Genomic DNA, 279,616 nt, shown 5'->3' with positions numbered 1-279,616 from the left:
GTCAATAATGTCATCCACATCCATTGTTTGCACAGAGCTCACCTAATACCTTAGATCTCACACCCCGGTCAAAACTGTAAATTCTAGTATTAATATCGCGTGCAAAATCATGCAATGTGTACCAAATACTGACATGTCAATCCGGACGGTAATATAATTATCAGAGGACCTCAGGGTTTGCTGAAAAACAGTAGGTAATTCCAGCCGGAATAATTACTGGGGTCCCCGGAGTAAATCACTGACATGGTCGGTCCGGACGGGATAAAAATTACCGAATTACCCCAGGTAAAACATATATTACCGAGGTCCTCAGTGTGATGTCCGGACTGGACTTGTAAGTAATAATAAGTAGATAGAGAACGTGGTCCATCAAACGCAGGTTTATTCTTTACAGCATGAGTATAGCAGCAAACTACCCAGCATAACTTCTCAGCATCACTTCAACTTCCTAGTTAGTCTAACACGTGATTCAGTCTTAAAGGGACAGGACACAACATTTCCCCCTTTCTGGAAAATAGTTACTTGTACTAACAACAAGGCAAGCAAAAATGAAATTGTAGATTCAGCATGTATAAACAAAACAATATCACATTACCCAATCAATATCACATAAGGAAACTTAAATATTATTAATCTAGGTAATGACAGTCTAATACAATAACAATAGACCAAAGTAGTGCAAACAGTATAAGTGCAACAATCCCCATACAACAGGAATACAATTCAACAACTGTCAGTGACCCATTATTAGGCTATTCAAGAGACATAGTCCTTTAGCCATCCAGACCTCTGGATATTACGTCTAGGCCTGGGTGAATGATCAACCACAGGCTCTACAGTGTCTCTGTCTGTGGTTGCGGCAGTGTCTGGGAAAGCAGTGAGATGAGAGGCATTCCAAGTCTTTCCATCACTCAGAATGTATGTGCTGTCCCCCACCTTCTTGCTTATGGTGAGAGGATCACTGTACCTTCTGTGACCTTTCATCACATGCAGAGGATTCTTAACCCGCACTTTGTCCCCTTTTTGAAAAGCAGGAGGACGTGCACCACGTTTGGCATCAGTGTAGGCCTTCATCTTGCCCTGTCGTTCACTGACTCTGTGGCGAATGTTCATCGTCGCCGGAGTACACTCAGGAGCAGGAGGTAACAGAGTCAGCTTGGTTCGTATGGGCCGACCGTGGAGCAGTTAAAAAGGAGATGAACCAGTAGTGGCATGAGGAGTGGCACGGTAGACCTGGAGAAAGTCTACCACAGCTGGTTTCCAAGGCTGATGTTGCTGAATGGCCAGCTGGATGGTTTGTTTCAGCACCTGATTGAACCTTTCTATGGCCCCATTAGCAGCAGGGTAGTAGAGAGAAGATCGGCTGTGTGAGATTTGTCTGTCTTTCAGGAAGGATGTGAATGATGCAGACGTAAACTGCACACCGTTGTCAGTGACAATGCTCAGCGGGTTCCCATGCCGGCTGAACACAGATGACATAAAGGCAAGCACAGTGTTAGTAGTGATGTCTCGGGTGAAGGCTACCTCAGGCCATTTACTAAAGTAGTCAGTCATTGTAACAGCGTATCTGCAGTCTGGAGCAGCTGTTTCGAATGGGCCGACTATATCCATGGCAACCTTTTGCCATGGCCCATCAGGAAGTGGTACAGGTTGCAGTGGACCTGGACGTGGCTTTGCTGTCTTGTCATTTGACTGGCACAAGTGGCAGGCACGGATAGCACTGAGCACCTGATCATCCATTTTAGGCCACCAGTACAGTTCACGAAGTCTCTGTTTGGTCCGCACCACTCCTTGGTGGGACTCGTGAGCAATGGAGATCAGTGCAGGGCGGAGAGCGTCAGGGACAAGCACTCTGGAGCCTCGAAATATGAAGCTGTCCTTCACAGACAGTTCATGGCGGAGTGGGTAGTATGGTAGCAAGACAGGGTCGAGACCTTTAGAGGAAGGAGGCCAACCACTTGAGATGATGACGCGGAGCATTGTGAGCTCGGGACATGAGGCACAGGCAGAGTCCAGGTCAGCAGCAGAGAGAGACTCACTAGTAGAGGTGAGAAGAGCAACGTACTCCGTGTCGTCGTCAGCCGGAGCAGATGCAGCAGGCAGAGGTAAGCGAGACATGCAGTCGGCAGGTGCGTTGTCAGAGCCTGGACGGTAGGTGACATCGTAGTTGTAGGACATGAGACGGGCAGACCATCTTGCAACACGTAGACCAGCGCGACCGACACCCTTTGTAGTCATCAGTGTCGTGAGCGCTTGGTGGTCCGTCTTCAGAGTGAAACGGCGTCCCCACAAGTAAGTGCGCCACCGCTCCACAGCCCAGACGCAGGCCAGGGCTTCCTTTTCCACAACAGCATATTTGCGCTCAGCAGCAGAGAGAGTTCGAGATGCAAACGCAACAGTTCTCTCAACGTTGTCAGGGCCCACTTGTGACATCACAGCACCCAACCCGTAGTCAGATGCAGATCTGTAGATATGATAGTGTGCAGTGCAGGATCAAACAATGCTAGGGCTTGGCTCTTTACCAGCAGTTGCTTGACCCTTTCATAACTGGCTCCACTGAAATGCACTGTCCGTCTGTCTCAGGCATGCTCGCATAGGTGCCACCACAGTGACATGGTTGGGCAGGAACTTAGAGTACCAGGAGAGCAAGCCGAGGAAGGAACGCAGTGTAGTAGCGTCAGTGGGTGCGATGGCCTGTATGCGTACAGTGTCTGGAAGCAGACCATCAGCAGAGACAGTGTGACCCAGGAATGGTAGACTGGGCTCACGGAAACGGCATTTGTCGTTATTAAGCTGCAAGCCAGCAGATTTCAGACGTTGCAGGGTAACTTTAAGAGCCTCGTCATGTGTGTGCCTGTCACTGCCATGTATGATGACATCATCAATGTAGTACTCCACACTCGGCAGGTCAGCGAGAATGATGCTCATCATCTTCTGAAAGGCAGCTGGCGCTGATGCCAGTCCATATGGCACACGGCAGAACCGATACAGTCCATCATGGGTGATGAATGCCGTTAGGTCGCGTGACTCCTCAGCAAGAGGCACCTGGTAGTAGGCGTTAGCCAGGTCGATGGATGAGAAGATGGTGGAGCCTTTCAGGCTGGAAAGGAGCTCATCCATATGAGGCAGTGGAAAGGCGTCAATAATGACCGCCTTATTGGGCTCACGCAGGTCGACACACATCCTTATTTTTCCAGTCTTCTTTTGTATGACGACAATGGGGGACACCCAAGCAGAGGCGTCGACAGGTTCGATCACTCCAGCAGCGAGTAAGCGCTTCAGTTCATCAGAAACTGCGTCTCTGACAGACAGCGGTAGCCGGCGCAGCTTTTGGCGTACCGGTGTGACAGAGGAATCGACCTTCACGCGGTGCACAAAGTTTTCTGCACACCCTACAGCAGCGGGAGCAGATGCAGTAGTGCACTGGAGCACAGGAGTAGGCAGAGATGCAGAGTCATTAGGAGGCACCACTTTGTTGTTTGCAATATGCACACTTAACACAGTCATTAGGTCCCTCCCCATCAGTGAGGTCCCCCTCTCCACAATGAAGAAGGTACCTGGAGCAGTGCGGCCATGGAGAGAAACATCAGCAGACATGCACCCCAGCACTGGAATGCTGGTTTTAGAGTAAGACACCAGCCTGGCAGTCGGTTCAGTAAGTGGAATGTTTTTAAAGTACTGTGCGTAGATGCTCTGTGGCAGTATAGAGACAGATGAACCAGTGTCAACCAGCAATTCCACTTTACTGGACTGTGAGTGTTCTGAAATAATCTCCACAGTGCATGTGATCTTATCACTATTACGTGCAGAATGTTCAGTATATAACACTGTAAATTCAGGGAGATCAACCTCACGTACCTCCTTGGTGTGTGTCTGTGTACTGCGACACACCTTGGCAAAGTGACCCACTCTGTTGCATTGTCTGCATGTAACTGATGCAGCTGGGCAGTTAGTTGCATTAGCTAAATGTCCATCTGATCCACAGCGGTAACATGTTTTCCGCTGTGAAGCCTCCCTAGGCTTTGTACGCTTACCCCACTGTCCCCCTTTTCGTTGTGGAGTGTGCTGCACCGCCTGCACAGATGCAGCCCGCGGCTCACAGAAGGCCTTAGCTTGCTCTGTAGCAGCCTCAATCTGTGTAGCAGTTGTCATGGCCCTTTCCAGTGTAAGTGTATTGTCCATCAAAAGTCTTTCAAGGATCCGCGGGTTGTGTAGATGTTCAACTAGCTGATCACGGATCGCCTCACCCGCACGATCGCCATAGTCGCACGTAGCTGCAAGTTCACGTAGTGCAATCACATACTGAAGGACCGTTTCATTCTGCATCTGTACTCTCTTACGGAAAGCATGGCGTTCAGCAACAGTGTTTGTCTTGGGCACAAAGTACTCCTCCAACGCAGTCATTGCAGTATCGTAATCTGCACCTGTGTTCGGGAGCGAGTAGAAGAGACGCTGTCCCTCGGTGCCCAGGCAGTGTAGTAAGACGGCTCTACGCCGTGCAGCAGACCAAGCATTACTGCTAGCATTGATGACCAGCAAATAGTTCTCAAAAAGCAGGCAGGCAGGAAAAAACAGGGAAACGGCACGTTTACAGCCATTGTAAAAAACTAGTAAACTACGATTACTCGTCGCCAATTGTGATGTCCGGACTGGACTTGTAAGTAATAATAAGTAGATAGAGAACGTAGTCCATCAAACGCAGGTTTATTCTTTACAGCAGGGGTCGGCAATAGGCGGCCCGTGGGCCATTGCTGGCCCGTCACCAATAATATTTGGCCCAGCAGATTATTTTGAGAATCCACTTTTTTTTTTTTTTTTTTTTTTTACAATATCGGACCGACAGTCCAACACCGCGCCTATAATGTCCGAATAGAGAATCTACCTCCACCTGAATAATGCGTATTGTACTTGTATCCATGTTGAGAGTGAATGACACAGGGACAGACAATCAGGCAGCGGGGTGCACCGAAGCGCACTGACGCTGAACCCCTCATAGTGAATCATAAGTAGGTGGACAAGGCGTGGTGCTGAAATAGCCAACATGCGGTGTGTGGTTTGAAAAAAATAACATCAGCTCATTAAATCATTCAAACGTAATGTTTACGTATGTGACTGCAACACACATATGAACAGTAACAAAGCAAATTCTGTTTAATTTTCTGAAAAACATTGACAACAAAATCGGTGCAAAGTGGTGGTAGGCCTATGCTCCTGAAACGACAGAGCAAATGCGCTATTAGGGATAATAAGTACAATGAGCCATTCATTCAAAATATACAAAATACAATTAGGTTATTAAATACAATAACGACAGGCTTGGTACTCACTTAATGTGAAAAGTGGCATCTCCCATCGGTCACTATTTGCTTGATATCTGGTGATATTGACGTCACTTTAATCCGCAGGCAGTTTATTTTTATTTTTATGCATCAATCGATTCCTCTGTCTTTATGTCTTTATCTGTCTTATCTTATCTGTCTTTATCTGTCTTTATGTCTTTATCACATTCATTGACGAAAAGGACGACTTGTATAGAAAGGGAACATCGTGAGCACGGAAGATGTGAGTCTCACAACGGCTCTGCATTGATGAAACCAGGTAGGATGAACGTATAGTTCGCTGTCCATTCCTCTTTAAATGCCCTGTTTCCACCGTCAACTTTCCTCTTTAGACCTTTGGAGAGTGACATGATGTTTCTCTTGCTAGCAGGTTAACTGTTTAGCTAACTTCACCCGGCACGCAAACAACCAATCCAATAATAAATAATGTGACCTTGTCTGGGAGGAGGGGGGAATAATTCAGAATAAAACGATGTTAAATAATTATTAGAATAACTTAGGCTGCGATACATCGTCAGTCCACATATTTATTATTCAAAACTATGGAAAAGGGTGAAACTACGTTTCAACGTTGTTGAGAATCACAACACAAACTTGCTAGTCAAGCCTATACTGCAACGTAATGGATTGGACTGCTACCTAGTTAACTAGAACACTACTTTACATTGTTAGCAGGCTCACAAAACAAGCTGTGTTAGTTGACTAGCGATGTGTACATTTTTTGAAAGAAAAGTCAAAGCATTAGAACGTGTCACATTTTTAAACAATCAATTACTTAAATTAGCCTTTGATTATGTTCTGGCCCGCCATCTAGTGGCTCAAAAAAAAAATGGCCCGAGGCCAAACCTAATTGCCGACCCCTGCTTTACAGCATGAGTATAGCAGCAAACTACTCAGCATCACTTCAACTTCCTAGTTAGTCTAACACGTGATTCAGTCTTAAAGGGACAGGACACAACACTCAGGTAATTTATATGCCGTCCGGACAGGGCTTTACAGTGTACAGTTTACGTGATTTACAGTAAATGTGACCTAAGCACCAAATGGTAAATGGACTGCACTTATATAGCACCTTTATCCACCATTCACACACCAATGGCGGCAAGCTACCATGCAAGGCGCCGGCCCGCTCACTGGGAGCAATTTGGGGTTCAGAGTCTTGCCCATGGACACTGCGACATGTGGCCAGCCGGGGCTCGAACCTTGCGATCATTAGACGGCGGCTCTACCGCCTGCGCCACAGCAGCACCATACACATTACTGTAAGATGTAAGCAGATTGTTCATAATGTCAAAATGCAGCAGACTGCGGTGTCCATAGCAACACAGCGGGCGATGCGCACGTCATGCGGAAGTGGGCGTGGTTTCGTCTAAACTGTGTTGCGATTCGGGTAGTCGTGACCCGTTCGTAAATCAAAACGTTCTTCGGCACGACAAATCCGGTGAAACCGTCTCTGACACTGTTGTACTGCTGCCTCTGCGCGTTGTTCAAAGTGAGCCCACGTAGCACATCGTCTGCTTCATCCGCTTCAAATAAAAAAATGTATTTACGAACGGGTCACGACTACCCGAATCGCAACACAGTTTAGACGAAACCACGCCCACTTCCACATGACGTGCGCATCGCCCGCTGTGTTGCTATGGAAGAGATTTGGTGAGGCTGCATTCTCATTTTATGCACCCAAATTGTGGAATGCACTGCCAGTTTACATTAGGGATGCAACCTCAGCAAATATGTTGAAGTCAAGACTAAAAACCCATCTTTTTAATATTGCCTTTAAATGACTAAATAATTCAATTAAGATTATAAAAACCCATCCTTTTAATATTGCATTTAAGTTACAAAATAATTAAATTAAGATTATATAATGATTAAAGCACTTTGAGCTGCAACGTTTGCAGGAAAAGCGCTATACAAATAAAGTTATTATTATTATTATTATTATATTATCCCCCTTATCCCTGCGGTCTCGTGAAGTCGAAGGATTCCGGGGGATTTATCGAAAATGTGGCGGTAAGTGTCGCAGCATTGCCGGGCCGAGCCACTTGCCCTGGCCCCTGGTTAGCATCCACACTCATGTCGTCCCGCGTGTTGATACACTCACTCTTACTCGTAACTTTACTTCTTTGCTTCTCTAACCACGGCCCAGGGCTGGACTGGCCATCTGGCATACCTGGCATTTGCCCAGTGGGCCGCGGTAGTTTTGGGCCGAGCCGGCCGGCAAAATAAATTTGGGCCGAGCCGGCCCGGACGAAAGCTACCATCGAACGGCCCATAAATCGAAAGCTACCATCGAACGGCCCATAAATCGGGGATAGCGGCCCATTGGTACATTTTCTATACAGACACTGGGCTGGCCCTATCAACAGAGAGAGAGGGGGGGGGGGGCAGGGGTCACGCACGCACGCAGCACCAGACCTCCGTCTCAGTTTCGTGCTGCTCAGTTAGCCTGGATAGTGGATACTGAGAGATGGAGCGAAAAAGCACACAAAAACGGAAGGGAGGCTGGGAAAAACTTAGGGAGAAAAACAAAAAGAAACTCGAGGCAGATGCTGCCAAATGTGTAAACATTAGGAACATTATTTGCTGCAGGGGCTGCACCCTCAAGTTTACCACAGCAGCAACAGCAACAGGTTGAAGAGGAGGCTGGCAGGGAGGAGCAGGAGCAGGGTACAGATACAGAGGATAGAGAGGATACAGAACAAGCGGGGCCGAGTCAGCCTGTAACCGTTGACCCGGTAAGGAAAATATAGGTAGCTGTACAGCTGGGTTTCCGTTAACCGGTAGTTACCGGTCTTTGTCCGGTAAAATATGTCGGTAAAGTCTGACATATTTAAACCTCTTCGGTCATAATGTCCGGTGAAAATAATTCCCTCTAAGCACAATTTGAATACAATTTGCTAAAATTAAATTGTCACATATTCTGATTCCTTCTATATTAAAAAAAGACATATATAGGCTATATATTTTATTAATGTGTAGGCTAGCGCTAGCCTATGCGATGAAGAAACAGTGGTAATAGCCTGCCTAGCGGCAGGGTTGCCAGATGGGATTGACAATTTACAGTCTATAACCGCTAATCAATCATAATCTGTTGTCGCTTATTACTGTTAACTAATAAATAGTGCTGTAGAACTGTTGTATAATAGCATGTGAGATTTAAGCAATATCACAGGAGAGGGAGTGCTGGGGGAGTACTGGGGGAGTGCTAGAATGAATCACAGCCGTGCTGATATTCAGTATAACAGCACTCCCTCTCGTGTGATATTGCTTAAATTAACTAACTGTTGGACTTGGAGGCTAGCATTATCTCTCCTTGACTCCGTATGTCCAGGCAAGTCAAGCTGCAGTTGGAGTGGAGGCTATAGGCAGAGCAGTGGAGGATAAAAACAACGAGGAGGAACAGGGTGTAGATTACTTTGTGTATGGGTCATTTGGAAAGCCTCAAGACAGTCTGTATGTTGATGTTCTGTTCACCCTCACGTCCATACAGGAGCAGAAGACTGCGAAAAGCAATATACGCACCTGTAAAGGTCTCTAGGCACAGAGGGAGGTCGACACAGAGGAACGGTGTAATAAGCACGTATTTATTCAGTTGCACAGGCTAGGCAATGTCACAGGCGTGCTGGAGAGAGAGATGTTTCACAATAATAATAATAATGTCCGCTCGAACCCCGCTGGCGCGCGGCCGCTCCTGCGCGTCCCGCCCAGCTGTTCCCCTCCCGGGATAGTTCTCTGCGGTGTCTCCGCTACACACCCCCTTTCGGGATCTGCTGCTGCTGCTGCTGCTGCCGTGGCTCTCTCTCTCTCTTTCTCTCTCTCTCGCCCTCTGTGTCCCTGTGCGGCAGGTATTTCCTGCCTCCTCCTTTCTCTCGAGGGAACAAACACACACAGGTTAAATAGACCAGTGGGATAACGAGTCTGATCACTGACACCTGTCCGTAATCAGCTCATTATCCCCCTCCCAACGACAGTCTGGCTCCCTCTGCAGGCCAGAACCTGCCATGCTCCCCACAGCACCAAAGCCAGAGGGTACAAGGAGGGCCTACTCAGGTATGAGACCATCCTGGCGGCTCAAATATTCCTGAGGATATTTGAGCAGACATCTCCCCTGTCAAAGTACCTGCAGACGGAAGGGATGGACATCCTCTCTGCCCACAGAATGGTCATGTCCACACAAGAGGCCCTCAAAAAGATAGCGAGGGATTTCCACGCTGTAAAGGATGCTGCTGACAGCTTTGTGAAGTGGGCCACTGAAAAAATCGAGGAGCACGATGAGGAGACAGACCTGGAAGTGGAGGAAATGCCACAGAAAAGAATCAGGCAAAAAAAGCCATGCCAGGAGAAATGGCTCAGGATGAGCCAAGGGAGGATGCTGACAGAGTCTACGAGGTCACCGTCCACAACCAGATTGTTGACACAGCTATTGAGGCCATCTACAGAAGATTCCTGACCCAGTCCCCACCACTGAGGTGGATGATCACAACGCCACAAGCGACACTTCAGTCATATCTCCAATGATTCCTCAGGTCATGCCTATGATGGCCAGAACCAGATCAGGCAGAGAAGTCCTTAAACCACAGAGACTTGGGGCCTCATTTATAAAGCTTGCGTACGCCCAAAAAGGTGCGTTAGCAAATTTTCCCGCAATTTTGGGATTTATAAAAACTGTGCGCACCTCTAGGCTACGCACACTGTGATCCATGCGTACGCACAGAAACTGGAGAAATGTCAACTGCGACTCCGCTGGCAGAAGGATGAAACAGGAGAAACGCTTTGAAATTGATACAATTTCCACCAACATAAATCGAAATATTACCTCACATATTATGTGAGTGCACACAAAGAATATACGTGCACACATCTTATTCTCTCTTGTCCTGTACCCATGTAGCCTACATATATCTTTGTTCGTATCATATAGATATTCATGCAAATATATTAACTTTTTATATTCATATTCATTGCACATAGCGCGAGGCTGGACAAGTTGAGCACCGTTCCTGATTCACTGTTCCCGAGTGCTCAGTGGGTAACGTCCCGATAAGTCCAATGATCGCAATATCCATACATTGAAGAACATGAACAAGCCCACTGTAGACAATTGACTATCATCCCCAAGCACACCCCATGTATACGGACTACAAAAATGTTAAGCGCAAAGACACTTTATTACTGAACTATATCTATTATTACTAATTGTACCACCAGTGTATCTTGTCTTACTTGTCTTACTTAATCTGTAATAATTATTAAACAATACTTGGATGTTATGTATTATCATGAATAGTAAGGTGAACAGTAGTAGGACGAATCACGTTTAAACTGACTCCGTTGTTGAAGCAGTCTGGAACATAGATATTATATAGACGAGAGAAGAGAGTTTCGTCCTACGCAAAGCAAGAACATTTACGCACACCAAGCTTCTGATTTATAAAACACGCACCGCACGCGCACCGCACGCAAGTGGAATTTGCGGGCCACTCTTCCCACACCTGCTTCCCTTTATTCCAATCAACCCGCAAATTCCACTGGCGTGCGCATCGTTTTATAAATCCGAATGTTGGTGACGTAAATGTTCTTGCTTTGCAAAGGTGCGTAGGTACGCAAAGCGTAGGTATGCAAAGCTTTATAAATGAGGCCCTTGACCTGTGACAACATAAGAACAATGCTGAAAGGACATGGTTTGTAAAAAAAAAAAGGAAAAAGTAAGCAAGGTTATGTAACGGGTTAGTGTGATCAGTTTATGTGCAAGAGAAATGTTTGGGTTAAATGGCGGTAGATCATTCAGTGCTTCCCCGGCCCCCCTCGCCGATGCCTGTGGCCCCCTGGGTTCCAACCTCTCCACCTCAGTTAGAAACCTTGGAGTCATTTTTGACAGTGCTTTTAAATTTGAAAAGCAAGTCAGCTCTGTAGTAAAAAACTGTTTTATCACCATCGACTCCTGGCCAAGACAAAGGCCTACCTCTCCCAGAAGAACCTGGAACCTGGCCTTTGTCACCACTTGCCTCGATTATTGTAATGCACTTCACGCGGGGATTGACCAGTCCCTGCCCAGCCGCCTACAACTCGTCCAAAACGCGGCTGCGCGCCTCCTTACGAGGACTAAGAAGTACGAGCACATCAGCCCAGTTCTGTCCTCGCTCCACTGGCTGCCTGTGCGTTTCCGCATCGATTTTAAATTATCCTTGGCTGTTTTTAAAGCACTCAATGGAATGGCCCCTCTCTACCTCTCTGAGCTTCTGCACTGCCACACCCCCTCCAGATCCCTTAGATCAGCAGATCAGCTACTGCTGGTGGGGCCTAGAACCAGGCTTAAAACCAGGGAGACAGAGCTTTTGCGGCTGCTGCACCCAAGCTCTGGAACAGCCTCCCCCTCCACGTATGGCCGCTCAGACCCTGGAGGTTTTTAAATCCCTCCTAAAAACCCACCTGTTCTTCCTGGCCTTCCCCCCCACTTAGCCATCGTTAGGTCCCTGGCTTTTATTGTTTTTAGTCCTTGTTTTTATCTTCTCTCCTTTTAATTGTTATCATATCTTGTATTGTGTTGCATTTTATTTAGTATTCCTGCACTTAACCTGTTTTACATCTGTGCTCCTTATTTGCTCCCCGCCTGTGAAGCACTTTGGTTCAGCTGCTGCTGCATGTAAATGTGCTATATAAATAAAGTTGACTTGACTTGACTACATGACCCTCCAAATTTATTTTCAGATGCACACTCAAAACCGAGTGTTATGAGAAATCTCCCAGAATGCCTTGCGGATCATCAATGAGCAACAAAAGAAACCCACAAATGTAATTATTTTCTTTGTTATTAAAAACTTAGTTTAATGTCGTTTTAATGTATTCTAGACCTTTTCTTTATAACAAGCTTATGTCCCTAACAACAGTGCAGGAAACAGGAAAAATTGGATTGGGCCTAAGAGCTAAGGAAATGGGATTGGGCCTAAGAACTAAGGAAATGGGACTGGGCCTAAAAGCTAAGGAAATGGGATTGGGTCTAAGAGCTAAGGAAATGGGACTGGGCCTAAAAGCTCAGGATCAGACTGTGCATGGTTCTTTGTTGGCCGTCAGGTCGGTAGGCAGGAGGTTGGACAGCTGATGACTCATAGCGGTCTCCTCTTTGTTTCTGACACATGGGGAGACAAGACAAACACTATGAATCAATGTCCTGTATTATCAATATAATCATTATATATATATACAGTACCAGTCAAAAGTTTGGACACACTTCCCCATTCAATTGGTACTATTTATATATTTAACATTTTTTTACGATAATCTCCCTTGACCGTGTTGAGGAGTTGAGGAGATCTCACCTGTTTGGGAACTCAATGTCATCGATGGTCTCAGGGAGGGGCACGCCTTGGGTCTCAGGCAGCAGCAGGACCAAACCTCCGGCTAACATCGCAATGGCACCTGTGTGGCACAGCGCACAGTTAGCCGTGGAAATGACCTTGTGTTTATGTGTCAAACTGTAGGAAACCCCCCCCAAAAACCTTGAGTGACAGAAATCATGAAGACAGAAACAGCACACATTTTTTTGTCTACATAGGCATTAATCCAGCGATTATAAGAATGTTATTGCACTGTTATTACACGTTAATAATAACCCACCAAAGACGATGAGAGGCAGCTCCAGCCAAACGTCAGCCAGCCTGTAGAGCATAAACGGGGACACGATGCCTCCGATGTCACACAGACTTGAGCACACTGACACGCCCAGGTTCCTGCCAGAGAGAGAGAGAGAGAGGGAGGGGGGGGTCACCTGGCTGGCTGGTTCCTTCCAGAGAGAGAGAGAGGGGGGGGGGGGGTCAACTGCTTGGCTGGTTCCTGCCAGAGAGAGAGGGGAGAGGGTCAACTGGCTGGCTGGTTCCTTCCTTCTAGAGAGAGAGAGGGGGGGGGGGGGGGTCAACTGGTTCCTGGTGGGGTATAACTCTTACCTGAGGAAGGTGGGTATAATTCTTACCTGAGGAAGGTGGGTATAACTCTTACCTGAGGAAGGTGGGTATAACTCTTACCTGAGGAAGGTGGGGTATAACTCTTACCTGAGGAATGTGGGTGTCACGCCCTCTACCTCGAGGTAGCGGACAGTGCCTCTCTCTCTCTCTCTCTCTCTCTCTCTCTCTCTCTCTCTCTCTCTCTCTCTCTCTCTCTCTCTCTCTCTCTCTCTCTCTCCTCTCCCTCTTTCCCCCTAATCAGCAGGAGTGTTGTCAGGTCAGAGTCAGGCTCAGCTGCTCTACATCTCAACTCATTAGTCCTCCATAAAGACCCGGTCCAGCCTTCACTACTCTGCCAGATCGTAGCTTCTGCTTACCCATAAAGTCACGCTTCTAGCTCCCTTTCCTGTTTACTGTCCCGCCAGTACCTGCCTCCTACTTACCCTTGTTTGCCTTTGCCTCCAGAACCCCGACCTGACTCCTGCCCTCCTGCCCTGCCTGCCCTCCTCCTGCCCTACCAGTCCTCCTACCTGCCCTGCCTGCCTGCCCCCCTACCTGCCCTACCAGTCCTCCTACCTGCCCTCCTGCCTGCCCTGCCTACTTGCCCTCCTGCCCTACCAGTCCTCCTACCTGCCCTCCTGCCTGCCGACTACTCCTACTGCCTAACCCCTGCTTGCCGACTACACCCCCTGCCTAGACCCCTGCCTGCCTGCCGACTACTTCTCCTGCCTGACCCCCCCGCTTGCCTATCGACCATCCTCTGCTACTCCCTTAAATAAATACACCCCATTGGGCTTCTTGACTTTACAAATGTCTCTGTGTCTGCGCTTGGGTTCTCTGTCTGATCATAACAGTGGGGTATAACTCTTACCTGAGGAAGGTGGGGTATAACTCTTACCTGAGGTAGGTGGGGTATAACTCTTACCTGACAAAGGTGGGGTATAACTCTGTGTTGATGAAGATCACCATGATGAACGCCATGGTGATGCCCAGCCGGCCGATACAGGCCACCACCGTCTTGAACCAGAACATGCCTGAACACAACGCCACGAGAATTAAACATCTAAATGTTAAACATGTAAATGTTAAATATGTAAATGGTAAACATGTAAATGTTAAATAAGTAAATGGTAAACATGTAAATGTTAAATAAGTAAATGTTGATGTAAATGTTAAATATGTAAATGTTAAAGGCGTAAATGTTAAAGATTGTAAATGTTAAAGATTGTAAATGTTAAAGATGTAAATGTTTAACATGTAAATGTTAATTATGTAAATGGTAAGATATAAATGGTAAGATGTAAATGTTAATTATGTAAATGGTAAGATGTAAATGTTAAATATGTAAATGTTAAAGATGTAAATGTTAAATATGTAAGGGTAAATTGAGAGAAAGAGTCTCTTTGCTACAGTAAACTGCATGTTCAATAAGGCACATAAGTGCCATATCAACATCAGGAGAGGCGGGTGGAGGCAGGAATCAGAGGTCGGGTTCATCATAATGCAGGGAACGGAATAAGAAATGCTATCATAGTGTTGTCTTTGAGCCCGTCCTCTGATTTCTACCTCCGCCAGCCTCCCTGTGGACCCTTACGATCTGGGATGAAGGCCGTTATCACGCAGGCCACTCCAGCCACCATGTTGGACGTGGCGAAGGGCAGGCGGCGGCCGATGCGCTCGATGGTGAAGAGGACGAAGAAGACAGCAGGGAATTCCACCAGGCAGGAGATCATGAAGTCCACGTACACGTCTCCTCCTGCTATACCAACCCGCATGATCAGACCCTGGTAGACCACAGCACTGGTGAACCTGGAGGTGGTAACACACACACACACACACACACACACACACACACACACCACCGTGAGGAGGTGGTAAACAGAACACTGGTGAACAGCACAGGCGACTGGTTTCCAGCTTTGGTTGGACATTGAAGTTCTGTTCTGTTCTTCCGTCATCATAGAATGAATAAGGTACAGGTCCAGTATGTAGCATTCTAGCTTCCCGAAGGCCTCCTCTAATGGTTGTAATGACTATATTTAATCTGTAGTGATCAGGGAATGAGATCTCTTGAAATAAATATTTCATGTTGTTTTGTCCTACCCGACACTCGGTTTGTATACAAACATTATGTTACTTCCAGGGGTGTTCTAGGGGAGGGGCCAGAGGTGTTCTAAGGGAGGGGCCAGGGGTGTTCTAGGGGAGTGGACTCACAAATGTTCTCTTCGAATCATGCTTTCAAGCAGAAACACAACAGCTAACGTCCGACACTGCAAGTCCTTTTCGAGGGGGGAAGATTATATTATTTTGAGGATGTTGTTGTTTGGAAGCTTATCCTGCTTATCCTGCTCCTTAAAGGAAGTCAAGGTGGCCCTGTCATAAATATCAACCTGGTAATGAAAGGTCAGATCCTGAGTAGTAATTTAGCATGCTTTTTAGATGATGCTGTTGTGAAGGGCTCACCAGTTGAACATGAGGATGAAGGTGTGAAGGGCTCACCAGGTGAACATGAGGATGAAGGTGTGTTGTGAAGGGCTCACCAGTTGAACATGAGGATAAAGGTGTGTTTCCTCATCTTAGGAGTTCTGACCAGGTCCACGAATGACGCTGTCACTGTCTCAGTGTTGTCGTCACACAGAGTCTGCAAGATGCAATAAACATTAATTAATCATAAATAAGAATCAGAATCAGAAACAGAATAAATAATCAGAATCACTCAATAACTCAGTCAGTCAAATACAGTAGTCTGTGAACCTCACAACTTACCTCAATGTTCTTGGAGAGGGCTAGGGTCAGGGTTAGGGGTATCTCCTACCTCGATATTCTTGGAGAGGGTTCTCTTGTTCTCCTTAGCGATGGCCTCTGTGATCTTTACAGCTCTGCTGGCCTTGTTCTGCGAGAGCAGCCATCTTGGAGACTCTGGGATAAACCTGAAACAGACATTTGAGAATCAACCATTGGCGGTTCTACACTGGGGCACGGGGGGTAGCTGCCCCCCCCCCCCCCCACGAAAATGGCTTGCCCCCCCAGTTTCTTTTCTTTTCAAAAAACGTTGATGATATTTCTCAGATGGTTTCCCTAACCAAACAGTTAAAATAATTTGCACAGTCAAATGCACCCCCCTTAGTGAACGTTAAAGGGTACAACAGCTAATTTACGTATGTCAACCATGTCTCTATTCCATGGATCACCCACCAAAGCTTCCCATCCGGCCCATGGAATATTTATGTTTTTAAAATATTAATGAATTCAGAAAATATGAGGAGGGAAATACCGTTTAGAACATATGGGGTGCGTTTGTAAATTCGTCGGAGCGCACACTGGATTCAACGTCATCATGGAACCAAGTAATTTGATTGGACTAGACACATCGTCAAATTAGAACTGCAGGACAGTTGGATTAATGCTTACGGAAATGCATGTCTCAAGTAGCCTATTATCTCAGCGGTTAGTCGAGTGAAAGAAAAACAACATACAGATGATAATTCACACAATATAATACCACGAAAGCGTACGGCACGAAACAATAACATTCATTTGGGTAGCATCATACTCAGATTCAGGCAGAAGGGCAGGGTCCGGCCAGGGGCACACCTTGTCACAGACTGCCAATGCGTCATATGAACATAATTCAGCATGGTTATAGCTGTTTCTTTTTCTATTTTACTATTCTATTTTACTTCTGCTGTCTGCGTCTCCCTGGGTATTCCCTTACGCGTGAGGAAAACATGTCTGCTAAACGGGTCATTTTTTTTAATAGGGTGCCTTTTCCGTCCCCAGTACAAATCATGTTGTATTTTGTCTAAATTTGGACAAATACTAATTCCATTAGTTTGTTCATGTATAGTAAATTGTTGTTTATTATGAATACAATGATATGGGCTTCTAAGTTGATATGGGCCTCTCTAACCTCCAGGCTACCGCCACCCCTGTATGTGTACTGTATACTGTATATGACACGTTCTAAAGCTTTGGTCCTCATATTGACAACCAATCAAAATGACTTTTCTTTTGAAACACGGAACTATGTTTTCAACAACACAAACTCACTAGTCAAGCCAAAATACTGCAACACAATGGATTCGGTGAGTAACCCCCACTGCTACCTAGTTAAGTTGCTTGCAGTAGCAAGCAGCACTTATTACGTGTGCTTGCAGGATGCAAGGCACACTTAATGTTCTTGTACATACCGGTATATATTTATTTATTTATTTATTATTATAGCAAAATGTGCCCCGGCTTCTTGTCCCAGTTTTGGCACTAGGTAGAGCTGGAAGGTGTCAAAACGTGCGGCTCGTTCCAAATCGCATTGCTTGTACGGGAATTATACAGTTTACATACGGTTTACCCACAATGCCCCGTTTAGCGGACAAAAAATATATTAGACAATGAATGGGCCAATATTCAAAACGCCACAGCTCGGCCTCTGGGTGACATAAAGACACGCGGATTTCGTCGGGGGGGGCAGGGTGGTGACCCACATACACACACACATACACACACTCACACACACACACACACACACACACACACACACAGATACACACACACACACACACACACACACAGACACAGACTTTTTGTGAAGAAAAATCGCCATAAGAAATGAATGGCGGAACTTTGAGAATAGAGTGACAACAAAACGTTTTTGAACATTTTGTACACATTTTGCAAACTGCTCCCACGGCTACAATTGTATGTCTATATTCACAAAAAAAAAAATGTAAACGTAGAGCAACTCATGTGTCCCTCAGATCAAGAGCAACAGGAAGGGTAAGAAACAGGGAGACAGAGAGGGAGACACACACACACACACCAACCCCACAACTTCGCCTCTGGGGGAGCTAGAGGAACGCGGTCTTTGCCGGGGGATGCAGGGAAGTTAGCTAGCGCTAGTTAGCTAGTGCTAGTTAGCTCAGCCCCTGAGTGAGCTAGAGAAACGGCCCCTGGGTGAGCTAGAGAAACTGTGTTAGTTGACAAGCGATGTGTCATTGATTTTCAACAACACAGAAATATATTAACGTTTTTCGAAAGAAAAGTCTGATCATTACATCGGATCCCGATATGAGGACCAAAGCCTTAGAATGTGTCATGTATGTGTATCCATGCTGCAGTTCCTGTTCTCACCAGTAGTAGGCCAGGAAGAGGATGTAGGGGGCGGTGATGACAACCTGCAGCCAGCGCCAGTTGGTGATGTAGTAGGCGAGGGGAGTCAGGAAGAGGTAGCCCACGGTGAAGAACATCTGGTACAGGATCCCCACCGTCCGTCTGTACTCCATGCCTACTATCTCTGTCACTGAGGAGAGAGGAAGGGCGCAGGCTGTACAGGACTACACAGGAGAGGTCAGAGGAAGTGTGGTTCAAACAGGCAGACGTCACACACCATCGATACATGTGACACGGTCTGGTAAAAAGGGCAGCGTGTCGGCAATCATCAAGTCGCGCAAATGAGCATATTATGAAAGTTGAAGTATGAATAACAAACCTCAGTTTTAAATACTTATAATTTGTGAATTGGATTCACTGTCTTGTCTGTCATAGGCTACTGGTAGGTGATACATGGCTTGTAAAAGTCAAAGTCAATGTCAAATTTATTTATATAGCACATGTTCATATAAGCAAATGTACACAGTGCTTTACAGATGAAGGAAAGATAAATAAAAACATGATTCAGATAAATAAAAACATAGTTCAGATAAATAAAAACATGATTCAGATAAATAAAAACATGATACAGATAAATAAAAACATGATACAGATAAATAAAAACATGATACAGATAAATAAAAACATGATTCAGATAAATAAAAACATGCTTCAGATAAATAAAAACATGATTCAGATAAATAAAAACATGATTCAGATAAATAAAAACATAGTTCAGATAAATAAAAACATGATTCAGATAAATAAAAACATAGTTCAGATAAATAAAAACATAGTTCAGATAAATAAAAACATAGGTCAGATAAATAAAAACATAGTTCAGATAAATAAAAACATAGTTCAGATAAATAAAAACATGATACAGATAAATAAAAGCATGATACAGATAAATAAAAACATGATACAGATAAATAAAAGCATGATACAGATAAATAAAAACATGATACAGATAAATAAAAACATTACATTAAATTAAATGGTACATAAAACAAGAAGAACAAAGCAAGACAGATAATATATAAAAAGGAGAATTAAAAGTTTAAGAGAAAATAGTGAAAAGATTTAATTATGACACACAGCTGTATAAGTACAGCTAGACCTACATGATAAAAGTGTGATTAAATAGGTATGTCTTAAGATCTCACTTAAAGGTTCCCTTAGGCCATTCTTAGGCTCCAGAGGCTGGGGGGGGGGGGGGGCTACTGTACCATACCGTGTGAGCCCGGTTTGTTTTGCTTTCTCCACTGCCAACAACAGCCTTTATAGCACAAGTCATGCATTGAATGTACCCTCAAGTGCAGCTGAACAGTATTAATATATGTACCCGAAGTACCCGTACTGCTTTTAGCTACCCTTCCTGACTAGGAGCGAAAGGTACTATCCATGCAAGGCTGTGTGTGACGTGTGACACTGCAGACCGTTGATTGGTCAATGGAAATTGTCACAACATTGTCATCCCATGTTCATAGAGTTCACCGCTAACCGCCATTTTAAAATACCACAACAGATTTCGCTCTTGGAAAATGTAATTTACTTTTTCTGTAATTACTTGATTTGAAAAATTATGATAACCATCTTATTATCTTAGTTTAATGTAATTTCAATGCATCATAAAACTTTTATTTACAACAAGCATAACAAATAACATCATCCCCCTTCTAAAACTGCCATCCCCCCTTTCCATACCTTATGTCATTTTATCAATGAACGTGGTATTACTGCTATTTCAACTTGTTTTGCCGTATCGTTTTTGGAGTCATGTGGTCGGCGATTGGGTGCGTTTTTCGATAAAGATGACGCAGACACCCAGAGATGTATTGTAGTTTACTTAATACTGTTCAGCTGCACTTGAGGGTACATTCAATGCATGACTTGTGCTATAAAGGCTAAATACAATTATGAAAGCGGCAAATAACAGGCACGTAACATCCATTATGCTGTATAAATAAAGACTACCAGCAACACACCGGAGCACTCATATCTGCGCGTTTGTCACAGGGTGCCAGTCGGTTCAGTTGTTCCTCTGCAACAAACACAGAGATTGTATGAGCGCCCAGGCGTCAGTCCGATGGAAGCGTCAAGCACAGCCTTTCCGTAGAAATACATTGCTCCCTGTCTAACGTTATATACAGTATCTAACGTTACATGTTTTAAGGCTGATCTGTGCATGATAGTGCTGCATTTTGACATAATTCTGCTGGATAGCAGCACTTATTAAAGTGAAGTTCTCTTATGACACTTAACTCCTCCTACTGTCCCGGCTCGCTCCAGGTCTGTTGTGTATAATGGAGAAGCGTTTCTGAAAGTACGGTACGGGTAGGATACAAATGCGTGCTGTACCGTGCCATACCGGTCTGGTCAATGGAAAAGCTCCATTGGTCCTGGCTCTAGGGACCGTTAAAAGTTCAGTGCCAGAGGACCTCAGGGACCTACTTGGTAGCATGTACCTTACTAGCATGTCTGACATGTATTCAGGTGCGTGACTATGGAGTGATTAAAACTAATACAAATAATCTTAAAATCTATTCTAAAACTGACAGGTAGCCAGTGTAGTGATTTTAAAATTGGTGTGAAGTGTGCCCTCCTTCTGGTCTTAGTGAGGACTCGTGCTGCAGCACCTGGCATTTGGCGTTCAGTGTCAGTGTATTTAAGTGCCTAGATAGTCTCTCCCTTTCAGCTTTTTCACCAATGATCAACACATCAGTCCTTCTCCTGGTTTAACTGAAGGAAGTTCAGTGATGCATCCATGCATGAATACCAGCAATACATTCTACCAAGTGGTCAACTGAACTGTAGTCATCGGTTGCCACAGAAATATAGAGCTGGGTGTCATCTGTGTAGCTATGGTAGCTAATATTGTGCCTCCTAATGACATCACGTTCAAAAGCAAGGTGTGTGATCATCTAATTAGTGTGATCATCTAATTATGTGTAGTTATGTGTTTGTGACATGTTTATGTTCTATCAGTGTGTTGTGATGTGCTAAACATGCAGTTAGATGTTTGTAGGGAAGTTCCGTTTTAGCGTTAAGGCCAATGCACACGGCGTGCGATTTTGTCACACCGCCGAATTCGATTCCATTGTTTTGAATGAGACAATGCACACGGCGTGCGATGCGATATTGTCGCACGACAATATTCGATTCTCAATTCACATTCATTCATTCATTGGTGTGAATTGAGAATCGAATGTTGTCGTGCGACAAAATTGCACGCTGTGTGCATTGGCCTTTAGCCTACTAGCAGCTGTTTCGCAGCTGTGTTTTGATTCAAGCGCGTTTCTCCGCTAACTGGTTCGGGGTGGACCAACATTCAAATAAGCATCTCTTCTTCAGCTATTTTCAGATTTCAATGGATGACCAGCTTACAATTTGCTCTTTCATAATCTGGAGAAAACTCCTGACTTTTTAACCAGGCCCTGTCACATTATCAAGCACTGTACAGCGCTATACAATGTATATCACATTGTAGGTTAATATTCAACTTATGTGAAATGGGTGAAAAAGCAAAAAGTAGTTTTTCATACTCAGGACGTATCCAGTCATCCAGCCTGCTTTGACAGCAATGCCAAAGATGACTCTGAAGACAAGCATGGAGACATAGTCTGGAGACACTGCTACTAGTATCCCAGCTACAGCGTTCAACATGTTCGACAAGAAGAAACTCAGTCTTCGGCCAATCCTAAATAGAGAGAGAAAATAGTGTAAAATCAAAATACACATAACTCAAAAAATACACATACGTAACTGTCCTAGCCATCTGTTTATTTCATAGGTCATTTTGTGACAAACTACACAAATATGTCTACTTCCAGATATTACATGTGATCATCACTAAACATTATTTAGACTTTTCTCAATCAAAAACAACAGTTTCAACTGTTTCAACTGTTGTTACAGAAGGTGTTGCACAGTACGCCACTGCAGGCCTCTGGCCACTGGCCTGAACTAGATTACTTTTCCTGCTACGACTGGTGGATTGATGATTCACTTACTTAGTCAAATGTATTGATAGTCGCTTTGGAATAAGGCGTCTGCTAAATGCCCAAAATAAATAAAAAAAATATGTACAGTACGTGACCGAGTTGAGATGGTAAACTCACTCCTCAAGTTCAAATACCCCCCACCCTCCGGCCCCCGGCCCCGCCGCCCCTCTCCCACCACCCATGCCATCTAATTGCTAGCGTCTTGGTGGACCAGCTGGAATAACATCGAGAATTTAAAGAGACAACGGTCACTTGTGTTGACGATACGAGAGGTTGCAAGTTCGCGACTCAGACTGCGAGGACTGTTTAACAGCTGGACTGGGGTCTGTTGTTTGGTGCTGTGACCCGGGGGTGCACAGTTACGCTCAGCTCAACAGCTGGGCTTGCTGTGGTGTCATGAGCAAGAGGGGTGAGTGTGTAACGGAGTTGAGATGGTTCAAATACCCCCACCCAAGCCGTCGAATTGCTAGATTATCGGTGGCGCAGCTGGGATAATATTGCATATTTGTAGAGACGGTCACATATCGAGGTCGCGGGTTCGAGACTTGTGTGTAACAACTTGGAATGCAAAAACTGTTGACAACAACCTGATGTCTGTGTCACATCCTAACCTTACCTGTCAGCCAGGTAACCAATAGCGATGCTGCCAATCAGGAAACCCGCATTGAAAGACGCCTGGAACATTTCCACTACCCAAGCATTTCCACATACCAGGTCAAACTGAAACCAGCAATGACATCATCATTCACTGACATTCTGTATCTCTCCAAACACCAATGATAATAGGGAACCTAACTTTCCTCATTGCGAACAATAAAATATCTATCAATTTATGGCTATAAGAAGGTTTTCACTATTAGAAACCTCCCTCAAATACTGAATCCAATACAAAAAGCCTATTGATTATCTTTAGATCCAAAGCATTTTGTGATATAATTTGATAATTTGAATAAGCTTACGATTCATACATACAATCCTTCTGAGTTGTTCTGACATGATATACAGTATGTAGTTTATTATTATGTTACATTACTTATAGCTTTAAACACAAACACTGTTCTTTATTAAATTACGTATCACAACTCCAACCTAAGTGATGGGATGTTTCTCCTCACCTCCGTGACGAAGGACTGTCTGCCCTCGTAGTCGTACTCCCAGCCCTCCTTGCAGGCGGTCGTGGGAGTCCTGCCATCCGTGAAGGTGAAGTTCACCTGGCTGTTGTCACAGGTGAGGCCTGTGGCGTTCCAGTCCAGGTTGTAGCGCTTGCAGGTGCTGCGGACCATGCCTGTGGAGGTGTTGACCAGAGGGGCCGTCAGGCTGCGCGCGTCCAGCCTGCTCCAGCCGCAGACGTCCCTGGTCCGGCTGACCGCCGCATCGCGGCACCAGTGGTCCGGGGTGAAGCCCTGGAAGACGATGCCGGCGTAGGCGCCAGCGAAGGGCAACGACACGACGCACAACAGAGCAAAGATACGCTTCTGACACCGGCCGAACGTCCCAGCTTCCTCCAGGATGTCGTCGAAGGAGGTCATGGTTCTGGAGCCCGGTGTCTGAGGTACTGTTGCCTGCGTGGGGCAGCTGTGAGGTCCAGCTCAAAGGCTTCAACAGCACAGAACTGCAGGGGGGTCCCTCTCTCGAAGGCTTCAACAGCACAGAACTGCAGGGGGGTCCCTCTCTTGAAGGCTTCAACAGCACAGAACTGCAGCACGGTCCATCTAAAGGGCTTAAACAGAACAGAACTGCAGCAGGGTCCGTCTAAAGGGCTTAAAAATAATAGAACTGCAGGGGGAGTCCGTCTAAAGGCTGATCTAAAGTCCAGTAGAGTGTTTTCTACCTTTGTCCTGTCTGGGTAGGGACTGACTAACACATTGAGGCACCAAAGGAGCTGGCATGGGAGTTACTGTTTAATAGAGCTCTCTCTAACGGTCACCTCTCAGCCTGGATGAGAGCCAAAGCAAATAGCAAACTCTCTCTACAAGTGTTCCAGGAATTATTGACAACATCATGAATGCGGCATTTTGTATGGCGAGTCAATACTTTATCAAATGATTTACTTTCTTTGAAATCAAAAAAGATGATGGAAAGAGTCACACCCTGTTAATCTGTTGAGATAAAAGTGTTTAATATTTTCAGCAGCCTCACATTATGATACTGACATATACGACTACAGATTCAGTAGAAATGTCTTCTCTGTCTTTCTCCACTTTTCAGGGGATCATCCCCTTTAATCCTGTTGTGGAGTGAAACTGCATGAGCAGTTTAACATAAACAGATCATGATTAATCTAATTGAATTGTTCCCTAAAAGCCTGAATACATGTTACGTAAAAGACAAATAGAGGGGTACAAACTACAAGCCCTAAATAGCACCAGTTCTACTCACCTCAAATGTGAAATGTCGGGCAGATACTGAAGGAAACTCCTCACTTCACTCTCTTCACATGACCAGCCCTTCAGCTGTACTGGTTTCTTCTCTGGTTGGAGTTTCAGCACTTCTAACATGTGAGTACAGATCAAGCAGGAAATCATGTCTCTGATTGTGAAATGTATCAGACAGAGACAATACTTTCTCCACAGTTGTTTGCATGGCTAGAGAGATGCTTGCAGGCACAGATTCAGAAACAATGTCTTCTCTGTCTTTCTCCACTCTTCCGGAGGGCGTCCTCTCTGACCATGTGGTACATCTGCACAAATACTACATTTAATAGATGATGGTGTCTAAAAATTAATACTGATTTTAAAAGATATATACTGATAACAATCTCATTGTTAGAGGTTTCCATATAATGGATGCATCTCAATATTATACTACTTTAATCAGACCTTATAGGCAGTATAACAACTAGTCAAACATCCACTTTCCATACAGTAAAAACATATTTGACAAGAGTATAACTAAATATAACTGATATGAGTAATATAATATGTATAAACTGTATATACCTCTAAACTAAACTGTTGTTTACAATACTACCTCTGAACATACTGTATATTAATAATAATAATTCATTAAATTAAAGAAGCTGATATTGCATAGTTACCTATCACTACCATTCTTGTTCTATTTACATCAAGCCCTTATATCACTATTTGCACTTTTGGTTAGATGCTAAACTGCATTTCATTGTAAAGTACTTGTACTCTGCGATGACAATAAAGTTGAATTGAATCGAATCGAATCGAATCTAATCTAAAATACACATTTCTGAGAATGAGAAGGCTATTGCTCTGTCATTTACATTTTTGGCATTTAGTACAGGCATTTTGTGAGAAAAGAGGGGGAACCTCAGACAAATTGCAACAGAAAATCTTTCAACTGTTTATAGCTCATAAATGTCTCCTATATGACATATAAAAAGTCTTAAGAAATCCAAGTGGTGGAAAGTTTTTTTATTTTTTACATAACCTGGTAACATGTTTTTGCTTCCAAAAATGACATAATAAAGCTTTAAAATGTTGAAACTTTAATCGAATCACTAAATTAATATACCTTTATACAAGGCAACATAAATTGGCAGTAATCAACATTAATATGGCATTGATTAACAACAATTGAAAACAATATTATTAAAATATCACTTTTATGTTACTTTCAAAATATTTGTGACTAGTAGATTTGCACTAATCAACATGTTGGCACTATTGAACAAAAACGTAAACATGTTAACTTTTAAGAAAAACTTTATCAGTAGGTGTCTGGTTCATCTTCACCATCTTCCTCATCATCATCTTCATCACATGCAGCCTGAGATGAGTTTGCACACCCCAATCCTTTGCAGTTGCTACATGCAACAGAGCACTCAATGCCATGCTTTGCACCTCAGGCTGCTGCAGTCTGTCTTGCAGGTGCATCTGATGAACCGGAGGAGTTCCTTGGAGCTGGTGGTAAGTCAGTTTGGACAGGGACAATCATCACTCTCTTTCCATCCCCATTCTTGTGGCAGGAGTTCATTTGAGGTTCCCTTCCACTGCTGCACCTGGTAGGACACACGAAGACTGTGGTACTTCCCTGCTGCTGACATAGGTGGCAGACTCTGCGGCTGTACATGAGAAGTGCTAATAGCTACCTTCTCACAAAAGCGATAGTGTCGTAGAGAGTCGAGTTCCTCCCCAGGTTTCCCATTGTCCAGGCACAGCAAAGCATTCTCTCCTGCTGACACAACTGCTGTGGTAGCTGACTGTGTGTCAAACACTTTAGCTTGCTCACAGAAGTCATCACTGGTTGTGAATTTCTTGAGGGGAGCTCCTTTCCCAATGCCATAGATGCGGGAGGTAGTGTCACATCCAGCTATTGCATGGATGAAGAAGATGTGAGGGCAAACACTGGGACCCAGCTGCTGCTTGGCGGCCTTGATGTTCCAGACACGTGGCTTCTTCATGCTCTTCTTCGCCTCAGGTTTGAAGAAGAGGTCATGTGACTTGAGGTTGGTTTGGTATATGAGGAGGACGAGCAGATCTGTATCATCACCAATGAGCACAGTGTTTGTTACTGTGGCAGCCTGCACTGCTTTTTGCACAATGAGATCAGCATCACCTGGAGCATGGTACGTCTGACAGTTCTTCTGTAGGTGACCACTAAGCATGTTGATGAACTGCTGCTTGTTTGTGTTGTTTGAAAGGAACAGGTCTTTATTCATCGTAATAGGCATGTCTTCATCCATGGTTACGGCTGCTCCAGTCCTCCCACCTGCTCGCCTGCGGTGTGTCATGTCTTTTGTGGATGTGCCCTGATAACCGTCGAACACAACAACTGCCTCTCCATACTTCCATGTGACATACTCGCTGTACAGCTTGCAGATGACCTTGTATGTGGATCCACGTGTCCATGGGATACGCTGAACCAATACTCCACCATCTAGCACATACTGGACTTTTATTCTGAAATTAAAATGTTCTGACTTTAATTCTGAAATCTAATTTTTCTGTCTTTTATTCAGAATTTTTTTTTTTCAGACTTTTATTCAGAAAAATTTTTTTTCAGACTTTTATTCAGATTTTTTGTTTTTTTTACTTTTGTTCAGCAAATGTTTAGACCTTTATTCAGATTTTTTTTTTCTGAGTTTTATTCAGAATTTTTTTTTTCTGACTTTTATTCTGAAGCATGGTACGTCTGACAGTTCTTCTGTATGTGACCACTGAGCATGTTGATGAACTGCTGCTTGTTTGTGTTGTTTGAAAGGAACAGGTCTTATTCATCATAATAGGCATGTCTTCATCCATGGTTACGGCTGCTCCAGTCCTCCCACCTGCTCGCCTGCGGTGTGTCATGTCTTTTGTGGATGTGTCTGTGTTTCCCGGAAGGTCAGGTGTGAGGAGCTCCCAAATGGCATCTGCTAGCACTGGCTTCTGTGGCTGTCGAAGCAGCAGGGAGATGTCAAACAGCGCTGGAGGATAACTACACAGCTCATACCTGAACACTGGTGCCAGGTCTCATACCTGAACACTGGTGCCAGGTCTCATACCTGAACACTGATGCCAGGTCTTGTGAAGCTTTAGCAGCAATTATGAGTCGCTGGAAAAGTAGTTGAGGATCCACCTGCACTGCTTCACCATCAATCTTGACTGAGGACTTCATACTCATGGTGATTGCCTGCTCCTTCTTTTTGAATGTGTACTCAGCAGTAGTCTGTCTCCATGCTGGCCGAGATGGTGTTTCCGATGGTCTTTGCCTTTTCAACATTCACAGAAGGGTGCGCATGGACCCCAGTTGAGACACTGTGCAAGCTTGGATCGGAGCAGAAGGGGTTTCTCTCTTGGAGATAGTTCAGAACTGTCAGTGTATCCTTCATGTCACATGCTTGTCTTGCATCTGTCAGGTCCTTGTTCTGCTCCCCAGTGTTGTGGTTCACCCCTGTCAGCTCTTGCATGGCATTGTTGACTTCAGCACAAGCTGGCATGGAGAGCAGCCATGTCAAACGTTGCTGCTCTGTCATCCCTCGCCCTCTTGTGAGGCCACCACAGGTTTTCATACTTCTCATCAGATAATGAGATCTACAGACAGGCCAGCCCATAAGCAATCACTTCATCTGACCACATGGAATCCCTCTCCAAATCTCTGGTAGACATCTGGATGTTCCAACTGGACCCGCCTCCGCCATCAGACCTCTGCAGCTCATCCAGAACGCTGCTGCCCGGCTGGTGTTCAACCTCCCCAAATTCTCTCATGTCACCCCTCTCCTTCGCACCCTGCACTGGCTCCCGATAGCAGCTCACATCAGATTCAAGACCCTGGTGCTTGCATACCAGGCAGCTAAAGGGACAGCCCCTGCCTACCTGAAGGAAATGGTCACCCCCCAAACTCCAGCCCGTTCACTCCGCTCCTCCACCGACTGGCCACACCACCTCTACACCAACACGGCAGTCATGCTGCCCGATCACGTCTCTTCACAACACTGCCTCCCCGCTGGTGGAATGAGCTTCCCACGGCTGTCAGAACTGCAGAGTCACTACCCATCTTCCGTCGTAGACTGAAGACCCATCTCTTCAGGTTACACCTTAACTGCTCCTCCTGAGACATCTACTGCACCCCAGCACTGCGTCTCCTGAAGACACCCGCTTTTCCCCTCTACTGTGTCCCCTAAAAACTTCTATTGACCCCCTTGTACTGTTTCTCTGTTTCTCCAGTGTCTATATATATATATATATATATATATATATATATATTTATTTGTAACTAGGTTTAGAAGAACGTTTTTCCTTCTATCAATGGCCCGGGCCTGAGCTGGATTATTCTTCCTGCTACGACTGGTGGATTGATGATTCACTTGCTTAGTCAAATGTATTGATTGTAAGTCGCTTTGGAATAAGGTGTCTGCTAAATGCCAAAAAATGTAAAAAGAAAAAAAATAAGTAAAATGTAAATGGAGCTTGCACATCCGCTGCACATGGATCCGAGCCGATTTGGTGTAGAGATTGTGGCCAGATGCTGCCATGAAAGGAAGCATTTCTGATATTGCCTCAAGGTGCAGTGCCCAATTGCCAGTACGTTCAGCTCTCAGAAACTTGCAAAGTATGTCCACCATATCCATGTACTGCAACCAGAGGGCAGCTGTCCTGCTACAGGATTTTAAGTATTCACTTTTGTTTTTGAGTTGTTCCTTTATTCTGAGTATCACATCAGCATTGCAAGCCTTCTCTGCAGACACCGATCCCTCCATCAACTGTGTATAGAGGACAGAGAGGACAGCAACTTCATCCAGATCAGATGCATGCAGGTATCTTTGACCCTCTTATGGAAGCTTGGGCTAGTAATACAAAAAATACTTAAAAAGTGTAAAAGGTCAATCTTTTTTTTTAATGGGTTAGGTTTAGATGGTCTGATATATTTTTAGGAATACCTGGAATATGAAATGAAAAAAACCTTTCATTACAAATATATTGCAAGAAAACGAACCCACTGTTTCATCTTGACCCACTTACCTGTATGCATCTATGGGTTAAGAATGTCCTTACACACATATAGTACTGCATCCAACTCCATGTCTCATGTAAAACAGTTTCTGTGTGATTGTGGACAGTATTGAACACTTTGTGTGGACATCAGACAAGAAGACATGCATAAAAACATTATTTAACATGGGCGTCAATGGGAAATTGTGGCATCACCAGTTTCAGTATTTTTCAATACTTTCCACCACTTGGATTTCTTAAGACTTTTGATATGTTATGAAGGACATATCCATGAGACTAGGACAGTTGAAAGAGTTTCTGTTGCAATTTGTCTGAGGTCATATTGTATAATGCCTGTACTAATTTAGCAGACGCCTTATCCAATGTGACTTACAACAATTGTCAAAGTGAATCATCTATCCATACATGTTCAGCAACAAGGTTGAAAAAAGCCCAATTATGTATTGTCATTTGTCATATGACATTATACAAGTCTTTTTATAGAGAGTATATGTAACTGTTATATGTAAAATTGCATGCTCTCGAAAAATCCAAAGTAAAAAAAAATAAAAAGCCCAATTATGCAACACTCCACCATGGTTGGGTTAAATACAGCGTAACATCTCTGGCTATGAGAGGACCACTTGTTGGTTGTCCTAATCCCCGCCCCCGCCCCAGCCTCCACCCACCCCACCCCCCGCACTAGCCTCCACCCCACCCCCCGCCCCAGCCTCCACCCAACCCCCGCCCCAGCCTCCACCGACCGGCGAAACCTGGCCAATAGGGTTTTTTCATATTTATTTAAAAACCCTAGCTTGCTAGTACCACGAATGAGGTTCACCGAGCTAGACTCTCAAATGAAAAAAAAAGAGGCTAATTTATCATGATGTTTCTTTATGGGTAGTGTTGCTATTAATAACATATTGCTGATGAATGATTTGGCACGTTTCCTTCCATTAAGGGCTTCCTGCTTGACTGTACAGTGTACTGTACCGAAGGGAACAATACAAAGGAAAACACTGCAGGCTCGGTTGAATTTCAATTCAGAAATTCAGAAATTCCATTTCATTGTTTGCTAGCGGGGAATGTGTTTGCAAAGATTTCAATGATTTTCTGTCTTGTTTTTACATCAACAGTGTTTAATATTTTACCACTGCCTACGTCAGGTACTATCTGACCAATCAGCGTTCTCTCCATGAACAGGAAGTTGTATGCACAGCGTTGTTTTTCTCTGGAGAGCGTCGACTTATTTCTGTTTCACCAGAAGAGGAAACTATTGTGTGTTAGATTTAAGTTTTGCAAAATGAAACAGAATTCTAACGTTCCTGCCTTCCTAACGAAGCTGTGGACGCTAGTCGAGGATGCGGATACTAATGAATTTATCTGTTGGAGTCAGGTAAACTGTCCACGTTAGCGAGCTAGCACAGTATACCCTGCACCCCTCCCCCACCTTCTCCCAGGGTGGGAACAGAGTTAGCTGGCATGCTAAGCTGTTAGTTGGCTGTGGATGGTCCCCTCAGGCTGTCACCTGCGGCCCTCGGGGACAACTGGCCTAGAAAGCAGAGAGCATTGCATTGTTTGTTGCAACCATATTCCCTCAGCATCTCTCTGCATCAGTTTGTTTACAAATGACCAGGCCTGCTAATCCTTTACAATATCCCATATACAGGCAGCTTTATTGCTGTAACTTTTCAGTAAAGTAATCTTACGGGGAAGCGAAACTAAGGTCCCTGCGGAGAATCATTTCCGTCATTTTAATACGAGGAGGAATTACTTTTTCACAGCCGCTGTGACGCAACATACAGCCACGTTATATTTGTTTATAATGATGCTTGCCCCCCCACCCTATACACATACACACACCATGTCAAATCATTGGACAAGATGGGAACCATAAATGCTGCTTCTATGGATTCCAGTTGTAATCTCTCTTGTCTAACACTTTGCTTTCTAGGAAGGTGCCAGCTTCCTGGTCCTGGACGAGCAGCGGTTTGCCAAAGAGATCCTCCCCAAGTTCTTCAAGCACAACAACATGGCTAGCTTTGTGCGGCAGCTCAACATGTGTACGTAGCATAGTGGCTTCTCAGCTGCTCCCGTTGGAATGCTCCCTTGGTTCTATGGAATGCTCCCTTGGTTCTATGGAATACTCCCTTGGTTCTATTCAGCACTCAGCTTGTGGAGCGGAATGTTCCATTGGAATGTTCGGAATGTACCGGTTCTGTTATAAGCTGTCTGTTAAAACGGGATCTTTCCCCCTCTCTCTCTGTCTGTGTCTGCCCCCTCCACCTTTCTATGTCACTCTGACTTTCTGTCTGTCACTCTCTCCCTCCCCATCTCTCTCTCTCTCTCTCTCTCTCTCTCTCTCTCTCTCTCTCTCTTTGTCACTCTCCCTCTCCCTCCCTCCCTCGCTCTCTCTTTCTCTCTCTCTCTCTCCCTCGCTCTCTTTGTCTCTCTCTCTTCCTCCCTCCCTCCCACCTCTCTCTCTCTCTGACTCTCTCTCGCCCTTCCCCGCTCCCTCTCATCTCTCTCCCTCCCTTCCCATCTCTCTCTCTCTCTCTCCCTCTCCCCCCCTCCCTCCCATCTGTCTCTGTAGATGGCTTCCGTAAGGTGATGCACATGGACACGGGCATTGTGAAGCAGGAGAGAGACGGACCAGTGGAGTTCCAGCATCCGCACTTCAAACATGGCCAGGACGAGCTGCTGGAGAACATCAAGAGGAAGGTGAGCAGAACCACCCTGTAGTCTGAGTCTTCTGACCAGGCCCTGCAGACACACCTCACTCTCACACACAGTTCATTTTTCATCAGTGCCGTCAGTACTATGCTATTGTACCTGTTCTACTATTTTAGCTAGTTTTGGTGTTTATCTGGCCCAGTGAAATGCACTACTGATGCCGATTGGTTGATTGGTTGCCATGGCTTCCAGGTGTCCAATGCCAGACCAGAAGACAACAAGATCAGACCAGAGGACCTGACGAAGATCCTGGCCAGCGTCCAGAACGTCCAGGGCAAGCAGGAGAGCTTCGACTCCAGACTCGGCACGCTGAAGAGGTACCGACCACTACCACATTGATGGATGGATTGATTGATGCATAGCGATTGAATAGATGGATGGATGGATGGATGATGGTTATTGTCCCTCAATAGGAAAATGTTTCCACAGTTCACACTAGGGATGGACGGTTTCAAAATTTTTAAACCGAGAAATAACTAAATATAACTAATTTATTTTGGTTAACCGGGATTCAAAATGACATTGTTGAGCCGCCAATTTCAAATAATGGAGCCCTATACTATACTATACTACTACAATACTTTCATGTCGAAAACACCGGAAGCACAGTCGCACTCGCAACACAAATAGGCTATTTACTACTTGCATAGTTTCACAAATATAAGTGGTCGCTGCAATGCGATTTCTTTTCAATACATTATTTGTGCATTTAAAACACATCCATAGACCGAAAGGAAATTCAACCAGCAAACATCATATTCACATCAGCAGCGCAGCGGCAACTTCAAAGAGACGAAGCGGAGATTCCTTATTTCACAGCATCAAGAAAACGCAGCACCGAGAGTCTGCCCAACCAGGATAATGCCAGCACTCCAAAACCAACTCAATCGGTAATCAATCAGCCAAACAGCAGTGAATATGCAAGCTGTATACCATCCATTAATACACAGCTTAATGCGCACACACCGGTAACTAAGCCTACCTGGCTTCTGTGATTGGCTTAGGCTGCGGGTCCCGAAGTAGTAATAGTTGACAGGTTCCGTGTTTTATCTCCGATGGTCACTTAGTTCATCTCCTTCCATATGATCCTTCAGCTTTCGGTCTTTCATAGACCTTCTTCAGGCGCTACCAAAAACAATTCATATTGTATCCTACAGACCGTTGCGATCTGTAGTGGGTCTGCAATGTACCCCCTCACAGTGGGCCTGAAAGTTTCATCAAGACTAGTGTCTTTAGTTCGTAAGGCAATTCTAGTTTTTTTTGCCATAAAAAAACAAGCTCGTTCACCTTTTCAGTCTTCAGAAGGGCTTGTAACTTGTAACTTTGTATGCTGTGAGCATCTCGCTTCCCTGACAGTGTTGCCAGATGGGATATTTCCAGCCCAACCACAGTCTAAAAACCACCCAAGTAGCCCAATTGGGAGGGAATATATATGCCCAATCAGGCAACACTGTTCCCTAATTCTCCGTTCTGAGGAGAAGCTGTCACGTGACATGTCTTTTTGGACAGTTAATTTATTGACAAATTACATTGTTGACAAAAATCACTTTCATAACAATCTTCAACCACACATTCTTAAGGCGTTTATTATATGTAAGCAATTTACCATGAGAGGAAGGGGGCTGTGGAGACATTTACCACTGGTACAGGGTTGTGAGGAAAAACCCTGTACAGTGGTAAATGTCTCCACAACCCCCGCCCTCGAATGGTAAAACATTTTCTACAACAGCCACAACATAAACACTGGAAGTGACAGGTAGTGTCTCAGATGCAATAAATACACAGTTGTAACAATAAATTCATTTATTTACAATCAATAATCATTTCAGAATACATATATCCTTCCGCCACAGAATATAGTCCCATAAACAAGATCAACGATTGCATTGTAGGTCAGCACAGGTGTTCTTAATCAGATTGATTGGGAGGCACATTGATACTGGAAATGCGGTCTGAACTGAAGGTTGTTGGGGTATTTACCACTGTTGCTAGCCAATCAGATTCCAGTATCCAAACATGCTGTTGTAGAAATAGCAATTTATGACGTTGTGATTAAATGTTAAAAATGTACCGGTTTTATGACGGTTTTGGTAAAAACTAGGGATGCTCCGATCTGGATTTTTGGGGCCGATACCGATCACCGATTTTTTTCCTCAAGATCAACCGATACCGATACCGATTTTTTTTTTAATACATAACTGTAGGCCTACTGACTGGATAGCCTACATATTTTTTGCTTTTTAGACAAAAGTTTTGATCCATTAGGCACCAAGCAAACGCAGACCCATTTTTATGGCATAGTAAAGGTCTGGCCTATCACCCAGTTAGGGCCTGAAGCCCAAGTCAGTCGATATGGCTGTATAAAAGACATCATAAACGTGGCCTTCATGGTTTACATACTGTTACGTCCTCCTATGTTTTCTGTTCAGTTATCTGTCTTCCCCAGGAGAAAAAAAAAAAAAAGATCGGTTTTTGCGATCGGCCATTTTTGCCGATCACCGATCGAGTCATTTGGAGTGAAATCGGCCGATTTAAATCGGTGGCCGATAAATCGGAGCATCCCTAGTAAAAACCATTGCTATTTTTAGAAACCGCGGTTTTCGTTTGAAGCGTAAAACCGTCCAACCCTAGTGTACACACACACACACACACACACACACACACACACACACACCTAATGTCTGTTAATGTGTGTGTGTGTGTGTGTGTGTGTGTGTGTGTGTGTGTGTGTGTACAGGGAGAATGAAGCTCTCTGGAGGGAGATCGCTGATCTGAGACAGAAACACGCCCATCAGCAGCAGCTGATAAAGAAGGTACGGTGGAGCACCCAGCTCTGTGACCTCTCACACTATCTATAGATATACACCTGTCTATACACCTGTCTATAGATGTACAGCTGTCTATAGATGTACAGCTGTCTATACTACTATTGTAACAGTCTCCTTTCTGGTCTTCCGAAGAAAGCTATTGGCCAGCTGCAATTAGTCCAAAATGCAGCAGCGAGAGTTTTAACCAAAACAAGCAGAAAAGCTCATATAACTCCTATTTGAGAGACTCTACACTGGCTTCCTGTTAAGTTCAGAATAGATTTCAAGATCCTTCTGCTTGTTTATAAAGCTCTCACTGGCACAGCACCAGAATATCTGAAAGACCTTTTGCTAGGATATCAGCCCAATAGAGCACTCAGGTCTTCTGACGCTGGTTTTCTCTGTGTACCACATGTACACAAAAGAAGAGATTTGGTGAGGCTGCATTCTCATTTTATGTACCCAAATTGTGGAATGCACTGCCAGTTTACATTAGGGATGCAACCTCAGCAAATATGTTCAAGTCAAGACATATTGTCTTTAAATGACTAAATAATATAATTAAATAATAATAAAATTATGATTATATAATGATTGGAGCACTTTGAGCTGCAACGTTTGCAGGAAAAGCGCTATACAAATAAAAGTTATTATTATTATAGATATACACCTGTCTATAGATGTACAACTGTCTATAGATATACAACTGTCTATAGATATACAACTCTATAGATATACACCTGTCTATAGATGTACAACTGTCTATAGATATACAACTGTCTATAGATATACACCTGTCTATAGATGTACAACTGTCTATAGATGTACACCTGTCTATAGATATACACCTGTCTATAGATATACACCTGTCTATAGATGTACACCTGTCTATAGATGTACACCTGTCTATAGATATACACCTGTCTATAGATATACACCTGTCTATAGATGTACACCTGTCTATAGATATACACCTGTCTATAGATGTACACCTGTCTATAGATATACACCTGTCTATAGATATACACCTGTCTATAGATATACACCTGTAGATGTACAACTGTCTATAGATGTACAACTGTCTATAGATATACAACTGTCTATAGATATACAACTGTCTATAGATATACACCTGTCTATAGATGTACAACTGTCTATAGATGTACACCTGTCTATAGATATACACCTGTCTATAGATATACACCTGTCTATAGATGTACACCTGTCTATAGATATACACCTGTCTATAGATGTACACCTGTCTATAGATGTACACCTGTCTATAGATATACACCTGTCTATAGATGTACACCTGTCTATAGATATACACCTGTAGATGTACAACTGTCTATAGATATACACCTGCCTAAAGATATACTCTTGTTTATAGATATACACCTGTCTATGGATAAACAACTGTCTATAGATATACACCTGTCTAAAGATATACACCTGTAGATGTACAACTGTCTATAGATATACACCTGCCTAAAGATATACTCTTGTTTATAGATATACACCTGTCTATGGATAAACAACTGTCTATAGATATACACCTGTCTATAGATAAACAACTGTCTATAGATATACACCTGTCTATAGATATACACCTGTCTATAGATAAACAACTGTCTATAGATATACACCTGTCTATAGATGTACACCTGTCTATAGATATACACCTGTAGATGTACAACTGTCTATAGATATACACCTGCCTAAAGATATACACCTGTCTATAGATATACACCTGTCTAAAGATATACACCTGTCTATAGATAAACAACTGTCTATAGATATACACCTGTCTAAAGATATACACCTGTCTATGCAGCATTATGAACTCTCACATGAAGAACAGATTTAAAAGAGAATCCTGATCTTGCTAGCCTCATATCCTCAGACAGGTTGTTCCAGAGTCTAAGGGCTCTAATGGCAAAGACACGGTCACCATGACAGCATTATCAAACACACAGGACTAGGATTAATCAGATTAGTTGAGATTTTTAACCCTTTGATGCATCATTGGCCATATTAGCCAGCTAGCCCAAGATATCTCGCACCCCTCCCCCCATCCCCCACGGTGTGAAAAGAGTTAGGGTTAGGCATGCTAAGCTGTTAGTTATCTATTTATTGTCCCCTCAGGCTAACACCAGTATTAAGTTAGTCTGTTCTAACTTTGCTTTCATTGTCGTCGTCTGTTGCAGCTGATCCAGTTCATTGTGACGTTGGTGCAGAACAACCGTATTCTGAGTTTGAAACGCAAGAGGTACGCTTCTGATACTATAATACCTTACTATACCCATCTCTGGTGTCCTTTTAACATGTTTATGGCAATAATAGTGATGTGTATGTATTTTGATCACTATTATTTACATCAACATTTTAAAAGATAGATGGGTATGCTACAGTCCGGTAAAATGTAGATAGCATTAGTATTATATTTAGTATTATGTTTTTGTAATCAAGGCACCCTTGTAGAAGAGACATTGGTCTTAAAGGGATTCCCCTGAATAAATAACAGATAAATAAATATGTAGATGTATATCGTCTCCTCTCCTGCTCCAGGCCGTTACTGATGAACAATGGGAAGAAGTCCAAGTACATCCATCAGATATACGAAGAACCTCTAGAACACAACATGGTAGGTGGTGGTGGGGGTCTACCTGGAACACAACATGGTAGGTGGTGGGGGTCTAGTGGGTAATGAGTTGGACTGGTGATCGGAAGGTTGTGAGTTCAAATCCCACCTGGAACACCACCACTAGTGTGCCCTTGAGTAAGGCACTTAGCCCTCAGTTACCCAGGGGGAATGTCCCTGTAATTCGTAATTGTAAGTCACTTTGGATTAAAAGCGTCTGCTAAATGGCAAATTCTAAATTCTACCTGGAACACATTTTTTTAACACATCTACTTGGAACAAGCATTTGTCTGTTTTTTTCCCTCAATATCTGAGAGACATTTTCTTTCTACAAGCTTGTTCTAAGTGTCAATTTTCTTTTCTTTTTTTAACTGCTTCCTCCCCTCAGTCCTCTGTCAGTGGTCTTAGCGGGCTGAAGAGTTCGGATATGATGGATGACGTCATCATCTGTGATGTCACTGATGAGGACGGTGATGTCATCGAGGGACCCTCCAGACTAGACATACTGGATCAGGCGTAAGTGCAAACATACACTCACCCAGGGGAGGCTGGTGGATGTAGAAACCGGAGGATGGGCTCATTGTAATGCATGGATCGGAATACGGACTGGTATTGAAACACACGTATCAAACACACGTGTTTGACACCATTCTTCATTCCGTTCCAACAATGAGTCCGTCCTCCGCCAGCCTCTGCGTGCATGTCAGAACCCCTCAACACTCCCACAACATGGCAAAAATATCCACTCAAATGGTGAGCATGTGACCAAATGAAACCGGTCAGATCAACCCACCCTCTCTCCTCCCCCCCCCCCCCCAGAGATGTGGAGATCGTGGAGGTGGACTTTGACAGTGACGCCGTGACCCAGACAGAGACGGAACTCGCCGGTACCGACTTCACAGACTCGACACAACCGTTGGACCCAGAAGACCCAGACCCCCCCTACGACAGCCCCGCCCCCACCTCCTCCTCCAGACCCCCCGCCTGCGACAGCCCCGCCCCCACCAGCAGCGCCCTGCAGCTGAACAAGCCGTCTAGTCTGAGCCTGGAGGACCCGGTGAAGATGATGGACTCCATCCTCAACGAGGCCGGCGCCATCTCACAGAACATCAACCTGCTGGGCAAGTAGGTGGACAACAGAGAGAGAGAGAGAGAGAGAACAACCATGAGAGAGATTCCTGATGGAGTTATACAGTCTTATTGCGGCAGAAAAAGATCACCTATAGCGCTCCTTTGTGTTCTGTGTAAAGATTGTGATGTGAAGTTTTGTGTGTCACCAGGGTGGAGCTAATGGACTATCTAGACAGCATCGACTGCAGTCTGGAGGATTTCCAGGCCATGTTTTACGGAAAACACTTCAGCATTGATCCTGACCTCATAGAGGTATATTGTAGTCTTCATATTAGAATGTTACATTTGAACGGTCATTTACACAATATACAGGACACCATGTAATACAAACGCTTTAGGATAAGCAACTACTCAAGAATGCAATAATATCAATATCAATATAGTCCCACTATTTCTTGTATTTTATTGGACAGAGACATTAGAGAAAGACAGGAGGAGAGAGTATGTCAGCAAGGCATGGGCCGGATTCTAACCCGTGCCTGTGTGTGCACTGTATAGGCAGGCCGTGGTGCTAGACCACTGGGGTCCCCAACCTTTTTTGCACTGGGGACCGGTTTGACCTTGACATTATTTTCACACACCGGCAGACATTTTTTATTTTTAAAGTGACAAGAAGTTGAGTGAGTTAGAGCAGCCTGCACACATGAATACATGTTTTCCACATCAGTTGATTCATCGACCTGGAGAGCATACCATGGTCACACATTAACCCGCTCCAACAACTGCTTCCATGTCCTCCGCGATGTCATCAATTCTCCTTGACACTGTGGTGGCTGAGACAGGAACCTGTGCCATCTTTATAGCTGCAGCTTCACCCAACAGTTTCCTGCACATGTCCTTGGCCGCAGGCAGAATCAGTTCTTCACCGATAGTGAACGGCTTCTTAGACTTAGCGATGCGATTAGCAACTAAATATGATGCGGGCTACACAGTAATATTTGAAGTTGTGGTGGCTCTCACGCTTTTTCCGTTCAAAAAACTCAGCAGGCTTTTCTTTAAGCGCTGGGTGTTTTTGATGAAGGTGCCGCTTCATCAAAAACTTGTCTCCACATATAACACACAGTGGGCTTGGAGCATGTGTGTTACCACTCGCAATGAAGCCATATTCTATGTAAGCCTCGTCATATTTTCTGTTGAAAGAAGCTTTCTTCTTTTTGGCAATCTCGTCATCATTGTTAGGCCTTTTATCGCCTCTACCACCTACGAAGAAACTATGAAGAGACGTTTGTTTTTCACTCGTCTTTTTACTCACAATGTCGCTAATCACAGCTGCTAAATGCACCTGTTAGGTCAGCGACTCATGACCCCACGTGTGTGTTTGGGGGTGTGACAGGGGTGAGTAAAGGTGCATCACAGACATACTGTATATGTACAAGTTCAATGCAATTACCACACACATAATGCTATGTTTATAAAAAAAATAACGTGAATCATAACGCCTGCTCGTGGACCGGTGCCAGAACAAAACCGGTGCCAGACAATGTGCGCCCCCACCTAAGAAACCTGGGTGTTATTTTTGATCAGCCTATGCATTTGGACAAGCATGTGAAATCTCTGACCCTGTTTCTTTCACCTCAGAAATATTGCTAAGCTCCGGTCCATTGTATCCCACGCTGAATTAGAAATGTCTGTACATGCTTTTATCTCATCCAGACTCAACTACTGTAATTCACTATTTACCTGTCTCAACAAATCATCTGTGGCTCAACTTCAGCTGGTCCAGAATGCGGCTGCCAGGCTGCTCACCAGGTCTAAGAAATCATGCCACATTACCCCCATCCTAGCATCCCTGCACTGGCTCCCAGTGCAACAGAGTCCTCCATGGCAAGCCCCCGCCTACATCTCCGATCTCATCCACCCCATCTCATCCAGCCGGTCACTGAGGTCACCAGGAGCTCCTGGTCGTACCCAGGACTAGACTAAAAACTTAAGGGGACAGAGCGTTTGAGGTGATGGCCCCAAGACTCTGGAACGCCCTCCCCCCTGACCTGAGAGCCGCTCCCTCAGAACTCATTTTTAAACGGCAGTTAAAGACTCATCTGTTTAGGCAGGCCGGTAGTCACCTATAGCCATCTTATGTTCCTGTTTATGTTCTGTTTATGTTGTCCCTTGTGGGGTGTTCCTCCCTCTTTGTTTTTAATCCTTGATGTTTTGATTGCACTTTTCTTATTTTTGTAAAGCACCCTGTGCATTCGTGCTGTGAAGGGCACTATAGAAATAAAGTTTTACTTACTTACTTACTGGACCACCCCAGGCCATGGTGCTAGACCACTGGACAACGCCAGGCCGTGGTGCTAGACCACTGGACAACGCCAGGCCATGGTGCTAGACCACTGGACAACGCCAGGCCATGGTGCTAGACCACTGGACAACCCCAGGCCATGGTGCTAGACCACTGGACAACCCCAGGCCATGGTACTAGACCACTGGACAACCCCAGGCCATGGTGCTAGACCACTGGACAACCCCAGGCCATGGTGCTAGACCACTGGACCACCCCAGGCCGTGGTGCTAGACCACTGGACAACCCCAGGCCGTGGTGCTAGACCACTGGACAACCCCAGGCCATGGTGCTAGACCACTGGACAACGCCAGGCCATGGTGCAAGACCACTGGACAACGCCAGGCCATGGTGCTAGACCACTGGACCACCCCAGGCCGTGGTACTGGACCACACCAGGTCGTGTGTGTGTGTGTGTGTGTGTGTGTGTGTTTGTGTGTGTGTGAGAGAGAGAGTGAGTGAGAGTTGCAGAACAGTGATGTTCCGCTGGTAACATGCTGCTGTGTGTGTGAGAGAGAGAGAGAGAGAGAGAGAGAGAGAGAGAGAGTTGCAGAACAGTGATGTTCCCCTGGTAACATGCTGCTGTTTGTGTTCTCGACAGGCGACGAGAGACGAGTCCAAGGAGAACACGGAGCAGCCGGACCGCGGAGGTAGGAGGAGGGGGTAGGAGGGAGTTATGTAACGACCGGAGCTTCCTGGGTCATTTCTGAATTGCCTGTCGTCTCGCATACAATAAACTTCTCCTCCTTGTCCCTATCATCCTTTTTCCTCTTCTCCCTCCCCTCCCCTCTCTTCTCCTCTCCCCCCCTCCTCTCCTCTCCCCCCCTCCTCTCCTCTCTCCCCCCATCCTCTCCTCTCCCCTCATCCTCTCCCTCCTCTCCACTCCCTTATCTTCTCTCTCCCCCCATCCTCTCCTTCCTCCCCTCTCCTCTCCACTCCCCCCTCCCCTCTCCTCTCCCCTCTCTAGACAAACAGTTGATCCAGTACACCTCGTGTCCCCTGATGGCGTTCCTGGACGGCTCCGGCCCCCTGGTCCCCGAGTCCGACGGCGGCCTGGAGGGTTCCGGCCTGCTTCTCCAGGAGGCCCCGGAGGATCTGTTAGAGACCACCCTGGACTCGCCCGAGCCCCTCCTGCCCCGCAGCTCTCTGATTCGCCTGGAGCCTCTGACGGAGGCGGAGGCCAGCGAGGCCACGCTCTTCTACATGTGTGAACTCACCCCCCCGGTCGCCACGGAGACGGACCCCGTTCAGCTGGAGATGTAGGAGGGAGGGGCGGGGGAGGGGAAGGAAGGAGGGAGGGGGGCGAGAGAGAGAGGAGGGGAGGGAGGGAAGGGAGCGAGGGAAGGAAGGGAAGGGAGTGAGGGAGGGAGGTCCAAGGAGCAGACAAGGGCTGGAAAATTCCCTTCCCGACCCTGCTCTCATTTAGCCCCTTGGTCACTCCTCGTTGTGGACTAAGAAAGGAAGGAATGTAGTAGAGGCGTAAAGAAAGATGGTGGAAAATGAACTTCCTCTGGACTTTACCTACACCAGTCAAATGCTTTAAAAATATTGACCAGGGAAGAAGAAGAAGAGGAGGAGGAAGAAGAAGAAGAAGAAGAGGACAGTGGGACGTTGGACTCGGAGGCCAAAGACTGGACCTCTGTATATATTCGCATCAAGATCTATTTATTATTATTTACCCGCATTCTTTTGCCACGTTTCTGTTCACAGGTTACAGGAAGTACAACGTTCCATCCAATAGCAGTTGCTTCTTTGTTATTCCTCTCCACTGCTTCCACACACACACACCTGTGCTAGGTAGCTATGCTAACCCACCTCCTGGGTGCTAGGTACTCTAGCCCACCTAGGAAGGGTGAGATTGCCATGAATGATGTTATTATTTTATGTGACTGCAGGGGCCTCATTCATAACGGGTGCTTAGATCAAATGTTGATCTTACCCGTGTCGTACGTAGAAAACCACGTCAACGTAGTGATTTATACAATTTCAACGTGAGTCAATTTGATCGTGGAAACGATCGTAGCTCGACGTCGAGTATTCAACTTGCTTACGCACATTACCTACTGGTTATGCGGAGTTATTACAGGCATGTGAGCCGCACTGCCTAGTGTAATTCATGCAAGTGGCTCGTAATAAAATTAACGATGTTGTTATCAGCCGAGGAAATTAGTTTAATTCAAGATTTAAAAGGAACTGATGTTTCTGATTGTATTTCAGTCTTCCTTTATATCCCTCCGGAGCTGTCTATCTCCCCTTCAACATGCCTAGTGCGTTCCACAACGGACCTTGCCCGGCCAAGCTCTAAATTATACTGGATTTTCTCCGGTGTCAGGGAGTGAGCAGCCATATAAGAATAAGACCACCTGATAAGAATAAGACCATTATATTATTAAAGTATAAGCAGCACTCGAGTTGAGGGGGGATGGCATCCCCCCTGAAATAAAAACTGTCAAAATCGCCCCCCTCTTTCCATACTTAATGTCATTTTATCAATGAACGTGGTATTACTGCTATTTCAAGGTGCGAGGGGGCACGCACACATGCAATGACAGTTACTGACACTGAAGTCACTGGCGAGGGGATGCTAAAATTGTCCTCTTATGATAAAATCCACCACCTCCCCTGATTTTCTTTTACAACTTGAGTAGAGTATAAGCATGTGCCTGTGTGCCTGGTTAGTTGTCATGATCAAACGTTACAAATGCAACTTACCGAGAAGCCACCCTTCTCTGCCCTCTCCCACTTCCAGACGAACGCCTACCCTATATTATAGCACTTGTCTTAATTCAGCCGCTATAATTCAGCCTCTATCACAGGGCGTTAATACAAACCTCATTCACCTGCGTTCATTTTTACCTGCGTTGGTATTTATAGAAGCAAGCACGTACGCAACTTTAAACCATCTCAGCCCGTTTTATAAATAATGCTTACGTCCGTTTAGAAAACTGTGCTTACGTGAAAGTCAAAGATGACGTTCAAGTACTTCTTTATGAATGAGGCCCCAGATCTTGTAAAAAATGTAATCGTTTCACTGAGTATCGATTTTATGTATTAGAAGATCAAACGTCTCAAGGATTTCAGATCAGATGTCCTTAGACGTGTTGAAACATGAAAGTGCCTGCACCAAATCTCTCTATTAGGGTTGCCAACTCTCTCACTACCAAATATGGGACAAAAGATGGTGTGCCATTGCACAGAGTGTGGGAGGTTATAAGAATTGGCGCATTTATGCTATACATATGCATGACATGAGGGGGCCTGTGATTGGGTGAATATAGGGAGGGTCCTGTATATTCACCCAGCCCCAAAAATACGGGACAGTTGGCAACCCTCCTCTCTTATCTCTGTAGAGAAGCACTACTGTATGTTGAGGTAAAACCACTGTACTCTGGTGTGTCAAAAAGTTCCCTCATGTTGCAAGACTAGGATGTGATCTTTGCCTATCCTGTGAGCTTTCTGTCATTGTTACAAGCTTGGCAATAACATTAAAGTTGAGAGTTGCAAAGAAGTGTCTGTCTTCTGAGTCCGTCTTCATGTGCTAGTGCACATAAGCCTGGAATCAAACAGTAACAGATACTTTACTCAGTAAACTGACTGGATCAAAGACGAGTGGGAGTGAGTTTACTGAGTCAAGTATTTGTTACTGTTTGATTTCGTGGCTCCAAATCAGAAACATGTGGCGCGCAAGCACTGGACGGGAAGTGCTGTCAAATGGCTGTGCGCCGTCTGCTTACAGCACTCCATTGGTCACAATGAAGGCCAAGGTTGACATGTTGGTCCGCCAGACCTTTCTGTCTGGGGTGAAGAGTCTGGGAAGGAGACTGGAGGGAGGGTGGTGTCTGGGAAGGAGACTGGAGTGAGGGTGGTGTAGGATCTGAGTGACGAAGTGGAAGAAGAGTAACGGCTGCAATCTGGCCTCCCATCGCATGACATGCGTCTCGGCTGCAGCGCCGCATTGTGTTAGGTCAGGATATCGCCGTTGTAGCGCGACGCCGCTCGGCCTGGATGAAGTCATGCTGACTGTCGTAAGACAACAGGCGATACCCTTCTTTCCTCGCAAACGTTGGCCCTTTCTCAATTTGTTAGAAACTCGAATCCTTGCCTCCTTTCCGCCGTCCTCTCACTCGCTTCCTACAACAAAAAAAGCATTGGAGCATCTAGGTTCCTCCTCCTTAGATATTCTCCTCCAATGCTTCTGGAGAAACGAGTGAGTGGAGGGCAAAGAGGACGCAACAATTGTGAAAGGGGACCCTGTTATGTGATGCAGACTAATTATTACTATTGTTAAAGCCCTAGGGGGCAGCATTCACATTAACTCCCTAGGGGGCAGCATTTGCATTGTTAACTCCCTAGGGGGCAGCATTTGCATTGTTAAAGTCCTACCAGGCAGCATTTGCATTGTTAACTCCCTAGGGGGCAGCATTTGCATTGTTAAAGTCCTAGGGGGCAGCATTTGCATTGTTAGTCCTAGGGGGCAGCATTTGCATTGTTAACTCCCTAGGGGGCAGCATTTGCATTGTTAAAGTCCTAGGGGGCAGCATTTGCATTGTTAGTCCTAGGGGGCAGCATTTGCATTGTTAACTCCCTAGGGGGCAGCATTTACATTGTTATTTCCCTAGGGGGCAGCCTTTGCATTGTTTAACCTTTGTCTGACTACATTCCTCAGAGCAGCACCCGTGTTCAACACACATCACCATACGCCTTTACCTGGTAAGAGCAGAGCCACACACACACAAGAGAAACAGCACGTTATTGTCTTTAGTCACGTTTATTAAAGATGGGACACAATGCACTTACATGTCCAAAGGTGAAAGCAATCCCAGGGCGGTGGCAGGGCTCTGCCACCTCAATAGCTTAGTGGATGCATCGTCAGTTGTCTAGAAACACTGAATACACATTTCTAGTATGTTAGAGCATCTACAAAATAACTTAACCACTGTTTCCACGGTGCCAGTATTATATTTTCTTTTACATTAAACGAGATAAAAACTCCAGTGCAAAATTATAGTAACACAGTAACGTTAGCCTACACAAAACTGAGACTCAACTCTAGTAACACAAGATGTGCAAGTCGCAAAAAGGGAAAGAGAGCGTTGTCAGTTATACGGCAAATTGAGGAGAAGGTTGCGAAAATGGAAAAGCACAGCAAAGATAAGATACTCGATGGTACATATAATAATAATACCATTTAAATGCCACATTACATGTCACTCATGCTCACTGGTGGTCTTGGATGATAAAATGAACTTAGAACTATCTAAACTCGCAGCTACTTGTGCATAAAGAAGTGAATGCAAAGCTTATCATCTTAGGAGGAAAATCACAAATTACAGTTTGTTTTGTTTTGTTTAACACATTGATGGTTCTTCCTGTCAACTTTCACCAACACTAATGCTACTACTGTTATCATGTTACTCATCGGCTTGACAACGAGTCATAATAGTGGGTAAAGGTTCAAGCACAAAAAGGCCTGAGTCTCCCCCACTCCCCCCCCCACCCCTTCTCTGATCTAACATGTCCACAGCCCATAATACTCTTGAGGCCATAGCGGCCATAGCAACCCCCCTCACCTCCTTGCAACAGGGGGGTCAAACAGAGAACTTAACTACACCATGTACTCATCATACTCAACAGCATGCAGTTGTTAATAATAATAATAATAATAATACAAAATAAAAAAAATCTAATATGAAGAATCATCATCATCACCACCCACAGGGGTTGAGAATGCACATACACTATTTACAGAAGCAACAGACGCTTTGTTCAATCACCAAACGGAGGGGAGGGGGGGTGAGTATTCACAACGACCATGGTTCACAAGATGCGACTCCTGCTGTGCGTTGGGGGAAGGGAGGGAGGCCGTGCGTGGGTGGGGGGGAGGCCATACGTCTGGAGCTCAGTCGAAGTCCCGGTTGACGAGGACGAGCGGCGCTACCAGCGTCCACACGTAGAGGGCGACGCAGAGCCAGGAGGAGGACACCTTCACCCAGACGGCCGGCCACTTGCTGGTCATGGTCTCGTAGGAGGAGTCAGGGCTGCAGGGGGGACAAGCAGGGTAAGTAGATAAGATAAGGAAGGAAGGTAGGTAGATAAGTAGATAGATAGACAGATAGGTAGACAGACAGACAGACAAACAGCTAGATAAACAGATAGGTGGGTAGGTAGGTAGATAAACAGACAGACATACCAGTCAGATACCTGTACCAGTCAGACAGACAGACATACCAGTCAGATACCTGTACCAGTCAGACTCACCTGTACCAGTTGGTGAGGGTCATCATGATGTAGAGGGAGGCCAGGAACAACATGAAGTGGAAGAAGGAGTAGCTGTAGGTGACGCCGTCTCTCTCGTTGTCCAGGGCCCGGCGCTCCCCGTCTCCCCCCTCCTCCAGGCCCTCGGCATGGGGGCCGTCATCGATCAGCGCCGACTCGTCACTGGTCAGGGTCAGCTTGTTCACCTGGGTGGTGGAGGAGTTACGGATGCTGGGGGGGGAGGAGGGAGGAGAAGGGGAGACATAATGTCAGCTATTAGTCAGGCACCAACCACAAGGAAATGATTTGTTGAGCAGATGGCTGGTACACATAGAACAGGAGGACAATTGTGGACGGAGAGACAGGCAGAAATCTGAGGATCGTATCGCATCATTCCATTCCATGCATTACAATGAGCCCAACCTCCGATTTCTACCTCCACCAGCCTCGCACAGGGAATTAGCTTTGAGAAATTATTTAACATTGCGGGGAAAAAAAGTTATCAGTTTTTTGTTGTTTAAATATTTTGACAACTAGGTAAGTGAGTGCCTCTCATTTCTAGGCACACTGGTTCGTATCCAGGGGTATCCATGAAGAATGTCTGTTAAAATGTTATTTAGAAAAAATATTTTAATTCAGTTGAGTCTTCAACAATGCCCTGGTATAAGGCTGTGGCAATGGCGCCCTCCTGTGTTTACCAATTAGTATTGCATTGTATTTCAACTGATTATTGATGATGTTGATGGTTATTGATGATGATGATGATTATAGATGATGATGTTGTTGTTGATTATTGATGATGTTGTTGATTATTGATGTTGATGGTTATTGATGATGTTGATGGTTATTGATGTTGATGTGTGTTGATGGTTATTGATGATGTTGATGGTTATTGATGATGTTGATGATGATGTTGATGGTTATTGATGATGTTGATGGTTATTGATGATGTTGATGGTTATTGATGATGATGATGGTTATTGATGATGATGATGGTTATTGATGATGTTGATGGTTATTGATGATGTTGATGGTTATTGATGATGTTGATGGTTATTGATGATGTTGATGGTTATTGATGATGATGATGGTTATTGATGATGTTGATGGTTATTGATGATGTTGATGGTTATTGATGATGTTGATGGTTATTGATGATGTTGATGATGTTGATGGTTATTGATGATGTTGATGGTTATTGATGATGTTGATGGTTATTGATGATGTTGATGTGTGTGTGAGTGTCTCACCTGGAGTAGAGGACACACATGAGGAACAGAACCAGGCCCACGATGCCCTGGGCGTCCCACCACTGGACCGGGTGGTCCTGGCCTGCGGGCCCGGTGCTATTCACCCCGATGATACCCAGCAGGCTCGGGTTACACTTCCTGTCTGAGGGGGCAGGAAACAGAAAGTCACTCAATAACAGTACAGAAACTCACGTGTCGTTCATGTGTTATTATAAACATGTGTGTGTGTGTCGTTCATGTGTTATTATAAACATGTGTGTGTCGTTCATGTGTTATTATAAACATGGGTGTGTGTGTCGTTCATGTGTTATTAAACATGTGTGTGTGTGTGTCGTTCATGTGTTATTATAAACACATGTGTGTGTCTGTGTGTCGTTCATGTGTTATTATAAACATGTGTGTGTGCCGTTCATGTGTTATTATAAACATGACATGTGTGTGTCATTCATGTGTTACTATAAACGTGTGTGTGTGTCATTCATGTGTTATTATAAACGTGATGTGTGTATAGCCGCTTTTCCATTGACCGGCCCGGGTCGGGTCAGGTCGGGTCGGGTCGGGTCAGGTCGGGTCACTTTTGATCTGTTCTGTTTCCATTACACAAACCGAACCGGACTAGTAGGAGGAGTCGTCGATAGTAGGCGGAGTTACGCGTCACACGCAGCCTGGCAAAAAGCTTCCGGGTGTACACAGCAGTGATTTTTTGGGAGAGAAAGAGAAAGAGAGAGAGGAAGCTATGTACACATAATAAAGTCATGTTTTTTGAACCCTTAAAACCACTGCCTTCACTTGTCTGCTTTATGAACTGTAGTATCATCATCGGGAAACGCAGACAAGACGCGAATCTACCGGAATTTGACTCATGACACAGCCGGTGTTATTCACAGACAAACACGGTGCCGTTTGCGGGTTAATAACTTCGGTTTACCGGGGGTTAGGATAACAATTCAAACGTGTCCGGAAAGAGGAGAAGCCAGGGAATTCAAAAGTTTTTGAATGGAGTCGATCATCCACTCCTATCACCGTGGACACAGCGCGGAGCGAATTCCCTGTTAAAACCGGCATTTGACTCATGAGTGAATGGTGAAAATGGCTGGACGGCTGCTGGCGAACTCCCGGTTCATCGAGTTTACGGTTAAAAGCATAACTTCTCGGGGTGTCAGCGCGGTGGTTAAGGGCTCAAAATGACCGTAGACAGATGGTGAAGTTAGCAAAGGAGTATTGTGTTTTTTTACCACCTCCACAGCCGGTGTTATTCACGGACAAACACGGTGCCGTTTGCGGGTTAATAACTTCGGTTTACCGGGGGTTAGGATAACAATTCAAACGTGTCCGGAAAGAGGAGAAGCCAGGGAATTCAAAAGTTTTTGAATGGAGTCGATCATCCACTCCTATCACCGTGGACACAGCGCGGAGCGAATTCCCTGTTAAAACCGGCATTTGACTCATGAGTGAATGGTGAAAATGGCTGGACGGCTGCTGGCGAACTCCCGGTTCATCGAGTTTACGGTTAAAAGCATAACTTCTCGGGGTGTCAGCGCGGTGGTTAAGGGCTCAAAATGACCGTAGACAGATGGTGAAGTTAGCAAAGGAGTATTGTGTTTTTTTACCACCTCCACAGCCGGTGTTATTCACGGACAAACACGGTGCATAATAGCGATTTTTGTGTTGTGCTTGTTGTAAATAAAAGTTATATGATTCATTGAAATGACATTAAACTAAGATAATACGATGGTCAGCATAATTTTCCGAATCTTTATTAATAAGCTATTACAGAAAATGTAGTGACATTTTCCTAGTGAATGTGGTATTTTCAAGATGGCGGTTGTGAAGAAATAATATGGGATGGGACATGGGATGACGATTGTCCATTGACCAATCAACGGTGTGGGACCTGGGACCTGGGACCCTGGGACCCTGCTCGGATGTGGTACCTGGGACCTAGGACTGAAGCGACCCGGACCGACGAATGGAAAAGGGAACCGAAGCGGGCAGACCTAGGTCAGCACCAGGTCGGCACCAGGTCTGCATCGTAGTGGAAAAGCGCCATATGTGTCATTCATGTGTTATTCTAAATGTGATGTGTGTGTGTGTGTGTCATTCATGTGTTATTCTAAACGTGATGTGTGTGTGTCATTCATGTGTTATTATAAACGTGTGTGTGTCATTCATGTGTTATTATAAACGTGATGTGTGTGTGTGTGTCATTCATGTGTTATTCTAAACGTGATGTGTGTGTGTCATACATGAAAACTTACTGAAAAACAATACAATGGTAACGTGTGTTAATTCTGCAAGTGTTTGTTAACTGATAACAATGGTTGGACTGAAGCCCAGATGGGTGGAGGTGTGTGCAGGTGTGATGGAGGAGGTGTGCAGGTGTGTGGAGGAGGTGTATATGCAGGTGTGATGGAGGTGTGCAGGTGTGTGGAGGAGGTGTATATGCAGGTGTGTGGAGGAGGTGTATATGCAGGTGTGATGGAGGAGGTGTGCAGGTGTGATGGAGGAGGTGTGGAGGTGTGATGGAGGAGGTGTGTAGGTGTGTGGAGGAGGTGTGCAGGTGTGATGGAGGTGTGTAGGTGTGATGGAGGAGGTGTGCAGGTGTGATGGAGGAGGTGTGCAGGTGTATGGAGGAGGTGTGCAGGTGTGATGGAGGAGGTGTGCAGGTGTGTGGAGGAGGTGTGCAGGTGTGATGGAGGTGTGTAGGTGTGATGGAGGAGGTGTGCAGGTGTGTGGAGGAGGTGTGCAGGTGTGATGGAGGAGGTGTGCAGGTGTGTGGAGGAGGTGTGCAGGTGTGTGGAGGAGGTGTGCAGGTGTGATGGAGGTGTGTAGGTGTGATGGAGGAGGTGTGCAGGTGTGATGGAGGAGGTGTGCAGGTGTGATGGAGGAGGTGTGCAGGTGTGATGGAGGAGGTGTGCAGGTGTGATGGAGGAGGTGTGCAGGTGTGTGGAGGAGGTGTGCAGGTGTGTGGAGGAGGTGTGTGTAGGTGTGATGGAGGAGGTGTGTGCAGGTGTGTGGAGGAGGTGTGTGCAGGTGTGTGGAGGAGGTGTGCAGGTGTGATGGAGGAGGTGTGTGCAGGTGTGATGGAGGAGGTGTGCAGGTGTGATGGAGGAGGTGTGCAGGTGTGATGGAGGAGGTGTGCAGGTGTGATGGAGGAGGTGTGCAGGTGTGATGGAGGAGGTGTGCAGGTGTGTGGAGGAGGTGTGCAGGTGTGATGGAGGAGGTGTGCAGGTGTGATGGAGGAGGTGTGCAGGTGTGTGGAGGAGGTGTGCAGGTGTGTGGAGGAGGTGTGTGTAGGTGTGATGGAGGAGGTGTGTAGGTGTGATGGAGGAGGTGTGCAGGTGTGATGGAGGAGGTGTGCAGGTGTGTGGAGGAGGTGTGCAGGTGTGTGGAGGAGGTGTGTGCAGGTGTGATGGAGGAGGTGTGTGCAGGTGTGTGCAGGTGTGATGGAGGAGGTGTGCAGGTGTGATGGAGGAGGTGTGCAGGTGTGATGGAGGAGGTGTGCAGGTGTGATGGAGGAGGTGTGTAGGTGTGATGGAGGAGGTGTGCAGGTGTGTGGAGGAGATGTGCAGGTGTGTGGAGGAGGTGTGCAGGTGTATGGAGGAGGTGTGCAGGTGTATGGAGGAGGTGTGCAGGTGTATGGAGGAGGTGTGTGCAGGTGTGATGGAGGAGGTGTGCAGGTGTGATGGAGGAGGTGTGCAGGTGTGATGGAGGAGGTGTGCAGGTGTGATGGAGGAGGTGTGCAGGTGTGTGGAGGAGGTGTGCAGGTGTGATGGAGGAGGTGTGCAGGTGTGATGGAGGAGGTGTGCAGGTGTATGGAGGAGGTGTGCAGGTGTGATGGAGGAGGTGTGCAGGTGTGATGGAGGAGGTGTGCAGGTGTGTGGAGGAGGTGTGCAGGTGTGATGGAGGAGGTGTGCAGGTGTGAGGAGGAGGTGTATATGCAGGTGTGTGGAGGAGGTGTATATGCAGGTGTGTGGAGGAGGTGTATATGCAGGTGTGATGGAGGAGGTGTGCAGGTGTGATGGAGGAGGTGTGCAGGTGTGATGGAGGAGGTGTGCAGGTGTATGGAGGAGGTGTGTAGGTGTGATGGAGGAGGTGTGCAGGTGTGATGGAGGAGGTGTGCAGGTGTGTGGAGGAGGTGTGCAGGTGTGATGGAGGAGGTGTGCAGGTGTGATGGAGGAGGTGTGTAGGTGTGATGGAGGAGGTGTGCAGGTGTGATGGAGGAGGTGTGCAGGTGTGATGGAGGAGGTGTGTAGGTGTGATGGAGGAGGTGTGCAGGTGTGGTGGAGGAGGTGTGCAGGTGTGATGGAGGAGGTGTGCAGGTGTGTGGAGGAGGTGTGCAGGTGTGTGCAGGTGTGATGGAGGAGGTGTGATGGAGGAGGTGTGCAGGTGTGATGGAGGAGGTGTGTGCAGGTGTGATGGAGGAGGTGTGCAGGTGTGATGGAGGAGGTGTGTGCAGGTGTGATGGAGGAGGTGTGTGGAGGAGGTGTGTGCAGGTGTGTGCAGGTGTGTGGAGGAGGTGTGTGCAGGTGTGCAGGTGTGTACCTGGCTCATTGGTCATGGAGGACCAGGTGAGGTACATTGTGTACAGGGTCACGATGGACGACTGCAGGAGACCTGACCTGGGCTGGGACTCCTGGGGAGGGAGGAGGGGGGGGGGGTTAGGGTTTATAGAGCATGTAATAGAAATAGTGTGTGTGCCCTGTGTGTCTGTCTGTCTGTGTGTTGTGTGAGTGTATATGTGTGTGTGTGTATATATATATATCAGGGTTTCCGTTGGTGAAAATTGGTGTCGGTCAACGTATCCGGGAAGATTTCAATGTCCTGGACAAACGGGAGAAATTCCGGTCATCATATTAAAATATAATATAGGTGTTTGTCACGGTGATTAGCTGTTGTGTAGCCTATATATGCCATTTAATGTCTATTTCTCATCCGATACGATTAGATGCGAGCTATATAATAATATAGGCTTTCATGATTGGGAAGTGGTAAGTCGGAGGGCTAACTATGACTTAGTTTCTAGCAATTTCAGGACCAGACTAGCTTTGAAGCCGTACCCCTTGATTCCAGCATGCATTGCAAATCATCTACAGACATTTTATGTCGCTCTATTCAATGCGGAAATGTCATTACTTTCTCTGTAATTACTTATTAATAAAGATTTGAAAAATTATGATAACCATCTTATTATCTTAGTTTAATGTCATTTAAATGCATTATAGACCTTTTCTTTACAAACAAGCATAACCAAAAAATCGCTGTTATGCCGAGGTGCCGATGCGTGTGCCTATGCTTAACATAGAAAGCTCCACAGTCCAGCGCGCTCGGGTTTAGCAGTAGAGGACTGGTAGCCTACCTGATCACTTCCATTAGACTACCAAACCAGGACACCGGAGCACTCATATCTGCGCGTTTGTCACAGGGTGACGGTCACCCTGTTCCTCTGCCCCGGTGTCAGTCCAATGGAATAGTCAAGCACAGCCTTCCCCATAGAAATACATCGGTGCGCGATTAACATTTCAGAGATGTACAATCATGTTTATTTAGAAATAAATTGTGGTGTTTGACAGTGGATGATGGTAGACATATTTAATGTAAAGTTATCAATCTAAAGTTATCTATCCACAGGCTGATATGTGCATGATAGATGCGAATTCCCCCCCCCCCCCCCCTCCTTGGTGGTATATGACGTTATCTGTATTGCGGGACTTATTATACCAAAACAACTCGCAATCTAATCCGAGCAGTTGTTATTATGTAATATTATCGATGGATGTGCCATTTTTGATGGAGGGCAGTGAGCGGGAGACTCATCAAGGACACAGAGTTAATTAATGCAGTTGACAGCGGCTGTTTCTCCAGCGTTCCTGTCACTTCGGATTTCGGAACGTCATAAAATTAAATCTGTAAGTCATGCATTTTTCCATGTTTCCCATTGATGGTATATGACGCCGTAAATTTAACTTAAGTTCAGCCGCGAAGTTGTTGCACTGTTGTCCTAAATCAGTGCAGACTGGCAGGGTAGGAGCACAGGTTTCATACAGGTTAGAGCGCCGTTATTCTGTCATGGTCTGATAATGAAGCATTGTTCTTTTTTATTTGATGACTTGTTTGATCGATTGATAGCGTAAAAAAGTGTGAATGAGTTGTGAATGAGTCGCGAGCGTCAATGCTTTTCTACGATACTACTGATGACGTATCAGTCTTGAAGGGTTGTCCCATTTCATAGGGGTAGATTTCAACCCCGACAGCTTGTGGCTCTGTTCGAAGGCCTTGGCTCGAAATCGAGTCACACTCGAAAACGAGCCATAGGGGTAGAAAAGGGAATCGGGATTGGGCCTTTAATTCCAAGGACATTGAACGCTATATTGCAAAACTTGGTAGATTAAACATTACTGACACTTAAAATGCCCCCAGGGTGCTTTTTTGGAGAGTCTTTAAGCCCCTTTCACACATACAAGCCTTCCCAGTATAAGTAAACAGAAAATGTCCCGCAACATGTTAGTGAGCAACAGGCTTCTTTTAGCTTAGCCTTTGTTAGCCCTGCAAAATCCATGCCATAATGCACAGCTCAAACTTGCCTTTTAGTATAATAAAATGGTCAGAAACCGTAATAAAAGCCTGTTAAATAAAAAAGATATTAACGTTAGAAAGCGTTGTATTCTGTACCTCAACGTTACTCAAACTGTGGTACGCATACCACCGGTGGTACGCGGGCTCGTGCTTGGTGGTACGCGAGGAAAAAATATGCAGGCCTATATAATCAGTTTGAAACCACAGGCCTACTATCAATATACAACTAATGGTATTTAACATATGTTTTGCATTTCCTTTCATCTTTTTTTGTATAGAAGCAAAATAAAAGTTTGAATGTGCACCGCAGTAACTTTACTACCAGCGCTCATATACAGTGTGAGCATGAACGCCAGGGTTGCCAGATGGGGCGGGTTACCGCCGAACGGGCTACTTTTGATCACTGGGCTGGAAAAAAAGCATTTGGGTGGGTTGGGCTTGACAAATAGCATTTAGGCGGTATCAAAATGTCAGTGCCTGAAAGTTACAAAATGCGTGAAGTTAAAACACACAACCTAGTAGCTACATACAATGTGTAATAGTAATTAGCGGTTTTCTGACAATATAGGTTTTGGCCTGGTTTTGGGTGGATTTAGCGGTTTTTAGACTGTGTTTAGGCTGTCAATTGTCAATCCCATCTGGCAACCCTGATGAGCGCGAGCATATTATATTCAAGAGTGGATGGCAAGCTAGTCGGTGGTGGCCGCGGTAACTTTTGCAGATCAATATGAAAAGTTTAACACCTTACAATCCTGGCTCAAAACGGGATCCTTGAGGAGACCTGCTGATCATAATTCTAACTTGGGCAGTAGGCCTAATGTTAGAATCAGAGTAGCTGAAGAAGAAGACAGTGCTAATGTTAGTCTCACAAAGAAGACCACAATAGTTAGAAAATGTGCTGCCAGTTACATTAAACATGAATACCCTGCGCTGTTGGACAAAGCCGTGCTCTTCCTCCTTCCCTTTGCGACCACCTCCCTGTGTGTGATAAAAGCTTATTTTCTCTCGCTGCCATGAAGACAACATTTAGCTAGAAACAGAATGGCCGCTGAGCCAGACTAGAAACAGAATGGCCGCTGAGCCAGACTAGAAACAGAAGTCGACCATCCAGGTATCAAAGGACTGTGTGCAAAGAAACAAGCGCATCCTTCTCATTAGGTGAGTTGTCAATAGACAACTGTGTGTGTGTGTGTGTGTGTGTGTGTGTGTGTGTGAGAGAGAGAGGTGTATTTATGAAATACAGTTATTGAATTCTCATTTGCTGCTTGAAAATGAATTATTGTTGTGTGTAGTTGTTACTCTATTATTGTTCAGCACTTGCTATGTGAGACTGTGTGTGTGTGTGTGTGTGTGTGTAAGTTAATTACAGGTACTCTGTGACTTATTCTTAGCACTTGTGAGTATGTTGGAGGTGATGTTGGAGGTGCTGCCCCTTGCATGTTTGGCAGAGAGTTTGTCGAACAGTTTTAAAAGCCGATTGTACTCGATTGTACATGTTGCATTGGCTGTTGCTGATAAAAGTACAAAATACATATTACACAAAATACATATTATTCTTATTGGAAATAAATTTGCCTCCTGCGTGAACTGGCCTGCACTACGTTGTATTTTAACATCAGTCATACTGGTCGTACTTGGAGAGACACATATTTTCCGAGGTGGTACTTGGTGTGAAAAGTTTGAGAACCACTGCTGAGGCAGGACGGAGATGACGGAGGCTCCGACACACAGCATGTTGATGCTGATGAAGGCCTTGTTCTCAGTGTGTGTGTGTGTGTGTGTGTGTGTGTGGGACCTGTATCTGAGGCAGGATGGAGATGACGGAGGCTCCGACACACAGCAGCATGTTGACGCTGATGAAGGCCTTGTTCTCAGTGCAGCCGTCAGCCTGGGTGTAGTACACGTAGAACATCACCACGGCAACCAGGGACAGGATGTAGTTCACCGCGGTGGCAGAGAGCAGAGCTGCGTCAAAAAGAGAGAGAGAAGAGAACAGAAGAGAAGGGAAATGAAATGAGACGTCATTAGAAACTAATATAACTAAATAAAACCCACTCCAGTATGTCCAAAACTCCGCTGCCTCAATCATAAAAAGCCGTGGCAGCACATCACCCCCACCTCCATCCGGCTTCCGGTCAAGTGCCGCATCTCCTACAAAATCCTCCTTCTCACCGACAAGTCCCTTCATGCCCGCGCCCCCCAGTACTTATCCGACCTCCTCTGCCCACATGCCCCTCCCTGGAACCTGCGCTCTTCAGACTCTGGTCTGCTTGTTACCTCCTGCGAACCTTCTGGGACAGAGCTTTTAGGGCGTGTTCTCACTAGAACATTTGCTTCACTTGGAATCGGAGTTTAGGATCAAATTCGCTTTGCTCTGTGTCGTTTGGAGCGGTGAGAACGCGCATTCGAAGTCGCTCCCGGCGCAAACAGCCGACGGATGCTCCGCTTGAAAAGGGTGGTTTCGCTCCGGTTAGAAACGACGCATCGAGGCTGTCCATAGGAAAACAACAGCGCATACGTGTTGATCTGGATAAGAGCGGGACGAATGGGCAATTTTCTATTTTTCAGACCAATCAACTACCACGTCTGTTGCTTCGATTGCGTATGTTACTTCGTTTACATAAAGGGCTGTGAGAACGCAAATCAGTGAAATAAATTAACTCATCCACTTGCTCCGGGTCCTGATTCGGACTTTCATGTGAGAACATGACCTTAGTGTGGCAGCCCCCACCCTCTGGAACTCTCTCCCTGCGGTGATCTGCAACATCCCAACCCTGGACGCCTTTAAAACAGCCCTCAAATCCTACCTGTTTGCTAAGGCCTTCGGCCCCTAGTTCTGTTGTTGTTTTTGTTTGCCTGACTGTTTGTCTGATTGTCTGTTTCTCTGTAAAGCGGCCTTGGATCCCCTGAAAGGCGCTATATAAATGTAAGTTATTATTATTATAAATAATGTCATTCCGTACCTGCGTACCAGCAGCGAGAGTTGCCCTCCTCCATCTTCTCCACCCAGGACTCGTTCCAGGAGTGCGCAAAGTCGATCAGGAGCACCAGCTGGATCAGGATGAAGCAGAAGGCCCCGGCCATGCCCACATAGAACCACACTGGAGGGGGAGAGAGGAGGGAGGACAGGGGGGTTAGGCTGGAACCACACTGGAGGGGGAGGGAGGAGGGAGGACAGGGGGGTTAGGCTGGAGGGGGAGAGAGGAGGGAGGACAGGGGGGGTAGGCTGGAAGGGGAGAGAGGAGGGAGGACAGGGGGGGGTATGCTGGAGGGGGAGAGAGGAGGGAGGACAGGGGGGGGTATGCTGGAGGGGGAGAGAGGAGGGAGGACGGGGGGGTAGGCTGGAGGGGGAGAGAGGAGGGAGGACAGGGGGGGTAGGCTGGAGGGGGAGAGAGGACAGGGGGGTTAGGCTGGAGGGGGAGAAAGGAGGGAGGACGGGGGGGTAGACTGGAGGGGGAGAGAGGAGGGTGGACGGGTGGTTAGACTGGAGGGGGAGAGAGGACACTGGAGGGGGAGAGAGGAAGTGTGTGTATGTTGTTTTTGTATAAGTGCATATCCATGTGCATGTCCACATAGAGCCACACTGTCGATATGATCTGAGGGGTGTTACCTGTCGTGAAGGGACCCTCGGGGATGAAGAATGCTCCGACAGAGATGGCCGTCACTGCAGCGAACTTGAAGAACCAAAACCTGGAGGAACATTCCAGAATGTTAGGCCTAACTAACCTAGAGGAACATTGCAGAATGTTAGGCCTAACTACCTGATCCACTTCTGATCCATTATTTTGTGACATCCAGACTAGATTATTGTAATGTCCTTTTGTCGGGACTGCCAAAAAAGAGCTTCCATGGTATACAAATGGTCCAAAATGCTGCAGCTCGCATACGAAATACGACCATATCTCACCAGTACTGGCCTCCCTTCATTGGCTCCCTGTCCATGTTAGAGCGGACTTCAAGATGCTGCTACTAACATATAAAGCTATAAATGGCACTGCGCCTTCTTATTTAAAGGACCGTCTCGACCCATGTGCCCTCAAGGGCTCTGCGCTCACAAGGCTCTGCCCTGCTCATTATTCCTAGAGTCAGAAAAAAGACAATCGGTGAGCGTGCGTTTTCCTTCCGTGCACCAACTCTCTGGAACCGTCTTCCACTGGACATCAGACAGGCAGAATCAGTGAAAGTGTACAAAACTAAGTTAAAGACCCACCTGTTTTCTGTTGTCTACATGTCATAGGCTGCGTATTTGTGCTGTGTAATTATGTGTTTTTAAATAGTTTTAAACTGCTGCTTACTTATTGTAAAGCACTTTGATGTAAAGTGCTATACAAATAATGTTATTATTAACTAATCTAAAGGAACATTCCAGAATGTTAGGCCTGACTGACCTAGAGGAACATTGCAGAATGTTAGGCCTAACTAACCTAGAGGAACATTGCAGAATGTTAGGCCTAACTAACCTAGAGGAACATTCCAGAATGTTAGGCCTAACTAACCTAGAATAACATTGCAGAATGTTAGGCCTAATTAACCTAGAGGAACATTCCAGAATGTTAGGCCTAACTAACCTAGAATAACATTGCAGAATGTTAGGCCTAATTAACCTAGAGGAACATTCCAGAATGTTAGGACTAAAGGCCAATGCACACGGCCCCGATTTTGTCGCACCGCCGAATTCGATTCCATTGTTTTGACTGAGACAATGCACACGGCGTGCGATGCGATATTATCGCACGACAACATTCGATTCTCCATTCACACCAATTGAAATAATTCAAAGAATTGAGAATCGAATGTTGTCGTGCGACAAAATCGCACGCCGTGTGCATTGGACTTTAGTGACCTAGACGAACATTCTAGAATGTTAGGCCTAAGTGACCTAGAGGAACATTCCAGAATGCTAGGCCTAACTGACCTGGAGGAACATTCCAGAATGTTAGGCCTAAGCTATCTAGAGGAACATTCCACAATGTTAGGCCTAAGAGACCTAGAGGAACATTCCAGAATGTTAGGCCTAACTGACCTGGAGGACCATTCCAGAATGTTAGGCCTAAGTGATCTAGAGGAACATTCCAGAATGTTAGGCCTAACTATGTATAGTGTGACTGTTCATAGTGCTAAGAGGTCAGCAACAAGATGAGAAAGAGCTACAAATGATATACTGAAACAGTACACACTGTCTAGTGTGTAACAATACATGCCACGATAAGCTGGTTTCAAGCATTAAACAGAACTGCTAGGCTACTGTGAAAAATAAAACAAAATAAAAATATTGACTTTCCATGGCACTAATGATGATGTAAAGTTGATTGATTTACTTTAGACAAATGTACTTATTGTATGTCAATAAAAGCGTCTGCTAAATGACTAAAATGTAATGTGTGTTTGTTATAAAATGTAAATGTAAATGTAAATGTAGTGTAAGTGTGTGTGTGTGTGTGTGTGTGTGTGTGTGTGTGTGTACCCGTTGTGGACTGCGGCGCGCGGATCCTGGCTGCTCTTGACTTTGACCATGAGGAGGGAGAAGAGGAGGAAGAACATGGCCATGCCGAAGCAGACGCGGTACACCGCCTTGTAGCCCACCAGGACGTCACAGTTCACGTGACCTTCGACCCCCGGGATAGACGTCCCCATGCCGCCCTCACAGAACCCTGGGATCTGGGACGAGGAGGGGAGACACACATCTTCATTATGATACTGTATTAGTCGTTGTCATCCAGTATATCTCTGAAGGATTAATGCCGGGTGATTTGATGTCCAAAAATGTGATGAAAACAATGATGCCCAAGCACCAAAGTGGATTTCAGAAAAGAAAAGAAAAGAAAGAATTTCAGATTATTTTTTTTTTGAAACTACCTAAAATAGTGACCTTCTTTAGCAAGATAAACACCGCTGAGGAAAAGACGCGCTCCCGCCACCCATCCCTGAAGGTGAAAGTGAGAACCATACTCATACTTATTTTATATTATTTATTTGACTGTTGTCAATGTGCGGGTATGTGTTCATGATCTGTGTTAGTTTTCATGGTGCTCCGCTGTGCAGATTAATCAGTAGCCTACAGGGTTCAAGTTATGTGGGAGCCAATGGGAGCTGAGCTGTGTGTGAGTGTGGCTGCGGTGTGTGTGTGTGAAAGTGTTGTACCATGTAAAGCACACCCTTTACTATTTACTTTATTATTTATTTTGGCTAATGAACTTGTAAGCTAGGCATAAATTGCGCAAAAAGTCGCAGAAAAAAATGTGTGCTACCTAGGGTACCACTCTGGCCATCTTGCATTAGGGCCCAGTGGTAGACTCGTTACGCCACTGGAAAAGAGTGAGGGAGAGGGAGAGGGGAGAGGGAGAGAGAGAGAGAGAGAGAGAGAGAGAGAGAGAGAGAGAGAGAGAGAGAGAGAGAGAGAGAGAGAGAGAGAGAGAGAGAGAGAGAGAGAGAGAGAGAGAGAGAGAGAGAGAGAGAGAGAGAGAGAGAGAGAGAGAGAGAGAGAGAGAGAGAGAGAGAGAGAGAGAGAGAGAGAGAGAGAGAGAGAGAGAGAGAGAGAGAGAGAGAGAGAGAGAGAGAGAGAGAGAGAGAGAGAGAGAGAGAGAGAGACGTACCTTCTTGAGCTGGCCCTCCATGCCAGGCATGAGCATGATGCATGCTACGCCCACCCCCATCAGAAGGAAGAAGGCGTAGATGAGCCTGGAGACGGTGGAGTTGTTGCCACTGGGGCAACACCTGCACAGCAGACAGGGGGCGCTGCCACACAGGCAGGGGATCTGGACATGAGAGGAGAGAAGTTATTGACTCAAAACACAGAAAACCAGAACACAGAAATTGTCATGTCCTGATAAATGATCTGGCTACCACTGAATGGTGTGGCAGTATAGACAGGGGTGCAAACTGGCGATGGTCCAAAAAAGGTGACACTTTTTTTTTTGCCCGTAGATGGTTAGCTCTAGCATTAACAGTGGTCTAACAATGATGCATGTGTAAGTAGCGATGGCCCTGACCTTAACACCCTCATAATTAATGTAAGCAACCTGTTCTCAAAATAATTATGCGGGTTCCTGCAGGTTTCAACAAGTTACATTTAAGACCTTTATAAGACCACTTTTAATAGATTTTAAGACCTATTGAGCAAGTATTGGTATTAGACTCACATTGGTTGATTCTTTTCATTAGCAATGCTGGGTGATCTGTTCTGTTGCATGATAATATAAGTTAATAAGTTAATAATGTAAGTTAGCCTACTGTATCAATTTCTTGATTCATTTCCATTGCTTCTCAACACATTACTAGATATAATAGCATAAATAACAGAATAAACTCACACACTTACTTACACTCACTTACACTGCATAGCCTACATACTGAAATATGGCACACACACACCTCTCACAGGAGGGCCACACACACCTCTCACAGGAGGGCCACACACACACTTCTTATGTTTCTACTTCCATCTTAAGATCTTTTTATTTCAACTGCAGCAGAGTTTAGCAGACAGGAAGATGTTAGCTTGGGCATCATGTGACTTGGATGACCCCCCCCCAAATAGTTTTTTTTGCAGATCTACATGATTCGCGTAGGTCACATATTTTGAGGTAAAAACTGCGAATTTCGCCGAAAGGTGACAAGTTTGCACCACTGATAGAGCTGCTACAATTTGAATGGCTAGCTATAACGTTATCATAAGAAGCTACTCAGAGATTAGGAAGGATACATGATGGTTACCTCCTAGACACAGGAAACATCGTTATTGACGTACAGTAATAACCGGTAGTCCAGATTGGAAACCAAATCCCTGCTAAGATTAGGGCTGACTGTGCCTGTAGCATCTGTGCGGTACATAACATTGTCAGGTCATAACCAATGTTGTTGTACTTGTTGGGCCTGGTTTAGCTCAGCTTTCAAACTCTCAAAAATAGTAACGCTCAAAATAGGTGAAACGATGACAAGGAAACCATGCCAGAGCTGTAATATACGGTAGATGTGTTGTCGTCTCTGTCCGGGCGATGTTGTCTGTGTGTCCTGACCCACATGTCGCAATCCTGCGTCAGATGTTTGTGTCTTGACATCTGATTCTGTTTCGAAAGCGACAATGTTGCAATCACCTATCAGCTATCAATGGCAGAGCAATTCTCTAACTAAACAGCGAAATAATCAAGCGGAGTTGCTGTTATTTGCCTTCAATAGCTTCATGGTGACTAGTTATAGTTATAATAGTGTAGGTTGGCTTAGCTAGAGGAAACAAGGCAGGACTACATCGGCCTGTAGCGCTGTGCATCAACAAAAGACTCGCAAACGTTTAACCACTGAATGTCTGCCAGCTGACAACGTGAATTAGAGGGTGTACTCTCTTAATAGTTAGATAGTTAGTTAGCTAGTTATCTAACCAAAGTTAGGGTTACGGTTATGTTAGCAGTGCGCTAGGCCAGCTAGCTTAGCAGAAAGGAACCACCCTGCTTTGTTGCTGCGCACTGAGGCCGCAGTGCAGCTGGTCTCTGTTTAAAACGAGCTACTCTTCAATTATATTATTTATCCGATCTTCAATTATTCCAATAATACAACCTAGAGCTTACCCAACTTGCCATGGAACACAATCCGAGGACGGCCCCCATGTTACTTTACAAATAAAATACTGTTGTGATGGGAAAGATGGATGCTGCTCTGTCCCGGTCTGTTTACTGTCTGCTGCCCCAACTAGACACCTCCTCCACGTGACGCACTGGGGATGACGACGATAGGACTTTATATTATGATGATTATTTATTTAATTCAGTGACTTGGATGATTGATTGCTGAGTAATTCACTGTCTCCCATATGTCAAATATACCCAAAAAATATACCAAATAGCATCAGCGAGTTGTCATGAATGGATATACAATCGCTATTCTGTTTTCTGTACAGGGGGGTATTCCTTCAACGTCGCTAAAGGAAAATCCAAGCTTATTTGGATAAGTCTCCCTTATTTAATAGCACTAGACAGACTCTAGAGATCTGACCTTGTGAGGACAGAGAGGCTGGGCTGTTATCACTGTTCAGTAGCCCTGTCTGTCTGCTCAGTAGCCCTGTCTGTCTGCTGCCTGTCTCACTGCTCAGTTGCCCTGTCTGTCTGCTGCCTGTCTCACTGCTCAGTTGCCCTGTCTGTCTGCTGCCTGTCTCACTGTTCAGTACCCCTGTCTCAGCAGCCCTGTCTCACTGTTCAGTAGCCCTGTCTGTCTGCTGCCTGTCTCACTGCTCAGTAGCCCTGTCTCACTGCTCAATAGTCCTGTCTCACTGTTCAGTAGCCCTGTCTGTCTGCTCAGTAGCCCTGTCTGTCTGCTGCCTGTCTCACTGCTCAGTTGCCCTGTCTGTCTGCTGCCTGTCTCACTGCTCAGTTGCCCTGTCTGTCTGCTGCCTGTCTCACTGCTCAGTTGCCCTGTCTGTCTGCTGCCTGTCTCACTGTTCAGTACCCCTGTCTCAGCAGCCCTGTCTCACTGTTCAGTAGCCCTGTCTGTCTGCTGCCTGTCTCACTGCGCAGTAGCCCTGTCTCACTGCTCAATAGTCCTGTCTCACTGTTCAGTAGCCCTGTCTGTCTGCTGCCAGTCTCACTGTTCAGTCGTCCTGTCTATCGTGCTGCCTGTCTCACTGCTCAGTATTTAAGCCAGTTTGAGCGGGTGCCACACTGCTCACACCATAAAAAAACTCCAATAAATAACAGCAATAAATAAATGAATAACAATAAATAAATGAATAAAAAGTGTTATATGAATGGTGGAACCAATATATACACAAATACCATCTAAGAAAAATTTGAATCTGTACTTTAATCTCATAGTCATTGTTTGATTTCAAATCCAAACTTTTTGAACATGCTTTGTCATGGTTTCTTAGGTTTTCATTTTAGAGACATCTAGTGGACTTTTTATGACATTACATTTGTTACTGCCTTTATTCAGTTTCGGTTTTGATTAGTCACATGACGAACATTAGTCACATGACATGAGCACACTGTTCAGACGTGATAGCTCGTGCAACAGCTAGTTGAGAGAAAAAGCTCCGGAGAATCTCTTTGTTTACATTCTTGCCCTGGAAAAGGCTTTGCTTGTAAGTTGCCTTTTCTTTTCTTGTTTAACTACAATGTATAATGTGTATGTTTATAAATACATAGCTTATATTATTTAAGTATAACTATTTGTATTGCTATATTGATATTATATGTTGGCTACATACTGTTGATGTTGAAAGTGTAACAGTATAGTTTTGAGCATTACAGTAATTGTACTCTTATGTTTATTTACAGTTTTACAAAATAACCAAACGACCACTCATGTTTCTGAGGATTGAGTAAAGAACTCAACTTTACTCCAGCGTCTGAGGATTCATTTGTGTGTCAGTGTGTGTTCGCTATCTGTGGAAGTTGCGCCCTGGTTACGCGCAGTGGGAACAGAAGAGTAAAAAAGCATCCACTCAGCGGGCGGATCGACTCAAGGAGAGAGATCTTCAGCGCAAGCACTGCTCCCCATCATCCTTGCTCACGCCAAGCACACAGCAATATTCATGATGGAAGAGTTGAGCAATGCTGAGACAAGGTCAGTGGCCTCTAGCACATCTAGGTCTTTTAAATCAACAGCCAGTAGGGCAGCTGTCAATGCACGTGTCAAAGTGGAAGTAGCACGCACACGTGCTGGCTATGCAAAAATGGAATCAGAGATTATGATCGAAAAAGCCCAAATGGAAGCAAAATTAAAGAACTTGCTGCATGAGAAAGAAGTGGCAGAAGCCATCGCTGAAGCTAATGTTCTTGAAGCAGCAGCGGAGGAAGAAAACAACGGTATCGAAGCTGTCATTCATGCCACTGTTGACCGCACACGCCAGTACGTAGAACAACAGTCACAGCTACCACTATCTGCCGAAGATGTTAAGGACTCTATAGCCAATCTGGAACCGATAGTCCATAGGCTGAGATCCTCCTCACCACCCAGACAGCGTCTGACTGTTTCATACGAGAGACAGCCCTCCTCCACCGTGAAGCATGAGCACAGCTCTCCATCACTGCGACCTAGTAGGCCAAAGACATCAGAGCAGCTCACACCCAGCAGGCCCAAGGGTTCACCATACAAACCAACAGGAAGCGGTGACACAACCGACATCAGTGATGTGGCTCGGTACCTAGCACGCAGAGACCTCGTAACCTCCGGTCTCACCAAGTTCGATGATCACCCAGAAAATTACTGGGCATGGAAGTCGTCCTTCAAGAACGCCATTGACGGACTACTACTCAGTGCTAATGAAGAGATGGACCTCATGATTAAGTGGTTAGGGAGTGAATCTGCAAAGCACGTGAAACGAATAAGAGCAGTACATGTAAGTCATTCATCTCAAGGTCTATGCAAAGCTTGGGAACGCTTAGAAGAGTGCTTCGGGTCTCCAGAGGTAATTGAAAAGTCCCTCTTCGACAGGCTGGAGAACTTCCCAAAGATCAGCAATAAAGATCCTGTGAAGCTGAGAGAGCTAAGTGACCTTCTCCAAGAGTTGGAAGCAGCCATGTTCGAAGGTTACCTGCCCGGTTTGAGCTATCTGGACACTTCACGCGGCATTTTGCCCATCGTAGACAAGTTGCCCTACAACATCCAAGAGAAATGGATATCACAGGGTTCCAGATACAAAGCTGAGCGACAGGTAGTTTTTCCCCCATTCACATTCTTCTGCGAGTTCATCACCAAAGAGGCACGAGCTCGCAATGACCCAAGCTTCAGGCTATCGATGAGTAACACAGCCCAGATGAAGTCAGAGCAGCCATTCAAGAGACAAAGTAAGAGCATGGTCTCTGCACATAAGACAGATGTCTCTCACGAGAAAGACACACAAGACGGTTCAGGCCGAACAGCAGTGGACATAAAAAAACTATGCCCTCTCCATAAGAAGCCACACCCCCTAACACGCTGCAGAGGTTTCAGAAGCAAGCCCCTCGAGGAGCGCAAGGCCTTCCTCAAAGACAACGGTGTCTGCTTCAGATGTTGTTCCACAACTACTCATCTAGCCAAGAACTGCACCACAGCCATCAAGTGCATGGAATGTGAGAGTAACAGCCACACCACGGCTCTTCATCCAGGACCTCCGCCTTCAGCCCCATCTGAGGATGGCGGGGAGGGAGAAGGAGGATCAGACCAATCTGCAGTCACCTCAAATTGCACAGAAGTCTGTGGAGAGGGTCAAAGCGGCAGATCTTGCTCGAAGATTTGCCTGGTGAATATATTCCCAGAAGCACACCCAGAGAGAGCAACCAGAGCATACGTTGTGCTGGATGACCAAAGCAACAGGTCGCTTGCACGGTCTGAATTCTTTGATATGTTCCACATCAAGGGGTCAGATTCAGCATTCACACTTCGTACATGTGCAGGTACAACTCAGATGACAGGAAGGAGAGCCACAGGCTTTGTGGTGGAATCTGTGGATGGAGCTACAACAGTGACACTACCTACACTAATAGAGTGTAACAACATTCCCACCGAAAGAGCTGAGATACCTACGCCAGAAGCAGCGTTGCATCATTCCCACCTCAAGCCCATAGCATATGGTATACCACCTTTGGATTCTAAAGCACAGATCCTTCTCTTGCTAGGCCGAGACATCCTTAGAGTTCATAAAGTGCGGGAGCAACGGAACGGTCCACATGACGCCCCCTACGCACAACGACTCGACCTGGGATGGGTCATCATAGGAGAAGTCTGCCTAGAGGCAGCCCACAAGCCTTCAGACATCCAAAGCTACCGCACCAATGTGCTTGAGAACCAACGCCCTTCATTCTTCAGCCCATGTCCGAACAGGATCCAGGTGAAGGAGCAATATGTTCCGAAGCCAGCACATCAAATTGCCCCAGCGCAAGGCACCCACAGTATCCGGGAATGCAACTTAGGGAGCACCATCTTCAACACGTCCGGGGATGACAACAAGATTGGACTCTCTATTGAAGACAGACTGTTCTTAAAGGTCATGGACAAAGAAATGTATATGGATGACTGCAACAGCTGGGTGGCACCATTGCCATTCAGAACACCCCGTCAGCAACTCCCTCACAGCCGAGGCCAGGCCCTCACACGACTTACCTCTCTTCAAAACACACTGGAGAAAAGGCCCGAGATGAAGAGGCACTTCATCGCGTTCATGCAGAACATCTTCGACCGTGATCATGCTGAGCTGGCTCCTACATTGGAGAACGGACAAGAATGTTGGTACTTACCTATCTTCGGGGTTTATCACCCTCAGAAGCCAGGCCAGATTCGAGTCGTCTTCGATTCCAGTGCAAAATGGAAAGGTGTGTCACTGAACGATGTTCTCCTTTCTGGTCCGGACTTAAATAACAGCCTCTTAGGAGTACTGGTGCGATTCAGACGAGAACCGATCGCTGTCACTGTGGACATAGAACAAATGTTTCACAGCTTCCTTGTGAAAGAAGACCACAGGAACTTTCTCCGCTTTCTGTGGTACGAGGACAACGATCCTAGGAACGACATATGTGAGTACCGCATGAAGGTTCACGTATTCGGGAACAGTCCCTCTCCTGCGGTGGCAATCTATGGTCTCAGACGTGCTGCAGCTCATGGTGAAGAAGAATTTGGGTCTGACGCCAAACAGTTCATCGAAAGAGAGTTCTACGTTGACGACGGACTCCTGTTAAGGCCCACAGCACGTGAAGCCATCGACCTACTGAAGCGGACACAGGAGATGCTTGCTGTGTCGAACCTGCGACTTCACAAAGTTGCTTCCAACAGCCAGGAGGTTATGGAAGCATTCTCTGCTGAGGACCGAGCAAAGGGACTCAAAGACCTAAACTTGGATGTCGATCCCACTCCTATTCAACGGAGCCTTGGAGTGAGTTGGGATCTGAAGAAAGATGTCTTCACGTTTCAAGTAGCAGAATCCACAAAGCCTTTCACACGTAGGGGTGTTCTAGCTACTGTCAACGGCCTCTTCGATCCACTTGGATTCGTTGCACCAGTTACGATACAGGGAAAGATCCTGTTACGAGAGCTCACAAACGAAGCCTCCGACTGGGACTCTCCTCTTCCTCCAGAAAGGGAAGATGAGTGGAACGCTTGGAGAAGCTCTCTTCAAGACCTCAGGCAGTTGGAGATCCCAAGAACCTATTCTGCTTCTACAATCTCAACAGCCATAAGAAAGGAGCTACACGTGTTCTCAGACGCTTCAGTGAAGGCTATTGCAGCAGTCGCCTATCTCCAAGTAATTGATGTTGAGCAAAAATGTCAAGTAGGATTTGTCCTTGGAAAAGCTAAGTTAACTCCACAGTCGGCTCACACTATCCCAAGATTGGAGTTGGGAGCTGCCGTGTTGGGTGTGGAAGTCGCTGAGCTAGTCACAAGCGAGCTAGATATAGCTCTGGATGCTGTAAAGTTCTATACAGATAGCCGAGTTGTCCTAGGATACATCAGCAACCAGACAAGAAGGTTCTATGTATATGTGAGCAACAGAGTGCAGCGTATACGGCGGTCTTCTGAACCAACCCAGTGGCACTACATCTCCACAAGCCATAACCCAGCTGACCTTGGCACACGTTCTGTGCCTGCAGCTATGCTAGGTGAGACAACCTGGCTTAGAGGACCAACGTTTCTGCTACAAGTAGAGGAACCATCATCACCTGAAGTCTTTGACCTCATCAACCCGGACTCAGACATAGAGGTACGGGCACACATCACCAACCTGCCCAACGACAGAACACACCTTGGATCTCACAGATTCGAGCGTTTTTCCTCATGGAAGCGACTTGTGAGAGCAACAAGTTCACTCATCCACATCGTGGAATCCTGTAAGGCTACCAGCAAAGATCAGGATCAAACTTGCAGTTCATGGCATCACTGCAAGCAGCCTCGCACAGCTGAAGAACTGACAAAAGCTGAACTCATCATCATCAAATGCGTGCAAGGAGAGGCTTACAAGGACGAACTTGCGTGCATAGCAAGTGGAAAGGACATCTCAAGAAGTAGTCCTCTGAAGAAACTCAATCCCTATTGCGACGAAGAAGGCCTCCTGAGAATAGGGGGACGGCTCAGACATTCAGATCTCGCCTACAAGGAAAAACACCCTCTTGTTATTCCGGGAGGGAAACACATCGCAAAGCTACTTGTGGAACACCATCACCAAAGGGTGATGCACCAAGGCCGAGTCTTTACCGAAGGCGCTGTCCGCACTGCAGGGTACTGGATCATGGGAGCAAGACGACTGATCAAAGGCATCCTTCACGACTGTGTAACCTGCAAGAAGCTCAGAGGCAGAGTGACGGAACAGATGATGGCCGACCTACCTGTTGATCGCCTGAGTACTGAACCCCCATTCACCTACGTGGGACTGGACGTCTTCGGCCCCTGGCATGTAAGCACAAGACGCACAAGAGGAGGACAGGCAAACAGTAAAAGATGGGCTGTTCTTTTCACATGTCTAAGTACGCGCGCTGTCCACATCGAATTGATTGAGTCAATGGACACATCATGCTTTATCAATGCGCTACGCAGGTTCTTTAGTCTAAGAGGACCTGCCAAACAGATTAGATCAGATTGTGGAACAAATTTCACAGGCGCATGCCGAGAGCTGAACATTCTGCTGACCGACCCCAACATGCCTAGCATTCGAAAGTACCTGGGAGAAGAGGGCTGCTCATGGGTCTTCAACCCACCTCATTCATCCCACATGGGAGGCTCCTGGGAAAGGATGATAGGGATATCAAGGCGCATACTTGACTCCATGCTGCTCAAGGCTTGCCCTTCTCGCCTGACTCATGAAGTTCTCTCCACCCTGATGGCAGAGGTTACAGCCATAATCAACGCCAGACCTCTCACCCCCATCTCAATGGATCCAGACTCTCCTTTTCTTCTAACACCAGCTATGCTTCTTACGCAGAAGATGTGCACTCCACTTCCTCCTCCGGGAAATTTTAGTGATATGGACCTCCACAGACAGCAGTGGAAACAGGTTCAGCACCTTGCAAATACTTTCTGGAGCCGATGGAGACATGAATACCTCACGACACTACAGAGTCGCAGCAAGTGGCAAGAGGAACGTCCGAACCTTAAAGTAGGGGATTTGGTCCTTCTCAAAGATGCTCAAGCTAAGCGCAACGACTGGCCCTTAGGACTAGTCAGCCAGACATTCCCTGACAAGGACGGGAAGATCAGAAGAATCGAAGTGAAGATCACCAAACATGGGACGGCTAAAACGTTCTTGAGACCAATATCTGAGACAGTGCTTCTCATGTCGCCAAAGGACTGAGTATCCCTGAGTTAGTTCATAGTGGTATTTCCTCCATACCAGACGGGGAGTGTCATGGTTTCTTAGGTTTTCATTTTAGAGACATCTAGTGGACATTTTATGACATTACATTTGTTACTGCCTTTATTCAGTTTCGGTTTTGATTAGTCACATGACGAACATTAGTCACATGACATGAGCACACTGTTCAGACGTGATAGCTCGTGCAACAGCTAGTTGAGAGAAAAAGCTCTGGAGAATCTCTTTGTTTACATTCTTGCCCTGGAAAAGGCTTTGCTTGTAAGTTGCCTTTTCTTTTCTTGTTTAACTACAATGTATAATGTATATGTTTATAAATACATAGCTTATATTATTTAAGTATAACTATTTGTATTGCTATATTGATATTATATGTTGGCTACATACTGTTGATGTTGAAAGTGTAACAGTATAGTTTTGAGCATTACAGTAATTGTACTCTTATGTTTATTTACAGTTTTACAAAATAACCAAACGACCACTCATGTTTCTGAGGATTGAGTAAAGAACTAAACTTTACTCCAGCGTCTGAGGATTCATTTGTGTGTCAGTGTGTGTTCGCTATCTGTGGAAGTTGCGCCCTGGTTACGCGCAGTGGGAACAGAATATGCTTCACTTTCATATTACTGACGCAAGGCAGTGGCTGTCTCACCCTGTCCCTGCTGTCTCACCTGTGCACAGATATGGATGTGTACTGTATTGTAATGGCGCTTTTCCATTGACCAGACCGGTACGGCACGCATTTGTATCCTACCCGTACCGTACTTTCAGAAATGCTTCTCCATTATACTCAACAGACCTGGAGCGAGCTGGGACAGTAGGAGGAGTTAAATGTCATAAGAGCCCTTCACTTTAACTAGACTGTGGACAACTCCTGTGGAAATTGTGAAGTGTGCTTAATAAATAACAAATAACTAATATGTAGAGTACAGTCCTATCAATTGTTCGAAAAGGAGTAGGAAGAAGCCTGTCCTACCCCTGTTTATACTTAACAATTATGCTTACATTATATAATCCAATTAATTAATACATATATTTCAGTATCATCCGTTCTAATACTTTTTCATTCTTAATATTGACACAAAATAAATAAATAAACATAATTTTTCCATTCTTAATACTGAAACAACACAAAATAAATAAATAACAAACATCAGTATCCACAATGTAATACAGAAGAAAAAGACACAGAAAACCACACCTTAGTTTCCAGAAGATTAACAACCTTCCCTTTCCTCATTTTGGTATTTAACAAAAATAATTTCTTTAAACCTTTTTTTAAATAGAGCAATATTTCTGCTTTCCTTCATATTTTCCTCTAGCCCATTCCATATGGTAACTCCGTAGAATGATATGCACCTGCTCCTGAGATGGGTGCGAGCATAACCCTTGTTAAAGTTGTGGTTATAAATCATTTGTTAATGTTACCTGGGAGTTCTTGAGTCTTTGCTTTATACATTAACTGTGCCAATTTAAATTTGAATAAGTCCATGAGCTTTAAGGCATTTGACATTAGGAACAAGTTATTTGTGTGATCACGATATCCGACCTTATGTACAATCCTCATAGCTTTTTTCTGTAGTGTAATCAATGGGTTTAAAGTGCTTTTATACTGTATGCATTTCCCCATATCTCCACACAGTAACTCAAATATGGTAAGACAAGACAACAATATAGACTATACAACATCCTCTGTTCCAGAATATGTTTTGCCCTACACAATACTGCAATACTCCTTGATACTTTGGATCTAACGTACTGTATCTTATATGAGATTTCCAACAGAATTTACTGGGCTTAAAGTGCAGACTCTCAGCTTTAGGTTAAGGGTATTCACATCCAAATTGAAGGAAGGGTTTATGAATTATAGCTCTTTTATATATAATAACCAAAAGTAATTAGACAATTGACTCAAAAGCTGTTTCATGGGCCAGTGTGGGCTATTTATTCCTTCATTATTTCTTTATCAATTAAGCAGGTAAAAGGTCTGAGTTGATTCCAAGTGTGGCATTTGCATTTGGAAGCTGTTGCTGTATACACACAACATGCAGTCAACAGAGATCTCAATGCAAGTGAAACAGGCCATCCTTAGGCTGTAAAAACAAAACAAAAATCCATCAGAGAGATAGTGGGAACATTAATAGTGGCCAAATTAACTGTTTGGTACATTCTGAGAAAAAAAGAATGCACTAGTGAGCTCGGCACCACAAAAAGGTCTGGACGTCCATGGAAGACAAGAGTGGTGGATGATCACAGGATCCTTTACATGGTAAAGAAAAACCCCATCAAAACATCCAGCCAAGTGAAGAACAGTCTCCAGGAGGTAGGCATATCATTATACATGTGTACCATAAAAGAAAGACTTCACACAAGCAAATACAGAGGGTTCACCACAAGGTGCAAGCCATTCATAAGCCTCAAGAATAGAAAGGCCAGATTAGACTTCTAAAAAAGCCAGCCCTGTTCATGATCCGACGCATACCACATCATCTGTGAAAAAACGTGGAGGCAGTGTGATGACATGGACATGCATGGCTTCCAATGGCACTGGGTCACTAGTGTTTATTGATGATGTGAAGACAGAAGCAGACAGATGAATTCTGAAGTGTTTAGGGATATTCTGTCTGCTCAGATTCAGACAAATTCAGCAAAGTTGATTGGATGGTGCTTCACAATACAGATGGACAATGACCCAAAATATAGTGCGTAAGCAACCCAGGACTTTTTTAAGGCAAAGAAGTGGAATATTCTGCAATGGCCAGAGTCAATCACCTGATCTCAACCCAATCAAGCATCCATTTCACTTGCTGAAGACAAAACTAAAGGCAGAAAGACCCACGAACAAACAACAACTGAAGACTGCTGCAGTAAAGGCCTGACAAAGCATCACAAAGGAGGAAACCCAGCATTTGGTGATGTCCATGTGTTCCAGACTTCAGGCAGTCATTGCCTGCAAAGGATTCTCGACAAAGTATTAAAAATGAACATTTTACTTACAGTACAGGGCTACAGGCCAAACGTTTGGACACACCTTCTCATTCAATGTGTTTCCTTTATTTTCATGACTATTTACATTGTAGATTCTCACTGAAGGCATCAAAACTATGAATGAACACATGTGGAATGATGTACTTAACAAAAAAGTGTGAAATAACTCTAAATATGTCTTATATTTTAGATTCCTCAAAGTAGCCACCCTTTGCTTTTTTGTTGTTAATAAAATATATATTTTTTGTTGTTAATAAAATATATAATAATAATATTAAATATATATATATATATAATAACATATTATTATTAACACATATTATATTAAATATTATTATTATATATTTTATTAACAACAAAAAAGCAAAGGGTGGCTACTTTGAGGAATCTAAAATATAAGACATATTTTTCAGAGTTATTTCACACTTTATTGTTAAATACATAATTCCTATGTGTTCATTCATAGTTTTGATGCCTTCAGTGAGAATCTACAATGTACCAAATAGTCATGAAAATAAAGGAAACGCATTGAATGGAATGGAATGGAATGGACTTTATTTGTCATTGCTACAGTACAGGTACCAAACAACGAAATTTAGGAGGGGTGGCTCCCCTGGTGTTAGGAAAGGAAAAGAAAACACATTTTAGAAAAAGCATAGATGCATAAGATCACAAGAAGGTAAGGAGCTGGTTTACATCAATAAAGGCTATGTACACAATCCACTGTACTATACTGCACAGATAGTCAACTAGGGTTGTCATATTGCACAAAAAGTATTTTTTCACATTATTTTAAAGTGACACAGTTTGCAGGCTTGAAAATGTATATGTTTGTGCCTCAGCACTAGCTGCCATACAATCCGTCCGGACTGTCCTGGGCCCAGAACTTAGGCCTTTTCTGTGTTCAGGGCCTTGACGGCCCTGTGGTAGAAGCTGTTCTTCAGTCTGTTTGTCTTAGCGGCCGGGGTCCTGTACCTCCTGTTCGAGGGCAGCTTGACAAAGTGTTCGTGCCCAGGGTGGGTCGGGTCCTTGGAGATCTTGGAGGCCCTCCTGAGACAGCGTGTTTTGTACAGCTCCTCCAGAGAGGGGAGGGGGGCGCCGGTGATCTTCTGTGCTGTTCTCACGACTCTCTGTAGCTCGTTTCTCTCCGCTGTTGTGCAGCTGTGGAACCAGTTGGAGATGCCGAAGGTGAGGATGCTCTCCACTGCGCCGTGGTAGAAGGCCACCAGTATCTCCTGCTTGTTGTGTTGTTTCCTGAGGCATCTCAGGGTGTATAGCCGCTGTTGTGCCCTCTTGATGGTGCCTTTAGTGTTGTCCTTCCAGGCCAGGTCATCCCGCATGTTGTGTCCCAGGAATCGGAGGGTTGAGACTCTCTCCACGCTCTCTCCGTCGATGAGCAGGGGCTGGATCTCTGACTTTTTCCTCCTGAAGTCTACGATGAATTCCTGGGTCTTTGACTTGTTTAGCAGCAGGTTGTTAACCTTGCACAGCTTGCTCAGTTGCTCTACCTCATCCCTGTACGCCGCCTCGTCCCCCCCCGAGATACATCCCACCACGGTGGTGTCGTCTGCAAACTTTACGATGTAGTTGCTGGGGTGGACGGGGGTGAAGTCGTGGGTGTAGAGGTTGTAGAGGATGGGGCTTAGCACGCAGCCCTGGGGTGACCCAGTGCTGAGGCTGAGGGCTGTGGAGGTGTGGGGGCCCACCCGCACCCTCTGGGGGCGGTCGGTCAGGAAGTCCTTGATCCACGCACATATAGAGTGTGATAGACCCAGGTCTAGTAGTTTGGTCACTAGCCTGTCTGGAAGGATGGTGTTGAAGGCGGAGCTGAAGTCCACGAAGAGCAGTCTCGCGTAGCTGTTTCCCCTCTCCAGGTGGGATAGAGTGGCGTGGAGAGTCGTCGCTATGGCGTCCTCTGTGGACCTGTGGGCTCTGTAGGCGAACTGGTATGGATCCAGGTTGGGCGGGAGGCGTGTGAGTATGTGGGCCCGGACTAGTTTCTCGAAGCACTTCATGATGATTGGTGTGAGTGCCACCGGGCGGTAGTCGTTTAGGCAGCTCACCGTGCTTTTCTTCGGGACTGGGATTGATAGGATGCGTTTTACATTGTGCTTAGGTAAACTCTAAATACTCTATCATTAGGAATTATGTTGTACAAGGGGTAATATCTAAAGTGCTGACACAGGCTGCAAACTCCCTGTCTGTGAAATTGGACCTGGGCCAGATTTAGAGAGCACGGGTAGTAAGACCAGTATAGGTTACCAGTGGTCAGCAAGACAGAACAGCATGGACACAGGATGGAGACTTATTTGGGAACTGTTGTCAGTATATTTGGGAACGAACGGTCAGCTGACTGAGAGTCAGGTAACTGTTGACCGGAACGAACAAACCGTTATGGTATTGGAAAGAGGCGAAAGCCACATCTAACTTTAGTGGCAAGGTACAGCTGTTTCCGGTGTCAGCGGAAATCTAGGATATAAGCCCGCTGCAAAGTGTCATTCGGTGCGGGTCTCTCCTCCTTGCTTGCCGTGTGTTGAGAGGCTGCCCAGCGCTGTATGGAATAAACTTTATCTTAATTGTCTACTTGAGCAATCTATTAATTATTCACTTAACGGGGAAGGAACAAATCTAGGTCGCCGCCTATCATCTGAACATTCACCTACTATCAATTGGCGTCTACGAACAGGATCAGCTTCAAAAGGTAGGAAATATCTAAACATATTGACTGCCTTCCCAGCTGAACAAAAAACCTGTAATTTTTTTCCTTGAATGAAGGAAAGAGGGATGAATTTGATGATGGGGGGGCTAATGACTAAATTGGACTAAATATTAAAGTTTGAGTATTGCTGTGTACATGAAGGTCATTAATCCACATATAGGATAATACGGTATAAAAGGACAGAGCTGCTAGGTGTCACTCTGGAAGAGATATACTGATACTGGATATTGATTAATTCATAGAAGAATTGATTAAACGGAATTGGGCATTCCGTGGGTTTTTATTTATGTATATCTGTAAGGTACAGAAATAAAGTATTGTGGTTATCTGTATGGTACAGAAATAAGGTATTGTGTCATAGCACAGGATTTGAAATAGATGCAGAAGTAGAATGTTGATTAAGATGGTTAAATGAATAAGGTATTGACACGAAAGCGGTTATGGTATGTAATTTGAAGTATGATTTAAAGAAAGTGTTTATAAGTGGTCAAGTAATGTGGGTATATTCTGTAGAGAAACAGGATAATGAAAGATAAAGATCAGCGGTAAAAAAAACAGTTGTAGGACGATAAGAAGTTGAACGGATACGGCATTTGTGTTAATGTTAAAGCGCAACAGATTTGAGTGACAAGATTGACTTATTGAGACAGGAGAGAACAGATGAGACGTGGATTTAAATGACCTTGATGAAACGCAATACAACAGACTGAATTAAAGCATATAAGTAGTACTAAACACGAATTGGGTAACTATAACGCTCTAACGAGACAATTTAGATAAAAGAATTCCTTTTTACTAACATTGTGTGCAGTGTAATTAATCAAACATGGGTAATCAAACATCTAGGACGGCAAATTGTGAGAAACGGATTATTAAGTATAAGTCGGTTAGGGACCTGCCAAGAGGGGAAAGACAAGCCATTAAGAAACTATTGGAAAGTGATCCACACATAATTGATATTCCGATAAAATACACTGATACAGTGACACCAAAAGGATGGATTTTACTTAAATTAGGACCATTCTATGCAGAACCATTTCTAACAAAGATTGCGGAATGGAGTGACGATAATTTCCCAAGTATCGGGAGTTTTGAAAAGAATAAACTAAAGATTATTGACGAATATTTGATATCAAACAAAAGCATTTGCGACCCATTATGGGATATTGATTACATGAAAGAAGTCTATCAAGCATGGGTAATAATGTCTAAACAATGGCCTGGTAATATTGTCAGAAAGCAGGAACACAATAGGTCTAACCCTATACCCAAGATAAAGGAGGTACAGAGCGTGTCTCCTCCTGTACAGGCGGAACAGGCGGAGCAGGCTGTGACACGCAGCGTGATCCAGGTGCAAGCGCCACTGCTAACTATAGAGGAGAAAGTCCTGTATAAACCATTAACCATATCTGACGTATCTGCAATCATAGTCGACGCACCAAGACCCTTGATTAACCCAAAAGGATTCATAAATTGGTATAAAACAATGTTGCTACATGGTAATTTGAATGGCACGGATTTAAGATACATTCTGATCACGTTAATGCCAGATGTTGAAATTGATACTTTGATAAATGCTTGTGAAACTTTGAATGAAAATAATGATGGGCCATGTAGAGGAAAAACAATTAATGAACGATTCCCATGGTTTAAAAATGAACACAAGTTGACTCACATTGAACAATTAACCAAATTTCTAAACGAACATGCCAGCCAAAACCGTGATATCTCACAAATTCTGAACTGTAAACGTAAGCCTAATGAAACAATGTCTGACTTTGTAATCAAATTCCAAAATACCTGGAGAGAAAAGGCGAATTTGGAATTAGAGGACAAACCTAACGCATTCTTTACAAATATGATTCTAGATGGTATTGGAGACGATGCGAAAAACTTCAAATTATCAACACCAGACATTTTCTCAATGACACCAGCATTGATTGAAAAACGAATAAGGGAATTAGAAGCTTTGGGATTGTTTAATAAGCGACACCAACCACAAGTCTTGGAGCTTGCGCAATACACGGACCTAGAGGGATGGAATGAATACTAAGCATTATGGGTAATGAAGTCTTACGTGAAGCATGTCGAGTGATAGAGTTATAGAGAAATCATTGAGTTAAGTAATAAGAATCCTTGTATTGATTAACATATTGTAAACAAATGATAAAGAGTGAAATGAATAACTATTGTATTTTCAGGACAAGCTAAATAGCTTAGCACGAACAGCAAAAAGTGGTAAGAGACGCGAGTGGTAGACTGCACCGAGCTGCACCAGAGACGACACTCTGAACCTACACTATTAATAGAACTGCCCTTGTAACCAAGACGCAGCCTCTGTGAAACAGACACACAGACGCATTCTTGCAGATAATACATAGAAGTATTTCTCATATACTTGTAAATGTAGTTGTCTCTTATTGTAATTATCATACAATTCTGCATTGACTCAGTAAACGTAACATTTGAATTTACTTAGTAAACAGAGACATGCATTGATGACTGTTGATGTTCACACCAGCAAAGAGGAATATGTGACATTTTGATTGATGAATAATCCCGAACGGACAACACAACTCTTGCCAATTCTATCTCCTGACAGAACCAAGAAAATGCAGAGAAACTGAGCGACGGACTAAAAACGGGGGCGTTGCTGAGGGCCAATCTAACAGAAGTGGGGGCTGAAATGACAGTGAACGATTGAACCAGATGAGAGAAAGGGGAAACCACAAATGATAATTCTCTGTGTAACTGTAAATGAAAATGTTGTTTTTCTGTTTGGAAGCGGAAACATGATAATGACATGACAGACTACAGACTTTGATAAAGCAATTACACATACGAATATGACGGTACTTTACACAATCAACAGTGTTAATCGGCCAACAGCTGAATGCACGAGCATTACACATTGATGCAACATTTATGATAGAAAACCATTCACACTGACTCAAGAATGTCTCTGATAAATCTACTAAAACCAACGGGTGATTGACTGAGAAATATTTGATTATAAGAGAGGGATAGAACATTTAAATGTTCACAGCAAATTTAAACCTTAATGCAAAATAAGCTTATACTGTACATAGACCAACGGGGAAGTATTCAAGCCATCAGTTATGATTGTGATCAGAATTTTTTAACATACGAGTAGAATAGAACCTATCTACCTCATTAAAAGTATGCTTAGTGGAATTGACTCAGATTGCACATTGACAGTGAATAAACTAAGCATTGAAGACTGATTTGGATATTAAAGGGACGGTTCACGGTTTTTCACAACACACGTCCTAGTTTGATACCCATGGCATGAACCTCAAATGACATCCTTTTGTTTCCTCTAGGAGCATTGATGAAGGACGAGTTAACCATTTTGAGAGAAACTAAATGTCTGTCTACCTGTACTTAACGATTGTGCAATCCCTGTATCTAAAAATGTCTCAGCAGGCAAGTGCAGAACTCACTAGAGGGGGGGGACCACAGGGGGCCCAACCCACTCTCGACTCTGACGATGAGACCCAAGCAAAGGGGAAAACACGTATTATGACAAACGATTACTGATTCCAGTACCATAATGATGACTATCTCTGCTATTAACAATTATTCTTGATGTTGTTGTGAATTAAGATTGAAACTAGGACAAGAGATACCGGACAGACGATGCGTGCCGAGAGAAACCGGGTGATCCTGGCCTCGTTGTGCATAAGATGGATGGCCACAATTTTATCGGTTCTGTATACGCTCTGGGTGTTAACTAACGAAACAGACTTTACTTTAACTGAAGACTCTGACACTAATCTTGTTCGCATGCGTCGTGACATCCAGGGAGTTAAACCGAATAGCGCACTAGACTCAGTTGCAGGAGTTTGCCAGTTTGTTGACAATTGTTGTACGTATTCACCACAACAGGATTAAACCTTTAAGATCAGACAATGGGGACATAGAACAATAGGGGAGAGAAAAGTAGGGGGTAAGGATTTAGAGTTTCAATAACACTGTTAAAACATTTGAGAAAGCAGCATGATGGTGAATGAAATAATTTCTACTGTGAGTCTCTCAATAACACAGCAACAATACAAGAGGACGACAAGGCGAAAGACAACAATGTTCCACCAGCATCTCAGATAGTGCCTCATTGCGACCGGAAAAGCATGATGGTCCCTCTGTTGAAGATCGACCTAGGATATCGAAGAACCAAGACACCTAAAGAAACTGATTGACGATATCCCTATTTGTTAAAAATGTATAATTATGTAACAAACTATGGAAAAACATTTGATTTGAATTAATGATGGAAATGATACCTACTTCATTTGTAATGAGTAGTTAGACATAGTAATGAGAAACCTATTTGGATATTTTCTCCTTTAAACAACAAAAGGTTTTTATCCAAAGAAGGTGATTATTCATCAGAGTAGTTTTAACCACAAAGTGACCTTTTACTCATGCCAAGTCAATTGTGGAGTGAGATGTTTGTTCACTTTGTCAGGCCACATGACTGGGGACTTGCATTTGTCCATGGGAAAAGTCATTTAATGACGATTCCGGGGGGGGAATGCAGGATCTCAACCATGGGGAAAGAAAGAGAAATAATTAAAGTTACTGTCCATTAGAGGAGAAAAAAAAGAGTGGGCTGATAGGATGCGTTTTACATTGTGCTTAGGTAAACTCTAAATACTCTATCATTAGGAATTATGTTGTACAAGGGGTAATATCTAAAGTGCTGACACAGGCTGCAAACTCCCTGTCTGTGAAATTGGACCTGGGCCAGATTTAGAGAGCACGGGTAGTAAGACCAGTATAGGTTACCAGTGGTCAGCAAGACAGAACAGCATGGACACAGGATGGAGACTTATTTGGGAACTGTTGTCAGTATATTTGGGAACGAACGGTCAGCTGACTGAGAGTCAGGTAACTGTTGACCGGAACGAACAAACCGTTATGGTATTGGAAAGAGGCGAAAGCCACATCTAACTTTAGTGGCAAGGTACAGCTGTTTCCGGTGTCAGCGGAAATCTAGGATATAAGCCCGCTGCAAAGTGTCATTCGGTGCGGGTCTCTCCTCCTTGCTTGCCGTGTGTTGAGAGGCTGCCCAGCGCTGTATGGAATAAACTTTATCTTAATTGTCTACTTGAGCAATCTATTAATTATTCACTTAACGGGGAAGGAACAAATCTAGGTCGCCGCCTATCATCTGAACATTCACCTACTATCAGGGATGATAGTTGAGGTTTTCAGGCAGGGTGGGACGGTGGCCTGGGACAGGGACTGGTTAAAGATGTTGGTGAAAACCCCGGCCAGCTGGTCGGCGCAGTCTCTCAGCACCCGTCCCAGGACGCCATCCGGCCCCGAGGCTTTCCTGGGGTCCACCGCCTTCAGTACGCGTCTCACCTCGTGCTCTGTGAGGGTGAGGCTGCTGAGAGCTGGAGAGAGTGGTGTTTGTGTTGTGGTTACCTCCGTTCGCCCCTCGTCGAACCGGGCGTAGAAGGTGTTCAGCTTTCCCGCCAGCAGGGGGTCGTCCTCTGCGGCTGTGAGCCTGTTGGCTCTGAAGTTTGTCACCTGCTGAACCCCCTGCCACATCCGCCTGGAGTCGTTGCTCAGGAGGCATTCCTCAATCTTCTCTCTGTGCTCTGCCTTGGCCGCTTTGATGCCGCGCTTTAGGTGAGAAGGCTTTAGAATGAGAAGGTGTGTCCAAACTTTTGGCCTGTACTGTATGATTGTTAATTTGTCCAATTACTTTTGAGCTCCTGAAAATAGGGGACTGTGTATAAAAATGGTTGCAATTCCTAAATGTTTCATACAATATTTTTATTCAACCCCTTGAATTAAAGCTGAAAGTATGCACTTCAATTACATCTTGATTGTTTCATTTCAAATCCTTTGTGGTGGCATACAGAGCCCAAATTATGGAAATTGTGTCACTGTCCAAATACTCCCAGACCTAACTGTATATAAATAAAAGAATGTCAATGACCCCAGGTGTGGGACTTTATTAGGTCAAACAGGTTTGAGGGGTCAGGCAAAGGACTTGGTGGAGTCAGGCAAGGGTCAGGCGATCATCGTTCTAATCCATGGAGCAGGGCAGGAACCGTGGTGCAAGGTGCTGGGCTGGAGGTGTCCATGGTGCTGAGTGCCCACTGATGAGCTAAATAAAACATTCTATTTCTGATGAGTCAACAGCACTAGGGCTCCTTCACAAAACCCTTACTGGAATCTTCATACACTCTGTGAATTAGTCTTTACTTTCTGATGAGTCAACAGCACTACCCCCATCCAGTGCGACATGTAGATAGCATATATTTAGAATATGTAAAATGCAAACACCAGAAATGCAAGAAAGTTTGAGGTATACCAAATGGAATTAATAACAAGTGTTACGACCCTTCTGTCTAGAGTAAAATAAGGGCCTAGGGTAGAGTGCACAATGTACAGGTGTGTTGCAACACAAATGCCCAAAAAAGTGTACAAGGGATCAAATCAATTCAAGTTTTATTTGTATAGCGCATTTCTCACAAGATGCGACTCAATGCGCTTCACGTAATGACAGATGTACAGTGTCCAGTGTAGTGTAGTGTTCAGTGTTGTGTCCAGTGTCCAGGTTCCAGTGATAGCTTCGTCAAAAGGACGCAAGGGTAAAAAACCTGTGCACTGTGCATCAAGGAAAATTCCCCTGCAGCCCTCTAGTGGTAGAGCGACTACTTACCAGTTTGCCCACCAGTGCAAAGCCGCGGCCCCCCACAAGCCCCTCGGGGGGACCCCACACGCCCGACCCGCCCCACCACCGGCGCACCCGGCCCAGGCCACCAGGCTCAGACTATCATAGCCCTGCACGAGGCTAGCCGGGTCAGGTGCCCCAGCGGCAGAACAGACCAAGCACGCAGGCCGGCCGGGGGCCCCGAGGAGAGGCCCAAGGAGCCCGGCGCATGGCAGGCAAGCAGGGGCAAAAAACCTGTACACAGCGCCTCCAGGAAAAGTGCCACTAGACCGTAGGGGTCTAGCCGGTGTGTATTTTATAAGTGATGTCAGAGACCAGGAACAGTATAAAAGGCTCTTTAAAAACAGCAGGGTCCGATGGGATAGGATAGTACGATAAACTCTTGACCGGGGCTCCGCCCAGGGTTGACTCCAGACTGTACCCCGTCGCCTATGGGGAGGTCCGGCGCATCCTCACGACCCAGCGTGGCTCCAATCACTTAGCTGAGGACAGGAAAGAGTGACTCAGCAGGTTGCACGAGTGACAGGCAACCACACAGTCCACAGTCCTTCAACTGGCTCTCAGCTATGCTAGACAGTAGGGTTAGCCCTCAACCTCCAAAGTAAGCAAACAAAAAGTCACTTAACTTTGGGAAGGGCGCTGGCTGCACCCTCCCAAGTTTCCCAACAGGCCTCTGGAATCACAACCCCCAGTGGTCAGACACGGACAGGTCCGTTGGTGGCCAGTCGTCCCTCTGCTCGGGACCACAGCTCGGCGCCTGGCGTGTATCAGGTGTTCTCTCGTTCCAACGTCGCAGGTCCCTCTGGTACTCGGCAGGTTTTCGTCTGGTGGTCGTCTAGTTGTCGCTCTCTGTCTTGTTGTCGCTCTCTGTCTCGTTGTACTCCCTCGTCGTAACCCTCGTTCCCAAACCACTCTCCCCTCCTACTGTTTGCTGGTGCCTTAAATAGAGAGCAAAGGGGAACAGTGTCACTCCCAGTCCCCAATCTGTGACCTGGAAGAACAACACAGCAGCCACCATCAAGAAGGCACAACAGCGGCTCTACTTCCTGAGAATCCTCAGGAAGGAACACAACAAGCAGGAGATACTGGTGGCCTTCTACCGCTGCGCAGTGGAGAGCATCCTCACCTACTGCATCTGCGTGTGGTTCTCCAGCTGCACAGCCGCAGAGAGGAAGAGACCCATCCCACCCTGGGAACGAACACTTTGCTCGGCTGCCCTCGGACAGGCGGTTCAGGACCATGTTCGCAAGGACAAACAGACTGAAGCTCAGCTTCTACCCCAGGGCCATTCAGGCCCTGAACACAGCAAAGACCTAGGTTCTAGGCCCTGGACAATCTAGACAATTTGATGGCAGCTACTAGATTGAAATCAAGTGCAATACTGAAACACAACTGTGAACATTTCAAACCTGCAAACTGCGACACTTTAAATGAATGTGCAATAACACTATGTGCAATATGACAACCCTCGGGTACATAAGGTTCAGAGATAGGAAATGTTAGAATAGGTATAGCATAGCATAGAGTACAGCACAGTGTTTTATTTGTATAGTATAGTATAGTGGATAGTGTACATAGCCTTTATTTATGTAAACCAGCTCTTTTCCCTTCTTGTTTTTAGTTTTTTTCCTAGCACCAGGGGAGCCCCCCCTCCCAAATTTCGTTGTTTGGTACCTATACTATATCAATGACAATAAAGACCATTCATTCATTCATTCATTCATTCATTCATTCATATACTGTTAAGACCAGTATAGTATTGTATAGCACTGTGAAGACCAGTATAGTATTGTATAACACTGTTAAGACCAGTATAGTATTGTTTAGCACTGTGAAGACCAGTAGAGTAACACTGTCAAGACCAGGGGCTGGTTGCATAAACATAGATTAAGACTGGTCTAAGCCTTAGACTAGTCTTATATTCTCAGGTTAGACCAGTCTAATTAAGACGGCCTGTTGCATAACAAATAAGACTGACTCATTTTGAGGTTAGAAAGTTAGCCTACTTTTCGTCACATTATATTCCATAATAACTATACATAACCATACACTGCCCTGTACAACATAACAATAACATTGGATGAGTCGTCGTTGCACTCTTGGAGTAATGTTGGTAGGCCGGCCACTCCTGGGAAGGTTCACCACTGTTCCATATTTTCTCCATTTGTAGACAGACAGGTTCTATTTAAGTGATTTCTAGATTGAACAGGGGCCTCATTTATAGAAAGTACTTTGGATCGAATTTGATCTTACCCATGTCATACGTAGAAAACCACGTCAAAGTAGTGATTTATACAATTTCAACGTGAGTCGATTTGACCGTGGACACGATCGTAGCTCTACGTCAGGTATTGACTTAACGTACGCACATTACCTACTGGTTATGCTGAGTTATTACAGGCATGTGAGCCGCACTACTGTAATTCATGCAAAGTGAACGTGGCTCGTAATAAAATTAAGAGAAAATTAAGAGAAAATGAGTTTAATTCAAGATTTAAAGGGATGGGGGAAGATTTTTATGATTGTATTTCAGTCTTCCTTTAGGCTATATTCCTCCGGAGTTGTCAAGGCAACGCCATCTCCCCTTCAACATGCCTATAGTGCGCTCCACAACGGACCTTGCCCGGCCATGCGCTAAATTATACTGGATTTTCCTCCGGTGCCTGGGGGTTCGCAAAGGGAGTGAGCAGCCATGTTTTCAATGTCACCTGATAAGAATAAGACCACCGCTGGACTGGCCATACAATCTTTCTGCCCGCTGGCAGATGGGCCGCGCTAGTTTTGGGCCGGTCGGGCCGCCTTGGCCCCCCCCCCCCCCCAAAAAAAAAAAAAAAAAAAAAAAAAACTACCGCGGCCCAAAATAGCGCGGCATCAACTAGCGCTGAATCAAGCGGCGGCCCCCGTTTATACTAACACATGGGCTGGCCCAATCACACACCTGCTGTCCATCGGCCCCCTCCCCCACTCTTATCCCTCGGCCGACAACCCAAGTACAGTGTCATGTCCGTAGATAAGATAGTGAAAGGGGGTGCCCAGAAAATTAGGGAGCAAAAAAGTAAGAAGCTAGCAGAGGATGCCTCAAAATGTCAGAAACTAACAGATATGTTCTCTGCATCGACTGTGGGGGCTAGGCCTACTACAGCTGCGGCTGCCACAGCAAAATCTTTACCGCTAACTAACGTTAGCACTGATGTGCCGTTAGCAATTGAGGAGGAGACAGAGGACACAGCTAGAGAGGTAAGCAATGTTGTTACTTGGTTTTACAAAAGCAAAGTTATGTTAGTCGCTTGCATTGGCCAGATTAAGGGAGCAGCAGCAGAGAATGTCTTATGACTTATGCTAACCCGTACAGGCAGCATGATTGCATTGCGCTTCACCAGGACTTGGCTGGAATTCATGCACACACAGTGATCTCTCTCGTGGTGTAACGTTAGTGCTGCTTGGCTGTGGACTCTATAGCTAACGTTAGATGGGGGTGTTCTGCATTTTGTGACTTTCTATTTTGTTGCTAGCTAGCAAGTTGAGGTATCACTGTCACTGACAGAAATGCAATACCAACAATGGGTGTTAATAATACTTTTTATTTGAAAATCAAAATATTTTAAAAAAAATCTACACTAGCCTAGTTCAGAACTAATGAATGCTTTTTATTGCATGGAGAAATAAAACTCATGCAGTCTGCAACCCAATAATGTTGTCTTGCAACCTTCCATTTGAAATGACTGGGCTTCTGGTGTAACATAATGCAATCATGCAGCCTGTGTGTACATGTAAATGAGAACTTTGCTGATTTTGACAACCAGTTAGTTTACTTCTCTGTCCATGTCTTGTTGAACCAGGTTGAGCTGGAGAGAGAAAAAGATGAAACAGAGGAAACAGAGTGCCACGTTCAATTACTTTGCCTGTCCTGAGCCTTCCATGCTAGATCACTTTTTAGATTACCACCCTCAGCAGAGAACCAAAAATACAGCGGCACAAAAGTATTTCACATGTGCAGATGGCACCAGTAGGAAGTGGCTCACATATTGCGAAGAACAGCATACATTGTTTTGTTTTGTCTGTATGGCATTTGGCAATAGCACTGACCCCAGAAAATGTATTACTGGAATGACAGGATGGAGACGTGCGCAACATAATGTGGAGGAGCATGAAAAGAGTGCTACACACCGAAAGTGTGCTGAAGCCTATTTTCTAAGAAGTAGAAAAGGAGATATCCAGAGCAAGTTTGCTGGCAGTCAGATGTCTGCTCATAGGCAGCAAGTAAGAAAGAAACGCCAGGTTTTGGAGTGTGTTGTGGATGTGGTGAAGGTGATAGGCAAGAGGGGCTTGAGCTACATAGGGGTTTTTACAAATGGTATATTCAACAGACTGCCAGCATGTTGATCGGCGGTGTCGGACCGATTGTGTTGGGCCGGTCTGAGCCACATGGCAGGGCCTAATTTTTGTCCCAGTCCAGCCCTGAATAAGACCATTATATTATTACAGTATACGCATTTGCCTGGTTAGTTGTCATCAGCACTAAATCATCCCCCTTCTAAAACTTTCCATCCCTTATGTCATTTTATCAATGAACGTTGATGCCAATGCATTCCTGTGCTTGGAGGTCACGGAGGGGGCGGGTTACATTTACATTTTTGGCATTTAGCAGACACCTTATTTAATTCCAAAGCGACTTACAATCAATACATTTGAATACTAAGCAAGTGAATCATCAATCCACCAGTCGTAGCAGGAAGAGTAATCCAGCTCGGCCCGGGGCCATTGATAGAAGGAAAAACCTTCTCCTATCACCTTCTTCTAAACCTAGTTTTTAAAAATGTATTTTATTATTTTATTTTTTACACTGGAGAAACAGAGAAACAGTACAAGGCAATAGAAGTTTTTGGGGACTCAGTAGAGGGGAAAGCGGGTGTCTTTAGGAGACGCAGTGCTGAGGGGCAGAAGATGTCTCAGGAGGAGCAGTTAAGGTGTAACCTGAAGAGATGGGTCTTCAGTCTACGACGGAAGATGGGTAGTGAGTGACTCTGCAGTTCTGACAGCCGTGGGAAGCTCATTCCACCAGCGGGGAGCCAGTGTTGTGAAGAGACGTGATCGGGCAGCACGACTGCTGTGTAGAGGTGGTGGGGCCAGTCGGCCAGCCGAGGTGGAGGAGCGGAGTGAGCGGGCTGGAGTTTGGGGGTTTACCTTTTCCTTCAGGTAGGCAGGGGCTGTCCCTTTAGCTGCCTGGTATGCAAGCACCAGGGTCTTGAATCTGATGCGAGCTGCTATCGGGAGCCAGTGCAGGGTGCGAAGGAGAGGGGTGACATGGGAGTAGGCCTATTTGGGGAGGTTGAATACCAGCCAGGCAGCAGCATTCTGGATGAGCTGCAGAGGTCTGATGGCGGAGGCGGGGAGCCCAGCCAGAAGAACGTTGCCGTAATCCAGGCGGGAGATGACCAGTGCCTGGGTCAAGAGTTGGTTTGGGTTTTGTGTTGTTGTTGTTACTGTAGAGGAGAGGAGAGCTCCGGTGAACTGAGAGAGTTTTGTATGTGGAAGTTTGCAAATACGCACGGATTGTAAGGCAACCTATCTCTTATTATTTCACCACTGTCCAAGTCGGGACGTTACAACACCTTCACTGCGGAGTTCGACAGAAATATCGTAACATATTAGCTAAACAAGTTGTAAAATGATTTGGGGGGCCAATATCTTTAGCTAGATAAAGTAACTAGCTTACTATATTGTTGTCTTAGCAGTTGGTAAAAGAACAGGATTAAAATAAATATATATGAGCAATAACATATTGTGGGCTTGCTACAGCAAGCACAGTAACAACCAACTTGTTCTGTCAAGGTACAAGGACCATTCGTGACTGGGTTACAGGCAGTCAAATTCTAGGTGAACGTGTGTGTAAGACACAAATACATTTGGATTTCATGCATTTCAAGTGGCATCTTTGTAATCATGACGACATAGTCATGTCTAAGAATGCATTTCACCATGTAAATTCCCAATATAGTGAAAATACCTCTGCTCATCCGTGATCAGACTTAGCTGGGGTGCTGCAGCTGAAGAGTATCAAATAGAGTGCAAAAAAGCAGCATCTGCACACTCAAATCTGTGCAAAAAACTATGTTTATTGCAAGCTTTTGGTCTCCAGTCTCTCGGACCATTGTAAACAACAACTGTCTGACGAGTTTGTATAACGCAGTTTGACGAGACTGAAGAGATACGCAATGCATTTTGGGGATTTAGTACCCCAGTAGTGTCCAGTCATGGCATACTCAAATATTCAGCAAAATCTAGTATATATACTAGATTTCTCGCATACTCAAATTACACTTAATTACTGTACAGTGTGAATGCTCTCGCATACTCAAATCTACATCATATCTAGTATGAGTAGTATGCTAGTATGCCATTTCGAACACAGCCATTGTCCCTGGTGTTTGTCTCAGGGATGTGTCACTAACCCGGTTCAGAGGGAGTGACAAGAAGGGTAAAGAAAATAATGAATGTTTTATTATTTACTAAATACTAAAATAAGCAAAATAGTAATGGGATGTGATAGTCAGTATAATCAACGGTGTAGGTGAGTGTTCTGTATGTGGAATGCTGTAAGGTGTAAACATAGGAAAAAAGGATTGCCACTATCAAAAGTGTGCTCCTGTATGGAGAGAGAGAGACTGTGTTCGAAATGGCATACTACCATACTGCATACTAGCATAGTCAATGAGTATATAGCTTACTGCATACTAAATTCATAATAAGTATGCCAATACCAGCCAACTGTTTACACTGCAGTATGCATACTGCATCCCAGAATACATTTGTCACCGGCTGGTCCGGCAGCGGGGATTTTAAATCCTCCATTTTAAACCTCCATTGGCTCAAAGCTGTAATTTTGGCTCTACAAGTATTAACATGTAATTTTATGAAGTTTTAATATGTTTTCAGGCGAGAAAGTAACCATATACTGTATATTCCCAAAATGCGTCCAGTTTATTGAAATAATCCATTTATATATCTGATCTGACAGTTTTTTCCCCCACTTCTGTTCGCTAGCTACGTTACCTTAGTTACCCGTAGATACCTATAGGCGGTGGGCCGAAGCTGTCTATCTGCTTTCGTTTGTGAAATGATCGATCTACAACTACAGACTAGTTGATTTTTTCATATAAGCGAAATAGTTTTTTTTGGAACATGTTTCCGTCTGTTGGCAGCCGATTTTCGAACGACATTTTATGAAAAGTAAACTTACGATCCATAAGTTAATAAGGAGAATGATTGGGGCTACTATGCCGCTAACCAATCAAAACCCGTTAAAGCGTCACCAGACTTGACGTCTGCCAATGATATTCCTTCAAAATACGGAACTATGAAGTAAACAACGTATTATCTGGAAAGACGAGAAGACTGAGTTGTTTCGGATAACTTTACTGTCAAGTAATGTTTCAGGTAAGATTTGCATGTCATACTAATTCACATCACATATTAATGAACAAGTCCATGTCATGTTGTGTCAATACAAACATGTTCTAATATGCTAGTTTAGTGAAAAATCCGAACTAACGTCACCCGCGATTGTGAAGCTTATTAATTAACAAGCTAGTTATCTAACTTTAAAGGGTACAATAGCTAATTTACCTATGTCAACTATGTCTATTCTCAATAATTTCAGTAATAATTGTGCCAAATTGGGACCAGTAACATTAACTTGTGTGTGAGTATGTTATATGTGTGTGCAAGCATGTTTTTGATATTGTCAATCGTCTCACTTTTACGAGGTGAGCTGGTAAGACAAAACCCAAGACTAAGTCAGTGGAGGCTGGTGACTTCCAGAATTGAGGAGGCCAATCTTTTTTCCGCTTGCTCGCTTCACTCGCGATGGAATGTTCCCTGTTCTTCTTATCTGTCTTTGTTAAAAATTATTAATTTGTGTTTGGCGGTACTGAAGGGATTGGGACACTCTCGGGATGGTGGATGAAGCAGCTTTTATTGCCTGCACAATGGGTCATCAAATAAACAAAACAATTGGCATGAATCTCTGGTCAGCTATTGTCCCTTCTGCTCAGGCTCACAACATTCACCACAACATACTACATACAATCAATGACATGTCAAAAGCACTCAAACACTATGTCAATCAGACACACAACATACAATTCAGAACAATACTTCATCCATTTCTAATATTTATCCTGCAGAACAGCACTCATACACGCGTGTGGCGGAAAAAGGTACTACACGGAGGCCAGGCCTCCTGTGCCCACCCATTTTCAGTGATTTGGCCAATCACATATTGCCATGAAAAAAATTGCATTACATTGACTTCTATGAGAAACCACTTTCCGACAGGAGGCCTGGCCTCCGTGTAGTACCTTTTCCCGCCACACGCGTGTATGAGTAATAGAAACGGATAGGGATTCTGGCCTGTAGGTGCTTTACAATTGCAATATTGGGTTTTAGCCATGGAAAAGATTTATGAACAAAACGGAAATAATATTAATAAATAATATTAATATAAAATAAAAAAAATATGTTTTTTGTTAAATAAAAAAATAAAAAAATATATAATTATTGCTTTTTTAAATCTCTCTCTCTTCTCTCAAATTATTGGGGAGGCCAGGCCTCCTCCACCTCTATGGAGGAGCCTCCACTGGACTAAGTGTATCTTCACTTGCCTTGCCTATAATTGACGAGACTAGACAAAGATTCAAGTGTTAGAGAACATTTATAACACTAGTGTGTTTTCGCAGTGCAAACACAGACACATGTCTGTACATGGTAGGTTGTTAGATTTGCATGTGCATCTCCCTTTCACACATTTAGTTTTTTTGCAGGAGCAGTATACAAGCTCTAAAACTGCGACTGGGGCTGGGGGAAGTGACATCCAGTCAATCTCAAAGAAATCTCCCTCTATCTTCCAGCCATGGCTCATTGGCGGAGGGATGTCTGGCTGGCTCTCAAGGGACCTCCTGTATATGGCTGCCTGGTAGTTTGCCCGCTGAGTATGTTTGTGCAAGGCATCCTTATTTGGTGGTAGACTTCGGTCATTGCACTTCTCACTCTTAAACATTTGACACCTAGCTAAATGTACATCCCTACAGCCTTTGTGGTCGTAGAGGTCGCATGTAAATGCCCCAAGTTCCTCATAAAGCTCTGTTGGCAGTTGAAAAGCTGTTCCCAACTTTTGGAAAGTAGCACAATGCTCTTTGTTGGACAGGAGTGTTTTTACGGCCTTCACTTTTCCATTGCCGTGCAGTGCACTCACTGTATCACAGCCGGTGAAACAGTGAAATCCAATTAGCGCATCAGAGACTTCATCTCCAAGATGGCTGTGTATTTTCTGTACGTGTATGGTGCGTTTGTTTGTCCCTTTCCCTGTGTGGAAGTACAGGTTTGCTCCTATTTCCTTACAGAAAGCGATAGCCAGTACAAACACATCTGTGTCAGGACTGCTGATCACAACATGTGAGCTATACTGTGAGGCATGTGCACAGTGAAGCAACAGCCGGGTGTCTGCCTCCTCCTGTATTGAGAACTGTGTGAGCAGTGGTAAAACCTCAAGTTCTGTGCCACTGCTGTTGACTCTGATCACATGACACTCAGACCCATGTCCAACAATCAAAGTGATTAGTCAGGGGTGGATCAAGAGACCTCTTCCTTGTTTTAAGTAGATACTGATGATCAGGAGTAGGGGTAGGTGCAACACATGGAATCATTTTTTGAATAATTATGCCATTAGTGTTGTGTGTAGTCCCCTTGCCAGATAGTGTTTCCTCTCCAAAATCATTATTGTCCCAAACCAGAGTTGCTTGCAGCTTTACTTGGATGTTTTGGGGGATGTATGTGACACCTCTTTGTAACTGTGAATGAATGAATGAATGAATGAATGGTCTTTATTGTCATTGATATAGTACAGGTACCATACAACGAAATTTGGGAGGGGGGGGCTCCCCTGGTGCTAGGAAAAAAATACTAAAAACAAGAAGGGAAAAAGAGCAACACAAGAAAAGGAAAACACCCAACTGGCATTTGTGCCACTGTAATAACCAGGAATCTGCTCAGCATATGTTGCTGAAATGTGAGAAATATGAGCAACAGAGAAAGCTACTGAAATCAGCAATTCAGAAAGTTTTACAGTAGGGAGTTTACTTGGAAACACATTTAAATTATACAACCAGAGAATAAAGTATTTGAAAGAAACTGGATTAATAGATAAAATGTAACACCGCCCCTCCCCAATTTTGCTTATTATTTTCATTTTTATAATTCTTTCCCCTTAGTCCTTGGGCCAAACCCCCAAATTGAACATTTCACTACCAAATTCTGGGCAAATCCTAGATGTGATTTTCTTATTCCTATACATCCCTAGATTATGTTTTGATATGATAGACCTTTTGGATTGGCAGCTTATTAGTAGTTATCACCTCGTAAAGGTACGGAGTGCTTTTTTCAAAAACGGAGTTTTGCCTAGGAAAGTCCCCTGCCATATATTGCTCCCCTTCGTATGATTCGCGCCTAGCTGTGGTGTGGTTGTGATAGAGACATGAGCCTTTTCATGTTCTTTATGCGCCTGAGTCTCCTAAACACGTAGAGACCAACCCCGAGTCGATCAGAGATTCCTACGATGAGCTATGGTAACTTTACCGCACCTACCCCCTACCGATGAATGCCTAATTTTTGCGGTTTTCCGGAGGTATTGTGCGGTAGGTGCGGTAAAGTTACCATAGCTCAGCGTAGGAAGCTTTGATCGACTCGGGGTTGGTCTCTACGTGTTCAGGAGACCCAGGCGCATAAAGCTAACCTGGCTCATGTCTCTATCACAAGCACAGCCCGAGGTATGCGCGACTGACGTGAAGGGGAGCAAAATATGGCAGGGGACTTGTGGACCCGAATGCAGGACACTGAGGCGGAGTCAGATGAAAGGTCAAACCCATGGATGGGTACATTTATTGTTTTCTGAATTTGTATGTTTAAATATACAAATGATACATTATCTACTTAAAATATGCGTTAATTTACATAGTTTTCCAGAATAAAAATCTAAAACAAAGTGCTTAAAACAAATAAAGTGTGTGTTTACCTCCTCAAATAAATTAACTTAGCCCCAGCCAGATCCATATTTAGAGGTAAGTTAGCAAGCTAGTTTAGAGTTAGTGGTAATGTATAGCTGGTTACTGGTTAGATAACGAAGCGACCTTGGGTTCCCTGAAAGGTGCTATATAAATGCAAGTTATTATTATTATTATTATTATAACTAGCTAGCTAGTTTTTTCTACCATAAATCATCTCCTGAAGCCACAACCATCTCCCACTACTGAGGCTACAGAGCAGCGATGTAACAGCTTCATTGACTTTTTCAGATCCAAGGTCAACAACATTCGCTCTCTGATGCCCAGCTCTTCCTCTCTGTCTCCCTCTGCTACCAACCCCTCGCCTGGGAGTTTGCCATCTCTCCCATGTTTCACAGAGGTTCAACAGAGCCACATTATGGAAATCCTTAGAGGAATGAAATCATGCACTTGCGCCCTGGACCCCATTCCCACTGCTCTGCTCAAGTCATACACCAACCTTGCCTTCCTGTCCAAGGTGCTAGTGAAGGAAGTTGCTTCCCAACTCCAGGATCACCTCAAACACAACAACCTGTTTGAAAGATTTCAGTCAGGCTTTCGCTCAGCCCACAGTACAGAAACGGCTATGCTAAGGGTGACGAATGAACTGCTAATGACATCCTCCTGGACCTGACAGCAGCATTTGACATGGTGGATCACACTATCCTCCTAGAGCGCCTCCACACCACCATTGGACTCTCAGACTCTGCACTGAAGTGGTTTCAGTCCTATCTCTCTGGCAGGACTGAATACGTCTCACTGGGAGGATGCAAGTCCAGACTTCTCCCTGTTACCTGTGGTGTTCCACAGGGGTCGGTTCTCGGCCCCATCCTCTTCATCACCTACATGCTCCCCCTCGGTCGTGTCATCACCAGATATGGGATGTCTTTCCATTGTTATGCTGATGACACACAGCTCTACATTAAAACTACCCCAAGCCCCTCTGCAGCCATGTCATGTCTCACCACCTGTCTTGAGGAGATAAAGGCATGGATGAACAACAACTTCCTTCAGTTAAACAGTAACAAATCCGAAGCTCGTCTTGTTGGCACCCCACACCAGGTTCAGTCTTCGCCCATATCACAGCTCACCTTCGAGGGTCAAGTCATCCTCTTCTCCTCCTCAGTTTCAAATCTGGGGGTTAGGTTTGACCCTCACCTGACCTTCAGTGACCATATAAAACACCTGTGCAAAACCTCCTTCTATCATCTCAGAAATATTTCCAAACTCCGTCCCACTCTAACCCTGTCAGATGCAGAGAACTTGTCCATGCCTTTGACTACTGCAATCCGCTCTTCATCGGGATTCCTGGCAAAAGCATACAGAAGCTGCCATACATCCAGAACAGGGCTGCCAGGATCCTGATGAGAGTCCACAAATACAAGCACATAACCCCTGTTCTACACTCACTACACTGGCTCCCTGTCTCATTCAGGGTTGACTACAAAGTCCTTCTTCTCACCCACAAATGCATCAACGGACACGCACCTCCCTATCTACAAGAACTCATCACTCCACAAACCTCCACCCGCACCCTCAGGTCTTCAAACAGTTTGCTCCTCCAGGTCCCCAATACCAGGCTCCGCACCATGGGGGACCGAGCCTTCTGTTCGGCTCCGCCGTGCCTGTGGAACAGCCTTCCTATAGCCAGCTAAGGGCAGTACAGAGCCTGTGCAACAGCCTTCCTAGCCAGCTAAGGGCAGTACAGAGCCTGTGGAACAGCCTTCCTAGCCAGCTAAGGGCAGTACAGAGCCTGTGGAACAGCCTTCCTAGCCAGCTAAGGGCAGTACAGAGCCTGTGCAACAGCCTTCCTAGCCAGCTAAGGGCAGTACAGAGCCTGTGGAACAGCCTTCCTAGCCAGCTATGGGCAGTACAGAGCCTGGACTCTTTTAAGACAGGCCTTTGACTGTTGAACTGTGTTCATTTTTGTGATTTATTTTGAGTTGTTTTACTATGTTTTTAACTTATTATGTTTTAGTTTTTTTTACTCTGTAGCACTCTGAGATTCTTTTGAATGAAAAGTGCAATACAAATAAAATGCATTATTATTATTTATAGTTAATAACACTTTAGTTAGCTAGCTAAACTAGCAAAGTAGCCTGTTGTGTACCCAGGCTTGAGACAGGGTTTTATATTGTAGTAATATTAATGTAACTTAATTTACATTAAATTTACAGAAGATTCCTTGTTTGTAGCCCCTCTAAGTTGTAATGAGATCTGCCCCAATTACTGCACCCTGACAATATTTTAGTTTAGAATAAGGTTGGTAATTTAATGTCAAACTAGATGTATTCCTCTATTTCAGAGACCCACATCATCAGCAGTAAGTGTAAGTCTAATGATGGATCCAACTTCAGGTGAATGCAGCAGCAACCTGCCAAGAAAGCGGCATGGACAGCATCACCCACTGCTCTGATCATGGACAGCATCATCCACTGCTCTGATGATGGACAGCACCATCCACTGCTCTGATGATGACTCCAAGATATGCAAATTAACTCATATTTTAAGTAGATAATACATCATTTGCATATTTAAACAGAACATTTCTGAAAACTTGTAATACAAAAAATTATTGTCTCAATGTAAGTAATCAACTGGGGAAGTTTCATGGTGATATCTATTAGGTAAAATGTTTTACCCATCAAAAAGTCCCCGGCCATATTCTGCTCCCCTTCGCGTCAGTCGCGCATAGCTCGGGCTGTGCTTGTGATAGAGACATGAGCCAGGTTAGCTTTATGCGCCTGGGTCTCCTGAACAAGTAGAGACCAACCCCGAGTCGATCAGAGCTTCCTACGCTGAGCTATGGTAACTTTCCCGCACCTACCGCACAATACCTCCGGAAAACCGCAAAAATTAGGCATTCGTCGGTAGGGGGTAGGTGCGGTAAAGTTACCATAGCTCATCGTAGGAATCATTGATCGACTCGGGGTTGGTCTCTACGTGTTTAGGAGACTCAGGCGCATAAAGAACATGAAAGGGCTCATGTATCTATCACAATCACAGCACAGCTAGGCGCGAATCATGCGAAGGGGAGCAGGATATGGCAGGGGACTTTTCTAGGCAAAACTCCGGTTTTGAAAAAAGCACTCCGTACCTTTACGAGGTGATAACTACTAATAAGCTGCCAATCCAAAAGGTCTATCATATCAAAACATAATCTAGGGATGTATAGGAATAAGAAAATCACATCTAGGATTTGCCCAGAATTTGGTAGTGAAAAATGGTTTGGCCCAAGGACTACCTGTCAATCTGACGTTTCACATAGTCCGGTAGGTGGCGGTAATGCACCTTAAGTTAGTTGACAACCGCAAGTTTTTAAAAAAAAAACGAAGAAGAAGATGTAGACAGAGTAGACAGAGAGTAGACAGTGAGTAGACAGAGAGTAGACAGAGTAGACAGAGAGTAGACAGTGAGTAGACAGAGTAGACAGAGAGTAGACAGAGAGTAGACAGTGAGTAGACAGAGTAGACAGAGAGTAGACAGAGTAGACAGAGAGTAGACAGAGAGTAGACAGAGTAGACAGAGAGTAGACAAAGAGTAGTTGTCTTCATTTCCTATCTCTGAACCTTATGTACCCGAGGGTTGTCATATTGCACATAGTATTATTGCATTCATTTAAAGTGTCGCAGTTTGCAGGTTTGAAATGTTCACAGTTGTGTTTCAGTATTGCACTTGATTACAATCTAGTAGCTGCCATCAAATTGTCTAGATTGTCCAGGGCCTAGAACCTAGGTCTTTGCTGTGTTCAGGGCCTGAATGGCCCTAGGGTAGAAGCTGAGCTTCAGTCTATTTGTCCTTGCGGACATGGTCCTGAACCGCCTGCCCGAGGGCAGCCGAACAAAGTGTTCGTTCCCAGGGTGGGATGGGTCTCTGGAGATCTTGGAGGCCTTCCTGAGGCAGCGTGTGTTGTACAGCTCTTCCAGAGAGGGGAGGGGGGCGCCGATGATCTTCTGGGCCGATCTCACGACTCTCTGTAGCGTATAACCTAGTAGTAGACAGTTACATTCCAGATGTGGCAGCTAATATTGGCTACCATAGACAATGCTATATGCAGTATGCCAACATACGAAACATTGAAAGAGCCCACAAGAGAAGGGAAAAATCAGTACAGGAGGCTGCAGGTGTGTTTTTATAGCAATATAAGTTATTTATAAGAACAATATGATATAAACAAGCTAAGATTAATATGACATGATATGACATGAACATTATTAACAATATGATATAAACAAGCTAAGATATGACATGAACATTATTAACAATATGATATAAACAAGCTAAGATATGACATGAACAAGATATGAACAAGGCATCAATCAGGTCAGGTCCAGAAGATGTGCAGTGCAGTCCAGGGCTGAGCATCTGGGGTTACCTGGGGAAACAGATTAGGAGAATTGTAAATAAACTAGGCTATAACTTTGGAAGCATTACTATTACAATGCATAGAGTATCATATGTCTCTCTCTCTCTCTCCCCCCCCCCCCCTTACAATGTAGTAGAAGCAGAAGGTCAAACTGAAAATGATACACCACCAAAGCCTAGACTTCTCCGCTCAAAGACTACCACTACGTTCAGCCTAAATAAAAAACCACATCTTCTTCCCGCCCAGTGCATAATATGCAGACGGGACAAATATTTCACACTTCACCACAGCCGGAAGAGAGTCAAGGAGAATCTTCAACTGTGTGAAACACTGACAGCTGGTAAGCTGCTTGCTGCAGCAAAGGCACGTGAAGATGAAAATCTGCTCATCCAAATAGGCGGGATGGATCTTGTTGCCTCAGAGGCAATGTACCATTTCCGATGTTACCGCAACTACACACAATTTATGTACCTAAAGAAAGATGTGACACCACATGTAGTCCAAGATGAAGTTGCCACAGCTGGATCATCATCATCATCATCATCATCAAATGAAGACAACACAAACAACGACACAAAAACTGAAACAGATGACACAAATCAGACACGACTGTTGTTCGATGCAGCCATGACACTGAAAGATGTGATAGTGGATGCATGCAAAAGAAACCCCAAACTCACCTGGCCACCAACAGCACAACAACTGACTCTGTCAGCTGCCTCAAATCTAAGGTCTTCAATTTCATGGCCTGGACCACAGGCATGTCAACCGATCCCTCTACTGATGACAAAAGAGTGAATATAAGTGAAGAGGCGACTCAGAAGGTTATATCTACTTGCCAGGATGTCATGAACCTAACAATGAAAGGGAGATGGCTCATGCCCAAACATTGTTCGTTAGCCATGGCCGTTAGACACATGACAGGATCAGCTCAGCTGATCAGTGTATTGAATAGTCTTGGTCATTGTTCCTCAAATTCTCAGGTGTTAGAACACGACACAGCTTTAGCACAGCTACAGACAACCCTCGGGTACATAAGGTTCAGAGATAGGAAATGTTAGGATATTTATAGCATAGCATAGAGTACAGCACAGTGTTTTATTTGTATAGTATAGTATAGTGGATAGTGTATATAGCCTTTATTTATGTAAACCAGCTCTTTTTCCCTTCTTGTTTTTAGTATTTTTTTCCTAGCATCAGGGGAGCCCCCCCTCCCAAATTTCGTTGTATGGTACCTGTACTATATAATGACAATAAAGACCATTCATTCATTCATTCATTCATTCATTCATTCATTCATTCATTCATTCATTCATTCATTCATCTTTTTTTACAGCCCTTTCTGCAATTTGGCTTTCTGCAGTGTGAAGATTCACCCACTGTAGAGAACAATGTACAAATTTGGTCCAACTTGCATCTGAAAATGCTATAATATTGTCCGTTCGGTTTGTTAAATGCATACAACACTCCATAATTCATCACATCTCGTTATTTCCCCGCGGTTGCTAGGGTTAACATCCAGTCAGTTGCTAGGGTTAACAGCCAGTGTTTACATTTCGGGGTCCTAATGAAGCCGTACTCGAATTCTGATTGGTTTATCAACTAGAGCGACCAGCGATGTCCCTGAGCAGACAGACGATTAAAAAATAAGTTTGTGAAAATCTCCGACATAAATACAGCTGCCAACAAATTGTTATAGACTTAAGAGAATTACTTAATATAGTTTGTAAGAGATCGTTTACTCTGTAGATGGAAAAAGATAAACTTAGCGATAAACTCGTTCGGCCCACCACCTACTAGAACATGAGAATGGCTTGGAGAATTAGAATTGTGTCACCTACAAAGCAGGTGCGTTTCTTAGAACATGGAAATGCAAACGCTCATCACATTATAGCATTACAATTGCAGGCAAAAGTGGAAAATTGATATTGTGGGATTGCATAGTAATTTTCACATTAGAATGAACTTTTGAATTTTGACTGAATGAATGCATGCAAAAGTGGAACATGCAAATGCAATCTCAAATTGCATTAACATATGAATTATGCTTCCATACAGGGCCGCTTTAAGGGGGGGCTAGCTGGGCACAGGGCCTCGCGCTTTGGAGGGGTAAAAAATAGGGTAAAAAATAGGGTAAAAAATAAAAAAATAGTTTTTTTGTTTTGTTTTTGTTTTTTTGGTACCCTGGCTGGCGAGGCCCTCCAAAGCAAGGGCAAGGGACCATATTATTATTATTGCCTTTAATACATTTCTTAATGTTCACACATGTGATAATCATAGTCAATCATACATCTAAAATCTAGCATACCTGTAGGACAGGGAGATTCTTAGCAACAGAAAAAAGTAATTTCCCCCTATGACACCTTACGTGAAACGTGAAAAGAATTTTTGGGCGCGCGTTGACACTTGTTGTGCATAGTGACTGCTTAGTGCAACGGACAAAATGCAGAGGGAACGAGACAGAGGAAGAAAATGTTAATCGGGTGCTGAAAAAAGAAATACAAATAAAAGAAAGGAAGGCTTCAGGGCCTCGCTTAGTTCGAAACATTTCTAAAAACAAGTGAGGCTCCCGTTAGCACCGAAGAAGCTAACGTTACTGCTAGCACTAGCAATGCTAGTAGTAGCACGGCACAGCCCCCCCTGAGAGGCAAAGATGATGTCTCTGAGGTGGAGGAGGACAACTGCTACACCGGCAGCAGTGGGGCTGCCCAGCCCCAGGTGATGATGGTCAGGAGTGGCGAAGTAGAGGATACGGAGGCGGAAGATGGAGCTACTCAGAGCAGCAGCAGGGCTGAGAGTGATGGAACGCAAGACGAGCCTACAGTGTCAGATATGTCATGTATGATGATCCTGGTAAATTGGCCGGTACATAATATGGACTCTACAGTTACAGAAGTGATCATTAGAAGAGGTCCCCCAAAGATGAAACCTGGATTTAGTTATCCTAAAAATAATGAGAACAGGAACTTTAGTGAAACTTTATTTCTCCGAAAACTACCAAATGGGGAAAACATAGAAAGAAAGTGGCTTGTGTACTCTCAAAAACGGGACATGTCTTTTTGCTTTTGCTGTAAGCTTTTCAACATAAAGGATAGGCCTACATGGTGGTGAGTAACATCTCTATTCATGTCAATAATGGCTTGTGCGTATTTAATGTTGGGTATGATGACTGCTTTATCCTAAATCCTAATCCTTTACGAGTATAAAAGGTTTGAAATGAAACAAACATGGTTGTAAACTATCTAAATAAGTAGATATGCTATTGTCTATCAGCACAGCATGTGAGCGCATTTCTTGCAATATATCGGTGCGTGCGTGTCGCGCGGTTATAAGTAAGTAAGTTTTATTTTTTTTATTTTTTTATTTTTTTATAACAGTAGCCTACATCATTATAAAAGGCCTCGCAAATCTGACTTCGCACAGGGCCTCGCATATCTCCCAAGCGGCCCTGCTTCCATACTCTGAAGGGATACACGAGGGAAAATGGAAAATAAGCACTTTACATGAATTGAACTCTACCGTCCACTAGAGGGCACTACAAGCCTGCTGTTTCACCTGTTGCATCATATGAAACAGCCAAGCTTCAGAGCAGCACATTGGGGAAGTTGACACGTAATATTTAGAAATCATGCTTGATTCCATATGTTGTTTATAGCTTTCCATAATGAAAAGGATAGACACAGGGCAAGCAGCCAAGATGTTCAGAGTTTACATTCTTTCTGTCAAGAGGCTTGTTTTTTTGTTTTGTTTTTGACAGAGAGACAGGAATCAATGAGACTTTGATCAAACAAAGGTGGTCTGCAACCCCACCACCAAAACATCAACAACTTCAACATTTTGTACAGTGAGGGGAGGTTGGAGGTAAATTGGGATTAATTCATTAGTAGCTGAAATGTACAGTGAAAAGAAATGCATCACAGAAAACAGTTCAGCTCATCTTGATCACTGCCATCATATTCAGTAATGCGATTGTGTCTGTTCATTCAACACACAGAAAACTATGTAGATGGCCCTCTGCCCTACACACCCATACATCCACTGGACTGTACAGACAGTGCTATCTGACATGCAGTCATTGCAAATGTACAGATAAAGATAATACGTACTGTACTACTACACAAATATTGACTGCACTCCTGTACTTCAGACAGAGGGGGCAAAGTCTGAGTGCACACTTAAATCAAGTTATTAAGATAGCATGTCATAGCATTCCCTTTATTTGCCATGTGCCATGATGATTATGCTGATACCTGTTATAACTTACCAACTCTGGCAGAGCATTATCTGCATTACTGCCAATCATATCACTCTGTATTGATAGTGAAGCAAGAGTATGCCTTCTAGAAGAATGTAGATTGTGTTGATGTTCTGCAGCCTAGCTTTTACTATTACTGTAATCATCTCAAACTGAGGCACAGAAATCAGATGACTGTGATGCTACCGTTTTGGGGGTATTACTGCAGAGAGCTTCCAAGTACCTAGTGTGTATGCATGTGTCTCTATCTGTGCGTGTGTGTGTGTCTGTGTGTCTGTGTGGGGACAGTATGCCCCCCAGTATTAATACAAATTACCCTGAGTTCTTTGGTCTCTTGACCTTTTTGGGGCATACGTATGCAAACAACTCTGTGGTGCACAGGGTTGAAACTATTGATTTTAGGTAGACTTTTCGACTCATCCATTGGTTTTGTGTTGCCATCATGCTGAATCTCCCAAACACCTGAGACAACATTGCCCACCCCCCAATAACTGTCAGCAGGATTGTGTCAATGATTTAGATAGAAAAAATATTTGGAAAGATTGGCCCCCCAAAATTGTTTGATATCATCACATTAAATTGTCTTATTTAAAAAACATGTGCACGCATGCAATGACTGAGACAGTGGGGATATTTGTATTTGTAATCAACTTGCCTAGACAGAGTTGACAATCATTTGGAACAGGTATACTGTTAATGAACTGTTATAATACTGATTGCAGGGCAGTATAGCACGATTGTACCATGTCTTCAAGGTATTTGCTCATAAACAGATGATGATATTACATTTGCTTCTGAAAAGACTCATATTCTAGGCCATAGGTGATAAGAAAATAACTCAAACCTGCGCAGTCTTCGCAGTCTTCGTTTGAATTTGTTGAGTATAAATCTATTCAAACAAATCAAAATAGCAGATTACAGTCTCTCCTGGCCCATACTTTACTTTCAAGATTGGGGACCATCTAACATATTTTGTAATTTGTCCAAACTATCCCTTTAACTTCTGTGGGATCCCTATACTGATGGTATAAATGTAGGGACTGAAACCAAACCAAACCTGCAGATGAAAAAAACTAGTAATGAGACTCTGCTGTCAACAAGGGTTGTGTGTGAACCCAGTAAACCCCACCTGCTGTGTGTTGTCCTCTGCTATCTATCTATGCTATCTATCAGCCTATGTGGAACCAGTATGTTGGATTTGCTGCAGCAAAAAGGATGACACCCTGATGATGCTCATGTACTTTAGCATGGTTTAGGCCATTACCTGATAAAGCAACGTTAAATATGTGTTTGTACAGTCAACACGTGATAGCACACGTGATAGCAGACATCCCTTTTGCAATATCACAAGAATGCTGAGGGGTACTAAATGTGCATCATGTGCAACATATGCTTTACTTTTGTGACATAATTCAAGGAAACAAAGATAAAAATGTTATCATCAAAGATTGATGAAAATGGGGGGTAGCTAGGCTGATAGAATTGCATACAGTAACTGAAACTTCAATGCAAACATGCTATCATTGTACTTGCTTTGCATTCACGATAAAGTATTCACTATTCAGAAGGTATTCCTTTTCTTCAACATGTTGGGAAATGAATTACATTGTTAGTCTAGCCACTCAACTACAGAGCCATCTATTTGTGAATTGGTGTGGCAATACATTGATATGTCACAACATTTCCAGTTTCAGATTTGTGTTGTGGACAGAAAACAGTCAATCATAGCCCATAGAAGGCAGACAGTCATAACGTTATGCAGAGAGCATTCTGCTACTGGAAAATAAGGTAATCTTGAGGGTGGAGGAGGCAAAAGATTCTGCAGGAAATTGTGTTTGAGAACCAGTAGGGGGCAGTCTTCCCTCGGGTCAAGGTTGACCCTGATAGACCCTAGGCTAAATTCACAACCTGTTTGCCAAAACCACCTTCGCCAGCTGATCGTCCTCAACCTCTGATGTGCTCTAATTTACATGATGATATGGGTAATTGTTTAAATGATATTATACTATTGCAAATCATCATGTTATGGAATTGTACTAATATCATTCAACTCTATAAGAGATTTCCATTCCCTTTTCCCAACCTGAGAGATATAGGATGAACTCAGCAGTAGGGCAAAGGTTGTATCCAACACAAATGTGCTGATCAAAGTCCAGTCACAGCATGTGTGTGGGAGATAAGCTAGGGCATATACACTCACTGAACACTTTATTAGGAACACCTAGTTGAACACCTGTCAACAGTCCAAGCTGATGGAGGTGGTGTAATGGTGTGGGAAATGTTTTCTTGGCACACTTTGGGCCTGTTAATACCAATCAATCATGGCTTGAATGCCACAGCCTATTTGAGCATTGTTGCTGACCACGTGTATCCCTTCATGGCCACAATGTAACCATCTTCTAATGGCTACTTCCAGCATGATAATGCACCATGTCACAAAGCAAAAGTCGTCTCAAACTGTTTTCATGAACACAACAATGAGTTCAGTGTTCTTCAGTGGCCTGAATGCAATAGAACACCTTTGTGGTAGAACGGATTCACAGCTAGAAAGTGCACCTGAAAAATCAGCAGGAATTGAATGAATGAAAGCTTTATTTCGAACATGTGTAAAAAGAAATAGTTATAACAACAAAAGACAAAACAAAAACAAGAAAAAACAAAACAAAAACAAGAAAAAACAAAACAAAACAAAAAACACTATTTACTTAACATGTCCGAAAAGGAGTAGGAAGAAGCATAAGCTTATTTAATCCTACCCCTTCTCCAATAACCAGAGATTAATAATTAATAATCTGCAGTTGACTTCAATATTAATATATATATTTTTTTTTATTAAATCAAATGTATTTACATATTTACATATTTACCAACAATAGAAAACAGATAATGTAAATAAACAAATAATCTGTGAAAACAACTGGTGACTATCAAAGCCCTTCTTCCTCCTCGTACCTGGTGAAAACCATGTTTTTATACCGCTTTTTGAACTGGGTCATGCTTGGACACCGCTTTAGCTCCACACTCAATCCGTTCCACAGCTTCACTCCACATATAGAAATACAAAAACTTTTTAACGTTGTACGTACATAAATTGCGTGATGTAATCACGTCATCATGGATCAGAATCTCAAAGCAATGTTTCCAACATCTTGAGCAAAGGGAGGCCCTACCCAGTATTAGTAGCGTTCCTAATAAAGTGTTCAGTGAGTGTATGTGCCTGAGTATGTGTGGGTGTGTGTGTTTGTGTGTGTGTGTGTGTGTGTGTGTGCACGTGTGTACTTTTGTGCGTGCGTAAATGAGAAAGAGAGAGAGAGAGTTTTTTGGGTGGAATTATGATGTAGATTATTATGATGATGATGATGATGATGATGATGATCATGATTAATAGTACGATAATAATGGTGATGATTATGACTTTATCAAATCCATTGGGGGTCTTTTCCCTGTAGAGCATCGCTGTGTGATATTGCAGGTGCTTATGCACACATTATGTTCTCTCATCTTTGTGTATCTGATTATTGGTGCCCTTTGCTTAGGTTGTCCATGAGCATGTGTGTACATGCATGCACTGTACAGTATATGTGATTGAGTTGTTGTGTTCCAGAACAGAAGTACTGTGTTTACTGCGTTGGAATGTCTATCTGGCCTGATTGCCAACTCTCTGGCCGATAAGAGACTAGGAGAGCTTGAACCACTTCACCGCCTTGCAGTGATTTATTCTGAGGTTTATGGCTGTGCTGCTTTCAGATTAACTCTTACCCAACCAGTCAGTCTGTGATTGACTAACACTGGCTAAGATCTCCATTTTACATGTAACCTTTTAGCTGACTCTTTTTTTTAATCCAAAATGACTTACAATTCGAGATTTACAGGGACATGAGTCTCCCTGGAATAACTTAGGGCTAAGTGCCTTACTCTGGGCACACTAGTGGTGGTGTTCCCAGGTGGGATTTGAACTCATGACCTTCTGATCACCAGTCCAACTCACTATCCACTACCCATGTGCATGTGCACCCGTGTGGATCTGTTAGTGACGGTATGAAGGTATACATTTCACTGACCCCAATGCACTTTATTATCTTCCTATTATCTTCTTCTGAGGGTGGTATCCAAACGACTGAACAGGTGACTATACTGTTTATTCATTGGCTAGTCAAAAGCTTTATAAAAATAAAAATAATATTCTGTAATGATCAGCAACCGTTTATTCATTCAACAAAGTATCTCATGCCATTTCCCTGTATGAACTATGAATGCAATGTTTCTCTTTCAGGGGGTCTGGGGCCCCTAGGGGGCCTCAGTGAGTCTAAGAAAGAGCAGGGTATTGCATGAGTAGCACCACAGAGATAGGAGGAGCCAGAGGGTTCTCTTGACGTCCAGTCCAACCACAGTCTGTTGCTGAAGATAAGGATTTTTTCAGTGTTAGAAAACTATATATAGATTATGTTAGACCCACTGAACTGTTCTGAGGTCATCAAGCTATACGCTGTCTTGGACAATGAGTGAAGAGGCTGCAACTTCATCAGTTAGGATTCATAGAAAGACTGAGATCAATGTAATGCACTTGATGAAACACATTTCAGCAGCTTTGATGACTCTTAGTCATTTGCCTTTGCATAGACAAGTTATACAAATGTTGCAGGATGTGTTATAGATACTGTGTGTATATGGTATATTATGTAAACTAACGTGTATTGAGATGCATGCACTTTAGATAACGTTGGATTTTAATGGTTTGATTGATTGTCTTGATAGGAAAAAAATAAGAAACATCATGGATGAATCAAATAGATATTATTCTCGCCGGAACAGGACAACTTTGACCGAACACATGCCATGTACAGTGTAGCGCTACTGTAGGTCACGGCTGTTAATATTATTCAATAAAACAAATGCCATGTGCATTCAGATAGAATGTCTGAAGATCCTGCAAAATACCCTCAATAATCCATCATGGAGGAATTTAATGGATATTAGACTAGTCAGCACATGAAAACTATAACAGAACACAGAACATAACGTACAGTATAGCACTACTGTATGTCACCTGTTGTAATACTGTCAATACACAACATTACCATGCTTACTAATATGTGTGATATTGGTCTTTCCACCTTTTGAGGCATAAACATAAGGTCATTGTTATTTGATAGGTGGCTTTAGCCCAAAAGCATCAATTTAGCATCAGTGTAAGAGAACAGAAGTTGCTTTCTGTCTTGACATTGAATTCAGGAAACTATGACCAGGACTTTAATTCGATCTTCTGTTCATATGAATCAGAGGAACACTGTCCAAGAAATCTGAAGTGAAACTTATCCCTTCTACCAGAGCAGTGCTTACACAATGGCATTAGCAATCTCTTTATTACACCTGATAACATAGTGGACTTTACACTGTGGCAGTTGATAAGACAAGAGGGGTCAGCTATACTGCTGTCTTGGGGAGAAGACTGGACATGTCTGTCTGATCAGGGCCAGCTGTATGGCATTTTATCTTTAGGCCATATTATCAGCAGATGGGCAACTGGCTGATAGCATCACATCACATTGAATAGTTTTCCCCAGGACATGTCTTCCCAAGCTAGTTTCCTACAACTAGAAACAGCTGGAAATCATGTTGACCACCTAGTTACATAACACCAACATATGTTCATAGGTGATCATAGCAAAGACGTTGGAAACTTTTAATAATTACCTTTATACCAAGCCATTAATTAATCTGTTGTGCATTTACTGTTTATATAGTAAATACGTTTATTTATTTATATATATATTTTTTTTCAGTTTAAGTCAGATTGTCGGTAGGGTTATAATACACTTGCAATACATGTCAGGCTTCTAATTTACTTCTGAAAAATGTTTTCATGCATTCGTGGGTAAATTCAGCAGTTATCTGGCTAACTAGCAACTAGTAAATAACTATAAATGGTAGAAAATCACTTACTACTAAGGCAATTTAGAGTATGTCGGAAGAGTGCAAATGGCTTATACAGTTTATTTCTGTGCTGCTTGGGCCTTCAGTTATCTAGACAGATTCTAGGTTCTATAACTTGTTGGCTAACTTTCACTCTTTGGGTTTGGAAATGTGCGTGCTAGGTATGTCATATGAATGTACAATGTACCATTACCCTAAAAGCACTGTGAGCTGTACATTTCTTTATCTGAATATACCATGCAAATAAGTCCTTGGCAGAGACTAGACAGATGTTGCAATACATTAACAAATATAACCTTCATGGTGTGTGTGTGTGTGTGTGTGTGTGTGTGTGTGTGTGTGTGTGTGTGTGTGTGTGTGTGCGTGCGTGTGTGTGTGTGTGTGTGTGTGTGTGTGTGTGTGTGTGTGTGTGTGTGTGTGTGTGTGTGTGTACGTGCATGCATGCCTGCATTCGCAATCCTCACCTCACGGCTGATATAAACCCTAACTTGTGTCATGATGAAGTTAGCTGATGTGACCCTTTGTATTCAAGGATCCATTTTTAGGACCCTTCCTGAATACATTCACCACCTCCACTGTTGGATCCCCTTGATTATTACGTTTTCTCACTTCCATCAGGCACTCAAAGATCAATGACCGTTCTCTGTGAGCCTGCATTGATCTCCTCTGTACCTTGGTCAAGAACAACTCGGCTCAGTTTGAATTGTTGTTATTATCTATAGCGCAAATAGAGACAGAGAGGATAGACTCTTTTTTTTGTAAACTGCTGATGCAGTTCATTTGCAGCATCAAGATGATCTATCAAATAAATACAAAGTAGTGCACAGTAGAGGTGTTAATACTACTGTACTATAGGCAAGACTAGCATATCGCAGGCATAGGCAATTTTTTCACAGTATGTGTTTCAAATGAGCGTCATGAAATGGGTTTGGTATTAATATGTTCAATAGGAGTGATACTTCCATTTGGCCAAATAGCTCTCAGAAATGTCACAAATGTGTTATTATTACGATTTTGTACCTTTTATTTTTCTTGCCTTTAATTAATCTTAATCTCAGAATTAATTTTTTTGATGTTAACACCAAAAGAAGAAATATAATAGAATCACGGCAAATTAACAAATCATTTGTTGCATTTTCATGATCAGATTCTCTCCAGCCCATACTACTAAATATTACAAGTGAATCAAACATTGCATTAACCTTATCTCCCTGGGTCCATTGTCTGATCTAGTTCTGAGATTCCAGATAGTTCTGAGTTACCAGATAGTTCTGAGTTACCAGATAGTTCTGAGTTACCAGATAATTCTGAGTCACCAGTTCTGAGATAATAAATGTTGGCACCTGTCCTGGCGCTGAGGTCAATCAACATAGAACAACACATAATTTGATGATGTATAAGAAGCTGAACACATACTGATGGTCAGGAATGAGAATATCAGAAGACCTCAGCCTGTCTAACTTACTGGAATCGATCTTTCAGCAGCAACATAAGGCCAATCTTACTTATGAACTACTAGTGTAAGTAGGTACAGTGTGTAAGTAAACTCTGCCTTGTGCACAAGCCAGAACGTCCCACCGGTGATACCCTATCTCCTGCTCCTGTGGTATTACATTTATCAGATGCCTTTATCCAAAGCGACTTACAACAAATACATTTGTCAAGTAAGTGAATCATCTATCCATCAGTCATTTCACGATATCATAAGTGAGGCAGCTTGATGTACATGCACATGCGCACCCCCCTGGCTTACCCCCCATAAGTAAAATGTGTACATATAGATATTGTCTGGATCAAATGAAGCGTAAAATGTATACAGTGCAAATACATTGTGAATTCCTATTGCATGATTTATGATTTGGGAATTCCAAAGATTTCCAGCACTGAATGCAAAATCCATTAATATTCTGACGGGACATTTTGAGGGTTGCATCAATATCTTTAACAAAGTTCTCTAGTATTTCCCTGGCCCTTTTGTAAAACATCTCTGGTCACCTCTTTGTGAGGCTAGAGGTAAGCAGCCTTACTAAACCCTTTGCCTTTGTCCCTCCACACTGATGGGAGGGATGGACTTTGGAGCTGGGGGAGTACTGTCTAAGGCTCCAACCTCCCCTTCCTATGGGCTCTGCTGAGGGGTATAAATGCCCTGTGCTGGGGTTGAGGAATCAGTCTCGTTCGAGTACTCGCAAACCTAAGGAGAGAGCTTCAACGAACCCATCATGGGGGACTCTAAGCTCTACCTTTTGCTACTTCTGAGCACATTTGCCTTGGCCTGTAAGTACCTCTCTGACTGTTCCCTGTAGCAGTAGTTGATTTGTCTTTAGAAAGAGTAAATTGTATCCTTTTACAAATATTTAAAGTCATGTTTTATGATACCATGATATTTTTATGTGGAAAACAATGTATCAATCACCTTTGATCAGAAAAGTAAATACTGTATGCATTACTTCATCATAGATGCTCAAGAAGAAGAACATCCAACCTGTTTGTGTAAGTTACACAACATAAACCATTTGTTTTAACTGTAACATCATTTGAATTTGAATAGTCATCTGTAGATCCTTAAAAAGTCTAATTCAAAGTGAGCTGTGTTGGTAAATGTTTCCTCTGTTTCCCAGTAGTAAATACATTACCTGCATAAATCAATGTAATTAGCAGTTTATTTCGCTTCATTTGAACGCCCTTCAAATATATATACAGTGTGCGAATTAAATCACGGTGTGCGGGGGAGCCCAGGGATTAAAGCCCCCCCAAAAAATCTCCTGACGGAAAAAAAATGTCAGGCCAAATCGGGGCCAGTGGCTTTCCGTGCGCAAAGCGCGCGTGCGATTTTCCGTTCTACGTTCTAATGCTTTGACTTTTCTTTCGAAAAATGTGAATACATTTCCGCGTTGTCGAAAATCAAAGACACATCGCTAGTCAACTAACACGGGTTGTTTTATGATCCTGCTAACAATGTAAAGTAGTGTTGTAGTTAACTAGGTAGCAGTCCAATCCATTACGTTGCAGTATTTTGGCTTGACTAGCAAGTTTGTGTTGTGATTCTCAACAACGTTGAAACGTAGTTTCACCCTTTTCCATATTTTTTAATAATAAATGTGTGGACTGACGATGTAGCGCAGCCTAACTTATTCTAATAATTATTTAATTTTTTATAGTTTTATTGTGATAATTATTCCCCCCTCCTCCCAGACTTACAAGGTCACATTATTATTGGATTGGTTGTTTGCGTGCCGGTGAAGTTAGCTAAACATTTAACCTGCTAGCAAGTGAAACATCATGTCACTCTCCAAAGGTCTAAAGAGGAAAGTTGACGGTGGAAACAGGGCATTTAGGAATGGACAGTGAACTATGCGTTCATCCTACCTGGTTTCATCAATGCAAAGCCGTTGTGAGACTCACATTTTACGTGCTCACAATGAATGTTCCCTTCCACCTATACATGCGAGTCGTCCTTTTCGTCAATGAATGTGATAAAGACGCACTGACTAGAGGAATCGATTGGTGCATAAAAACCTTGAGAACTGCCGGATTAAAGTGACGTCCATAATAATAATAAATAATAATAATACATTAGACTTATAGCGCTTTTCTAGACACTCAAAGACGTCCATATCACCAGATAGCCAACAAATAGTGACCGATGGGAGATGCCAGTTTTCTCATTAAGTGAGATTTAATAGCCTAATATTATTTTTTCTATTTTTAATGAATGGCTCATTGTAATTATTATCCCTGGTAATGTAGCGTGTTTGCTCTGTCGTTTCAGGAGCATATAGGCTAAGCGGATTCAGTTTTTTTTTTTTTTTGCGCCGATTTAGTTGTCAATGTTTTTCATAAAATTAAACTGCATTTGCTTTGTTACTGTTCACATGTGTGGTGCAGTCACATTCACATAGCCTATAAGTAAACATTAAGTTTGAATTATTTACTGAGCTGGCGTTACTTTTTTCAATTCACACACCGCATGTCGGCTATTTCAGCAGCACGCACCATGTCCACCTACTTATCACTATGAGGGGTTCAGCGTCAGTGCACCCCGCTCTGTTACCTTCGCATAGTTGTAGCCAATAAAGGCCTATATGTAGGCTATATAGGCTATTATATATCATTTATATACCTAATACCAACATCAAAATAGATTGTATGCCTCTACAAATCATATTACACCAGGTAAAATCCGTCACAACTTGGAATAAATCCATCGCAATTTGGAATATTTTAGAGCTCCCCCAAAATTTCACAAACCATGTTTCCAGGGGAGCTCATGTCACCACTAGGGGAGCTATAGCTCCCCGAGCTCCCCCTTATTTCGCACCCTGTATATATATATATCTGTTCTTCCCTTAGTGGCCAAGAGGTACAAGACCCTGCATAAGTATGAATACCAGTATGACGCGGAGTCCCTGAATGCCATAAAAGGAGCTTCCCAACTCAAGAATGGACCCAAGGCCTCTTGCAAGGTGGGTGTCATTAGAACTATGCTTGTCATTTTCAAAGGTGTCGCACTGTGTTCAGAGTTGAAAAGTGAAAACAAGCATTCTGATTGGCCGAGAGGCTTACACAGAGACCTACGCCGATATGTTGTATTTGTTGTGTATCCTAAATATTGTCACTTGGTAGGGATTTGCTGGCCCTCTGCTGCACATTGTGCATTCCCCCATCCATGACAATATTGACGATAAATCATGGCCTCTCTGGCATTATTGCATAATTATTGTACAATTATTGGTGTCATATTTCAGAGCATTCACCCTTCACCTCAGTCAATCAATATTCACTGAAGTGACCCATTGCTGCTAGGGGAAACAGTCCTCTAAACTCTGTGCTTCTCCCTGCAGGTTGAAATCGAAGTCCCTCAGACTTGCAGCTACATCCTGCGCACCACAGGCTGTAGCCTGAGTGAGGTGGTCGATATGGACGCAGAGGGACACCCTGTGTTCGGACCTGCCCCTGGCTCTGATGCCTTTGCTGCTGCCATGGAGAAGTAAGTATCCCTGTCACAGTGTCCCTTTATCCCATACTGTATGTTTAAAACCACCTTCTCTTTTCTGTGGGCCTCCTCAGTTGTACAAGTACATAATTCTCTCTTCTACTGTACAGCTACATGATAATACAGTTTTAGAAATACATGATTGAAATGAGCTGGTAAAACAACCTCTGACCTCTCTCTCCTTGTTCAGACATCCTCTGAAGGTCGTGGTTGAGGGAGTGTACGATGTGAAACTGTACCCTGAGGAGGACGAGACCATGACCATCCTGAACATCAAGAGGGGTATTGTCTCTGCCCTGGCCGTGCCCCTGGTGGAGGAGGAGAAGAACAAGGAAATGGTACATCAATCTGCAAAAAAACACCCCTCACATTAACCTGTAGTATTGTACTCCATTAAAGCAGTGTACTGAATAATATCTAACATGTAAACACTACTGGTTCTGTTAGTAGCACCCTTTTATGGCATTTGTGACAGCAGCTGGTGAAAGGGGAACAAGTCGGCAACCAATCCAAATGTTCCGATTTGTATTCAGAACATTTTAAATAAACATCAACGTTGTTGAAAATCAATGACACACTCACTAGTCAAGCCAGAATTTTGCAATAAAATGGATTCTGTGAGTAATCCCCTCTACTACCTAGTTAACTATAACACTATAGTTTACATTGTTAGCAAAAGCCAGAATCCATTGCATTGCAATATTTTAGCTTGACTAGCCAAAGATTCTCTCTTTCAACAGCTGCCGGTCACATTTAACATTGGCAACAATATTTTCGGGAGGATGCTAACAATTGTTTACCTCTGTTATGTTCCCTCCGTTCAGCCCACCATCCACGGTGTGTGCAAGACTGGCTACTCTGTCAACAGCAGGGAAGACATCGCTACTGACGTCACCCTCACCAGGGACCTGTCCAAATGTGACCACTTTGTCCCCCATAGGGGCCACACCAGCCCCCTGGCCCTCATCTCTGGCATGGTAAGAGTTCCAGGGTTCTGGTTAGAATGGAATACGCATGCTGTGATATAATATTCTATATCTAGAAATATATATATATATATATCCACTGAAAACCGAACTACAAAAACCGGTCACAATAACCCCCCCCCCCCCCCCCCCCCTTCAGCACTATCCTCTTGCTCAGCTGATCAGGAGCTCCCAGACCTGCAACTACAACTTTGACAATGAGCACATGCACATGACCTCTGGTGCCTGCACTGAGACACACATCCTGGTGCCTTTCTCTCACAAGTGAGTCAAACATTATAATGCAATCATAATAATAATCATATAATCATATCATAATAATCATCATCATCATCATCATCATCATAAATAATCATCCATGTAATAACAATTATGCCAGTAAGATCACAGATGTAAAGTATATTTACTATCTATTCTTCTGTCCACAGAGGAGAATATGGAGTTACCAACGTTGGCAAACAGTCTCTGACTCTGCTGGAGGTGTCCGCCTACAACGAGAGAGTCTTTGACCACAGTAAGCATTACATTATTTTAATCTAGTCACTTACATTATTTTCATTATGTGGATGTCTTCTTCTACGGTATGCGTCAACTCAATTGTCGCATTGTTATTTGAATGATTGTAATTGACATTAAAAGAAAATATGATACTAGATTCAACCCATGCATTATTCAAGCCCTGTGTTATTGTCTGTCTCCAGATGAAGCCAACGTTATGGGGCTGCCCATGGAGGCTGCTGAGGACAAGAGCGTTGTCCAGGACAAGGATGCTGCTCTGGCTGTCCTGAGGGAACTGGCCACTCTGTCCCAGTCCAACATTGGTGAGAAGAGGGCCCACCTCTTCCAGAAGCTTGTGACCATGGTCCGTGGAATGAAAGCTGAAACCCTGAGCCCTGCTGTCCCTGAGGCCCTGGAAGTGTCCGGACCCCTGACCTACCAGGTTCTGGCCCAGTGCGGCACCCCAGAGTGCAGCAGCGCCATCATGCAGATCCTCAGGACCTTCGACAACTCTGCCATTGAGGTTGATGCTACCGTGTTCGCCATGGGACTGCTGCCCAATCCCTCTGCCCTCCTGGTCAATGACATCCTGGCTATGGCTCAGTACAAGCAGAGCAAGCCCATCATGTATGCTCTGAGCAATGCTGTCAAGAGGTGAGTGTGCACTTATAATGATTATCAGAGTCAGAATCAGAATTGCTTTTATTATCAATGTATGGATACAAAGAGTACATTTCTTGGGTTCAGGTTCAATTAGACATTGGCATTGCAGCAGAAATACAAACTCAATAATAGAATAAGCAGGATATAAACAACAAAATCAATAAAAGAATGAGCAGAATATCAACAACAGCCAACAATCAACAATAGTTGTATATACAATAGCGTCAATAATAGAATAGAAGATAGCAGCAGAATGCAAATCAGCATATCAACATTCTTAATGTAAACAACATTAGGTTCAAGTAATATCAGGTTGTGCAAAAATGCTGTGCAGGTTGCAGTAAGATGTGTCACACTGCCATACGGTGTGCAATGTGGTGCAAAAATCGAGCAGTATAGAGTACAGGTAGGTAGTGACCAAGTAGTCAAATATAAATTGTTAATGCAGTGGGGATGCCTTAGTGCGGGTCCCTAGGAGCTTGACTGGGTTTGTTGCCCCGAGGTTACGGTACCGTTTCCTCGATGGAAGTAGTTAAAAAAAAAAAAAATTTGGGTGGCTGGGGTCCTGGCTGGAATGATTATTAGTAGAATTATTACAGATTTCATTCATATACTAATATAATTCATGTTGTTATTATGTATTATCTGTAACATCTGTAATGTTGAACATATTTTACATTGTGTTTCTCATCAGGTTCTACAAGGCTGAGGGCAAGGTGACCCCTGAGATCCACGCTGTTGCTGAGTTCATGGCTGCCCAGCTGGGTGACTGCACCGGTGACAAGGAACACACCTTCATGACCCTGAGGGTGAGTGCACCATCAATCCCAGTGATTAAACTCACTTTGAGATGGCAAGAAATGTAATCAGACAAAGTAACATTTGCTGCTTTCTGTTCTCCAGGTCATTGGTAACATGGGCGCAGCCTTGGGAGCCGCCAGCCCTGCCCTGAAGTCCGCTGTGATCCAGTGTGTGAACAAACCTGAAGCCTCCCTGGCTGTCCAGGAGGCTGCCATCCAGGCCTACAGACAGACCCCTGTCCCTGAGGAGGTTAGCCAAAATATAAAGCTATTAGCTTTAAAACAACAATGGAAAACCACATGTTTTCATTTTGTTTACTATATTGTAAATACTTAATAGGTGTCAATATGTTTTCCTTGTCACAGGGCAGAGAGGTGCTAATGCAGGTCCTTTTGGATGGTGCTAGCCCCCTGCAGAAGCGTGTGGCTGCCTACCTGGTGCTCATGAAGAACCCCCAGCCAAGTGAACTGGCTCAGATGCCTGCCACTGTCGAGGAAGACGTGCAGTTCAAGAGCTTTGTCTTCTCCCACTTGTCCAACATCCTGGCCTCCACTGATCCTAAGACCAACGAGTATGTATAACATTTATATACATCAACATTTCACTGCTTCATCTAAAATAAATAGACGTTCTCTTTCAATTGTCCCTTTATCATCATATAAATCACCTTTGTGTTAATCCTTCTTCCTCTTACAGGCTGAGAGAGAAGATTCTTGATGCCCTGCAGGGCAATGAGGTTGGAACCATCATGGATCCCACCAGGTTCTCCCGCAACTACAAGATTGGATCCGTAGAAGGAAACATGATCTTTGAAGGTGCCAGCTACCTGCCCAAAGAAGTCTTGCTGGAGATGACCCTGAAGGCCTTTGGCTATGATGTTGACATAGTGGAGGTAAAAATTCAGATTCTACATAGATATTTTTTCTCTCAGAAATCATGCATCTATTCAACTTTTTCTGTCAATTTGACCGTATACGTATTATTTATTTTCACTTTTAAGGTTGGCATGGAGGGCAAAGGATTTGAGCCAACTGTTGCGGCCTTGTTCGGAAGCGATGGATTCTTCCCTGATGCAGCGATGAGCACCATCTTCTTTCTTATTGACAGTTCTGAAACCTCCCTCTCCCGATTGATCGGCATGCCTTTGAAGGAAGACAGAAGGAAAAGACCGGTATTCAAAATAATGCTCTCTTGTTACTGTTTTCATACCAAATATTCAATCATTGCAAAAGTTGAATTAGACATGCCTAACTTACTTTTGGACAAATATTTTTGCTAACCTCTCAAGAGCATCATGAGGGAAATTGGACGCCACTTTAACAAACTGGTGAGGGAGCTGGAGAGCCAGAAGTCCGCTGAGGCCATGGTTTACATGAGGCTGCTGGGAAATGAGCTTGGATACCTTAAGACCAACGAGTTGGAGGAGATGGCCTACTCTGCTGCCTTGATGATTGACAACTTCCTCAAGATGTTCCCCAGTGCTGTATGTACAAGTACCCACACAAACTTAACAACATAAGATCACAGTTGAATAATTATATTATTTTATAATGATGCTACTTTACATTGCAAAAATCATATGCATTACAGAAATGTGTTACATCTCCATCTGTTTAACATGCTTTCTATCTTCATGTTCCACAGCTGAAAGGCTTGATGACAAAGGCTGACAATGAAGTCTTCGCCCATTACATCTTCATGGACAATGAATTCTTCCTGCCAACTGCCACTGGTGTTCCTCTCAAGGTTGCCCTGTCTGGTACCTTCACCCCTGGTATCAAGGGAGGAATTCACATTGCACCTGACATGGTAAATTATTCTGTTCCTTTACAAAGATCGATTTACGTACCATACCCTTTTACATGAATACAAATTAAATTTTATATATAACTCATTGTGACTGATCTCTTTCCTACAGAGCGAGGTCTCCTTCATGCCCTCTGCTGGAATTGAGTTTGTGACTCATGTTGGCTCCCACATCCCAGAGTATGTCCTGTCTGGACTGGACATGCACACCAACCTGTATCACGAGAGTGGGCTCAGTGCTAAGGTCGCCATGGCTGACAACCAGGTCAAGCTGACCATCCCTGCTCCCCAAGGCCCGACCATGCTCTTCAGCATCGCGTAAGAATTTTAGAATATAAATTCAGATAATACTTAACAATAATCAACATTTACCTTTCACAGCCATTAATGTTAACGGTTACATTTCACAGCCATTAACATTTCTTTCTTCTACCCAAAATACAGCAACTCCCTACATGCAATTACCTCTGCTGAAGTGAAGACCATCCCACCAATGGTAGAGGACCGAGTTGATGTGTCTGAGTGCACCCCTGTCTTTGCTGGCATGAAGTACTGCACCAACCTGCAGTACACTGATGCTAGCTCCCATGATGATGCCCCCTACTTCCCCTGCACCGGAGACAGCAAGTAAGTGGTAGAGCTTCAGAGCACATACTGTATACTAATTAAAAGAGACATCATCTTTATGGTTAAACTAATGACAACAAAACATTTCTTTAGGCTTGCTGTTGAGCTCTATCCCACCGGTGAGGTCTCTGAATACACTGCCACCGTCGGCTACGAACTCTTAAGGGAGGGCGAAGAAGGCCGCCAGAAGGTTGACATGTTAAAGTTGGTCCTGATTGCTGAAGGTAAAGACTTTGTAGAAGAGGGAGAATTTGTAAATTCATGTTAGTGAGTGATATAAAGTGATAGAAATCTTTTACCATCTTTTTCTTCCCTTCTTTTTCCTTGATGACTAAACTTTTTGTTTTTAACATGAACACAGGTGCTGAACCCACTGAGGCCACAGCATCTGTGAAGTACAACAGGAGGAAGCACACCATCACCGCTGACATCCAGATCCCTGACTATGACCTGGAGGCTGGACTGAGACTGGGTGTTGTCGATGGCAACACTAAGGGGAAAGGAACCCACTCCATCTCCATTGACCTCATCAACAAGAACATCCCTCAGCTGTCCCTGGTTGGTCGTGCTAAGTAAGTAAGCAATTCCTCATATTTCTTTATTCTTTATAGTTTTGTTGTGTTTCTATTGCATACTTATCAGCCTTCCTCGTGGTTGAATAGGATTGCAGCCATGAGGGAAGCTATGCTGCAGGTCCAGCTGCTCGTCCCTTCACTCAAGGCTGATGCCACAGTTACAGCCAACCTGAAGCGTGGTGAGGAACTGGAATTTGAGCTTGAGAGTGACATCAAGCTCCCAGAGACCAACTCAGTGCAAAAGATCACCCTGAAATATGGTATGGATGTTTTTGATATCCTCTCACTTTTTTGTGCAAAAATGGTTTCATTGTTTGTTTGGATTCATATTTATCTGTATTGTTTGACTATTGCCAATTGTTTGACTATTCATTTCTCAAGATTTGTTCGTCAATTATCCATGGGTGCCTTATATAGGTTCTCATGATATTCCATTATTTTCTAGATGACAGCAAGATTGAGGCTGACATCAAGTCTGAAATCAACTCTGAGATCCAAAACATCCTCCCCCAGGCTGAGACAATCAAAAAGATGGTCAATGATGTTCTTGATCTGCAGTTGGGCCAGACTGACGTGAAAGTCCGGCATTTCCTCACCAAGTCTGTGGAGGTAATATTAAACGTTGTGTTTCCCATACATTTCTTATCTTTACAATTTAAACAGAAAGACTTCCATTTTATATGATTAACACATATTTCAACTAAAGGCAACCAACAACTACCTGGAGAAATATGCTGCTGATATCCCATACATGCAGAACCTGAGAGTCCCTGAGATGCCTGAGATTACTCTTCCTGAGAAACTGTTCCTAAATGCGTAAGTTAGAGTAATTGTTAAAATGAGCATTATTTTTCGTTTAGTAAATTATTTTGATTCCTAATGAAGAGTTGATCATCTATTTAATATAAATCGCTATTTCCTTAAACAGTGAAGCTGCAGCTGCTTACCACTTTAACAACGAACGATTCACCATCACCTTCCCTCTGCCTCTTGGTGGAAAATCCACTGAGGAGCTGAACTTCCCTGCTGCCCTGACCACCCCACACCTGGTTGTGCCCCTGCTTGGCCTGGAGCTTGACTCCTATCAGATCCCCATCCCTGAGCTTTTTGTTCCTGAGAACCTTGCTGTATCTGTGCCGTACTTTGGAAAAGCTGAGATTTCCACCAAGGTGAACAGCAACCTCTACAACTTGGAGGGCTCAGTGTCTGCTGGCAAAGATGTTTTCGAGACACCAAGCTACTCAGCCAAGTTTGACATGACAGGGAGCTGCCAGGTGGAACTCTTCTGCATTAAGATTGAAGGTACAATTTAGCAAATAATGTTCTAATGTTAGTATCAAAATCCTTCATCTTTCATTTATCCAGATATCCTGAAAATAATCAGTTATTATCCTGTCTTAAATAGGCTCTGGATTGCTTGCCAGCACTCCTGATGATTCCATCAAAGCCCATGTGAAGACCTCTGTGAGCCACAAGCTTATTGATGCCAGCATTAGCATCATGGAAGTCGGGACTGTCACTGATAAGATCAACGTAAAATCCAGCAGCAAGATCGAGGCAACAAGCCCTCTGGGCCTGAGTGTAGCTCTGGAGCACACTGGCCAAGTTGATGTCAACACTGAAGAAATCTCTGGTGATAGCAACTTGGAGGCAAAAGCCACCGCCGGACTTATCTATGGTATCACCAGCACTACCCAATCTTTCGCCATCTTCCCACTCAGGCCTCAGGCAAAAATGGATTCTACCCTGAAAATTGATTCAACCCTTCTTCAGGCCCAGAACTCCATTGCTGCATCCTTCGCCAATGGTGAGCTGTCTGTTGTGTCCAATACCAATGCATACGAAGACCTCCTGACCCACGTTGCTGAACTTGCCTTCAAGGAAAACCAGCTGTCCCTGAAATGTGAAACCAATACTCTTGTCCTTGGCATGAAGATCCACAACCATGCTGAGGCCTCAGCTGGTGCTGGTGCAGTCACTCTCAAGATGGAGACCAATGCTGACCAATCTGAGAATCGCATTTACTCTCTGCTCACTGCCTCCATGGATGTCAATGGCCTAGCTGTGAACAGTGATGCCAGTGTGAAGCTGCTTGAGAATGAAGCTGCACACAAAGCTACCCTGACAATGACCAAGGATGGCCTGGCCACAAGCGCAACAACCACCATGCAGGGACCCCTGACCGTGGAGAACACCTTCAACGCCGGACTTGATGCCTCCAGAGCTAGCCTATCCATTGAGACCAAGAGTGCATTCCAAGACATGAAGGTTGAGAATGCAAATTCTCTGACCATCACTCTCTATTCTCTTGCCTTTAACTCAAAGGCTGAGGCTATTGTCAGTGAGAGCACCACATACACTCATGACATCACCGTTGACCTGGAGCCCTACTCTGTGTCTGCAAATGTGAATAATGATCTGAAACTTCTGGAGATCAGTCTTGTCAATGAGGCTCAGCTGAAAGCAGAGCTTTACAAGGTAGACCTGACTGGCAGTCTTAAGGCCGGCTATGGTGAAGAAGAGATCAAGCACACATACGAGATCAACTATGCTGACCTAACCGCTAACGCTAAGTGCAGCAGCACTGGAAAACTCCTTGGAGCTCACATGAGCCACAACACCGAGCTTGAAGTTGTTGGTCTTGCTGCCAGGATCCAAAATGACGTCCGCTTCAACTCCCAGCCTCTCCGCTTCGACCACACCATCCGTGCCAGTGTCATTCCCTTTGACTTCAATCTTGATGCCATCTTCAATGCAGATGGTGACCTGAACCTGTATGGAAAGCAGAGTGCTCAGCTTTATGGAAAATTCCTCCTTAAAGCACAGCCCATGGCTTTCGCCAGCTCACATGAATGCAGAGCCTCAATCACCCAGCAGTTGAATAATGGCTTCTCACTGGAGACCACAATTGACAACAAGATGGACACACTTGTGACTCCCCAGGAGCAGAAGGCCACACTTACGATGAAGTCCAAGGTGAACAACCATGCCCTCAGTCAGGAAGTGAATGCATTCAACAATGCAGAGAGGCTTGGACTGGAGGTGTCTGGTAACTTCCTCACTGACCTCCTGAACACAGCTAACAGTGAAAACCAGGAATTCACTGTTTCTGCATTCCTGAAGTATGACAAGAACACTGATAGTCACATCATTCAGCTTGGAAGCTTGGAAGATTTAAAAATCACTATTGTGAGGATGGCAGAGGCAGTACAGAATTACATCAACAGTGATCAAATCAAGGCCAAGCTTGATGCTCTGCCCCAGGAGGTGAGTGATTTTGTCGTTGGCCTGAACCTGGAAAGCAATGCTGTCCAGCTGAAAGAGAACCTTATTGCCCTCACCCAAGAGTATAAACTCACTCTGGAAGACCTGGAAGCCAGCCTAGTGAATCTTAGGGCTGCTTTGGAAAACCTGGTGACAGTAATTGCATCCCGTATCCAGGGCATTGTTGATATTATGAAGGAGATCATTGTGAGTGGCACCCTGTCTGAAACTGTAATTGAGAGGCTTAGCCAGGAATATGACAGCTCTATCCTCTTCGCAGTCATTAAAGCCATCGAAGACCTCATCAAGCAGCTTGACATGGAGAAACTAAAGGACAGTAGCATTGCAATCCTGCATGACATTGATGGCAGTCAGGCAGTTTTTGAATTGAAGCACTTCATTGGCAGCTTTGACAGAACCAAATTTGTTGAGGATCTGAGGAGCTATATTTCCTCCATCAATTTGGAAGCCTATATTGAGGAGCTGATGGCTGAGATTCCAACTGAAATGGTCAGCAAGATTGCTGAGTCTGTCAAGGAAGTGATCCAGGAATTTGACATTATTGGCAGGTTGAATGCCCTCCATGGAAAGTTGAGAGAGCTGATTGTCAAGTATGAGGTCGACAAGCATATTGAAGCAGTCCTGGAAAAAGTTGTGGAGCTCATTAAGCACTTCAAAATTGATGAAACCATTCAGGTGGTAGCTAACAATCTGAAACCCATCAATATCCCATCCAAATTCATGCATTTGCTGGAAGAAACCATAAATTACCTGAAAGCTACTGAGATAAAACATGTGATTGATCATTTGAATGAATATCTTGATTCTGTTGTACAGAAGGTTAAGTCCTTTGATTATAATGCTTATGTGGATGACGCCAACCAGATGATCAGTGAATACACCGTTTATGTGAACGAGCTGATCAAGGCACTGGAGATCCCGCAGAAGCTGGAGGCTTCAAGAGAGTTTGGCAACTTTGTTGTGTCATCAGCAATTAACTTTTTTGAACATCTGAGGGAAGTCAAGGTTGCAGACATGATCAAAACACTTAAGGATGTCATTGACCATGCCATCTTCAATGACCTTAAGGTAATCTCTGAGAACCTGAAACAGAGAATCACTGATATGGACCTCAGAGGTGAACTAGATTTCCCTTCATTCACCATCCCTCTCACTGACCTAGTCATTCCGGCCACGAAGATCAGCTTGGACAAGCTTATTGTCTTCTTGTCTTCTCTGGAGATTGAAATCCCCACACAGCTGGATATCCCTGAGTTCACCCTCCTGGGTTTCCACAGCGTGCCAGCCATCACAATTACTTTTGATGATCTAAAACAGAGAATTATGGAGATCATTGATTTCATTGTCAACATTGAGATTCATATTGTTGATCTGGATGCCTTCTTTGGAGACCTTACCATGAACTACCTACCTGCCCTGCCTGAGATTACCCTGCCCGAGATCACCCTTCCAGAGTTCTCCTTCCCAGCCCTTCCTAAGGTTGATGCTGAAAAGATCCTTGAGATCCCAACCCTCCAGATTCCAGACTTCAAGCTGCCCATCATCCCTAGTGAGATCATGGTCCCAAGCTTTGGCAAGCTGTATGGTGAGGTCAAAGTCAGCACCCCCATCTACAGCCTTAGGACCTCCGCTGAGCTCCAGAACTCTACAGATAACAGGGAGACTCCTCAGTTCACTGTTTCCCTGACATCCCAAGGCACATCCACTGGTTTTGAGATCCTCAACTACAACCTAGACTCCACAGCTCGTGTTGCTATTCCCAGGATGAGGCGTGTGATTGTTGTAGAGACTCTGAAGTTCACCCATTCGGCAATTGCAGTTCAACACCAGGCATCAGTGACCCTCTATGGCTTCTCAGCTCAAGCATCAGCTAAGAACTCAGTCAAGGTCACCACTTCACCATACAATGCTGAACTTGTGAACACTGCCTTCTTCGCAATGGATGGTGGAATATCTGCCTCTATGGACACCACCTACAACCACAAAATTGAAATTTTAGACTACCACAATGAAGCCTCTCTGACCCAGAAGGTTGTTTCCCGTCAGGAGGGCACAACAATCACTCTGACCGTTGGAAATGAAGGCAAGGCAAACGCTGATCAGTGCATCCACAAGAGTGACCTGAGCTTCACGATCAATCCCCGCACTGCTGTGCTGACATTCTCCGGTGACACAGACTCTCCTATTCTCAAGATAAAACAGAGCATGAATGCTGATGCTGTCATCCTCAGCCACTTCAAATTGAATATCCGTTCTGAGGCTGAGGGCCCAGCAATTAAGAACAGCCTTGTGGTGGTATCTGGAAATGCTAACCTGGGAGACATGAAGGTTGAGCTGAAGGCAACCCATAACACAGAGCTTGTTGGTGGAGTCAGTGGAGACCTGTCCAATTCCATCAATCTGGTAATTCGTCCCCTCGAGGTTGTGTTTGACTTCCACAATAAGGGTAACACAAAACTTAGCCTCCATGATGCTCTAACTGCCAAGATTGATATTCAGAATGACTACTCAGCTACCTTCAAGCCTGATGCTCAACATATCAACACTGTGGCTCTTGCTCGCTTCAACCAGTACAAACACCAGTACAATTTCACCATTGATAACAATGATAAGGAAGTCGGCATCTATGCTGCTTTGGATGGTTTTGCTGATCTTGATTTCCTCAACGAACTTGTTAGCATCCCTGAAATCGATCTGCTCTCCTTTAACCTTTACATCCCTGCTCAGAACGAGCTTAACCTGTATGAGATCACTGGCTTGAAATACCTCTTGACCACCCCTCAGCAGTCTGTTGATGTGGATGCCAAGATCCTGTACCAGAAGAGCAACTATGCCCACGATCTGGGTCTGGTCAGCATTCCCTCTCTGGGTAACCTGATCACAGAGCTCTCCTTCAAGTCTGCCATCTTCAATCTGAATGCCAATGCTGGACTCTATTGTGAGGATGACCTTGTGTTCCGCATAGGAGCTACCACAGCCTCTGTGTTTGAAGGTCTGAAGGCCAAGCTTGATGGCACCACCAGCCTGACCACCAAGCGAGGGCTTAAGCTGGCCACTGCTCTGTCCCTGGAGAACCCCCACATTGAGGGAACCCATGACAGCACCATCAGCCTGAACATTGATGAAATTGCTGTATCTGTGGCAACCGTTGCTAAGATTGCGCTGCCTATCCTCAACCTGGAAGTCAACCAGCAAATGATTGCAGACACCAAGACAAAGGCAAATGTTGTCTCTACCTTAAAACTAAAGAGTGATTTCAAGACCGTGCGTCTGATCAAGACCGTTGGCAAGTTAGAGGCTGACCACAGCCTGAAGCTTGAGGGAACCCTTGAGTATATCTCTGTGGAGTCAACCACCAAGGGCAACATTGAGGGCGAAGTTTTTGAATATATTGATGTGTTGGGAGTCCTGGACAACGAAGCGAACATTTACCTGAATGCTGATGGCCTCCGCTCTACCACTAAAATCATTACCAATGCCAAACTCAAAGATCATGGGACCAAGGTGCTTGAGTTGGATGTGGATGAGAACTTGGCTGTAGAGGCATCCCTGAGCCGTGTGTATGCAGCTCTGAAATTCACCAGCAATAACGAGGCCAACTTGTTGACATTCACGACAAATGGAAAGCACATAGCCATGGCCACCATTGACTTTGCACCAATGTCATCCCTGACTGCTGATGTTGAGATCGACATGTCTCAGCCAAGCAACTTGGGTGACCTGACCATCTTTGAGAAGACTTCTCTGGAGCTGACAGCCCCCAAGCAGAAGATCTCTGCCACTGCCAAGATTGTCTCCCCTGTGTACACCACAAACCTTGCAGCTGAGATGGAGGCTGAAGCCCCTGTCTTCAAAGTCACACTCAAGTCTTCTGCTACATCTGTTGTTGTCTTCCTGGATCATGACATGGATGGTGAGTCATCTACATCTCTATGGGCCGGTTTCACAGACAAGGCTTAAGCCTAGTCCTGGACTAAATCACACTTTCAATGTAAAATCTCCATTGAAGATGCTTTTTAGTCCAGGATTAGGCTTAAGCCTTGTCTGTGAAACTGGGCCTATATTATTTATCAATAAAGATAAAACTAAACACCATTTACATCATTCTGTAACTGAATTGTTATTAACACAGCATAATGTTGCCCTCTACCTGTTTGTAACAATACTGAATTAACATGTTGTTACATAGTAATTTGGTAATTGTTATGTAATAGTATATGGAGTTAAGTCCTCGGTCCACTTGTTTAATTATACAAACTGCTCAACCCCATTGCCATAGAATTACAAAGCAATGCTACTGTACCAAGTAACAGCATGTTCATATAATGTTGTTGCTAAAATAACAACAGTTATTTAACTACTGTGGATTATTTAACAGATATAGGGACAACTTGATGGAATACTATTATTGAATAATTATAATTTCCTTCAAAAGCTTCCATCACAGCAAATGTTGAGAATGAAGCCCTGAGCCTGACTGACAAGATGATCCTGACCCACGCTGACCTGACCCTGGATGTTCAGCATGTTCTTACCCAGGCCATGAGGTAACAGCTTTTACACTACAGGCTCTATTGCAATGTACAATACCTATTTGAACACATTATTTAGACCTAGTATTATAATGTTGATCATCAAATATATTTTGTATAGATCACTCACTCTAGCTTTAACTTCTTGTCCATGGCCTGATATATAGAAATCTGTTTAATTGTCATAAAAATGTTTTGTCAACTACAGCGTTAATTGATAAATCTGTTCGTTTGATGTATAAAGTTATACAGCAAATAATATACAGTGTATATTATATGAATATGTTTTTATATACATATATATACACTAACCGGCCACATTATTAGGTACACCTTTTCAACTGCACGTTAACGCAAATATAGAATCAGCCAATCATGGTGCACCAATTCAATGCATTTAGGCATGTAGACATGGTCAAGACGATCTGCTGAAGTTCAAACCAAGCATCAGAATGGGAAAGAAAGGTGATTTAAGTGACTTTGAATGTGGCAAGTGCTGATCTACTGGGATTTTCCCACACAACCATCTCTAGGGGTAACAGAGAATGTTCAGAAAAAGAGAAAATATCCAGCAGTATCCGACAGTTCTCTGGGCGAAAATGGTGGTGGTGTAATGGTGTGGGGGATATTTTCAGCAACTGTGTCATGTTATAATGTCAATATGTACCAAAATCTATGAGGAATGTTTCCAGCACCTTGTTGAATGTATGCCACGAAGAATTAAGGCAGTTCTGAAGGCAAAAGAGGGGGTCCAACCCTGTACTAGCAAGGTGTACCTAATAAAGTGGCCGGTGAGTGTGTATATATATATGTATGTATTCATGTTTTTTTGTTTTTTCAGGAAGAAACGCCAAGATGAGGGAAGGTAAATATTCTTTGAATATACTATTAATTATTTTAAAATGCTTTTCTGCATCTGTCTACCTAAACCTTTACCACACCTTTAAGAAGTTATCAATCATGCTTATACATTTCATTTTCTACTTTACAGTGCCTACCGCCACACCCTGAATGTGGACATCACCAGCCCAACCTTCACTGATGTGAACTTCCGCTATGCTGCTCGCAGAGATGGAGTCAGTGCTTCCATCTCTACTCCATCCACTGGGTTCCTGGGTCTCCAGCTCCAGGGTAGGATCCCATCTCAGCTGAGCGCCAGACTCTACAGCCGCTATGTTGTGAGTATCCCTCAAATCTTAAATTATCTTTGTGTCCTCATGCACAATTCCAATAGATTTTGATAGTTAATAGTTATAATAGATACAGTATATTGAAATGGTGTTCTCTTTGTCTTATTCACTGGCACAGCCGAGACCCCCACTGCCCCTGTGGGGTGTGGGAATGGGGGGGTTTGGGGAGAGTATTTAGGGTACCTACCCAGTACCAGACAATCACCTACCGCGGATGCAAACAGAGGTCTAGTGGCAGTTTTCTTTCCCCTCAGTCTTCCCGAATAGAAGCCACATTTTCTAACCCAGTCTACCTATGCAACATTGTAGCCTGTCAACAGGCCATCACAACAACAAAAAAGAGTAACTGCTTAAAAATAATTATCTGTTATTTTAATACCCTTTTGGGTCTGATTCTTGATTATAGTTAATGATTAATTCAGACAGCGGTGTGTTGTTGTGTAAATCCCTCTTTGTGTTGTGGGTGCACAATAAATCTGAATAGGTGTGTTTGTGTGTTGGGGGGCTTGGGTTACAATCTTGCGGGGGGCCTCTGTATTAGGTGCTACGCCAGTGCTCTTACTGTGATTCTTCTTATTCCAACAGTCTGCCCCTGAGAATGATGTTGACATCTTCATCATCAGAGCCGCTGCCAAGGATACTGACATGCTGAACCTGCAGGTTTCCTACAACATGGAGGCCCCCTATGACATGCTCGTTGGTCTGAAGGACAGACTCCCTGCCATCACATCCAGCCTGACCAACTTTGCCAGGTACCAGGTCCCTACACAGGTGGAGAGGCTATGGATCTCCATTGTCTACCTCGTTGAAGAGGCCTACACCGGTAGCATGAACCGTGATTTTGAGTTGAGCCAGCTCTCGAACTTCTTCAAGAACGTCATTGTCCTGTACCAGAAGACTGTCCAGGTCTACCTGGATGCTGCCATCAAGTTCCTTAGGGAGACCCAGTTCAAGATGCCTGGCTCTGAGGAGATGACCACTCTGCCTGAGGTCCTTAAGGTGCTGACCAGTGACATTGCCAGTATGCTTGAGCAGGTCATCCAGATGATCTCTAACTCCCTGGACACCTACACCAATGATCTTGTTCAGATGGTAGGGAGAACCTTAAGAAATCTCCTTAACATATTTTATGATCTGGTGAAGCATCTGGAGAGCCTTGATATGATCCTGGAGCAGTTTGGTGAAACCCTGAAGTTCACTGTTGAGAAGGCTCAGTTGTTTGCAGACTCTCTGAAGTCTGACATCCTGAATAGCATCTTCTACTATGTCAACACCATCTACCAGAACTTTGTCTCCATGATCAAGACGGTGCTTGACCAGGTTAGCAGTCTCAGCATGGAGCAGGTGAACAGCACCATTGAATATGTCATGGACTGGGTCATGTCTGTCGTTAGCCAGCTCAACAACAACGTCTCTGGTCTTCTGCAGCAGGCTTCAGAGGAGACCAAAGCATACGTGAAAGTTAGTGGAGGAGTTCTTGAGATCAACCTTCCCTTCCCTTTCCAACAGTGAGATCCCCTCACAAACCTAAACCTGAGTTTATCAAACTTTACCTTCTGTTAAAATAAATGCTCAATTAGGGAAGGAAAAAATGGACACTTAGCTCAGTAAATGTTTCAGCATGTATTTATAGCAGTCAATGTAACATGCACACCTTGTTAAAAGATGTTGTTTTATTATTTTTGTGTAAATTACTACTTGTCTACCAACATTGAAAATGCAATCCTTTGCATTTCGTCTTGTCTTTACCGCACAAGATCTAAGGAGTGAAGAGTATCAATAAAGACAATTTATACCATACAGTGTTTTATGATTTTTTTAAAAACTGAAATCAAATCAGATGACAAATTTGAAGTTTTATTTAATGACACAAAATGTCACAACATAATGTAGAAACAACAGGAGAGTTCAAATATTAACAAAATTGCCAATATGTGTCCTTTTTAAAATCATATATTTACATTTTCATTGGGAATTCAACAGCATGAAAACACTGTGTAGCAAATGGCAAATAAACATCCACTCACACATAAGGTCCTGAACTTTGACGGCTTATCTGCTCTATCCCCATTACTTAATGGCATTTCTCTCCACTCCGCTATCTCTTTCGTTCCCCAATCTCAGTCTCTCCCTGTCCCCCTTTTTATCTCCCTGTCCCCCTTTTTATCTCACTCACACAGTCTTGGTCTCATATTACAGTGGGTGGTTTTGAAACAAGCCTCACCGAGCTGAAGTAATGGTAAATGGACTGCACTTACATAGCGCCTTATTCCATAGCGCTTTACAATGGCCTCTTATTCACCCATTCACATACACATTCACACACCAATGGCAACAAGCTACCATGCAAGGCGCCGGGCCGCTCATTGGGAACAATTTGGGGTTCAGTGTCTTGCCCAAGGACACCTCGACATGTGGACAGTAGGAGCCGATCGAACCGCCGACCTTGTGATCATTACACGCCGGCTCTACCTCCTGAGGCCACAGCCGCCATTGAGTTGTTTGCGAAGAGAGTACATAGAAAACCACGTCAAAGTAGTGATTTATAAAATTTCAAGGTGAATCAATTTGACCGTGGAAACGATCGTAGCTCTACGTCAGGTATGACTTGACGTACGCACATTACCTACTGGCTATGCAAAGTTATTACAGGCATGTGAGCCGCACTCGAACACTTTGATGCCTACTGTAATTCATGCGAAATGAAAGTGGCTTGTAATAAAATTAACGATGTTGTTGTCAGCCGAGAAAATGAGTTTAATTCAATATTTAACCTGTTGTTACCGGCCCTATTCAGGTTTTCTGCTCGAAATGACATGCCCACAGTGAATATCTCCACAATCACAAGGGCCTTCATAATGATCTTGGTATCAAATGAAAGCTAACACATGTGGGGTGACTGTAGAAGTGTCAGAATATATGTTAAATGGTGTGATGTTAACTGCCTGGTCTTAAATGTTAAGAAGACTGAGGAGATGGTGTTCGACCCCAGAGGTGTTGGGGACCACAGGCCTGTGGTCATCCACAAACAATCCATCTCGCAGGTAGCCTCTAACAAGTATCTTGGGGTTTTCATTGACAACTCACTCACCTGGAGCACTCATGTAGACAGCCTTTGTAGCAGATTACAACAACGACTACACTTCCTACGCCGCCTTAGAGTTCATGGTATTGACCAAAGATGTATGCTACTCTTCTACCAGTCTGTCTTAGAGAGTCTCATCAGATACGGCATTACATCTTGGTTTGGTAACCTATCTGTACAACTAAGGTCCAAGGGTGAAAGACCACTCATCCCTGCAGTCTATTTTTGAACAGGCTACTCTCAGACAGGCTAATAGAATTCTCATGAATCCCTCCCATGTCCTACATGCAGAGTATGAACTGCTGCCCTCTGGGAGGAGGTACAGAGTCCCCCGCTCTAGATTAAATAGATTTAAAAATTATTTTATTCCCGTTTCTGTTAAACTTTTAAACTGCACCAGATGAATGTGAACATATCTTGCTTATCGTTTTATTTCCACTCTTGTCTTAATCAGGGCTGCCTTCTGTTTGTGTGTTAACATTCTGTATTGTCTGTTGCTCTTTGTTGGCTGCTGTGGGGTTTAAGCCCAATACAAATTTCCCAGTGATGGGACAATAAAGTGACTTTTGACTTTTTGACTTTGACTTGTTACTGTGTCAGAGTAAATAGAGCTAGAACATTGTGAAAAATCTCAAATTCATTCTCCGCCTAAAAAAACTACAGATTTTAGAGTGAATATCAGCTTGGAAACCTGACCTTATAGCCCAAATCATCTAGGAATCAGTACTCCAGGGTCTGATGAGTACTTGTGCCAAATTAGATGCTAGTAATGTGAGCCAATGCAACTTTGTACCTGTTTTAGTACAGGTATGTTTAGGCGGACAACCGCAAGATGGTGGCGCGCTCAGTCGCGAGGCTGGGGGAGCTCCCAAAATCGGTGCTTTTAAGTGTTTCTAAGTACATTTGTATCAGTGGCGGCTGGTGCTAAAAATGTTGGGTGGGGCACAGCAGTGTTTCCTCCAGGAGTTTTCACATTAGTGGCGGGGGGGTCCTCTTTCGCGCGCGCAGCACAATACCCACTTAAACATGTGAGAGGATACGTAACGGCGTTTTGTGACAGAACTTTCACTTTCATTCATGAAATTCACCCCGTCTGTGTTACTGTTTACACATACAATCACAGTGTGACAGTCAGATGGAGCATTCGGTAAACAACAACAGCAAGGTAATGCATCAGTTGAGTTAAAGAAAACAAACTCTTACCTTTGATGACAGAACATGAGCCGTGTTTACCCGTAACTCCGCGGTTCTGTTCGTGGTGATTTTAGAGGCAATAGATTATTTTTGCCCCCACGTTAGGTGCGAGGCTGCTCGGTTAACCCATTAGCGGGAACATTATTAGTTGCACAAAATAGGCTGATTTAATTGACCATGAACATCAGAGACAGACATTACGAATGTTCATTTAAAATACTCCGGAAGCCCGGAAGTCCGGAAGTCGGAAGTCCTCAGCATAATGCATTGTCTGCAATACAACTGGATATTCAGGACGCACATTTTTGCGCCCCGGCCAAGTAATAGAGACAGCCAATTGGAGCGCTGCTACAGCTCACGTGTAAGCGAAAAGTATTCGGCCTGGCATAGACTTGCATTGACCGGCGCCCCGACTCCTCCCCCTATGTATTTTAACAGTGAATTTTACACACACACAGATAAAAATGTTTATTGTATTGGAGGATTTTTAATGAATGCTGATAGGCGCCGACAGAATATCAGCCGCATTTTGTGAATAAACAATGTTTATTTAAAAAAAAAAAACGTTTACAAATCGCAACTAGGAAGTGAAGGTAGGGGCGGCGCCCCAGCGCCCTCTATCGGCCAGCCGCCACTGATTTGTATGTACTTTTTTATTTTAATACTCATAGGGAACGGCTGTGTAAATAGTACCTACAGCAGACTAGACTTACTAGAAGTTGGTGAGCAAAACGAGAGGACTGTAACAACGGAATTCTTGAAACAACAAAAGATTCCATTAGAGATCGCTCGGTCGCCGGGAGAAAAATGGTTCGTGGTCCCAACACTCAGGCGCAAACGTCGGCGTCGTGACCGTAAGCAACGCCGAGGACGAAGGGGAGGCCTGCTAGCTAGGCTAAAGAGGAGCCCGGATAAACCTGCTTTGCCGAGTATATTCCTATCCAACGTCAGGTCTCTGGCTAACAAGATGGACGAATTGAGACTGCAGGTCGCTACTAACAACACCGTGGGAGATAGCTGTGTGATTATTCTCACGGAGACCTGGCTCAATGACACCATCTTGGACTCCGTGGTCGGGTTGGAAGGCAGGACTCTACACCGTGCGGACAGGACGCTGCTTAGTGAGAAGACGCGCGGAGGCGGCCTCATTATATCTACGAAGGACAGCTGGTGCTTAAACACAAAAACTGTAAGTAGTCACTGCTCCCCAGACCTGGAATACTTGACTGTTAAATGCCGACCCACATACCTCCCGAGGGAATTCAACGCAGTGTACATTACATGTGTTTACATACCGCCGAGCGCGGTTGGTAGCTTAGCATTATGACCAGGGGTGCACATAACTGGTGCGCCAGTGCGCATGCGTCGCCAAAATGCATGTTGCGCGGAGGATCAGCGGCATGAACGCGCTCTTGCGCACCAACAGCTGGAAGCGCTGGGAGAGGAATTGACTTCCTCAAAACTCCTACTGCTAACTGCTGACTGCCCGTTAATACCAATACCATATCCTTTCATGACCACAATGTACCCACCGACGACGACCACGGCGACTCCCCTCACGAAAACATTCGGAAAGTATCGTAACTTGTACTTTCATTCCGCGTATCGCGCATCGCATGGTTATCACGCCGACACGTGAAAATTCAGTCCCGAACGACTCGTCGCTAAAAGGAAAAACAACACCAAGGCACTTCACGTTTCTTTTCTCTGAAGCTTTCAAACGTTCAGACGTTTGTTTTACAGCTTCATTATCGCACCTCGACCCCTGACCCAGGGAATATGGTTGGGAATTATATTAGAAGAAAAAAAAAAAGACTTTGTTGCACAATCAAAATAATGAGCTATTTAAAGTGATAGCCTACAACATCCTCTACCATGGTTGAAATTGAGGACAGTATTAACAACAGTCAAGAGAGCAGTGATGATGATGATTAAGCTTGTAGCATAAGTAAATGCTTAGGCTGTAACTTTTTGTTGAAAGTTGATTTCAGTGTTTACAGAACAGAGCAGTGCTTAAAGAGATATCAGTTGATTTCATTGTATTTAAAGAACAGACATTCAGTTAGTGCTTAAAGAGATGTCAGTTGATTTCATTGTGTTTAAAGGAGTCTGACAGACTTTCATGCTTAAAGAGCAGTCATTTGATTTTTCATTTGTTTCTTTTGTTTTGCACACAATCATTTGTTCGTTCATCTTATTTTTGAATAAATGTCGTTTTGCTAATATAAGTTATCCATGTATCCCTTTTTTATCCATCCTGTGGGACGGGTCGTGACTCGTGAGCTCGGGGAGCACCAAGCAGCATCCCTAGGTGCTCCTCTGAGCACTGGCCCCAAAAAGTTATGTGCACCCCTGATTATGACGTCATCAGTAGTGGACTGAGTAGTTTTCACCAACATCTTCAACCAGTCCCTGTCCCAGGCCACCATCCCACCCTGCCTGAAAACCTCAACTATCATCCCAGTCCCGAAGAAAAGCACGGTGAGCTGCCTAAACGACTACCGCCCGGTGGCACTCACACCAATCATCATGAAGTGCTTCGAGAAACTAGTCCGGGCCCACATAGTCACACGCCTCCCGCCCAACCTGGATCCATACCAGTTCGCCTACAGAGCCCACAGGTCCACAGAGGACGCCATCGCGACGACTCTCCACTCCACTCTATCCCACGTGGAGAGGGGAAACAGCTACGCGAGACTGCTCTTTGTGGACTTCAGCTCTGCCTTCAAAACCATCCTTCCAGACAGGCTAGTGACCAAACTACTAGACCTGGGACTATCACACTCTATGTGCATGGATCAAGGACTTCCTGTCTGACCGCCCCCAGAGGGTGCGGGTGGGCTCCCACACCTCCACAGCCCTCAGACTCAGCACTGGGTCCCCCCAGGGCTGCGTGCTAAGCCCCCTCCTCTACAACCTCTACACCTACGACTTCACCCCCGTCCACCCCAGCAACTCCATCGTAAAGTTTGCAGACGACACCACCGTGGTGATCACCAGATCTCGGGGGGGGGGACGAGGCGGCGTACAGGGATGAGGTAGAGCAGCTGAGCAAGCTGTGCAAGGTTAACAACCTGCTGCTGAACCAGTCAAAGACCCAGGAAATCATCGTGGACTTCAGGAGGAAAAAATCTGAGGTCCAGCCCCTGCTCGTCGATGGAGGGAGCGTGGAGAGAGTCTCAACCCTCCGATTCCTGGGGGTGCACATACAGGATGACCTGTCCTGGAAGACCAACACAGCAGCCATCATCAAGAAGGCACAACAGCGGCTCTACTTCCTGAGAGTCCTCAGGAAAAACCACATCGGACAGGAGATGCTTGTGACCTTCTACCGCTGCACAGTGGAGAGCATCCTCACCTACTGCATCTGCGTGTGGTTCTCCAGCTGCACAGCCGCAGAGAGGAATGCGCTACAGAGAGTCGTGAGATCGGCCCAGAAGATCACCGGCGCCCCCCTCCCCTCTCTGGAAGAGCTGTACAACACACGCTGCCTCAGGAAGGCCTCCAAGATCTCCAGAGACCCATCCCACCCTGGGTACGAACACTTTGCTCGGCTGCCCTCGGACAGGCGGTTCAGGACCATGTTCGCAAGGACAAACAGACTGAAGCTCAGCTTCTACCCCAGGGCCATTCAGGCCCTGAACACAGCAAAGACCTAGGCCCTGGACAATCTAGATAATTTGATGGCAGCTACTAGATTGAAATCAAGTGCAATACTGAAACACAACTATGAACATTTCAAACCTGCAAACTGCGACACTTTAAATGAATGTGCAATAACACTATGTGCAATATGACAACCCTCGGGTACATAAGGTTCAGAGATAGGAAATGTTAGAATAGGTATAGCATAGCATAGAGTACAGCACAGTGTTTTATTTGTATAGTATAGTATAGTGGATAGTGTACATAGCCTTTATTTATGTAAACCAGCTCCTTTCCCTTCTTGTTTTTAGTTTTTTTTCCTAGCACCAGGGGAGCCCCCCCCCTCCCAAATTTCGTTGTATGGTACCTGTACTATATTAATGACAATAAAGACCATTCATTCATTCGAGATGACGGCGCGAGCTGATCGTATTTCGCGGTAGCGCTCCTTGGGTGCGTTCGTACATTTGCTCTGAGAGCGCCGGAACGCACACTGGGTTCAACGTCATAAACGGACCAAGTAATTTGATTGGACAACAGGCATTCCATGAGTGCTGATCAGATTTCCAGAGCGTATTTACGAACGCACCCCTTGTTGTTCAGCGAGTGTCCTCGCGAGGGAGCAGGAACTGTGCAGCACACAAGCTCAATAGCAGCTCGCTGGCTGAGGTAAAACTGTCGGTGACTTTAGTTTAGATATATTATAGTTTATTATTATATTGTCTCATGTCAGTGGTGTCAATATTTACCAGAACACATAACAGCTTGTGAAGGAGCATTTAAAGCTCAGTAAGGCAACAATTTCACAGGTTTATTGACGTGCCATTCTCCTCAGCTAGGTAAGTTCATGCAGCTAGCCTAGCCAGCAACTTTTCAGTTTGTGGCTAACCACCATGTTTAACTAACTAGCTATTTCCTTTCGCTTCTAGATTATCTGTGGGACAATAAAGGCTTGACAGTATTCCAGTTATTATGGCGAAAGTGACAAGGAAATTCACGGTGACCCACCGCAGACGGCGGCCGTATCCCCCAGACGCCGGTAAGTATCACCGCAGACGCCGGCCGTATCCCGTCAGGACCATCACGACCCGCAGTCAGAGTCGTCAGGTTCGGGCCAGCGACTGTTTCTTTGAGTGGCTGGCCCCCGAGGTCTTTGACATGATCCTGGACAGACTCTCTGGTGGGATCTGTTTGCTTTGGACATTTTTCAGGATGGGTGAATTATGATTATTTAGATGAGACATATCTATGAGGCTGAACTATTCTGATTGAAGCCAGGGGCAGGGTACTAAATGGTCTTACATATGTATAGCTCCAATGACGTGCATCTGAATTACAGTTTTTCCCAATTGCTAAAACACAAAAGCCAATTCTCTAAACCAAATGACCAGTTCTCTAAACACATTTAATAAAACTAGCTCCCATTTGCCAAAACCATAAACACATTTCACATGAAGACACAATTCACAAAACACAATCCTCCTTTTCTCATAAATCTAAACACATTTTGTCTTGCTAAAACACAAGTTGCAAAAAACTCTGCTCAAATTCTCAAATTAAAGCTCATGTGATGCAAAATGCTTGCCACAGTCAGCAAAATGTTGAACACAATGAACACACCTAGCTTCATTCATTAAACATAACGACTCAAAATTTAAGACACTTGTTGCAAATGATTGTGGTGTGTGTGTGTGTGTGTGTGTGTGTGTGTGTGTGTGTGTGGTATAGTTCCATAAATAAATAAATAAACATCACACCCTGAACATTGTTTTCAGTGAGTATTGTTGTGTGTAATGGATCCTCTGTAGTGTGGTTTTGATTATGTAGCTTTAGAAAAGTGTGTTGTGTTTAGAGTTTTGGGAAAATGGAGGAAAGTTTTGTGAAATGTGTTTTAGCAATTGAGAAAAACTATAATGAGATGTTTCTCCCTGCCTCGTTGTTTGTTGTGGTAAAGTGTTGCAGATCAGTGTGTTGAGCATGGTGTCCAAGGCCATCAGTCGCTACATCATGGGCTATGTCTCCACTCAGACCTGGAGGAAGAGGATCATCGTACAGGGGTGTCATCACTCCACCGAGGTGTCCTCACTAGAACACTACACATCGCTGGGTGAGAGGCTCCTCAACAGCTTTATTTGATTAATTTACCTTTATTTTACTTAGTTGGTTGGCCAAGAACACACATGTTTATAATAAACTAATATTCAGAGCCACATTATTTCTGCTGTAATTCTTTATCAGGTAGATAGACCAAAGTATTATTTCTATCTCCTTTCATAGGGGGTCCGATGAGGAAAGCAAGTGGTCCTGGTTGGCAAATATAGTCACTATGTTACATTCTTGTGGTTTTTGCTCATCGTTTCAGGTTTATTGTTCAAGAGATGTACCCTCTTGCTGCCAACAAAGGATAGGCTAACGTTCATATATAGCAAGTTTTCACAGGTAAGACAGAGAGGTGAGGGAGGACAGATGAGGCAATGTTTAGCTGTGTGTGCTCTACAAACATTCTCACATTTCTAAACAAACCAAACAGTTGACAACATTGAATAGATTGTTATTTTCTAGTTAACCTTACTTAGACTAACACAGTTGTTACCTCCCACTCAGGTTCCTTGCTTCATGATGGAAGAGTGCATTGCCAAGAACAGCCAAGAATTGCCAAGAACAGTGCAATGCCAAGGCTTCTCCAGCTATGGAGCGTTTCTACAGGTGAGAGACTAGTTACAAAGAACATCAGACAATTTAATATCAAAGGCTGAATTCTGTATTGAGATGGTTAATGTTTGACTGACAGACATTGATAGCCGGCTGGGATGAGCTGGAGTGGCCCAGAGTTTTCAACTTCCTGTGCGACTTCACAAATCTACCCCAGAAAATCATGTCAGTGGTCACAGGAAAGCCAGGTGAGTGTCTGTCCCTATAAGAGAGAGAGAGAGAGAGAGAGAGAGAGAGAGAGAGAGAGAGAGAGAGAGAGGAGAGAGAGAGAGAGAGAGAGAGAGAGAGAGAGAGAGAGAGAGAGAGAGAGAGAGAGAGAGAGAGAGAAACAAACAAAAAGGCTAATTGAAAGAGTGTGAGAGACGTGAGTGATCCGTATGTCTTTTTTCTCCCTCAGGTTCATGTCAGCTGTTGGAGCAACAGATCCGTCTGTTCTGCAGACAGGTTCTGTTGGACCCCTGGAAGAACAGCAAGGACACTCTGTTCTGGCTGACCCGCATCCTGAAACCCTGGCCCATTGTCAGCCAAGCCCGGCTGCTGTTCATCCTCTACGGACCACTGCTACCAGACGGTGAGAGGGACAACATGGGCCTTCTCGGTTTCTACCTTAAAAAAACTGGTTGCACTTTTGTACAGTATATAAATCACTTGTTAGTAATTACATGGTGAAATTCTAATGTTAATAATAACAAATGAAATGCTTGTTTTTTGGTTGGCCAGAGTTGCAAGGCAAAGTGTATGTGTAGTGTAAGGGAATGTTCTTTCCAGGTTCGCTAGGCTGGCAGGAGCAGCTGCGTGCTGGGGTGGCCCAGTCCGACCTGGCCAAGGCTCTCATCCTGCTACACAGCGACCTGGAAGCCAAAGATTGGACCACCGACACCATAATGGCCATCCTGGAGGAGCTCATAGGTAACTGCAGTAGCCCAGAGGACTTGGCAACTTTGAATGATTATATTTTACACACCCAGGAATGGTAGACAAACCTTTTACACTCTTTTGTCTGTATACTGTATATACTGTATGTCTGGTCAGTCCACACGTACAGTATGTACCATTACCATAGGATTATAGATTTCACTAAGCAAATGGTGAGTGCACCATCATGTGCGATGATGACTGATGTATAGATGATTCACTTACCTTAAGCCTGGTACACATATAAGGATTTTCTGATTATCTGAGAGAGACCCCACACATGAAGATAAAAAATCATGGATTGAACAGTCTTGATCGTATTGTGTGTGGTGTGCTCCAATATACAACCACATGCATAAAGATCTGTCCTCCGACAGTCTGGAGTCTCGCGTGAACAGGGTAGTAGTACCCTGACTGACCTGTAGAGGCAGCCATGTGCTACAGGGAAAATAAAGTGCAGAAGAACGAAAAGAAGAAGACGCGTCAGTCAGCTGGCTTCTTGAGTGGCTACATTCCATTCCACGTCACAATCGGACTTGGGAGTTGTCAGTTTTGACCACAGACAAGAAGACTTTTGATCGTAAATATTGAACATGTCTAATATTTATGATCGTCGGCCCCGACCATTTTCCGAGCAGATTGTCGGGAGAAATTGACTCTTAACACACCTCACACCACAGGATAATCTTGTAGGATAATCTTTAGAGCCATCCGATAATCGGGCGTTTGCTGTCCTTGGTCGGAAGGGGGGAAATTGGGCCAAAATCGGCCAGATTATCTTTATGTGTGTACCGGGCTGCGATAAATGTACTGCGCTTGTAAGTCGCTTTGGATAAAGGCATCTGCTAAATGTCAAAAATGTTAATGTAAAGTGTGAATGCTGTGTGTATGAATGACAGTTGTTTTGTTTTGTGCTGGTTCTGTTGGCCTCCAGTCCTTCCCCAGGCATGGCACATGGAGAATGTGGCTCGTCTGTTGTTCCTGTGTGGGAACAGCGTGTGCTACAGCGTGCTGGCCAGCAAGGCCCTCAATGGACGCCTGTTTGAGAGCTCACGACTCATTGTGTACCTCGTACTGGTCAGTCACTGCTGCTAAATAACTTTATTATCTGCTCTAGGGTTCCGGTATCTTTTAACCTAAGAGACACATTTCCCCCATTTTGTGCCCACTTAACGGAAGGTACTGCCTGAACCGGCCTGAGCTACTGACATTTCTGGTTACCCCTCTCAGGTGTGTGAGAAGGACGGGTACTCCATGAACTGGTCCGTCAAGATGGTGCAGCAGGTGTGTGAGGTGTTCTCCTCCTCTGCTGACAAGTGGTCCTTCATCCAGGCCGTGGAAAACATGTTCTCAGACGTTGCCATGGAGATATACGAGATTATGGAGGCTGGTGAGTTGTTATAGGCACTTAGACTATCGTATCAGATCAGGGTCCAGATTCCTTCAAGCTTTGTAGCACTAAAATAATCTTAAAGTTAAGGGCATATTATTTGGGAACACATTAATAGAAAAACAGTTAAAATAAGTAGACATATGCGGATTTCTAACTGTCAACGATCTTGTCACAGATAACGATCAAGAAGACTTGGAGATCTTCCTGAGCCAGATCTGCAGCATCCTCAACGCCAGTGCTCACTTCCACACTGTGATTCTCGACATGTTCCTCACAAAAGAGTGAGATCGAGGAGAGGAGTAGTGTATATATAGCTTACAGCTCCTGTCAGAAGAGACTTTGATTTGGGAAAACGAGTCTGTGTTTTGACCGCGCCTGTTCATTTAATGTAAAATACTTTATCTACCTCTCCGTACGTACGGGGGTAGAATGGGGGAAAAAAGACACATTTGTTTTGCTTTGTGTAATATTCAACTTCTGTGTATTTCTCTATTACCTGTGTACTTTATGAAGGTTCAACAAATACAAATAATAAAGGCCATTTTAAGGTATAAATAATTGGGGCAAAGGGGACATGGGACCTTGAATGGGTCCTAAACATTGTTACCAAATTTAAAGTTTGTACAATTTTGGCGAATGTACAGTTTTTACAAAAAATTAGGCAAAACATACTATAAAGGTACAATCTAAAGTGATTGCCCCATGAAGTGGCAGTCTTGTTGTGTACACTATGTACAACCATTTCATATTCTAAACAGGTCAGAAGAACAAATTGTGATTTTTAGTCTTGCTAAATTGTATGTAGTTAGATGATGTGACATTCTAATATTTATCTAATAAATATGTATTCAGATTAAACACATGCATTGTGGTCTTGATGTCCTTTAATGTATTTGTATCTATGACTTCAACCACCAGACCGACCCATGGTAGGTACAGTACAAGAATGGATCCATGTAAACAGAGACCTAAGAAGACGTTAGCATTGAGCAACTTTCAGGTCGGGTGGCACCAACAAGGATTCACAAATCAAGTTGTATCCATTAATCCTTTTGTACCCAACTTTAAACCTAGTTTAAGACTGACCAGGATTAATTTAAACATTCATTTAATCTCTGATTAAATGTCTATAATAACTTAAATTAGGATTTAATTTTAAACTGACACTTGAGGTGGTTTAAGTTATCAAAATAGCACAAACATATTCTGCACTCACTAAGTCTATTGGGGAATGCAAGAAAGCAATCACTCCAACACTTTCTTTGGTAAACAGCAGAGAGATTAGGCTGGAGAAATGTAACCACTCATAAACTGAATACACAGCTATATGCAAGCGAATCAGATTTCAGATCTACTATGCCCATCCTTTGCAATTATAGCTTTTGGTTGTTTCCTTCACAAAGCATACAAACAGTAAACAATAAAAAAGGACAACTGGTTAAAAAATAAATCAAAGCAAACAAACAAGACATGTTGGGTTGTATTAATTAAACTGTTACAGATAATATAGAATAACAAAATAAAATAAAAACAGAACAAAGAAGCAACCCAACACATCAAACAAACCATAAGACCTTATTGGAAAAGCTAGTGTCACCATGCCTAAAAGCTGCTGCGTAGTATTTTGTACGTCAAATATATTTTAAAAAGTCCCAGTTTACGATTTTCTTTACTTCCCCAAAGAGCAAAGGACAGTAGATCTGTGGCTTCAGGCCATCCACAGAGAGTGGGACCCCTTCCAGTCAAGTTGCAGACTTGCCGTGTCCCTAAATGAGTGTTACATACGGTAGAATAATGAATATTTTTTTTCAATGGGCATAGATGATGCATTTGCCAATGTGATGAATTGTTAATAAGTATATAGCATGCATAGTATATGAAGAGGTTGCAAAAGCTAGAGACTTTTTTGACTAGTTGAGCAAACTCAACATTCTGAATTGAGTGCACTACTTTAATTTGACAGACAGACAAATAACATCGCTTGTTCACTAGAACTACAAGCATGTGCTTTCCATCAGTGGTATAACTACTACTATGCAGGCAATGCAGCTGCATTAGGGCCCAGTGTCATGTGGGGCCCACAGCCCTCGGCTCGAAGTCGGAACTATCGTATCACTGCAGATCTGCCTGAATGACACCTCATGGCAGGAATATGAGCATGAGGACCTGGAACAGTTCACGTCGTCGGTTCTGAACCACATAGTGAACTGCACCAACTCAGCCACCGTGGACAAACGTGTCCGGGTCTACCCCAACACGAAGCCATGGATGACTGTGAAGGTCCAAAAACTGCTCAAGGAGAGGGACAACGCCTTCTCAGCGAAGGACACACTGCTGTACAGCACCACCAGGGCTAACCTAAAGCGTGGCATCCGGGAGGCCAAGGCAGACCACAGAGAGAAGATTGAGGAATGCTTCCTGAGCAACGACTCCAGGCGGGTGTGGCAGGGGGTTCAGCACATGACAAACTTCAGAGCCAACAGGCTCACAGCCGCGGAGGACAACCCCCTGCTGGCGGAAAAGCTGAACTCCTTCTACGCCCGGTTCGACGAGGGGCGAACGGAGGTAACCACAACACAAACACCACTCTCTCCAGCTCTCAGCAGCCTCACCCTCACAGAGCATGAAGTGAGACGCGTGCTGAAGGCGGTGGACCCCAGGAAAGCCTCAGGGCCGGATGGCGTCCTGGGACGGGTGCTGAGGGACTGCGCCGACCAGCTGGCCGGGGTTTTCACCAACATCTTCAACCAGTCCCTGTCCCAGGCCACCATCCCACCCTGCCTGAAAACCTCAACTATCATCCCAGTCCCGAAGAAAAGCACGGTGAGCTGCCTAAACGACTACCGCCCGGTGGCACTCACACCAATCATCATGAAGTGCTTCGAGAAACTAGTCCGGGCCCACATAGTCACACGCCTCCCGCCCAACCTGGATCCATACCAGTTCGCCTACAGAGCCCACAGGTCCACAGAGGACGCCATCGCGACGACTCTCCACTCCACTCTATCCCACCTGGAGAGGGGAAACAGCTACGCGAGACTGCTCTTTGTGGACTTCAGCTCTGCCTTCAACACCATCCTTCCAGACAGGCTAGTGACCAAACTACTAGACCTGGGACTATCACACTCTATATGTGCATGGATCAAGGACTTCCTGTCTGACCGCCCCCAGAGGGTGCGGGTGGGCTCCCACACCTCCACAGCCCTCAGACTCAGCACTGGGTCCCCCCAGGGCTGCGTGCTAAGCCCCATCCTCTACAACCTCTACACCTACGACTTCACCCCCGTCCACCCCTGCAACTCCATCGTAAAGTTTGCAGACGACACCACCGTGGTGGGCTGCATCTCGGGGGGGGACGAGGCGGCGTACAGGGATGAGGTGGAGCAGCTGGGCAAGCTGTGCAAGGTTAACAACCTGCTGCTGAACCAGTCAAAGACCCAGGAAATCATCGTGGACTTCAGGAGGAAAAAATCTGAGGTCCAGCCCCTGCTCGTCGATGGAGGGAGCGTGGAGAGAGTCTCAACCCTCCGATTCCTGGGGGTGCACATACAGGATGACCTGTCCTGGAAGATCAACACAGCAGCCATCATCAAGAAGGCACAACAGCGGCTCTACTTCCTGAGAGTCCTCAGGAAAGACCACATCGGACAGGAGATGCTGGTGACCTTCTACCGCTGCGCAGTGGAGAGCATCCTCACCTACTGCATCTGCGTGTGGTTCTCCAGCTGCACAGCCGCAGAGAGGAATGCGCTACAGAGAGTCGTGAGATCGGCCCAGAAGATCACCGGCGCCCCCCTCCCCTCTCTGGAAGAGCTGTACAACACACGCTGCCTCAGGAAGGCCTCCGAGATCTCCAGAGACCCATCCCACCCTGGGTACGAACACTTTGCTCGGCTGCCCTCGGACAGGCGGTTCAGGACCATGTTCGCAAGGACAAACAGACTGACTCAGGCCCTGAACACAGCAAAGACCTAGGTTCTGGGCCCTGGACAGTCTGGACGGATTGATGGCAGCTGCTGGATTGAAATCAGGTGTAGTGCTGAGGCACACATGTGTACATTTCAAGCCTGCAAACTGCGACACTTTAAATGAATGTGCAATAACACTATATGCAATATGACAACCCTAGGGTACATAAGGTTCAGAGAATAGGAAATGTTAGAATAGGTATAGCATAGCATAGAGTACAGCACAGTGTTTTATTTGTATAGTATAGTATAGTGGATAGTGTACATTTCATTTTCTTTCCTAGCACCAGGGGAGCCCCCCCTCCCAAATGTCATTGTTTGGTACCTGTACTATATCAATGACAATAAAGACCATTCATTCATTCATTCATAACATCAGTGCGGCAGGATGGGCGGATTATATGTGGCGCGCGGAGTGGGAGGCAAACACCTCCAAACATAGACGGATCATGAAAAAATGGGCCCCTGGGCCTGGACGTGTAGAAAGGCCCCCTCCCCAGCGCAAATTTTTTTTTTTTTTACAGCGCAAGTAAACACAATGCCAACAGCATATAAGACATAGCCTACGTTCACCTGCATCTCAACAGGTTTTACAGCGGAGGAACACTCAAAGCCAACAGCACAATAACTAGAAAAAATTCACCTGTATTTCAACGACACAGGATTTACAACACAGGCATGCCACACTCAATTGAAGCCAACAACAGTACATGTACAGTAACAAAATACACCGCTTTCAACCAAAAACAATTGGCAACACTATGGTATCATATATAGCAACCACAGGATGGCTTTATAAGACTAAATTAATCATAAAATAGTCTTACCTTATGCAATGCATTTTTTCCTGGCTCTGCTTCGTGCAAAATCATCCACGATATCATTAAAGTCCAGTGATTTGGTCAGTTCGCTCTCAATTGCCATGAGAGAAAGAGCCTTGAGACGGTGTTGCGTCATTTTAGTCCGCAATTCGTTTTTAATCCTGGACAGCACAGAGAATGACCGCTCCCCTTCGCAATTGGTTACAGGCAGAGTCAAAAATAGCCGCAGCGCAACATAGACATTTGGAAACATAGATTGCAGGCCACAATCGATAATTACGCGGAGTAGTCCTTGTGGGCTTTTATCATCTTCAGCCTTAATAAAAGATCTGTAAAAGACCTGCACCAGTGTGACCTTGTGACCTGTCCCCAGTACACAAACTTTAATGGCGCCCTCTAGTGTCTAGTTTCTATAGCCTACTCATTAATCTAATGGGAATGTAGCCTGTATTCGCATTAGAATCTGAGTAGGCTATAGAAACTATGTAGCCCACACAAGCTTCTCTTTTTTTTTTGCAAGACGTGGGCCCCTATAAATTATACAAATTATAAAATTATACAAAAGTATATTCAAAATAGTTTTTTTACGTTCATATAAGGAATCTCATTTGTCCCAGTTACAGTAGGACATTTTCTACCGGCATCCCTGCGACAAGAAATGCAAAGGGCCCCCTGATCTCTGGGGCCCCTGGGCCTGGGCCCGGTAGGCCCGTTCAGTAATATGTCTTTGCCTCCAAACTCCGCGACCACATCCCAGTCGCCGGCCCTGAGCCCCTCGGGATGGACTTGCCAAGGCTATCCTGGGTGAGGCTCAATCGTCACCGGACCGGCGTCGGGCGTTTCCGCTCATCAATGCACAGATGGGGCTTGGCCCCAAATGCGTCGTGCAAGTGTGGCGCAGAGGACCAAACCGCAGACCATGTTATCCTGGATTGCCCGGTGTACCACCCACCCAACGGGATGCATGGTCTGTCGGTATTAGATGACGAGACGATGACGTGGCTTCTGGAGGGGTGTCCAGAAATATAGCCCAGCTGAGCCCCTCAACCAGGTCTCGGGGTGGTAAAAGGGTAGCCCCTCGGCCCCGAGCCAAGTGGAGTGGAGAGGAAAACAACAACCCATACGCCGAAGAAGAAGAACTCCTCAATGTAGTCTTTAATGAGAATATAGTCTGTACACTTGACTTACAAATGACAGTTTATGCACACAGTGTGTAGGATGATTAGTGTATGACCTATATGAGTTGTGTAAATTAGTTATGTAATGTTATCCAACAGAACTGCATGTCCAAGACAAATTCCTCCTCAGGGACAATAAAGTTTATTAGTAACAGTGTTAGCACAAGGCATGTTTAATCTGACAGCAGCCTGCTGTATGACATATGGAGCTATCTGCTGTATGACATATGGAGCTATCTGTTGTATATGTATTGCCATCTTGTGGTATAAAGTGAGATGGCACTCTGCCAACTATTGAATTACTAATATAGTCGTATAGCTATATTATAATGATCGATTTCCCCTTTTTTTTTTACATTGGCAATTTCTAATGACTTTGTCACTTTGTCACTTTTGATGAATTTTTATCTAATTGTTGATTGTTGCTGACTGCTGTTGTTGAGCGTGGAGCAAGATCCCAAAACAAGTTTCGGTCAGTGAGAGACACACGAGTAGCCGACACTATCAATTGCAGTTGTTGATTAAAAAAAATACTCTGTGCAAACTGTGAACACCAGACGAAGACACACCGGTCGCCTAATCTCCGCCTAGTAATGACCATGAGAACACTAGTTAAATAATAACTTTGCTTAGATGCGCAGGTGATGTCTGCATCGCCAAGGGGAAATGATTGTGTGAAGTATATCTCAGCGATTCTGCATTCTCTGTACATACATATGCATACATGCATGCATAGTAGTACTTTTTCTTGCGATTACTGATTTATAGATGATTCACTTGCTTAGACAAATTGGTTATTTAATTTAAATGTTGGTCTTTAATTAATTTGTTGTAAGTCGCTTTGGATAAAGGCATCTGCTAAATGCCAAAAATGTAAATGTAACACAAAGAACATTGGTTCTTATGAGGCGCAGTTAGCCGTATTATTTTATAATATAATTAGGCTAGAATCGAAGATTGACACACAGATCAAATCACGTGTACACTCATCCTCAAGTGGTGGCCTATACGTGCCCTATCTCAAGACAGACACAGCAGTGATCCTTTGAAGTAATGCATGTTTATAGCAACACACATGTACAATTGAATCATCCGTTATCAATACGGTGGAAAACTTCAGTTGTCAACTTTAGTTTTTTTCACATCTTTAGAGAATTAATATACTTTTACTTTTACTTTCCATAATATTCACATTAAATGGAGAAGGGTAGACTGTTGAGTATAGGCTATGTGTTTCTGTTCCTGAATTCACCGTTTGAATTTGCAAGTCAGCTTTTTGTTGGGTACAAAAAATTATGCAATGAAATATTTGTTGGACTTCACCCAGACCAGCTAGTTCTGATCTGTGGCACTGGCCTTTGCCAGGCACTCATACTGTTGCCTAATGTACAGAATTTACATATTATGTCCATTATTGATAATCAATGGATACGTTCACAGTGTTGAAGCACTTGTTGTATGAGAAATCCTTATGAACATATTCAATTGGAAGTAACTGTCATGATCATAGCATTATTATAGCTTATAGATGATTTATTAACTCCACATCAATAAAGAACAGTATTTGTAATGAGTTATCACTATCTATAGTTAAATAATATAGTTCTAAAATATAGTACACTTTTATTTTTGTTTTATTTGTATTGATTTTTTACAAAAAAGACAAAGACAAACAGTTGGACTAAAAAACAAGGTTTTCTTATGTGGTCCTAAGTGCATGATGTGAATAAAAAGGGTCAGATGTATAGTATTTTCTTATGCATTGCTTTATCTATAGACATTTCATTGAGAGAGAGCTTAATGGGGTTAACTACAGACACTGCATTACAATTTGATCATATACAAATTAGACTTACAGGTCATTCATTACATTACAGTCTATCATTTGGTTCCATACAAGTAAATTAACACCTGCAATAAAATGTTATAGAACATCTATATTATACATGTACATTTACAAATACATTTCAATTAACACTTTTTGTCTTTATTTCATTATGAGCTCATTCTCATTTTGAACAATCTTTGAACATCTGTGTTCCAAAAAAAGAAAAGAAAAAAAGACTGATTCTGCAAGTTGGCTATCATATCCATGGGCAGATCTATGAAAACAGTTGCCTTTGTCCCTCCACACGAACATATGGGATGGACTTTGGAGTTGTCTGTAGCTCCCACCCCCCATTTCTATAGAATACCTGGGGTATAAAAGGCCTGTGCTGTGGTCGAAGAATCAGTCTCAACTGAGTACTCGCCAAACCAAAGGAGAGAGCTTCAACGAACCCACTATGGGTGACTCAAAGCTTTGCCTTTTGCTGCTTCTAAGCACCCTTGCCTTGACCTGTAAGTACCTCTCTGCCTGCTCCCTGAATCTTACCTGGTGGTATTTTGTTTTCAAAATGTTTATGATTTTTGATTTTTGATTTTTCTTTGTGAATGTTTTTTCTACAGCCAAGCCATAGATGTATCTGTCACTGTTCAACTCTTAAGAGTTACATTCAATAATAAGTGTTTTGTGTTTTTCAATATCACATTTATATCAAACATTTGGCAAGCATATTTTTTCATTTACCTTTTCCTTTTTTGTTCCTGATTCAGACAATATTTTTAAATATACATAAAATATGTTTTATTCCCTCATAGATGCCCAAGAAGAAGAAGACCACCACCCAACATGCTTGCGTAAGTGCCAACGGATCATTTAATTTTTCCAATGCACATACTGGTTATGATGTAGTTATGACAGTATGGTGGGTTTTTCTTTGATCAAATTGAAAATGTATTTCTGTTCTTCCTTAGTGGCAAAAAGGTACAAGAGCTTCCACAAGTATGAATACCAGTATGAAGCTGAGTCCTTGAATGCCATAAATGGAGCATCTCAACTCAAGAATGGACCCAAGGGCTCTTGCAAGGTGGGAATTTAGCCTTCACTAATCAATATTCCCCCTACACCATCATTGCTGCTAGGGGAAACAGTCCTCTAAACTCTGTGCTTCTCCCTGCAGGTTGAAATCGAAGTCCCTCAGACTTGCAGCTACATCCTGCGCACCACAGGCTGTAGCCTGAGTGAGGTGGTCGATATGGACGCAGAGGGACACCCTGTGTTCGGACCTGCCCCTGGCTCTGATGCCTTTGCTGCTGCCATGGAGAAGTAAGTATCCCTGTCACAGTGTCCCTTTATCCCATACTGTATGTTTAAAACCACCTTCTCTTTTCTGTGGGCCTCCTCAGTTGTACAAGTACATAATTCTCTCTTCTACTGTACAGCTACATGATAATAAATATTTAGAAATACATGAATGAAATGAGCTGGTAAAACAACCTCTGACCTCTCTCTCCTTGTTCAGACATCCTCTGAAGGTCGTGGTTGAGGGAGTGTACGATGTGAAACTGTACCCTGAGGAGGACGAGACCATGACCATCCTGAACATCAAGAGGGGTATTGTCTCTGCCCTGGCCGTGCCCCTGGTGGAGGAGGAGAAGAACAAGGAAATGGTACAGGACTTCTATTTTCTTGTAAAAATACTCCTAAATATTGTTCAAGTCAAGAGTCAAGAGTCACTTTATTGTCCCATCACTGGGAAATTTGTATTGGGCTTACACCCCACAGCAGCCAACAAAGAGCAACAGACAATACAGGATATTAGCACACAAACAGAAGGCGGACCTGATTAAAACAAGAGTGGGAATAAAATGATAAGCAAGATAAGTTACATTCAGCTGGTGCAGTTTAAAAGTTTAACAGAAACGGGAATAAAATAATTTTTAAATCTATTTAATCTAGCGCGGGGGACTCTGAACCTCCTCCCAGAGGGCAGCAGTTCATACTCTGCATGTAGGACATGGGAGGGATTCATGAGAATTCTACTAGCCTGTCTGAGAGTAGCCTGTTCAAAAATAGACTGCAGGGATGAGTGGTCTTTCACCCCTATGATCTTCCATGCAGTCTGTATCAGTCGGACCAGTTTGGACCTTAGTTTTACAGATAGGTTACCAAACCAAGATGTAATGCCGTATCTGATGAGACTCTCTAAGACAGACTGGTAGAAAAGTAGCATACATTTTGGGTCAACACATGAACTCTAAGGCGGCGTAGGAAGTGTAGTCGTTGTTGTAATCTGCTACAAAGGCTGTCTACATGAGTGCTCCAGGTGAGTGAGTTATCAATGAAAACCCCAAGATATTTGTAAGAGGCGACCTGAGAGATGGATTGTTTGTGGATGACCACAGGCCTGTGGTCCCCAACACCTCTGGGGTTGTACACCATCTCCTCAGTTTTCTTAACATTTAAAACCAGGCAGTTAACATCACACCATTTAACAAACCTCTGGATTTCAGAATAATAGTCATTTAGGTCACTGTCCTTTTTGATTAAAGCAAGGATGGCAGTGTCATCCGAAAATGTTATGATGCGGTTGCTAGGGTAGGTGCTTCTGCACTCGTTTGTGTATAAAGTAAAGAGCACAGGGGAACTGACTATACCCTGTGGAGCACCAGTGCTTATGGTTCTGGGTTCCGAAAGAGTGCCATTAACACTGACCCGCTGTGTGCGGTTAGTTAAAAAGGAGTGATACCATTTTATAATGAGGGGGGGGGACATTAAGCCCATTTAACTTCTCAATTAAAAGGTGCGGTTGTATCGTGTTAAAAGCAGAACTGAAATCAACAAATAGGAGTCGGACATAGTAGGTAGGGTCCTCTAAGTGCTTAGATATGAAGTGCACCATGGCTGAGGTTGCATCATCTGTGCCTGTGTTACATCTATACGCAAACTGAAAAGGATCCAGAGAGCAACTGACTGCATTTTTCACTTTACATATAATGAATTTTTCAAAACATTTCATTACAACAGATGTCAAAGCGACTGGTCGCAGGTCATTATTTTCCTTGCAGCTAGCCTTCTTAGGAACAGGAATAATGATAGCGTCTTTCCAGATGGACGGAACAGTGTGAGAGTCCAGAGACTTCTGGAAGATAGGACACCAGGCCTCAGCCAGCTCCTCACTGCAGGACTTTAGCATGAGCCCAGAGATGCCATCCGGTCCAGAGGACTTTCTAGGGCGGGTGTTAGCGAACAGTCTCTGTACCTCGCGCTGCTCAATGGTGATACTTGCTTCCAACTCAGGCAGCGCCTGAAGAGACACTGTTTGCTCCATCGAGAAGTCGGCAGTCTCAAACCTGGCATAAAAATGTTTTTTTTTTTGGCTTTTTCACCCTCGTTTAGGACACTAAGGCACCTTTTAGCTGGGGCCATGTTAGTCATATGTTTCATGGAGTCCCATAGTTTTTTAGTGTTCATAGAAGAGCAGTGGGATTCAAATGTCTCTTTCTGTTTCCTCTTGGCCCCCCTTAATTTGTGATTCAGTTCTTTTTGGATGTTCCTCATGGCCAAAAGATCCTTATTCCTGAATGCAATTCTTTTCTGAACTATGCACTTTTTGATTTCCTTCTTGATATGGGATTTTTTGTTAGGGTACACAGTTATAGATTTCAGCGGTAACACGTTATCTCTGCAAAACTTTATATAATCTGTAATAGTGTCAGTAGCCTCTTCAAGGTCCAGACCGTGAAAGAGGTCCCAGTCGGTACAGGAAAAGCAGCCTTTTAGGGTTTCAATGCCATCATCATTCCAGACATGAACTGTTTTATTGAATGACATTCAAACATTGTTTCATATTCAAGTGGTTCATTTATCATAATTATTAATTCTACCATATTATGTATGTGAATAGCTCTGTATAGAGAGCTTTCAGTCACCTTCAGAATGGAATCTCAGATACGTATGGAAATGAGAAATGAATGAGCATTTGTATTTAAATATGAAGAAGACAATTTGACTTATCGGTTATCCCCACCCTCTCCAGCCCACCATCCACGGCATGTGCAAGACCCATAACTCTGTCAATGACCGGCTGGACATTGCCACAGACGTCACCCTCACCAGGGATCTGTCCAAATGTGACCACTTCGTCCCCCAGAGGGACCACGCCAGCCCCCTGGCCCTCATCTCTGGCATGGTAAGAGCTCCAGATGTTAGAGGGCATTATTCTGAAATGTACCGCAAGAGAAAAACACAAGATAGTTATTTAAATGTGTTTACATCCTTTATTTTCACTGTTTTAAAACAATAACTAACCCCACCCTACAGCACTACCCTCTTGCCCAGCTGATCAGGAGTTCCCAGACCTGCAACTACAAGTTTGACAATGAGCACATGCACATGACCTCTGGTGCCTGCACTGAGACCCACATCCTGGTGCCTTTCTCTCACAAGTGAGTCAAACATTATAATGCTCTCTCTCAATCATCCATGTTCCTTGTTATGCCAGTATGATCAGAGATGTGATGTATATTTACTATCTATTCTTCTCTCCACAGAGGAGAATATGGAGTTACCAACGTTGGCAAACAGTCTCTGACTCTGCTGGAGGTGTCCGCCTACAACGAGAGAGTCTTTGACCACAGTAAGCATTACATTATTTTAATCTTACATTATTTTCATTATGTGGATGTCTCAAACAATCAGAGAGTTAAAATAATTATTATGATGTCTAAGATGTGGTCTTTGTCTGTCTCCAGATGAGGCCAACGTTATGGGGCTGCCCATGGAGGCTGCTGAGGACAAGAGCGTTGTCCAGGACAAGGATGCTGCTCTGGCTGTCCTGAGGGAACTGGCCACTCTGTCCCAGTCCAACAGTGGTGAGAAGAGGGCCCACCTCTTCCAGAAGCTTGTGACCATGGTCCGTGGAATGAAAGCTGAAACCCTGAGCCCTGCTGTCCCTGAGGCCCTGGAAGTGTCCGGACCCCTGACCTACCAGGTTCTGGCCCAGTGCGGCACCCCAGAGTGCAGCAGCGCCATCATGCAGATCCTCAGGACCTTCGACAACTCTGCCATTGAGGTTGATGCTACCGTGTTCGCCATGGGACTGCTGCCCAACCCCTCTGCCCTCCTGGTCAATGACATCCTGGCTATGGCTCAGTACAAGCAGAGCAAGCCCATCATGTATGCTCTGAGCAATGCTGTCAAGAGGTGAGTGTGCACTTATAATGATTATTAGTAGAATTTGTACATATTTCCTTTATGGACGTCTAATATAATAAATGTTGTGATTAGAATGTATTGTCTGTAATCTTTAACATATTACATTGTGTTTCTCATCAGGTTCTACAAGGCTACAGGCAAAGTGACCCCTGAGATCCACGCTGTTGCTGAGTTCATGGCTGCCCAGCTGGGTGACTGCACCGGTGACAAGGAACACACCTTCATGACCCTGAGGGTGAGTGTACCATCAATCCCAACTACTCTCTGAAATCTGAGTACTAAAAGTAGTTGAATCAGAGGTTGTAATGTTTGTTACTTTCTGTTCTCCAGGTCATTGGTAACATGGCCGCAGCCATGGGAGCTGCCAGCCCTGCCCTGAAGTCCGCTGTGATCCAGTGTGTGAACAAACCTGAAGCCTCCCTGGCTGTCCAGGAGGCTGCCATCCAGGCCTACAGACAGACCCCTGTCCCTGAGGAGGTTAGCCAAAATATAAACTATTAGCTTTGAAACAACAATGGAAAACCACATGTTTTCATTTTGTTTACTATATTGTAAATACTTAATAGGTCAATATGTTTTCCTTGTCACAGGGCAGAGAGGTGCTAATGCAGGTCCTTTTGGATGGTGCTAGCCCCCTGCAGAAGCGTGTGGCTGCCTACCTGGTGCTCATGAAGGACCCCCAGCCAAGTGAACTGGCTCAGCTGGCCGAAGCCCTGCCCATCGAGGAGAACCAGCAGGCCAAGAGCTTTGTCATTTCCCACTTGACCAACATCCTGGCCTGCACTAAACCCGAGACCCAAGAGTATGTGAAGATTTATACACAATTCATATACATGTACAAGTTTTCACTGTACTTATCTTAGTTAGCACTTCAACTAACAACCTAACATATACTTTCTCAGTGTCTGTTGCATCCTCACTCATCATAAGTGTGACCTTTTCATTCATCCTTTCTTCTCTTACAGGCTGAAGCAGAAGATTCTTGATGCCCTGCATGGCAATGAGGTCGGAACCGTCATGGACCCCACTAAGTTCTCCCGCAACTACAAGATCGGATCCGTAGAAGGAAACATGATCTTTGAAGGTGCCAGCTACCTGCCCAAAGAAGTCATGCTGGAGATGACCCTGAAGGCCTTCGGCTATGATGTTGACATGGTGGAGGTAAGAAAAAATACTCAAGGAGTTACCTTTGAACTCATGCTTTATCTTGTGCAGAAATTGTTTGCATGTATTAGACCTCAAATTTACCCTTCAGCTTCTGCTTCACTATATTTAAAAAAAAAACATTACTTTTAGGTCGGTATGGAAGGCACAGGACTTGAGCCAACTGTTGAGGCCTTGTTTGGAGAGCATGGATTCTTCCCCGACACCGTGCTGAAGACCATCTACTTCGTATCTGACAAGATGCCCCTGGAGATCACAGAGGTTCTGAAGAACATGTTGCCTGCTCTCAGGAACGACAGAAAGAAGAGACAGGTATTCAAAACAATACTATCTTGTGCCTGTTAATGTTTCACTTTATTTTTTCACAGAGCTATCATAATAATTCTGTGATTTTCATGGTACTGTGTCTTAAGTAGTTTTTTCCTAATCAGCATAATACTGAAGTAAAAACGGACAAAAACGTATAGATATGTAGTTTCACAGTTTATGTTCTTGATAATGAAGTGCGTGCCTTTTACCTTCATATTAATTTGAATATGTGCTCACCGCCTAATGTTTTTTCTAGGCTTCCCAGAACATCATGAGGGAAATTGGACGCAACCTCAACAAACTGGTGAGGGACCTGAAGGCCCAGGAGTCCCCTGAGGCCATGGTTTACCTGAGGCTGCTGGGAAATGAGCTTGGATACCTTAAGACCAACGAGATGGAGGAGATAGCCTACTCTGCTGCCTTGATGATTGACAACGTGCTGAAGATGTTCCCCACTGATGTATGTACAAGGACACACACAAATTCAACACTACCACTTAATGGTTGTCAGTTGTATAATTGTAAAATTGTGCTACTTAAAACAGCAAAACATTTATTAGACTGCGGCAAAAACATAATTCTCTTCGAAAGTGACATAATCCATTATTTCAAGAAGATGACAATTTGATACATTTGACACTTTTTACAATGCTAACTATGAAATCTTCATGTTTCACAGCTGTTGAAGGGATTAATGACCAAGGCTGACAATGAAGTCTTCGCCCATTACATCTTCATGGACAATGAATTCTTCCTGCCAACTGCCACTGGTGTTCCTCTCAAGATTGCCTTGTCTGGTACCTTCACCCCTGGTATCAAGGGAGGAATTCACATTGCACCTGACATGGTAAATTATTCTATTCCTTTGCAAAGATCTATTTATGTACCATACCCTTTACATGAATAAACATGTCATTTTATATATAACTCATTGTGCCTGATCTCTTTCCTACAGAGCGAGGTCGCCTTCATGCCCTCTGCTGGAATTGAGTTTGTGACCCATGTTGGCTCCCACATCCCTGAGTATGTCCTGTCTGGACTGGACATGCACACCAACCTGTATCACGAGAGTGGGCTCAGTGCTAAGGTCGCCATGGCTGACAACCAGGTCAAGCTGACCATCCCTGCTCCCCAAGGCCCTACCACGCTCATCAGCATCACGTAAGAATTTTAGAATATAAATTCAGGTAATAGTTAATAATAATGAGGGGCGCTTAGGTGGCGTAGCGGGTTAAGCGTTGACCATGTAACCGCAGGGTCCCTGGTTCGATTCCGGCCGGGGACATATCCTGCATGTCATCCCTCCTCTCTCTCTCACCCATCCTTCCTGTCTAAATCTTCACTGTATCTATCAATAAAAATGAAAAATATGAGTGGGACTGCCTCACTCAGAAAAAAGAAAAAAAAAGTAGTTAATAATAATGAACAGTTACTATTACACAGCCATTAATGTTAACATTTACATTTCACAGCCATTAACATGTCTTTCTTCTACCCAAAATACAGCAACTCCCTGCATGCAATCACCTCTGCTGAAGTGAAGACCATCCCACCAATGGTAGAGGACCGAGTTGATGTGTCTGAGTGCACCCCTGTCTTTGCTGGCATGAAGTACTGCACCACCCTCCAGTACACTGATGCTAGCTCCCATGATGATGCTCCCTACTTCCCCTTCACCGGAGACAGCAAGTAAGTGGTAGAGCTTCTGAGCACATACTGTATACTAATTAAAAGAGAAATCATCTTAATGGGTAAACTAATGACAACAAAACATTTCTTTAGGCTTGCTGTAGAGCTCCATCCCACCGGTGAGGTCTCTGAATACACTGCCACCGTCGGCTACGAACTCTTAAGGGAGGGTGAAGAAGGCCGCCAGAAGGTTGACATGGTGAAGTTGGTCCTGAAGGCTGAAGGTAAAGATTTAATTTGTAAATTCATGTTATAAACTGATACAATTGTTTTACCATCTTTTTTCCCCTTTTTCCTTCATGACTAAACTTTTTGTTTTTAACATGAACACAGGTGCTGAACCCACTGAGGCCACAGCATCTGTGAAGTACAACAGGAGGAAGCACACCATCACCGCTGACATCCAGATCCCTGACTATGACCTGGAGGCTGGACTGAGACTGGGTGTTGTCGATGGCAATACTAAGGGGAAAGGAACCCACTCCATCTCCATTGACCTCATCAACAAGAACATCCCTCAGCTGTCCCTGGTTGGTCGTGCTAAGTAAGTAAGCAATTCCTCATATTTCTTTATTCTTTATAGTTTTGTTGTGTTTCTATTGCATACTTATCAGCCTTCCTCGTGGTTGAATAGGATTGCAGCCATGAGGGAAGCTATGCTGCAGGTTCAGCTGCTCGTCCCTTCACTCAAGGCTGATGCCACAGTTACAGCCAACCTGAAGCGTGGTGAGGAACTGGAATTTGAGCTTGAGAGTGACATCAAGCTCCCAGAGACCAACTCAGTGCAAAAGATCACCCTGAAATATGGTATGGATGTTTATGATATTCTCTCACTTTTTTTGCAAAGATGGATTCATTGTTTGGCTTATATTTAGCTATGTTGCTATGTTTGTTTGACTGTGCATTTCACAAGACTTGTTTGTCAATTCTCCATTGTTGTCTTATACAAGTTCTCACAACATGTTTTAAAATTCCATTAATTTCTAGATGACAGCAAGATTGAGGCTGAGATCAAGTCTGACTTCAACTCTGAGATCCAACACATCTTCCCTAATGCTGAGGCAATCGAGAAGATGGTCAACGATGTTCTTGATCTGCAGTTGGGCCAGACTGACATGAAAGTCCGGCATTTCCTAACCAAGTCTGTGGAGGTAATATTTAACTTTAAGTTGGCTATTATTGTATTACTTGAATCAATTAATTACAAAAAAAAAAAAAAAACTTTGTTTTCACTGAATTTATTACAATAATTGGTTTTACTTCAGGTAACCAACAACTACCTGGAGCACTACGGTGCTGATATTCCTTACATGCATCACCTGAGAATCGCAGCGATGCCCGACATTACTCTGCCAGAGAGGCTTTTCCTGAACACGTAAGTAACCTTAATATCAATTACACTCATTGCCAACAGTCTGAGAAGCATTTCTAATGAATTAATCCGGAAATATATTTTTTATGTACAGCGAGGCCACAGCTGCATACCACTTCAACAATGAACATCTCCTCATTAACATCCCTCTGCCTCTTGGCGGAAAATCCACTGAGGAGCTGAACTTCCCTGCTGCCCTGACCACCCCACACCTGGTTGTGCCCCTGCTTGGCCTGGAGCTTGCCTCCTATCAGATCCCCATCCCTGAGCTTTTTGTTCCTGAGACCCTTGCTGTGCCTGTGCCCCTCTTCGGAAAAGCTGAGATTTCCACCAAGGTGAACAGCAACCTCTACAACTTGGAGGGCTCAGTGTCTGCTGGCAGAGACGCTGTTGAGACACCAAGCTACTCCGCCAAGTTTGAAGTGGTTGGCAGCTGTCCTCTGGACCTCCTTTCCGTCCGGATTGAAGGTACAATCTCACCAGCAAACATTTCATTATTTTATTTTAATTAATATAAAATTCATCATCTGGTATTTATATAGATATGTTAAAATACATAATGTTTCTCTTCATTTGTAAATAGGCTCTGGATTACTTGAAAGCACTCCTGCTGATTCCATCAAGGCCCATGTGAAGACCTCTGTGAGCCACAAGCTTATTGATGCCAGCATTAGCATCATGGAAGTCTGGACTGTCACTGACAAGATCAACGTGAAATCCAGCAGCAAGATCGACGCAACAAGCCCTATGGGCCTGACTGTAGCTCTGGAGCACACTGGTCTGGTTGGCTTCAATTTTGAAGAGATCTCTGCTGATAGCAACCTGGAAGGAACAGTCAAAGCTGGACCAATCTATGCCAACACCATCGCCACCCAGTCTTTCGCCATCTTCCCATTCAAGTCTGAGGCAAAAATTGATTCTTCCCTGAAAATTGATTCAACCATTCTTCAGGCGCAGAACACCATCGCTGCATCCTTCGCCAATGGTGAGCTGTCTGTTGAGTCCAACACCAATGCCTACGAAGACCTCCTGACTCAGGCTGCAACACTTACCTTCAAGGAAAACCAGCTGTCCCTGAAAAGTGAAACCAATGCTCTTGCCTTTGGCATGAAGATCCACAACCACGCTGAGGCCTCAGCTGGTGCTGGTGCAGTCACTCTTAAGATGGAGACCAATGCTGACCACTCGGAAGATCGCATTTACTCTCTGCTCACCGCCTCCATGGATGTCCATGGCCTAGCTGTGAACAGTGATGCCAGTGTGAAGCTGCTTGAGAATGAAGCTGCACACAAAGCTACCCTGACAATGAACAAGGATGGCCTGGCCACGAGCACAACAACCACCCTGCAGGGACCCCTGACCGTGGAGAACACCTTCAATGCTGGACTTGATGCCTCCAAAGCGACCCTGTCTATCGAGACCAAGAGTGCATTCCATGACATGAAGGTAGAGAATACCAATGCTCTTACCATCACTCCCTCTACACTTGCCTTTAACTCCAAGGCTGAGGCTATTGTCAGTGAGAGCACCTCCTACACTCATGACATCACCGTTGATCTGCACGACTACACTGCTGCTGTGAATGTGAACAATGATCTGAAACTGCTGGAGGCTCACCTTGTCAATGAAGCTCATCTGAAGGCAGAGCTCCACAAGGCCGACCTGACCGGAAGCCTGAAGACTGTCTATGGCGAGGAAGAGATCAAGCACACCTATGAGATCAACTATGCCGATCTGACCGCTAACGCTAAGTGCAGCACCATTGGAAAACTCTTTGGAGCTCACATGAGCCACAACAATGAGCTTGAGGTTGTTGGTTTTGCCGCCAGGATCCAGAATGATGCTCGCTTCAACTCCCAGCATCTCCGCTTCGACCACACCGTCCGTGCCAGTGTCATTCCCTTTGACTTCAATCTTGATGCCATCTTCAATGCAGATGGTGACCTGACCCTATATGGAAAGCAGAGTGCTCAGCTTTATGGAAAATTCCTCCTTAAAGCACAGCCCCTGGCTTTTGCCAGCTCATATGAATCCAGAGCCTCAGTCAGCCAGCAGTTGAATAATGGCTTCACACTGGAGACCACAGTTGACAACAAGATGGACACACTTGTGACTCCCCAGGAGCAGAAGGCCACACTTACAATCAAGTCCAAGGTAAACAACCATGCCCTCAATCAGGAAGTGAATGCATTCAACAACGCAGAGAGGCTTGGACTGGAGGTGTCTGGTACGATCCTTACTAGCCTCCTGAACACAGCTGTCAGTGAAAACCAAGAATTCATTGTTTCTGGATTCCTGAAGTATGACAAGAGCACTGAGAGTCACATGATTCAGCTCCCCTTGATTGAAAACTTGCCTGCAATCCTAGAAAGCGTCAAGATCACTATTGTGAGCATGGCAGAGGCAGTGCAGAACTACATCAACAGTGAAGAAATCAAGGCCAAGCTTGATGCTCTGCCCCAGGAGGTGAGTGACTTTATTGCTGGCCTGAACTTGGAAGGCAAGGCTGTCCAGCTGAAAGAGAACCTCATTGCCCTCACTCACGAGTATGCTATCACTCTGGAAGACCTGGAAACCTCCCTGGTGAACCTTAAGGCTGCTGTTGAAAAAGTGCTGACTGAGATTGCAACCCGTATCCAGGGCATTGTTTCTCTAACAAAGGACATGATCGTGAGTGGCACTCTGTCTGAAACTGTCATTGAGCGGCTTAGGCAGGAGCTACATGCCTTTAATGAGGAATATGACATCAGTTCTATGCTTGTCGCTGTCATTGATGCCATCGAAGAGCTCATCAAGCAGCTTGACCTGCAGAAACTGAAGGACAGTAGCATTGCAATCCTGCACGACATTGATGCCCAGTATGAGATCAAGGCTAAACTTGAGCACGCTGTGAGTGAATTGAAGCACTTCATTGAAAGCTTTGACAAAGCCAAATTTGTTGAGGATCTGAGGAGCTACATTTCCTCCATCAACTTGGAAGCGCATGTTGAGCAGCTGATGGCTCAGATTCCTACTGACATTATTAGCAAGATTGTTGAGTCTGTCAAAGAAGTGATCCAGGAATTTGACATCATTGGCAGGTTGAATGCCTTCCATGGAAAGCTGAGAGAGCTAATTGTCAAGTTTGAGGTCGAGAACCATATTGAAGCAGTCCTGGAAAAGTTTGTGGAGCTCATTAAGCACTTCAAAATTGATGAAACCATTCAGGTGGTAGCTAACAATCTGAAAGCCATCGATATCCCAGCCAAATGTATGCATATGCTGGAAGAAGTCATCAATTACCTGAAAGCTACTGAGATCAACAAAGTGATTGATTATTTTAATGAATATATTGATTCTGTTGTACAGAAGGTTAAGTCATTTGATTATAATGCCTATGTGGATGAGGTCAACCACATGATCAGTGAATACACCGTTTATGTGAACGAGTTGATCAAGGCACTGGAGTTCCAACAGAAGCTGGAGGCTTCAAGAGAGTTTGTCAACTTTATTGTGTCATCAGCAATTCACTTTATTGAACATCTGAGGGAAGTCAAGGTTGCAGACATGATCAAAACACTTAAGGATGCCATTGACCATGCCATCTTCAATGACCTTAAGGTAATCTCTGAGAACCTGAAGAACAGGATGGCTGATATTGACATCAGAGGTGAAATCATCTCCTACCTCCATCATGCGAGCGAATACTACACCAAGGCCATCACCATCATTACTCACTTCTTCAGCAACGTTGTTGATGTGATCCAACAGGTGGCTGCCGACCAACCAATTGTCACTGAAGTTAAGCAGATCGTTGAGGGAATTGTAACTGGACTGAAGACAGCTGAAGTGGACTTCCCTTCATTCACCATCCCTCTCACTAACCTGGTCATTCCGGCCACGAAGATCAGCCTGGACAAGCTTCAGCAGATTGAAATCCCCACACAGCTGGATATCCCTGAGTTCACACTCCTGGGTTACTACAGTGTGCCAGCCACCACCCTTTCTTTTGATGATCTAAAGCAGAGAATTATGGCGATCATTGATTTCATTGCCAACTTTGAGATTCATTTTGTTGATCTGGATGCCTTCTTTGGAGACCTTACCATGAACTACCTACCTGCCCTGCCTGAGTTTACCCTGCCCGAGATCACCCTTGCAGAGTTCCACTTCCCAGCCCTCCCTAAGGTTGCGGCTGAGAAGCTCCTGGAGATCCCAACCCTGCAGATTCCAGAGTTCAAGCTGCCCAACATCCCCAGTGAGATCATGGTCCCAAGCTTTGGCAAGCTCTATGCTGAGGTCAAAGTCAGCACCCCCGTCTACAGCCTTAGGACCTCTGCTGAGCTCCAGAACTCTAAGGACAGTGAGATGACTCATCAGCTAACTGCTTTCTTAACCTCCCAGGCCACCTCTCCCAGTTTTGAGATCCTCAACTACAACCTGGACTCCACTGCTCGTGTTGCTGTCCCCCAGACAAACCGTGTGATTGTTGCAGAGACCCTGAAGTTCACCCACTCGGCACTTTCAGTTGAACACCAGGCATCAGTGACCCTCCACAGCCTCACAGCCCAGGCCTCAGCTAAGACCACAGTCAAGGCCACCACAGCAGCCTACACTGCTGACATTGCCAACAATATCTTCCTTGCTACTGAGGGTGGTTTGTCTGGCTCCATGGACACCACCTACAATCACCAGCTGAGCTTCCCAATCATTGGCTTGACCAGCGAGACCCATCTGACCCAGAAGGCTATTGCCCGCCAGCAGGGCACGACAATCACTCTGACCATTGGAAATGAGGGCACTACTAAGATCAACTCTCATGATGGCACCATCAAGAGCGACTTGCACTTCACCATCGATCCCAGCACTGCCAAGTTGACATTCACTAGTGACACAGACACTGCACTTCTGAAGATGAAGCAGAGTTTGAATGCTGATGCTGTCATCCTCAGCCACTTCAAATTCGATGCCCGTTCTGAGGCTGAGGGCCCAGCAATTAAGAACAGCCTTGTGGTGGTATCTGGAAATGCTAACCTGGGAGACATGAAGGTTGAGCTGAAGGCAACCCATGACACAGAGCTTGTTGGTGGAGTCAGTGGAGACCTGTCCAACTCCATCAATGTGGTGATTCGTCCCATTGAGATTGTGTTTGACTTCCACAATAAGGGTAACACAAAACTTAGCCTCCATGAGGCTCTAACCGCCAAGATTGATCTCCAGAATGACTACTCAGCTACCTTCAAGCCTGATGCTCAACATATCAACACTGTGGCTCTTGCTCGCTTCAACCAGTACAAATATCAGTACAATTTCACCATTGACAACAACGATAAGGAAGCCGGCATCTATGCTGCTGTGGATGGTCATGCTGATCTTGAATTCCTGACCCACCCTGTAAGCATCCCTGAGTTGCACCTGCCCTTTATTAATGTGCACACCCCTGCCATCAGCGAGCTGAACCTGTATGAGCAGACTGGCTTGAAAAACTTCTTGACCACCACTGAGCAGTCTGTTGATGTGGATGTCAAGATTCTGTACCAGAAGAGCCACTATGCCCACGATCTGGGTCTGGTTAGCATTCCCTCTCTGGGTAACCTGATCACAGAGCTCTCCTTCAAGTCTGCCATCTTCAATCTAAATGCCAATGCTGGACTCTATGGTGAGGATGACCTTGTGTTCCGCATAGGAGCTACCACAGCCTCTGTGTTTGAAGGTCTGAAGGCCAAGCTTGATGGCACCACCAGCCTGACCACCAAGCGAGGGCTTAAGCTGGCCACTGCTCTGTCCCTGGAGAACCCCCACATTGAGGGTACCCTTGATAGCACCATCAGCCTGAACACCGACAACATGGAAGCTGCTGTTTCTGTGGCAACCGTTGCTAAGATTGCCCTGCCTATCCTCCACCTGGAAGTCAACCATCAGCTGGTTGCAGACTCCAAGACCAAGGCAAATGCTGTCTCCACCTTGAAGTTGAAGGGTGATTTCAACCTGCCCCTAATCAATGCTGTTGGCCAGGCAGATGCTGATCAGAGCCTGAAGCTTGAGGGAACCCTTGAGTACATCTCTGTGGAGTCAACCACCAAGGGACACATTGACGGCACAATCCTGGAAGTCAATGCTGTGTTGGGAGCTCTGGACAACGAGGCCAACATTTACCTGAATGCTGATGGCCTCCGCTCCACCTTCAAGACCATTGCCAATGCCAAACTCAGCAATGGTGAGACCAAGGTCCTTGCGGTGGATGTGGATGAGAACTTGGCTGTAGAGGCATCACTGAGCCGTGTGTATGCAGTGTTGAAATTCACCAGCAACAACGAGGCCAACTTGTTGACCTTCACCACCAATGGAAAGCATGTAGCCATGGCCACCATCGACTTTGCACCAATGTCATCCCTGACTGCTGATGTTGAGATCGACATGTCTCAGCCAAGCAACTTGGGTGACATTACCATCTTTGAGAAGACTGTTGTCGAGCTGACAGCCCCCAAGCAGAAGATCTCTGCCACTGCCAAGATTGTCTCCCCCGTGTACACCACAAGCATGACTGCTGAGGTGGAGGGTGATGCCCCTGTCTTCAAAGTCGCATTCAAGTCCTCTGCTACCTCCATCATTGTCTTCCTTGATTACGACCTGGATGGTGAGTCATCAGATTTTCTTTTAAACCTTAATATTTGTATGGTAAAACTTAAGGTTTTCTTTAGGTATAACTGGGCTGGCTCTAACACACTTTAGGTACAGGGTATGCCATTGCCATATAACCTATACAATATATAGTATATTGCACCAATGCCATGATATATACATTTTCTAGAAGAAAAAAATGAAAAAATCTAAATGTTTGCTTCAAAAGCTTCCTTCACTGCAAGTGTTGAAAATGCAGCCCTGAGCCTGACTGGCAAGGCTGTCCTGACCCACGCTGACCTGACCATGGACATCCAGCACGTTCTTACCCAGGCTCTCAGGTAACACTCGTTTTGCATATGTTTATTATGCATTAATTGATTGGTTATAATGTTTAGCAATTAACAATCCAGAAGAGATGTTTTCTAACTCCCATAACTGAGTTAATATTAATCATTTGTTTTTTTTCCATTTGTGCATTTTAGGAACAAGCGCGAAGAGGAGGGAAGGTACATATTATATTTCTATTCTATTACTTATCATTAAATCGATAAATCAATATCTATTGCATGATCAAATAATGTCTGAAAAAACTCATATTTTTTGCTTTGATTATGCTTATACTGTTTGTTCACTTTTTTAGTGCCTCCCGCCACACCCTGAATGTGGACATCACCAGCCCAACCTTCACTGATGCACACTTCCGCTATGCTGCTCGCAGAGATGGAGTCAGTGCTTCCATCTCTACTCCATCCACTGGGTTCCTGGGTCTCCAGCTCCAAGGCAGGATCCCATCTCAGCTGAGCGCCAGACTCTACAGCCGTTATGCTGTGAGTATCCTTTACATTACATTTTTGTCACCATTCACAATTCAGATAGTTTTGCCTTGTCTTAAACATCTATTGAAATTGTACTCATTGTATTTCCCCTGATCCAACAGTCTGCCCCCGAGGATGATGTTGACATCTTCATCATCAGAGCCTCTGCCAGGGATGCTGACAAGCTGAACCTGAAGGTTGCCTACAACAGGGATGCCCCCAATGACATGCTTGTTGGTCTGAAGGAGAGACTCCCTGCTGTCACCTCCACCCTGAACAGCTTTGCTGACAAATACGAGCTCTTCGGGCACGTGGCAGGGCTGAGGAGCTCCATCATCAACCTTATTGACGAGGCCTACACCGCTGCAAACAGCCATGCTGAAGATCTGAGCCAGCTGTCTATCCTCTTCAGGAACACCGTTGTCCAGTACCAGAAGACTGTCCAGGTCTTCCTGGATGCTGCCATCAAGTTCCTTAGGGAGACCCAGTTCAAGCTGCCCGGCTCTGAGGAGATGACCACCCTGCCTGAGGTCCTTAAGCAGCTGACCAGCAGTATTGCAGTTTTGCTCGAGCAAACCTTTGAGAAGATCTCTGTAAATGCGGAATACTATTTCAATGCTATGATCGACACGATCAGCACCGTCCAGATCAGTATGCCAATCGGTGATGTCATGAGCGGAGGGCAGATGATTGACCAGGTGAGGAGCACCACAAAGAACTTATTTGCCCAGGTTGCTGGTCTGTTCAAGCATCTCGAAAGGCTCGACATGATCCTGGAGAAGCTGGGCGAGACCCTGAAGGCCATCGTTGAGAAATCCCAGGAGTTTGTCGACACTCTGAAGTCTGACATTCTGGATGCTGTTGCTCTCTACATCAATGCTTTCTATGGCAACCTCGTCTCTGTGGTCAAGAATGTCGTGGACAGGTTCAATACACTGAACATGGAGAACGTGAACAGCGCCATCGAATACATCATGGAGTTGTTTGTGTCTGCGTTCAACCAGTTCAACAACAGAGTCTCTGGTCTTGTTCAGGCTTCAATGGAGGCCCAAGCTTATGTGAAGGTTAGCGAAGGAAAGCTTGAGATCGACCTTCCCTTCCCCTTCCACCTGTGAGATGCACAGACAGACTGAAACCTTAGTCTATTTAAACACTACCATCTGTTTACTAATATAATTCTTGCTCAGAGGAACAGAACTGGATATAGAGCTCAAACAAGTATTTCAACATGTACGTCAAGCCTTTAGGTTAACATGCATCGAATGTTATATTCTGTTTGTGTAAATTACAACTGGTTCCTACTTCAATTTTTCTGTACTGTACAATATGCAATTGAGTGAGTGTGTAATAAAAAAATAACTACTTCCTACCACATCGTGCTTGAACTTTTTCGAACTCAAATTGTGTGAGTAATCTATCAGACCTGTATTTCAAATGCACACATGTCATTAATGCAGACGGTAATGCAGACGGTAGTCAGTTGGACCATGGAAATGTCTTATACTAAGAAGGCAAGGCAAGTTTATTTGTATAGCACATTTCATACAACAGGGGCAATTCAAAGTGCTTTACATACACCTTTCCAAAAAATACAGCAAGAGGAGCATAAGTAAGAAAATAAAAATGACAATGAATAAAAGCAAATAAGAAGAAGTAAATAGATATAGAATAGAAACATTTAATAAGACAATAGTTCATGGATAAAAGACATTATTTGTTCAGTGCTTGGATATTCTGGTTTTGGCCGACTGAGAGAGTGTTAATTAAGTGGTGCTGCTGATGTTCACTAAATGCAGTGCCCTGCATATGTAATGGAAAAAAGTGAAGCATTTTCTCTTCTTTATGCTCTACAACAGTTTGGATTTTAAATCAAACAATTACTATCAGGTTAGTGAAGTATATTTACTTTTAAGAATTCGATTGAAATAGATCACAAGTAAAACTTCTGAGTTATAGACTATTTATTCAATCAAAGTTACATTAAAGGTTACAGCACTCCTCTCTGATGTAGATGGTCAATGGTGCAGGGTGGAAAGAGAGCTCTTTGTCTTTTGTTCACACAATTATACCCCCAATGACCAAGGTGTGAAAGGGGTTAGGTTACAGCAGGTGAAAGGGCAGGGGGCAGGTCACAGGAAGGGAGGCCATCTTGAACATGTGAGGACAATGCTGACCATGTGACTTCTAAGACTAAAGGGCTCTGCACACAGCGTGCGATTTCTGTTGCGGTCAACATTCCATTTTGAAGTTTGAATGGAAGTCTATGAGAACATCGCATCTCAACACACACGGCCCCGATTTTAATCGCACAGCGAAAATTCGATTCCATTCATTTTGAAGCTAACATTTGCTGAATGGAATCGAATTTTCGCCGTGCGATTAAAATCGGGGCCGTGTGTGTTGAGATGCGATGTTCTCATAGACTTCCATTCAAACTTCAAAATGGAATGTTGACGCGGAACAAAAATCGCACGCTGTGTGCAGAGCCCTAAAGGAATGCTAATTCATAAAATCCCCCTTGTTAATAGAATCCTTACAGAACTGTACAGGTCTATGAATGTGTGTGCAATAAGACAGATATCTACACAGGTCTATGTGTGTGTGTGAAAATATACCACATTAGAGAAGAGATTCACAGCTTTTATTTGATGGTATTTGTGTATATTGGTTTCATCATTCATAAACACTTTTATGCATAGTCCCCCTGTTTCAGGGTACCCAAAAGTGATGGGACAGATTTAATTTAATAATAATAATTTTGCCATTTAGCAGACGCTTTTATCCAAAGCGACTTACAATTACGAATTACAGGGACATTCCCCCTGGAGTAACTGAGGGCTAAGTGCCTTACCCAAGGGCACACTACCTGGAGAGGGGAAACAGCTACGCGAGACTGCTCTTTGTGGACTTCAGCTCCGCCTTCAACACCATCCTTCCAGACAGGCTAGTGACCAAACTACTAGACCTGGGTCTATCACACTCTATATGTGCATGGATCAAGGACTTCCTGACCGACCGCCCCCAGAGGGTGCGGGTGGGCCCCCACACCTCCACAGCCCTCAGACTCAGCACTGGGTCCCCCCAGGGCTGCGTGCTAAGCCCCATCCTCTACAACCTCTACACCTACGACTTCACCCCCGTCCACCCCAGCAACTCCATCGTAAAGTTTGCAGACGACACCACCGTGGTGGGCTGCATCTCGGGGGGGGACGAGGCGGCGTACAGGGATGAGGTAGAGCAACTGAGCAAGCTGTGCAAGGTTAACAACCTGCTGCTGAACAAGTCAAAGACCCAGGAAATCATCGTAGACTTCAGGAGGAAAAAGTCCGAGATCCAGCCCCTGCTCATCGACGGAGAGAGCGTAGAGAGAGTCTCAACCCTCCGATTCCTGGGCGTGCACATGCAGGATGACCTGTCCTGGAAGGACAACACAACAGCCACCATCAAGAAGGCACAACAGCGGCTCTACATCCTGAGAGTCCTCAGGAAGGAACACAGCAAGCAGGAGATACTGGTGACCTTCTACCGCGGCGCAGTGGAGAGCATCCTCACCAGTGGAGGCTCCTCCATAGAGGTGGAGGAGGCCTGGCCTTCCCAATAATTTGAGAGAAGAGAGAGAGATTTAAAAAAGCAATAATTATATTTTTTATCAGACACACAACATACAATTCAGAACAATACTTTATCCATTTCTAATATTTATCCTGCAGAACAGCACTCATACACGCGTGTGGCGGAAAAAGGTACTACACGGAGGCCAGGCCTCCTGTCGGAAAGTGGTTTCTCATAGAAGTCAATGTAATGCAATTTTTTTCATGGCAATATGTGATTGGCCAAATCACTGAAAATGGGTGGGCACAGGAGGCCTGGCCTCCGTGTAGTACGTTTTTCCGCCACACGCGTATGAGTGCTGTTCTGCAGGATAAATATTAGAAATGGATGAAGTATTGTTCTGAATTGTATGTTGTGTGTCTGATTGACATAGTGTTTGAGTGCTTTTGACATGTCATTGATTGTATGTAGTATGTTGTGGTGAATGTTGTGAGCCTGAGCAGAAGGGACAATAGCTGCTGCAGGCGGACCAGAGATTCATGCCAATTGTTTTGTTTATTTGATGACCCATTGTGCAGGCAATAAAAGCTGCTTCATCCACCATCCTGAGAGTGTCCCAATCCCTTCAGTACCGCCAAACACAAATTAATAATTTTTAACAAAGACAGATAAGAAGAACAGGGAACATTCCATCGCGAGTGAAGCGAGCAAGCGGAAACAAAATTGGCCTCCTCAATTCTGGAAGTCACCAGCCTCCACTGATCCTCACCTACGGCATCTGCAACTGGTTCTCCAGCTGCACAACCGCGGAGAGAAATGCGCTACAGAGAGTCGTGAGAACAGCCCAGAAGATCACTGGCGCCCCCCTCCCCTCTCTGGAAGAGCTGTACAACACACGCTGTCTCAGGAAAGCCTCCAAGATCTCCAGGGACCCAACCCACCCTGGGTACGAACACTTTACCCGGCTGCCCTCGAAAAGGCGGTACAGGACCATGGCCGCAAGGACAAACAGACTGAAGAACAGCTTCTACCCCAGGGCCATCCAGGCCCTGAACACAGCAAAGACCTAGGTTCTGGGCCCTGGACAGTCTGGACGGATTGATGGCAGCTGCTGGACTGAAAAAATCAGGTGTAGTGCTGAGGCACAAATATGTACATTTCAAGCCTGCAAACTGCGACACTTTAAATGAATGTGCAATAACACTATGTGCAATATGACAACCCTAGTCGTCTATCTGTACAGTATAGTATAGTGGATAGTGTACATAGCCTTTATTTATGTAAACCAGCTCCTTCCCTTCTTGTGTTTCTTTTTTTTTTTTAAGTTTTTTTTCTTTCCTAACACCAGGGGAGCCACCCCTCCTAAATTTCGTTGTTTGGTACCTGTACTATAGCAATGACAATAAAGACCATTCATTCATTCATTCACTAGTAGTGGTGTGGCTTCAGGCGGGATTCGAACTCACAACCTTCCGATTTATAAAGGCCCAATCCCAATTCCCAATCCCAATCCCAAAGAGCCCTACGGCTCTTGTTTTGCACGTTCACATGCAGGGTATGGGCGTTCCCATTCTTGTTTTTATGTAGGGGTAGGGCTTCTTACGGCTCCGATCTGAGATTTTTGACGACCCCGCTCTGAACGGAGCCATAGCCCTACGTCCCAGAATGCCTTGCGAATCATCTACACTGCTACAGGAATCTGATATCGTTCTTGCAATGAGGAAGTCCTTACACAAATGTAATTATTTTCCTTCATTAATAAAGCTTTGAAAAATTATGATAACCATCATATTATGTTAATTTAATGTCATTTCAATGTATTATAGACCTTTTCTTAACAAGCATAACAAAAAATCACCATTATGCCGATGCTTGCTGTGTGTGCCTATGCCCACTCAACCATAGAAATACACCATGCCATCGGAGTGAGATTCACATTTCCACTCCAGAACAAGATGTGCTATCCTGTTCTGTTTGTGATTGCTGAAGTCACCAGTGTTTTGTTTTTTTCTTTTTAATTATGTTCCAAACTGTTTTAGCTGTTTCTGATCATTTCTGTCCTGAATTTTAGGCCTACTTTAGTCTTCTTGACCTTCATTGACACCACTTTGGTTGACAGACACCAATTGCAGACTCCAAAGGCAAACACAAAGCCTATAATCAATACTAGACATTCACAGCTCTCTGAAAAAAGTGGTGAAACCAATATGTACAAATATTTTTAAAATATATATATAAGAAGAACAAGAACAAGAATTAAAAAAATATATATTATAATAATTACCCTTACTGTATTTTTCTCCAAATCCAAATAAAATCCAAAAGAAGAAATCCAAATGTACTGTTCCATTACTTATGCAGGACACAGTAGTAAATAGATTAGATTATTATTCATAATTATTATTATTTCACTGTACACTATGTGATCATCTAATTATGTGTAGTTGTGTGTTTCTAGCATGTTCATGTTCTATCAGCATGTTGTGATGTGCTAAACATGCAGTTAAAAACAAAACAAAACAAAACAGCTGTTTTGCGTGTGTTTTGATTTAGAGAGCGTTTCTCCGCTATTTTGGTTTGAGGTGTAGGCCTACCTCAAATAAGTATATGTGACACGTTATAATGCTTTGGTCTCCATGTTGGGATCTGATGTAATGATCAGACTAACGCAGATTGTTTTGTGAGCCTGCTAACAATGTAAAGTAGTGTTATAGTTAACTAAGTAGCAGTGGGGATTACTCACTGAATCCATTGTGTTGCAGTATTTTGGCTTGACTAGCGAGCTTGTGTTGTGATTCTCAACAATCACAACACAATGCCTTTGAAATGTAGTTCCGTGTTTCAAAAGAAAAGTCAGAACATTTTGATTGGTTGCCGGCATGCGGACCAAAAGACTTCTTCAACTATTTCAATGATTGACATACTGTATATCATTTGAAAGCTTACAATCTGCACAAATGGTATTGACACATCTTATCATTCTTTCCCATACCAAAATCTACCCATATTGTATGATCATGGTTGGATATTCTAAGTCTTGAAGAACAAACCAGCGCTTAACAATGTCATCATATGTTGATGCTGAGCATTGATTAGACACTTTGGGCCTAGCCATAGATGAAAAAAACATTTTAATAAAGAATTTACATTGAAAGTGGGATTTAGTCCAGGACTAGGCTTAATCTATGTGTGGCAAAGCATATAGACTCAGTTTAAAAAGTACACATAGGAACACATAGCATATATTTTTATTTATTTTTTACAAGGTATAACCTTGTTGTATAGACCTCTTACCACTTAATTAATCACCTTGTTGTTTAACAATAACCTGTGATTTTTAAAATATTATATATACCACTTGATTTCTACATAATTGTTCAACCTTCCAAGTGTAGGTTGCCTTATTCCAGATCTGAATGTGCTTGATCTAGGCCTACTCTGTTTTAGTAATACTTAAGCAATACAAACAGTTTTATGTTTTGTTTTTGTTGTTGTCGTTTTGTTTTAAAAATATTGTTACTCTTCTATAGTACATCCGAAATGCAATCTCACAGTTCTGTCCCCTTACATTACCCCCTATCTTCGCTCACTGCACCAAATCAATGACTGGTATCTATGAACTCACATTTGTTCGAGACTTTTCTATAGATAGTAGTGCTCTGCAGTCCTGTGGACGCTGTGTTCCTCAGCCTGATTAAGTTATCTTCCTGCTGCACTGTATGTCATCACGCTGACTGAGGGCACTGTATGTCATCACGCTGACTGAGGGCACTTCTTTTGTAATCCTGATCAAAGAGGTTCTCATATATCCCTGTTAAGGGGTGAAAGGTTGACCCACAGTATCCTTATTATGTATTATGTAAGTAAGGTATGTAGTTATTTGTCTGTGATAGTTGCCAGGGATGTATGTATAACATGTTTATTTAAAGCTGAGAAATTTGCATTTTTATATGCCTCTAATTTGACAAGAATAGCTTTTACAAAATGTCAGCAAAAAAGATGTTGAAATGTTGTTCATGTGCACTGGATGGTTAAATGTGAAGGCAGACACTTTTATCTGACTTACAATTAATTAGAGATTACAGGGAGGCATCCCTGGAGTAACTAAGGGCTAAGTGCTTTATTCAAGAGCACACTAGTGGTGGTGGTGTTCCCAGGTGGGATTTGTACTGATGACCTTCTGATCACCAGTTCAACTCACTATCCACTAGGCCACCTACCACCTGGGACACTGTAGTAGAAGATACCTATGACAGGTGACTAATATTTTCTTATGGGCACTTACATTTATGTCATAAATGCCTTTAGTATATTAACATGATAACATCTATAACATAATATGTATTTAGTATTGCTTCTCAATAAAATATAATAATTTAATAAAATAATATAATATAATATATTAAATTAATATCATTTATAAAAAACAGATATCCTATATTATTATATAGTCAAATTTAGTTAATTCACAGTCCAATGCATTTGGTGTATTTCAGATGTGGAAGCATTTGTGTCTATCTGCTGTTCATGGTTACTTGATGTTGCTGCCATTTGTGCTTGAATGTCTTGTCTCCCCGGCATGTTTGTGCTTGCTCCAATTATGCTTGATATGTTTGTATGTCCTGCTCCATTTGTTTGTGTTTGCTGCAATTGTAATTTTTTAAACTAATGTATTTTATTTTAGGGAGCCTATTGTCAACTGGCCCGGGGACTACAGCTGGAAATTAGCCATGTAGGCTAAAGCTGCTCCATTTACTGTTGTTACAGTCAATTAATGGGGACTGTCCACGACATCATAAACTAATAAACTAAACTAAACTAAATAAACTAAACTTATAACAGCAGTAGCAAAGATATAATCACAGCAAGCACTGTACTAAAATACCATGGTTTTGTAACATGTTTAGACAACTATAGTCCTCAACTAAGGTATAGAGGACTGCAACATTTTAGTATGAACTGTAACAATGATTTTCTTGTGTGAAAATCAATAAATGCATATCAATACATTGTACGACAAAGATCCATATAGTCATGCTATGAAACAAGACAAAATCTATGACTTCAGACATTTTCAAGAGATTTTTCACAAGACTCAGCAAGTCTGTTGTAAAACCCCAAATGAGTTGTCTCCAAAACAAGAAAGAACCCATTTTAAATCAAGTGTTTAAAACAGTAAGGTAATCGAATGCAATCAGAGAGTCCCATCAAGTCCATTGCTGACTGACAAATCTTGGGAGTGTTTGTGAAATGGGTTACCTTTGGCCTGCCACAAGGACTGGCTGAAGGACTTTGGAACCAAAGCAGCACTTTTGCAACCCAGATGGGTTACAGTGAGTATAAAGTATAAAAGCCAAAAGCCAACGCCAAAGAATCAGTCTTCAATGAGAGAGGACTCTCCTGTCCCAACAGCTTCCAGAGCTACATCCAACCCATCATGGGGGATTCTAAGCTCTGCCTTTTGTTGCTGCTGCTGAGTGCCTATACCTTGGCCCGTAAGTACCGCTGAACCTCCATACAGATACATGTCGTACTATTTTGAAGTCCTTGTTTAAGTGTTGCAAAGGAGAAACAAACTGTCTGTGTCCACTTAAAAAAAGCACAGAGGACGAAATAAGCCCAAACATATTATTGTTTTTTTCCATATATTTTTTTGATATATCATTTGTTGTATCTGTCATTGATACAAGCATAGTGAGTGTAAGCAGCTAAGTTAGTTTATTGTTAGGAAATATCAAGAGCAAGGGTCTATAGTATAAATGTTTAGTATAGTAGGTATTTAGTAGTATTAGTATTTAGTATTTAGTATGTTTGTTTGTTTTCTAATCTGATTTGAATCAAACCCTTTTCATTTTAATGGGTGATGGTGGGATGAATGGTCTGTTTGTTAATCTGCTGATAATTACATATTATTATAATTATTACCATTATAATTATAATAATGATTATTATTATTGTTATTATTATTACATATTATATATAATATGTGATAATAATAATAACAACAACAATAATAATAATAATAATAATAACAATAATAATTATTCAAATTGTAATAGTTATAATAACATGTAATTATAATAATATATAATATAATTACAGTATATATAACAAATGCAGTATCTGCTTTGTATCCTACTCTACTATATTCTACTCTACTATATTCTACTATATTCTATTGAATTCTATCACAATGTAATGCTCCATCTAAAAATAACCTGATACATTTTTGCATCTGATCACTAGTGAATGTATCTTGATATTATGGATGGCTACAATATTGAAAGTCATTGTCTGCATGTACTGTATGTCCCCGATCGAACCCAATCAAACAGGTTGATATATATATATATATATATATATATATGTAATTACATTTGTTCTTATTTCACAGAGCAAGATGGTGCAGAGGGACAACCATCAACATGTCCTCGTAAGTTACATTTGGATTCTTAACTTTTATGATTATATTAAGTTTATAAATGTTTAAAGTTCATATTTTATTATATTATATATATATATATAAAAAAAATTTTTTGAGAGGGTGGGAAAAAGTAACTATCAATATAACATGAACATGTAGATGATTTAAAAGCAGCCTTACTTTCAGCCAACAAGCCAAGAGAAATCTGTATAGGCAAAATGTTACAGGTTGAATCTGAATGTTGCATCAACAAGGGTTAACAAGGGTGCACAATGATCACACACTGAACTTCATGGCTCTCAGCTGAAATGTGCGACTTTGAACCCACACTGATGAGATCACCATTCAGTATCATGTTGTCATGTTCCCTTGGTCAACACTATCAATTTATTATGCAAAAAGCAATTCCAGAGTCCAGAACTACTTATCTCACAAGAGATAAGTTGTCTTTAGACATGTCCAATCAATATTTATTGCTATCCTTTTTTGGGAAATCATTTTAATTACAACATTACAACTTATTCATCACCCCCTCTCTTTAGTGGCCAAGAGATACAAGAACTTCAGGAGGTTTGTTTACCAGTATGAAGCTGAGACTCATAACGGCGTGAATGGAGCTTCCAGCCTCAAAAATGGCCCAAAAGTTACTTGCAAGGTAAGTGTCACTGCTACACAGCCCACAGCCCTCTGTTAACTCTCCGGGGCTCTTATTCCATTCCCCTACCTCCCTCTTAAAGGGATGGTTAAAGGTGACAGTTTCCTCATTTTCTCCCTTCAATAGGTTGAGATTGAGGTGCCCCAGACCTGCAGCTTCATCCTGCGCACTACAGAGTGTTCTCTGAGCGAGGTCATCGACGTCGGTGAGGAGGGAACCCCGGTGTTCGGGCCCGCTGCCAATGCCGAGGCTTTCCAGGTTGCCATGGAGAAGTAAGTAAATCATGTCACTTTATCACACAAGGATTCTCTGACATATACCATTGATTTATCCACCTCTATTGTAGAATAAGGCCTTGCCATACCATAATCATGTACAAAAGAAATTGTTGACTAAAATCTTCCTTCCCTTATTTACTAGAAACCCCCTGAAGGTCCTGGTTGAGGGACAGAATGAGGTGAAACTCTTCCCTGAGGAGGATGAGCCCACCACCATCCTGAACATCAAGAGGGGAATCATCTCTGCCCTTCTTGTCCCTGTACTTGAGGAGGAGAAGAACAAGGAAATGGTAAGAGCTGCGTTAGTTGGCTAGCTGCTATTTCCACTCTTAACAGCTCACCGCCAGTCGCTAGTACAACAGTCATCAATCGATATGTCTGTGTTTGTCACGGCAGTTGGATTTGGTTAGTTATACTGATTTAATCAAAGATACACAAATTGGGTAATAAAAAAAGTTATGATGACCCAATCGAGGGTAGTAAATACTGAACATCAAGTTCTCAGAATGACTGTGTTTTCAGCTACAGGTCAAAGTCCTTGACAGCTTTATCTTTAGTGTGGCTCCACCTGGCACTCCATCACATTGGGTTCATTATTCTACATCAACAACAGGGTGTCAGTGCAATAAAAAATGTGTTCTTAACTGACCCGCCCAAACAAATAAAAATATGTTGTTGAATAGCTTTATTGGTGTGAAAAAAAACAGTATGTAAAGTATATGTGTGCATCTGTATTTCCTCTCCTGAAATTCTTCCACATAAATGTTCTTTCAATCATCTTTCCCTCAACACATCTTATCATTCTCAGGCCACCATACATGGTGTCTGCGATACCGACTTCACTGTTAACGTCAGGGAGGACATTGCCACTGATGTCACCATCACCAGGGACTTGTCCACATGTGATAGCTTCTATGCCCAGAGGGACCACACCAGCCCCCTGGCCCTCATCTCTGGCATGGTAAGAGCCTGGACAATGACTGTCCATATTGTAGCCATCCATAATATCAAGACATATTCACTAGTGATCAGATGCAAAACTGTATCAGGTTATTTTTAGATGGAGCATTACGAGAGACAGAGACAGAGAGAGAGAGAGAGAGAGAGAGAGAGAGAGAGAGAGAGAGAGAGAGAGAAAGAAAGAGAGAGAGACAGAGACAGAGACAGAGAGAGGGAGAGAGACAGAGAGAGAGAGAGAGAGAGAAAGAAAGAGAGAGACAGAGACAGAGACAGAGAGAGGGAGAGAGACAGAGAGAGCGAGAGAGAGAGAGACAGAGACAGAGAGGGACAGAATTCAATAGAATATAGTAGAGTAGAATACAATGCAGATACTGCATTTATGTCATAAACCCAATAGTATTAATTTGTCTGAATCCCCATTATCATGATAATTGTTTACCTGACAAGACATTTTTATTGCATTTCCCTGTCAACAGCAACACCCTCTGTCCAAGCTGATCAGCAGCACCCAGACTTGCAACTACAAGTTTGACAACCAGAAAAAACACATGACTGCTGGAACCTGCACCGAGAAGCATATCTTCCTGCCTTTCTCACACCAGTAAGTCCTCAAAACACAAAACCTGCTGTTCTGGTGAATAGCATACAGCCAATAGGTCATTAATCATATTTTTGCTCTTTTTCCTGAATACAGGAATGAGCACGGTGTTTCATCACTGGTGAAACAGACGTTGACTCTGCAGGAGACCAGCAAGATTAATGACAGGGTTTTCGACCATAGTAAGTATTCTCAATATTGTTCTCTGGACAGTTCCTCTTTACCTAAACCATATACTAGTGTATGTGTTAGGCATTTATTACCTACATTCATACAACCCTTAAAGAGGAAATCTGAGATTGGTACATCCATTTTTAGATTAGATTAGATTCATACTAGTAGTACTAGACAACGAAATGCAGTTTAGCATCTCATCTCTCTTCTTTTTTTTTTTTTTTTGCGATTGATTCTTGAAGAAAACGTATAAACGCATCATGAGCATAGTTCAACCGTCTTACCCTGAAATCCCCAAATCGGTTGTCTCCAAACCCCATTAATTAATTTGTTCTATTTCCATCTCTTAAGATGAGGCCAACCTCAAGACCCTGGCTATGGAAGCTGCTGAAGACAAGGCTCCCATCCAGACCAAGGATGCCGTTCTGGCCACCCTGAGTGAGCTGAACACCCTGTCCCAGACCAGCCAAGGCCACCAGCGTGCCAGCACCTTCCAGCGACTTGTGTCTGAGCTCCGTGGGCTGAACAGCAACTCTGTCCTTCCTGCTGTCCGTGACATGTCTGACATCTCTTCTCCTCTGACCTGGCAAGCCCTGGCACAGTGCGGCACTCCAGAGTGCAGCAGTGCCATGTTGATGCTCCTCAGGGAGTTCCAACCTGACTCTGCTGAGGTCGACGCTGTCGTCTACGCCTTGGGACTGCTGCCCAACCCCTCTCGCCTCCTGGTCAAGGACATGCTGGCTATGGCTCAGTACCAGCAGAGCAAAGCCATCATGTATGCTATGAGCAACACCGTCAGGAAGTAAGTCAAAATGTATATTTGTTTTTAGTATTTTTAATGGCGAAAAAGAAAAGCTCATTGCTTTTGATGACTTTATAAACATCACTGGTGGTGACTAGTGACTGTGTTGTGGATAAGTATTGTACTCAAAATGTTTATTACCACCCTCTTTTTGTTACTAGGCTCTACCAGTCTGAGGGCAAAGTCACCCCTGAGATCACTGCTGTGTATGAGTTCATGGCCAACCTTCTGGGAGCTGATTGCGCTGGTGAAAAGGAGCTAACCTTCCTCGCCTTAAGGGTATGTAAAACTGTTATGTCCATGCACTCTCTAGAAGCAAATAGCATGGAAATGCAGTTGCATTTTATTCATCTTTATCTGACTCTCTCTCCTTATTCAAAATTGTCTCCCAGGTTGTTGGCAACATGGGAGAGGCCATGGTAGCTGCAGAGCCCGGCATTAAGACCACCCTGCTGAAGTGCATGAGGCAGCCTGCCACAACGTTGTCCGTCCAGCTGGCTGCCATCCAGGCCTTCAAACGGATGCCTGTGACTGATGAGGTAAAACTCAACAATAGCAACTTAAAAAATATGTGACATATTCTAATGCTTTGGTCCTCATGTCGGGATCCAATGTAATGATTGGACTTTTCTTTAGAAAAATGTGAATACATTTCCGCATTGTTGAAAATCAACGACACATCGCTAGTCAACTAACACAGCTTGTTTTGTGAGCCTGCTAACAATGTAAAGTAGTGTTATAGTTAACTAGGTAGCAGTGGGGATTACTCACCCAATCCATTGGTTTGCAGTAGTTTGGCTCGATTAGCGAGTTTGTGTTGTGATTCTCAACGACATTGAAACGTAGTTCCGTGTTTCAAAAGAAAAGTCTGAACATTTTGATTGGTTGCCGACATGCGGACCAAATGATCAGATTGTGTCACATATAACTTGTTTTCTTTAAATGTACCACTGTACTGTAAGACATGCAAGAATATACAACTGATTGGCTGCCATTTTGTTTTCCTTTCAAGGTGCGCTCTAACCTCCAGAGGGTCAGCCAGTATGCCAAGGGGGCGGTGCAGAAGCGGCTGGCAGCGTACCTGATCGTGATGAGGCAGCCCGAGGCCAGCGACCTGGAGCTGGTCAAGAAGATCCTGACCCAGGAGTCAAACATGCAGGTCAAGGCCTTCGTGGCTTCTCACATCTACAACATCATCAACTCCAACGATCCAGAGACCAAAAAGTAAATATATATATATACCCATTTCAATTAATGAATGTACTTTCATATACCAAAAGAAATGTAAGCATTCACTGTATTATACTTTGCTTTAGATAAATAGCATATACAGCAGTATATATACGGTATATTAGAATTTAGAAGATGAACATAATATTGATCCACCAGAATTAGTTGCTTGCTTTAATCTTAATCTTTAATGTTTCTTTTCTCTTCAGGTTGGCCATGAAGATCACAAAAGTCCTGCAGGACATTGATGTGGCCACTCACACTGAATTCACTTCAAAGTCTCGCAACTACAAGATGGAGGCCTCCCTGCCAGGCCTGCAGACCGGCATGCAAGGAAACATGATATTTGATCCCACCAGCCAACTGCCCAAGGAGGTCATGCTTGAGACTACATTAAAGGCATTCGGCTACGATCTGGACATGTGGGAGGTATGTAAAAAAATAAAAATAAAAAGTAACTTGTTATAACAGTCAATTTCTGATTTCACCAGATCCACTCTTTGTATTAACCAACATTTGTACTGCTCTACAGGTTGGCATGGAGGGTAAAGGTTTTGAGCCAACCATTGAAGCTCTGTTTGGCAAGAACGGGTTCTTCCCAGACACTGTGTCAAAGGCCATATACTGGGCTGGAGAGAAGATGCCAAGCAAGGTCAATGACCTTCTGAAGAGCTGGGCTGCCCCCTTGAAGAGCGAGAAAATGAAGGTGACTACCATCATTTCTTTCTCTTCAAAATCTGCAATTTAAGTTTTAAATTAATTTGCTGTTGTGGCCATCATTAACTACTGTATATCAAACTTGTTTTCAGGTCCCAGAGAACCTCATGAGGGAAATTGTCCGGAACTTCAACAAACTGGCAAAGGACCTGCAGGCCCAGGAGTCCCCTGAGGCCATGGCCTACCTAAGCATCATGGGAACTGAGCTTGGCTACATTAAGGGTGGCGACCTGAAGCAAATTGCCTATAACGCAGCAATGTATGCTGAAATCTTCATGAAGACAATTCCAAAAGAGGTACTTCACACACACAGACATCTTCCAATACTTTATAAATCCCTTTTATTGTAAGCTATATCCTGCAGAAAGAAAATGGATTTTCATCATAAGACATACATTTTCCGTTTTCAGGTCTTCCAGGGGTTGCTAAAGGGCACTGACAACGAGCTGTTCGCCCATTACATCTTCATGGACAACAAGTTTTCCCTGCCAACTGCCTCTGGTTTCCCTCTGAGGTTTGCTTTGTCCGGTACCTTCGCCCCTGGAGCCAAAGGAGCCATCGACCTTTCACCATTCAGGGTATACATCCCACATTCTCTGTTCTACAAAGAAACTCAATCCAGGTTATTTAAAGACAATCTATTTCTGTATTTTCTTTTCTTCTTATGTGCCTCTTACCACCAACTGTTTTTTTAACAGAATAAAGTATCCTTCATGCCCTCCGTGGGAGTGGAGTTTGTGACCAAGATGGGAGTCCACATCCCAGAATTTGTTGTCTCTGCTGTTGAGATGCACACCAACATTTACCACGAGAGTGCTCTCAATGCCAAGATCACCCTGGACCAGAACCAGATCAAGCTGTCCATCCCTGCCCCTGAGCGCACGACCCAGCTCTTCAGAGTCAGGTAAAAATATAAAAAGACCTGGATATGTACATAAAAATGTACCTCAAAAAAACCTTCATATATGTGACAGCAGCTGGTGAAACCGGGAACAAGTCGGCAACTGACGGACCGTTCTGACCTTTATTCTGTGAGTAATCCCCACTACAAGTTAGTGTACAGTAGTGGGGATTACTCGCCGAATCCATTGCAAATGCAATGTTTTGGCTTGACTAGCGAGTGTGTCATTGATTTTCAACAACGTTGACATTTATTTACACATTTTCGGAATAGAAGTCTGAACATTTTGATCGGTTGGCGACTTGTTCCCTGGTTGGTTTCACCAGCTGCTGTCACATCATTTGATATGTTTTTATTCAGGAAATAATTGACTGTACCGATTAACACATGCGTTAACACATTTAGCATCTTCTGTACTACTCCAACAACAGCAACAGAGTGCTGACAGTCACCTCAGGTCAGACCACTCTGATCCCCCCCATGGAAGAGGGCCGGACCAACGTGGTGAGCTGCAGAAAGCTCTTCTCTGGAGTGGAGGCCTGCACCACCGTCCGTTACTCTATCGCCAGCCCCAACGGTGCTGCTCCTTACTTCCCTCTCAACGGAGAAACCAAGTAAGTTCAAATCTGTCAGGAGATTGAGTGTTAAGTGTAAGATATTAGCAATATTTGCACCATATTTGAAGTTTGAACATGAACATCCTACTTATGTAACATGGTATCTCTTGTTAAGGTTTGCTGTGGACATCCAACCCACTGGTGAAGTCACGGAGTACACTGCCACCCTTGCTTATGAGCTTCTCGCTGAGGGCAAAGAAAGTCGCCAGAAGGTTGATTCTCTGAAGATGATCCTGAGAGCAGAGGGTATGAGCATTTTTTAATAATAATACTTTTCTCTGGCATTTTTCTTCCTTTCTCTCTGTCTCTCTCTCTTTCTGTCTTTCTCTCTCTCTTCCTTTTTCTCTTTCTCTCACTCTCTCTTTATTTTCCTTTCTCTCTCTTTCTTTCTGTCTCTCTCTCTCTCTCACTCTCTCTCTCTCGTTGTGTTTCATATGAAACAAGTAAACTAATCTCTGTCTCTTCCTGGATTTAGGTGCTGAACCCACTGAAGCCACAGCCACCATGAAGTACAACAGGAACAGGAACACCCTGTCCACCAGCATCCAGATCCCAGACTATGACGTGGAGGCTGGAATCAGAGTGGGCCTCGCTGACAGCAGTGCCAAGGGAAAGTCCATCACCATTGAGATCTCCAACAAGAACATCCCTCAGCTATCTCTGATAGGTCGTGCCAAGTAAGTACACACAAGCTCCCCATACATGTGGCACCGCCACATTTATTGTTCAGTTTCTTTATATTTTTCTTATATTCTTATATCTTATATTGTCTTTTTACATATAAAATGTTATTGATTTTTACCTCAGGATTTCATCCATATAGATTCAGACAATGTAATATATATTTTATGATATGTAACATACTATACATAGTCAGTTTCTATAATACATGTTGTCAACACATTGTATCACTGTATTTACTTATTATATTTGCTTTTATTCATTGTCATTTTTATTTTCTTACTATGCTCCTTGCTACTATACTTGCTGTATTTTTAATAATGTGTGTAAAGCTCTTTGAATTGCCCCTGTTGTATGAAATGTGCTAAACAAATAAACTTGCCTTGCCACTAAGGGACTATCATGGTTTTCTCTCCCACAGGCTTGACGCCATGACTGATGGCCTCCTGCAGGTCCGCCTGATGGTGCCGTCTCTCCAGACAGACGCATCCCTCACCGCCACCATGAGGAACTCAGAGGGACTCACCCTGGAGATCCAGAGTGACATAAAGCTCCCAGAGACCTCCTCCGTACAGGGGGTTATCTTCAAATATGGTACATTGATCATAAAAAACACATAAATGCTTGGCCTTTATTCTCGAGCTTTTGACTTCAATGAAATAGACACGTTTTGAAAGTTTAATGTACAGTGCAGTAATAATATATTGTTGTAGATTTAATTGATTCTTGTGTAGATTATATGGAATTTAGGATGAGCATAGAGAGCTTGTGTCAAGTGGCTTTTCAAGGCCTTTTATTATAATAATTGATTACAACAAGGAAATACAGAAAATTGAGATCTCCCCACATACGCACATCTTCCCTCTTATATAGTCCCATTGGATTACATAAGCCCACTGGGGGAAAAAACTTCCCCATCTCACGACCTTGACTCTACAACGTATCATCAACAGGAAACCCTACCCAATCTGTGAACAAGAATGTTCAAGAATTTAAATTGCACAGCGCTGAAATAGAGAGACATTTTTCAGCATATTTGATATAAAACTACAACAATATCATGCTGTCTGTCTTTAGCTGAGGACCAGGTCGAAGTTCAGCTGATGTCCGACATGAGCTCTGAGATCCAAAACCTGGTCCCTGAAGCCTTCCAGAGCTGGCTCCAGCAGCTGGCTGAGGACATCCTGGACCAGAAGGTGGTCAAGACCGACATGAAACTGCGCCACATCTTCTCTAAGTCTCTTGAGGTAAGAATTAACACTGTGTATTTTTCATAGCCTATATATTATTAGCCTCATAGCATAATTGCCTATGTAATATTTTGGCCAAATTGAGATATCTGCCTAACTCTACTCTCCTAACACTGCTGATTTGCTGTGCATTATGGCCTATGCCATCAGCCTATCAGAATGCTTGCTACATTAAAAAATCACTATCTGCCCAAGTCATCTCTTTGACATAGGCATTTTTGACACTACATACAAAGATGGCTCGGCTGACCACAAGTGATGTATGACTTAGGCAATTATGCTATGAGGCTAACGATATTATTATTTACATACTTGTTTTCATCATTCAACTACAAGTCAAATACAAGGTGGAGAAAGAAATTAATTGGTGAATACAATGCATTACTAACAGGCAGGCAACATTTGGCTGGACAAGATCACCAATGATGTTCGTTTTGTTGAGACCCTGAGGAACAACGTGCCAGAAATGCCAAATGACATGCCCTCTATGCCCGAGAAGCTGTTCCTGAAATCGTAAGTACATCTGAAAGCATCGCCTCTTGAGTGGTCTTTTCATAGAGTTAATGCTAATCTTCAATACAATGTCATTGTCCATAACAATGTCTATAGCTATAGCTACTATAGCAATAGTCAATAACGGAAAGTAATTCCCACTTTCATCCTTTACTTTACACCTCTGCTTCATTCATTGCTTCAACAGTGAGAGCACATTTAAATACCAGTTCAACAAGAACCGTGTGACCATCACCATCCCCGTGCCTCTCGGAGGAAAGTCATCTGAGGAACTGAGGATCCCTCGCAGTTTTGCGACCCCAAGGCTCGCTGTGCCCGAGATTGGCCTGATGCTTCCTTCCCGAGAGATCCAAGTTCCCGCCTTTTCCATTCCCTCCGACTTCGACCTCACTCTGCCACTCCTTGGAATGGTGGAAGTGTCTGCCAAGGTCAACAGCAACTATTACAACTGGGAGGGTGCCGTCTCCGGTGGCAACAACAGTGTGGAGTTCCCCAGCTACATCGCCCAGTACAAAGTGATGGCTGACGGTCCCATTGAATTCCTCTCTTACACATCTGAAGGTAAACTTTCTCTTTACTTTTGTAATGACCTTAGTTATGTAATGGCACATTGTATTGGCAAATTCAAAAGGTTGCCAGTCATTTTCATAGGTAGGTTGTCTTGTATTTAGGTTAGGAAAATTGTTATTCTCATATTTACACCTCAACTTACATAAATACCAGAGAGGGTTAAGATGTTTGGTAGTATTGTATATTTTCTAGGACTTGTATAATTGTATAACTCACCTTAAGTGGGTCAATATGACTGATCTACATTGTGTGTCTTTCTACAGGAACTGCACTCCTTGCTGATACCCCAGAGGAAACTTTGAAGGCCAGCATTAACGCTTCCCTGAGCCACAAGCTCATCGACACCAGCTTTAGCATTGTGGAAACTGTCAGTGTTTTAGACAAGGTGAGAGCAACAGGCAACCACAAGATTCAGGCCTTCAGCCCTCTGGGTCTGCAAATGTCCCTGGACGCCACCTCCCAGTTCTCCCTGGCCTCTGACATTTTCATCGGAGACGGTAACATGGATGGAAGTGTGACCATCGGACCCCTGTCTGCCAGCACCACCTACTCTCAGTCCTTCTCTGTTGAGCCAATGAAGAAAGAAGCAAGAGCGGAGTCATCGCTAAGGGTTAACTCCCCGATCGTTGATATCGTTAACAGGGTCAAGGCGGGGTATGCTGATGAGGAGCTTCTGATTGAGTCTAACACCAACATGAACAATGGTCCCATTAAGCACACCACCAAGTTTAACATTGGCTATAAGGAAATGCAGCTTACAGTCCAGTCCGACTCCGTGACCAAGGCTGATGAGAGAATGCTCCGTAGCCAGGTTGACTTCACCGCTACCAAGACCGAAGCCACCATCCGGGTAGAGAACCAGGCTGACGATACAGAGAACCGTGCCTACTCCCTTCTCTCCGGGTCCCTGAACCCTGCGGGTATTGAGATCAACGTTGATGCCTCCATCAATGCCTTCACCAACCATGCCTCTCACAAAGCCACACTGACGCTGAACAAGGAAGGCCTGGCCACCAGCTGCACCACGACTGCACAGAGAAGCCAAATGACCTTCGAGAATGTCTTCCACGGCGGAGTTGATACCACTGGGGCCAGCATGTCCATCAAGACCAAGGGAGCCATTCAGGAGAACAGCGCTGAACTCAACGTGGAGGGGAAAGTTGGAAGCTCAGAGGTCTATTTGAACAGCATGTACAAGGGCAGCCTCTTTGATGCCAACACCCGGAACAGGGTGAACCTGAGGGTCAATGAAGATGGCTTGGCCTTGTCCAACAACTTTGTTGCTTCCCTGATGGACATGGAAACTGAGAACGCGCATTCCCTGACTCTGACGTTCGGAACGCTGACTCTCCGCTCCAAGACTGATAACGTCATTAGTGACAGGAACACCTACAAGCATGACATCACAGTGGACGTGCAGGGCTTCGATGCCTCTGTGAATGTGAACAACGACATCAGGATCATGGATGTCAACCTTGTCAACGACGTACAGTTCAAGGCTGAACGCTACACAATGGAGCTGACTGGCAGCCTGAAGGGAGCCTATTCGGAGGAGGAGCTGAAGCACACCTATGAAATCAGCTTTTCAGATCTGACTGCCACCGCTAAGTGCAACACCAATGGAAAACTCCTCGGGGCTCAGATGACCCACAATACTGACCTGGAGGTTGCAGGTCTGTCTGTGAAGTTCAACAGCGCAGCTAACTTCAACTCCCCATCTCTACGTCTGGATAGCACTGTCCACACTGTTGCTGAGCCCTTCACCCTCAACATTGACGCCATCTTGAACTCAAATGGAAAGCTGAATCTGTATGGAAAGCAGAGGGGTGAACTGTACAGCAAGTTCCTTCTGAAGGCAGAGCCCCTAGCTTTCTCTCACTCCCACGAATGCAGGGCCTCAACCTCCCACCAGCTAGAAAACGGAGCCTCCGTTGAGACCAGCATGGACAACAAGTTCAACAGTCTGGTGACTCTCGGGGAGCAGACAGTAACATTGAAGATGACCTCCAAACTGAACAACCATGCCTTTGACCAGGAACTAACTGCCTTTAATAACCTTGAAAAAATGGGAATGGAAATGACAGGAGCTGTCTCCACCAACATCTTGACCAAAGCCAGTGAGAATCAAGAGTACGCCATCTCTGGGTTCCTGAAGTACGACAAGAACAGTGACAGTCACTTCCTTCAGATCCCATTCATTGAGCATCTGCCTGCAGTCTTCGAACAGATCAAGAACACAGTGGTTGAACAGATGGACAACAGCATTGAACTGTTGCAGAACATTGACACCAAGTATGAAATCAAAGGCAAGATTCAGGAGAAGATGGTTGACCTGAAGCATGTCATTGACACCTTTGACATCAAGTTGTTTGTTCAGGATCTGAAGAACTTCATCAACACCATGGCAAGTCACGTGAGCAGATTGATGGTCAAGTTTCCCCACGAAGAAATCAGTAATATGCTGAAATCAATCAAGGACACTATTATTAGATGGTTGAAGAAATTTGATGTTGCTAGCAAGGTCAATGCAGTTTACAACAAAAGTGAGGAGTTGCTGTCCAACTATGAGGTTGAGAAGATGGTCGAGAGTGTCATGGATGAGGCTGTGGAAATGATGAAGCAATACCATCTCAGAGAGCACATTCAGTCAACTATTAATGTTCTCAAGTCAATTGACATCGAGGCACTACTTAGCAAACCTGTGAATGCATTTGTTTATCATCTGAATTCCTTTGACTACAAGCAAATGGTTGATGACATGAATGTCTATTTTGACAAACTGATCCAGACAATTGAGTCTTTTAATTATGATACATTCACAGAGGATCTGAAACAGAAATTCACTGAGATGAGCAAGATCCCATGTTTTGGAAAACTCTACGCAGAGTTCAGAATTACCTCTCCTGACTACAACCTAATGACCACTGCTGATCTGCAGAACTCTACCACTACCCCAGTGACACCTGAGTTCACAGCGAACATCAACTCTCAGGCCACATCTACCTGCGATCTCCTTGCCTACAACCTGGATGCCTCCGCTCACATCGCTGTGCCCAAGATGAGCCGCCTCTCCCTCTCTGAGAACGTCAAGGTTGTGCACACAGCTTTCTCTGTGGACCACCAGGGAACAGTAACCCTCTATGGAACATCAGCACAGGCCTCCTCCAAGACCTCTGCCAAGGCCACAACTGACCCCTACACCGCTGAGCTTGTCAGCAATGCATTCTTTGCCACAGAGAGTGGAGTGTCTGCCACACTGGAGACTTCCTATAATCACAATGTGAACCTGCCACTTCTTGAAATCTTCAGCGAAACATCCATGAAACAGAAGGCTGTTGCCCTTGTTGAAGCAGGCACAGTCACTCTGACCGTTAACAATGAGGGTAGCGGAAAATGTGATATCCGGAATATGTGGATAGATGAGGGAACCCACGAGAGTGACATGGAGGTTGTCATGAATATCGACACTGTCAAGTTGACCTTCACTGGATCAACAGACAGCCATGACCTCAAGATGAAGCAAAATGTGAAGGCTGAAATTGACATTTTCCGTCACATCACCATTGAGGCCAATGCTGAGACAACAGCTCCCTTCATCACGAGCAGTGTTGCTGAGCTGAAAGGAGAGGCTAAGTTGCAAGATCTGAAAATGCAGGCATCTGCTTCCCACAATGCAGTACTGATCGGTAACGTTGACGGAACTCTTTCCAACTCCATCGAAATTCTAGTGACTCCCTATGAGCTTATGTTTGACACCAAGAACAAGGAAAACACCAAGGTTACTCTTCCATTCAAGCTATCTGGAAAGGTTGATCTCCAGAATGACTTTGCTATTACCCTAAACTCTGGGGTGCAGCAGGCTAGCTGGGTGGGTCTGGCTCGATTCAACCAGTACAAATACTCCCACGACTTCACACTGGACAATGGTGAGAAGGAAATTCAACTCTTCGCACAGATGAATGGAGAAGCAAACCTTGATGTGTTGACGGAACCCTTCACCATTCCTGAGATGACCGTGCCATTCCTTGGTATTAAAACCCCATCTGTGGAGGATTTCTCTCTATGGTACGACACCGGTCTGAGCCAGCTCTTGCTCACAACTCAGCAGACCCTCGACATGGATGCCAAGCTTAAGTATATGAAGAACCCAGAAATGTTCACCATCGACATCGACGTGGAGCCAATCGTCAACGCCATCAACAGGAACTCCAGGATTCTGAACAAGAACCTGGTGGCTGGCAGGGATAAGGCTGTCGCCTTCCTCACCACCTCTATTGACCAAGCCAAGGCAGAGTATAAAAAACACAACATCGAGCTGCCCAAAGCCCTCACAGTTCCGTCATACAAAGTTCCAGTGGTGAACATCGAGGTGTCTTCTTTCACCATTCCCCTGCCTGACCCCAGCCTCATCACAATGCCTTCCCTGCACGTACCATCTGCACTAAGCAAGCTTACTCTGCCAAAGATCACTCTGCCAAAAATGCAGAGGACCATTATGATTCCTGTCATGGGTGACCTGAAATATGAATTCTCCATGAAGACTGCTGTGCTCACAGTGAAGGCCGGTGCTGGCTTTATCAATCAGGATGATATCGTTGTCCATTTCGACGCCTCCTCATCCTCTGAGTTTGATGTTCTGACTGGCAAGATCGAAGGCACTACCACTTTGAATAGAAACAACGGAGTGAAACTGGCCTCTGCCCTGTCTTTGGAGCACACCAATGTCGGGAGCAAACATGACAGCACCATCAGCCTCAATAATGAAGGTGTGGACGCCTTCATCACCAACTCAGCTAGGGTCACCATTCATCCGTTCCTGGCTCTGGAGTTCAATCAGGAGCTGTTTGCAAATGCCCAGGAGGGCCTCATCGTTTCCCTGTCTGCTCCGCCTCCGGCCGGTCTGATCGGATTCCAGCTGCAGACCAAGCGCCCAGCTCAGGTGAAAGGAAGACTCTACAGCCGCTATCCGGTAAGACTCATGTTTATTTTATTCCCTTATCGGTTGACACTGTACATTAAGCCTTTATGAATCCCAAAAGAATACCTCAATATGTGACAGCAGCTGGTGAATGCAGGGAACAAGTCGGCAACCAACCAAATGTTCAGACTTTTATTTATATATCAACGTTGTTGAAATCAATGACACACTCACTAGTCAAGCCAAAACATTGCAATGCAATGGATTCGGTGAGTAATCCCCACTACTATCTAGTTAGTGTAGAGTAGTGGGGACTACTCACCGAATCCATTGCATTGCAATATTTTGGCTTAACTAGCGAGTGTGTCATTGATTTTCAACAATGTTGACATTTATTTACATTCTTTACAATAAAAATCTGAACATTTTGATTGGTTGCCGACTTGTTCCAGCGTTCACCAGCTGCTGTCACACATGTCAACCATGTACCCAAGAGCATGCCACATTGCTACATTCTGCAATGTTTTTACACTAACCTATATCTGTTTCTGTTTTTTTTTTTTTATTCTCTCATGCAGTCTGACCCCACAACTGATGTGGATATTCTGGTAGTCAAGATGTCTGTGATCAACTCAGAGAAGCTGAGCGTTAAGACAACCTGGAATATGGAAGGGCCGTATGATATAATGCTGGGAGTGAAAGAGAAGGTGCCCGCCATTATGTCAATAGTGACTGATAGAATTCGCAAAACATACAAGGAGATCACCAGATTGTCTAAAGAATTGCCTATTCCCAACTTCCCTGTTGAGCAGATCAAGGAACAGGGTGAAGAAATGTACAAGAGGGCTGCTGAACACATTGCAGCTTTAGACATTAGTGACAAAATCGTGTTTGTCCTCCAGGAGTACCAGAAGAAAATTCAGCTTCTGCTCGATGCTGCTCTAGAGTTCTTAAGAGAGACCCAGTTCCAAATGCCTGGAGTTCAGGGGAAGATGTCCGGACTTGAGGCCTACCAGAAAATTAGCACCTTTGTCACTGAATTGGCTGCGGAGGCTATGATTAAGGTTCCACAATTCTTTACCTCCCACAGTGAAGCTGCTCTTGATTATATCAGAAACATAGAATTCACTCTTCCTGGCTCCAGCCATGTTGTCAGCGGGGCAGAAATCTTGGTTGACTTGATGGCCTTCTCTGAGAAAATCCGGGACCAAATGGTTGTCATTGTGAAAAGCCTGGGGGATATCAAGCTGGAGGACATTGTTGAGAGGCTGTCTGAATGTCTACGCTTCAGTGTTGAGAAAAGTGAAGAATTCCTAGTGTTCCTGAAATCTCAGGATGTAGAGAACCTTTCCACTTGGATGAGTGACGTCTACACTGACGCCATCAACTGTCGGGCCCTGTCTGATATCAGAGTGCAAGTTGGTGAGGCCAGAAGAATTGTTGAAGAATACATCAACATTGTCAAAACCAAGCTCCAAGACCTTTTTTCTGACATGTCCTTTGAGCAGCTAAATGCTGACATCCAATCCTGGATTGATTCCATGGTCAAGCGCTTGAATGCCTTCCACAACAAGGTCATTGCGTTCCTCAAGGAGATTACCAAAAATGCTGAGTCTTTTGTGAGTGTGAGTGACAGACAGATGGACATTGACATTCCTCTTCCATTATTTGCTAAATCCTTCAGCAAAATGGTCACCGCATAGACTGAATCGTAAGCTGCTTTGAACATTATCCATTAATAGCATGTTTGGAGAGCTCTCAATTGCCTGTCTGAAATAGCTAGACATGAAAAAATAAATTCATCGTCTCTCAACATGCAAAAAATGCTGCGTATGTTTCCATTACTTTTTTGTAAATTATTAATTTAGTTTATTATATACAGAAATAGACTGTTGATCTTTACTCCCTTTGTGTCTTGTTATATTTAAAAACTTTAAGGAAAAACATTAATAAAGAAAATGTTTACTGCTGATGACAAGACTATTTTTTTTATTTCACTCAAGCACTTTTTAAATAACTTAAGCTAATTTGAATAGGCTACAGAAGAGAGAAATGTAGTCAGGAGGTTGGTCAGGGGTTACTTTTCACAATACTATTTTTTCCCTCAGGGGGACGCTGTTCAGCGGTCCAACAGTCTCAGAGATACACACAACTCTATTGTTACCTTTTTTGAGAAATAGACAAGATGTTTGTTTAATATGTGGATTACACAGCCTGAGTCAAATCAAAATGCCTGCCTACCAGCCACAGCAACAAGGACAATGTGGGCCTATAGTTTATTTCCCAACATAATCTCTCACCAGAAGATTGATGTCAGACTATATACAAAGCAGCTTCTGATTTGTAGCCATCATTAATTGCCATTCAATGTTTTACAGTCAGCGACATTTTTTATTTAAAAAATTATACCCACCCACCCTATGTTTGAGTGGTATCCTGTGGCCTAAATATAGAGCAGAAATAAATGACCTCATTGCCACTGTGTCCCTCCCTTACCCTCGATGAACAAACCGATGAGGCTGGGAAAAAGCTGAGTCACTGCAATATCCATAGGCCTTGTTGAAACCATTAACCCCTTCTAATGGCAGTAGAGATGTGACACATAGACACACATAAATTACAAACAAATTACAGACGTACAGTAAACACACATACAGTAAACAAACATACTTAACATTTGAGCTTCTTGAGAATTGTCATCCCTCAAAATAGTAGATGTTTTCATTCCACTCGCAGTGGTTTGAATGTTTTAATATTGTACAAAAAGTATTGTACAATATTGTACAAACTTGTACAAAAAGTTTGCTATTGTTGTTAGCTGCACATGTTTCAAATATGTATGTTATAGAAAAACAGTGGATATACTGCAAGTGAAATATATATGAGTTAATATGAAAAGATGCTGTACTATAATGACATACCTACTATATGTCAATATCTCTATAATTCACAGGTACACCCTGTCCATATGTGTCTCCTTGTTTTGAAACAAATGAATGCTGCTGGATGAAATGCAGAGATGGAGACACATATTGATTTGTGTATTGATTGTTGATTGAAACTTTCCATTTGTTTTTCTTTCAGTACCATTCAGAGAATCATAGTGTAGTTAGTTATGATTTGGCCTGCAATGGAGTGTGTCCTGAACTCTGATGCACAATGTAATATAATCTTACTTACTCTTTTAAGATTGTACCTAGGACTGAGTGGGGTTTTTAGTTTAGTTTTTTTAAACAATCATTAATAAACAAGTTTCCTTTACTGATTAATTTCTATGTGGGGAAAAAACAACATTGTTGGGGCCTGAAGCCCAATTGGGGTCCATATTGTATACCACAAGTAATAATTAGTCAGGAGATCTTGAGTAGTATGTAGAGTAGAAATGTTATCGTTATAACCATTCTACCATTTATTTATCACTCTTTTTTTCAGTAAATATTCTATTATACATGATTGTGTATGAAAATGGGAGAGATACAGAAAGAAAGTAAGAGAGAGTGAGTGAGAGAGAGAGAGAGAGAGAGAGAGAGAGAGAGAGAGAGAGAGAGAGAGAGAGAGAGAGAGAGTACATTGTGTTCCTACCTTGTACATAAATAAAGGGCCCAGCAACAGAACTCTAAAGGAGAGAATGTGACTTTTAAGTAATTGCAACCAAAAGCGACCCTGAAAAAGAGCTGGCTCCACCAAGCTCTTAACGCTACACAAAAGACCCCAACTGGCATTGGAGGGTTTGGGGGGTGGGAGGACTTGTAATAATGTCTGCAATGGATGTTCAATCTGAACAAGCACTCCTAGGACATAAAGCAGTCCTGTAACACTGCCTTACACAGTATACATTCAATTTCAGGGTGTTTTTCTTCTAAAAACATGAAATACTACTAGAGAATATAGTAAACAAGTTGTAATTAAAATGAATAAAACACATAATGCACATCCACAATTTATCCCTATTCTAACAGCTAATAGAATTATAATTTCTTTAATTTTACTTGTATCCCACATGACAGTACAATACATCACTGAAATGCCTTGCTATTGTCAACTATTGTCATAAGAACAGTGGTTATGACTATTGTCTGTTTATTACAGTGCAGAGGGAAAACCTGGGGGATTCCCTGTACAGTAGAGTTATGTGTGTGAATGTGGGACTGTGAGACTGTGACTATCTTGTGTGCCTTTTGGAGATTTTTCTGGATGGGGTAGCCGGTGCCTGAAATAGGAATGAATAGTGAATAGTAAGTACTGAGGAGTGCAACATAATTTGAACTTGTGACTTATTGTAACACACTGATAGGCCACACCTTAACACAATGTGTTGCCCCATGTCTTACATTTTGCTAGCTGGTAGCCTGGCAAAAAAAACACTGCTACCTCTGAATCTGTCTATTTGATGTTTTTTTTTTTTCTGTACTAATTCCTTGAGGGCCTTTCACCTCACTTTTGAAACATCAAGTATTTCCTTCTTTGTTTCCCAACGTGGTATATTAAACCACCTCTTTGTCCACTACTACACACAAGACAGTATTTCAATAACATAACAGATTGTATATGTACAAGATTAGAAATAATGAGATTCCAAAAACAACAATCTTGAGCAAAATAATAACTTTAATGAAATACTCTGTCAAATGTGAAAATGTCCATGTGTATGTAGTAGGCAGTGCTGCACAACAATGTCTCAAAAGTGCCCAAATACTGACTGCTTGTATCTTACTTCCACAACAGGGGATCACATAAGAGCTTTGAATGTGATGGAACAGACTGTACGTTGTGATCATTTTTATTTAAAAGCATCAAACAATAGCAACAAACTAGACAACAATCTTGAGGACATGAAAAAATATTGCACTATTACTCCATTATATATATATATGTATATATATATATAAATCACACACACCGAACACTTTATTAGAAACACTATACTAATACTCGGTAGGGCCTCCCTTTTCTCTCTTAAACAGCCTCAACTCTTTGTGACATTGATTCCACAAGATGTTGGAAACATTTCTTTGACATTCTGGTCCATGAAGACATGATTGCATCACACAATTCCTGCAGGTACTTCAGGTGCAAGCTCTGAATCTCCCGTTTTACCACATCCCAAAGGTGTTCTATTGGATTCAGATCCGGTGACTGGGAAGGCCACTGAAGATCACTGAACTCATTGTCATGTTCATGAAACCAGTTTGAGACGACTCTCGCTTTGTGACATGGTGCGTTATCATGCTAGAAGTAGCCATTAGAAGATGGGTACATTGTGGACATGTAGGGATGCACATGGTCAGCAACAATACTCAAATAAGCTGTGGCATTCAAGCAATGATTGATTGGTATTAACAGGCCCAAAGTGTGCCAAAAAACATTCCCCACACCATTACACCACCTCCATCAGCTTGGACTGTTGACAGGTGTACAGGTGTCCTAATAAAGTGCTCAGTGAGTGTACAGTATGGGAAATAATTACATTCTTGCTGTACACAATGCTGCACAGAGGGTTATTCCTGACCTGATATGGTCATTCTGTAAATGCAATGTTGACCATAAAAAACACAGAAGGCAGGATGGACAGCCTATTTGATCACACTGTAAAAGCTGCTTGACAAAAAAATATGTCTACGGCAAAAGTATGCAGAATGCAACCCTACAAAACGCTGTGATGTCCAACATCTAATGTCCAAAATCTTGGCTTGAAAGCTGGGTTACACATAAATAAAACGTATAAATAAAAAATGTACCCTCTGAAACCACTGCGTCCAGCTGTTGTGTCCTTCACAAATCTGTTATAAATTGCCATCACACTGGTACCAATACTCAAGTGGATCATGACCAAGAAAGGCTATAGCATCAGGCACTTTACGCTTCACACAAACTTGCTCAGCTTGCATGGCGGCCTATCTGACATGTGTGTAAGACGCAGTCAACCAAATTGATGAGAATAATAGATCCAGTCAGTCAGAGTGTCTATTCAACTCATTGGGTGACACACGTGTGAACTTTATGGTGATGCGTAATTTTAAAGCACAATGACAAAGATATTGATAATGGTGTTGGAAAGCCTTACAGTCTTCATAAAAAAAAAAAAAAGAAGCTCGCCCTTATAGCTGTTCATTCATAACAACCGGCAGCAATTGGCACCACAACCACTGGATGGTCCAGATCTCTTCTGTAAAGCTGCTCGCGTTGCTGTCTCCAGCACCTCTCGCACGCCGTCCTTCGTTTTAGCGGAACACTCCAAATAGTCATATGCGCCAATGCGCGCGGCCATGGCGCGGCCGTCCTCTGTCCTCACCGGCTCCTGTTTCATCCTGGACAGCTCGGTCCGGACACTCTCGTCGTTGCGCAAGTCTCTCTTATTGGCGACTAAAAGAATGGGAACATTGGGACAAAAGTGCTTCACCTCCGGCACCCATTTCTCGGGAATGTTTTCGAGGGAATCCGGGCTGTCCACTGAGAAGCACATGAGGATGACATCAGTGTCCGGGTAGGAGAGCGGGCGGAGGCGGTCGTAGTCCTCCTGTCCGGCCGTGTCCCACAGCGCCAGTTGGACCTGCTTGGTGTCCACTTCGATGTCCGCTACGTAGGTCTCGAACACAGTCGGCACGTAGACCTCTGGAAACTCGTCTTTACTGAACACAATCAGCAAGCAGGTCTTCCCACAGGCGCCGTCGCCGACCACGACTAGTTTTTTCCGTATATCTGCCATTTGTTGCTCTTAGAACAAAGACGTCGCCTATCTTCCTAACTCTTCCTAACTGTTGTTCAAATGTAACATTCATGCAACTATTCTATCCACTGCACTTGTACAATCCTGCCTATCTATGTAGCATATTCGGCAGCTCCAGTAGTAACCGTTCCGGGGCATTGAGTCATGATAAGTGTCTTTAATAGTGCCAAGTGAAGCGCTTCCTTTATAAAGGGCATGGACGCTTTCCTAATATAGCAATCCAATCGGAAGTAGGGGGGTGAGATCATTATTTCCAAGGGAGAAGGTGATTGGATCTCCGGCATCCTGCCTTGTTGGTTAGGGGAGGGTCGTGTACCACGAGGAGAAGTGGATAATGGTGAGTAGTGTACGCATGGACTACACAGGGACCGTGGTTGCGTCTCAATAGTCTTTCCTCTGTTCCTCGCATCCCCTCTCCTCGTATCATTCTCATACATAACATCTAAAGGGGAGTGCACTCCGACGCTTTTAGCACCTGGCACTCCCCTATGTGCCTATGAGATGGACCCAATGACGTATAAAGCACCCCTGTGTGCCTATGAGATGGAAAATAGTTTGGTGTAGCACATTTCCTACTTCACATACCTCGTGGAAAAAATAGTAAATTGGTTATGATGCATCAAGACATCAAGCCTTAGCCTAGGCTTACTACTATAAGCCATGTTTAAAAAGTAATGTTTAAGCCTATTGTAGGCTATCTGTTGTTATTCCAACCTGCCTTAGAAGACTTCCTAAACCAAAATACTAGGTCTCATGGCCCAGACCCCATAATAGTTATAGAGGAATGTAAAACGGTTAATTATCAGACTATTTTATATAGTTATGATTAAGTCAAACAGCGTCATCTCTGCATATTCAGTACTTTGTACTTTATTTCTATGACAGTGGGTGTCAATGGATGTACATTGCAGGAGAACAGCAAACATGTGCATAGCCTGACAATGACAATAAAGACATTAAAGGTGAATACAAATACGTGTTTTGTGGAGGAAATTGTAAGACCGTTGATATGTAATATTGAACGAAACCGAGGGGTATATTTCATGTGGCTTTGGTGTGATGACCTAACCCAGATCTGTTTACCTCCAATTTAGTTTATTATTTAAAAAATATATATAGTCTATCTGTTATTATTATTTATCATGATGACAATTATACAAATGTTATAGATAACGGCTAAATCGATGGATAGATGGATTGATCCTCATCAATTGATGTATAGGCCTACTGTAGAGGCCTAATTATAAAAACATGAAACCTGATATACATTGAAAGTTTGGACGCACTACGGAACTATCATGACTATTAATCAAATAATAAAGCATAACATTTCCTATTTGAATGATTGAGGAATTCTAAGTTCATAATGTGTGCGTCATGTTTTATTATTTAGTTAATGCAATAATAATGTTGCTTTGCCATTTTAGTGCGCAGGTCTAACTAAACGTACAACATGCATAGACTGCAGGGAGGGCACTGGCGTGGTCGTCCAACTCCTCCAGCTACACTGCACGTTCAAGCCTGAGGCTGCGTTCGTAAATTCGCTCTGAGAGCGCCGGAGCGCACACTGGGTTCGACGTCATAAAGGAACCAAGTAATTTGATTGGAGAAGAGGCGTTCCATGAGTGCTGATCAGATTTCCAGAGCGTGTTTACGAACGCAGCCATTATCATTAAAACACCGATTAGATCTCCACGGAAACAAAACAATACAGCCTGCTACGGTTTCAGGTCTGACGGTTTAGAAACATCGATCTTCCCCCGAAACGACAGCGCGTAAGTACCAATTAAAATCCTATATTGCACTATTGTATTATAGTGCGCATTCTGACTCTTTGAAGCGTGGATCATTGCCGTGGTCGTTCAGTGTTTCCCCCTTTTGTTTAGCGGGTAAGGCCCCTGTGTTTGGGACCTGGAGGGGGGCCATGTTGTTAGGCTGCGTTCGTAAACTCGCCCTGAGAGCGCCGGAGCGCACGCTGCGTTTGACGTCATAAAGGGACCGAGTAATTTGATTGGACAAGAGGCGTTCCATGAGTGCTGATCTGAATTCCAGAGCGAGTTTACGAACGCAGCCTTGGAGGGGGGCCATGTTGTTAGTGAGCGTGTAGTCACCCAGCAGCAGCAGGAGCTCAGCCAGACGACATTTGTTTGTGTTTTTTTACTCGTTTTAACGGTTCGCTTTACAGCTGTCGCCGTGTGAACGACAACAAGCTATGTTTCCATCGTATGTTCATATAATAACAACATAGTGGTTTTTATCGCGCTGATCCTAAATATCAAACTGAAAAGGTAAGAGGCCTTCCTTACTCTGCTAGTCAACACATCGAGCTAACGTTAGCAGACGGCTATCTGACTATGCTAAGCTACATGCTAGTGAGGATTTAGCTTCAAACACAGTGGTTCTTGTGATGAAGACCCAGGTAGCTGGCTACATTGGCTAGCATTAGCTCTGTCAACCGGCCAGTTTTCCAGGTTAATAGCCTGCATTGTCCTACGTTGTCCCTATATTAATGCGGTTTCATCACGTTTTCGTGAACATTAGACAGCTGGCTAACTAGAGACATCGTAAACATATGCAAGTTTATTTGAATAGCACATTTCATACAACAGGGGTAATTCAAAGTGCTTTACATACATTACAAAAAATACAGCAAGAGGTGCATAGTAAGAAAATAAAAATGACAATTAATAAAAGCAAATATAAGAAGTAAATAGATAGAATAAGACAATAGTTAATAGTGAACATAGGTAGCTGTGGTCGGGATCAGTCTAACTGCTGGAAGGGACCGTTCTGGTTAATGAAACATCAGTTACTAAACACTCGTAAACAAAAAAAGTTTTCAGTTAATAAAATAGCTAGCTATTGTTTTGTGTCTATTGCGAGGTTATGATCAGTTAGGAATGATGTAAAAGTTGCGTTCATACACTTGACTCGACTTGAAGCTAGCTCCCATAACAGGGACCAGTCAACCCGCTGCGACAGCTAGCTAGCTTACATAATAGCACAAACAGTAGCTAGCAATTAGTTTTCATCATATCCATGTTTTTCGACCTCGGTCCTCCAAAGAGCTGAACTTTGTAAGTAACCTAACTTAATTACATAGATCCTCTTTGGTTCGCTAGCTATCGAACATTAGCTATAGTTAGTTATATTTACTAGCGGCCAATGTTCACCATACTACCGTCGATAGCCTGGCGAGGAAGAAGGCCAAACACACCAGTTCCAGCTCTGCTATGCTCTCTTGAGTAACAGCTCTGGCTTAGCAGTATTATTTATTTTAATTGTATTTTTATTTAACCAGGAGGACCCTTGAGATCAAATCTCTTTTTCGAGGGAGATCTGGCCAAGAAAGCAACACCAGTAGAAGTTACAACATTGGCAAACAAAACATAATAAATAACAGACGAGATAAGAGCAGATAAATAGTATTTAAAAAAAGATTTTAATAGTAGCAATTGCACAAGTAAGACAAGCTACCGAATAATTAACGTTATTAAGTTGGTCCGCACGCATCAGTGTTTCATCACTACACATTATGTATGTAATACATGTAGTATGTAAGCTAATAACTTATACCTAATTAAAGTTCAAATGTTCAAGTGATCCACGATAAACATTTTCGACAGGGTTGCATTAAACAACAATACTTAATGCGGTACAGTTCAATGCAAATGACAACGCCATGATGCATTTTGTAGACAACTGGACAATATCATTTGTCATCAGTCTTCCTAAACTAGGAACAAGGCAAAAAAAGTAACTGAACATAATCCTTATTGTCCAAATTATGTAAACACATTAGAAAAAAATCTGTGGTGTCTATGGGGAAAGTAATATTAAGCTTTGCATGTTAGGTTGGTTTAGCAGCATATCTTCTGTACCAGTAATTAGACTACTGTTAGAGCTTAGTGTTCGTCAGGTTAAGTCAATCCGAAGATGCTGTAGCTATCTATGTATCTTTATGAGATTTAACAAGTGTTGCATATAGCGCACACATCCGGCCCATGCCCTGCTGACATACCGTCTCGTCCTTACTTTCCTGTCTTGTCTTTCACTATCTCTATCCAATAAAATGAAAAATATGAGTGGGACTCATACCCACTCAGAAAAAAAATACCAAAACAAGTGTCTGGATCTCTTGCTCCCGCAGGTTTCCCCGTGGAATGAGCGTTCCATGCAGCATCCTAGGTATGAATGACGCGGCCTGGCCGGAGACACGCGGTGGGATGCTGCATACCAACGGTGCCCCCGAGGCTGGCGGGGTCCGAGTCCACGGAGGGAGCTCCCTAGCCACGGTGGGGGGGGGTGGACCCGTAGGGCCGCACCCTCTGCAGGGCATGGACCGGGGCGCCAACCCTACCCCCGGCACCCCGCAGCCTCCGCTGAGCGGGCGCTCCCAGGACGACGCCACGGTGGGGTACTTCTTCCAGAGGCAGCACGGCGAGCAGCTGGGGGGGTGCACCCCCAGCAAGCACCGCTGGCCCACTGGAGACGGCAACCATGTTGATCAGGTTAGCACAGTGTTTTCCCAAACTGGCTACCAGCCCAATTTTCGTGTGAAATGTTAAGGGTATGGAATGTGGGTTTGCTAGAAACTTCTATGCTCAAGTACCCAGGTGTGACATCAATTGCACCAGCCAAACAGTTAAATCATTGGGAATCAGGAATTTATTATTTTCACTGATTTAAAGCTTTTTTTAGATGGGGAAACTTATGGTTTCTCTATTGAAGGTGCATCCTTTGGTAGGCATAGGCTATACATAATTTAACAGGTAACTCTCATCATAGAAAGAGTTAAAATATAACAATCTCTCACTTTCAGAGGTGAACATGAGTTTATATGCCAAATATTTTCATAAGTACACATAAGATCTAGCCTGTCAAAGGGAAAGAGTGGTGTGTGTGTTGGGGGAGACATGTGGTCAGTTGCACAAAGGGAACAGGCTTGGCTGATATTGTGCAGAACAGTCAGTGAGGCTGATGGTAATTCCCTTTTCACACTTTTTGATAACCCTTGAAGGAATTCACTATTTGATCCAGTTCATACAGTAAAGTTGTAAATGCATTTTGCCTTTACTTTTAAATTACGTTACATACATTGAATGCCCTGTTTGCTTAAATGTAAAGGCAAAATGCATTTACAACTGGTGAAATAGTGAAATGTTTAATAATACTATTTACACTTTTCATATATCGTTTTATTAACTATTCTTTGAGAGAATGTCTTGAAGGTTTCATAGACAGAGAGGCTTATTTAATAATGTAGCTATATAATGTTGAGCAATCAATGCAATACAGTCTGCAATCTTTTAATATCTGAATGGATTTAGGAGTCTACATCCAGTGCCTGTAAACTTTTAATTAGCATTCCTGTGATTCCTGTTCCACACTCCACTGTGATGTTCCGAACCATTATAAACTAACAACATATTCAGACTGAAAATGGTGTATATTAACCCCAACGTTGTTGTGTCTTATCCCAGGTCCGCACTGTGGATGAGATGAACTACAACTTTCAAGCTCTTGCTTTGGAGTCCAGAGGCATGGGGGAGGTATGTTGTCAGATGTTTCACAAGAAATGTTTTCTCACTTTTGCACAGAGTTAAGAGTTTGTTACCAAATGTAAAATGGTTTTGTAGGGTGTATGATTACACATTTAAACTGTTCGGTCTTTTGTCAATTGTGCCATTGCTTGAATGGAGTAATTCAGTATCAATTTACTAGTCTCAGAATGCAATTCATGCAGTTTGCTTGGTCAAGACACCATGTCTTAGAGTATCCATATTTAAGTTGACTTTTTGGTTTTCTTCACAGCTGCTTCCGGCAAAAAAGCTCTGGGATTCTGATGAATTGGCCAAGGATGGAAGGAAAGGCATGCTCCTAGGAGAGGAGTGGAGGGATAATGCATGGGGGAGTTCTCGTGAGTGGTTTTCTACTCAACTAGGGCTTTACTATATACAATTTTTATACAAATAAAGTTATTATTATTATTATTACTACGTGGGGATTAGGGTGACATTTGCCTCTTATACATTTCAGAAAAGTCTAATTTGTAATCATGTCCCGTCTATTTTACAATGTTACGGTTTATTTATTTTATTTTATTTGTAAAGGGACAACGCATATTAATGAACATTAAAAATGTAAATACGCCAGATTTAGCCGAAAGGCAAATTTTCATCCATGTGAATAGTTATATGATGCATATCACAGAAAAATGTCTGCACATGCCTCCAGTAGCTACATTTCTTCCGGGTTGGACAGCATCTTCCATTTTATCTACCCACTGAACTATCTTTTTACATTTTATAATCTTGATAATGTAACTACTTCAACTAACAACTATAAAGTTCCAGAAAATGGTTTTCTTTAGTTATCTACCTTTATTCTTACCCCTCCTCCTCTCCATCTTCCTTTGTTGAAGATCACTCAGTGTCCCAGCCAATCATGGTGCAGCGACGACCTGGACAGGGTTTTCATGGGAACGGCGATGCGAGTTCCGTGCTGTCACCTCGCTCAGAGGGCGGTGGCCTCGGCGTTAGCATGGTGGAGTACGTCCTGAGCTCCTCCCCAGGGGACAAGATGGATGGCCGCTACAGGAATGGTGGCTATGTAAGTTGAGGGCCCCTCTCTCGTTTTCTCCTGCTCTTTTTCAACAGTGACTCTTCTTCTACTCTCAGGATTCCAGAAGTTGAATTTAAAATGAAACTGTCAACTGTCAAAATACCATAAACTTCTATGGTATAATTTAATAGTGCTCTGATTGAGTATTAGGTTAAGTTGGGTGTTTGAGTGGCCTGGGTGGTCCAGTGATCTAGCACCGCGGTCTACAGTGCACACATTATGCCCATGTCAGCATCGGTTAGAATCCAGCCCATGCCCTCTCTCCCTTCTCCTTACTTTCCTGTCTGTCTTCACTGTATCTATCCAATAAAATGAAAAAATATGTAAGTAGGGTGTTTGAGATTCAGGTTAGGTAGGACACTTATGTTGTGGAGTTGTGTAGGGTGGAGGGGACGCTGACCCAGATGGGAGGGAGAAGGGAGACACTCAAGACAAAGTGTCCCCATTCGAGGAGGACAAGAGCCCAGAGATGAAGGTGGGAGAGGAGGGCGACGCATCCAAAACCAACGGGAGAGGCCTGCTCAACGGGATGGACAGAGACTGCAAAGACTTCAAGTACGGCTAGTTTTGTCATCCATGGTGCTGCCGCTGCGATGTGCAATTGCGTAGACAGTAAAAAAACAATTGCTAGACAATTTGCTGGCAGACTATTGTGAATGTGGTCAAATGTGACAGTCTGATAATTTGGTCCGCATGTCGGCAACCAATCAAAATGTTCAGACTTTTCTTTTGAAACACGGAACTACGTTTCAACATTGTTGAGAATCACAACACAAACTCGCTAGTCAAGCCAAAATACTGCAACACAATGGATTGGGTGAGTAATCCCCACTGCTACCTAGTTAACTAACACTTCTTAACATTGTTAGCAGGCTCACAAAACAAGCTGTGTTAGTTGACTAGCGATGTGTCATTGATTTTAAACAATGCGGAAATGTATTCACATTTTTCTAAAGAAAAGTCTGATCATTACATCGCATCCCAACATGAGGAGCAAAGCATTAGAATGTCTCTCATATTCTACTCAACGGTAATATTGTCTCGCTTTTTTCTTTCTTTTCTTCTTCTTCTTTGTGCGCTCCAGCCCGACCCCAGGAAGTCGCCAGGCGTCGCCCACCGAGGCGGTGGAGAGGATGGGGCAGAGCCAGGTGGGGCTGGAGATGATGGGACAGCACCAGCATCCGCACCAGCACCAGCACCAGCACCACCCCCACGCCCTCCAACCCCAGAACCTAGCCCAGAACAAGGCCCCCGCCGAGGACTTCCAGAACCAGGAGGCACAGAACATGGGAGGCATGGAGCAGCAGGCGGGGGTGGAGTCGCTCCAGTTCGACTACGCTGGGAACCAGATCCAGGTGGACTCTTCCGGGACACCGGTCGGACTCTTTGACTACAATTCCCAGCAACAGGTACGTTGAACATATGAACGACATTTCGTGGACACAGCAATTGGGGTCGGGTCGGAATAAGCGATTATCCGATTATTCATTCCCGAGGGTCGAAGCCGGTTTTTCAACATTTGGACTATAAAAAGTAAATTCCCAAATAAACACGAATTAACAGAAGTATGGAACTGATGTCGGTTCTGTAACACGGTTTTACGAACGATATACACAAGCATATATATCGGCTATACAAAAGTGATTTCTTGCCGACGATCCACAGCTGCCTGTGTGAATGTCGGCACACATCGAACAAATCTATTATTCGACCATGAAAACATTCAGCCATGTTTGTTCTGTGTGTCCAGTTGTTCCAGAGGTCCAACCACCTGACCGTTCAGCAGCTCACCGCCGCTCAGCAGCAGCAGTACGCCCTGGCCGCGGCCCAGCAGCAACATCTTGGTAGGTTGTTTGTCGTGTTTATATGCACACATCTGCAGAATGCAAACGATCGTAATAATGAGCAAGGCATGTTTATTTGTAGGGGTGTAACGGATCACCTAACTCACGGATCGGATTGTGTCGCGGTTTCTGAGTCATGGATCGGATAATTCTTCGGATGAACACACTTTTTTAATATATAAAACCTGCTTCTTCCTTGAATTCCGTAAAACCACAACTTTTATTGTGTGGAACAAAAAAACTACATTCAAGATGTCAAAACTGGTCAAATATATATCTAACATATTCTACACTCAAACATTACATATTATACTGAAATACACATTCAACTTAAATTATAGTGCAATTGGAGAGTGGGAGGAGGTGCCTGGTTGCAGCAGTGAATCACTGGGCTGTTTAAAGCAGACGAATAAACATGTTTCATGCCACTTTTAACTAAATAATAAAGTGAAACCTTCCTTTAAACATGGTATGAAAAAAATGCCTACATTATCTAAAGTTGTTGAGCTGCCTTTTACGTGCCTCCCGTCAACACACCAGGGTGATGTCGCGTCAAATGTGTAGCCATGCTCATGCCATGGATGACTTTCTCATTGCACAGCGCTTACACACCGTAACCTTTTTATCGACCACCCTTCTTCCATCATTGTTATAATTGATAGAGAAGCCAAAGTGCTCCCATACATGGGATTTAAATGACCAATCAACCTATCATTGCGCTTTAGAGTAAAACAAAGCACGCAACTTTAAATTTTGCAATTGATCCGCGGTACACATGCCTGCCGAACCATGGAGGGCGATCCGTACGGATCACGGATCAGCCACGATCCGTTACACCCCTGTTTATTTTTATAGCACATTTCGTATAACATGGGCAATTCAAAGTGCTTTACATACATTATTAAACATACAGCAAGAGGAGCATAGTAAGAAAATAAAAATGACAATAAATAAAAGCAAATATAAGTATTATTAGTCATATTTAGTAATATATTATAAGTAATATTTTATCCATTTATAAGTAAATGCAAAACATAACTGCTGCAAAGGTTTTTAGCTTAGATTTATATATTTTGTAGTGTTAACAGTTGTCTCCGCGCTCAATGTATTAAATCGGGTAGAAGTTTGAATGTTTAATTAACGTTGAACCTTTTGCAATTCCAGTGGTTCAGCGAGCAGTTAGCATACGAGTTTGGTCGTCTGTCTGTTTTTCAGACCTTTGTCTTTGTTGGTATTCAATATGAATATGGATGTTTGACATGGTGGTTGTTGTTTTGCAGCGGGCCTTGCTCCGGCATTTGTGCCAAACCCATACATCATCAACGCTGGCCCCCCTGGATCAGACCCCTACACCGCGGCAGGGCTGGCGGCAGCCGCCACACTGGCAGGTCAGCACCTCAGACACACGCTGCTACTTCCCCCCCATCCACAACACTGTGCTGCTTGTACCGTCTTTTGGTCACTTATCCACAATTCAAAAAGGGCCGGCAAGTAGCCGAGAGGTTAGAGAGGCCGGCTAGCAATGGGAAGGTCTCTGGTTCGATCCCCGCCTCAGGAGGGAGCCGGATGTGAGCTGGTGACTGGAGGGTTGCTGGCATCATATCTAAGGTGCCTACCACTTGCTCTTGAGCAAGGCACTTAACCACTAATTGCTCCAGGGGCCGCCGACTATGACTGATCCTGTGCCTAGAGCAAAAAATACATTTCGTTATACTCTTGTGCAAATGACAAAAGGTTGAATCTAATCAAATTGTGGTTTCTACCACTGCAAACAAACTGTCTTTTCATGTTTCAATGCATGTAGCAATTGTAACCCATCCAGGTCCAATTGCAAGTCATGCTAAAAAGGTTTATCGTAGCTTTAAAAAATGAACAAAGAAATTGTTCTGATACGACTTCCTTCCTTAAGGGCCTGCAGTAGTCCCTCCCCAGTACTATGGTGTCCCATGGGGCGTGTACCCGGCTAACCTCTTCCAGCAACAAGCCGCGGCAGCCGCCAATCACAACGCTAACCAGCAGGCGTCCAATCAGGGACCGGGGCCGGGACAGCAACAGGTAGGCGTTCTACTACGCACAAATCAAACTACGTTTGGTAACAAAGTCGAGCGTTTGATGGGCAAGTCAGGGACGAATGAGCCCTCATCGTCTCTGACATTCGTTCTGTACATTTGCCCTCTTGTCTTTTGTGACGATCTGAAGTCATCTGGTGGACAAGTATCAAGTAGTTGATTATTGTTTTTGTATGTTCTTGTCTTTGTTGTTCTTTGTCTACCAATGAGGACCACATTGGAAACAAGTGTTTCAGGACACTTTTACGTGCTATCCTCTGGGATGTACTCTCTGTACTTTTTACCCAAATGAAAATCAATCAATCAATCAAAGTAGGCTTATGGGAGGTGGTGATGTGAACCTTCTTGGCTCCTCCTCCTCCCAGGTGATGCGTGCGGGGACCAACCAGCGCCCGCTCACCCCAGGACAGAACCAGCAGAGCCAGCAGGAGTCCATGGCAGCGGCGGCGGCTGCCAACCCTGCCCTGGCCTACGCAGGCATGTCAGGTCAGTCACACACGCAGCCACCCGAGTACATGTGACACGTACTAATGCTTTGGTCCTCATGTCGGGATCCGATGTAATTAGCAGACTTTTCTTTAGAAAAATGTGAATACATTTCCACTTTGTTGAAAATTAACGACACACATCGCTAGTCACAGCTTGTTTTATGAGCCTGCTAACAATGTAAAGTAGTGTTATAGTTAACTAAGTAGCAGTGGGGGATTACTCACCCAATCCATTGCGTTGCAGTAGTTTGGCTTGACTAGCAAGTTTGTTGTGATTCTCAACAAACGTTGAAACGTAGTTCCGTGTTTCAAAAGAAAAGTCAGAACATTTTGATTGATTGTTGATATGAGGACCAAAGCATTATAACTTGTCACATACGTTAACTCGTACATACGCTCAAAACAGGCGCAAGAGCTTTCTGCAGCAGCGGTAGAGGATGAACATCAACATGCAATTTGCCCTGAGCCTCGGCTCTGAAGGCATGTTGCGATTGATTGATCTGTAGCCCATTCAAACTGGCTGAACAGGCTTGCACAGGGTGGTAAAGGGCAATGATATGTCACCTTTTAATGTTCTCTTCATGCACACGCTCATACAGGCTGTACAATTTCTCCCAATTTCTCTCTCTTTTAATCGTCATACCGATAACATCTCACAGACCCGTTATAAACACCTCTGCCTTCACATCACACGCCCCTCTCACTCTTCTCTCTATTAGCAAACGGTAAATGCACTGACTTATATAGCGCCTTATTCCAAAACGCTTTACAACGGCCTCTCATTCACACACATCCACACACCAATGACGGCAAGCAACCATGCGAGGCGCCGGCCCCTTCATTGGGAGCAATTTGGGGTTCAGTGTCTTGCCCAAGGACACCTCGACACGTGGCCAGCCGGGGTTCGAACCGCCTTGCGATCATTAGACACCGGCTCGACCTCCTGCGGCCACAGCTGCCCCGTTAGCAAACTCATAGACCCTGAACATAAGTCTAGGTTGTCTAGAAATGAACTCGTTACACTCTTTTGTGTAATGTCGTGTTTACTTTGTACTGTGTCCTTCCAGGTTACCAGGTGCTGGCCCCTGCAGCTTACTACGACCAGAACGGAGCCCTGGTGATGGGCCCCGGGGCCCGCGCTGGTCTGGGCGGCCCCGTCCGCCTGGTCCAAACCCCGCTCCTCATCAACCCCGCTGCAGCTCAGGCTGGTGAGCACCGGTTTACCTTTCGAAGACATAACATTGCGTTGTGTGAAAAGTTACATGTTGTTAAGCTATTCACAAGCAATATGCTGCCATTTTCCTTCGTGTGTTTTTTTCCTGTTCAGTAAGACCCAAGGTGTTGCATCTGAGTGGTGTTTTGTGTACATTGATAGATGGAAAGCGGCCTACCAATTAGCTGTCCTCCCATGTTTGGTAGTTTCACGGCGGTCACTGTGAACTCAACCTCTATCCTCTGTCTGTGCCGTTGATTAATTAATTGATTGATTGAGAGGCATTGACAATTTTAAATTACAAAAATAACAATGCATCTGAAGCAGATTCATATGTACACCATTTCCGTTCTAAAACTATCAAGGATAGCACAACAAATCTGAACTGCTTATTTCCATTGTGGTCCTTGTTGGACCACACTAATAGGGCTTTCACACCGGCAAAGAACCATTCGCGTTCGCGAACCAAGTCTGGAACCCTCTGGCGCGTTCAGACCGCAAATTTCGTAAGCCCTTTCTATTCCAGCAATGGAGCAGCTGGTTAGTAAGAGAACGCGTCTAGAAAGTGTCGTTTTGTTTAATAGAAAATAATGTTAATTTCAGATACTGTACTGCAAGATATTATCCTCATTTCCAGTGAAGTAGCTGCCACCTAGTTGTGACATTTTTGTTTATCCCGCGCCTTCATCACCCATCGTTGATGATGCGGATGGTTCTGGTTACACTGGTATGAACGCGAACCTGAGCGGTTCTTTGCCGGTGTGAAAGCCCTATAAGCCCCTTTGACATGGTTCTTCTCTTCTCTCTTGCCTCTCTTTCTCTCTCCCTCTCTCCCTCCCTCCCTCCATCCATCAGCGGCTGCGGCGTCGCAGTCCGGCTCCGGGAACAACATGTCGGGCGGCCCGGCCAACGGCATGTACCGCTCCATGCAGCCCCAGCAGCAGCAGCAGCAGCAGCAGCAACAGCAGCAGCAGCCGCCCCCTCAGAACAGCGGCATGCCCTCCAGCTCCTTCTACGGCTCCGGCTCCATGCCCACCAGCTCCCAGAGCAGCTCCCTGTTCTCCCACACCTCCGCCGCCCCGCCGCAAAGCTCCTCCCTGGGCTTCAGCAACACCGGGGGCTCCCTGGGCGTGGGCCTAGGCTCTGCTCTGGGGGGCTTCGGATCCTCAGGTAAGGAGGGGGGGGGGTCACAGACCTAAAGGAGAGGTGGGGGGGTGGTACTAGACCTGGGGGGGTATTCCATCAATGTCGCTAAAGGAAAATCCAGGCTTATTTTGAGAACTCTTGTGAGACTTATCAGAATAAGCCTGCATTTTCCTTTAGCGACGTTGATGGAATACCCCCCTGGAACTTGAGACGTTGCTCTTGACAGTTGTGACAGGAGCTGGTGTATTGTTCCCCAAGTCGGCAAGGTCATTTGTCTGAAAATTGCCCTGAATCAAAACAAACAGACTGGGCTCCATCGGGCTAGCTAGCTACAATTCTAGCATCTGCATGTTTAGCACATCATAACATGCTGAAGATCACACAGTCCTTGCTTTTTAACCGTCCTAAAACGTAAACAAGACATTATACACTTGCAGAGTACAAAGCAGGACAGCCGAGGATATTGTGAATCGAAAAAAACAAGCTGAGTTCGCTGAATTAAAAATATTTTTTGCAATTTTAGTAAAGTATTTAGTGACCCTAGAACTGTTTGTTATATTGAGTGGGCTCTTCAACACTTAAACCTTTGAAGACAAAAAAAAATGAAAAACCTAAAACAATCTAACAACTAAAGAACAAAAAAAAAATCCTGACTTGTCACCCATTTCACCAGCCCCTGTCACGATTGATTAGCCTTGTGCCAAGTCAGTGCAATCCTGCAATCGGATATGTCATCCCCTTCTTTTTGATTCTTTGCTGTCCTCCCCCCTCTTCCTCCTCCTTCCTCCACCTCTCCACCTCTTTCTCTCACCTAACCATCTCTGTCCTTCCCCTCTTTCTCTCTCACCTAACCATCTCTGTCCTCCCTATCTCACCTAATCATCTCTGTCCTCCCTCTCTTTCTCTCTCACCTAACCATCTCTGTCCTCCCTTTTCTTTCTCTCTCACCTAACCATCTGTCCTCCCCCTCTTTCTCTCTCACCTAACCATCTCTGTCCTCCCTCTCTTTCTCTCTCACCTAATCATCTCTGTCCCTTCTGTCCTCCCCCTCTTTCTCTCTCTCCTAACCATGTCTGTCCCTCCTCCCTCTCCCCCTCTATCTCTCTCTCCTAACCCTCTGTCCCTTCTGTCCTCCCCCTCTCTCACCTAACCATCTCTGTCCTCCCCCTCTTTCTCTCTCTCCTAACCTTGTCTGTTCCTTCTCTGTCCTCCCCCTCTTTCTCTCGCTCTCCTAACCCTCTCTGTCCCTTCTGTCCTGCAGTGTCCAGCTCCACCAGTAGCAGTGTGTCACGCAGAGACTCCTTGCTGGCCAGCTCTGACCTGTACAAGCGCGGTGGCAGCAGCCTGACCCCCATCGGCCAGCCCTTCTACAACAGCCTGGGCTACTCTTCCTCCCCCAGTCCCATTGGCCTAACACCAGGCCACTCCCCCCTCACACCCCCGCCCTCTCTGCCTTCCTCTCACGGATCTTCCTCCAGCCTTCACCTGGGTAAGACATTTACAGATTTATTTTTTAATTTTATTTTTTTAAATAAATAATCTATCGGCTGTATATGTTGCACATAAATTGGAAGTATGTTTGAGTTGAGGTTAGACCTGTAACAGTTATGAAAAAAGTGTCTAATGGCAATCTTGACTGTGCTCAACACGCTAGCTAGCTGGCTGGCTAACAACAAAGAACATGGCGTTAGCTAGACAGCTGCTCTGCATGTTAAGCACATCACAACACGCTGATAGAACATGAACATGCTAAAAACACATAACTACACAACTAGATTACACACAGTCCCTTTTTTATTGATGAGGATACATGTTCAAAAATACATTTTATGATAGTCATGGTTTAAGGTTGCTGTGTTATTACATTATCTGGGTCACATAACAGTGAAACAATTATATTGTTAATTGCAATTATTTCTGAGACAATTAAATCCGATCTGGGTTTAAATCAGATCCGGGCGCTAATTTCATCTCGCGTTCCGTTCCATCAATGTGGCTCAAATAATTTGCTGCTCCTTCAGAACAAACCTGGTAGCGACCAGGTTTACAGGCTGGTTTAGGTAATACGTGCGTCAAAAATGTCTCACAGGTGTGTCTGTTAGGAAATATTAGTTCCCACTTTTTACAAGATAGATAGATAACTTTTTTTTTCCTTCAGATTTTATCCCTTTTTCACCCAATTTAGTATCCAATTGAACCCAACCTAGCATCCAATTATCCCCTGCCTATTGCAGGGGGATAACCCCGTGGCCGGCAGCCCCAGAGGAGATCGCCAGGCAGACTAGCTGACTGGCTCCTCGAGCCCAGCACCGTTATTCCGGCACCCCGGGGGCGCTGTTGCGCGACGGATCCTTGTCCGGAAATAGTCCTATACCGCCCTCTGGAGCGGCCGCTCAATATGCCGCTCCCTGTGTGCCTCGGCCATATCCGGGTCTGGCGAGACCGGGATTCGATCCCAGTCCCCGGTGGGCAGCTTGCACTAGTGGCTAGTGCTTAGACCGCTACGCCACCGTGGGGCTCCAAGATAGATAGATAACTTGATATTTTGAAAGTATGATAGATAAATAGATAAATAAAAAAGTACTTGCATTGACATCATCACAGTGGTATGTTTGGCGCAGGGGTTAAGGCAGCCAGCTAGAGGTCCGAAGGTTGCCGGTTCGATACTTAATTTTATGTTATTTTATTTTGTTTACATTTAACCAAAGCCTTCATGCAAATCGATTTACAATATATATATATATATATATATATATATCTGTCTAAGTGAATCATCTATCCATCAGTAATCATAAGAAAAAATGATCTATGCCAAATCCAGGGTCCAGTTAGAAGAACATCATTTACAAGTCAGAAAGGCTTCAAACACCATTGTAATCGTGTCAGTTCTTGTAAATTAGCCTACACCATCACTTTATAGCCTACATACTTTTTTAGATGAGATTTTAGATTAGATTCAGACAACGAAATGCAGTCAAAAGAGTCTGAAGAGGGATTTGAACCACCGTCTTAAAATGACGAATTGATACCATGGCAGCGGTTAATACCACTATGCCATCGTGACGATATGACTATGTAGCCTGCTGCTGATATCACCACCGTAGTGAATATCCATTTATTAAAATATGAACATATAACAATAAGTAGGGGCTAGTATGACCTACGCATTTAATTGGTCAGCAATTTCTTGCCAAATCACTTCCCTCACCTTGTTAATTGCGGCAGTATTGCACTATTTTACATCTTATTTTTCGTCTTCATAAAGATCAATAAGTAGGACCGCTGCGCAGTCTAATATCTTCATTTCGACAATCGGCTCTTCTGGGCTCTGTCTGCGAGCATGCGCCGAATATTTCCAAACCGGTGTTCTGTAAACACTGATGACACAAGGCTGATTCTCGTTCGAGGAATCACTTGAGGCTTGAATCCCAATCACGAGTTGCCTGAATGAGGCTTTTATTTTAATCGCGGATATACTAATCCAACGTACGTGGAATAGCCCCCTGGTTGAGTTTGCGTTGTGTTCTGTCAAGTTTTCATACACGTGTTTAAGTTCATGACTCCCCTCGCTTCTGATGAGAATCGCCGCCTATCTGCTGCGACACTCGAGCGCTGCTCCCCCTACGTTACTACGCAACTCGTCAAAAACGCCACTCAAGATTTCTCTCCCCCGCTGTGACACGCAGGTGGGCTGACAAACGGCAGTGGGCGCTACATCTCGGCCGCCCCGGGGGCGGAGGCTAAGTACCGCAGCGCGGGGGGCACCTCCAGCCTGTTCAGCTCCAGCAGCCAGCTGTTCCCCCCCTCCCGCCCGCGCTATAGCCGCTCCGACGTCATGCCCTCCGGACGCAGCCGCCTGCTGGAGGACTTCCGCAATAACCGATTCCCCAACCTGCAGCTGCGAGACCTGCCGGGTCACATGGTGGAGTTCTCTCAGGACCAGCACGGCTCCAGGTGAGGTCATACTCACTCTCTCTCACACATGCTCGCTCGCGCTCTCTCTCTCTGTCTCTCTCTTTCTCTCTGTCTCGCTCTCCCTAACACGCTCGCTCTGTCTCTCTCTCTGTCTCGCTCTCTGTCTCGCTCTCTCACACGCTCTTTCTCTCTCTGTCCCTCTCTCTCTTTCTCTGTCCCTGTCTCTCACTCTCTAGCCCCTTTATACGAGCCTTCCCAGTAGATTCCATGCATTTTCCAGGGTCTGCTGAAGTGTGAATGGGACTGACCAGGGAAATCCGCACAGGCAATTTCCCTGGTCGAGACCATGTATAATTCCATGCAATTTGCAGGGTCGCTGCATGTCTGAATGGACCCTGATTATTGCCTGGTCAGTCTCCTTTCACAGCTGTCCTGCATCGCGCAACCAGCAGGGCAGAGTGCATAAGAACTGCCCCAATATCGCTACTGCTAAATATAATTCCACAACTGGACACTACTTAATTTCCAATCATAGTGGAGGCATGATATATGCCACATGTATATACAGTGGGGAGAACAAGTATTTGATACACTGCTGATTTTGCACGTTTTCCCACTTAGAAAGAATGTAGAGGTCTGTAATTTTTATCATAGGTACACTTCAACTGTGAGAGACAATCTAAAAAAAAAATCCAGAAAATCAAATTGTATGAATTTATAGTAATTAATTTACATTTTATTGCATGAAATAAGTATTTGATGCATCAGAAAAACAGAACTTAATATTTGGTAAAGAAACCTTTGTTTGCAATTACAGAGATCAGACGTTTCCTGTAGTTCTTGACCAGGTTTGCACACACTGCAGCAGGGATTTGGGCCCACTCCTCCATACAGATCTTCTCCAGATCCTTCAGGTTTCGGGGCTGTCGCTGGGCAACACGGACTTTCAGCTCCCTCCAAAGATTTTCTATTGGGTTCAGGTCTGGAGACTGGCTAGGCCACTCCAGGACCTTGAGATGCTTCTTACGGAGCCACTCCTTAGTTGCCCTGGCTGTGTGTTTCGGGTCGTTGTCATGCTGGAAGACCCAGCCACGACCCATCTTCAATGCTCTTACTGAGGGAAGGAGGTTATTGGCCAAGATCTCGCGATACTTGGCCCCATCCATCCTCCCCTCAATACGGTGCATTCGTCCTGTCCCCTTTGCAGAAAAGCATCCCCAAAGAATGATGTTTCCACCTCCATGCTTCACGGTTGGGATGGTGTTCTTGGGGTTGTACTCATCCTTCTTCTTCCTCCAAACACGGCGAGTGGAGTTTATGCCAAAAAGCTCTATTTTGGTCTCATCAGACCACATGACCTTCTCCCATTCCTCCTCTGGATCATCCAGATGATCATTGGCAAACCTCAGACGGGCCTGGACATGCGCTGGCTTGAGCAGGGGGACCTTGCGTGCGCTACAAGATTTTAATCCCTGACGGCGTAGTGTGTTACTGATAGTTTTCTTTGAGACTGTGGTCCCAGCTCTTCAGGTCATTGACCAGGTCCTGCCGTGTAGTTCTGGGCTGATCCCTCACCTTTCTTATGATCATTGATGCCCCACGAGGTGAGATCTTGCATGGAGCCCCAGACCGAGGGAGATTGACCGTCATCTTAAATTTCTTCCATTTTCTAATAATTGCGCCAACAGTTGTTGCCTTCTCACCAAGCTGCTTCCCTATTGTCCTGTAGCCCATCCCAGCCTTGTGCAGGTCTACAATTTTGTCCCTGATGTCCTTAGAAAGCTCTTTGGTCTTGCCCATTGTGGAGAGGTTGGGGTCTGATTGATTGATTGAGTGTGTGGAGAGGTGTCTTTTATAAAGGTAACGAGTTCAAACAGGTGCAGTTAATACAGGTAATGAGTGGAGAATAGGAGGGCTTCTTAAAGAAAAACTAACAGGTCTGTGAGAGCCGGAATTATTACTGGTTGGTAGGTGATCAAATACTTATTTCATACAATAAAATGCAAATTAATTATTTAAAAGTCATACAATGTGATTTTCTGGATTTTTGTTTTAGATTCCGTCTCTCACAGTTGAAGTGTACCTATGATAAAAATTACAGACCTCTACATTCTTTCTAAAGGCCAATGCACACAGCGTGCGATTTCTGTTGCGCGACAACATTCCATTGCAACGCACACGGCGTGTGATGCGATTTTGTTGCGCCGCAAAATTCAATTTTCAACTCACACCATTGAAGTCTATGAGAAAATCATAAAAAATTGCATCCCAATGCACACGGCGTGCGATGCAATTTCTGTTGCACCTCAACATTCCAAGAAGATGAGGTTTACCAAATGGCATCCATTATCCGTTGTGTGCAGTATGTATTTGAAATATATGATATGAAAATGAAATGATAATGTTGTACATCATAAACCCTTCATGTACCGTAGGTGTATGTACTATATCAGACCTTTTGGGTCAGACCTTCAGCCTTTAACTTCTTTCAAAAAAGGAGACAGTCAAAAATGTATACTCCAGTCTCTCTCCCCGTTATGAGTGACTCAATTAATTTAGATAGACCAGTTGAAGTTTTCCCAATTGTCCCATTGTGATGCAATAATCCGTCGCACCACAAACTTTTACAACATTTGCAAAATTTGACAGTGCGACAAAACTCGCACGCCGTGTGCTTTGTCCCATTCAAAATGAATGGAATCGAATTTTCGCCGTGCGATTAAAATCGGGGCCGTGTGTGTTGGGATGCGATGTTCTCATAGACTTCCATTCAAACTTCGAAATGGAATGTTGTCGCGCAACAGAAATCGCACGCTGTGTGCATTGGCCTTAAGTGGGAAAACCTGCAAAATCAGCAGTGTATCAAATACTTGTTCTCCCCACTGTATATATACAGTACAGGCCAAAAGTTTGGACACACCTTCTCATTCAATGTGTTTCCTTTATTTTCATGACTATTTACATTGTAGATTCTCACTGAAGGCATCACAACTATGAATGAACACATGTGGAATGATGTACTTAACAAAAAAGTGTGAAATAACTCTAAATATGTCTTATATTTTAGATTCCTTAAAGTAGCCACCCTTTGCTTTTTTGTTTAATAAAATATTTTGTTGTTGTTGTTAATAAAATATATAATAATAATATTAAATATATATAATATATTATTATTATTAACACATATTATATTAAATATTATTATTATGTATTTTATTAACAACAAAAAAGCAAAGGGTGGCTACTTTGAGGAATCTAAAATATAAGACATATTTAGAGTTATTTCACACTTTATTGATTAATACATAATTCCTATGTGTTCATTCATAGTTTTGATGCCTTCAGTGAGAATCTACAATGTACCAAATAGTCATGAAAATAAAGGAAACGCATTGAATGAGAAGGTGTGTCCAAACTTTTGGCCTGTACTGTATATAAGGCTTTTTTTAAAGGCATTTTTTACGAACTCCCAGCAGAGTCAAAACACGAAATTCTGTGCTCACTGCTTACTACCTTTTCCAGTTGAACATAAACTAAACTATTTAAATGTTGCTATTGTTTGCGAAGTTACAAGATCCTTACATCACACCATTTTTTTCAAAGGATGCAAAGTTATAATGTAGCCTATGGAGATGTTGTAGTTGATTCCAAAGTCTGTTCAAACCCAGGCAGCGAGACCAGCAGGAAAACACAACTAGATCTTCTATAATTCTAACTGGATAGTACTTCGTTTCCAATCATAGTTAGCTAGATTACTTACTTAGCTAGCTTACTTTTACTTATCAAATGTACATTTTGTGATATAAACGCAGTGCACACACCGTCTCCTCTCAGCTGTCTTGCGTTGCGCATAGCCCGCAGAGCAGAGCGCATATGTCTAATTGAGTGAACTCGTATTATGCTTATCACCAAGTTCTCCCATACTGTGCTGATGGACTAGTATAGTATGTTTGTATAAACGGTAATCAAGTGCTTTAGTTGGCGAGCGCACTTGGTGATGGTAAGCACTCGTAATACGAGTTGAGTCACTGGAACAAGACGGGCGCGTGGGACCGGTACACACCACACCACGTCCCGCACGCCCGTCCCGCTCCAGTTCTTGAAGATCGCACAACCAGGGAATCGCCGACATGTGTGAAAGGGAGAAACCCCGGAATCTTCCGGCATTTGGCTGATGTGGGAACGGCGAAAATGCCTGGTCGGCACAGCTTGGGATTCCATGGAAATTACAGGGAACTGTGTGAAAGAGGCTTCTGTCTCTCTTTCTGTTCCTTTCTCTCGGTCTCGCTCTCTCTCACAAGCTTTCTCTCTCTTTCTCTCTCCGTCCCTCTCTCTCTGTCCCTGTCTCGCTCTGTCTTTGTCTCTCTCTCTCTCTCTCTGTCTGTCTCTCTCTCTCTCTCTCTGTCTGTCTCTCCCTCTCTCTCCCCCCCCCACACACTGACCCAAAACCAAAACTCTGTCACACTGTCTGCAGCACACATCCCCCCTCCAGTTAAGTACGGTTTGACTTTATTATTCACTCTTGTTTCTTAACAATGTAATATTCTCTGCCCCTCCCTTCCCCTCCAGGTTTATCCAGCAGAAGCTGGAGAGAGCCACTCCTGCTGAGAGGCAGATGGTGTTCGGTGAGATCCTGCAGGCGGCCTACCAGCTGATGACCGATGTCTTTGGGAACTACGTCATCCAGAAGTTCTTTGAGGTTGGGGGACAATTTTGAACTTAACTTTTAAATTATAGCATCTGGTCGTACAAAACCTCTAAATCTCACTTGTATTGCCATGGGATCGTATTCATAACTCCCAGATTCAGTATTTGTCCTCCTCATTTGAGAAGAAAAGTTCAACCCCACAGATGTTTAGATTAGATTTAGATTTTTATTACAATATAAAGAAGCCTTCAACAGTCCCTCCTACTATTCCTCAATCATTGATTCTGGCCGTAACAACCCCAAAACACTCTTCTCCACCATCAACAAACTCCTCCAGCCCATGGACACTATCTCTAACTCATTCACCACCAGCAAATGCAACCTATTTCTAACATTCTTTCAGACAGGCCATCACCCTCCCAACATTTAAACAGGCCCTCAAAACCCACCTCTTCAAGCTTGCCTTCACCATTTAACCCTCTCCCCCTCCCCTTCCCATCTGTCCCCAGCACTACCTTAATTAGGCCCCTATAGTTTATTTTTCTCTTACTTATTTGTTTATTTTAAATTTTTATTATACTACTTGATCTTTTCAGTTTGGAGAGTGCCTTTGAGTGTCTAGAAAAGCGCTATATAAGTCTAATGTATTATTATTTTTATTATTATTATGTGTGTGTTTTTTAGTAAGCCGTTATAACGCTGGCTTCCTCTGTGTTCCACATGTAGAAAAGAAGAGATTTGGTAAGGCTGCATTCTCATTTTATGCACCCAAATTGTGGAATGCAGCCAGTTTACATTAGGGATGCAACCTCAGCAAATATTTTCACGTCAAGACTAAAAACACATCTTTTTAATATTGCCTTTATATAAATAAATAAATGATTTATATAATGATTAAAGCACTTTGAGCTGCAACGTTTGCAGGAAAAGTGCTATACAAATAAAAGTTATTATTATTATTATTATAATGTGTGTGGGAGGGTTTCATAAGTGAACGTTGTGTTGTGCATCTCTCTGCTCGTCGTGTGTGTTTGTTGCAGTTCGGTAGCGCCGATCAGAAGCTGGCTCTGGCCACGCGCATCCGCGGACACGTCCTGCCCCTGGCGCTGCAGATGTACGGCTGCCGGGTCATCCAGAAGGCGCTGGAGTCCATCTCCTCCGAGCAGCAGGTAATTGTAAGTTGGGATTTTAGATTATCTTCTTCTTCTCAAACATATTCAGCGTCCTTTTTAACGCGCCACACACACACGCACACTCATATATATATATATATATATACACACACACAAACACACTTCTTCTAACTCCTCCTCTCATACACCTTCTTCCGTTCGTCAGAGCGACATTGTCCGCGAGTTGGACGGACACGTGCTGAAGTGTGTGAAGGATCAGAACGGCAACCACGTGGTGCAGAAGTGTATCGAGTGCGTCCAGCCCCAGGCCCTGCAGTTCATCATCGACGCCTTCCAGGGCCAGGTGAGTCTCTGTCTTCATAGGGGCGGCAGGTAGCCTAGAGGTTAGAGAGGCAGGTAGTCTAGAGGTTAGAGGCAGGTAGTCTAGAGGTTAGAGAGGCAGGTAGCCTAGAGGTTAGCCTAGAGGCCTCTCTAACCTCTAGCGGCCTAGAGGTTAGAGAGGCAGGTAGCCTAGAGCAGTGGTTCCCAACCTTTTTTGTCTTGTGTACCCCTTGAGCTGTTTTGCCATGCCAGAAGTACCCCCTCACTCATGCGTGTTGATTATTTCCAAAAATGTTCAATTAAACACTAACTTGCAAATATAACATTTATTATACAACAGTTAGTTCCGACCAAGTAATTTGATTGGACAAGAGGCATTCCATGAGTGCCGATATACAGTATAACAGCACTGGGACTTTTAACTAGCCTATATGTATCTGTCCACACAGCACATGTGTTCTATTACAGTTTTTTCCAATTGCTAACACAATAAAATGACATGCATAGCACAATTATTTAAACTGACACACACAGAGAGCAAAACCTCTTCTCAAGTCTCAAACTAAACCCATTTTCTGCTTTACACACATTTTGCTATTCAAAATGGCACTTTTTAAATGCACTTAACACGGTTCTCTGCCTAAGACACAACAATCTGACATAAAGTCACATGTTTGCCATTTCAAAACACTGCCATTCAAAATTAGACTACATGAGCTAATTGGCCAATACATGTGCCACCTGGCCAAACACCTCAATGGTTAATTCATTCATCACACACACACACACACACTGCCACGAGACAGCCAGCGAACGTCTGTGTGAAGCAGTAGCTGCTCATGCTCTGACCCGCTGCCATGACAGAGTTTGAAACAGTCTGTGGTTCATTGGCCGGGACTGAATGAAGTTAATCACCTTAACTGCGTCATCCATAACTGCACTTAACTCGGGGCTCATCCTTTTGCTGGCGAGTGCCTCCCGGTGAATAATACAGTGTATCCACTTAATTTGGGGGTTCACCTTCATCACACGCCCAAGCAGCCCACGCACCTTACCCGTCATTGCTGCCGCTCCATCGGTACAGATGTGACTGCAGGATTTCCACTCCAGATCGTTGTCTTTGAAGAAGCTGTCAATAATCAAAAATATTCCCTCGCCAGTTGTCTTTCCTGGCAGCGTCTTGCAAAACAAGATACAGTATGCTCATTTATGTCCGACTCTTCTTTATAACGCACAAAAGCCAGCAGCTGAGCCTCCCCACTAACGTCGGTCATTTCATCTAATTGCAAAGCGAACTGACCTGCTTGCTTCATTTGATCCACCACTTGTCCGACAATTAGGGCTGCAACTAACGATTATTTTGGTAGTCGACTAATCTGCCGATTATTTTCCCGATTAGTCGTGTGGCTTTTCGCTGCGCGTAAATGGCGACGCAGAAGCATAAATCCGGCTTAACCAGCTATTAGGGATGGACGGTTTCCAATTATTGAAACCGAAAAACCGTCAAAGACTAAAACCGCGGTTTTCCGGTTAACCGAAAAACTACCGAAAAACGGAAAAAAATAAAAAATAAAAAAAATAAAGAGAGCGACAATTTCAAATAATTGAGCCCTACTGCTACAATACACATGTCGAACACCATTAAAACACCGTAAGCACAGTCGCAACACATTTAGGCTACTTTGTTTCACAAATATAAGTGGAAAGGCAGACTTTTGTAAGCTACACCATACATGAAAACACATGAACACTTAACACACCAGCTCCGCTGATCCAGGGTGCACGCCTGCACGGAAGATCATCTCTTGGAACAGCGTCTTCATTGAATGAACTGCTTTCTCAATATCTTGGTTCTTAGACAAAGTTTCAGCTGCTGCTCAATGTATTTAAATATTTGAATACTGCTCAATAATCACTGAAATATTAGACTTAGAATTATGCAGTGAACATACTTAAAGCTTTTCATAAAAACCACATGCCGCGAGACTGACTCGTCCTGAACTGTCGTAAGTCAATCAACAAAGAATGCCCCATCAAAATAAAAGTGCCCATGGTAGAGCTGTCAAAATAGAGATTTCTAAATAAATGTACTAATACAGATAGAGATAAATACAGAACTACCTTTGCGTCACTAAGTGACCGCGTATCTTCTGAGACATGCGTTCTGTCATCACTTTCAGTAGCGCCTTCACACACAGTGGCGCTGTGCACAAACACTCTTGATCCGTATAGCTCTTGTTTTATTATATTGTGGTTTAGTAAATACTGCACTTGGAGTTACATTCAATGCATGATTTGTGCTATAGAACATAAATAAAGTTTGATTGATTGATTGATATCAAATCAAATCACATTTTATTTCTATAGCGCATTTCTCACAAAAGTGACCCAATGCGCTTTACAGAGAGCAGCGAAAATGATCTTATTAAATGTAAGCGAGTAATAGTAAAAACACTTTCCTATCTACCAATAACTGAAGGCAACTATCTTTCCCATAGAGTGATTCGTTACCCTTAAATATAATCCCAATTAGATATTAATCCTCAGTTATTCTTCACAACTGACCAAACCTCTCACTCATTGCGCGGCAGATTCAGACTGTATCATTGTTATTTTCACACACGACAAACATGTGACATGTTCCAGTTTTATTCTTTGAACAACATAGGGGGGGGGGGGGGGAAAAAAAACGGTTTCTGACGGTTTTGATAAAAAAACGTTTCTATTTTTAGAAACCCCGGTTTTCGGTTTAACCGAAAAACCGTCCATCCCTACCAGCTATCTAACCTAACGTTACGCCAAGCTACAGCTGCTCACAGAGCTAGTTGATTGGCTAGCTAGCATTGCTGGCTAGACTACAGACAGCTCACGTTAGTAGGCTACGCTTGGCGCTGTTTATCTTACAGACAGCTCGCTGGTGGACTCAATATAATTGAAATAGCATTCACTTATCAAGCATCATTCATGATCATCCACCATGACTACCTGGTATTTTAATAGCGACCACCCCTCACTTCATTTCATCTCGCGTTCTCCTGGCTTCAACATGGAAAACCCCTGCTACGTAACGTTACATACAAGCGCCTCTGTCTGTCACACGCGTGCCACAGGGCAAATAAATTAATAGCACAAATGCTCATAGCATGTACAGCCCTGTCCATGAGAAGTTGTTTTCCAACATGTAACAGTAAAGCTAACATAAACATTACGACCCTAACAATATAACGTTAGCCAGTTGGCTAACAACGTTAGCTAAAACTTACCCAGCTGATTATGATTATGATTATGATCAGCTGATGATGATGAACATGGCTCCCGTGTTTTTTATTTTTTATACGATGCGTCGACACTAAAATTCCACGTCGACGAGTTTTTATGATCGACGTCGTCGATTATGTCGACTAATCGTTGCAGCCCTACCGACAATATTTATGGACATATCATCAATCCGACGGGAGACGGTATTGTTTGATAATGGTACCAACTTGAGCGCGTCAGCTGCATTCTTGTCCAGCATAGTTTTAGCCAAGTTTTTTAGCCAATAGTTTTTTTACTTAGCCACCAGTAATGAAACAGCATAGGACGCCTCCATTGCTTTGCTTGACACACTTGCCGCTTCCTTCAGTGTAGCCTGACTTGACTTGAACTCTGACAGTTTTCGCTTGAAAAAGTCGTCAGTTTTACCAACAGTTGCTAGGTGTTTGGTGCTCTGGTGTTGCTGTAAATGGGATGGCTTCATTGAATTATTAGCCAGGACTTCGCCGCAGAAAAAGCACTGTGGCTGTGGTGGATCAGCCGGTGTACATGTAAATCCCCACAAAACATATGTTTCCAGATATTAGCGGGGTCCTTTTTTCTTTTTTGCCTCAGTTTTCTTGACCGTTACTGTAGCTGGTCGTTTTAACCATCTGGCCATCTTTGCGGTAGGTTGCCAACTGACAGGCCTAGCTGACTTGCGCGCGAAAATGATCGTGAACATGATTTAAATGTGACGTGACTACCACTTGTGTTACAGTCATCACCTGTCGGGGAGGAACTTAAGTTGCAGCGTACCATTTTAACAACAGGTTTATGAAATGACTTATATATTTATTTATTAATTTGAAAGGGGAAATAAATTATAATTCCAAATCTTTCCACGTACCCCCTGCAATCCCCTCACGTACCCCTAGGGGCCTGCATACCCCCGGTTGGGAACCACTGGCCTAGAGGTTAGAGAGGCAGGTAGTCTAGAGGTTAAATCAATTAAAGTTATTATTATTAGAGGTTAGAGAGGCCAGCTAGCAATCGGAAGGTCTCTTCCAGAGGTTTTGTCTCATATCCGTGGTCACCCTGTCCCCCCCCCTCCCTCCCTCCCTCCAGGTGTTTGTGCTCTCCACCCACCCGTACGGCTGCAGGGTGATCCAGAGGATCTTGGAGCACTGCACCCAGGAGCAGACCCTGCCCATCCTGGAGGAGCTGCACCAGCACTCTGAGCAGCTCGGACAGGTAAGCAGGCTGCACCCACCCCACCACCCCCTGGTCTCCTCACACACACACACTAGCTTTTGATTGTTTGATGTAATGAATGACTTGTTCAGTTTTTTTCATTTGTGACTGCGCGTGTGTGCATGTTTCGTATTTTTGTTATGTTTTGTTTTGTTAAGTTTTCATTGTTAATTATGGTAGATTTGGCTGTCTTAAGACTGAGCTCTGTTCATGTTAGTCCTTTTGGTTAACGGTTGCGCATTAAGTGTATTCATGCTGCCAGTTATCTCTGACTCTGACCTATGACATGATGATGATTAAAACACCCCCCCCTGCCCCCCCTCCACTTATTCCATCTAGAAATATCAAGGCGTTTCATTGGAGATGACACCCAAAACATATTATACAGTGTCCAGCGATGCACTGTTCAAGGTCAGAGCAATTCGCCTCCCTCCCACGCGGATGTTCCTTGTGTTCTCTCTCTCTCTCTCTCTCTCTCTCTCTCTCTCTCACGAGCCTGCTTTAACACCTAGAGAGGCCTTTCCTCCCAACTATTCCTCTCTCCGCAGGCCTTTCTCTAACACACAGAGCACGCCTCTTCCTCCACCCGCCGCCGCCTCCTCCTCCCTTTCCTTTTGCTTTTTAAAGGCTTTCTCTCACATTAGAGGATTCACAACACTGGCTTTACTGCTCTGGTTGATAACTCCTGTCTTAGGTCAGGGGTGCCTTCTGACTCACCTGTTGTTTTCTTTCCTTCACTATTTCCTTCCTCCTCTGGTTTCACTTTGAATGCTTGGTAGAAATACCGCCCCCCCCCCCCCCCCCCAAGAGCATTTTGCCACAATTTGGACATGCCATTGGCCTAGTAGATTCAATCTGCTTCTAACTTGATCTGAACTTGGATGCTACAGGATTTACACATTCTTTACATCAAATTGAAAGATTAACCATTGACTGTGTGGTTCATGATTTTTTGTCTCGTTAGACCACAGTCTTCACTTTAAGGCTAAGAAACTTTTGCTAAATTACTTTTTGCCTATGGGAGTGGGGAAGGGAGTGCCCCTCTCTATCCAATCTGGGGCGGGACATATGTGACAGTCTGATCATTTGGTCCGCATGTCGGCATCCGATATAATGTTCAGACTATTCTTTTTTTAAAATGTGAATAATAATTTATAATTTATAATTTTGCCATTGTTGAAAATCAATGACACATCGCTAGTCAACACAGCTTGTTTTGTGAGCCTGCTAACAATGTAAAGTAGTATTATAGTTCACTAGGTAGCAGGGGGGATTACTCTCAATCAATTGCGTTGCAGTATTTTGGCTCGACTAGTGAGTTTGAGTTCGTAGTTGAAACGCAGTTCTGTGTTTCAAAAGAAAACTCAGAACATTTTGATTGGTTGCTGACATGCGGACCAAATGATTAGAACGTGTCGCATATTATGAAAATATACCAAATATCCTGTAGCATCTCTTACGGTCAAGGAAGATCAAGCCATAAACTTGTTTGCAATTAAGCAAAAAAATTACGAGCAATAGTTTGTCATCTAATTATGTCACTTATCAAGTGAAAAGCCTGCTCAAGTATGAGGCATGTTCTTCATTTGAAACAGGCAAATGTGTGTTACCTGGTCAGGTGAGTAGGAGTGTGTCCTGCCCTGCAGCTGTAGGTGTACGTTTCCTTCCCTGCAACCACACCCATGACTGTCTGATCACCCATCCCTGAAGGGGGCAAAGATGCTGCTGGTTGCTCATTGGTCCTCTCTTAAAACTGGCAGCATCTCCTTTGTCTGATCTTCTGCAGTGATGACACAAATGGTAGCCTATTTGTTGATGATGATCAGTTTTGAGTGGGGGTGGGGGCTGATTTTTATTTCACAACAATCCTATCAGACACACAATCAGAATCAATGCATGAGTGATGTTGATTTCAGTAACTGTATGTCCCTGTATGTTCCTCTGTGGTGAATGGAATGTGATCACACTGCTGCCTCCGTTCGCCCCCTGCAGGATCAGTACGGCAACTACGTCATCCAGCACGTCCTGGAGCACGGGAGACCAGAGGACAAGAGCAAGATAGTGTCTGAGGTCCGTGGGAAGGTCCTCGTTCTGAGTCAGCACAAGTTTGCGAGGTAAGCCCTGACCCATAACCCTCTGTCTCTTATTTTCTTCTAGTTCTGTGCCTTTCATGGCTGCCGCAAGTGATTCTCATTCCCATACATAATTGCAGTATCTATCTACAAGTATCTCAACTGGAGATATTTACAAGACAATATTCTTTATTGTACTTTTTCCCCTTTCTATTTGGACCAGAGCGTTGTTATTATTTTGCGGTAGTGAGTCATTATTTATCTGTTTGTGGTGTGTTTACCAGAGTGCCTCTCTCTCTCCCCTCTCCTTCTCTCTCTCTCTCTCCCCCCCTCTCTCTTTCTCTCTCTCTCTCCCCCTCCCTCCTTCTCTCAGTAACGTGGTGGAGAAGTGTGTGATCCACTCCTCCCGTGCGGAGCGCGCCCTGCTGATAGACGAGGTGTGCTGCCAGAAGGACGGCCCCCACAGTGCCCTGTACACCATGATGAAGGACCAGTATGCCAACTACGTGGTCCAGAGGATGATCGACATGGCCGAGCCGGCCCAGCGCAAGATCATCATGCACAAGGTCCGCAAAGTTCAAAACGACGGCAGCCGTTCTTCCCGCGCACACTCACACTCACACTCTCTCTCTCTCACACAGACACCCACAGAAACACACACTCTCTCTCTCTCATTGACACACACACACACTCTCTCTGTCTGTGTCTCTCTCACAACTTTTTTGGTTTTTATTTACTGTTGTCAAATGTCATTTATTTCCCCCAACTAACGCTGTAGAATTTGTCACTTGGGTTTTTGGGCAGTCCCTACAGGTTGTCTAGATTAGATTAAACTTTATTGTCATCGCAGAGTACAAGTACAATACAACAAAATGCAGTTTAGCATCCAACTAGAAGTGCAAATAGTGATATACGGGTAACTATGGAATATACAGTATGTTCAGAGGTAATGTTGTAAATATCAGTATAGTTTAGAAGTATATACAGTTATGAGCTATGTACAGTGAGGTAGTTTATGTACAGTATCTAATGTGTAGAAGTATAAAAGAAGCTATGTCAGGAGACATGTGCAATGTGCAATACACAGTAAGTTCAAAGGTAGTAATGTAAACATGTAGCTAGAGAACTCATCATTTGACTCTTGTTCCTCTGTAGATACGGCCTCACATCGCCACGCTGCGCAAGTACACCTACGGGAAGCACATCCTGGCCAAGCTAGAGAAGTACTACATGAAGAGTGGGTCCGACCTCGGTCCTATCGGGGGCCCCACCAACGGCCTCATGTAAGGGGGGGGTCCCCCCTGAAACAGACCAGAGTAGGAGCCCTCCCCCTCCATTCTTTTATCTAGTTATGTAAAAGGCGCTCCTCCTGAACCATCAGGGTTTGACCTTTGACACCATCTGTTGTCCCATTTTGGGGAATTACCAAAAAAATAGAAATTCTTTCAACTTCACCTAAGAATGCTGTGACATCTGACCCTGCCACTATGCCCCCCCCCTCGGTGCAGGCCCCCTGTGTGGCCACCTGGGGGGGCACCCTGTCTGCAGGCTATCTCCCGGGTAAAGCACAAACCCCCTTGTTTATGATGTAATTGATGTAACTGACTGGTTTTTTCGTATATAATCTTGTACATTTTGTTTTTTACCTTGTAAATTCTCTGTAGAAAAAATTACACATTTGCTGAAAAATTTACAATTCTTACAATTACACCAGCAAGTGACTTTATAAGGCCAAACTGAGTGATCCTTTTAAAAATGTCCATTTGTTTTTGTACCCAGACTATGATCAGCTGTTTTAATTAAAAAAGCCAGGCAATTGAAATAGATATATATATAATATATTTCTACACAATCCCATGCACAAGCAATGGTACCCATGCCAAAGCAGCTGATTGATTCATTTTTACTAGCACTGCATAGTATGGATAGATATGAAACCCTTCTGTCCAGTGATTGATTACTATGTCTCCTGTGCCAATGAGTTAGTCCTTCATAGGTCCTCTGGGGCCAATTGAAGTGCTTTGCTTTGGAGAGCTCTGTGCTGTAAATTTGGGTTGTCATCCAGTGGTGGCTCATTCTGGCCTCTACTTTGTTGCCTCCTTTCCTCGTCTAGCGAGCGTTACTCTCGCTACCACTCTCACAGCTTGCAGTTTGCTTGATTTGACTGTCCGCTCCATGCAGATGAACTGTGTCGGTACTTACCAGTGCAGACTGTCAGACTCCTTCAGGCTCTTGGTCACATCAAGAGGCAGAGAAGTCTCCACTGAACCCTACTACCACCTTTACCGTCTTACTCTTATGATTTTTTTTGCCGCTCACTCAATGGCTGCTTGGGGGCTTGTTCCAGACAACAGCTACCATAGACGTAATTCTCTTTCAGAAGCAGAGCATGAGGTCAGATTGTATAGTGGGGAGTTAAACCTGGTGTAATCTTTACATGAAGCGACCGTTAGTGGGGCTCTTTGGGGGGGTTAGGGTTATGGGTGGGAGTGGGTAAGCATTGGCATGCTGTGACAGGTTTTTAATACTTGGAATGATTTTTCTTTATCATGTTTTGTGGAACATCTTATCTGTCTTGTAGTTTGAGATGAACACTGCCCTAGATACGGTATCTTTACGTACTGAATATCATCTCTTGCATAGAAGTAGTTTAGCAAAATGTATAGCATCTTTATGTATGAGTAAATATTAAATTGTTGCTTTTGGGTAGGGGACTTAGGTTAATGATGGCGCCCCCACCCCCCTGCAGTTCAGAGCAGTTAGGAAAAGTTTTTCTTTTGAGAAGGCCTCATGTCCCATGTTTGTAAAGCTTAGAGTAACTGGGATTGGGTAGGCGAGCTGTGGGGAAAACAGGGTTCTTGGCATGGGATTGCAAGACCGTCATGAGGTTAACTTTACATTCAGTTTTCTTTTTGATTTTGGGTCTGAATATGCAAGTGAATTGCAGGTGGAGGCTGGTGGGGCCATCAGAAGCTATACAACTCATCTGTAATGCTAGTAGTGATGGCTTTTGTTTTTTGCTTCATATGAATAATTGTAGAATACATGTAGTATATGTGCAGGTAATTAAGTGTAAGTTTCTCTTAGTTTAATTGAGATGTCTAGTTGTGATGTTTGACAGGCCTTGCTAAATTGGTAGTGATGCTTTTATTTCGTCTGTACAGTTGTACATTTGTAAACGTTGATGCTGTAAATGGGATGTCTTTTACACTTTTGGGGGAAAAAAAGCAAAAATGTGCATTTTGATGTGTGTATATTCATCACTCCTTTCCCTCTCGAATATAATGTATACAGTTTTATTTGATCAAGCATTGTTTTAAAAAGAAGAAAAAAAACTTTTTATGGCTTCACAATCTGATGTTTTTTTTGTTTTTAATCTGTTATGGGAAAGGTCAGCCTCGATTTGTACTCGGAGCTGTACGATCTTCTGTTACGTAGTCTTCCTGACGTGTGACAGTAAAAAAAAAACAACAACAACAAAAACACACCAATGCTCTGTACTTAAAACGAGGCTGCTTCTAAGTCCTCTCTGCTACCATGGAAACTTCACAGGATATGAATTATTTTTGTACAGAAGAGTGCTGTATTTTGGAACAGCCACTACCTTGTAAGCGAAAGAAATGTAAGATATTGTCAATTATATAAATATGAACATATGAGTTTTGTCACACTGTCAAAGTCATGTACATTTTCAGGTGGCCTTATGTACATTTCCAGATGTTAGATGAAGAAAAGAAAAAAGAACTCATTTTTTGGAAGCAGAATTGTGACGATGTATGATTAAACCGTTCTTCTAACATTTGATTTTTGAGTTCTGAGCCTTCTTTCACACATTTCCAGATAATGTTGAATATGATGCTTGCTTCTGAGCATTCTGAATCGGCTACAATATGTCCAAAATTCAGCTACCGGGATCCTCACCCGCACTAAACCCTGGGAGCACATCACGCCCACCTTGCAACAACTTCACTGGCTCCCCATGAAACACAGAATCTCCTTCAAGATCCTCCTCCTCACCTTTAAGGCACTCCATGGCCTGGCCCCTGCCTACCTAGCTGACCTACTCCACCCCTACATCCCTGCACGTGGTCTCTGATCCTCCGATGCTGCTCTCCTCGTCATACCCCGCAATAGGCGACGCACACTTGGCAACGTGCCTTTTCTGTTGCTGCATCCAAGCTGTGGAACACCCTTCCACCAGCCATCCAAGCTGTGGAACACCCTTCCACCAGCCACCCAAGCTGTGGAACACCCTTCCACCAGCCACCCAAGCTGTGGAACACCCTTCCACCGGCCATCCAGCTCTGCTACCCTCAACATATTCAAGACCAGACTCAAAGACCCGTCTGTTCAGACTTGCCTTCATACAGCATGGCCTGGGTCCTGACTAACCCTTCCTACAGCATGGCCTGGGTCCTGACTAACACTAACCCTTCCTAAAGCATGGCCTAGGTCCCGATTTGATCTTTTGTGTCTTTGTTCTGTTTTTGCTTTTGTTTGTTTTGTTCTCTTTGTTTTCTGTACAGTGTCCTTGAGTTTGAGAAAGGTGCTTTTAAATTAAGTTATTATTTTATTAAATTATAATTACATTACCTGGCTGTTTTGAGTCCTAGGGCCTCTATGGTTGATAGATTTTGTATGTAAGGAATTTCTGACCAAAAGCTCTTGTGTTACACACAATGCACATGTATTTAAAAGGAATAAATCAAGTTTTCTCTGTCAGTGGGCGGGGCTACGGTACACCTCTACAGGTAAGTTCCAGATCTGCCAAACCGTGACAAACACCTGAGAGACGGAAGAGAAGCGGGGATCGATACAATTACACCATTGTTCAGACGAAGCAACATGAGGACTCTCCCGATAACCACTTTACTATATACTGTAGGATTATGGGCGCTTCCCATTATCACATCGGTGAGTCATAATATTTTATCGGCGATAGATATATTTGTTTTGCCTTCTTGGCGCTGACGCAATAAATGTGCTTTACACACAGGCTGCGTTCGTAAATACGCTCGGAAAATCTAATCAGCACTCATTGAATGCCTCTTGTCCAATCAAACTAGTTCGTCCCTTTATGACGTTGAACCCAGTGTGCGCTCCGACGCTCTCAGAGCGAATTTACGAACGCAGTCAAAGAGAATATTCTATCTTCTAAGCTGCATGAGAGATGGAGAAAATATGATCCGTAAAATGTTCGCGCTACGTAGGCCTTGATGCCATAAAGTGTAGCCTTTCCTAGCAATTGCTCTACTACTGATAATGTACATTAAATCAGTTGAGGTGATAAGATCAGTTTCTTTCAACGCCGTTCAAATCTGGAAAATGTTGAATGGCACCTGTGCTGTAGGACACCATGTGCCCGTCTGTGTGTGTCTGATTGGGTTCAGGACTGCACTCAAAGGTCACTATTATTATCCTTCCTTGTTACTGGCAGGGAGAGACGCAGAGAGTGTGTAATTCACATGCACGTCCCTGCTTAAAAGAGGTGGATAGGAACTTTATGAGAACAAATCTAGTAATGTAGTCTGTAATCTAGTGTGTATTATAATAACGTTTTATTCGAATAGCACTTTTCCTGCAAACGTAGCAGCCCAAAGTGCTCCAATCCTTATATAATCATAATTTAATTATTTAGTCATTTAACGGCAATATTAAAAAGATGGGTTTTTAGTCTTGACTTGAACATATTTGCTGAGGTTGCATCCTTAATCTAAACTGGCAGTGCATTCCACAATTTGGGTGCATAAAATGAGAATGCAGCCTCACCAAATCTCTTCTTTTGTACATGTGGTACACAGAGAAAACCAGTGTCAGAAGACCTGAGAGCTCTATTGGGCTGATATGCTAGCAAAAGGTCTTTCAGATATTCTGGTGCTGTTGTCTCGAGTACACTTTTGGTACGCTTAATTTGCTTGTGCATTATGTCAGAAATAATGTAGACTTTATTTTTTATCTGTTTAACAACCCACACTTGTGAAAACAAGTGAAAACTGATAACATTGAATTCAGTTTAAAAAGGTAATACGTCCTGGAAGTAACTTCTATTCACAATAGCCTATGTAGACATTTTAGTTTTTCAGTTTCTGTTTTATGTGATGTTGTCTTGGACACACCCAACAGAATACAGCAACATCAACATGAGATAACAGTACACAGGATCTTTTGTCTGCGATAAGGAAATGGCTGTTGGCGATGTGATCTATAGACAGCTTAGTACCCACAATATTTTCCATATCATCCTCTGCTTGGCAGATAATATTCACAATGAGCACCTGTCTATAATGTGTAATAATAATACGTGCAATATTAAAGATCACAAGTATATCATAAGATCATTAAAGGTCATCATAAGTATTATATGGTGATACTGAACCCGACATAAATGATACTCCCTGATCTGCCCACCATGAATCTCTAGACTTTTCCTTATCACAGACAAAAGATCCTGTGTACTAGTAGTTATCTCTGTATACTCTCTTACTGGGTTAATCTGTAAGTGTTATGACATTGCTGTTGCAGAATCCAGACACTCCAGACCCTGCTACTCTCTTTCTGGGCAGGGTGTCCGCGGTGTCTTGAAAAGTATTAAAATTTGATCAATCAATTTTGGGAAAATCAAGACCCTTAACCCTTGTGTGGTGTTCACTTTTTGGACCCTTTCGTACTCTTCGGGTCAAGTTGACCCGGGACATCATTGGGGTTTTGAAAGCACTTTTCCTGACACGGTGCTCCTAGTCCCAATGGTGACCCGTACAAGGGAGTATGCTCAGGGTGCAAGATAGCCCCAAAATAGCCCATAATATTAAAGAGCGCCTCCTGTGGGCACAAACAGGTACTGTACCCATTAATGCACAATAGGTACTGTGTTCACATTCAAAAGTGTATATTTTGTTCTGGTGGACCTAGGGGGCTGCCCTTTGGAGGGGCTGGAGCAGAGGGTGCCTAATTATAACCCTCAAAGTGTCAGACCCCTGGGAATAGGTGGGGCCGAACGGCAGCATGATGAGTAGATGCGTTTTTACGCACATGATGCTCCTAACTTCCACTAAACAAAATCCACTATAATAAAGACTTGGTTGTCATAAATCATACTTATCTAGGAAAAATGTAAATGAAACAATGTTTTTATTGATGTTTATTATTTTGAACTTATATTCTCAATTGATTTTCAAAGCATTATAATCAAAGCTGTAAAAAATACAGGTGATGAACAAGAATAATGCTACAAATGCTGAAACACAAAACATGTGGAATGTACACTGTTTTAGTCACTGAAATAACACTGGTTACAATTGTGTGTGCATGGGCATGTCTGTCTACACAACATATGAAGTACAGCATTTGACAGTATGTGTACCACAAATGTACTTTTTGCAGTTGCTGCATGTGGTCCCTGTCTTTGTGTCCTTTGAGGGTCCACAAACCTCGCAGCGCTTCCTCTTTTTGCCATCGGCTGCAGTCTAGAATAATGAAAAGACTTAGTTCAGGATTTTTTTTCCCACCACGTCTCCTAATACTCTAAATCACACACACACACACACACACACACACACACACACACACACACACACACACACACACGCACACACACACACACACACACACACACACACACACACACACACACACACATATTTACATTTACATTAAAAATGTTGGCATTTAGCAGACGCCTTATTTCAAAGCGACTTACATTTACCAAAGCGATCAATACATTTGACTAAGCAAGTGAATCAACACAGACACACACACACACAAACAACCGCAACAGGACACTTACCTCAGGCACTGGAGATTGTGGTTGTGTGGGTTGTGCAGGTGGAGCATCTGTAATCCTCCTCACTATGGCTAGAGAAGTTGGGGTCCTGGGCATATGTTGTCTCCTTTGGATATGCGGTGTCACCAGTGCCATACCTAGCTCCTCAAGGAAAAGACGTCGTCTTTGGAGCTTCCTTTGGTTCCAGTCTGGGTTGACTGCCATCCAGATTGAAAATGCATTGTAGGCTGAAACATCCAGGATGTTGAAGAAGATCACGAGAGGCCACCGTAGAGTTCTTCTTTGGCAGCTGTAGCAGGCCAGCAGCTTGTCCAGGTTGTCTACTCCACCTTTGGTGGCGTTGTAGTCAAGTATGACCTCTGGCTTACGGTCCTCCCGGCCACTGATTCTTCCATCCCTATGTAGAGTGCTCATGAGCATCACATTCTTGCCCTTTTTTGGTATGTAAGACACCAGGGTAGTGTTGGCTGTAAACACAAAGTTGGAGGAATGGACTGGCCTGTTCTTCACATTTAGAAACTGGGGTGGGAGCTCTGTCTTGTTTTTTCGGACTGTTCCAACCATTGTCACCTTTCGTTTGAGAAGTTCCTGTCCCAGGCTGTAGGATGTAAAGAAATTATCACATGTGATGTTATGGCCACTGAGGCCCTGTGACATATCCAACACCACCCGTGTCCCCTGGTTTCTCTCAGGGGCTCCTCCCTCTGGCTTCCCTGTATAAATGTGCATGTTCCATGCATACGATGAAACGGCATCACAGGCAACCCAGATTTTTATTCTGTACCTTGCTGGTTTGGAGGGCATATACTGCCTGAAGGGGCAACGACCTCTAAACCCCACAAGCCGTTCATCCACAGTTAGATTGGGCCCAGGGTTGTAAAGAAGTGGAAGCCGGTCCACCCACTTGTCCCACACCGTGCGGATTGCAGCCAACTTGTCCCTACGCCGTCTAACAGGTCTTGATTCCCGGTCATCAAACCTGATGACCCTCGAGTAGATATTGAAGCTCTTCAGAGACAGTGTGGCTCTAAAAATTGCTCTCCCTGTCTCCACATCCCACAGACTTTCAGTCGACTCCCCTCTTGACCTTTAGACACCTGCTAGGATGAGGATCCCAAAATAGGCCTGTAAGTGTGTGTTGTCCATTTCTTTCCACTCCTCCCCGAAAACACGTCTCCCCTCAAGGTTGGTCATATCAAGAATTATTTTCTGAATTGAATCAGTAATCAGCAGCTCAAAGGATGACTTGATATCATCAACATGAGTCACTGCCAATCGTGTGGGCCCTGGTACCATCCTTATAATGTTAGCAGCTGAGCGGGAGGGCTCTCTCATTGGGGATGAAGACCATTCAATTTGGCCATTCTTGGACAAATATGTGTGGGCTCCTGCAGTGGCTGGCTGTGGGGCTCCTGCAGTGGCTGGCTGTGGGGCTCCTGCAGTGGCTGGCTGCGGGGCTCTTCCAGTGGCTGGCTGCGGGGCTCCTGCAGTGGCTGGCTGCGGGGCTCTTCCAGTGGCTGGCTGCGGGGCTCTTCCAGTGGCTGGCTGTGGGGCTCTTCCAGTGGCTGGCAGTGGGGCTCTTCCAGTGGCTGGCTGTGGGGCTCTTCCAGTGGCTGGCTGTGGGGCTCTTCCAGTGGCTGGCTGCGGGGCTCTTCCAGTGGCTGGCTGCGGGGCTCTTCCAGTGGCTGGCTGTGGGGCTCCTGCAGTGGCTGGCTGTGGGGCTCTTCCAGTGGCTGGCTGCGGGGCTCTTCCAGTGGCTGGCTGTGGGGCTCCTGCAGTGGCTGGCTGCGGGGCTCTTCCAGTGGCTGGCTGTGGGGCTCTTCCAGTGGCTGGCTGTGGGGATCCTTCTGCTGCATGCTCAGAGTGAAACTCATCTCCAAATTCACTTTCAGAATCAGAATACTCTGAATTAATTTCTACATTATCCTCATCTGAAACATCCTCCCCCCCTTCAACTTCACTATGTTGCTCACTCTCTTCTAATATTATCTCCACGGCCCTCTGAACACTGTATCTTTTCTTCATGTTGCTGGTGGAGGATTGTAGTTGAAATGACCTACACTGGGATGGAGAGCTATTTCTCTCTTTTATCCCTCCCATGATGTGCAGGTGCAGTACAATATTATTATACATTTTTTTACAACATTGCACTTCAAAGGGTAAAAAGTGCGAGAGCAGACAGCTTCTCGGCGCGGGAAAGCCAGAGCAGACGGCTTCTTGTGCAGGTGTGAGGAGTCCAGTACAATATTATTCTTTATTATTATTATACAATGTTGCATTTCAAAGGGTAAAGAGTGCGAGAGCAGACGGCTTCTCGGCACGGGAAAGACAGAGCAGAGGTGTGTGAGTGAGTGAGTGAGTGTCAGTGTGAGTGTGTGTATGTTTCTGTGTCTCTGTGTATCCGGGTCAAAATGACCCGAACACCTTATGAAGGACATAAATGTGTTGGGGTATTGTAGGATGTGTAAAAAAAAAAAAAGATTTTTGTTTTTTGTTTTTCATATAAAATGAGCCAAGGCCATGGAGTTTCAGATTGATAAAATGTATTCTTGTACCATTTCTCTTTAAGTAAAAATTGAAAACGGGTCAGGTTGACCCGAACACCACACAAGGGTTAATAAGTATTAAAAAGTCTTATCACGATTTTATGAGGTCTTGAATTTTGTAGGTATTTTTCTGAATTAGACTCTGTCCAAAGAGTTTGAGTCCTAAAAACCTTTAGTAAAAGTTTCTAACTAAGTTTCATTAGTTTTATAAAAAAACAAAGATGAACCGGAAATTGTGTTGGATGATAGTGGTCTAGTCTATTGCAAACTAAAACTGTTAAGTTAAAGGTGTCACTGAGGTAAACGGTGTGGTCGGTAAGTGGCGGTGAGGTCTGGAAAAATATTGACAAGGTCTTTAAAAAGTCTTAGAAAGGTATTGAAATTAACCTCAAGATTCCTGTATATACCCTGCTGGGCTAAGCCTAACCCTTTATAGAGAACAGACATCCTGTTGTCTCTCGGGGCTAAGCCTAACCCTAAACCTAACCCTTTATAGAGAACAGACATCCTGTTGTCTCTCAGGGCTAAGCCTAACCCTAACCCTGTATAGACAACAGACATCCTGTTGTCTCTCGGGGCTAAGCCTAACCCTAACCCTAACCCTAACCCTTTATAGAGGAAAGACATCCTGTTGGCTGTGCCTCATCCTGAGTCATTATTTGTCATGCTGTGTTGTGGAGGGGTGGTTAGGTGATAAGTTAGCTGGTGTGGCCCGGACTTTGGACCTATGAGTCATTGGATGACTCACAGTTCTTTATTTAGAGAATGTTGCTATATAAGAGATTGTTTTGTTGTCCCTCGTGGTCTCTCTTACTTACACTCTCGGAAAGTGTTCCCTGAGAATTCAGACACAAAAAATAGGCCAAAAATGGCATATTGTTTATTGATTGGACTCTATTATTATCCTTGACTCTGTGACACACCCCCATGTACTGTAGCCATCTACAAAGCCGTAGTTATTGGCTTTTAGCAACATACTCTCCAGTTATCGTAATTTTTTCCTTATTTTCCCCATGTAAGCAGCACAGTATTACTCGAGAGGAGCTGAACGTACCTGAATATGATCTAGAAGAGTCTGGCTCTGGTTCAGGTTCAGGTTCAGGTTCAAGAGAGTGGTCAGAAGGTATGCATATGTATGACTGTTGGGATTTGTGTCATATTTCATTGCAATCTTGATGCCAAAAATATATTTAAAAATAAATAAATCTAACCCTTCAGAATCTAAAAGAAGCAGAAGTTCTTTGGATACTTACGATGACCATGGCACAGTGAGGCTGACCACAATCTCAACGTTTACAATGACGAGGAGGAGTAAGGTTGACCACGTGCTCAATAGCATTGATGACGCAGTTAAAACCATCCCAATTATAGACACTGGCGACATCAGGAATAAAATCGGGGTAGGACTTTCTACCTTGACTCTTTCAGAATTCTCTTTAAAAAAAACTCCCTCTTTCACCATGAGAAAAATATGTGTAAGAGAAGACAAGCAGAAATTCTATGTGTATCCCCTGTTGTCTTTAGGATGATTCAGACCTGACCTTCGACCTCAGACCTCTGTCAGTAGACAACACAGGGTCGGCCGTAGGAAACGTGGCGAAGAGTGAAGGTCTTCTGGAGAACAAAGAAACTCTTGCAGGTAAGCGCTCCTTTTTAAAGCCGCATCATGCAGGCTGTACAGTATTGTATGTTATTCATTGGGGCGGCTGTGGCGCAGGAGGTAGAGCCGGCGTCTAATGACCGCAAGGTTGGCAGATCGGTGTTTCGAGCCGCGGCTGGCCACACGTTGAAGTGTCCTTGGGCAAGAGAGCACTGAACCCCAAATTGCTCCCAATGAGCGGTCTGGCGCCTTGCATGGTAACTTGCCGCCATTGGTGTGTGAATGGGTAAATGAGAGGCCATTGTAAAGCGCTTTGGAATAAGGTGCTATATAGGTCACTCCATTGACTACCATTCCATACCACCAGTCAGTCCTTTGAGTACCATTTACCATTTATGTTATTCATCATGTATGAAGAAGGGACGCATAATTGCAGTAGTTGTACTTGTTGTCTGATGTTGAATGTCCAAAGTGCTTCTCCTTCTATCTCTATGCAGCTATTATTGCAGGAGGGGTGGTGGGACTGGCATTGGCTGCCTCACTGGCATCATTCCTGATCTACAACATGAAGAAGAAGGACGTTGCAGGCTATACTCTGGGCCAGCAGAAGGCTTCCATTTGAGCGTATCAGAAGCCTACCAGAAAGGAGGAATTTATTCTGTAACTTCTTCCTTCAAAGAAGAACACATTATTTATAAACCCAGATCTTCCTGTGCTCAGAAGGAGTGGAGTTCATTCTTTTAAAGTGCAAAAGGTTGCACATGCTTGGTTGGATCTGTCCATTTTATACAGCAAATCCCGATAAACACTTTAAACCTTCGACGTTGCTACGTAGTAATGGCCTTCCTGGTCAGCGGTCTTTGTTTCTGCTACTATGTGGCTCAATTAGTGATGTTTTTGTACAACGGTTTTTGTTCTCTATTGTGTTTTCTGTTATGTGTAGGTCCGAACATTAATTATTGTATTTATTCAAAATAATGACTGACTTGTGATCTTTTTCGAACAGAATACACCCCTGAGGATATTATGCTCCTCAAAATAATTGAACTGTGTTTAAAATAATTAATCATCCAGTGTTACCTCCATTAAAGTCAAGTAATTAGAATAAAGTGTGCCTTGTGGTGTCATCTGTTCTTCTCTATGTATTGATGAAATATGAGTGGAAATTAGTAGTGACCTCCCTTACACAATACACTCACTGTGTTGCAACTGTGTGGTCAGCACAGCTGATCACAGTCATTCATGGTCATTCAAGTCTGGTCATATTAATTATCAGTGTTGAATCAGTGACGTCATGAAAAGAACTGTAAGGTTACCAAATTACTATCACCAAAAATCTGCCAAAAAGACCTGATAATATAATTTTTGGTCTTGCCTTGTTAATTACACATGAAATCATTTAGGAGTTCATCAAGGAACTGAAGTTGAATTTTGTGTACACAGCACTGTCCTCAATTACGCTTGCAACCTATCATCTGTTGAGCCTTCTAGCCTTTTTGCTTTCTGATTAGTAATGTTCTGGTTTGGGAGTGTAACGAGTAGCCTATACTGTAGGCTACATTTGTCCAAAAATAAAGCACACCATCAATTCACCATCTCGTCACCTTGTTTACCGGTGCTCTGCTACCATCTAGAGGACAACGGAAGAATGTTTTCACAGAATGGATTTGTTATCACACCATGGTTCAATGGTTCATTGTCAGTTTTACAGATCGAGCAAAGACATGAAGTAGTATCAAAAACATACACAAAAAGACTTCACCCAGGAATTATATTTAAATTATCTTTACCCTCTCATTCAGCTAAATACAGTCTCTACTTTTGTTACATCGATTATGTAAGGAAATGTAAGAAATCGACTCTATTGACCCCGCATTAGATATAATGTGAGAAAAAATATATCATTTTCATCCTCCAGCGCTTATGATTGTTTGGATAAGTACAACTCCGATAAATGTAATGGTTTGTGGGGAAGATTCGCTCACAATTATTTCTCCCATTTGGATTGCATCAGTTTCGTGTTTAAAGAAGGGACACTGGTGTATTGGAATTTCCCCATCATTAAATAAATCATCTTCGTGGTTTGAGGACTTGCCACAGGGGACATTTCGTCAGTGTGAGCTGTGTGGAAGCTGATTGGTTGGACGCTCGTCATACCTGCTCGCCTAATGGCTAACACGCCTGTCTGTCAAAACAGTTAATACGTTTGTGCTTTCTTTCAACCAGGGTTGCCAGATGGGAAGGGTTACCTCCGAATGGGCTACTTTTGATCACACTGGGCCGGAAAAAAAGCATTTGAGCAGTTGGGCTGGATAAATAGCATTTAGGCGGTATCAAAATGTCAGTGCCTGAAAGTTACAAAATGCGTGAAGTTAAAACACACACCCTAGTAGCTACGTACAATGTGCAGTTTTTTATTTATTTTTTAATACAAAAACATAATTGGTAACAGACATACATTTTAGGGGCAGGAGATGGGCACCTGCCCAATTCTGACAATATAGGTTTTGGGCTGTTTTTTGGGTGGATTTAGCGGTTGTTAGACTGTGGTTAGGCTGGAGATTGTCAATCCCATCTGGCAACCCTGGTAGTGGGCGTTTCCATAACAGTGGTAGTTGTTGATGGTGGTGGAGGCTTCATCTTCATCGCACCGCTTCACCGATGTTTCTCCCTACTCTAGAGGACGATATGCATACTTTTAAACCCAGTCGAGACAGACTGTACACCACAAGATGCTGCGGGTGTTGCCATGTCAGGACGGGAACCATCATTCTCGGCACTTGGTACATGGTACGTAAAAAATGGTCGCCTTTTCTACTGTGGAACTGTTAGCTTTAGCTTCTTCTTTAGCCGTCCGCTGCGGTCGTGTTGCAGTACCGCTCGATGCCACCGCGCTGCGCTTTGATACAGCCAGCTGAGGTTAGGCCACCATGCCTACGTTTACATTTACATGTTTGGCATTTAGCAGACGCCTTATTCCAAAACGACTTACAATCGATACATTTCACTAAGCAAGTAGCATGAGGAGTAATCTAGCTCAGGCCAGGGGCCATTGGCAGTCGTCGTGATAGAAGAAGATGCCTAGGCAGTAGGCACTCTGAGTCTTATTTGTGTCATTTTGCACATTTGTCAGCTAATTTACTACTTTCCACGCCCCCCCCCCCCCCCCCCCCCCCCCTAACCTGTATGATCTACTTACTGCATCAAGACATGTTAACTTACTGCATCAAGGCTGCATCTCAACATCACCCACCCACGTACATAACTTGCTAGTTATATCAATGTTCTTGACAGTAAGGTTAGCTAGCTAGCTAAATTAGCTAGATAACATCAGTTAGTCCATATTCTTTAGATCAACTTGTTATAGGATGCAGTGTGTGTGTGTGTGTGTGTGTGTGTGTGTGTGTGTGTGTAATATCCCCCTTTTTTCTTCTCCAAGGACTAGTATTCCACGACATGGCCGTTGCAGTAGGACTGCAATTAGTGTAATCCCTTCAGGGTATCCCATGTTATGCAACAGCTGCTGGTGATCTCTGCCTTTCGTTTTAATATTCTACTGAAGATGTGAAGTTAATCGTAATTTGGTGTGTACTATGTCTGCCTGCCTGCCTCTCTGTCTATCTGTCTAAGTCGTGAACAAGTGTCTGACTGACTTTGTATGAGTGACTGTCTGTCTGTCTGGTGAGTCTGCATCTCTATATAATAGGTTTTTACAAAACATCTCAAATTCAACATACAGTAGTCAAATATGCTCCAGAATGCTTGAGGCAGCACTGCTTACCATAAAGCGTACACTAATCTTAGTTGTTGTTGTGGGTTTGACTGTAGCATACAGATTAGTTGCCTTCTATCCACATGCAGGTGTTAAACCTGGGTTTGACTGTAGCATACAGATCAGGCTGCCCTCTATCCACATGCAGGTGTTACACCTGGGTTTGACTGTAGTGTACAGATCAGGCTGCCTTCTATCCACATGCAGGTGTTAAACCCACCGGATCTACACAAACCACAGCTTTGTTGTCTGTCTCTTTTTTGCAAAAAATGCTGCTCAAAGTTCTCGACTGCTTTTGTTACATGCAAAGCCTTTTTCCACTGCACTGGGTCGTAAATATTAATTTCAAAACGGTTATCTGAGGGAAATTTGATGAGATATTCCCAGCAGACTGAGCTGTATTCATAACAGGGGGGTTCATTATGTTGCCTACAATGTTGGGACATGGATGTCAGCAAATCTCAATAGTACCATCTTTGTTGTTGAAGAAAGGAATTAGTTGTGAAAGAAATGATTGCTATTCAACCCCGGTCCAAGAGAGTTGCACCGTCTCCTGGTTTACAATTGGTAACTGATTTACTTCTTGTGGACATCAAGAGATGTTGATCAGTAATCGGCCGAAAGCGTAGCGTACAATCATTGATGCATCTAATAAAATGGGCAATCTGGTGTCAGTAAGCTATAGGCCTAGGTATAGTCAGTACTTGGCAAGCAGTGTTCTCCCTCAAACAGGACACTAAAACCTTTGATTTAAGCTGGGAAATGCTTTTCAACAGTTTTTGGTTTTAGTCCAACTGGTTAGGCCTAAATCATCCAACCTTCAAATAAGGGAAGGCAAGGCAGATTTATTTATATAGGCTAGCACATATTCATACCAAATGCAAACTCATAGTGATTTACATAAACATAAAAAAGTGCAATAAAATAGCAATTAGGCTAAAAAGTAAAAAATAAATAAATAATGGTCACCATCATTTAAAATACAATAAATTAAAAGCCAAACAAAAGAAGTGCAATACAATAACAATTTAAAAGGTTGTGTTTAAAATCAATAAATAAAAACAAATCAGTCAGTTACAAACCGAGTCTAAACTGTCAGTATTAAAAAAGTCAATTAAAAGCCAAACAGAACATAAGTCTTCAGCCTATTTTTAAAAATTAGATGGTGCTGACCTACTGGTTTTGTGATAGTTTGTCCCAGTGTTTTGCCTCATAGTGAGCGAATGCTGCCTCCACTTTTTGTGCTCACTCTAGGAACAGTTAAAAGGCCTCAGATGACCATTCAGAGATTTGTAGACCAGCAGCATGATTTTAAAATCTATTCTGTGAGATACAGGGAGGCAGTGTAGTGATCTAAGAATGGGAGAAATGTGATCAAACTTCCTAGTTTCAGTCAGGATTCTTGCAGCAGCATTTTTGAATAAATAAAATGGGTTTACGTAGGTGTTGTGGCAGTGGTTGCAAAGTCCCTCCGACAAGCCTTTCGAGGACACAGAGCAGACAGGATGTTTCATGTCTCCTCGCTGGTGTCTAAGTATGCCTTACTATATTTCTCTATTCTCTATTCTCTATTCTCTCTCTCTCTCTCTCTCTCTCTCTCTCTCCCCCCCCCCCCCCCCCCTGTCTCTCCCTCTCCCGTTCACACCAACGAATCAGCCGAAGATGAGTCATTTTCAATGGAGTGGTGACATCCAGAATAGGAACCCGGCTCTATTTTATGCAAATGTTAGCGGAAGAAGAGAGAATGCCACGCTACCTGTCTGCTTGAGATTGGCTAAACACCTACACTGTGTCTTCTGGAAGGAACACCTCCAAAGTGGAGGCATGAGCGATGTCTCCTGTTATAATTTGTGGGGAGGCTGTGGTGCAGGAGGTAGATCGGCGGTTTGACCCCCGGCAGGTCATATCTGTCAAACTAAGTGTCCTTGGGCAAGACACTTAACCCCAAAATTGCTCCCAATGACCGGGCCGGCGCCTTGCATGGTAGCTTGCCGCCATTGCTGTGTGAATGAGAGGCGGTAAAGAGCTTTGGAATAAGGCCATTTATAATTTGTGACCGTGACCGAACGTCTGCCGTGTTGACTGACCCTCGCTGCCTCTCGTCCTCCATCCCTCCATCCCTCCATCCATCCCTCCATCCCTCTCTCCCCTCCAGGTGGTGAACCTGTTGATGGGGATCCTGCTGACCGTGGCGGTGACCCACCCAGAGAATGTGCCCTGCGTGGACCTGCAGTACGAGGTTATCGAGCACTACTTCGCCTCGGACAGGATGTCTGGTGAATACTGACTCACACAACTGGACTGGCTCCTTATCACTGCCGCTGGCTGGGCACACACACACACACACACACACACACACACACACACACACACACACACAGACATACACAGACACACACACAGAGACACAGACAGACATACACACACACACACACACAGACAGACATACATGCAGACACACACACACACACACACACATATGCACACACACGCGCACACACACATCCACACACACACACACACACACACACACACACACACACACACACACACACACACATCCACAGACATACAGACACACATTAGGTAGATATGCACGTACTCTCTCTCACAGTTACTCATACTTTCTCAAGGTTCCGCATTCAGAAGGCCAAACAGCCCCTCACCCAGTCAGCACTGACAAACGGAAAAACAAAATGCCTGCTGCCTCTAACCAACACTGAATGATTTAGCTAGCTAGAGCTCTTTGTGCAGGGCCAAAACTCCTAAAAGCAAGGGGTTGCATAACCCCCAGAGATGTTAGTTTTCCTGGGCTCTTGCTTGCTGTGTTGTGTTTGGTTGACTCATTTTGCAGAAGGGCCTCTCTCTACATTTCCCAGAAACTGTGACTCAGAGAGAGCTCGGCGCATTCGGCTGTTGCAGGCCGGAAACTGAGCTCTCGCCACAGCTCAGCCTAGTTGCCAAAAGACAGGGTTGTGTGTATGCGCTGTGGTACAATATCCGCATTCAGGGACTGATCGAGCTCTAACGTGGCTTCATCAGTGACATTTCAGTCTGTCCCCTTCCAGTCAATGATCAGGGCTCTGTTTAAAGAAGGCAGTTAGACCTGGGCCTGGGGTGGTCCAGTGGTCCAGCACCGTGGTCTACATTGCACACATATGCCCATGTCGGCTTGGGTTCGAATCCGGCCCATGCCCTGCTGACATGCCCTCTCTCCCTTCTTCTCCTTACTTTCCTGTCTGTCTTCACTGTATCTGTCCAATAAAAATAAAAAATATGAGTGGGACTGCCCCACTTACAAAAAAAGAAAGAAAAGAAGGCTGTTGTTTAGACAAAACATGAGGGATCGAACCTCCCGGGAACCTCCACAGTCTGATATCTCAGCCGTATCAAAGCACAGGGTGTGGACGGGAATAACAAATGGCAGAAGAAGATGCTGCTCCACCGTTACGCCTGGGCTACACTGGATAACTCTACCTCAGCAGCGCCTGTGCCTTTCATTTCGGCGCCCGTCTTAACAGGTTGGAGCAGCCACGCTTGAGCCGTGCGTCTCACGCCGTGGCTGCTCTAACCTGTTAACACGGGCGCACACGCGCTGCTGAGGTCGAGGTCCCCAGTGTGGCCCAGGCTGGTAACAGTCTAAACGTTTCCCTCAACAAATGGAAAGTATCAATATGAGACCTTTATCAGTATGATGGATGCAGTGAAGGATTTTTTTTTTTTTTGCACTGATGATTTTCACTGTTATGTAGGATATTTCACACGTGCCATAGAAAATGTACACAGTTATATCCAGCTGGCAAATGCTACTGCTCAGAATGTCCAGCCATATGTACGTCGATGAATGCATAAAGCCTATAAAGAGGACATGGGGCCAAAACCCTATCATGGAAGAATTTGTTGCAGATTTGCGGTAGCCGCAGTTACCGTCCGATCCGACTGATGTAGAACAGCCCTCCCGCAGATGGAGAGAGAGTGAATAATGCATCGAGGCCTTCGCTCAGTCGATTCCGAGGAGCACAGCAGGCGGCCGCTTGTCAGAAAGCACTCTGCCGACACGTGAGGAAGATATGCAGACGGCAGGCCTTTTTCTGTGCAGCATTGCTGAAGGCTGACTGACTGACAGGCTGGCTGACGGGCTGGCTGACGGGCTGGCTGACGGGCTGGCTGACGGGCTGGCTGACGGGCTGGCTGACAGACTGACTAACGGACTGAGTGTGAGAGAAGCTAAGGGCTCCCCAGAGCAGCCCATTACCAGGGAGATGAGCGAGCGCCCTGAAGACACTCCGGTTACACACAAATCAATCCCTGCCTTTTCCCAGGCTCGACACCCACCCCCCTGACAGCTAAACACTGTTTCTTTGTGGCCCACTGCAGGATGCAACCAGCTATGTGTGCCACTGATCTGTTCAGGTTATTCAATAGAAGACTTATTCCGAATTTTGAGATATAGCTGAACATTTTTTATGGTGTGTTGTTGACCTCACCTGTATGTTTTATTGTTATATTAATGATTTCTGTTTGTGTGCTCATAGAGAACGCCTGCGTGGGATTCGCCATCTCTCTGCTGACGCTCACAATCAGCGCCATGATGGTGTACGGAGCCATTACTGTAAGTGTGTGTGTGTGTGTGTGTGTGTGTGTGTGTGTGTGTGTGTTAGGGCTGCAACAACGAATCGATGAAATTGATAAAAATCGATAATGAAATTCGTTGGGGACAAATTCCATTATCGATTCGTCGGGTCTTGTTCCATAACAAACCTACTTCCTGTTGACGCACGCCACGCTGTCTTGCCACGGTGTAGGCATCGCGAATCATAGCGAATCATAGCGATACCTATGGCCGGAAAGGGCAGAACCTATGACCGGAACCGGAAAAGTGGGAAAATCCGGTACCTACACCGGCGCGGCGGCTACATTTAAATCATGCTACTCAAAAGCCTTGAGCGTGAAGCTGTCTGCTGTCTGCTGTCAGGACATGCTAGTGAGTTAGCTAGCAGGGTTAGCTCGCTGCTGCCGCTAGCTGACTGTCACTACGCTGCTTGTCCAGCTGTAGTCTGCGTAGCTGTGCTGAGAACCAGAGCACTAACTATGTTTCTATAGAGGAGGGTTACAGCACTAACTATGTTTCTATAGAGGAGGGTTATACTAACTATGTTTCTATAGAGGAGGGTTACACTAACTATGTTTCTATAGAGGAGGGTTACACTAACTATGTTTCTATAGAGGAGGGTTACAGCTAACTATGTTTCTATAGAGGAGGGTTACAGCTAACTATGTTTCTATAGAGGAGGGTTACAGCTAACTATGTTTCTATAGAGGAGGGTTACACTAACTATGTTTCTATAGAGGAGGGTTACAGCTAACTATGTTTCTATAGAGGAGGGTTACAGCTAACTATGTTTCTATAGAGGAGGGTTACACTAACTATGTTTCTATAGAGGAGGGTTACACTAACTATGTTTCTATAGAGGAGGGTTACAGCTAACTATGTTTCTATAGAGGAGGGTTACAGCTAACTTCCTATTGTTTTATTATATACGTACTGCTGGGCTCAGCCCTGCCATGGTCTCCTGCTCTCCATGCAAATGCGTTAGTGTGAGTTCTGGCGAAGCGTCAGCTAAATAACTGTAATGTAATGCGATAGCCAGTGAGTGTTTGCTCACATTCATGAATTCAATATTGCATGACAAGTGTATTTAGCTAGCTGGCTAACGTCAGTGGTAGAGCAGAGTTGATAAGCTAAAGGCTAGCTAGTGGTAGCCTACCAAGCTACCCGTGAGTTAGAGTGAGGCGCTGAATGTAGCCTAGCCTATTGTATGGAGTGAGAGGACACATTGCATTGTTTTGGAGCATATCTGTTTTATAAAAACATTAGTGTCTTGTCTGTAGCCTATATTGCACTTTGGGTTACTGACCTTTACATTAAGCAAAGTTATTACCTAAAACAATGCATGTATTGAGCTAGAGTTCAACTACTTTATTGAAACAATCTACCGCCATAGTCCATGGCCTGTTGTTAAACCTATTTGATGTAGCAAAGCCTTTTTTATTTATATTATTTATTATTTTGTATAAATACTTATTCATTTTGCACATGTATATGTATAGGCCTGGCTGATTTAGAAAACATAAAATAAAATTTGCAAAAGAAAACTTTTTTTTGTGTGTATCATTTATTATGTGTATAAAATAATCGGCAGATTAATCGATTATCAAAATAATCTAGTTGCAGCCCTAGTGTGTGTGTGTGTGTGTGTGTGTGTGTGTGTGTGTGTGTGTGTGTGTGCGCGTCGTGTGTGTGTGCGCGTCGTGTGTGCGTTCATCCACATTCTGTCCACAATGGCATTTATGATGTTGTTAGATATTCTCCAGTCAGTCCTCAACATGTTTGCTCAGAGCGAACAAAGAAAACACATTATATCCTTCATCCTGGCTGCTGTCGTTTGTGATGGAAATGTGTGCACAGAAATACACCATGCGCCTGAAAATCCTTTCCTCCGTACTGTCTAATATTAGCCACTGCTATTCTGAACCATGCATGCAAAAATAAAGATGTTTGTGACAGGGAAGCTGATGACAATTACCACAGGAGGAATGGGGATTTAAAGTGTTATCATCTCACGCCAGCCATGGAGATGCCAGTCCCAAACACCTCCAGTGTTAGTGTCTGAGATGATGTGTAGTGTCTTAATGCATTTTTTTAAAGCACTGAACAGATTCATTGCACGCATGCTCCCTATGTGTGCATGCTACTGGCAAGATCAGGGTACAAGATACAAGATGTTTATTTGTCACTCTGGTTATACAAATACAATCGTGTGAGATACTTCCGCTGGGGGGTGGGGGCTCCATTTAGGGTGCTTATAAGAAGACATATAGAATATATTTATCTGCTAAATGCCCTAAATGTAAACTCTGTGGCCCTTTAGGACTTTAGTGAACAACTTTGGTTTATGTGAAACTATCGACTAAATATTGCTCCATTTCGGGTGCATATAAGAAGACATATAGAATATAATAACACAATATAAGAGGAAAAATATATTTAAAAATTTGATATAATTGTGAGAGGGAAGTGAGGATAGTACCCAGTGTTGTGGTCTGATGTTGTCATCTTTACCTCACAGGCCTGCCTGATGGCATCAACAGTGACAGGTTTGATTGCTATGTGACGTGAACCCGAATATAGCTGCTAGTTCCAGTGGAGTCACAGCTAACGCACGACATCTCGCTGCGAGGCCTGAACCACACAGAATGTGTGTCAGCAGTCCTGTGTGCTAGGTGTTATGCCTTAGCTGTGAGTACATGCTCTTAGGTAACCCTTGTTAGACGCCCTGTGTTCAGTCCACCATGACAGCTGTTGCTGTGTAGGTCCTGCTGAAATACCCCATAATGCTGATCCATAGCTAAAAGATGTAGATGCTCATTGACTTGATCCCTGTAAAGCTGTGTGACCTCCTCAACAATTGCTTACTGAGCGAGATTATATTTAGCTTTTGCCAGATCACATAATGCTACTTCCTGTACACAAGGAACATCATGTTTCACATACTGTATATATTTCACAAGAACCCCCCCCCCAAAAAAAAAACAACCTGAAATGACACAATACAAAAACAACAGGATCCACATGGTAGATGACCAACAGGGATTGTTGCTCCTCGTTTAGTCATTCCGGTTGTTTTTTTCCCTCCACCAGCATCGTGACGGCTGGCTCATCCCATTCTTCTGCTACCAGCTGTTTGACTTCGCCCTGAGCTGCCTGGTGGCCATCAGCTCCCTCACCTACCTGCCCCGGATCAAGGACTACCTGGACCAGCTGGTGGGTCCCCTCCCCTCACCATGAATCCTCTGTGAATGAATGGAATGAATGGAATGAATGAATGAATGGAATGAATAAATGAATGAATGAATGGATGAATGGATTCATGAATTTATTTGACACGTTTTTTTAAATGTATATTTTACTATATATACAGTTATCGGCTCCAAAGGAGCCTAAAAAGCATACACGTATAAGAGAGGAGAAAAAAAACCGTCAAGGATAACACAAGAAAGCCAGAGGCTTATTTCCATTGTGGTCCTTTGATGTTCAAACATGTAGAAAGGAGAGGGACAAGACTGTGGCTCGGTCAGTAGTGTTGTGCTAACAAAAGCTTAAGCCCAATTTATACTTCTGCGTAAAATCGACGGCGTAGCCTACGCCGTAGCTTGCGTAGGCCCGGAGCCTACGCCGTAGGTTAACGCGCACCTCTCCAAAAATTTAACAACGCAACACACCTACACAGACTGTAAGCACTGTGATTGGTCCGCTTGGTAGCACATGATTCCGACATGATTCCGACTCTCGTAAATGCGGAAGCCATGACAGAAATGTCATTTACTTTTTCTGTAATTACTTATTAATAAAGATTTGAAAAATTATGATAACCATCTTATTATCTGACTTAGTTTACTGTCATTTCAATGCATTATAGACATTTTCTTTACAAGCATAACAAAAATACGTTTTTTGATCGCTATTATGCCGCTATGAGTACACCGACCAACACGACGCAGACCGGCGTAGCCGCGCGTAAATTCGACGCAGAAGTATAAATTGGGCTTTAGTTTTGTCGGTTATTTTGCACTCTTGATACTCTTCATTCCATCACCTCAGCAGAGTCTGATCACGGATGAGCAGTGGTATTTTCACTATTTTGATTAAAAGTGAAACTGAGAAATGCAAAGGGATTAATAATAATAATTCATGAAATTTATATAGCGCTTTTCCGAGGCTCAAAGACAATATGGCATATAATATGACAATATGGGAGAAACGGAAAACACAGAAACAACAAGCAACAGATAACATGGGCACATGGAACACAGACTTAGCGAACGGGGAGGGGGGGGGGGGGGGGTGGTAGGGACAGGGGAGATGGTTAGGGGTAGGGGAGGCTGTATGCATGTCAGGGGCGGAGGGGGGGTGGCAGGGTTGGGGGAGATGGGTAGGGGTAGGGGAGGTTGTATGCGTGTCCAGGGGACGGGGGACGGGGGGGGTGGCAGGGTTGGGGGAGATGGCTAGGGGTAGGGGAGGCTGTAAGCATGGGAGAACAGGTAGGTTTTGAGGTGGGATTTTAAAAGTGAGGAGTGAGGGTGAGTCAGGGTTTCCGTTAACCGGTAATTACCGGTCTTTGTCCGGTAAAATCTATTGAAGTCCGACAAATTGAAACGTCTTCGGTCATATTGTCCGGTGAAAATAATTCCCTCTAAGCACAATTTGAATACAATTCGCTAAAGTTTAATTGTCACATTCTGATTCCTTCTATATTTAAAAAAAGACGAATATATAGGCTATATATTTCTTTTATTATTATATGATTTGACGCCAGCATGATGATGACTCCGCGAAACAGCGGTGGCAGGGTTGCCAGATGGGATTTTACAGCCTAACCAGTCTATTACCGCTAAACCCAGTAGCCCATTCGGCGATAACCCGGCCCATCTGGCAACCCTGCTTTTAACCTGCAAACGTTGCAGCTCAAAGTGCGAGTGAGAGGTAAACATGACAAGACAAAGTAAGCTTAACAATGACTTCATGAAACCAAGCAACAATGAGTCTGAGGAGAAGTCTGACTCTGAAGAGATGGAGGTAGTGGCTCCTCCAGCCAACTGGAGGGTTCAGAGTTGAATGGAAAGAACAACATTTCCCCTGGCTGCGTTTAGATGGGGAAGGAAAAATGTTCTGCTCACCGTGCAAAACATCGGGGAGGAATAACGGATTCACGAGAGGAGCAACGAATATGAGAATGTTGGCTCTCACTGATCACAGGCGGTGCAGTGAGCACATATCGGCGGTCAGGCCACTGTGAGCAGGCTAATGAAACGGCTAACAATAAGCTGCACTCTCAGCTACAAGTTGCATTTCACATGGCAAAAAATGGCATCGCATGTCATCAGTATGGCGCGCGTTCAGCGCTGGACATATGGCATAGCGCGCATGCGAATCATGAAAGCCTATTATTATATTTATTATATAGCTCGCATCTAATCGTATCGGATGAGAAATAGACATTAAACGGCATATACTGTATAGGCTACACAACAGTAATCACCGCGACAAACAGCTATATTATATTTTAATATGATGACCGGAATATCTCACGTTTGTCCGGTAAATTGAAATCTTCCCGGACACGTTGACCGGCACACATTTTTTCTAACGGAAACCCTGGGGTGAGTATCTGAGTGGTTGAGGGAGAGAGTTCCAGAGGCGGGGTGCAGCTCGTGAAAAGGCACGGTGACCGAAGCCTTTGAGTTTTGACGGTGGGACAGTGAGGGGAACAATGGATGAGGATCGGAGGGTACGGGTAGGGCGGTGGGGGAGAAGGAGGTCAGTCAGGTAAGGGGGGGCCAGGCTATGGAGGGCTTTGTATGTGAGGATGAGCACTTTGAGTTGGATACGTTCTTTGATGGGGAGCCAGTGGAGAGAGTGGAGGACAGGAGTGATGTGGTCACGGGACCGGGTATTTGAGAGCAGGCGTGCAGCAGAGTTTTGGACCATCTGGAGTCTATGGAGGGAGCGGGAGGTGATGCCGGTGAGTAGGGAGTTGCAATAGTCAAGGCGGGAGGAGATGAAGGCGTGGATGAGGGATTCAGCAGCGGGGGGGGGAGAGGCAGTGTCTAATTTTTGCAATGTTTCGGAGGTGGAAGTAGGATGTCTTGACAATGGAACTGACGTGGGGATCAAATGAGAGGGTGGGGTCCAGAATGAAGCCAAGGTTGCGAGCCAGGGGGGAGGGGGTGATGGTAGTGTCGTCAATGGTGAGTGTGATGGGTCCGGTTTTATTGGATTGGATAATTAGATAGTTAAATGGAACTTAGCCTGATGTGTATTTTAGTGCTGTTTGTTGTTGTTGTTGTTGTTGTTGTTTTTTGTCTCTGTTTCTATGTGTTGTACATGCTGATGCTTTCCCGTTCGTCTCCCTTCCAGCCAGACTTCCCGTACAAGGACAACCTGCTCTCTCTGGACTCCAGCTGCCTGCTGCTCTTTGTTCTGGTGTTCTTCGCCTTCCTCATCATCTTGAAGGTAAAAGCACTGGTCCTTGTTATGTGGAATCAGGTGTGTTTGTGCTAGGGTGGTATGGTAGGGGCGGCTGTGGTGCAGGAAGTAGAGCCAGCGTCTAATGATTCCAAGATCGGCGGTTCAAACCCCGGGCGAAGTGTCCTTGGGCAAGACACTGATTTTTTCCATGCGTGCACGCGCATGGAACGCGCACGCGCGCTCAAAACAACGAACTAATTTCAAACTAGAGGGAGGATGGCAACAAAACAAAAAAAACTACAAAAATCTTCCCAGAACCTGATTTGCACGACCAGCTGTCGCTGTAGGACACGTTCGATTGCAAAATTATTTTATCCTTTATGTTCCCAGTTGAGGGCGTGTAGCTGTCGTTAGTTGGCCTGCTTTTATTTAGTTATGCGTACGTTTGAGTTAGTCATCTCTAGGATTGTTGTTTGATATTAGCCTATACTTTCTCTTATCTGCATTTTGAGCAACTGTACAAGACCCAACAACACAACTCTGATACAGGACTAATGTTACCTAGCTGCTATAGCTAACCCAACCCTGCTACAAGACCCAACAACACACCTCTGATACAGGACTAATGTTACCTAGCTGCTATAGCTAACCCAACCCTGCTACAAGACCCAACAACACAACTCTGATACAGGACTAATGTTACCTAGCTGCTATAGCTAACCCTGCTACAAGACCCAACAACACAACTCTGATACAGGGCTAATGTTACCTAGCTGCTATAGCTAACCCTGCTACAAGACCCAACAACACAACTCTGATACAGGGCTAATGTTACCTAGCTGCTATAGACCCATTTGTACTAAACAACTACAACGTTGTATTGGACACATTTTTTTCGAACTAATCCACAGACAGCAGTCTTATTAACGGGCCCGTGTGGAGGCGACCCAGCACAGTGGGGATATACACTATCAAGCCAAGCTCTACTGTCAATATTTGCGTGTGTGTGTGTATGTGTGTGTGTTTTTTACTTTGAACGCAATTTCAATTGCAATGTCCCACCTACATCTCCTCTGTGGAAAACTCTAATCCCGACGCAGCAGTTATTGTGCTCGGCGATTTTAATCACACCAACAGAACTTCCCAATTACAAACAACAGGTGTCATGCCCCAGCAGAGGAGCTAACATACTAGACCACTGCTACGTTACTATCAACGAGGCTTACCGTTCGTTCCCGAGGGCACCGCTGGGAAGGTCCGACCATGCCATGCTGCTCCTCGTCCCGAAATATAGAGAGAAACTTAAATCCTGCAATACGACACCCAGCCATGCAGTTTCGTATCGCTCATAGCCACTGCTAGCTTCAGCAATGTTTGAAGTGTCTGGGACATCTTTTTTCTTGAAAAATCCATCCATCTGTCGCTGTTTTCGTTTAATTTTTCGAACTTATTTAACGTGATATCTTATTTGTGCACCTAGCTAGCTAGATCAGCTTTTTGTATCTTTTAGATGGTACTACCGGTGACTTTTAGCCCGTTATTTGCGAGGAGAAAACACAGGCGCCCGAGCATTTCGGAAGGCAAGACTGCTGAGCGGGGATGGTTGAGTCTGCACGGTTCTCATGCCGGTTCACATTTAGACCAATCAGGAGTAGCCCTTGTGTCACGTCGTCAACTGAATGTTTAATGTCATTAATCTGATTTTGGATCAGCGGTTAGAGAGAGATGGGCGTGGATTTAGGTGCACTTTTAGTCAACATCCATTATAGCGCTGATCTAGGATCAGATATATTTTAATCAGCTAAAATGTTCAGAGGTGGATTTTTTTGTTTTGTTTTGTGTGGACTGAATCAATTGGTGGCGGAGGAAATTCATTTGTGGCGGCCCGCCACCAATAAATGCATATAGAGGAAACACTGATACTGTTGTTTTATCTTGACCGAGTACTAGTTTTTATTTGATTAAAGTTTTTTTTACAAGTCGCTTTGGACAAAGGCGTCTGCTTAAATGCCCTAAATGTAAACAGTGGGCCTTTAGGACTTTAAGGAGTGAACAACTTTGGTTTATGTGAAACTATCGACTAAATATTGCTCCTTTTGTTTTTCCAGTCTTACCTGATCAACTGTGTGTGGAATTGCTACAAGTACATCAACAACAGGAACCTGCCAGAGATTGCCGTCTACCCTGCCTTTGAGGCCCCTCCTCAGGTATGCACTTTCATCTCTCAGCTCAGAGAACAGAACAGGGCGGGGGAGAACCCCGCAGCTAACAGGGTCACTGGTACATTTCCAATGAACTCAGTGGTACAGAGTTCCTGTACATTCAGTACCATACAGTACAGTATCTCTTCCTGAAACATCTACTACCCCCCAGCACTCCTGCTTCCCCCCAGCACTGTGCCTCCTGAGACACCTGCTTCCCCCCAGCACTGTGCCTCCTGAGACATCTACTACCCCCTAGCACTGTGTCTCCTGAGACATCTACTACCCCCCTGTACTGTTTCTCCAGTGTCTAAAAAAAATTTTTGTAAAAAACGACGACTGCCAGTGGCCCCTGGCCTGAGCTAGATTACTCTTCCTGCTACGAGTGGTGGATTGATGATTCACTTGCTTAGTCAAATGTATCGATTGTAAGTCGCTTTGGAATAAGGTGTCTGTAAATGCCAAATGTAAACGTAAGTACCGATGTTCAGCCAGAAGGGGGCGTACCTCTCATACGGTGGAGTCAGAATGAAGGAGGGTAGTAACATCACAACTGCCTTGATCTGTGCAGCCTGCTCTGTATATTGTTGCTATCAAAGATATATTGTAATATAGGTCACAGTTAGATGTTTGGGATGGAGTCCTTCTCAAGTGCTCTGACTCTTGAGATTTAAATATTTAAATCTCTTAAGATTAAAAAAATATATTTTTGATTGAATTCTCCTTTTCCTGTCCCTCAGTACATCCTGCCAACGTACGAAATGGCGATGAAGATGCCAGAAAAGGAGCCCCCTCCACCCTACATGCCAGCTTGAGCCCGTCTTCCCTACCTTCTTTGTCCCCTTGTGTGTGTGTGTGTGTGTGTGTGTGTGTGTGTGTGTGTGTATGTGTGTATGTGTGTATGTGTGTATGTATGTATGTATGTATGTATGTGTGTGTGTGTGTGTGTGTGTGTGTGTGTGTGTGTGTGTGTGTGGCCACCCACCCACAACCTGTCGTTTCATTACTACAGAGATGATACTCTTTTAAAAGTCCATGTAATATTCTAACCCACCGCCATATCTTGTAGATAAGTGAGAGAAGGGAGACGGGGCAGATGTAGTTCTGTCATTGGATGCGTGTAATGTATAAAGCAATGAAGGTTTTCTGACTTTTTTTTTTCTTTCCTCTGCCTTTTTGATGTCTTAGTAAAAGGGATATTGTGAAATTACCACCGCTTGAATGCCTGTCATCAGTCCATTGTTAGAAACACCATCCTCTCCTTATGTTTATCAGTGAAATTTAAAAGGAAACCTTAAGACAATCCACTTATGATAACTCTTCTCTTATTGTTGAAAATTTGTGTTTTTTCGTGTACGAAATCTAGATTTTTATTCCATCAAAGAGTTTGATGGGGAAGTTTGTAGCACTTGATCTCTCCCTTTTATTTATTTAGCCTTGACGTCCAGTATGTACCATGTCCGACTCCGCCGCCTCCTTTGTGATCCTGCATTGTTTTTAGAGCTAGCGAATTTGTGTCAGCGAAGAGCGGCCTGAAGCTGCAGCGTTTAGGGAGAGTGATGAGGCACCTCTCTGCTGAGGTGGCTCACCTGGAAACTGGAGAGAACGGCTAGCGTTGTGAACATGTTGTGCATGCTACTATTTCGTTTTTCCTTTCTTTACTTTTCATATGTGTTTTGATCCTTGTGGCAAACAAATGGCTTCAATAAATGTTTCAAACAGTCGTTTCCATCACCTCCTTGAGCGGTGGTCATAAACCTGGGCCGTCTGTCATTTAAAGAGATGGTCTCAGTATTTGTCCTTTTATGAATTCATGTAACCTTTATTTACAGCGCCTTCGGAAAGTATTCAGATCCCTTAACTTTCCCCACATTTTGTTGTGTTATAGACTCAATTTAAATTAAAAGAATCTAGATGAAAGCACAGGTGGGTATACCTGCTGGGCATTGCTGCCTGTCGCACCTCCGACGGTGCCAGTGGGCTGACTGCAGGGTCGTCAGCCGGGAGCCACCCTTCACTGATGTTTCGCTCCTTTAATCCCGGAACATCTCAAGGTGGTGGAGCAGTGAAAAAAAAAATTAGGACAGCCTATGCCCTTATAGATGGTATTTCCCCCTTGCTGGTATTGCTGAAACAACCTCAATTAGACGTTTCCTATAACTGTCTACCAGTCTTTGATATCAACTGGGAGAATGTTTTTCACACAATGCAGAATTCTTTCAGCTGTGTGATGTTTGAGGGATGTCTTGCATGCACAGTCTGTTTCAAATCACCCCACATCATCTCAAATAGGATTAAGATCCGGGCTTTGACTTGGCCATTCCAGGGGCCTCATTCATAAAAAAGTACTTGAACGTCATCTTTGACTTTCACGTAAGCACAGTTTTCTAAACGGACGTAAGCATTATTTATAAAACGGGCTGAGATGGTTTAAAGTTGCGTACGTGCTTCCTTCTATAAATACCAACGCAGGTAAAATGAACGCAGGTGAATGAGGCTTGTATTAACGCCCTGTGATAGCGGCTCAATTATAGCGGCTGAATTAAGACAAGTGCTATAATATAGGGTAGTAGGCGTTCGTCTGGAAGTGGGAGAGGGCAGAGTAGGGTGGCTTCTCGGTAAATTGCATTTGTAACGTTTGATCATGACAACTAACCAGGCAAATGCTTAAACTCCCCAGTGAGCAATTTTACGTTGATTAGACGTCTAAACAACGTCTAAATGGCCCGTAGACGTCTAGGCCAAATCGAGGCTAAATATAGGCCAAATTGGAAATTTAAAAAACGTCTATGTTTAGACATTGAAATGCCGTTGAAACATAGACGTTGTTTCCCTTTCTATGTTTCAACGGCATTTCAACGTCTAAACATAGACGTTGTTTCAATTTCCAATTTAGCCTAAATTTAGCTTAATTATAACCTAGACATTGAAACACCGGTGTTTAAACGTCTAGGCTAAAACAAAGCCTAATGGAGGTGAAATTGAAACGACTGTTTCTATAGGCATTTCAACTGCAGACTATATATAGCTGTTGAAATGCAGTTTAAACAGACGTTTCAATTTCCAATTTCACATCAATTTAGCTTTGTTAAAGCCTAGACGTTTAAACACTTAGTAGAACTGTCTTAACCAATGATGTTGTTGTGACTACTGTGTTTTTTATTTTTATTTTTTTAAGATACAAATAAATGCCCTTTTAAGTTCAGGAACTTGTGGAGAGCAAATGTACACACACATATGTGCGTTCACACACACATGCACCCACGTGAAATACAGAAATACCTCATGTACATAAGTATTCAGACCCTTTGCTATGACACTCTTAAAATTAGCTAAAATGGAAAATGTCATCAACAAATCACTCAATAAGTTGAATTGACTCCATCTTAATGCAAGGATAATAGTTCATGTACATTTTTATTCATATATTTGTTTTCATAGGGCCTCTGATTTGCATAGGAATCAATTACTGCATCAAGTTATCAGTATGTTTGTCACTGTATGTTTGGCAGGGATTGTCAAGATCAAGAGAAAATTATGACATTTGCTGAGTTGGTAGTGACATCCTAATCTACACAGTGTGTATTTGATTCCTATGCAAATCAGAGCCCTATAAAACAAAGATATTAATTCCTGAAGGGGAATTAGAAGGAGGCATGTACATTTAGAATTGGCCATTTAGCAGACGCTTTTAATCCAAAACTATTTACAATAACAGATTACAGGGACATTCCCCCTGGAGTAACTGAGGGCGAACGCGAAGTGCCTTACTCAAGGGCACACTAGTGGTGGTGTTTCAGGCGGGATTTGAAGTCACTATCCACTACTAGACCATCACTACCCCAGGTTGTGCCCAGATATCCAGTATGAAACCTGCAGGGCAGGTTCTTGACTGAATCAAATTAGATCATTCCTCAGAATCTTTAGCCTATAAAGGGAAATCCAGATGTAAGAAAATAAACTCTCATTAAATCTGTCCTAACCTAACCAACTGTCAATTAACACGACCAGTGTCAATATGTTTTCACTTGTCAGATAGCGTTTCCCCTTTTGAAATTGTGGTTTTAAGATGTATCAAAGGCAAAACATAAAATGATGATGCCTTACTTATGTCTTTGCTTTCCATTTCCATTTCCAAGCATTTTTCAAAAATAATTTCTTCATGATATTAGTAGCGTCATAATGAAACTGCTTTGGGTGTCATAAGTTATTTTCCAATCATTTTCATTTGATTTCTCTTAAAAACATTATTTCTGTTAGATTGAGAACACTATATCTGACAGGGACACACGTTGACAGGATACCTGATCTCAGATTGTAGTTGACAGATGGTATCTGAATTAAAGAAGAGCTCTCTCTGACAAAAGCAAAACGTAATGTATCCAAGGAATAAAGAGTGATTTGTAGAACATTGTTTCAGGGGATCTGGTATGCAGTTTTTCCTGGTTAATGGCTTGGAAACTGTCTTAATCCGAAATTTCCCAATTTGTGAAAAACGTCCATAATCCTATAATCAGGTCTGTATAGGAAGGCCTAGAAAAACCTCTGAATTATGTGCGTCATTAGAGATAAAATGATTAGAAATGATTATAATAATACTAGCCTTAGCCTACAGATTTGTAGCGCATTACGTAGGTCTACTTTAACTTTATACGTCAATACGAATAATTCGCATATGTGGTAACCTTTGGATATTGCGCCATCTCGTGTCAATGAAAAATAGATGATTATTTCTAACCACTTGGAGAGATGTGGGTACCATCGACGTGTATGCAGCTGCTGAGAATTTAAAAAGAGTTCAAAGACATTTTGTTTTCGAAATATTCAGGCCTACCTATTCTTGAATTAATTAAATACATTTAATAATTACGTAGGCCTTGAATTTGACAACCACCAGCCATCAGTGAAGTGCAATATTTTTTAGCCTACTAATTAATACAAAAAATGTTTTTAAAAATAGTCTAGGTTTAGAAGAAGGTGATGGAAGGAAAAATCTTCCTCTATCACAGAGACTGCCAATGGCCCCGGGCCGGAGCTGGATTATTCTTCCTGCTACGACTGGTGGATTGATGATTCACTTGCTTAGTCAAATGTATTGAATAAGGCGTCTGCTAAATGCCCAAAATGTAAATGTTAATGTAAATTATGTATATTATATACTATACATTTCCAATCCTAGTGTCTTTTTATCGACACTAGCTATATTTGGTTTGCATGGCCTGCCCTATATCATCCAATTCGACGAGACCCACCGAAAGTGTGTGTGTGTGTGTGTGTGTGTGTGTGTGTGTGTGTGTGTGTGTGTGTGTGTGTGTGTGTGTGTGTGTGTGTGTGTGTGTGCGCGCGCGCGCCCGCGTGCGTGCATATCATCTGGATTGGACAATACTTTTACACGTGCTTTGGTCAGCGGTGCTCAAATGTGCTCTCAGGGGCCCTTTGGGAAATGAGTTTCACTCTTGTGGAGACTGGAGGCAAGAACTGTAACAGCGTGAGAAGAACTTGAGCACAATGAAGTCCTTATTCCGAAGTCTCGTCTGTTGCTTCTCCCTATTGGTGTCCGATGTATCTTCAACCTACAGGAACGGATTGGAGCCGCAGCAGATTTCGGCTCAAAGTTACGCGCAAGGCAGAAATGTTGCCCGGCCACCTCACAGGACGCTGGATCCTTCAAGTAAGTTTACATAGAAAGGTGTCGATCCCCGTACAGCTTTCTATTAGTATTTAATAACACTAATTAACAACCACAACTGAATTGGCCGGCACCTGTTAAGCCACATTTCACATTTAAGCATGTATGGAAATTACTTGATCAGCTACATTTCATGTATGTATGAAAATAACTTCATAAATAAAATGATGCGTCTATAGATTATATTATTAGCTGATAATAGCACGTAGTCCTAATTATTTCGAAGTGAATAAAGCCATATTTCTCAGTGTATTTTTCAGTGTATAGGGCATTCCTTAGTGAACATTTGGAAATGGACAGTAATTGTTTACAAATGTTGGATCATCTGTATTGATGTGCAGCCCATAAGTCCTAAGTAAGGCATAGAATAACATATCCATTTTAGATAAATATTTTTTTGTGTAAACATAACATTTTAGAACTGTCAGTCAAATTGTATTTGATGATGATATTTCTATTGTTGGTTAAACAATGAAACTAATGTTGACTATCAGCTAATGGTGTAACACAACATGTTCCATGGAACTGTACAACAATACAACAAGCATGGAAGTCATTCACAACTTACAGTAATAGCGTTTCACAAGTGCCATATTCTTACGGCTTGTTCGAAACGAGCCAAGCGGCTACCAGCTGAAAATATCTCTCATGCTTCAACTAATAACAAGTATTCTACTGCTGATAAAGAAGGCAGTTCATTATCACATCAACACACCACACATAAAATCATAACTACATCATACAGGTTACTGACTCACACATCTTTCCCGTTCACTGACTTCAACGTACTAATTTAAGCTCTATCGCTTCTCCTCCTTTCTGGTGGCCCAAAGTTCACGGCAATGATTACAGGTATAGAGGCTATCACTACCACCACCACCAGCCACCACGGATCCCCCCACCGGTGGTTTACCATCGACCTGTCCCTCTATACCCACACGTGGCTTACCACAGACCCTCTGCCCCCTCACCACCTGTGATTTATCATCACAGATTCAAAGGGCCAGCACCATCGCCACCGCTGGTGTACAACTACCTACACAAAGACCCATCTCCTCCCATAGTCCACCACCGATTTAAAGGTCCATTCCCACCGGTGAGCTATCACAAATTCAAAGGCCCGTGCACGCCGATGGTTCATCCCAAACCTACAGTCCCACCTCCACCCGTGGTCTACCCACCCACTGTACTTCCAACACCACCAGTGACCACCTTGCCACCAGTGACGACCACCTTGCCACCGGTGGTGACCACCACTCCCCCACCGCCGACGCTACCGGTCAGTACCCCAAGCGGCCTCGTCACCACCGTCAGTGCTGTGGAGCAAGGTAGAATATTCTGCAGCCAGGTTTTCCTTCAAATCCAACCATTCAAACGTTGAAGTTTTCCAGGTCAGCTCTCTCTTTTGTTTTTATTTTTACAAGTGATATACATACAGGCCTCTACTAATACTAAGAGTCAGTCACATAGCCTGGACACAAAAATAAGTCACTACAGATCTTTTTAAAAGTCACATGTTATGTTGGGCTCTATTTAATCACTCACAAATTATGTTCAAAGTTTAACAAAAACAATGAACCAAACTGCATATTGATTTATACATAACATGCTCTCTCACTAGAAAAGTATTATTTGTGACTTATTGAAACTGGTTTCCAGTTTAATAGGGCTCCACATCTTTTCAAGAAGGGCACCAGGAACAGTATGAAATGCCAAGTGTCTCTGCTGAATTATTCAAATTGGAAGTTCATTGGTCTGTGAAAGAATACAGTATGTCTCAATTTCAGGCATATTATATTGTAGTAACTAACCTCTACACAGTCTTACCTTCATAACCACTGAAACTCTGTACAATTCATGGCCTTCTGAACCCCACTTTCTCATCCTTTGACTCTCAAGGAACCCAGAATTGTACATTCCCCCACATAACGTTCAACGGTTTCCTTTTTGTTTAACTTTATTGTTTATAACTCTGTCTCATGGAACTAATATACATAATGTGTGTTTTCTGTCAACAAACTATGTGTGCATCATTGTGTATATATGGAAAAAACTGGGTATATAGCAGCTTGTTAAGAGCTGCAATGCTTCTGGTTGGCCACCAGGGACAACAGACTCTCAGTGCAGGAGTCGCCCCATGGACCTGGTGTTCATCATCGACAGCTCCCGCAGCGTGCGGCCCGGCGAGTTCGAGAAGGTCAAGATCTTCTTGGCTGACATGGTGGAAAACCTGGACGTGGGACCGGACGCCACCCGTGTGGCGGTGGTAAACTACGCCAGCACCGTGAAGATCGAGTTCCTGCTCAAATCCCACCTCAACAAGCAAGACATGAAGCAGGCGATCACCCGCATCGAGCCGCTGGCAGCAGGCACCATGACCGGCCTGGCCATCAAGACAGCCATGAACGAGGCGTTCACCGAGCTGGCGGGCATGCGGCCGCCCTCCAAAAACTTCGCCAAGGTGGCCATCATCGTGACGGACGGGCGGCCTCAGGACCAAGACCAGGTGGAGGAGGTCTCCGCGGCCGCCCGCGGGTCGGGCATCGAGATCTACGCCGTTGGAGTGGACCGGGCCGACATGCGCTCCCTGCAGCAGATGGCCAGCAACCCCCTGGACGATCACGTCTTCTACGTCGAGACCTACGGCGTCATCGAGAAGCTCCACTCCAAGTTTCGGGCGACGCTGTGCGGTAGGGAATGAGCTGGGTGGAGGAGAACAATCTTCTTGGTTTTAGTCCTAGTTGTGTAGTAATAATAATAATAATAATAATAATAATAATAATAATAATAATAATAACCTTTATTTGTATAGCACTTTTCCTGCAAACGTTGCAGCTCAAAGTGCTTTAATCATTATATAATCATCATTTAATTATTTAGTCATTTAAAGGCAATATTAAAAATATTAGTTTTTTAGTCTTGACTTGAACATATTTGCTGAGGTTGCATCCCTAATGTAAACTGGCAGTGCATTCCACAATTTGGGTGCATAAAATGAGAATGCAGCCTCACAAAATCTCTTCTTTTGTACAAGCCAGCGTCAGAAGACCTGAGAGGTCTATTGGGCTGATATGCTACCAAAATATATTTCAGATATTCTGGTGCTGTGCCAATGAGAGCTTTATAAAGAAAGAAAATGAGAAAATTATATTTTAAAAATAAAGTCTACTAGTCTGATGGGACTCAACCTGACCGCTACGTTCACCGTTCTGTTTCACTTCACATATCAGTCTGACATTCTTCCTCTTTGAGTCTAAGGGGCGTGGCTTAAAAACAATGTTCTATCTTCAAACAAGTCTACAGTAAACATGTTGTCCCCACCAAATTATGTAGCGCCGAATTGTGTGAATTGGTTCTATAGCACCCCCCTCAGGCCAATCAGTGTAATTTTCGAATTTCAGTTGTTTACCACTATCCCTTCAGCCAATCTGTGTAATTTTGTAAATACCGGTACTATGGCAAGACGCATCATTCACCCAAGTTTTGGTGAACATTTTCCTGAAATGAGAATTTTTGTGAGAAAATAACACACGAATGCACAGAGACAGATCAACAGATTCCTCCCTGATTTCATTGTGGGGGACAACAATCAGAAACCCTAACCAACACGCCAAGCCATCTCCATAGTTCTCCAAGGGCTTGTGTTTTTGCCAGACGGATATGTGAAGTGAAACAGAAGTGACCTGCCTATATGATCAGGCTGGATCTACCTGACTAACAGGTAGTTGAGTCTTCAGGTGTTAATTTAAACATCTTTGCTACCCTATTGTGTTAATTTAAAATCTTACATTGGCAAATTACATGATCCATCTGATTATATCTGGTTTTTCAAGAGTGAAGTGCACAGTGACCAAAGCTAGAAATGACATTGCAGCCAGACATAGCCTGCAGGTGTAGAGGATACTCTGGGACTAGAAGCACCTGAGGGATGACATGGTAAAAGGGCTTGCTATAGATTTCAAAGCACCAGAAGTATTTTTGGCCGATTTGCTTAAGCCATTCTTCATAAATGATGTGAACATAAATCAGGCCGTTCATTGTATTGAATTATAGACAGAATGGTCCTTTAACAAGTGCAATATGATTGAGAGGTAACTATGGTAAGGATTGACTGATGGAAAAAAAAGAAGCATCAGCATAAAGAGATTGCTTTGAATCTGTCAACCCCTCTGCTTTGCTTGACATTATCTGATATTTTAAAGCTTTAAAAAAAAAAAAAAAAGTATAGTAAATGTATCCTTTATGATTATCGGAGTCATGAAATGTTAGTCTGTTTTTTCTTCTAATATTCAATTGTTTTTAATATGTAAATATATTAAGCAGCTTCCCAGTCACATTATCCTTATGTGAGTATGCAGTGTCCTGCTGGCACCATGTCAATAGTTATTATTGATATACTTGCATACATCTCTTTGAAGCTTGCAAACATTGCTGTTTAAACTCAGACAATACAAGTGTCATTTGCTTTTACAATTTCATCAAACATGGCTATGGAAATATATATTACGCTCAGAAATATGTAAGTAGAAAACAGTAGTTCAATTTGTTATGTTATCTGTACTTAAGGTAATTAGCTACTATCAAACTGCCATCTTGGGTTACAACAGTATATGATTGCAAATGTCCAACGCCGCTATTAACAGATAGTTGGGTAAGTATGATTTATAAATGTATGTCTGTTAGCCTATGTTATTCTTACAAACTAAGGTGCCGTTTGATAGACAGAATGCTTACAGACGCTAACAGGCCAAGATGCTAGCAGCTAGCCTATGAAATTGTACTAATGCTGCTAGCTTACAGCTCCACCTCCTTAACCCCGGCTTATTCCAGGTCCGGACCCCTGTGCCATGGGACACGACTGCGAACACATATGTGTCAACAGCATCTCCTCCTTTTACTGCAAGTGCCGGAAGGGCTATATCTTGAACACGGACAAGAAAACGTGTGCCCTGAAACGTAAGAGCTGTAGGCTTCTGTGGTTATGACGTTGAGTTATCTGTCCAATGTATCATAAATGGATTGACCCCTTGATATTAGTGGGATGGTGGCATTATGAATATAGTGAAGATTCCTAAAACATTTGCTTCTAAGCAGAACATTAATGGCAAGGAGGCAAGGCTTATCTCAACTCTAAATCCAACTGGTGCTCAATCAATTTCTTCTTGATTCACCATTGGTGTTCCATTTGCCGGACAATTTGTAACACACTCGCAGAGCTGCTTCAACGTTACTGCGACGTTGTCATAGCATTTCATGTTGCCGATATTGGCCATGCAAATGGAACATACCTCACTCTGTGGTCCATTTGTCAGAGAATCCAAATGAAAAGGGAAGGTTTGTGGGTTCTACTCATTCAAGAGCAAGACTAAAATAGATAAGGGATGTGTTTTGGGGTGCTCTCCTAATATCAAAGGTATCAGCTGAGCCAAGCAACTAATATCAAAGGTAAAATGCAAAATGTTGCAAGCCCAGAAAGGCTTTTGGGATTTTGTATGTTCTACTATGCTTTTGTACAGTCGTATTAGACTGAAGAGTGTACTGAGATGAGCTGAGAGTTATTGAGTGGTGGGGGTCTTCTGTGTGTTTATGCTTATGTGTATAATCTGTAATACTAATGTGAAATCCTGCTCCATTCTGACATGAAGAGGTAAAGGCGGAGGTGGTGGTGCAAGACCCCTGTACGTGTGAGGCCAGGCTGGCCTTCCAGAAGCAAACGCTGGCGGCCTTCCAGGAGCTCACTGCCAGACATATCCTTTCAGATGATTTACACAGTTGGAAACGATAATACCATAACAACCCTCTGTTACAGTATGTGAAGACTTGGCCACCGGTACGCCTTTATAAAGCATCTAATGGATCATTCCGAGCGCGGAATGGGTGGAATGGGTTGAAATACATCTAAACCTTGAAATTATTTGGGAAGTTGTATATATGCTGGTTTCTGGTATGTCAACTGGATGAGTTGTAGAAGTAGTAAAATAACATCACAACTAGTTTTTGTTCATTTCAATAACCTTGTTACTAATAATTGTTGAGCTTATCCCGAATTACCTACCATGAAGAAAACGAGCCTTGACTGTTCTCACTAGCCGACATCACAGGGAGAGTCGAGCAGATTGAGCACATGATGGGTCATGTCTAAGGGAGGATGCAGTGGTGGGTATTGACCGTTTCCTGAATGGATGATTGGGAGGACTCTCCTCTCCCCAAACTCTCTGAGTTTTACCTCTGTTGATCTAACCCCTGCAGGGTCAACCAACCAACTGAGGCGTTCCAGCGAGCCATCACAGCCACGGACCACTGCAACACAGGCAGGAAACCCTCTCTTCCGTCATCCAACCAACGGATTTAGACAAGCCACCATGCGGAGCCTCTGATGGGCACAACTTCACCGGCTAGAGTGAAACAACTGTATTTTATGGCACGTCATCAAGCAGACAAAGGGCTGGATCTCATGGTCACAGCTTTCAGGGTCAGGGCCTCAGTATCTGCTATATGTGACACAGTCTGATCATTTGGTCCTCATGTCGGGATCCGATGTAATGATCTGACTTTTCTTTCGAAAAATGTGAATACATTTCTGCATCGCTAGTCAACTAACACAGCTTGTTTTGTGAGCCTGCTAACAATGTAAAGTAGTGTTATTAGGTATCAGTGGGGATTACTCACCCAATCTATTTCGTTGCAGTATTTTGACTTGACTAACGAGTTTGTATTGTGATTCTCAACAACGTTGAAACGTCGTTCCGTGGTTTCAGAAGAAAAGTCAGAACATTTTGATTGGTTGCTGACACGCAGACCAAATGATCAGACTGTGTCACATATAGGCATCACGTTTCCATAAAGCAGCGGTCAGAGGTCAGCGGCCGTCACTTAGCCAATAACTTTAGTCTAAATGGTAATATAGTTTTTTTGTTTTCTTGTTTTAAACGGTGGTCTACATTAGAGTCAATAGAAATGAATTGTTCTTTATATACACTACTTTTTCTGGTTGGCTAGCTGGTATGTATAAGCTTTTTTGTATTAGGTTGTGTCAAAATGTCAAAAGCTATTATGTGGGGAATTACACGCCCTTGTGTGTTGTATGCATTATCATATGAAAATTATAATGTTTGTATGGAAAGTGTATAAATGTATATGTGACAATAAACAAAACAAGCAGGAGAGGAGTCTGTGCTGTGCAGTGCATTTATTAACCCAATATATGAATTAATGAATGTTGAAGTATAACAATTTATAATATTAAAACTTCTATGATTGAAAATAATAAGACACATATCTCTGAATGAGCTTATATTTAAAATAGAATAACATTGGTCCAACACAAAACTGTGCATACTGTGTACATATGGCTCCGGATTCTGTACATCTATACAGCACATTCTGTAAATGTAGATACTGGATACTGCACAAAAGCAGCACTATTAGACTGTTTTATAGCTCTGAGATTCTAAGATTCTGTGTCAATATAGAAAGGCAAATATGTAGGTCTAGCCCCGAAATTTCTGTTAACACCATGTTAAAACGTAATCTGACTCTACAGTAACAGTGAAACCTTTCAGAAACCTACAGCATGTGAAGGAGAAGAAAGATCCCTTTATGTCAAACACCGTTGTTCATAAACCCACCTATACAGATTTTATCCATAAGAATTTACAATTGAATAGTTCCAAAAAACTCCATTGAACTAATTATGCCACATTATAGGCAAGGCAAGGCAATGCAAGTGAGTATTATACTCACCAAAATAACTTACTTCAATCACCTCTTTATAACTGGGTTACAGCACGTTCTTTCTACACATTGATCGTTGCCCTAACCGTGACGTTTTAAAATGAGTATTTGTTCATTTGTCTGAAACACCCGGGAGGCCTGTTATTCTGGCTGCTATGTCTGTGTGAGGTTCTCTGTCAACATTCAAACATTTACCTCACGTCTGCTCTGCTTCCTTTCACCGGCCCAGCTGTTTTCTGTTTATTTGCTATTTCAGTGGCTACATATAACACGTGTTTCTTTGTTAACCTCCCAACCTCAAATGGTTTGATAGTTGGTGATTCCATTGAATGGAACATTTTTCTTGAAATCAAAAGCTCTGATGTGGCCTTGAGTCTCTTAAAAATCCAGGGGAATCAACAATATATACCCCTAAAATATACTATATAGGACCCATCCACACTAAAATTCTGCAAAAGCCTGACATACCTAAACACAGCAAAACATGCAATGCCACAACAAGTTATCATACATATCAAACAAGGGAAGTATTATATTTTATTTTATTATTCACTTTGTATTCAACATAAAGTGTTGCTCATTTGGCCTGTTTTCATTCTACAAGGGTAAACGGTTGCCACCACTGAGAAACCTCTGCTGGCTGGTTGTCAATAGGTGGATTTGTCGTGCGGTTTTCTAGAGGTTATGGGATGATTGATGTCTGCCCTGTTTCTGCCAGACCAGAGTGGACTTTTGACACTCAGTGTTAATTCTCACAGCAAACAACAATATTTGGGGGCCTGGAAAAAAAACTGCTAGTTCCTGGGTTTTCCACCCCAAACACACACCATTTCCTTGAGTGTAAAGGCCAACCTACCAGGGGCAAAATAAACATTTTAAGTCTTTTTTTTTTTTTTAAAGGCGAGGCATTGACATATACAGTACATATTTGACATGAAGCATATGTCAGTCAGATGAAACTGTTTGTTTCCTGTGTTATGTACACTGTGCTCTGTGTGTTAGATGTGTCTATCAGAAAAAAATACTGTATGTCTGCAATCTACTCCACAAGCAGGCCCCCAAATACAAAGATGAAGCTATAATAATTTGTAGCTGTTTTTCAGAGGCCTGATGCCAGTCTGTTTTTAAGGCTGTTTATTGTGTAATACTGTGTATTGTTTTTGTATGTTCTTGTCTTTGTTTGTTTTTGTCTACCAACGAGGACCACGTTGGAAACAAGTGTTTCAGTACGCTTTTACGTGCTATCCTCTGGAATGTACTGTCTGTACTTTTTACCCAAATAAAAATCAATCAAATCAATCAAGGCTAGTTGAGTCTTGTGATGTAACCAACTGCAACAAGAACCCATTTCAGGCCACACATCCACCATCAGGCCACCATCACATCACAGTGCGTCATTGTGCACCACTGTATGTTATTCCTGCATCTGTCTACTGTGCTGACATCCACCGCCGTCCACCAGTGCCCCAGTGCCTCTTCCTCTGTGTGAACGTCCTGTCTTTGATCTGCCTGTCTTGGCCCGACCACACAGCAGGTTGGAGGGTAAATGGGGCGTGAAGGAAGTATCTAGTGAATAGCCCGTAGTTCCTTAAGGTGTCATTTTTTACAAGCGGGGCGCATGACCGGTTCACCTTAGAGATCATTCAGGGAATTTCCCACATAGGAGTCAAAGGTTATATTTTTGGAGCATTTTCCCTCTCCTATGTCTCTTGAGTTGCCAGTTGAATGTGTATGCACTTGAACAAATGGTAAACATTGTACATTTGTAGTTGACTTACATCTGATTACCAACTGTTTAAATGTTCTCAAAATGTAATTAATATAGAGGGTCAATTATGTGAATTGTGTGAATAGTGAATTATAATATGATTTGATTACCCCATTTAAATAGGCCTACACTTAAAGCTAACCCTGTCATATTTATCATATTAAATGGCAATCAAAGAATACAAATGACACCATTGATGAACAAATTGGCACTGGCCCTGCAGTCTTTACAAAACATTTAATGAAAACAAATGTTTGGAAATTAGATTCAAATGTTGTTGCAAATTGCACGTCTGAAAGTCCATACGGCCTACTGTTAACTAAAAGTATCTACTACATACTAACCATACTACATACTAACCATACTAACCATACTACATACTATTTAGAGCCTACTGTTTAGTAATGTGTTCAGTAAGTGACACTTTTCAACATCCTACAACTGTCTCAATACTGAGAACCCATCATCTGCAGGCTGCAGCTCAGTTCAATTTTGCCACTGACCGCCTCCCAATTTTTGGGACTAAAATCGGAAAGGACTTTCTGAATATGTATCTTGTGCAGTGAAATCAGGCTAAATGGAAAGCCAAATCTAGTATCACATATTGGCATTTTATATATACTCAATTTCGGTTAATTTCGCATGCAAAACTTTCTAAATCCTACCATTGGTCGCAGCTGAATTTACGTAACTAACGTAACTTACGTAACTAACGTAAACACGCACAAAGTGTTGATTGGATGTTCACGAATGTCGTCACTTCCTAAAACGCTGTCTGCTGTTGAGGAAGAGAAAACAAATCCTTCACATAACCTTTTTTTATTATTATATGTTTGCTTCTGTAAGTTGTTGAGCCATATCTTATGGAAGAAGACAATTCTCACACTCTTGAACATGCACATGTTGAGTTCAAAAAACGTTCTTTCAAACAAGCAGAAGAACTGTACACGAAGTTCATCACGTCCTGCTTGCAAACAAGGTAAATAGCAGCTGTGAGAGACATGACAGCTGATGTAGAGGAAGGTGAACTACCTGCCCATATTAAAATACAGAATTCAGTCACTATAATATAACTATAACATTATTATTCTTTGCATTGTATTTCAGAAAATGTGACGCAAACGACCTTGCAGTTGCTCTCAACAACCGCGGGCAGATAAAGTACTTCAGAGTGGATTTTTATGAAGCGATGGAAGACTACAGTTCTGCAGTTGAGGCTGATGGTCAATTTGAAGTCCCGTTCTACAACAGAGGACTAATCCATTATAGATTAGGTAATTAAATGCTGGATTAACACCACTTTGACAAAGGTGTGGACATTCCTATTTTAGCCACTAGGTGGACCCAGAAGAGCATTAATGCATTAATTAATTAATCTGCAGTCTTATATTTTGATTTATATGAAAAAATATGGACATATGTATGGACTAATATGTATGGACTAATATGGACATAAATATGGACTAATAACTCCTGATCATTGCACCTTGCACTTTACATGTTTTTGCACTAAGTTGTACAGTATATTTATTCACTTGCATTGGTACTGTCTATATTGTGTGTCTCGAGTATTGTTGTGTTATTGTTGTATGTATGTACTGTAGCTTGTTCAGCATGGAGAATAGCAAGTCATGTTCCTAGTGCACCGCACATGGCGAATAAAGTTGAATTGAATTGAATTGAAATAGTTTAGGCTAATGTATTAGTATACAGTCATGTTATTTAGAGATGTGTGTTTATGGTGTCTTGCAGGTTTTTTCCAGAACGCGGAGCGGGACTTCAAGAGAGCTCTAGAGCTCAACAGTAACTTTGAAGATGCCAAAATGAGCCTACAGCAAACGCTATTGGATCAACAGCACAAGATCAATAGGGGATATTGAGAGTATGGTTACATAGGAAGTCTGCTCTCTTCTGAGATATATATATATATTTGTACAAGCACAAGAACTTTGAAGTGAGAGGTATAGAATTAAGATTGTGACACATTTCAGATCTATGAATATGATATGTAATTTGATATTTGAATATGATATGTGAATATGATATTTATAATGATACACTTACTGATCAATGATAATGAAGTATAAATGCATACTCACCTGCTGATCAGGGTGACACTGTTGTTCTGTATGCTGATGCATCCACTTTGTTTTAAGTAAACAATAAATTATTCTCTGAGAGAATTTGATACAATCTTCAATATGGTTCTGTGATGTTATTTGTGTGTGTGTGCCATGCACACTAGTTGCCTGCTTTCCATCATCTTGCACGCTAATTCAGTAGCCACAAGCAGGATATGTAGGTATGTTTGGAATCAGATACTGCATACTACATTTTGTAGTACTTCACATTCATTCCCAGATTGCATTTTCTTAATTGAGTGCAGTATGACATCCTGGTCTTGCAAGCATACTAGGCAGCCATGCATACTTGGTGGTTGTTGTGATGTTAACTATATGGTAAGGAAGTGTGTGGTTTTAAAGCCTTTCACCAGGATTGAACTTCAGTGGAATTTGAAATAAGATACAGAGATAACTGCTATTATGTTCTATACAATACATCTCTATTGCAATTTAACAAGATTGTGAACGTCTGTTGATCTGTTGATGACTAATGACTATCACCTGTGCACCTGCATGATTGGCTACTAGATAAAACCGCTGGTTAGGGCCTCATGAGACATCAGGAACGGTGGTCCAATTCTGTAGATTTTTTCGGCTCTGTGGTGGTTCTGACAGCGCTTGGTCTCCAGCCTCTAACAAGTTGACAAACTTGCCTTGGCAAGATGTGGACCCTTGGATATCTGTGAGTAGATCTGTTCTGTGCTTTCTGCAATTTAAGTGTGTTTGCTTCTGCCTCATGTTTATTTTTGTCTTCAGTGTGACATGGATTTTTATGCTGGCTGCTGTGGTCTCTGCCCAAAAGAGACCAAGTTCAAATCCAAGTAAGGACTCTAATCGTGATCCCTAAACCTTCAATGTATTTACACCTGACTAATGCTGTTCACTGACTTTTTTTTCTATCCCCTCAACAGATGGTGGTTTGAGGTCAGAGTGCCTTGGAAATGTTTTGAGGCTTACTTTGGATAAATCTTTGGCTGTGGGGAATCAGCTAGAAATCAATGCTGTCAGTGAGTACTTAAATTAAGTTGTGACATGTGGTGGTCTAGTGGATAGTGAGTTCGACTGGTGATCGGAAGGTTGTGAGGGGGGGGGGGCATAGTAGAGGGAATTTATGCACTAACTTTTTTTTTTCTCCAGATGGCTCCAAACTTATTCAACTGACACCCAGGTTGGCTGCTCAGTGTGGGTACAGCATGGAATCTGACCCTTTGGGCAACACCAAAGTCTTTGCGTCTTTACTGGGCTGCTATGTTGAGAACCAGGTATGTGAAACTGTCCAAGCATGTGTTTTTTCCCCCCTAATAAAAGCTGAACTAAATTCCAACTTTTTTTTTTCCAGGAGGATGTGACCTTTAATCTCGGAATGCAGCTCAGAATGTTGGGGAACCCTCAGGGAGAGCAGGACTCTTATGATGTGACCAAAACGTGCAGCTATGCTAAATGGGCCTCCTGTGAGATCCTCTGTGACAGGAACTACATGGAGGTGAGGCATCTTAACTGATCCTAGGTCACCTGCTTGTGGTGGTTGTTTTGCATGTCACATGGATTAACACTAGAACGGCCATGGTGGGGTCATGAGTTAAAAAAAAAGATCTTTGCACTCATGCACGTATAATAATATCTTTGCACGCATTTCAGGACCCTCCTTTGCCTAGATGTGTTCTACCACCCAGCATCCTTAAATTATCAGGATAAGCTATTTTGCAGTTTTTCCTCGTAGGAGGCAGGCTAATTTACAAGATGGCCAACTAGTGGTCGTGTGTAAATGGCAGCTTCCCATTGTATAGACTATGGTCATTTGACCCCTGAGGCAGCTCGTATAGTAGGTACAATAGGCATGGTTCTAGTGTTAAGAATCAAAACATGACTTTACTAATAAAAACACTTAAACATTTTAAAGTTTACTAGATGCCTATAGTTCTCATCTTGACTTATGACCATTACTCTGTTCTCCAGGTGTCCACCCACGTGGCCAGGCCTGTGGCGGAGTCCAAGACTGTGGAAAGCCAAGCACCGCAGGTACAGGAACTCTGAGATTAATCCTGGCCTAATGTAACTACTGTGTTCCATTAATAGATTAAAGTTTTTATAGTTTGACTTGTTTTTTTCCCCACAGGCCATTGACACTCAAACCAATATGTGGAAGATGACGTTCTACACTCCAGAGGAGAAGGTCATGCTGGTGAGGGAAGCTCTGCGGGCTGGTTATGGAACAAAATCGACCCCGTCTCGACTAGTGATGCGAAGCCCCTACAATACAGCAGAGACCTACTCTGAGGATGTAAGCCCCTCTAACCAACATTTTACCACTGTTTTCTGATTTTTTGATGTGGCCACTAAATATCTGTCTTTTACCAGGTGGCTGGAGTTCCCATGGAGGTTTTCAGCGTTTCGAGTTACCACAGAGCGGATTGGGGCAAGACTCTTGTGGATTCAACCGCTGCTTGTCCTACTGGTGAGTATGTTGTCAAATTAAAAGGATTTTGGAGTTGATGGAGTTTCTTTTTTTTAAACTGTTCGGGTCGTTATATAGGTGGAGTGGTCTTCACTGAAGATGTCATCTCCTGGCATGTGCCTCGCTACATATCCCCCCTCATCACAAGTAACATCAAAATCCTTGAGCTTCACATGGGCATCGATGGCCAGAAGATGGACAAAACCAAGATGGCTGCCAGACGCTACTCACTCTCTGCCACCGAGTCTCATGTTGTCGTTGCAATCCCAGTGGGGTCACCTGATGGCTACTATAAGGTCGGCCATGCATGCCTTTTTGAGTAGTTTCTGTTCCTGTCTTAATGACTTGCTGCAATAACCTGTAATTGTGTTGCAGAGTCACGCCCCAGATTATCAGTATCACATCACCTTCTCTGTTGAACCCATGCTTGAGATGCTGTGGATGGCAGAAGACAAGGCTGAGACCAGATACAAAGTCCTCTTCCCCATCACCACCCCTCTGATGCCGAGGCCTCCCCAAGTTACAGACAGTGAGTCTGGTTAATTGGTGTCCCTTCTCCCCAAAATACTTAACAATTGTACACCTTCAAGTGTAATTGCAGGGTAGATGGTTTCTTGCCTCAAGTTGCCTTTGGGCCAGGAGAAACTAATCCTTGGTCAAGTTGTGTGAAAGTACATGACTTAACTTTAGCTGTGTGGCATGGTGAACTATCTCTGACAGTAGAGGTTCATGTGTTTGGTCATTTGACTTTTTTGTTGTAAGTTGTTACAATTATGTTGTGACTAGGCAGATTTCAAATGTCAAGGTTTTGTCTTGACTGCAATCATTTTTATAGGAAAATCCTATTGCTAATACTGTCCCAGATTTCAATATCTGGTCTTCTGGTTCAGTTGGTAGAGCATGGTGCTAGGAACACTTTTTGAAATGTATACTCACAAATGCAAGTCACTTTAGATAAAAGCATCAGCTAAGTGGAATGTATAACATCTCTTGTTTTGCAGATACTGTTCCTGAGCAGAGGATGTTTGATGTTATTTTGGGAACCTTCCTCTACGATGTGGAGCTGATTAACATCACGTTTTCAACTGGGGTGCTGTCTGTTGCTGAGTGCGATGCCAGAGGCTTCAACGTTCAGGAGCGTAGATTCTCCAATGGCTCAAAGACCTTCTCGCTCAAAGTGCTTTTCTCTGACGACGTTGTTTTGAAACATGTACGTCCCTGTCTTTGCAGTGTATTGGTCAACTGAACTGTCCTTTGTAGATGTAAATAATTTGAAATGTTTGTTCCTGCCATGTATGCATCATTCACCTCATGTCTGCAGAATCCTGAACCCACAGTGACTGTCTACCTCCTGCCATTGATCTTTGGCCTGCTCATTCTCCCTGAACAAACTCCATTCTCACACCCTGCAGAACTGGAGGTTTCTCTCAAAGATGTTGGTAAGGTCATCTGGGGGGGTTGGTCATGTCCTAGCGCTTCCTTTGGGTTCCATGATTTATGGTATTGACATACTTGTAACTGCACTCAGTGGTAAACTATACAAGGTATGGGTATTTGGTAAATAAATGGACTGACTTACATGGCACCTTATTCCAAAGTGCTTTACAATGGCCTCATTCACCCATTCTCACACCAATGGCAGCAACGCGCCGGTCCACTCATTGGGAGCAATTTGGGGCTCAGTGTCTTGCCCAAGAACACCTTGACAT

At 43.7% G+C, this 279,616-nt stretch overlaps 12 protein-coding genes across 16 annotated transcripts; 9 read left to right on the top strand and 3 right to left on the bottom strand.

Moving 5' to 3' along the window:
- Positions 1 to 12,157: 12,157 nt before the first annotated feature.
- On the bottom strand, positions 12,158 to 24,931 carry LOC308158400 (solute carrier family 22 member 2-like). 3 transcript variants are annotated; one of them, XM_080531987.1, is made up of 12 exons: positions 24,808 to 24,931; positions 23,544 to 24,140; positions 23,045 to 23,148; positions 21,970 to 22,124; positions 18,407 to 18,575; positions 16,095 to 16,209; positions 15,820 to 15,920; positions 14,874 to 15,088; positions 14,205 to 14,313; positions 12,957 to 13,069; positions 12,659 to 12,758; positions 12,158 to 12,468 (listed from the first exon to the last, which is right to left on the bottom strand). In XM_080531987.1, exons 2-12 carry the CDS (start codon positions 23,955 to 23,957, stop codon positions 12,381 to 12,383), a joined length of 1,683 nt encoding a protein of 560 aa, XP_080388113.1. In that variant the 5' UTR covers positions 23,958 to 24,140; positions 24,808 to 24,931; the 3' UTR covers positions 12,158 to 12,380. The 3 variants fall into 3 exon arrangements, 2 of the variants coding, with proteins under 2 accessions (XP_080388113.1, XP_080388114.1); XM_080531988.1 differs by having other exon boundaries at positions 23,544 to 24,098; positions 24,808 to 24,866; XR_013937459.1 differs by lacking the exons at positions 12,158 to 12,468; positions 12,659 to 12,758; positions 12,957 to 13,069; positions 24,808 to 24,931 and adding an exon at positions 13,832 to 13,855 and having other exon boundaries at positions 13,910 to 14,313; positions 23,544 to 24,217.
- Positions 24,932 to 31,089: 6,158 nt separating this feature from the next.
- hsf2 (heat shock transcription factor 2) lies at positions 31,090 to 42,669 on the top strand (the record flags this gene model as incomplete). Its single annotated transcript, XM_080525468.1, has 12 exons — positions 31,090 to 31,209; positions 31,768 to 31,876; positions 32,407 to 32,534; positions 32,739 to 32,863; positions 35,284 to 35,359; positions 37,561 to 37,622; positions 37,922 to 37,997; positions 38,383 to 38,510; positions 38,814 to 39,119; positions 39,275 to 39,377; positions 42,008 to 42,056; positions 42,374 to 42,669. The coding sequence occupies exons 1-12, from the start codon at positions 31,117 to 31,119 to the stop codon at positions 42,667 to 42,669; spliced, it is 1,551 nt and encodes a 516-aa protein (XP_080381594.1). The 5' UTR covers positions 31,090 to 31,116.
- A 4,252-nt stretch (positions 42,670 to 46,921) lies between these two features.
- Positions 46,922 to 64,159, bottom strand: serinc1 (serine incorporator 1). Its single transcript, XM_080546040.1, has 10 exons — positions 64,049 to 64,159; positions 62,081 to 62,242; positions 60,952 to 61,145; positions 59,098 to 59,177; positions 58,451 to 58,588; positions 57,283 to 57,452; positions 53,457 to 53,547; positions 48,912 to 49,053; positions 47,665 to 47,892; positions 46,922 to 47,444 (listed from the first exon to the last, which is right to left on the bottom strand). The coding sequence occupies exons 1-10, from the start codon at positions 64,085 to 64,087 to the stop codon at positions 47,306 to 47,308; spliced, it is 1,383 nt and encodes a 460-aa protein (XP_080402166.1). The 5' UTR covers positions 64,088 to 64,159; the 3' UTR covers positions 46,922 to 47,305.
- Positions 64,160 to 111,999: 47,840 nt separating this feature from the next.
- Positions 112,000 to 131,580, top strand: LOC308166966 (apolipoprotein B-100-like). The gene is made up of 29 exons (XM_080541293.1): positions 112,000 to 112,098; positions 112,282 to 112,314; positions 114,175 to 114,287; positions 114,666 to 114,811; positions 115,008 to 115,155; positions 115,642 to 115,794; positions 115,943 to 116,067; positions 116,232 to 116,317; positions 116,505 to 116,955; positions 117,659 to 117,773; positions 117,868 to 118,014; positions 118,131 to 118,336; positions 118,462 to 118,657; positions 118,766 to 118,936; positions 119,054 to 119,248; positions 119,410 to 119,574; positions 119,684 to 119,889; positions 120,016 to 120,198; positions 120,292 to 120,422; positions 120,560 to 120,770; positions 120,861 to 121,033; positions 121,219 to 121,382; positions 121,480 to 121,589; positions 121,702 to 122,075; positions 122,179 to 127,971; positions 128,494 to 128,605; positions 129,432 to 129,455; positions 129,582 to 129,768; positions 130,366 to 131,580. Exons 1-29 carry the CDS (start codon positions 112,044 to 112,046, stop codon positions 131,290 to 131,292), a joined length of 11,100 nt encoding a protein of 3,699 aa, XP_080397419.1. The 5' UTR covers positions 112,000 to 112,043; the 3' UTR covers positions 131,293 to 131,580.
- Positions 131,581 to 138,676: 7,096 nt separating this feature from the next.
- LOC308152467 (F-box only protein 47-like) lies at positions 138,677 to 143,326 on the top strand (the record flags this gene model as incomplete). The annotated part of the gene is made up of 8 exons (XM_080525456.1): positions 138,677 to 138,884; positions 139,659 to 139,780; positions 140,496 to 140,604; positions 140,814 to 140,987; positions 141,185 to 141,325; positions 142,266 to 142,408; positions 142,562 to 142,721; positions 142,900 to 143,326. The coding sequence occupies 8 exons, from the start codon at positions 138,677 to 138,679 to the stop codon at positions 143,007 to 143,009; spliced, it is 1,167 nt and encodes a 388-aa protein (XP_080381582.1). The 3' UTR covers positions 143,010 to 143,326.
- Positions 143,327 to 150,961: 7,635 nt separating this feature from the next.
- On the top strand, positions 150,962 to 168,797 carry LOC308152457 (apolipoprotein B-100-like; the record flags this gene model as incomplete). Its single annotated transcript, XM_080525444.1, has 29 exons — positions 150,962 to 151,031; positions 151,332 to 151,370; positions 151,488 to 151,600; positions 151,694 to 151,839; positions 152,036 to 152,183; positions 154,553 to 154,705; positions 154,837 to 154,961; positions 155,067 to 155,152; positions 155,268 to 155,718; positions 155,851 to 155,965; positions 156,061 to 156,207; positions 156,321 to 156,532; positions 156,696 to 156,891; positions 157,027 to 157,206; positions 157,460 to 157,663; positions 157,883 to 158,050; positions 158,159 to 158,364; positions 158,710 to 158,892; positions 158,986 to 159,116; positions 159,226 to 159,436; positions 159,527 to 159,699; positions 159,880 to 160,043; positions 160,158 to 160,267; positions 160,359 to 160,732; positions 160,848 to 166,880; positions 167,094 to 167,205; positions 167,350 to 167,373; positions 167,508 to 167,694; positions 167,805 to 168,797. Exons 1-29 carry the CDS (start codon positions 150,977 to 150,979, stop codon positions 168,795 to 168,797), a joined length of 11,439 nt encoding a protein of 3,812 aa, XP_080381570.1. The 5' UTR covers positions 150,962 to 150,976.
- A 7,804-nt stretch (positions 168,798 to 176,601) lies between these two features.
- LOC308170385 (apolipoprotein B-100-like) lies at positions 176,602 to 194,492 on the top strand. Its single transcript, XM_080545173.1, has 26 exons — positions 176,602 to 176,729; positions 177,629 to 177,667; positions 178,201 to 178,313; positions 178,440 to 178,585; positions 178,734 to 178,881; positions 179,400 to 179,552; positions 180,028 to 180,152; positions 180,246 to 180,331; positions 180,675 to 181,125; positions 181,287 to 181,404; positions 181,518 to 181,664; positions 182,138 to 182,349; positions 182,565 to 182,784; positions 182,888 to 183,061; positions 183,165 to 183,368; positions 183,483 to 183,650; positions 183,771 to 183,976; positions 184,405 to 184,587; positions 184,706 to 184,836; positions 185,066 to 185,267; positions 185,693 to 185,865; positions 186,349 to 186,518; positions 186,913 to 187,034; positions 187,222 to 187,595; positions 187,868 to 192,573; positions 193,101 to 194,492. Exons 1-26 carry the CDS (start codon positions 176,672 to 176,674, stop codon positions 194,223 to 194,225), a joined length of 9,954 nt encoding a protein of 3,317 aa, XP_080401299.1. The 5' UTR covers positions 176,602 to 176,671; the 3' UTR covers positions 194,226 to 194,492.
- A 2,713-nt stretch (positions 194,493 to 197,205) lies between these two features.
- On the bottom strand, positions 197,206 to 199,348 carry LOC308170835 (rho-related GTP-binding protein RhoB). The gene has a single exon (XM_080545682.1). The coding sequence runs from the start codon at positions 199,226 to 199,228 to the stop codon at positions 198,635 to 198,637; it is 594 nt and encodes a 197-aa protein (XP_080401808.1). The 5' UTR covers positions 199,229 to 199,348; the 3' UTR covers positions 197,206 to 198,634.
- Positions 199,349 to 201,450: 2,102 nt separating this feature from the next.
- pum2 (pumilio RNA-binding family member 2) lies at positions 201,451 to 232,975 on the top strand. 3 transcript variants are annotated; one of them, XM_080550526.1, is made up of 23 exons: positions 201,451 to 201,537; positions 203,400 to 203,760; positions 204,733 to 204,801; positions 205,064 to 205,169; positions 205,683 to 205,861; positions 206,256 to 206,428; positions 206,958 to 207,282; positions 207,624 to 207,717; positions 208,998 to 209,105; positions 209,636 to 209,772; positions 210,152 to 210,272; positions 211,342 to 211,482; positions 212,343 to 212,657; positions 213,895 to 214,122; positions 216,320 to 216,587; positions 221,118 to 221,247; positions 222,237 to 222,371; positions 222,535 to 222,672; positions 227,013 to 227,138; positions 227,478 to 227,549; positions 229,131 to 229,252; positions 229,584 to 229,776; positions 230,366 to 232,975. In XM_080550526.1, the coding sequence occupies exons 2-23, from the start codon at positions 203,413 to 203,415 to the stop codon at positions 230,495 to 230,497; spliced, it is 3,660 nt and encodes a 1,219-aa protein (XP_080406652.1). In that variant the 5' UTR covers positions 201,451 to 201,537; positions 203,400 to 203,412; the 3' UTR covers positions 230,498 to 232,975. The 3 variants fall into 3 exon arrangements, with proteins under 3 accessions (XP_080406652.1, XP_080406651.1, XP_080406650.1); XM_080550525.1 differs by having other exon boundaries at positions 205,674 to 205,861; positions 222,237 to 222,365; XM_080550524.1 differs by having other exon boundaries at positions 205,674 to 205,861.
- A 10,789-nt stretch (positions 232,976 to 243,764) lies between these two features.
- Positions 243,765 to 259,862, top strand: laptm4a (lysosomal protein transmembrane 4 alpha). Its single transcript, XM_080530222.1, has 7 exons — positions 243,765 to 243,926; positions 247,064 to 247,184; positions 249,444 to 249,520; positions 252,611 to 252,733; positions 255,887 to 255,982; positions 258,046 to 258,144; positions 258,879 to 259,862. Exons 1-7 carry the CDS (start codon positions 243,798 to 243,800, stop codon positions 258,951 to 258,953), a joined length of 720 nt encoding a protein of 239 aa, XP_080386348.1. The 5' UTR covers positions 243,765 to 243,797; the 3' UTR covers positions 258,954 to 259,862.
- Positions 259,863 to 263,646: 3,784 nt separating this feature from the next.
- Positions 263,647 to 269,612, top strand: LOC308152447 (transmembrane matrix receptor MUP-4-like; the record flags this gene model as incomplete). Its single annotated transcript, XM_080525432.1, has 5 exons — positions 263,647 to 263,809; positions 264,661 to 265,155; positions 265,933 to 266,517; positions 268,658 to 268,783; positions 269,473 to 269,612. The coding sequence occupies 5 exons, from the start codon at positions 263,647 to 263,649 to the stop codon at positions 269,610 to 269,612; spliced, it is 1,509 nt and encodes a 502-aa protein (XP_080381558.1).
- Positions 269,613 to 274,129: 4,517 nt separating this feature from the next.
- Positions 274,130 to 275,466, top strand: ttc32 (tetratricopeptide repeat domain 32). The gene is made up of 3 exons (XM_080545922.1): positions 274,130 to 274,308; positions 274,437 to 274,603; positions 275,082 to 275,466. Exons 1-3 carry the CDS (start codon positions 274,193 to 274,195, stop codon positions 275,207 to 275,209), a joined length of 411 nt encoding a protein of 136 aa, XP_080402048.1. The 5' UTR covers positions 274,130 to 274,192; the 3' UTR covers positions 275,210 to 275,466.
- Positions 275,467 to 279,616: the final 4,150 nt, after the last annotated feature.

Source organism: Nansenia antarctica (genome assembly GCF_963989245.1).
Source record: "Nansenia antarctica genome assembly, chromosome: 1".
Taxonomy (NCBI): Eukaryota; Metazoa; Chordata; class Actinopteri; order Argentiniformes; family Microstomatidae; genus Nansenia; species Nansenia antarctica.
The sequence above is the reverse complement of the archived record's forward strand: the minus strand, read 5'-3'. Positions and strand labels throughout refer to the sequence as shown.

Coding starts and splice junctions, on each gene's coding strand:
- LOC308158400 (XM_080531987.1), bottom strand. CDS start 23,957: ATGACCTCCTTCGACGACATCCTGGAGGAAGCTGGGACGTTCGGCCGG. Junction 22,125..23,044: donor ATTGGTTACCTGGCTGACAG/GTAAGGTTAGGA, acceptor CTCTCTATTTAG/GATTGGCCGAAGACTGAGTT. Junction 18,576..21,969: donor GATGACTGGATACGTCCTGA/GTATGAAAAACT, acceptor CTCTCTCCTCAG/TGACAGAGATAGTAGGCATG.
- pum2 (XM_080550524.1), top strand. CDS start 203,413: ATGAGCGTTCCATGCAGCATCCTAGGTATGAATGACGCGGCCTGGCCG. Junction 210,273..211,341: donor GGCCTACGCAGGCATGTCAG/GTCAGTCACACA, acceptor GTGTCCTTCCAG/GTTACCAGGTGCTGGCCCCT. Junction 229,777..230,365: donor GCAAGATCATCATGCACAAG/GTCCGCAAAGTT, acceptor GTTCCTCTGTAG/ATACGGCCTCACATCGCCAC.
- LOC308170385 (XM_080545173.1), top strand. CDS start 176,672: ATGGGGGATTCTAAGCTCTGCCTTTTGTTGCTGCTGCTGAGTGCCTAT. Junction 176,730..177,628: donor GAGTGCCTATACCTTGGCCC/GTAAGTACCGCT, acceptor CTTATTTCACAG/AGCAAGATGGTGCAGAGGGA. Junction 187,035..187,221: donor GAGAAGCTGTTCCTGAAATC/GTAAGTACATCT, acceptor TTGCTTCAACAG/TGAGAGCACATTTAAATACC.
- LOC308166966 (XM_080541293.1), top strand. CDS start 112,044: ATGGGGGACTCTAAGCTCTACCTTTTGCTACTTCTGAGCACATTTGCC. Junction 119,249..119,409: donor TCAAGATGTTCCCCAGTGCT/GTATGTACAAGT, acceptor CATGTTCCACAG/CTGAAAGGCTTGATGACAAA. Junction 120,199..120,291: donor CCCTGCACCGGAGACAGCAA/GTAAGTGGTAGA, acceptor ACATTTCTTTAG/GCTTGCTGTTGAGCTCTATC.
- serinc1 (XM_080546040.1), bottom strand. CDS start 64,087: ATGGGGGCCGTCCTCGGATTGTGTTCCATGGCAAGTTGG. Junction 58,589..59,097: donor CGAGGGTCCCTTCACGACAG/GTAACACCCCTC, acceptor CTCCCCCTCCAG/TGTGGTTCTATGTGGGCATG. Junction 57,453..58,450: donor CTCTCGCTGCTGGTACGCAG/GTACGGAATGAC, acceptor TTTTTGACGCAG/CTCTGCTCTCTGCCACCGCG.
- ttc32 (XM_080545922.1), top strand. CDS start 274,193: ATGGAAGAAGACAATTCTCACACTCTTGAACATGCACATGTTGAGTTC. Junction 274,309..274,436: donor ACGTCCTGCTTGCAAACAAG/GTAAATAGCAGC, acceptor ATTGTATTTCAG/AAAATGTGACGCAAACGACC. Junction 274,604..275,081: donor ACTAATCCATTATAGATTAG/GTAATTAAATGC, acceptor GGTGTCTTGCAG/GTTTTTTCCAGAACGCGGAG.
- LOC308170835 (XM_080545682.1), bottom strand. CDS start 199,228: ATGGCAGATATACGGAAAAAACTAGTCGTGGTCGGCGACGGCGCCTGT.
- laptm4a (XM_080530222.1), top strand. CDS start 243,798: ATGTTTCTCCCTACTCTAGAGGACGATATGCATACTTTTAAACCCAGT. Junction 243,927..247,063: donor TTCTCGGCACTTGGTACATG/GTACGTAAAAAA, acceptor TCTCCCCTCCAG/GTGGTGAACCTGTTGATGGG. Junction 258,145..258,878: donor CCTTTGAGGCCCCTCCTCAG/GTATGCACTTTC, acceptor CCTGTCCCTCAG/TACATCCTGCCAACGTACGA.